This window comes from Macrotis lagotis, chromosome 3 (assembly GCF_037893015.1).
Source record: "Macrotis lagotis isolate mMagLag1 chromosome 3, bilby.v1.9.chrom.fasta, whole genome shotgun sequence".
NCBI lineage: Eukaryota > Metazoa > Chordata > Mammalia > Peramelemorphia > Peramelidae > Macrotis > Macrotis lagotis.
The window spans coordinates 100,574,328-100,862,685 of record NC_133660.1 but is presented as its reverse complement, the minus strand read 5'-3'; the positions used below and the strand labels follow the sequence as shown (position 1 = coordinate 100,862,685).

The 288,358-nt window shown below is 35.6% G+C and overlaps 3 protein-coding genes and 1 long non-coding RNA gene across 14 annotated transcripts; 2 read left to right on the top strand and 2 right to left on the bottom strand.

Annotated features, from left to right (window-relative positions):
* The first annotated feature begins 88,507 nt into the window (after positions 1-88,507).
* LOC141517731 (uncharacterized) lies at positions 88,508-101,940 on the top strand. Of its 4 annotated transcripts, XR_012476972.1 has the most exons (6): positions 88,508-89,080; positions 89,524-89,749; positions 90,392-90,501; positions 91,606-91,702; positions 93,636-93,759; positions 101,424-101,940. It is a non-coding gene; the product is annotated as an uncharacterized LOC141517731 (long non-coding RNA). The 4 variants fall into 4 exon arrangements; XR_012476974.1 differs by lacking the exon at positions 91,606-91,702; XR_012476973.1 differs by lacking the exon at positions 90,392-90,501 and having other exon boundaries at positions 101,424-101,939.
* On the bottom strand, positions 92,557-111,866 carry NAF1 (nuclear assembly factor 1 ribonucleoprotein). Of its 2 annotated transcripts, none has more exons than XM_074229024.1 (8): positions 111,226-111,866; positions 108,311-108,455; positions 103,939-104,032; positions 102,311-102,393; positions 101,892-102,049; positions 101,678-101,729; positions 100,317-101,187; positions 92,557-100,001 (listed from the first exon to the last, which is right to left on the bottom strand). In XM_074229024.1, the coding sequence occupies exons 1-8, from the start codon at positions 111,648-111,650 to the stop codon at positions 99,583-99,585; spliced, it is 2,247 nt and encodes a 748-aa protein (XP_074085125.1). In that variant the 5' UTR covers positions 111,651-111,866; the 3' UTR covers positions 92,557-99,582. The 2 variants fall into 2 exon arrangements, with proteins under 2 accessions (XP_074085125.1, XP_074085126.1); XM_074229025.1 differs by lacking the exon at positions 111,226-111,866 and adding an exon at positions 108,903-109,239.
* Positions 111,867-111,971: 105 nt separating this feature from the next.
* NPY5R (neuropeptide Y receptor Y5) lies at positions 111,972-275,910 on the top strand. Of its 7 annotated transcripts, none has more exons than XM_074229029.1 (11): positions 111,972-112,334; positions 112,877-112,941; positions 117,863-117,932; positions 120,987-121,088; positions 151,965-152,022; positions 175,840-175,970; positions 252,370-253,726; positions 259,797-259,873; positions 261,474-263,425; positions 269,300-269,462; positions 272,859-275,910. In XM_074229029.1, exon 11 carries the CDS (start codon positions 272,868-272,870, stop codon positions 275,067-275,069), a length of 2,202 nt encoding a protein of 733 aa, XP_074085130.1. In that variant the 5' UTR covers positions 111,972-112,334; positions 112,877-112,941; positions 117,863-117,932; positions 120,987-121,088; positions 151,965-152,022; positions 175,840-175,970; positions 252,370-253,726; positions 259,797-259,873; positions 261,474-263,425; positions 269,300-269,462; positions 272,859-272,867; the 3' UTR covers positions 275,070-275,910. The 7 variants fall into 7 exon arrangements, 4 of the variants coding, with proteins under 4 accessions (XP_074085130.1, XP_074085128.1, XP_074085127.1 ...); XM_074229027.1 differs by having other exon boundaries at positions 111,980-112,334; positions 112,877-113,101; positions 175,840-175,965; XM_074229026.1 differs by having other exon boundaries at positions 111,980-112,334; positions 112,877-113,101.
* Positions 248,301-249,660, bottom strand: NPY1R (neuropeptide Y receptor Y1). Its single transcript, XM_074227422.1, has 2 exons — positions 248,861-249,660; positions 248,301-248,747 (listed from the first exon to the last, which is right to left on the bottom strand). Exons 1-2 carry the CDS (start codon positions 249,554-249,556, stop codon positions 248,301-248,303), a joined length of 1,143 nt encoding a protein of 380 aa, XP_074083523.1. The 5' UTR covers positions 249,557-249,660.
* Positions 275,911-288,358: the final 12,448 nt, after the last annotated feature.

The following is a 288,358-nucleotide window of genomic DNA, read 5'->3' as shown; positions in this document are numbered from 1 at the left end:
TATGCTCTCCACTGGGAAAGGGGAACCTCCCCCATGCCTCTCCTTTGGCCCCAACTCTTTGGGCTACTATTCTGTCCCACTTGTTCTGACAAAGGGGTGGGAGGAGGCGGGTGGGGAGAAGGGACAGGACCCTTAGCCAAGGTAGTTCAGGTTTGGGACCTGGTACACATGAAAAATCAAGATTTTATTTTTGTTCCTTGCTCCCCTTCTATGTCCCTCCCCTTTTCCTCCTTCCCTATGTTGGTTTTGCTGTTACTTTTTTTTTGAAAACCACCATTCATATCATTCGTTCCATCCCCATCTCCCCCCGCCCCAGCCTGTTGACGTTTACTCTAGCCAGATGACAGCAGAAGTATCCAATCCCCTCCCTATGGTGAAAACGGACATGAGCCAAGTGTCCGTGTAGGGGAGGCCCCAACACTCCAAGAATTTTTTTTTACTACCATCAGGGCCTCCTCAGGCCATGTAGTTTCTGAAACTTGTCTCTGTCCCCAATCCTGTATCTGACGCATGCCCACAATCTCCCTTTCAAAAAGAAAGCAACCCCCCCTCCAATCCAGAGGAACACAGGCTCTGTTCCTAATGTCCTGTACCATTTGGGTGACTGGTTTCATTTCTTTTTAGCCCAAACTCCACATAATAAAGTTCTGATAATATTAAAAAAAATAATAATTACCTAGCTGTGTGGCCTTGGGCAAGCCACTTAACCCCATTGCCTTGCAAAAAAAACCTCCTCCTTAAAAAGGGGGGACTGGAAGGAGACAGGAGGAATAAGGGGAATGAATTGGTTAAATTTCATTACATTAAGAGACAAAAGACCTATGGTAATAGAGGGGAAGAAGGGAGGAGATGAGAAACACCTGAATTTTCCTCTCATCAGACTTAGCTTAACTTATGCACATACTCAGTTAACTTAAAAGATATCTTACCTTTCAAGTATTAAAAGGGGAAAAGGGGATGGGGGGAGGAGAACTAACAGAAGGAAGGGAAGGGAAAAGGGAAAAAGGGAAAGGGGAAAGAAAGGGGAGAGGGAGATATAGGAGGCAAACACACTGAAGGGGGTGGTACTCAGGAACAAAATACTGGGGAATATGGATAAAGGGGGTCAAAAGGGGAAAAATACAAGCAGGGAAAATAGGATGGAGGAAATAAAGAAATGGTAATTATAACTTTAAATGTGAATAGGATGAACTCTCCCTTAAAACATAAGCGAATAGCAGAGTGGATTAAAAACCAGAATCCTACAATATGCTGCTTACAAGAAACTCATTTGAATCAGTGATACATATAGAATAAAGGTAAAAGGTTGGAGCAAAATATATTTTGCTTCAGCTGAAGTGAAAAAAGCAGGGGTAGCAATCTTTATCTCAGACAAAGCAGCTGCAAAAATAGATAACATTAGAAGAGATAAGGAAGGAAACTATATCCTCCTAAAAGGTATCATAGACCATAAAGTGATTTCAATGCTGAATATGTTTGCACCCGGTGGGATAGCATTCAAATTCTTAGATAAGAAGCTGAAAGAACCACAGGAAGATGGAGACAGCAAAACTCTACTAGTGGGAGAACAGATATAGGTAAATTGAATCATGAAATAATCAAGAAAGAAGTTAAGGAGGTAAAGAGATTGATAGAAAAACTAGATATGATAGAGTTATGGAGGAAATTGAATAGGGAGAGAAACGCTCTTTTTCTCTGAAGTACATGGCATTTATACAAAAATTGACAATGTACTGGGCATAAAAACCTAATGATCAACTGAAGAAAGGCAGAAATAGTGAATACATCTTTCTCAGATCACAATGCAATAAAAATCATATGCAATATTGGGCCACAGAGATATAGACCCAGAACTAATTGGAAACTGAATAACCTCATTTTAAAAAATGAGTGGATCAAACAACAAATTATAGAAAGAATTAATTATTTTATCCTAGATAATGACAATAATGAAACAACATATCAAAACCTATGGGATCACTCAATGAGGTTGTCAGGGGATATAGTATATCTTTAAATGCTTACATGAATAAATTAGAGAAAAAGAAACTCAATGAACTAAATATGCAACTAAAAAATTAGAGAAAGAACAAATTTAAAATCCTCAATTAAATACCAAATTAGAAATTCTAAAAATTAAAGGAGAAATTAATAAAATCAAAAGAAAAAATTATTGAATTAATAAATAAAACCAAGAGTTGGTTTTATGAAAAATAAATAAAATTGATAAACCTCTGTTCAATTTGATTTAAAAAAAGCAGAAAAGCAAATTGCTAGAATCATAAATGAAAAAGGTGAACTCACCACCAATGAGGAGGAAATTAAAATAATAATTCAAAATTATTTTACCCAACTCTATGCCAATAAATTTGACAATCTAAGTGAAATGGATGAATATTTACAAAAATATAAGTTACCCAAGTTAAATGAAGAGAATAAATACCTAAACAGCCCTATCTCAGAAAAAGAAATTCAATAAGCCATCATTGAACTCCCTAAGAAAAAATCTCCAGGTCCTGATGGATTCACAAGTGAATTCTACCAAACATTTAAGGAACAATTGGTTCTAATTCTATATAAACTCTTTGGAAAAAAAAGGGGAACACGGAACTCCACCTAAATCTTTCTATGAAACCAATATAGTGCAGATACCTAAACCAGGAAGAGTTAAAAACAGAAAAAGAAAATTATAGACTTATCTCCCTGATCAATATAGATGCAAAAATCTTAAATAAAGTCTTAGCAAAATGACTACAACAAGTTATCACTAGGATAATACACTACGACCAAGTAGGATTTATTCCAGGAATTCAGGGTTGGTTCAATATTAGGAAAATTGTTAGTATAATCAACTATATGGACAAAAAAACCTATCAGAAATTATATGACCATATCAATAGATGTTGAAAAAGCTTTTGACAAAATACAGCACCCAATCCTACTAAAAATACTAGAGAGTGTAGGAATAAATGGACTGTTCCTTAGAATAATTAGCAGTATCTATCTGAAACTAAACATTTAAGGAACAATTGGTTCTAATCCTATATAAACTCTTTGGAAAAAATAGGGAAAGATGGAACTCTGCCTAACTCTTTCTATGAAATCAATATGGTACTGTTACCTAAACCAGGAAGAGTTAAAACAGAGAAACAAAATTATAGACCTATTTCCCTGATGAATATAGATGCAAAAATCCTAAAGAAAATCTTAGCAAAATGACTACAACAAGTCATCACTAGGACAATACATTATGATCAAGTAGGATTTGTTCCAGGAATGCAGGGTTGGTTCAATATTAGGAAAACTGTTAGTATACTCAATTATATCAATATCAAACCTATCAGAAATCATATGATCATATCAATAGATGCTGAAAAAGCTTTTGACAAAATACAGCATCCATTCCTATTAAAAACACTAGAGAGTGTAGGAATAAATGGACTGTTCCTTAAAATAATTAGCAGTATCTACCTGAAACCATCAACAAGCATCATATTCAATGGGGGGAGAGGCTAGAGGCATTCCCAATAAGATCAGGGGTGAGACAAGGATGCCCATTATCACCACTACTATTCAATATCATATTAAAAATGTTACTTTTAGCAATTAGAGAAAAAGAAATTGAAGGAATTAAAACTGGGAAGGAAGAGACAAACCTTTCACTCTTTACAGATGACATGAGGGTATACTTAGAGAATCCCAAGAAATCATCCAAAAAAACTGCTGGAAACAATTAGCAATTTTAGCAAATTTGCAGGATATAAAATAAACCTTCATAAATCCTCAACTTTTCTATATATGACTAGCAAGATACAGCAGAAAGAGTTAGAAAGAGAAATCGAATTCAAAGTAACCTCAGACAATACAGAATACCTGGGAGTTTATTTGCCAAGGCTGACTCAGAACTTTTTGAAAATAATTATAAAACACTTGTCACACAAATTAAATCAGATTTAAATAACTGGACAAACATCAACTGCTCATGGATAGGTAGAGATAATACGATAAAAATGACAATTCTACTGAAACTAAACCATCTGTTTAGTGCCCTACCAATCAAAATTCCAAAAAAAATTCTTTAATGAGTTAGAAAAAGTTGTAAGTAAATTCATATGGAAAAATAAAAAGAATTTCCAGGGATTTAATAAAAAATAGTGCAAAAGAAGGTGGCTTAGCTCTAACTGATCTAAAATTATATTATAAAGCATCAGTCATCAAAACTGTCTGGTATTGGCTAAGAAATAGAGTGGTGGACCAGTGGAATAAACAAGGTGCAATAGCAGGAAATTATTATAGTAATCTTCTGTTTGATAAACCCAAAGAGTTCAACTATTGAGATAAAACCTCTCTCTTCAATAAAAAAATGTTGAGAAAATTGGAAGTTATTATGAAAGAAACTCAGATTAGACCAACTCCTCACACCCTATACCAAGATAAGATCCAAATGGATACAGGCTTTAGACACAAAAAACAATATTATAAGCAAACTAGAAGATCAAGGACTAGTTTATCTGTCAGATCTATGGAAAGGGAAGCAGTTTATGAATAAGGAAGAGGTGGAGAACATCACTAAAAACAAACTAGATGATTTCAATTACATTAAATTAAAAAGCTTTTGCACAGACAAAACCACTGTATCCAAGATCAAAAGAAATGCAGTAAAGTGGGAAACAATCTTTACAATTAATATTTCTGACAAAGGATTCATTTCTAAAATATACAGAGAACTGAGTCAAACTTTTTAAAAAAAGAAGTCATTCCCCAATTGACAAATGGTCAAAGGATATGCAAAGGCAATTTACAGATGAGGAGATCAAAGCAATCCATAGTCATATGAAAAAATGCTCTAAATCATTACTTATCAGAGAAATGCAAATTAAAGCTTCTCTGAGGTACCACTTCACACCTCTCAGACTGGCTAATATGACTTGAAAGGATAATGATCATTGTTGGAAGGGTTGTGGGAAATCTGGGACACCATTACATTATTGGTGAAGCCGTGAATTCATTCAACCTTTCTGGAGAGAAATTTGAAACTGTGCCCAAAGGGCAACAAAAATATGCATATCCTTTGATCCAGCAAAATACCACTACTGGGTCTATACCCTGAAGAGATGATGAAAAACTGTAAAAACATCACTTGTACAAAAATATTCATAGCAGCCCTGTTTATGGTGACAAAGAATTAGAAATCAAGTAAATATTCTTCAATTGGGGAATGGCTTAGCAAACTGTGGTATATGTATGTCATGGAACACTATTGTTCTATTAGAAACCAGGAGGGATGGGAATTCAGGGAAACCTAGAGGGATTTTCATGAACTGATGCTGAGTGAGATGAGCAGAACCAGAAAAACACTGTACACCCTAACTGCAACATAGGGACGATGATCAACCTTGATAGGCTTGGTCATTTCATCAGTGCAACAATCAGGGAAATTTTGGGGTTCTCTGCAATGGAGAATACCATCTATATTCAGAGAAAGAACTGTGGAATTTGATCAAAGACAAAAGACTATTGCCTTTAATTTAGGGGGGAAAAGCATCATATATTATTGTCTGATCTCCCTAATTTTTATACTTTATGTTTCCTCCTTAAGGATATGATTTGTCTCTCATCATATTCAATTTGGATCAATGTACACCATGGAAACAATATAAAGACTGATAAATTGCCTTCTGTGGGGGGTGGGCAGAGGGAAGTAAGATTGGGGGAAAAATTGTAAAACTCAAAATAAATAAAATCTTTTTTTTAATTAAAGATTTTATTTATTTTGGGTTTTATAATCCCCCCCATCTTGCTTCCCTTCTCCCACCCCCCCAACTTAAAGCAATTTGTCATAGAGGAGCAGAGGTCCTCCTCACAGCTCCAGGACAGAGGGGAGCACTTGTGGTTATCCATATACTAGACTACAGGCCAAAAGAGCACTCAGAGCCTTTCAGAAGACCTTGAAGGATTTTTTGGGGGGGGTATCTCAAAAAACCCCAACATTTTGGAAAGTGTGGTAAATCAAGTCATAGGTTGAGAAAATTAGCAAATAACAGAAAAAGAAGAACTTGGCCATGGAAAATTACTTTGGTCCCATGGAGGATCAAAATACACACTCAGAAGATGACAAAGTTGAAGTTTCTATATCCCAAACCTCCAAGAGAAATAGTAAATGGGTTCAGGCTATGGACAACTTAAGAAAAGATGTTGAAAAGCAAGTAAGGGAGGTAGAGGCAAAATTGGGAAGAGAAATGAGAGTGATATAGGTAAATCATGAAAACCAAGTCAGCAGCTTGGTGAAAGAAATACAAAACAATACTGTGAAAAATAAGATGTTAAAAATAAGATGTTAAAAATAAAAACAGTTTAGGTCCAATGGAAAAAGCAATCCAAAAAGACAAATGCCTTTAAAACCAGGATTGACCTGTTAGAAAAGGAGATAAAATAGCTCTCTGAAGAAATTCACTCTTTCAAATGTAGAATGTAACTAAAGGAAGCTGATGACTTTGTGAGGAATCAAGAAATAATAAAACAAACCCAAAAGAACTAGAAGAAAATGTGAAATATCTCATTGGAAAAACAACTGAGGGGTGGCTAGGTGGCACAGTGGATAGAGCACTGGCCCTGGAGTCAGGAGTACCTAGGTTCAAATCTGGCCTCAGACACTTAATAATTATCTATCTGTGTGGCTTTGGGCAAGTTAACCCCATTGCCTTGCAAAAACTAAAAAAAAAAACTGACCTGGAAAACAGAATCAGGAGAGATAATTTAAAGAATATTGGGCTACCTGAAAGTCATAACCAGGAAAAGAGCCTAGGCTTCATTTTTCAAGAAATAATCCAGTAAAATTGCCCTAGAAGCAGAGGGTAAAATAGAAATTGAGGGAATCCACCTATCACCTCCTGAAAGAGATTCCCCACCCAAAAAAACTTCCAGGAATATTATAGTAACATTCCAAAAATCTAAATCAAAGAGAAAAACACTACAAACAACCAGAAAGAAACAACTCAACTGACATGGCTCTATAGTCAGGAGTACACAGGATTTGGCAGCGGCTACATTAAGAGCCCATGGGGCTGAGAATACAATATTCCAGAAGGCAAGAGTTCAGATTACAATAGAGAATCAGCTACCCAGAAAAACTGAACATCCTCTTTCTGGGAAAAGATGGACATTCAGTGAAACAGGAGACTTTCAAACTTTCCTATTGAAATAACCAGAGTTGAAAAGAAGGTTTAATCTACAAGGACAGGAGTCAGGTGAAGCATTGAGAGGTTGGGCAGGAAGAACTAATTATGAGGGATTTAATGATGTTGAATGATGTATCCCTAAATGGGAAGAAGATATTTATAATACTCATATGAATCTTCTCATTTATTAAGAGCAGTTAGAAGGAGCATATATAGACTAGACACAAGAGGGAGTTTAATATGTAATGGTATTCTATAGTATAAAGATGGAATCAATAGTGATAAAAAAAAGTACTAGGAGAAAGGAAAGAAGGGATAGAATAGGTTAAGATATTTCACATAAAAGAATCAAGAAAAAGCTTTCACAATGGAGTGGAAGGGGGGGATGTGAGGGTGAATGAGTGTGCCTTCATTCTCATCAGAAATGCTCAAAGAAGAAATAACATACACACTCAATAGGGTAGAGTAATCCATCTTAGCCTAGAGAAAAATGAGAGGAAAAGGATGGGATAAAGGGTCAGGACAGGGGGAGGGGAAGGGGGAATAGGTGATAGAAGAGAGAGAAAATTGTGGGTGGGAGAGGATAGTTAGATACAATACAATTCTGAGCAGGTACAGTATGAAAGGAGAGAGAGAGAGAGAGAGAGAGAGAGAGAGAGAGAGAGAGGAGAGAGGAGAGAGGAGAGAGGAGAGAGGGAGAGGGAGAGGGAGAGGGGAGGGGAGGGGGGGAGAGAGAGAATAGAATAAATGGGAGTGGAGGGAGTAGAATGGATGGAAACACAACTAGTAATAGCAATTGTTGGAAAAGATATTGAAGCATCTTCTCTGATGGACTTATGATAAAGAAGGCAACTCATCCCAGAGACAGAGTCAATTCAATCTGAACACAGACTGAAGAACACTATTTTTTCTCTCACCTAATTTCTCTTGAGGGTTTTCTTTTTTTTGGTGGGGGGGAGGGGAGGGTTTATGTTTATTTTCACAAGAAGATTATTGTAATAACATGAAAATAAAAAATAAAACAAACTAGAACTGGACAAACTGAAATAGATGAATAACTCTGTGAGACACCAAGATTCCATCAAACAAAATCAAAAGGCTGAAAAAATAGATCAAAACATAAAGTACCCCTTAGGAAAAATGTCTCACCTGAAAAGTAGATCCAGAAAAGATAACTTATAAACTATTGGTCTGCCTGAAAGTCACTATCAGAAAAAGAACCTGGAAAATATCATGTAGGATATTATCATGGAAAATTTCTCTAGTATACTAGAACAAGAAAATAAATTAGTTCTTGAAAGAATGTTTTGATAATCTTTAGTAACAGATCCCCAAATAAAATATCCAAGAAACATTGTAGCCAAATTTCAGAATTCTCAGCTAAAGGAGAAAATACTACAAGCAGTCAAAAAAGAAGCAATTTAAATACCAAGATCCCACAGTCAGAATTATGCAGGTCTTATAAACTTCAATATTGAATGACAGAAGGCAGTGGAGGGATTCAATCAGTTCACACCAGTTTGGCAGAATTGATACCTAAATTTATGTTGAGTTTGGTAAAAATGTTGTTAGTTTATTTGAATCTCACCACTGATTGGAGGGACTGGAATATGATATTTTGAAGGGCAAAGGAACTTGGATTAAAACTAAAAATAAACTACCCTGCAAAATTCAACATATTCTTTCTTTCAGGGGAAAAGATGGTCTTTCAATTAAATAGAGAACTTTCAAACTTTCCTGATAAAAAGACTAAATCTTAATAGGAAATTTGACCTTCAAATACAAGACTCAAGAGATGCATAAAAAGGTAAACAGAAGGGGTGAGAAATATTAGTTTACCTTTGAATACTGTAATTCCCTTAGGTCAAAGAATATGGGTATAAATTCAATATGATGTGATTAGACTTTTATTGCATGATTTTGCTTTGCATGATACTTTAATTCATGAGGATCATATTTCTATGGAGTGTACTTGGAAAGACAGTGCAATATAAATCAATTATGATTTGATGATATTTATGACTCTTGAGAATTGTATTTCTAATGGGACAATGTACTTGGACAGAGTATATACTTGCTTAGAGGCTGTGGGTATGAAATGACTATGAGTCAATGTTGTCTATAAATCAATCAGTCTTTCAAAATTGTACTTCTGTCAGGACAAATAAAAGGAGTATATATTGATAGAGGTTGGGGATACAAGACAGGTTTAAAACAATCAAGACATGAAGAGAAAGTTTATACCAAGAGAAGGTAAGACATTAGAGAATAAATATCATCACATGAAGAAACACAAAAAAACCCTATTGAAGTAGAGGGAAAGAAAGACGGGTGTGAGCACTGAATAAATCTTACCACAGAGTAACAGAGAATAACATGTATTCCCAACTGGGTTTAAAACTATATCCAACCCTAGGCATAAATGGGGATGGGGGCAGGGGAGAAAAAAGAAAGGGAAAGAAGGGTCTAATAAAAGGGAAGGTGGAAGTAAAAAAAGGGAAAGGGGAAAGGTAAGCTAAAGTTAAAAAAAAAGGAAAGTTAAAAAAGAAAGGGAGATGGAAAAGGAAAAGGAATGATAGAAACAAGAAGGAGAAATCAGATACCAAACCTTGGTGAGGAGGGATAAGGAGAAAGGGGAAAGAAAGGTATAAATGGGGGAAGATGGCAAAGAGGGAAACAGAGTTAGTAATAATAATTGCAAATAGGAATGGTATGAGTTTTTTTCCCTTTCTCATGGTTTTTTTCCCCTCCCTTTGGTTCTAATTCCTCTTTCACAACATGACTAATATGGAAACATGATAAACAGAAGTGTGTGTGAACAATTATTACCTAATTGTTCACCCCCCATGGGGAGAGGGGAGAGAAAGGAGGATAGTCAAAATATGTGGAACTCATCAACTTGCAAATGGATGAATGTTGAAAACTACCTTTGCATGTAATTGGAAAAAATAAAAAGAAATTTAAAAAAGAAAGAAAAAGAAATCATGAGGCATAGGACTTCAGAAAAATCTGGAAAGATTTGCATGAATATTATACACACTATCAACACTGTGTGATGATCAACTATGATGGACTTGCTCTCAGAAGTACAATAATCAAAGACAATTCTAAAGGACTTGTGATGGAAAATACCAGCCATATCCAGAGAAGGAACTATGGAATCTGAATGCAAACCAAAACTTACTTTTTAATTTTTTAAAAATTTGTTTTATGTATTATGTTTTTCCCCCTCTCATGGCTGTATTTTTGCTTTTTGATTTGATTCATCTTTCACAATGATTAATATGGATAAATTTTTAATATAGTTATACATGTATAATCTATATTAGATTACTTTTTATCTGGAGTAGGGAAGAGAGGAAGGAGAAAAATGTGAAACTCAAAACATTACAAAAGTGATTATTGAAAACTATCTTTGCATGTAGTTAGTTAGGAAAATAATTAAATAAATAAATAAGGAGAAGATCATCTTAAAAGAGGAACCCATAGCATGCTTTCATACTACAAATCAGGATGATTCAGTACCTGTGCACAGAAATGCATAGCATAACAAGTTGACATTAAATGAAATGAAATTAAAATATAAAATTATAGTGTCACCATTACAACTATCATACAAAGGAAAAATGGGCCTTCTACTTATTACTAATAGATACTCAAATTCTAAAAATATCACAAAATCCTTTATAATAAATGCTTTTTTCCCCTCTGAAAACACTGCAATTGGTGGAGATAGGAGCTTAACTACTGACTGTATGACTTCTAGGATTGTTTTGTCATTTTACTCATGTTCTGATCTCTTCCTTCCATGTTACACAAACTTATTTCCAATTTCCACTACACATACCAAGCTGACACCACTCCTATCATTTCTCTCCCCTACCTTCCACCTCGGGAATCCTTCAGCAGACCATCAAATTATAGGGTAAAACAACTCCTTACCTCCTACTCTCCTCATTACCTCCCTGCCTCCTCCAAAATTACCATTAACTACTAGATATTTGAGATTTGAAAGATCAACCATATTTGTGCTAATCAACATTAACAAATGAGAGTTAGTAAACATGATAATATGTTATTCATTTTATAATAAAATTTGATGAATTTTATGGTTTTGTTTTAAACTTTAATTTATCATATTTTTATTTAATTTGTTAAATATTTTCCACTTACATTTTGATCTGATTTGGGCAGATCAGGGAATGTTGTGGATCTCATACAGACTAAAGGCAGTGTGGTTATTCCTTCTGAAAGACCCCTATCTATATCTGGAAAGCTCTCTCTCTTTTCTGGAAGGCTCTCCTTCAGGCCATCAGTCATCTCCCTTCAGGCCTCAATGCAAATTCTTCCTGTTTTCCCAATCTAGAAATTATTTTATATTTGTACTGTATTGATTTATCTATGAAGACATTTCCATTGCATTTTCTCTGTAGAAGATAATAAGTTCCTTTAAGGAAACAACTGACTGACTTTTTTTTTGTCCAGTGTTTAGCTTATTTGATTGATTTGCTAACTTGATGGGTGAGAAGTGATACTTCAGAATTAAATTACTATCATTAAAATAACATATTATTAAGATAGCCTATTATTTAGAAAACATATAAGCTACTAGCAAAATGACAAAGCAAGAGGCTTTATCTCATTTTAGTTCACTCTCCCTACTTTAAAACAGTATGAAATCTGCAAAATCAATAAAAGAACAATAAATTGAGAAAGAAAAGAAATTCCTAGAAGGGAATTCTCATTTAAAGAAATAATAATGGGAACAGCTGAGTTTTTGTCCTTTACTCTGTTTCCTATAGACCATCCTTCTCTGCCTCCAGCCTAGACACCTAGAAGTCTAAAATTATGAAATCAGACTTCATCACCTTTCTGCTGGGGTGGGGTGGGGGTGAAGGGAGTTCTTGAATTTAGACCATTCATGAAAATATCAGCAAGGATACTAAGAAAAATCAACCAGCAATGTAAATCTCCTAATGCAGTGAAAAAGTAATATGAGAGAACAACAAGATAAAACTCTAAGACAGAATAATACCACAAAAGTAACTACAACTACAATTCCAGAAAAGGGAATGGAACACGATCAAGCCACCCCCCCCACCTCCCCCCAGTGGTTGAAAAGTCCTAATAAAATAACTAAATGAAGAAATATGTAGAGAAATTAGAACTCATAAATAAATGCAAACAGCAGAAATATTAAATTCGTCTTTTACAGACCTTGACATAATAAAATTGTAATCAATAAGTGAAATATGAACAAAGGCCACAGACAAGTGAAGACTAAATCGTCATTCTAAATAAGTGCAACAAATAACAAATCATGGAAACACAAATAATTATAGGAAAGAAAATAACAATGAAATAATAAGCCAAAATTTGTAGAGTAAAGCTAAAACAGTATTCAGTGGAAAATTTATATTTCTGAATACTTACATTAACAAGAACAACATCAAAGACTAATTAATTATGCACCTAAAGAAATTGGTATAAGGATGTATAAATGTATTATCATGAAGGAAATGTATATCCATACAGATCTATCTAGATGTGACTCACAGGGAGACATGAATAGTTATCATTGACATCTTCTGTACCCACCCTTCTCCAAGGGAGAATTTATTCATGCCAGAAGGGAAAATAAGAGATTGGGGTCACTTTGCTCTCCCCACAGAGAAGGCACCGGGCTAACATTATATCTGCTTCTTCTTACCTCAAATATTTTTAGTTTAGGGAAAATAATTTGAGGGTTCAAGCTGAACTCCTGATCTCTGTTCTTTAATAGAGAATAAAGAACTATCCTGAGAGACACACAAATACACATACATACATATATTTATATATAGCAATGTATATACATATGTATGTATTTGGATATATTGAAAACTTGACTCCTCTTTCCACTAAATGACAATTACCCAAAGACCAATCAAATGAATAAGGAAAAAAAAAACATTTATCCAAACCAATAGCAAACAGAAATAAAAAAAGTTATGCAGATGATAGTGTTCTAGACAAGTCATTCTATTAGAGTGAATGAGCTCCTCCTGGAAGCAAGATCAAGAGACAGAGTCCCAAATTTCAAGGGAAATTTATGTAATAGGATACGACTAAGGTGTTCCTCTACACATTAGCTTTTTTCTAAAGTTTCCTTCTTTTCTTTAAAGACCTTTAAGGGATTCAGTGATTGTTCTCTTTTCTTTCAAAACTGATAACCAGATGCTTCTCTTTGCTCCCCAGCTGTTTTCAGCTCAGTTTTTCACACAAACATGAAGCTCTGAGTAATCTCCACAATAGACTTGAGGTTACTGATTAAACTGAAAAATTAACAAATTAACAATCCCCATAATTCAAGAGGAAGCTAGGTGGCACAGGCCAGGCCTGAAGTCAGGAAAATTCAAATTTTTGAGTTCAAATTCGACCTCAGACACTTACTAGTTTTGTGACCTTGGGTAAGTCATTTAACCCTGTTTGTCTCATTTCCTCATCTATAAAAGTGAGTTGGAAAAGGAAGTGGCAAATTATTCTAGTATCTTTGCTTAGAAAATTTCCAAATAACATCATGAAGATACAGAAACAAATGAGCAAGAACAATGAAACTAGTTCAAAAATTAATAATTGTGAAAAACAAAATATATGCAATTAAAAACAAAAAACATACCTGAGCTAGAAAGCATAGTAAAAGAAAGGATATTTAAAAAGATCAAATGATAAGGGCTTACACTGAAATAGTGGCTATATGAGCAGAGAGAAGAATAAGATATAAGAGTTCTTGATAAGGTAATAATTAAAAAGACAGCTACTAATCATATATGTGAGAATGAGGAAGAGTGAAGAGTTAACAACTACTTCCAAGTTGAGAATCTTGGTTAATGGAAGGATTGATAGTGCTCTTAAAAAAAAATAGTTGTTAGAAAGAGAGGTGGGTTTTAAGAGAAAGTTAACGGGTTCACTTTTGGACAGATTCTTGGACATCCACTTTGACATGTCCAATTAGTTACTGGTAATGTGGGACTGGGTCTCAGGAAAGAGATTACTTCTGCAATAGAAATGTGCTAATCAATAGATGATAACATGAAACCCTTGGAAGCTGATGCTATCACCAAAGAGCCCTAGACAGAATTTTGGGGTACAAATACATTAGAAGAAATGAAATTGATAATGATCCAATAAAGAAAATTTAAAGGAGCAGTAAGACCAAAAGGAGAACAAGAGCATCCACTGAAACTTAGGAAGAATATATTATCCAATAGAAGGAGATGGTCAGAGTGAATCAAATCAATAATAATTTCTTTAGCACCTAATATGAGCAAACTACTATAACATGCAACAGTGTCAAATGTTGCAAGGGTGAGAAAAGATGAGATTAAGACATTAGCTTTTTTTGGGGGGGGGGTGGTTTTGTTTTTTTCAAGGCAAATGGAGTTAAGTGGCTTGCCCAAGGCCACACAGCTAGGTAATTATTAAGCATTTGAGACTGGATTTGAACCCAGGTACTCCTGACTCCAGGGCCAGTGCTTTATCCACTACACCACCTAGCTGCCCCACCATTAGCTTTTATAGCAAGTAGCATTTGCATAGTGTTCTAAAGTTTGCCAAGTTCTTTCAAATGTTATCTCATTTAATTCTTATCTTGGAAATGGGTGTAAAATGAGATCAAGTGCTAAGTGACTTAACCCAAGTCAAACAGCTAGTAAACATAAGAGTCTAGATTTGAACTTTGGTATTCCTAACAGCTAGTCTCACTCTCTATTGTGCCATCTGACTGGCTAAAAAAAGAAAAAAGAAAAAAAAGGCCATTAAATTTAGTCATTTAGGAGATCACTGGTAACTTTGTTAAAAACAGTATCTTTTGAGTGACATAATTGGAAGCCAGATGACATAGGGTGAAAAAGTAAGTAAACTGAGGAAGTGGAAGAAATTAGAATAGAAAGGTTTTTCCCCCCCCTTGAGATTCAACTATGAAAGGAAAGAGAAATATAAATCAACATCATGAGGGTCAAATGAAACTTTTTTTTTTAAGATGAGGGAGACCCAGGCAGGTTTATAAGCAACAGGAAAGACACTGGCAAAAATGGAACAATGGAAGTTTAGAGAGAAGTGGGACTTAATTAGAAGGGTAACCTATTGGGGGAAATGAGAGGGAATAAGTATCAAGAGTATATATGAAGGAATTGACTTTGATAAGGAGAAAGGCCACCTTTTCCTCAGAACTTGGAACAAACGTAAAGAGAATGGAGATGATGAGTAATGACTTCTATTTTTTTTCTCATATTTAAACTGTAATAATCAGAATTATATGTAGGTGTACCTCATTTTATTCTGCTTTGCTTTATTACACTTGACAAATACTGCATTTTTTATATAAATTGAAGGTTTATGGAAACCCTGTGTCAAATAAGTCAATTAGAGTCATTTTTACAACAGCATGTGTTCACATCATGTCTCTGTGTCACATTTTGATGTTCTCACAATTTTTCTTTTTTTAACTTTTATTTTATTTTTCCAATTACAAGTTATGAAAGTTTTTAAATATTCATCCACTTGTATATTTATGCTACACACCATTCTCAGTGGTGAATAGTCTAATAAAAGGTCTACATAACATTTGTGTTTAACATGCTTTCATATTGGTCATTTTGTGTATGAAGGATTAGAACTTTAGGCAAATAAAGAAAACCATCAGATAGGAAGGAAAACAAAAGAGAAGTTTTTTAAAAGATGAACATAGTATTCATTCAGATTCTGTTTCGTTTCATTTCGATTTCATTTTTGTTTTTGTTTTCCTCTGGATGAGGATGGTATTGTCTATACAATTCTCACAGGTCTGTCCTCTATCTCTGAATGCTGAGAAAAACTACATCCATTATAGTTGGTCAACTCACCATGCTGTTGTTAATGTGTTCAGTGTTCTCTTGGTTTTGCTTTCTTTGCTCAGCATTGGAGCATGTAATTCTTTCTATATTTCTCCAAAGTCTGACAATTCAGGATTTCTTATAGAGTAATAGTACTCCATAATACCACAACTTGTTCAGACATTCTCCAATTGATTGACATCACTTCAATTTCCAATTCTGTTCCACTACAAAAAGAACTGCCATAAATATTTTTGAACATGTGAGCATTTTTCCCTTTTTTTAACTTACTGATTTTTTAATGATTTATTTATTTTCACATTATTGCAATAATCTTGTGAAAGGAAACATAAGTCCCCCTCCCCCCCCAAAAAAGATAGGAAAAACTTCAAGAGAAATGTAGTGAGAGGAGGGAAAAAAGTGTATTTCAATCTGTGTTCAGATACCATTATTCTGTCTCTGTGATGGATGCAACCACATGCTTTATCATAAGTCCATCAGAGAAGTTACTTTAATATTTTTTCTCACAGTTGCTATTATTAACTATATTTCCCTCCATCCTATTCCTCCCCTTCCATCTTATTCCACTTCCATTTTTTCTATTCTCTCTCTTCTTTCACCCTGTCCCTGCTCAAAAGTGTGTTGTTTCTGATTACCCTCTCCCATGATCTTCCCTCTCTTCTATCATATATATCCCCCTTCCCCTCCTCCTGTCCATTTTCTCCTATCCTGTTCCTCTCCTTTTATTCTCTGGGGTAAGATAAATTTCTATACCTTATTGAGTATGTATGTTATTTCTGCTCTGAAACATTTCTGATGAGAATGAAGGCTCATTCATTCTCCCTCCCCTTCCCCCCTTCACTTCATTTCGAAAAACTATATCTTGACTCATGTGAAATATCTTAGCCCTTTCTACCTCTCCTTTCCTTTTTGCTCTATACATTCCTTTTTCACTTTCCAATGGAGGTGGGGTTTTTTTTGGGGGGGGGTATCTTGGGAGATGATAGATGGATTCCCCCAATTTCTATTTTACCTTCTGCTTCTAGGACAATTTTACTGGCTTATTTCTTGAAAAATGAAGTCTAAGCTCTTTTCCTATTGCTGACTTTCAGATAGTCCAATAATTTTTAAATTATCTCTTCTGGATAGGTTTTCTAGGTCAGTTGTTTTTTTCCAGTAAGATAATTTACATTTTCTTCTAGTTTTTTCATCTTTGGGGTTTGTTTTATTGTTTCTTGATTTCTCACAAAGTCATCAGCCTCCCTTAGTTCCATTCTACATTTGAAAGAGTTATTTTCTTCAGAGTTTGTTAATCTTCTTTACCATCTGGCTAATTCTGCTTAAGTATGCTTCTTATTGACCTTTTGGTTTGCTTTTCTCATCTGCCCTAAACTGGTTTTTAACATGTTATTCTCTTTGGTATTTTTTGTATCTTCTTCACCAAGTTTCTGACTTGGTTTTCATGATTTTCCTACATTGCTGTCATTTCTCTTCTAATTTTTCCTCTGCCTCATTTACTTTCTTTTCAAAATCTTTTTTGAGTTCTTCCATAGTCTGAGACAGATTCGTATTTTTCTTGGAGGCTTTGGATTCAGAAATTTTGACTTTGTCATCCTCTGAGTGTATATTTTGATCCTCCATGGGACCAAAGTAATTGTCTATGGTCAGATTCTTTTTTTTCTGTTGTTTGCTCATTTCCTCAACCTATCACCTGATTTTAATCTACTTCCAAAGCTTTGGGGGGGGGGGTTGGGACACCCCTCCCAAGGACCTTAATTCCTCCAATGTCTTATGAGAGGCTCTGACTGCTCTCCTGTCTGTGCTCTGGTCTGTGAATGACCATATGCACTCCCCTCTGCCCTAGAACTATGAGGAGGATCTCTGTTTCTCTATGGTAGTATGGGGTCCAGACTGTGACCTGGATCTGAGTGTGGGCAAAGGAGCAGAGTCCTGCCCCAGGTAGAGTTGCAGTGTCTCCTAACCCCCTTACCATCTGTGGGCGGAGTGCTTTGGAAGTGGGTGCCAGTGACTCCATAGCATCCCAGGGCTGCCCTGAGACTGGGATGACCCTGGGCTCCATGCTCACTCTCCTGCTACCCTCCAAGCAAACCCCAGCAGTCCCTGGGTCAAGAAGTCTAGAAACTGTTCCTGCTGCAATGGACTCAGGTGTCCCACTGGCTTCTCCTGAAAAGCTGGAACTAGTTTTCTCTGGCCCAGCTGTGCTGCAGCTCTTTCCAACCCCCGTCCAGTGAAATAGATCTTTCCCTCAGATCTGCCAAGTTGTCTTTGGTTGGAAAATTGTTTCACTCAGTCTTTCCATGAGTTCTGCCCCTCCAGAATTTGGTTAGGGTCATAATTTTATGGCATTTGGAATAACTTCTGGGAATCTTTGCCCCCACGCTGCCATGTTTGGCTCTCCTCCTTTTCTCACGTTATTTCAAACATTTCCATTATTGTTGTGTCTGTTCTAGTGATCTGTGATCAGTGATTTTTTAATGTTACAATTGTAATTGTTTCACTCTGCCACATACTTTCAGGTATGATGATAAATTTAATACACAAATATTGTGTGTCTTTTGACTACTCCAAGACTAGTTCCAGATACTTCACACACACACACACACACACACACACACACACACACACACACACACATCTCCTAGGGGGTTCCCTTTACCCTGAGACACAACCATATTAAAATGAGGCCAAGAGACAATGGTCTCTAAGAGTTCAAACATTATTTTTATCTTATTTTAAGAAATTTCCACAGCCATCCCAACCACCATCCTGCTCAGTCAATAGCCATCAATATTAAGAAAAGACCATTCACCAAGAAAAATATTATGACTCACTGAAGGTTCAGATTATGGTTACCTTTTTTAATAAATAAAGTATTTTTAAATTAAAATATGAGTACATAACTTCATTTTTAGACTTAAATAAAATTGCACACTTAAAAGATTACTGTATGGTATAAGTATAATTTTATATGCATTGAGAAACCAAAAAATTTGTATCACTTGCTTTTTATTGTGATATTTGCTCATTTGCAATACTCTGGAATTTAATCTTCAGTATCTCTGAAGTTAACTTTAACTCTAAAGCTATATCTTCATCTGGTCCAGTTCAACATCTACATTTGCCTACTGGAACATCACCCAGTTGTCCCACTGGTACAGCAAGGTCAAAATGCCCCAAAATAGGCACATTATCTTCCCTCACTAAACCTGCCCTTTCTTTGACTGCATTATTTCTAACTATGGAACATCAATAATCCAGTCCTCCCATAAATTGGAGATTATTTTTAACTATTTTTCATCTACAGGAAAGTTTTCCTAACCCTTTTAATTCTAATGTTTTGCTTCTTCTAATCATTTACTTTTTATCCAGGTTATAGCTTGTTTGGTTTGTGTGTTGTCTTCCTTAGTAGAGGAATGGCATGAGGACAATGATGGTCTTTTGCCTCTTTTTGTATCCTCCCCAACACTTAGCACAGTGTCTGGATTCATAATAAATATATTGATTGGGGATAGCTAGGTGGCATAATGGATACAACACTGGTCCTGGAGTCAGAAGGACCTGAGTTCAAACCTGACACTTAATAATTACCTAGGTATACATATATATGTGTGTGTGTGTGTGTGTGTGTGTGTGTGTGTGTGTGTGTGTGTGTATTTCTACCTTGTTATTTCTAGTCTAGTTCTGCCAAGTCTACTCCCATTCTATTTATATTCATTTTCTCTTTTCTGCTATGCTTCCCTTTGCCACACACTCTCAGAGTAATAAACAGTATTTCAGATTTGGAAGGGACCTGGCAAATAGATATCCAGACTTTGCTAGAAATCCTACAATGAGAAGGAATCTACCACCTCTCAGAGCAGTCTTTTCTTCTTTTGAACAGCTTCATTTGTTAAGGGAATTTTTCCCTTAACTCAAACATAAATTTATCTTTCTGTAACTTTCACACCTTACTCCTACTTTTGCCCTCTAAGGCCAAGCAAAATGAGTTTAATACTTCTTCCATATGATAAAAGAAAGTTCTCATACGCTTGCTAAGTTATTTATGTCCCAAACTAAATCCTTTCCAGTTTCTTCAAGTAATTATCATGTAGTATAAAGCCCTTGACTATTTTGATTTTACTCCTCTGGACATTCTCCAGTTTATCAGTATCTTTCTTTAATGGAGGTTACTAGAACAGAACACAGTTCAGTATTCCTATTTTGGCTGACTATGACAGAATACAACAAATCATTAATTTCCTGGGCCTGTTTTATGTCTTTCTCAATGAAACCTATGAATTACATAACCTTTCTTAACTGCCATGCCACATCATTGACTCATATTGAGTGTGAAGTATACTAAATCCCACAGATCTTGTTTCAGCACCACTGCTAGCTAAGCTTAGATTTATGAAATTATTGTCATTTTTAACCCAAGGATAAACCTATACATTTATTATTATTAAATTCCATTTTATTATTTTTTTCTTGGGTTCTCTTCATTCTCACTTATTTTCTTTCTAGGTCTGTCTCTATACTTTTCTCTCCCTCTCAGTCTTTCTGTTTCTTTCCCCATCTCTCCTCTCTCTCTCTCTCTCTCTCTCTCTCTCTCTCTCTCTCTCTCTCTCTGTCTCTGTCTCTGTCTTTCTTTCTCTGTCCCTATCTCCTCTCTTCTCTCTGTCTTTCTGTTTCTGTTTCTCTATATCTGTCTGTTTCTATCTAGCCTCCCAGGTTAATAAATTTCAGGTACACCATCTTTCACTCCCAATAACCAGCCAATCAGTTGCTATGTCTTGCCAATTTTACCTCCATATCATCATACCTACTCGTTTTTTTCTCTCCTCAGTGGAGTGTCTAATGTTTCATTGTTTGCTTGACCTTTTGTAAACACCTAATTTCTCCCCTCTCTCATTCATTTTCAACATAATACAAAAGTAATATTCCTAAATCACAGGACTGACCATATCACTTTCCTATTCAAGTTCACCATTGCCTTCAAGATAAAGCACAAATTCTTTTCTTTTGCATTTTATGATTGTCATAATCTACCTCCAACCTATCCTTCTAGATTGATTTCATATTACTTTACTCACACACTATCTAGGCAATCTATCCTTTTTTGTTGACACTATCCTCTTGATTCAGTCTCTTGAAACCTGTAATTGCCTTCAAAATAGTTCAAATGCTACCTTCTATAAGAGGACTTTCATAATCCCCCACATTTAGCGTATATGTGTATATATATATATATTTATATATATATATATATATAGTGTATATATATGTATATGTATATATATATATATATATATACATAAGTTCTTTTCTTCTAGTCAAATGTAAGCTCCTTGAGGAAATGAATTATTTCCTTTTTTTAAAATTCCAGTACCTAGCATAGTACATAACACATAAATAAATAAATTTAAAGTCACTTGAACCTCTCCTAGAATTTCATTATTGATTTAGCTCTCTTAGTTCTTCCTCCTCATCAATATCATTTTCAAAAGGATAATCATGTCATCTGTGCCTTTATCCTAATAAACATTCAAAATGTGCAGCATTATGGATCAGGTCATAGATAGATGAGACCTTCTAATAGAGACCTCCTTCCACAATGACTATAAACATTAATAACTATTCATTGAATTTAACCACTCAATAAGTTCCATATTCTTCTAATTGTATCACTATATTGTTTCCATCTCTTTATCTTTTTCATAAGATTAATATGAGATATTTTAAAAATACTCTGCTAAATCTAGGTAAATGATTATAGTACCTCAACAGTACCTTTGTCCACCAATTTAGACAGTTCCATGCCAAAAAAAAAAAAAAAAGAATTGTGCTTTGGAACAACTTGTTTTTGATGATATATTGTGATGACCCATTTCCTCTTGCAGATACTCGCTGACTATTTCTATATCAACATCTGGCATAATTGCCCCCAAATTTGCACTCTAGTTTATTAACCTATTGTTCAGAAACCTCATTCTCTTTCATTTTTCAAAAATTTATACTAGTGTCCTCTAATCGCATGGTATTCTTTCTCCCTTTCTTTTTTTTCAGCAATTGCTATCAGTGACTCAGCCACCAAACATAAATTCTTTCAGTACCTAAGAATGTAGTCCATCTGAATGATATAACAAATTTATAAAAGGTCACTCTTGGTGACTCTGTTCTAACTTACCATATCAACTCCCAATTTGTCTTATTTCTTCATTCCCTTAAGTCCAAAGATCATCCTCCTTAGGAGAGAAAATAGAAACAAAATGAAGTTTGAGCAGTTCTGTCTTCTTGCTTATTGTCTGTTACCATTGACCCACCCATTCTAAATAGTAATTATAAACCTTCAAAAACTCTTTCCCCTAACATTACTAAAAAGAAAACTTTTTATTGTCTTAGTCAACAAGTATTTTAACCTATTATGTGCTAGAGATTATGGCTACTCACAATATTCTTACATTCTAATGGATGAAACAAGTACATATAAAATATATATAGTATAACTGTGAAGTTAATAAATGCAAATAAATAAATACAAGTGGAGGAAAAGAGGATATCAAATTAAGCTTCAAACAGAAGATAATGCCTGAACTTTATTTTAAATATGGAAGTAAAAAGTATGTACATTCCCGACACGGGAGGAGACAATGAAAAGATGGGATATAGGACTTTGTTGAGTGAGGAACAAAATGAAGGCCAGTTTGGCTGCATAACAGAGTAAGAGAGGGAGAGGGGTGCCCATTGAAGCTAGAAAGGGAGGTTGGGGATAGATTGTATAGGCAAGAGGTTTTTTGGGGTTTTTTTTTAAGTTCTTGCAAGGCAAATGGAGTTAAATGGCTTGCCCAAGGCCACACAGCTAGGTAATTATTAAGTGTCTGAGACTAGATTTGAACCCAGGTACTCCTGACTCCAGGGCCAGTGCTTTATCCACTACACCACCTAGCCACCCCTAGGCAAGAATTTTAAAAGCTAAACACATGTATTTATATTTTATCCTAGAAGAAACAGGATACCATTAGAGTTAATCTTGAATAGGCAAGTCACATAGGTCAGATTTGCACTTAAAGAAAATTATCTTAAAAGCTGTATAAAGGATGGACTGAAGATGGGAGACTTAATGCAAAGAGAGCAATTATTAGGCTACTGTAATAATCGAGGAGAGAGGTAATTAGGGCTTGAACTGAGATGGTAGTGCTGTGGATAGAGAAAAGGGGTCATATGTGAGAGATGTTATGAAGACAGAAATGGCAAGATTTGGCTACCAAGTGGATTTGTGGGGTGAGGGAAAATGAGAAATCCATGAAAAGGCCAAGATTACAAATCTGAGATACTGAAAGGATGGTGGTTCCTTAGGAAAGATAAGTTTAATTTTAGACATTGCATTTAAAAGTTCTCTGGACATGGTGGAGTCAGGAGGAATACAGACTGATGGGACACGAAAAGATGATTTCTGAGTACCCTCCTTAAACAGAAGTTCTGGGGAAGCCATCTAATGAAAGAAAGGCGCTTCAAAGGTACAGATACTTCTGAGGTGTGAATGAATTACAAAACTGAAGTGTTCTTCCAAAATGAAGAAGTATCTGAGACATGGTAAAGTCCAAAAATAGTCCACTGTGTTAAGGCAGCAAGGTAGATGGTAGTACACCATCAAAAATTTTATTTCCATTTCTAAAACCATATATGTTACTGACATTGAACTATTTGACAATGCCAGGAACTTTTGTGGTGGGAATTTTCTTTTTTTTTTGGGGGGGGGGTCTCAAAAGCTATTTGCTGAGACATCTAAGGCTACAATCCTTGGAGAGGCAATTGTCCTGTAGAATCGTTATAAAGATTGCTTTTCTGGAAAATGGCTTAAGAGGAGAATGGGGTGGGGGTGGAAACCAGGTCAGTGGTCTATACCCTCAGATTTATATGCATATCTTTAGTAGTTGTTGGAGACTAGTACTGATGGTGAGAATGATAGTTCCTTTCCCTACAAGGATAGTTCCTGTTGACTCATGGGCATTGGGCTAGGAAGCAGGACCCTGCTATCTATTTCTTGGGCTCTTCTGGCCCAGTTTTTGATTTATCTTGATCATGGTCTGAGGGAAGGTGTCCAGCACATGTTTTCTCCTGATCCTTCCCCATGCTACTTTGATGTTTTAGTTAACCAGACTTTTGCACAGTAATGTGGAAAGTTGCTCAATAGATGTTTTGGTGGTGGTGGAGATGGCAAATTCCTTTTAGATAAGGATCACTCCCTTGAATAGAGACTTTGGACTATTGTCTATTGTTTTGGGGGCACATGAGCTTATCTGTTGGTTGGTAGTAGCTGTTCAACTTCAGGTTAGGGATGACAGGTTGCAACTCTACAAGAATTATTCTCTTCAGTGATGACTGGTGAATGGGTTGGAAGTAGGACCAGTGATTCCACATCACTTTGGTTTTTTGGGGTTTTTTAAAGGTTTTTGTAAGGCATATGGGGTTAAGTGGCTTGCCCAAGGCCACACAGCTAGGTAATTATTAAGTGTCTGAGACTGGATTTGAACCCAGGTACTCCTGACTCCAGGGCCGGTGCTTTATCTACTGCGCCACCTAGTCGCCCCCTCATCACTTTGTTTTACCCCTTTTCTAATACACATATCTTGTAAGATGGGTCCTATTGATATTTTTCTTTTTAACTTATTTACCATCAGATGGTAAACTCCATAAGATCAGGATCATATCATATTTAAAGTATATATATATATATATATATATATATATATATATATATATATGATGATCCCAGTGGTCTACACACAGTAGGTATTCAGTAATATTAAACTCACCCAATTCCTTATCTTTACCATGCAATTATCATTTATATGATGGTGGTCCAACATTTTATCTAATGGAAGAAGAAACTGGAGCCAAGAGAGGTTAAGATTTTTTGCCTAAGTTCAAGGAGTAGAGCTAATAATTGAACCCAGATTCTTTTACTCCAAGTCCAAGTTTCTTTCCATTACATTATGCTTCCATTTTAAGATGCTCTTCTCCTCTCTCTCTGTCCTCAAGGTTGTAACCAAATCTTTTCTCCCCCATGACAACTTCTCAGATGACTATAACCCACAGCTATCCTTTCCTTCTCTGAATTCATAATTGTATTGTCTACACCACTCAGCTAGTAATTAATCATGTATTGCCTGGTGACATTTCTTGTACTCTTGTCTTGTACTATTCTTTAACTCTTGTATTGTTATCTCACTTTTCACGTATTTACGTCTTGCCCAACTACATTGTAAGCTACTTCTGAACAGAGACTGTGTCTTATTCATCTTTGTCTCTCCTACAACACCTTGCATCATGCCCTGAATATGGCAGAGGCTCAATAAATATTTGTTGATTTGATTAGAGTTTAGTTAAATGAATTTCATATAAAGACACTCTAAGGGAAGATACTGAACAAATGCCAGCTATGGCTTATTGATTTCCCCTTTTCTCCTCTGCTGTTACTGATTGGGATCCTGAAGAAATCGATGACTCTCTGACAATGCCAAAGCTCAGACTGGCCGTTCCTTTGAATCCTGCCATTATCGACAATAACAATGCACACTGCAGATGTACTGCATCAGATGAGAAGACATTTCCCTTAACCTGTCACTTTCTTTCCAGACTGACTAAATTGAACAGTGTCATAATGAAGGCAGCTCTGCTCAAATCTGCCTCCAATCAAACAATTCTTGCTTATTTGAGCTCTGGGAGCAGTGAAATGACTACAAATAGAAGCAGGATATGGATGTCACTGAATTCTGAACTTCAGCGTGTATTACAATTTGACCCCTCCTTGGAAAGTTTTGCTAAAGAGGTTCCTCTCAGTGGTTGGAGGCTCCCTTTATGAAAATTCATGAATATGCCACAAGGGCTAAGTTTGTTAAAGATTCTTTGGTATATAATTATCATGATTTTTCCTAAACCAAAGAAAATAAAACAAAAGGAAGAAAGAAGAAAGATCTCTCCCCTTGACCTACCATTTCAGCCTCAAGACTATATCTATTTTCTGTTTGTATGTTGATCTAAGGAGAATGCTGAAAGAGGAGAAAAATAGTTGAAATACTAATTAAAATTCTAGACTGCTGAAATTCCCTTAGGAAACTTAAATTGTTAGTGGGTGATGGGGATGTCACAAGTGCCCAGACAGGTGTCCAGATTTGTGATTTTATAATTTTGAAGAATTCCAAATGTGGAAGCTTCATCTACTAAAGCAGATAATTAATGGATATTTATAGAATTCCTGGAGAATTACCTGGAGAAATTCAGAAGTTAAATGACTCACTCAAGATGATACAACCAGTGTTGTCAATATGTCAGAGGGAAGATATGAATCCAGGTCTCCCTGACTCCAAGGCCAGCTCACTGTCAACTCTGCCATACATTCTGTAAATGTATAATGTGGCATGGGAAAATTATTACTCAAGTATCTTGACTATCCAAAAATGATGCTAAAAAAAATTACTGGTGCAGTAGCAACATCTGAGAAGAGAAAATAAATATTTCTACCTGTGAGGAAAACTCCATGAACTGACCATGTTTTAAGTTCAAGGTCAACAGTATTTTAAGAAGCAGTGAGAGGCAGACATCATTAAGATTAACTCTTTAGACTATGTACTGACAGTCAGAATGGATTGACTGAGAAATCTACACATTCCCTAAGAGTTCTTCCATAATTCTTCCATAGAATTCCATAGAATTACCTTTTGCTCATTGATTCTTTTTCCATATCCTGTTGAATCATTTCTGAACACCCACAGTGAAGATGAAAGTCAATGGTGTAAAAATGTGCTTTTCAAATTTTTATTTATTTTTCTTAATTAAAAAATGAACATTATAAAGAAACTACATAATAATGTGGAAAGAACACTGGCTTTGAATTTGGAAGTCCTGCGTGTTTTTATTAATTTTTTATTTTTTTCACTAATTACATATCAATAAAATGTTTAGCATTCATATTTATAAAATTTTGAATTCCAATTTCTTCTCCTTTCCTTCTTCCCTTCATACTTCCCTTTCCTTCTTCTGAAAATAGTAGGGGCTTTGGTATGGTTTATCCATGTTCTATCATGTAAAACATATTTTCATATTAGTCTAGATGTGGAAGAAATAGATCAAAAAGAAAAAAATGAATAATGATTAAATAATTGAAAAAAATTACTTTAATCTGCATTCAGAGTGCATCAACTCTATCCAAATATGGTTAGCATTTTCTTCATGAGTCCTTGATACATGTCTTAGATCATTGTGTTGCTGAGAAAAGTTGAGTCATTCATAGTTGATCATCACACTATGTTGCTGATACTATATATGTTGGTTTTTTCTTATTCTGATCATTTTACTTTGCTCCAGTTTGTACAAGTCTTTTCAGGTTTTTCCTAAATCTCCCTGTTTATTCATTATATTTATAAACCCCATTCCCGAATTGATGGGCATCCCTCAATTTCCAATATTTTACCACCATGGAATGGGCTGCTATAAATATTGGTGCACCTATTGATTTACGTTCCCTTTCCTTTTTTATGACGTCTTTGGGATACAGACTTAGTAGTGGTATTGCTAATCAAAGGTTGCCCTTTGATTAGAGTTCCAAATTGCTCTCTGGAATGATTGGATCTGCTCACAACTCCACCAACAGTGCATTAGTGTCCTGATTTTCCCACAAACTCCCCAATGTTTAGCATTTTCCTTTTTTGACATATTACATATGTTAGGTATGAATTGGTATCTCAAAGTTGTTTTAATGTGCATTTCTCTAATCAAAAGTGATTAAGAGCACTTCTTCATGTGCCTGGATGGCTATAATACCATTATCTGAAAACTGTCTGTTAATTGACTGTTTATCTATTGGGATGGCTTGTATTCTTATAAATTTGACTTAGCTCTCTATGTTTTTGAGAAATGAGGCCTTTATCAAAGATATTTGCTGTAAAAATTGTTCCCCAGTTTTCTACTTTCCTTCTACTCTTAATTGTATTGGTTTTGTTTGTACAAAAGCTTTTAAATATAATCAGAATTATCCATTTTACATTTTATTATACTTTCTATCTCTTGTTTGTTTATGAATTCTTCCCCTACCCATATATCTGACGATTCTCTGCTCTTCTAATTGGTATCACTCTTTTGGTATAGGGTGTAAGACGTTGGTTTATATTAGTCTGTGTCCTATAATTTTCCAGTTTTCTCAGTCATTTTATGAGTTCTTATTCCAAAAATTGGGGTGTTTGAGTTTATCAAACAAGTTTACTATAGTCATTTATTCTTGTGACTTATGTACCTAATTTATTCCACTGATAAATCCCTCTAAGGGCAGACAATTGGTACAGTGGATAGAGCACTGGCCTTGGATTCAGCAGGATGGGAGTTTGAATCTGGCCTCAGACACTTGACCCTAACTAGCTATGTGATCTTGGGCCAGTCACTTAACCCTTAATGCCTGGCATCCAGGACCATCTGCAATTGTCCTAATCCATATCTGCCCAGATGGCTCTGGGTGAAAATGAAGCTGGTAATTTAGCACACCATTCCCCCTCACACAAATCCAATTCATGTGCTTGCCATGGCATCACCTCCCAGTTGCTGTGGTCTTCTCTGAAAATAAAGGACAAACATTATTAGCCAGTAATGGACAGTTTTGATGATTACTGCTTTATAATATAGCTTGAGATTGGTATTGTTAGACTACATTTTTTTGAATTTTTTAGATTCTCTTAATATTTTTAACCTTTTGTTCTTCTAGATGATTTTTATATATTTTCTAGCACTATCAAATTATTATTTTTTTGGTATTTTGATTGGTGTCACACTCAATAAATAAAATATCAGGCAGACTTGTCATTTTTGTTATATTGATTTGATCTACCCATGAGCAATTGCTTTTTCAATTGTTTAAATCTGACTTTATTTGTATAAAAGTGTTTTGTAACTATGTTTATATAGTTCCTGGGTTTATCTTGGCAGGTAGACTCCCAAGTATTTAATATTGTCTATAGTTATTTTAAATGTTTCACATTCTATCTCTTGCTCTGGGCTTTATTTTTTTAATTAATTTATTTATTTTGAATTCCACAACCTTTCCCTCAATCTTGCTTCTCCCCCACCTCACCCTCACAGAAGGCAGACCCAGTCTTTATATTGTTTCCATGGTATAAATTGATCCAAGTTGAATGTGACGAGAAAGTAATCATATCCTAAAGGTAATAATCTTTGGTCTCTGTTCAAACTCCACATTTCTTTATACATTGTTAAAATATTCTGGTTTAAGAGCAAACATAATACCCCCTCCACCACAAAAATATAGAACCTCATGAGAAATAAACTAAAAGTAAGAGAAAAAAATGTGTTTCAGTCTGTGTTCTGATACCATCAGCTCTGTCTTGGGTAGATCACATTCTTCATCATAAGTCCATCACAGAAGCCACCTCCAAACTTTTCCACAGTTGCCACCACTGACTGTTACTCCCTCCATCCATTCCTCCCCACTATCATAAACTATATTCTCTCCCTCTCTCCCTTCACCCCATACCCCTCCCAGAATGTTCTGTAGGGCAGCCAAGTGGCACGGCAAACAAAGCACTGGTCCTTGGGCCAAGAGGCCCCCAAGCCCTCATACCACCTCAGAGACCCAGCAAGCATCCAGCCCCATGGTCCAGGACAGGTCACCCAATCCCAGCACTTTATAAAAAATTAAAAAGATAGTGCATTATATTGAACTATTCTCTCCCATGATCTACCCTCTCCTCCATCAACCACATCACTCCTCTTCCCCCATCCCTCCTCCTCCTTACTCTAAATGTCTATACTCTATTGAGTGTGTATGCTGTTTGCTCTCTGAGCCATTTCTGATAAGAGTGAAGTTTCCCTCATTCCACCTCACCTTCCCCCCTCATTGCAAAATCTCATTGCAAAAAAAAATTTCTTTTATATGAAGTATCTTAGCCTATTCCACCTCTCCTTTCTCTTACTCCCAGTACATTTCCCTTTTAGCCATTGACTCCATTTTTACAATAATTTATATCTTCAAATTCAGCTCACTTCTGTGCTTCATCTATAAAAGCTCCTGCTACCTGCTCTAGCAAATAAAGAGGCTCATATGAACATTATCAGTATCATTTTTCTATGCAGGAATACATACAGTTCATCATCATTAGTCCCTCATAATTTACCCTTCTCCACCACTCTCTATGCTCCACATGAGTCCTGTATTTGAAGGTCAAACTTTCTGTTCAGTTCTGGTCATTTCAACAGGAACATTTGAAATTCCCCTGTTTCATTGAAAGTCCATCTTTTCCCCTTGGAAGAGGATGTTCAGTTTTGCTGGGTAGTTAATTCTCAGTTGCATTCCAAGCTCTTTTGCCTTCCAGAATATTATATTCCAAGCCCTACGAGCCTTTAATACAGTTGCTTCTAAGTCCTGTGTGATGCTGACTACAGCTCCATGATATTTGAATTGTGTCCTTCTGACTGCTTGTAATATTTTCTCTTTGACTTGGGAGTTCTGAAACTTAGCTATAATATTCCTGGGGGATGTGGTTTTTTTTTTGGATCTCTTTCCAGGGAGATCGGTGGATTCTCTCAGTTTCTATTTTGCCTTCTTCTTCTAGGATATCAGGGCAATGCTCCTGTAAGAATTCTTTAAAAATGAAATCAAGGCTCTTTTCCTGATCATGACTTTCGGGTATCTCAATAATTTTTAAATTATCTTTCCTGAATCTGTTTTCCAGATCAGTTGTTTTTTTCAATGAGGCATTTTACATTTTCTTCTAATTTTTCATTCTTTTGGTGTTGAAGTATTGTGTCTTGATTTCTCATAAAATCATCAGCATCCTTTAGCTCCATCCTACATCTGAAAGATTTGTTTTCCTCAGAGAGCTTTCTTATCTCCTTTTCTATCTGGTCAATTCTGCTTCTTAAAGCATTCTTCTCCTCAATAACTTTTTGAACTGTTTTATCCATTTGACTTAAGCTGGTTTTTACATGTTATTTTCTTCAGCATTTTTTGGATTTCCTTGACTAAGCTGTTGACTTCATTTTCATGTATTTCCTGCATCTCTTTCATTTCCTTTCCCAATTTTTCCTTCTATCTCCTTTAATTGATTTTCAAAAATCTTTTTTGACTCTGTCATATCCTGAGTACAACTTTCAATTTTCTTGGAGTCTTTAGATGCAGAAGCTTGTACTTCCTCATCTTCAGATTGAGTATTTTGATCCACTTTGGGATCATAGACAAAGTAGTGTTAATGGTCCAGTTCCTCTTTTTTTTTCTCTGTTTACTCATTTCCCTAATCTGTGCCTGGTTTTTGGGTGCTTCCTGAGCTTTTGAGTATTATTGGGGCACCCCCCCCCCACAAGGACCTCAGTATGTGAGGTTTTGACTGCTCTCCTGGTCTGTGAATGAATACAAGTGCACCCCTCTGCCATGGGGCTGAGGAGGGGAGGTCCCTGTTCTATGAGGGAACCTAGACTGCTACCAGGATCTCAATGTGGTCAGGACCCCAGATTCCTGGTCCAAGGACAGAGGACAGACCTTGGAAATCTCTCTCTATTCCCCTACTTTCAGTGGGCTGAGCAATTCAGGGCATATTTGCCTGGAGGCTTCTGCTTGCTAGCTCCTGCTTCCATTTCCTGGATCTGGGCTGCTGCAACCATGCTGACCTTGCAGACTTCAGCAATCACCCTGAGGGCCTGGGCTTCTAACTAGCGCTGGCAGAGGTCTCCCTGCTGATCCTCCAAGTTGCGCCCAGTGCTCCCCGGGATGCATGTCAGGAAACTGCTTCTGCTGCCAAGAGCTGGGGTTCCCAGGTGCTCTGCGGCTGTTCCCAGGAGGCTGAAGTTTCTTCACTCTGGCAGATCACCCCTCTAACCCCATGGAATGAAGTTTTTCCACTATTTTCCAGGTTACCTTGAGCTGGAGAATTGCCTTACTGGATCTTTCTGTGGGTTCTACCTCTTAAAAATTTAGTTAGAATCATAATTTTAAGATTTTTTTGAAATATTTTGTAAAGAGCACCTAGGAGAGGCTCTTCTCATGCCGCCATCTTAGCTTTATATCTCTCTGGGTTTTATTGATCCTATAAAAAAATGTTGATCATGTATGTAGATTTATTTTATAACCTTCAACTGTGCTAAAGTTGTAGAGTATTTTACGTAATTTTTTTAATTGATTCGCTTGGTTTCTCCATTATAACCAAGCAAATCATCTAAAAAAGAATGATAGTTTTATTTTCTTCTAGCTAATTCCAATTCCTTCAATTTCTAACTAACATTTCTAGTACTATATTGATGATTGTGATAATAATGGGCAACCTTCTTCATCCCTGATTTTTTGGGAATATTTCTAACTTGTCTCCATTACAAATAATGTTTGCTGATGGTTCTAGATAGATATTGCTTATCATTTTAACAAACAAACCCTTTAATCCAGTGTTCTCTGGTGAATTTAGTAGAAAAGGGTCCTGCATTTTGTCACAAGATTTTTCAGCAACAGTTGAGGTATCATATGATTTATGTTGGTTTTGTTATTGATATGGTCAATAATGTTGATGGTTTTCCTAATAATGAATCAATTTTGCATTCCTGGTATAAATCTCTCCTGCTCATGATGTTTAAATCTTGTGATATTACCATAATCACTTTGCAAATATTTTGTTCAAATATTTGCCTCAATATTTATTAGGGAAATTGTTCTATAATTTTCTTTCTCAGTTTTGGCTCTTCTTTTAGCTATCAGCATCATATTTGTGTCCTAAAAGGAGCTTGGTAAAATTTCTTCTTCATCTATTTTTCCCAATTAGTTGATATATAGTATTGGCATTAATTGTTCTTTAAATATTTGGTAGAATCACTTGTGAATGCTAGAGATTTTTCCTAGGAAGTTCATTGATGACTTGTTCAATTTATTTTTCTAAAAAAGGAGTTACTTAGGCATTCTGTTTCTGGATCTGTTTATCTAAATAATTTATATTTTCATAAATATTCATCAATTTCATTCAGATTGACATATTTATTGTTATATAATTGGACAAAAAGTTATACTGAATATTTGGTTTTCCTCTCTTTTTCAATCAAATTAACCAATGGCATATCTATTTTTTGTTTTTTTACATAAAACCAATTCCTAGATCTATTTATTGACTCAATAGTCTTTTTTTCTTCTTTCTATCTTATTAATCTTTGATTTTCAGGATTTTCAAATGTGCTCAATTGGGTATTTTAATATGTTCTTTTTCAAGTTCTTTTTAGTTGCATACCCAATTCATTGAAATTTTCTTTTTCCTTCATTGTTATAAGAATTTGAGAAATAAATTATCCCCTAAGTACTGCTTTGGCTAGGTCCCATAAATTTTGGAAAGTTGCCTCATTTTTATCATTGTCTTTAATGGTATTATTGATTTTTTCTCTGATTTGTTCCTGGATTCAATTATTCTTCAGGATTAGATTGTGTAGTTTGCAATTAATTTTTAACCTGTCTTTCCATTGTCATTTGCTAAATGTAAATTTTAGTATATTAAGATCTGAAATTTGATTTTTTTAAGGTTTTTGCAAGGCATTGGGCTTAAGTGGCTTGCCCAAGGCCACACAACTAGGGAATTATTAAGTGTCTGAGGCCAGAATTGAACTCAGGTCCTCCTGACTCCAGGGCCCATGCTCTATCCGCTGTGCCACCTAGCTGCCCCCTTTACACTTGATTTTGAATCTTTATACATGAATATATGGCTGAGTGCTACTGAGAAAAAGGTATAATCCTTTCTGTTCCCATTCAATTTTCTCCAAAGGTCTGTCATTACCTAAATTTTCTAATATTCTATAACCTGTTTTGGTTCTTTCTTGTTTTTTTTCATTGTATTTATCAAATTTTGAGAGGGGATTGTTGAAATCCCCCACTAGTTTAGTTTTTCTGTCTATCTCTACCTATAACTCACTTAACTTCTCTTTTAAGAATTTGGATGGAACTTCCAGGGTGGAGTCAAAATAGTGGCATGAAGCAAGCATGCTCTTGGAGTTTTCCCCTACACACTGAACTGACATTAAAGTTACAGATCCCACCAAAAAAAAAAAAAAGAGGCAAGATCCAAAGAAAGTTTCAAAAGTAGACATTGTAGGGCAGCTAGGTGGCACAGTGGATAAAGCACCAGCCCTGGAGTCAGGAGTACCTGGGTTCAAATCTGGTCTCAGACACTTAATAATTACCTAGTTGTGTGGCATTGGGCAAGCCACTTAACCCCATTTGCCTTGCAAAAAAAAACCCTAAAAAAAAAAGAAAAGAAAAGTAGATATTGTAGAGGATGTTCCATTGTAGTCTGTCGGAAAGGAAAAGGGGAAATATAGCCTAGCTAGGTAGGAGAATGGGAAAGCCAGTGGGAGGCTTTTAGCCACAGTGAAGTCCAGATCCAGACAGCTTGACAGCAGTGCAGGTCCTGGCAGCTATATAGTAAGCCAACAATGAGGGTCCCAGACCCAAATAAAGTATGAACCCTGGCAACACTGGAGCAAAAGACAAGACTGGGCTGGGAACAAATCATTGCATAGGCAGAAACTGAACGTAAAGGAGGGAATAAACCTCTGCAAAAGCAAGGTCTAGACTGCACAGCCAACATTTTGGCCAATGACAAACCAAGGATCAGACCCAGCCCCATCATAAAATGCTTAGGTCTATACTCCATAAACCCCAGGATTGGAGCTCAGACATTTTAAAAAAGATAAGCAAAAAAGCTAAAAGAGAACTCCCTATAGAAAACTACTATGCACATAAAGATGCTAACAATGTCACCTCAGAAGAAGAAATCAGGAAAAATTACCTGTGTGAGAAGTCTCAAAAGAGTCTATGAATTGGACGCAGATCCAAAAACCCATAGAAGAGTCAAAAAAAGTTTAAAAACTAAAGCAGAGAGGAAGAAGAAAAATGGAAAAGAGAAATGAGAGTCATGCAGGAAAATTATGAAAAAATTGACCAAAGAAATAAATTCCTTTAAAAGTAAAAATAATCAACTGGAAAAAGAACCTGGCACATCATATATTGGAGGGCAAGGGACCTTATTACAGTCCAGAATTTACTACCCTGCAAGTTCAGCATATTATGTCAGGGGAAAAGACAGATGTTCAACCAAGTAGAGGACTTCCAAAATTTCATAAAATAAAGACCAGAACTGAACAAAGAATTCAATCTACAAATGGCAGCTCAAGTGGAAGAAAAAACAAACCGAATGTCTATCAAAAACATCAAACTGTATACAACCCTATAAAGGAGGAAATAATACTTGTTAACTCTCAAAAATTATATTTTTCTTAAAGAGTTGAATATAATTGAAGAGACTGGATTTAGAAGATATGAGTATGGTTGGTTCTTGACTTTCCATTGAAGAGGACTAAGATGATATCACTATGTTTGAGACAAAAAAGCCCAGATCAAAAGCAGGGGTGTTAACTCTAAACTTATCTGCCTCAGTTTCTTTTAACCTACTTTAATTCTGCTTTACTTATAAAGCTTAGCACTTTCTCTGATGAGGGCATCCTATACCAGGTTGTTGGGAATCAGTGTCTCCCATACCTTACAATCAAAAATAAAGTTCTTAAAAGAGACCTTCAGGGTGTCCCAGTACTTAGAGCACTTTGAGACTCTATAGTTAATTAAATCAGAAGTGACTTTTAGTGGCAGAGGGTGGGAACCTACTTAGAAGAGAGGAACTTGATCCATACTTCAGCTACCAAGGATTTAACTACTCTGACTGGGGAGCTAAGAGGTGTGAGTAAGGTACTTTTGTTCATTAGGATTGTGTGTCCTTGGAAGATACTTGAAAAGAGGGAAAGTTATAAAATGACTATAATTTGATGTGATTCATGACTCTTGAGAAATGTACTTCTAATGAGACAGAAAAGGGAAGGGTACTTAGTGACTTTGAGGCAATGCTGTTTATCAAACAATCAAGCAATGACCAATCAATTTGATTATGCTTTGATAGGAATCGATCAAGCTTTGACTGATAGTACTTCTATTGATTAATAAAACTAGGTGAAGAGGTACAAAGATCTATTTTATTAGAGGAAAAGAAGGGAGGTATGAATAGTGAGTAAATTCTATTCAATAGATTTGACCTAGAGAGAATAAGATACATTCACCCTTGGACTTAAAATATATTCATACATACACACATACACACACACACACACACACACACACACACACATCTATATTCTACTCTACAGGGAAGTGGGGGAGGGGAGAGAAAGAAAAGGGAAGAAAGGGATTGAAAAAAGGGAAGGCAAAAGTGAAAATAAACTGAAAGTTAAATTTTAAAAGAAAAGTTAAAGGGAAAGGGAGTAAAACTTTGGTGAGGAGGAATAAGAGGGAAGGAAAAGAAAAATACAAATGGGGAAAGATAGCAAGGTGGGAAATACAGAATTAGTCATCTTAATTGTAAATATGAATGGGATGAACTCTCCAATAAATTGGAAGGAATAGCAGAATGGATTAAAAATCAGAATCCTGCAATATGTTGTTTATAAGAATCACATTTGAAGAAGAGAGAGATACACATAGGATAAAGGTAAAAGAATGGAGCAAAATATATTGTGCCTCAGCTGAAGTAAAAAATCGTGAGTAGTGATCCTGATCTCAGACAAAGCAAATGCAAAAATCTATCTCATTAAAAGAGATAAGGAGGGAAATCACATCTTCTTGAAAGGCACCATAGATAATGAAGTTACATCATTATTAAACATGCATGTACCAAGTGGTCTAGCATTCAAATTCCTAAAGGAAAAACTGAGTAAATTACAAGGAGACATAATCGATAAAATTTAATAACAGGGCTTCAACCTCCCTCTCTCAGAACTAAATAAATCTAACTATAAAATGAGCAAGAAGGAAGTTAAGAAGGAAAATAAAAATCTTAGAAAACTTAAATATATGATAGACCTCTGGAGAAAATTTAATGGGGATATAAAAGAATGTACTTTTTTCTCTTCTGTACATGACACCTTTACCAAAATAGACCACGTACTAGCACATAAAAACCTTATACTCAAATGTAAAAAGGTAAAAATAATAAATTTTGGATCATGATGCTATAAAAATTATATATAATAAAGGGTCATGTAAAGATAAACTAAAAATTAATTAGAAGCTAAATTTTAATTTTAATTAATTTAATTTTAGTTTTAATTTAACTTTTCAATTTTAAATTAATTTTTAATAACAAGTGGATCAAACAGCAAATCATAGAAATAATAAATAATTGCATCCAAGAAAATAACAATGACATCATACAAAATTTATGGAATTCAGCCAAGGCAGTTCTTAGGGGAAATTTTTATATCTAGATTTAATGCTTATATAAATAAAATAGAGGAGATCAATGAATTGGGTATTCAACTAAAATAAGCTAGAAAATGAACAAATTAAAGATCCCAAATTAAATATCAAATTAGAAATTCTAAAAATTGAGGGATAAATTAATAAAATTGAAACAAAAAACTATTGATCTACTAAGTAAAACTGAGTTCATTTTATGAAAAAGTCAATAAAACAGATAAACCCTTGATTATTCTGATTTTTTTAAAAAAAGAAAGATTATCAAATTACCAGTATCAAAAATGAAAGGGGTGAATTTACCACCAATGAGGAGGAAATGAAAGAGATAATTTGGAGCTATTTTGCTAAACTTATGCCAATAAATTGGATGACCTGAGTGAAACTGATTAATATTTACAAAATACAAACTGTCCAGATTAACAGAGAAAATAAAATACCTAAATAACTACATTTCAGGAAAAGAAATTGAAGAAACCATCAATAAACTCCCTAAGAAAGAGTCTCCAGGTCCAGATGGCTTTACAAGTGAATTCTACCAAATACTTAAATAACAATTAATTCCTATTCTACATAAATTATTTTTAAAAATGGCAGAAGGAGTTCTGCTAAATTCCTATTATGACACCAATATGGTGCTGATACCTAAATCAGGGAGAACCAGAACAAAGAAAATTAAAAATCTATCTCCCTAATGAATTTTGATGCAAAAATCTTAAACAAAATTTTAGCAAAGAGATTAAAACAGTTTATTACTAAGATAATAGGATTTATAGGATAGTAGGAGTTATACAAGTGGGCAGGGATGGTGAATATATCAATACCAAAACCAACAGAAATCATATGGCTATCTCAATAGTTGCTGAAAAAGTCTTTAATAAAGTACATCTATTCCTATTAAAACTCAGGGAAAGTATAGGAATAAATGGAGTTTTCCTTAAAATAATCAGTATCTAGACTATCTAAAACCATCAACAAGCACTTTATGTAATGGGGATAAATTAGGAGCATTTCCAATAAGATCAGGAGTGAAACAAGGATTCCCATTATCCCCATTACTATTCAATGTAGTATTAGAAATTCTAGCTTTAGCAATAAGAGAAGAACAATTAACAATTTAGCAAAATTGCAGGATATAAAATAAACCCACATAAATCATCAGCATTTGTATATATTTGAACAACAAAGCTCAAGAGCAAGAGGTAGAAAGAGAAATTACATTTAAAGTAACTGCTGGGGGTAGCTAGGTGGCCTAGTGAACAGAGCACCAGCCCTGAGTTCAAATCCAGCCTCAGACACTTAATAATTACCTTGGACTAGTTCCTTAACCCATTGATTTAAATAAATAAAAATTAAAAGAAAATATAAAGTAACTGCAGACAACATTAAATAATTAGGAATCTACCTCCTAAGGCAAACCCAGATACTTTTATGAACACAATTACAAAGCACTTCTCACACAAAGTCAGATCTAAACAATTAGAAAAATGTCCATTGTTCATGCTTAGTTTGAGTTAATATAATAAAAACCATAGGTCTTTGGCCCATAAATAGTCTTCAGGGCATCATAAAAGAATTTTGGATTATTACTATCAGCATAAAACTGACTTTCATTTGCTTTCATACTAAGCTAAGATTCCTGCACCTCTCTAAGCTTCACTTATACTTCCCCATAATGGAATTTAATGCTACCTTCTTAGAGATGAATGAGCTATCCTGTTGGTAAACCTTGTGGAGTTCTTATTTTTCATTTAGCAGCTTCTGAATTTCCCTATCATTTTCATCAAACCAGTCTTGATGTTTGTGAGTATTCTAACCCATATGAAAAAATATAGGTCTGTACACCAAAGCCAAAAAGCTGCCCACTCCTTTTCAACTCCACTGTTGCCAACTGTATGTTGACTCAATGTTCCCTCCAAGTAAGCAACAATCTGCTCTGGCTCTTCTCTAATCTGTTGACATTAAATCCTTTGGCAGTCATTTTGCCTTGAGAGCACCTCTTTTGTTTGTTGAAGGCAAATATTTAATTTGGAGAGGATAAATCTATGATCAATTCAGCAATCTGAGCCAAACATTGTTTTGTAACTATTACATCCTGTCTGTCTCTTCTTCTTATAATCACATAGTCTATTAAGTTTCAATGTTTATTGCAAGGGTACATCCAGAAAGTATTGTTGCATTTAGGTAAATGGAAGATGGTGTTGGTGATGAGATCATGAGATACACAACTCTTCAGTAGTAGGTGACCCTTGCTATTGCTGTTTTCAATTCCATTCTTCCCAAGGACTCTCTGCCATGTCTAGTAGCCTGAGCCTACTCTAGCATTAAAGCACCCAGAATTATAAGTTTGTCCTCTTTCAGCACATTGATGATAAGGGTTTCCAGAGCTTCACTAAATTTTTCTTTGACTTCATCAGTGTTTGTCATGGTGGGGACATAATGCTGATGATGTTGGCAAGGTGTTTTCCCGCAGGTGACTGATGCATTATCACAAGTCTGTCAATGACTCCTTTTGGTAAGCATACATTAGACTAGATTAACTTTGATTTCAAAGCCTACCCCAGTTTCACATCACTCCCCTTCACTGTAGCCGTTCCAAAAAAAAGTGAAGGGAGTGTTGGTTCATAATCTTCTGCTTGTAGGTGATTGTGTACCCAATGTAGCCTCTGAATCTCAGAAGCAACAAAATATGAATCAATTCTCTGCCACTTGTGCTAATTTTATCCTAACAGTTAACACCAAGAAAACATACCATCCATATGTGATATTACTGCTTTCAGCAAATGGAGAAAAATTAAAATATTGGGTATTAGTTCCCTTATCTTGGCAGTGTCCTTTCCAGGGAAGTACACTTTGATAATGAGGTTGACACAGGCATTGCCAGAGCTAGTTCAGTGTTTGGGAGATTCAAAAGGAAAGTTGAAGACAAAAGAGATGTAGGACTGATTAGCAAACTGAATGTTCTTGTGCTGATATCACTGTTGTTATGTCTGTAATCTGTACATCACCATGTCAGGAAACTGAACCACTTCCATTTGAATAGTCTTTGGAAAATTCTGAAGATCACCAGGAGAAGATATCAGAACTGAGGTCCTTTCTTGCATTAAACTGCTGAACATTCAATTATTACCACAGAGAGTACAACTACAATGGGTTGATCACATGTTCAAATGTTTAATGTACACTTGCCAAAAAGACTATTTTATAGAGAATTTACATAGGGCAAGTGCTCACATGATGGTCAGAAAAAGCAATACAAGGAAACTTTTTTAAGAACTTCAGAATGGATTGTGCAATATGGGAGACACTGGCATAGGACCACTAGCATGACAAGTGTGAGGGACTGTTGTGTGTAGGATTACTGGCCTGAGTAAGTAAACCTTTATCACCTGGTGTCCTCAAGCACTGGAGAATTATTTTACTGCTTAATTGGAGAGTGCCACAGGAGGGGGGAGGGTATTTAAGCACTTGTATTTGGTTTAATAAATGGAGATTTATTAAATCTCCTGCCTCTTTGATGTTTGCCTGAGAACTTGACTACAACTGGACTGAGTCAAGTCATAGTTTATGAATAAAGGATAAACTAACTGGAACTCAACATATGATGTTCAAGCATGGGGCATGAAGGCATGTTCTGGGTCATCTGATTGGAGTCCAGGAGAAGGACCAAGCAGAACCATGTTTCAAAGGACAAATGAGGAGAAAAAAATTCTTCCAGATGACATCCTGGAGCAAAAGACTTCAGAGAAGCTAACAAGTTAGTTGTTATCTAGAAGCAGACATCAGGGATATCTGAAAGGGAGTTAGAACAAAGAATTGTGGAGGAAATAGAAAGTAAGATGAAACAAATAAGTATTCAGTATTACAAAAAGTTTTAGTCATATCCTGTTGTTGAGGAACCAGCAGGAAGTGAAGTCTCCGGGGAGGCGCTGTAGGTGGCGATCCATTGCCCGAGCATCAGCGCCGTGAATAGGATACAGGGGATATGTCGGCCTCTCTTTTGGGCTGCCACTCCTGCCTGGCCATGCTATGCATACTAAGCACGACCCAAACCCCTAAACCTATGACCAACTTCAGAGATACCTCATCAGTGCTGCAGACCCTGATGTTCACTCTATTGCCCAAGATGAATTCCACTCCTGAAGTCACAACGAATTCCACTCTCCAAACCATAACCAAGCATGCCACAACCCTGCTCTGGCACTAGAAAACTGCACTTCCTGTATTGAGAGCAAAAATGTTACATACCATTGGACAATTTGTAATGGTGCTGGCTATTGTTCAGAAAATGCAATAACTCCAATTTGTACTCTTGTTAATTCAAGTAATTGTTTAGTGGAACTTAGCACCAGTCCATCTCCAACTAATTCTGCAGCTAAAACTTCACCTTCAGTCTCAACCATCCCAACTATCAGTACAGTTGTCACAACAGGTACACCAAACACTTCTGTGATTCCCACCCCTTCTACAAAAAAATCTTCTTTTGATGCAGCTAGTTTCATTGAAGGAGTTGTTGTTGTTGTGAAAGCCTTTGAGTGGAACTTTTCCTGTCTTATTCTTTCAAATGCTCTCTCTCATTCTCTGCCACCCCCACCTTCTGCAGAGGCAGGGGGGAGGGAGAAGGGAAATCTTCCTTTTTATTTTTTATTTTATTTTATTTTATGTTATTGGTTTTTGCAAGGCAATGGGGTTAAGTGACTTGCCCAAGGCCACACAGTTAGGTAATTATTAAGTGTCTGAGGTATGATTTGAACTCAGGTACTCCTGACCCCAGGGCCAGTGCTGTATCCACTGCGCCACCTAGCTGCCCCAGAAATCTTACTTTTTAGAACTTCAAAACTCAAACCTATGGTCTCACAAGGTATGCATGCTTCACTGCAGTAAGGGTAAGACCCCCCAAAAAAACTTGTTTTAGAAATCAAGGGCCCCCCCCATGCCTTCTTCCTGGTTTGGGAGGGGGGTTGGTCAATGACCACATTTTTTCTTAGCCTTTTGTTTGGGAAGCTTAGTAGCCAATTAAGAAAAAAAGGGAAGAAGACTTTTTTCCTGGGACCGGGAAATTCAGATTTCATCTTTGGAATGAAGCCTGTGCTTATGTCTAATACCTCTGTCATAGAGTAAGCTAACTTTGAATTTTGTGAAGTTAAGAATGCATTTAATTTTTTTGGTTTGGCTATTTCAGGATTTTCCATGAATATATATGAGGTTCCTCAAGAAATTCTGAATTGGGGCATATAGGTAGCACAGTGGATAGAGCACCGGCCCTGGAGTCAGGAGTGCCTGAGTTCAAATCCAGCCTCAGACATTTAATAATTACCTAGCTGTGTGGCCTTGGGCAAGCCACTTAACCCCATTTGCCTTGCAAAAATGTAAAACCAAAAAGGGGGATTTGTAAAGGACTGTTGTATGTTGGAGTATGGGTCTGAGGAAGTAAACCTTCATCACCTGGTGTCCTCAAGTACTGGAGCATTGTTTTACTGGTTGATTGGAGAGTGCCACAGGAGTGGGAGTGGATCAGGGACTGGGCAGGATATTTAAGCCCTTGTATTTGGTTTAATAAATGGAGAACTTGTCATCTTTGTCACCCGCCTCTTCAACGTTTGCCTGAGAACTTGACTACAGCTGGACTAAGTCAAGTCATAGTTTATGAATAAAGGAAAAGCTAGTTGGTAGGAATACAACAGACAGGTCCTCATCAGAGGGGCTGCTGTGCTCTATGAGCAAAGCAGAATGGAAGTAGCTCAAAAGAATCACGTGATGTACAAAATTAAAGAATCTACCACAAATGTTCATATGAACTATTTATTCTTGATCTATGGCAGAGCAAGCCAAGCTTGTGGTTTTATTTTCAAATTTATGTATTTTCATCCACATGCACATGCATATCTCCAAATTACAAAATTTCCCTCTACCCTCCTTTCCTACCTCCCTCCCCTTCAGCAAGGCACAGTTAGGTTAGCAATTTACATACATATTTTGATAAACATGTTTACAAATAAATAATTTTTGGCATGAGGAATAGGAATAAAGAATAGAGATACTTAAGGAATAATTTTTATAAAGTGTTCATCAGATTTGGAAAGGGTTGGGGCTTTTTCCTGTGTTGTTTTGTTTTATTTTTCTACCTCTGGAAGGGAATAATATCATCTATAGCTAGTTGTGCATTGTTCTCTTGGTTCTACTCTCTTCATTCAGCATCAGATGCCTTAAGTCATTCCATGCTTCCCTAGAGTCTGACCATTTATGATTTCTTATAGAACAATAGTATTCCAAAGTATTCATGTATTGTAACTTGCTTATTCCCTAATTGATGGACATCTACTCAATTTCCAATTCATAGCCACTACAAAAAGAACTGCTATGAATATTTTGGAACATATATGATTTTTCCCATTTTTTTTATAATTTCTTCTGGATATAGACCTAGAATTGGAATTGCTGGGTCAAAGAACATGAGCAGTTTTATTGCTTTTGGGGGCATAGTTCCATATTACTCTCCAGAAAGGTTGGATCCATTCACAATTCCACCAGCAATGCATCAATTTCCCAATCTTCCCACAATCTCTCCAACATTGATCAATTTCCCTTTTTTTCATCTTTACCAATATGATAGGTATGAGGTGACATTTCATTGTTGTTTTAATTTGCATTTCTCTAATCAATAATGATTTAGATCATTTTCATATGAATATATATATATATATAATAGAGAGAGAGAGAGAGAGAGAGAGAGAGAGAGAGAGCTTTAATTTCTTCATTTGAAAACTATCTGCTCAAATCCTTTGACCATTTATCAATTGGGGAATGGCTTGTGACCTTATAAATTTGATGCAATTCTCTATATATTTTAGAAATGAGACTTTTACCAGAACTCCTATTTGTGAAGGTTGTTTCCTAGGTTTCTACTTTCCTTCTAATTTTGGCAGTATTGTTTTTTATTAGTGGAAAACCTTTTTTAATTTAATAGTTATACTCATTCATTTTGCAGTTCATAATGTGCTCTAATTCTTGTTTGGTAGTAAATTTATCCCTTTTCCATAGATTAGATAGATAAAGTATTTTTTAGTCCATTAATTTATCATTGGTTTCACTTTTTATGTCTAAATTCTCTACTCATTTTAACCTTATTTTGGTATAGGGTGTGAGATGTGAATCTATTCTCAGTTATTGCCATACTATTTTCCAGTTTTCCCAACAATTTTTGTCAAATAGTGAGTTGTTTTCCCAGAAGCTGCTGTCTTTGGGTTTATCAAATAGTAGATTGTTGTAGTCATTTGCTGAAATTTCTTTTGAGCCCATCCTAATCCACTGATCCATTACTCTATTTCTTAACCAGTGCCAGGTAGTTTTGATTACTCCTGTTTTATAGTATAGTTTTAAATCTGGTCAAGCTAGGCCACCTTCTTTTTACAATTTTTTATCAGTTCCCTTGCTATTCTTGCTCTTTTGTTGCTCCAGATAAATTTTGTTGCTATTTTTTTCTACTTTAGTAAAGTAGTTATTTGGTATCTTGATTGGTATGGCACTGAATAAGTAATTTAATTGGGGTAGAATTGTTATTTTTATTATATTAACTCAAACTAAATATGAGCAATTGATATTTTTCCAGTTGTTTAGATCTGACTTTATTTAGGTGAGAAGTGCTTTATAATTGTGCTCATATAGTTTCTGGGCTTGTCTTGGGAGGTAGATTCCCAAATATTTAATATTGTCTACAGTTAACTTAAATGGAATTTCTCTTTCTAACTCTTGCTCTTGGGCTTTGTTGTTCACATATAGAAATACTGATGGTTTATTTTATATCCTGATACTTTGCTGAATTTGTTAATTATTTCAAGGAGTTTTTTAGTTGATTTTCTCAGGTTTTCTAGGTATACCATCATATCATTTGCAAAGAGTGAAAGCCTTGCTTCCTCATTGCCAATTCTGATTCCTTCAGTTTCTTTTCTTCTCTTATTGCTACTACTAGCATTTCTAATACTATATTGAATAATAAGAGTGATAATGGTGATGATCACCCTGATTTTATTGGAAATGCTGAGTTTATTCCCATTACATATATTTGTTGATGATTTTATTTTAAGGAAAACTCCATTTATTCCTAAACTTTCTAGTGTTTTTAATAGGAATGGATGTTATATTTTATCAAAGGCTATTTTTAGCATCTATTGAGACAATCATATGATTTCTGTTGGTTTTGATATTGATCTGCTTAATTATGTTTAGTGCTTTCCTAATGTTGAACCATCCCTGCCTGTCTGGTATAAATCCAACCTAATCATGATGCATTATCTTAGTAATAACTTGCCTTAGTCTCATTGCTTAAATTTCATTTAAAATTTTTGAATCAATGTTCATTAGGGAGATTGGTCTATAATTTTCTTTGTCTGTTTTTGATTCTTTGTCTATTCCTGGTTTAGGTATCAGCACCATTTTGCTGTCATAAAAGAAGTTTGTTAGAACTCCTTCCTCTCCTATTTTTTAAAAATAGTTTATTTAGAATAGGAATTAATTGTTCCTTAAATGTTTGGTAGATTTCACTTGTGAATCCATATGGACCTGAAGACTTTTTCTTAGGAAGTTTACTGATGGATTCTTCAATTCCTTTTCTGAAATGGGATTATTTAAGTAATTTATTTCCTCTTTTGTTAATCTGGATAGTTTATATTTTTATAAATATTCATCAATTTCATTCAAGTTAACCAATTTATTGGCATAAATTTCTGCAAAGTAACTCTAAATTACCTCTTTAATTTCCTCCTCATTGGTGGTCAATTCACCCTTTTCATTTTTGATACTGGTAATTTGGTTATCTTCTTTCTTTTTTTTAATCAGATAAACCAAAGGTTTATCTATTTTATTGACTTCTTCATAAAACCAATTCTTAGTTGTTATTTATGAGATCAATGGTTTTCTTGCTATCAATTTTATTAATTTCTCCCTTGATTTTCAAAATTTCTAATTTGGTATTTAATTGGGAATATTTAATTTATTCTTTTTTTCTAGGTTTTTTAGTTACATACCCAATTCCTTGATCTCCTCTTTCTCTGTTTTATTCATAGGCATTTAGAGATATAAAGTTTCCCCTCAAAGTTGCCTTGGCTGCATCCCATAAATTTTGGTATGATGTCTTATTATTATCATTTCTTTGGACATAATTATTGATTATTTCTATTATTTGCTGTTTGATTCACCTATTATTTGAGATTTATTTAATTTCAAATTAGTTCATTGTTTATCTTTCCCTAACCCTTTATTACATGTAATTTTTATTGCATCATGGTCTTATAAGTGTGTATTTATTATTTCTGCCTTTCTGTATTTGATTATAAGGTTTGTGTGCCCCAGTACATGGTCAATTGTGCCATGTACTGCAGAGAAAAAGGTATATTTTTTTCTATCCCCATTAAGTTTTCTGCAGAGGTCTATCATATCTAAGTTTTCTAAGATTTCATTCATCTTCTTAACTTTCTTCTTGTTTATTTTGTTGTTAGATTTCTCAAGTTCTAAGAGAGGAAGAATGAGGTCTTGAATTAGTAAAGCTTTGCTCTCTGTGTCTCCTTGTAATTCACTCAGCTTTTCCTTCAGGAATTTAGTTGCTATACCACTAGGTACATACATGTTTAGTGATGGTATAGCTTCATTACAAATGATAATTTTAAAGAAGATTAGTTTCCTTTCTTATCCCTTAAAAAAATTATTTACTTAAGGCAATGGGGTTAAGTGACTTGTCCAAGGTCACACAACTAGGCAATTATTAAGTGTCTAAGGCTGGATTTGAACTCAAATTCTCCTGACTCTAGGATCGGTGCTACATCACCTAGCTGCCCCTCCTTATCCCTTTTAATGAGATTGATTTTTGTTTTAACTTTGTCTGAGATTGGGATCACTACCCCAGATTTTTTTTACTTCAGTTGAGGCATAATATATTTTGCTCCAACCTTTTACCTTTACCCTGCTTCAAATGTGTTTCTTATAAATAACATATTATAGGATTCTGGTTTTTAATCCATTCTGTTATCTTCTTTTGTTTTATGGGACAGTTCATCTCATTCACATTCACAATTAAGATTACCAATTCTGTATTTCCCTCCATGTGATTTTTCTCCATTTATATTTTTCTCATTTCCTTTTCTCTGTTTCCTCCTCACCAAAATTTTACTACCTTTCCCCTTTGAGTTGTCTTTTAAAAATTTAACTTTCAGTTTATTTTCACTTATACTTTCCCTTCCCTTTTATCAGTCCCTTCTTCCCTTAACTTTCCCTTCCCAGTCCCCTCTTCCCTATAGTTAGTTAGATTTTTAAACCCAAGTTTGAATGTATCTTCTTCCTTCACTGTACTAAATCTATTGACTAGAATTTATCCAGCATTCACATTCTCCCTTCTTTCCCTCCAATATTATAAATCTTTGTACCTCTTCCCTTGGTGTTATTTATCACTGTAATATTATTAATCAGGTATCATTGATCACAATTTGATTGTTTAATAAGCTCATATTGTTGTCAAGGCATCATCACAGATTGTTCACTTGATTGCTTGATAAACAGCATTGACTCAAATTGCATCAAATTATAATTATAATCATTTTTTAACCTTACCCCCATTTCAAGTATCTTTCAAGTACACACAGTCCTTCTCAGGAGTCAAAGTATCATTCAAAACCATATCATTTCTTGAACTATTTGTGTCCTCCCTATTTTCTTTCACATTTTACCCCCCCCTCCTTACCCAGAGTAAGTAACCCCTTGTTAAGTGGTCCACCAGTTAAGTTAAACCCTGATCTAATTAACGTTAAGAATCTTAAAAATCTTTAAGTACTGAGAGGCTCTAGAGGTCTTACCTGAGAGCTTTACAAATGCTTATAAAGTACAGAGACACTGACTCAGGATCATCCAGTTTGTGATGCCCTCCTTAGACAAAGTGCTAAGCACTGTGTGATTAAAGTGAGTCAAAGGATAAGGAGCCACTTAAGTTTAAAGTTAACACCCCTGCCTTTCTTCAGGACTTTGTGTCTCAAACAGGAATATCACCTTGGACCTCTTCAGTTGAGAGATAAAATCCAATTATACTCATAACCTTTAGGTTCATTCTCTTCAATTATATTCTACCCTTTAATTATCCAAAGAAAAGTAAAATTCTAAAGAATTAGAAGTGTTATCATTTCTCTTTTAGGGTTGTATACAATTTGATAGTCATGACCAACATTTGTTTTGTTTTGCTTTTTTCTTCCCCTTTTCATTTACCTTTTATTAAATGCAACTCTTGAGTTGTGTATTTGGCAATTAAATTCTCTGTTTAGTTCTGGTCTTTGTGTCAGGAAATTCTGGAAGTCCTCTATTTCATTGAACATCCATCTTTTTCCCTGATAGTATATGCTGAATTTTGCAGGGTAGTACATTCTGGGTTGTAATTCCAGGTCTTTTGCTTTCTGAAATATGCTATTCCAGGTCTTCTAATCATTCAGTGTTGAGGCTGATAAGTACTGTATGTGTCTGATTCTGTTTCCTTTATATTTGAATTTTTTTCTTTTTGCTGCTTGGAATATTCTCTCCTTTATTTGAGGCTTCTAGAATTTGACTGTTTCAGCCCTTGGAGTTTTTTTATCCTGGGGTCTCTTTCTGGAGGGGTTCTGTGAATTCTTTCAATGATTATATTGTTATCTTGTTCCAATAAATTTGGACAGTTTTCCTTATAATTTCCTGCATGATATTTTCCAGGTTCTTTTCTTGATCCAGGCTTTCTGGTAGTCTGATGATTCAAAGATTTTCCTCTCCTGGATCTATTTTCCAGGTCATTCATTTTCCCTAAAATGTACTTTACATACTCTTCACTTTTTATTTTGTTTGAGTGAATCTTGTAATCTTGTAGATTCATTGATTTCTATTTGTTCAATTCTAATTTTTAGAGTTTTATTTTCTTCAATTAGCTTCTGTGTTTCCTTTACCAGTTGGTTATTTTTATTTTTAATGGGGCTAATTTCTTTGGTCAATTTTTCTTAATTTTTCTGCATGACTTTCATTACTTTTTTTTTCCATTTTTCTTCTTCCTCTCTTTTTTGGTTTTTAAAATTCCTTTTTAAGCTCTTCAATGAGCTTTTGTATTTGAGTCCAATTTACAGACTGCTTTGATAATTCCCCCATGAGTGATTTTTCATTGCTTTCTTCTTCAGACATAGCATTGCTGTCATCTTTATCTATAAAGTAGTTTTCTATAGTGAGCTTTTTTTGTTCATCTTTGCTGTTTTAGCTCTGCTCCTGGGGTACAAGGAGTATATATCCAAGCCTTTTTTTTTCCTGGGGCTGAGGTCTGATTCCTGGCTTGCCATTAGCTAAGATATTACCAATGCAGTCCAGACCTTGCCTTTGCAGAGGCTTTTTCTTTCTCCTTTATGTCCACTTAACAGTGGTTTATTTCCAACCCAGCCCTGTCTTTTACCCTGTGTTCTCAAGGTTCAGACTTTGCTTGGGGCTGGATTCCTCCCTTTTGGCTTGCTATCTAGTTGCTGGGACCTCTGTTACTATTAAGCCATCAGGACCTAGATTGTACTGTGGTTAAGAGCATCTTGCTGGCTTTCCCGGTCTCCTGCCTCCTGGACTTTACTTCCCCTTCCCCCCATCAAAGAGACAGACCTTCACTGAAGATCCTCCATGATGTCTACAATTGAAAACTTCTTTGAATCTTCTCTTTTTCTTGGTGGCATTTGTAACTTGTCAGAGTAGAGACTTCATTTAACTTTGGTAGGGAAAAGCTCCAAGACCATGTTATCTTCAGGCTGCCATACTGGCTACACCCCAGAAGTCAAGCCAAGCTTGCGTTGATGTAGTCAGTCATAGTTGTACACCCTGCAGTTTGACTCAAATGTAGCAACATCATTTGGTCCTTTTCAAGATCAAAGGATAACAACTAACCAACCATTTACTTTTCTTTTTTTGGCCTTTTTCCTTTCTTTTAAATTTGCCTCTCCACCTAGGGTGGAAAGGGAACTAATGCAGGCTTCTTGTTCCATGGTTGTAGGCCCTGGTTATTTACCTGGTCCTGCACTAATGCTGTTCCAAGTCCCACATGGAGTCACGCATAGTGTTGTGATTAGAGGATGGAATGGGGAGTGGCTGTTGATACTGGAGGCCAAGAGGTCTGACAGTTTACCTGGTGTTGTGCTGGGGTTCTAGCAGTAGTGTCTTTGTGTTTTCCTGCATTTTCTTGTGACTGCACTGAAATATGTGGTGGTCTGATCCTTGGAGGATGCCTGTTTGTCATAGAGGTCTGGTTGCTAGAGGATGTCTATTTTCCTATGGTTACACAGAAGTGGTGGTTCTTGAAGTTTGCCAGTACCCTTGGCTATGTTACTGCATGTGGGGAGTCTGGAATTGGCATTTGTCTACCCTACCACACTAGGGATCAACATCCTCCTCTGGTTTGCTGAAGTGGGACTTGATGCTGCTTTGCTGAATTCTTGCTGTCCTGGACTGTACTCCCTTGCTCCCATCTTACCAGAGGGAAATGGATTTTTCTTGTGCTTCTTTCAAGTTCTTTGGGCTAAAAGATTGCTTTACCCTGTCTTTTTGCTGATTCTGATGTTCTAGAATTTGGGGTGGGGTGTTTCAATTTTATAGTTGTTTGCATATGAATATAGGAGAGTTAAAGTGACTTACTACTTACTCTACAATCTTGATTCCCAGAACTAGAATCACTTCCCAGTTTTTCTTAAAAAACATCATTGTGGAGATTCATGGCACAGTGAGAAAAGAAACTGCTTGTGGTTCCAATTACAGCATTACCATCTACTATTTTTAATATTATTTTGAACCTTGATTGCTTCATTTGTAAAATTGTGGTTATAATTAACTTCTTGAATGCACAAGGTTGCTGAGAAGAAAGCACTTTATAAACTTCAAAGAACTAGAGAAATGCAAGCTATTATTATGCCAAGGTCTATTACCTTATTTTTAATATTTGAAATTCTTATCCTTTTTAAAATTTGTTCTTGAATTTGGTTTGACATGCATAAACAAAAGTGTTGTCCTCAACCATTAAGAAAGCTTTCCCATTCTTCATTTAGAAATGAACTGTGCTCTTTTTTCCATTTTTATCACTTTTTTTTTCCATTTTCTTCTGGGAATGAAAGACTGGATAATATTTATATAAAGAGTAAACTAACCAGTTCTTCCAATGTTGATTCAGTCACTCATTCAAGTAACCATTTATTAAGTATTTACTGGGATATAGAACTGTTCAAGATGCTGAGGATATATAAAGATGATAGAAATTGGTTCCCTACTTTCAAAGAGCTAATAATTAGAGAATAGACTGTTTGTGGGGAGAGGAATATAACATGTATTAAATGTACAATGCTTCTATTTCTTCAATAGGTCTGAAAGTGCATTGATATAGGAACTTTATACAATAGTATAAAAAAAAAACTTTATACTTCCTATCCCATCTTTTCATTCCACATGAATTTTGTCTATGACTTTCTATACATTCTCCATAGAATGTATATTAACATTTCTTGACATTATTTAATTATCAGAGTGGTCCTTGGATTAGTCCTTATTCTTGCAATGTGACCAGCTCAACCCTTTTCTTAGCATATAGCTCTCTGATGATATCCTTAAACTCTTTCTTACACACAATTAATTATTGTCAAAATATTACAGTGTATTCAGATCCATGATGAGCCTCTCCACCATTCTTTAGGTGACCCAGAACTTTAATATTTCAGATACTATGGCATTCTATGACTCATAGTTATGCAGTATCTATTAGAAAAACATTGATCTTAAAATATATTGAATGATGCAATTACCAAATATAATTCCAGAGAACTGGAAATGATTTATGCTATCCACCTTCTAACACTGAGATAATAGACGCAAGATGCAAAATTTTAAGAACTGGACAATACAGTAAAATGAATTTCATTTTCCTTTTTTTCTCTTCTAAGTGGGAAAGGAGAGTAAATAGGAAGAGAAAACAAATATTTATTGAAAAAATGAAATAAAACAAAATTATTTGAAGGAAATTTTGAGGATATTTTTTAGCACTGTACAATGTTCTAAAGTAAGTCTAGTTCCTCTCTTTTTATTGTAAACCTACCTCAGTACCATACATTTTACCTCTCTAAAATGTTTAGAGTAATTAACCATCTCAAAAGATTATTTGTGCAACTGCATATTATAGTATAGGCAATAAGGAATTTTTTATCTATGTGTTTTTTTAATATGGACAGTTAAATTGGATTCTTTTGAATGATTATGGATCTCATTTAGGAGATGTCAATAGTGTTCTGTGTCTCAAGTCATCTCTACAATATCATATAAAGATTGACATTTGAAAGATTTAATTTGATTTGATTCACTGTTATGAACTTCATCTTCTATTGGAATCTATGCTGTACATTCCCTGTAATAGAGGCATACACTTCTAGTGAACAATCATATCTCTTATTTCATGCAACATTTTAGATTAATAACTATAAGGTTTTTGAACACAGTTATTTATATTGCTGCATCTTTCAAAGAATCTGAAACAAATGTGGTATATACACAAGAGTGTGTTGATAAAAGTTTACCAAGCAAAAGATAAAATGTACATGTGACATACTTTTAAGTTATCTACATTAATCACATTTTCTTCATCAATTTCTTAAATCTAGACAATTAAAACAAAGCAATAAATTGAACTTTAATTTGTCTGCCAATTCCCAATGTATGAAAACTCAAATTGGAAACTTAACAAATCACACTCAAGAGCCAGTATGAATTAGCTCTAACATCAGTATTTTACATGCATAAGAGATATCATATTGGTAGAGGGGAAAAAACTATAAAAGGAAAATTTGCTATTCTCAATAAAAGACTTTTTGTGGTTAAAAATGTCTCATTTCAAAAAATGTGACTATCAAGATATAGTTTAATGTAGAATGTATTTTGGAAATGCAAAATATATCATCCCTTCTCATACCTTAATAAAAGATGCTGTGATTGTTCTCCATAAAGTCTTGCCAACCAGTTTATATTCCCTTTGACATTGCTTTTGTTACCATTTCAATGAATGGCAAGGTGATCAAATACTGATTCCTAAGGCAGTAAATTTTTTTTCACTATTATAAAAATAATTTATTCTAGCAAAACTTTCATTAGAAAAAAAAGTGATAGCCTGGGTCAGTGTCTGTTCCTTTGTCCATTTCCCAATTTGAGGCATTAACTTGTTTTAAAAATTAGGTGAGTTGCCTCAGTGATGAATCATTTCTTCCCATTTGTATCCTTTCTTCTAATGTGATCATTGATTTATATCTTTGCTATATAATAAATGAGTATTCTGACTGTACATAAATAACTACTTCTGTAATGCTTCCCACATCAATAGCCAGTCATTTCTTACTTGTTGAAATATAATCAATTTTATTTTTATGATATTATTTGATATTTGTCATTTCTAATATCTTCCAAATATCACTTGAAGAAAATGTACATGAAAAGACTTCAGAGTTCTATTCAATATAATGAACAGTTAGAACTACAGAAGACTGAAAATGAAGCATTCTTTCTACCCTGGTGGCAAGGAGGTAATATTTGAGAAATCAAGAAAGAAACATATAGATAAAGCTAAGGGATTGATTTGTTTTACTTGGGTATTCTTATTGATAAAGTAGCTGGTTGGCACAGTAAAGAGAGCATTGAATTTGGAATCAGGAAGACTTTAATTCTAGTTGGACCTCCAACATTTTCTGACTATGTGACCCTGGGGAAGAAACTTAACACTTTGCTTAACTTTTCTATGAAATGAACTGGAAAAGAAAATGGCAAACCACCCTAGTATCTTTGCCAAGAAAACCCCAGGGATCACAAAGAGTTGGATGTAAATAAAATTACTGAACAAGAAAATATCTATTAATTATAAGTTAGGGTTTCTATTTTGAAGGGGGAAGTTGGGTGTATAATGCAAAAGATGGACAAAAAAGAAGAAAAGAAAGAAAAAAGTATCATTGAAACATTTTTTAAAAGTCACAGGAAAGATCAAAATAAAGATTAAATAGGATCACAGGCAAGCAAAGATGGAACTTCCTCCTCCAATGTTCAAAGACGAATATGAGGCTAGAATTATATCAATTTGCCATCCCTCAAATATTTCTGATCTACACATTTGAACCTGGGTTCAGAACAAAATCATTTCCTTGATAGTTCTTGTTTGTCCTAACTTGGTTCCCTTATTTTTTCTTTTTTTAAAAAAAAAAGGTTTTACTAGTACTTTTTAAAAATATCACAGGCATATCCCAAGACATTAGAACCCTCTATTGTAACAAAGTACAACTATGCAAAGTCAGCCTAGACATTGACCATATATAGCAATATCATGTTCCTCCCCCAAAAACTATCACTCCTTGATCAAGGGGAGGGAGATATATATTTCTGTTTTCTTTGCACAAATACCTCCTAATTTATTGCTGTTTTGGTTTTTACCTGAAACATATTTTTGCAAGTGAACTTTAATTTATTATTACTATTATTACAATACTTTTGTTATAAGAGTAAACATACACTTCCCCTCCCCCTCCCAAGAAGACTAGTGAGAGATTAAATAAAAATGTACTTCAGTCTGTGTTTGGATTCCAATGGCTCTGTCTCTGGGGTGAGTTCCTTTCTTTATCATAAGTCCACCAGAGAAGTTGCTTAAATATTTTTCCCAATTTGCTATTACTAGCTGTATTTCCCTCCACTCTATTCCTCCCCACTCTCATTTATTCTGTTCTCTCTCTCCTTTCATCCTGGTCCTGTCCAAAAGTGTGTTGTATCGGAGAACCCTCTCCCTCAATCTTCCCTCTCTTCTATCACCTATTCCCCCCTTCTCTCCCATGATACCCCCTTATCCCATCCCTTTCTTCTCATTTCTCTCTCTAGGGTAAGATAGATTTCTATACCCTATTAAGTGTGTATGTTATTTCCTCTCCGAGTCATTTCTGATGAGAATGAAGGCTCACTCATTTCCCTTTGCCTTCCCCCTTTCCACTCCATTGAAAAAGCTTTTTCTTGACTCTTAGGTGAAATTTCTCAGTTTCTTCTTCTTCAACTCCTTTCCCTTCCTCCCTTTATCATCCATTGACTCCATCTTTTTTACTATATTATACCATTATATTCAACTCCTTCCTGTGTCCTGTCTATGCTCCTTCTAACAGCTCTGATAAATGAGAAAGTTCATATGAGTTATCAATATCTTCTTCCCATGCAGAAATACAAACAGTTCAGCATCATTAAGTTCCTCATAGTTAGTCCTTCTCATCCACCCACTCTATGATTCATCAGAATCCCGTGCCTGGAGATCAAATTTACTGTTCAGCTCTGGTTGTTTCAATAGGAAAATTTGAAAGTCCCCTGTTTCATTGAAAGTTCCTCTTTGGGGCAGCTAGGTGGCATAGTGAATAAAGCACCAGCCCTGGAGTCAGGAGTACCTGGGTTTAAATCCGGTCTCAGACACTTAATAATGACCTAGCTGTGTAGCCTTGGGCAAGCCACTTAACCCCATTTGCCTTGCAAAAACCTAAAAAAAAAAAAAGTTCATCTTTCCCCCTGAAAGAGGATGTTCAGTTTTGCTGGGTAGTTGATTCTCGGTTGTAAACCATGATCTTTTGCTTTCTGGAATATCATATTCCAATCCCTACAATCCCTTAACATAGATGCTGCCAGATCCTGTGTAATCTTGACTATAGAGCCTCGATAACTGAATTTTTTGTTTCTGGCACCTTTTAGAATTTTCTCTTTGATTTGGGAGTTTTGGAATTTGGCTATAATACTCCTGCAAGTTTTTCTTTGGGGATCTCTTTCAGGAGGTGACCAGTGAATTCTCTCAATTTCTATTTTACCCTCTGCTTCTAGGATCTCAGGGCAATTTTGCTGTATTATTTCTTGAAAAATGAAGCTAGGCTCTTCTCCTGATTGTGGCTTTCAGATAGCCCAGTGATTTATAAATTATTGCTTCTGGATCTGTTTCCAAGGTCAGTTGTTTTTCCAATGAGATATTTCACATTTTCTTCTAATTTTTGATTTTTTTTTGGAAGAATTTTATTTCTTCCTTATTTCTTGCAAAGTCATCAGCTTCCTTTAGTTCCATTATGCATTTGAAGGAGTTATTTTCTTCAAAGAGCCTTTTTATCTCATTTTCCAGCTGACTAGTTCTGCTTCTTAAGGCATTCTTCTCCTCATTTGCCTTTTGTTTTGTTTTTCCAACTGGCCTAAACTGGTTTTTAACATATTATTTCCTTCAGTATTTTTTTTTATGTCTTTCACCAAGCTTTTGATTCGGTTTTCAAGATTTTTCTGCATTGCTCTCATTTCTCCTCCCAATTTTCCCCCCAACCTCCTTTAATTGCTTTTCAAAGTCTTTTTTGAACTCATCTATAGTCTGAGCCCATTTCCTATTTCTCTTGGAGGTTTTGAAAATGGAAGTGTTGATTTTGTTGTCATCTGAATATGTGTTTTGATCTTCCATGGTACTAAAGTAATTCTCTATAGTCAGATTCTTCTTTTTCTGTTGTTTACTCATTTCCTCAATCCAAGACTAATTTACAGCACTTCCAAGGCTTTGGGGGGGGGGGTTGGGGGGGCTACCCCACTGGGACCTTTATTCCTCCAAGGTCTTATGCTCTCTTGCCTGTAGATGACTGCCATACTTCCCTCTGCCCTGGAGTTGTAAGGAGGAGTCCTGTTTGACTACTTAGTATGGAAGCCCAAACTGCAACTTTGATCTGAGTGTGTGCAACAGCAGAATCCTACCCTGAGGGAGAGCAGAGAAATTGCTGCAGTCTTTCCTGGACCCCTTACATCTGTGGGCTGTGCTCTAGGGGTGCAGGCTGCTTCCTCCAGATTCTCACTGCAGGTTCTGCAGCCAGTGCTCCCTCATTCCACACATTGTGGTTTAGCCAGATTCTTTCCCCACCCCTTCAAGCTGTTCTGGGGCCACGCTGCCACTGAGGTTTTTTCCAACTCCTGGTCCTAGTGAAACAAACCTTTCCCATGGAACTTCTAAGTTATCTTGGACTGGGAAAATGTATCACTTGGTCTTTCTGTGGGTTCTGCTCCTCTAAATTTTGACTAGAGTCATAATTTGTTGGCTTTTGAGGTTTGGTGGGGAAGGAGTTCCCAGGAAATGCTGCCTTCATGCTGCCATCTTGGCTCCACCTTGTTTCCCTCCTTCCAAACACTGGTTACACAAAAGTTCATTATAAATATATAGTAATTTTCTTTATTTAAAAAAAATCAAACAAATCTGATAAATTATACAAATTAGAATAAACTAAAGAATTTACAATGTAGCAGCACAATGGACAGATTGCCATGTCTAAAGCCAGGAAGACTCAGTTTCATGAGTTCAAATCTGGCCTTGGACATTTACTAGCTGTGTGACCCTGGGCAAGTCACTTAACTCTATTTGTCTCAGATTCCTCATCTGTAAAATAAATTGGAGAAGGAACAGATAAACCACTTTCTTTGTCAAGAAAACCTCAGGAAGTATCACAAAGCATTGGATACTAAAAGAATGACTTAAAACAAAAAGAAAAAGGGTAAATAAGTTCTTTATATTGGTTAAACCAGGAAGGAAACAATTTCACATCTCATGGAGAAAGAGTCTTCTTTCATAATAGTATGTCAGATGCTGGAAGTCAAGGGACATGGTTGGAGATGAAGCAGTGGAGGAGATACAGCTTCTCCTGCATGTTTACAGATCAAGGCTCATGTTTGTCACCTGGGGCTCATGTCTCCTATTCAAAAGTCTATCTTCACCTATCAACCAATCTCTCTTGAACTATTTTTTAGAAGTCTGTTTACAGCCAACTAATTTCCTTTCTTCACTGAATCAGCATCCTAGTTCATCTAATCAGAAATCAGAAATCTTTATATGTACATTATATATAAATTTATATGCCTATAAATGCATATGTATATGGATTTAAAATTTATGGAAGTTTAGTTATATACTATCTTGTTCTTTGTTTATTGAAATATTCATGTTTGTTAAGAATATAATAAAGAAGAAAAATGTAAGATTCACTAATATATAGGCATGAGACTTTTGTATAATCAATATACCTTTTGACTCTCCTATTTATTAAAACTGAGCCAGGTTTTCCAACGTATTTTTCACCATCCTACACTTTGAAGTCACCATTTATTAAAGTACATATTGATTTAATTTAGGAAATCTTTTTGAGTTTTTTTGCAGGATTTATTTGCCTGTTCATTCTCTAAAATATATGTTGGTAAAACTGCAGTGGTATTCATGTTTATCAATCAGGAAGACTCATCATCTTGAGTTCAGATCTGACCCCAGACCCTGGGCAAGTCATTTAACCTTGTTTGCCTCAGTTCCTCAGCTTTAAAATGAACTGGAGAAGGGAATGGCAAACCACTTCAATAACCAGACCAAGAAATCCCAAATGGGGTTATAAATATTGAAATAGCTGACCAACAATTGTACTAAAAGCACTACAAGAAGGGACAACTAAGGTTCCATGAAATGCCATTTCTTTGCACAGAACAAAATCAATTAGACCAAATCTTTTATTACCCAAAGACAACCAGGAAGTCAGTTTTTCATTTAGCAACAACTTTCTTGAGTCTTCTAGTTTTCTTCAGAGTGAGAATATCAAGATTGAAATATAAATAAATTGATTACACTCCTATAGTATGCTTTCACTTTGGTTACTGGAAATGATTGATATCACATCTAGGGTATCATCAATTGCATTTATATTTAGATATTTAAAAATTCCAGGATTCCTAGTTTCCTCTGTCTCCTTTTCCACTACTCAATCACATCACATTGCTTCAGGAGCTGAGGGGATAAGGACACACATTTTTATATTTTCCATTATTCTGTGGTTTGTTATGGCAATTCACCACTGCATAATCGGATTGTTGATGATGAACATCTTTCTGCCTCACCGAGTTGACCTGGAACTATACTAAAATCTTTTCCAGAATGGTCTAACTTGTCAAATCTTTCAAAGCATCGCCTTTGAGGACCAGAGTCAGCCAGACCAAGAAGAGTTAAATCTAAGTTCTAACTTTGTAAAGAAAACTTTGTAATACTTTACAAGGAGTATGCCAAGGGAAAGAAAGGGAAGAGAGATAAGAAAAAAGGAGAGGCGTATGGGAGAAAGTAAAGTAGGGGAGGGAAAGGGAGGGGGGAAAGGCTTATAAGAGGTAGAAAGCTTTATGTAAAAAAGGAAAAAAACGATCCTTTTTAGTAAGGTAGTTGGGGTGAAGTTCATTTAACAGACAGGGAAAACAGCTGACATTCTAAATATGGAGATGGAGAGAGTATATATTTCAGTCGATGGGAATGATGTGAAATGATGTGAATCAATCCATTAATCAATAAATAAATATTTATGAAATGTTTACTATGTGCTATGTTGGGTTTGTTAAATTGGGTATACAGAAGAAGCCAAAGACATTCCCCATCCTCAAGGAATTTACCACATTCAAATGAATATATAAAAGCAAGCTATATATATATAATATATATATTATATATATATATATATACATATATATGTGGTGAATAAGAATAATTAAAAGAAAGCAGAAGAATGAAGGTTGCACAGAGGTAGAAAAGTATTTGACATGAACAAGAGATGGTAACTTCTTTGCATATGTAGTAACCTTGGATACCAAATCTCACATTCTGATCTCTATTTTTCAGCCCTGACCCCAAATAAAATTTCTCCTGGAAGTTCTCAAAAATTTCAATGGGCAATAGAACCTGATAAATACTTGGTGTAGCCTGGGAAACAGGTTGATGAAAGATCTGGTAATTCAGTTTAGAGCAGGAACAAAGGATAAATGATGGACAATTCAGGTGTTCCCTTGATATTCTTATGACATCGAGAGAAGATGCTGAAGGTTCTCAGCACTTTGAGCAGCCCCTTGGTGGCTTACTGATGGGAGGGCATGCACAAGAATATCACAGAACAGACAAGTACAGGTGACTTGCAATCTATGGTTTTAGAGAAAATATTGACTTTGATGAGATCTAAAACCTTTTTCATACTGGAACTTATTTATTTCTTCCCCCTACATGAATTGTAATCATTTATCCCAAAATTTAATTGCCTGAAGATCCAACTCTCTGAAGTCAGTTAGTCTTCTAGTTTAAAGAGGGTTGGTATAAGATATCTTTTCAGTATATAATCTGTTTAATAACCTTTGAAAACCTAAGGTTACTTCTTTTAAAAGGCAAGGTATCACAACTAGACTCTTGTGGGGTGGATTGTGATGAGTCCTATGCAAACAGTTTAGTATAGATATGTAGGATCTTTAAAGCAACCCCCCACCTCTGATGCAGTTGTGGCATCACAGGGAGGGATTTATTACTCACACAATGATCAGAGTGTTTGAAGGTCAAAGAATGTAAATCAGATCCTTAGGTGGTCTCAAATTGGGGTACTGCTGAGACTCATTCCACCCCACCCCCACCTAATTGTGATGAGAGAGGAAAACAGCTGGATGACAGCAGATAAAAAGAGCATTAGGAATACATGCCTCATAGTGATAAGAAACTGCTCCCTGGTTGAGTTCAAGCACAAGTTTGGAAGGACATTTCAGATCTAGGCAGACATAAGCTTTCTATGACTATGATTCTGAAGTTCCACCACACAAAGCACACATCTCCTGACTGCTTCTGAGTAGAGTTTGTTTGAACTCAGTTCTCTCCTGCTCAGGCTTGATTCTTGAAAGACCTTCCTGATGACAATGAAACCTTTTTCTGGGGGGGGGCGAGGTCAGATACATTAGAGAAGATAGGTGAAGATAGAATTATCTTAGCTTTCTACATCTCACTGCTCATAAAAAGCACAAACAATATGAAGATAGTTTTAAAATAGACTAGCATTTATTTAGTGTTTATTCCTAGGAATATACCATATTTCCCTATGTATCAGATGCTCCCCTGTATAGGACACACCTTAATTTTGGGGAAAAAAGTATTACATAAAGTTATTGAACTCAGGTTTTATTACTCATCAAATTCATACAACTCCTCATCACTGTCAAAACTCCCATCCATTAACTCATCCTCATCTGTGTTTGATGACGAATCTCTGTTTTAGGAGAGGATCTGATCTCTCTCCTGCCTGTGCTCTTGTCAATGGTTGACCACAAGTTCTCCCTGGGCAAGTTTGGTGGTGCATGGACTCATGCTTAGTCCATTTCATTTCATGAACCTGAAGCACTGATTGTGTCCTCTGAAATCAGTCACTAATTGTTCAACAATTCTTGCCTCCTGCTGAACCATCTTTGTAGGACATAGGAATTCCACTTGCCTTTGCTCTTCCATCCATCTCTTCAATGCCCTCTCTGACTCAGGCCATTTGGCTGCCTTACCTCTCATGGCCTTCTTCTTCTGGGGCATTTTCAGGAGGGTTTCTTTTTTCCGGGGTCAGTCTGGATTGTTTTCTCAGTTGGAGGAGGACCAGACAGACATTCAGCAGCACAATTTTCATTCACTCTTGTAAACTGGATCACTTTGAACTTGAATTCAGCACTGTATGAAAATCTTTACTGAGTCATTTCTGGGCAGAATGTGGCACCTAATATACTGGTAGCAAATGCGAAACAATGAGCAAATGAGTGCAAAGACAATAAGTCCGAAAAGGTGGGAAGCACAAATAAAAAACATCTACAACCACTATAGGAGACACTCCCAGTTTTTAGTCCCCAAATTTTTTGGAAAAGGTTGCATCTTATAAAAGGAGAAATACTGTAAAAAGAAACAAAAAGAAAAACAGCCCCTACCTTCATGAAACATACATTCTAATGGGAAATGGAGAGGAAGCATAAAAAAAGAGAGCTCCAAAGGAGTGGGGTACCCTTTTGTGAATAAAGAGGGAAAGTATTCCAGATTGTGTTAGGCCAAGTAGAGTTTGAATTGAAAATGGTTGGCTCACTTTGGGGCTACTTGATCAAATGGAGATTCTGGGGAGAAGCTTACCAATCAAAGGGAGTATAAATTGAGAACAAAACAAAAAACTTTACAGGGACCTAAAATTATTCAAATTTTTACATCTGATTTCTTTGATTAACTCACCAGTCTTCTTTTTTAGGTTTTACTTTCTTTTTTTTAATTACTATAGTAATAAACCTATTACAGGTGAGTCCGAATGCCAAGATTTTTTTTGGATCTATTTAAAAGTAATTATTAGATTCTTTTCTCTTTGGTTTAATTTTATGTAAAGATTCTATGGAGTAAACATATCATTCAGAAAATATGAGATAGAAAAAGTGGGTGTAGGAAGGCAGATGGTAACAGTTGGAGGGCTCAGATGTTACAGTGATAGTCATTGAAACATTTATAAAAAGTCCTTAAAATACTAGATTCATTATGGAGGATTTAAGAGAACATAGACAATTCACACAAAATAAAGACTGGATATGTGATGAACTACACTGTTAGAAAAAAAATTTGTACATCAAAAAAATTATGGATCCATTAAATAATAGAATTGAAATAAGAAACTTGAGTACAAATTCTGCCACTACCAAATATTAGCAACCATAGGCAAGTAATTTAACCACTTTGGACTTCAATTCCCTCATCTATAAACTGGGAATAACTAAAATCTCTATGATTTATCTCCCAAGGTTGGAGTGGTGGGAATAGATTGCTACCATTATTATTCTTTCAAGTATGCCATACCTATGTATCCTGAATGATATAGTTAACATGGTATAGTTACAAGGAAAGACAGTCAGGAGACTCAGACTTGAACTCCATCTCAATCATTTTCTTACAGTTTGAAACTGGTGGAAAATTCTTAGATCAACCTGAACTAAGTTTCATCATGTGCAAAATTGCAGTATTAGTTGCACTAGATGTATTCAGGTACTTTTTAGTTCTGAATTCTAAGTACATAGGGAGGGAGGTAGACGAATAGATAAATGGATAGATAGATACATAGATAGATGGATAGATAGATAGATAGATAGATAGATAGATAGATAGATAGATAGATAGATAGATGATAGATAGATAGAAGACAGATAGATAGCTATTGATGTAGGTGTAATTTTTTCCCCCTAATTGGACCAATTGTACATGACAAACTAATTTTAATTGTTTTGTAACTTTAAAGGAAATTTGGGGGGAGGGAAAATGAGAAAATGTTTTAACCTATGCCAATTTAATTGTGTTGGGAAAATTTAGATATAAAACCTATTTCTATATTTATATGTTACACCCATTCATCCCTTTTGTCTCTCTTTTGGCAATTTGAGGAAATATCCTTATCAATAGAAGACTTTTTAAAATTTTTTTTCTTTTGACCAATGAAAGAAAGGTACATGCTAAGCCTTTATTTCTTAAGAAATATTGGTAATTCCATGTTTCAGAAACAAAGGTTAATGTTTTCTTCAATATATGGTCAATGTTTTCTTCCCTCATGTTTTAAGCATAAAGGAGAAGAAATTTGATTTCCCCCCTCTCCTCTACCAGCCAATTCATGTAATGTAGTTGCAGAATATAATCATAAATGACAAATTGCAAATGTGTAAAAAAGTTAAAACCTGATGAAATCTTTATGGGAAGTAAATGTCTTTATCTGAGTCAATTTCAGAGAATCTTTATTTTTTCTTTTCTTTTCTTTTCCTTTTTTGAATTGGATAAAGATAGTCAAATAACTAAGCCTGAAAGCAGTCAACAACTTTGGGAATTCAGGTGAATCCAGGAAATTCTGGAAGTAGCTAATGGTCAAAGGAAAACTTAATTTCTGGGAAGGAGTCTCTCTCTCTCTCTCTCTCTCTCTCTCTCTCTCTCTCTCTCTCTCTCAGAAGAGAAAGGATAGTTTTTCTCCCTTCCAGTCATGGCATCTAGCAGTGGAGTCTTTTTACCCAAAAAGGGCACATCCTACCCAACAAACCTACAGATTTTTATAAAAAAATAAAGGTAAAAGGAAGCAACTTCTTAGTAGTTTCAAGGAGGATGACCAGTCACTCTTTTAAGCTGTGAGTTTAAAGGAAGAAATCCCTGGAAATCAAGAGTTCTGTTGTAGAAAGGATTACACAATGAAAGAAAGGATATAAGAAATTTATAGTGAATTGCTTTGACAAAACATGTTTATTACATTTTCCTTGTACTGTGCTCTAAAAATGTGCCTACTTTTCCCCCCAAAAAATGCTATTTGTATTTATTTGCCTGAGATGATAGTTCAGGTTTACACCAAAAAAGGGATGATTTTTAGCTCTTGTTTTTGTTTTTTGTTTTGCCATGCCATTTTAGTAAATAGCTTTTCTAAGCACTAATTTTATCTTTTGAACTATTAAATAAGAAGCACTAGAATAGGGGGGCTCCTGAGATATGACTGAATACTTGTTCTATTCCTACTACCCCTAGAACCAGAGGAAGCAATTTGCCAGTTCAAGTGTCATACTGTGGGGAGTAGTCCCATACTGGGATTTCTATGGATATTTAATTGTGAAGATCTAACTTTTTAAAATTTATTTTTATTTCCCTCTTTGCCATGCTTTAATAACGACATATCCAGAATAATTCAGAGTCCCTTGAGAGGCAACAGCATATAGTTTAGAGGTGTCAAACATACCATCCCTAGGTTATTTCCACCACTCCCAGATGTTGCCTGACCCAGATGAAAATGTAATTTTGAAATACCTTGCAAAATAAATAAAAATACAATTGAACATAATTAATGTTAACATATGGGTTTCTAAATCAATATGCATACCATTGAAAATCACTGTGATTGGTTTAATGGCCCAAATTTCTGTTTTGAGTTTGACATTCCACCATTTGGTGGAATGGAAAGCTCTGAAGTTAATAGACCTCAATTTGATTACAAACTGTGTCATTTAATTGCTGTGTGACCTTGGATTAGTAATTTCAGTTTCCTGGAACTCAGTTTATATTTATGCAAATGAGAGAATTTAGCTAAATATTTTCTAAATACCATCCCAGCTCCAAATGCTGCGAATCCTTCTCATTTTGCAGTAAAGGCATCCATACCTTCCTCCGCAGCTTGAAAATTATGACTTCTGTTTTATTCTTTCCATTCCAAAGGGTGGTTGCTGGGTAGAGGAGAAAAAGGAGAAAAGAACTAATATTAAGTTTCTTTCCTTCTTTCCAACTCTCATTTTCCCAACATTCTATGTACAGAAGCAGAAGTAAGACAGAAAACAAATTATGTAACTACATTTCTAATCTGAAACTCCAAAAACACCTTATTGGATTTTTCTCCCTGTGTCTGAGACACTTTCTCAGCCGGTGACTTTTTTTTTCTTTTTGAACTCTAGCTCTCCAAGCTTCTCTCCACCTTCCTGATCAATACCTTATTAGCAAATAAAGGTTAAGTTTTAAAACTCATTAAACATTTCCCATAGCACATTCTGAGCAGCTAGGAACTTTACCAGCTAGCCTCAGATACAGACAGTTCTAAAACCCTTTGTCTCTGATTGGTCCTGGAAAATTTCTGTTTCTGGATGTCTTCAAAATAATCTCCTAGCAAGATTTTAAATGATCTTAAATTGGTTTCATCAAATTGACATACCAGGAAATTTGACCATAAAACGAATTTCTGTAAAGTAAATCTCAATCCCCTCTTCCCATTTACCCCCTTGATCAAACTGGAACTGTATTGCTGAGGAAAAATCCTCAGGCTGAATTGAAAAGTTAGAGAAAAGGAAAAGGTTAATGTCATCCAGAAGAACTCTGAGTCGTTGTAATGACCAATCTCTATTTGGAGACTAATAATGAAACCCATTTTCTTTCTCTTAGTAGAAAGATGAGAGATTGTGCAAAGTGTCATATACCCCACTGGATTTTAAATTGGAGCACCTGGGATCCTCATGACACTTGAATGAGCTTATCAAATCACTTAGTTGTTTGGGGCCTTAGTTACCTCATCTATAAAATAAGAATCTTGGACTAGATTACCTTTAAGGTCCTTTCCAACTTTATATCCACAATCATATAATCTTTAATCCAAAGTTATAAATTCATATAATTTTCTTCCTCACTTATCTTTTTTTTTCCTGTACTGAGTAAAACATTCCAAAAATCTAATCTGTGTATTACTCACCTGCATTAGTTCAGTAATCATAATATCAGCTCACAGAAATTCCCCCAAGAGAATTCTCCCATAAGGATGATTCTCAAATCTATAATTCTAATTCCCTTTTAAATAAAATTTTATTGAATTTTCCACAGGATCCCTTCCCCTCACATATCCCAAAGAACTATCCAATATACTCTAATTCTAACCTCCCATCCAAGCTACAGACACAGATAGCAGTTCTTTTACTTTGGTTCAGTGGTGGGATTCAGCCAGTTCACCATGGTTCAGGAGAACCAATACCTAATTTTATGTTGAGTCTGGCCAACCAGTTGTTAAAATGTAAAATGTAGAAATCTCTAAGGTGGATGCTGGGCAGCTGCCCAATGTGGAATCACAAATTTACATTCTTTACTCTTTTTAAACATTCATCTGCCCAACAGCATTTTCTAAGTTCATTTCATCAATAGTTGGAAAAAACTGGCAACTATGCTTGTAATATTTATTCATTTCTTAAATCTCATTATACCTCTAACAAAAAACAACATTTTAATTCCCTTGTTTTTGTTACTTCACTAACAAACATATAATATAAAGAGAAAAAAGTGTCAAGCAACCAGGCGATGACAAGCTGTCATTTGTTTCCACTTTGTGTTAAGATCAAAGTTCCCCAAGATGCTAATGAGTATGCTGGTGTTGCCTGAATGGTGAAATCAATAGGAAATTATTAGGATACAATGAACCAATAGAAATATGGATTTCATGGATTATTTTATAGCCCATTTCAGAAATCATGAAAGTAGGAAAAAAAAGAATAGGTAGAATGAGTTTTGGTTCCAACATTGGATGCTGTGGTCATGTGGCTGCTTTTGCTCCATAAGGATTCATTTGATTACTGTGAGCAATATAACATAATCTAGTTTTGTGCACTTCTTTTATTGTTCTTCTTTGAATATTAAATTCATGTAATTTTAAACTACTTTTCAGTATATCTTTTTGATTTACTTAAAGCAGTCATTAGAACAGAAAACTGGTTGTTAATTTATTTGAATCCCACTACTGCCATCACTTTAGATTTGATATGTTTAAAGACAAATAATAATCCCAGGATGTAGGACAGAAAGATACTAGATTTGGAGCTAGAAAAACTGGGTTATGGTGCCAACTCTTAGCTGTGTAACTTTGGATAAGATATTTAAATCCTCTGGGCCTCATTTTCTTCATCTGGTAAACAAAAGGACTGGATCAAATTACTTCTAATGTCTTTTTCAAACTTTAAATCTATGCTTCTGAGGGGTGGGAACAACCTCACAATCGCCATTAATGTCTAAAGGATAAAATTATTTGAATATTACCACCACAACCTCCCCCAATTGTATTGCAGCTAATGCACTATATTTGCTCTACTCTCCTGAAGGCAACATCATACCAATGTATTCAAGATCTTTCAAAGGTCATTTTGGTAAGTTTTAAGTGGAGAGAGATGGTAAAGTCCAAAGCCTTTTAATTTTTAAATTATTTTAACTGATTCCTATGTTTATCAGTCACTAAAGATAATATACTAAAGAAATGCACAGAGGCACCAGCAGTGAAAAAAGCAAACCAAAAGGTAATGGACATCATGCAAGTCTTATATAATGCAGCTCATTGCATGATACTCCAGATATAGTGACACGGTGGATCAATTGGTTAATTAGTCAACAAACATACAATGCTATGCACTGAGAAATCATAAACCCAAATCATGATTATTTAGTCATCAAACAGTTCATATCTGAATGAATGGAACATTATGCAAACAACTCTGTATACAAGATATATGCAATGTAAATAAGAGATCATATCAGAAGGAAGAACTAGCAGGGGGTAGGACTCACAAGTTGCAATTTGCCTGTAAGCAGAAAGAACATTCTAGACATGGGTGACAGAGAGGCAGAGCAAAGGTGCAAAACTGGGAGATTCAGAGTGTGAGGAATAGCAAGAAGGTGTGGATGGATTATAGTGAATTAAACCCTTTTTGAATGAAATATTGTATGATCTAAGATAAATCCAAAAGACTCAAGATAGAAAATATTAGCCACATCCAGAGAAAAAACTATGGTTTTTGAATGTAGATGGAAGTCTATTTTTTTTTACTTTTTTGTTTGTTTTTATTTTTCATGCTTTCACAAAATGATTAATGTGGATATATGCTGAACATGATTGCACATGTATAATCTATATCAGATTGCTTGCCATCTTGGGGAAAGGGAATGGGAGAGAGGGAAAGAAAAATTTGGAAAAAAATAAATATTCTAAAATTCAGGGCTAAGGTGTTCCAGATGAAGCTTCCCCTTAACCCCTCAAGGAATATTGCAAAGAGATTAACTAGATTTTATGTAATAAGTCTTCTTCGGATTGTGGGAATTTGTCTGGTCTTCTTTGAGGTCAGCCAAGGAAGGGGGAAGACTCCTCTAGGATAAAGGATGATATAGAACAATCAGAATACATTCTTGAGAGACCCGTGGCCCCTGCTTTTTCTTTGGACCTTCCCATACCCCATCTATTTTGCTAGATGACCTAACATAAGTTCATAGATTTGATTACCCCAGGAAAAATACCTGAAAATAGCCACCATTCCCTAGATTTTAATTTCTATAAGCCACAGTATGGGTGCTAGTGAAAGCCAGAGTGAATTTCTCTGGTGATTTAGTTTAATGACCCATCTGAAAATAACCCTTTGTTTTTGAAGTACTTCAAAAATTACTTGACTGCTGTTGAGGCTATAAAGTACTTTGAAAATTATTAAAAAAAAAGAAGCTTTGTGGTACACAACATTGCATTTACATTAGTGTTCTCTTATCTAAATGAATTTCAAATTTAAATAAAATCAATTAAAACATTCTACTTCACAATTAAACTGAGAGAAGAGTTCGTGTGCAAGAGTTGGCCAAATTCATTATTTCCCTCTAAGAGCTCCCAAGAGGAGGTTCAAATGTGAATGTCTTATCTGGGAAGTGGAAAGCACCAGAGAAGGATGCAAAGGCTTTAGTCAGCGAGCAGGTGTCTACATCCCAAAGCATCAAATGATAGGATCACAGGTGGGTAAGAGTTAGCTGAAAAATCCAGCTGGGAAAGGTGTGACAGATGATCAGAGAAGCCAGTGTGGGTCAGGTCTTTTAGGAGTGTTCTTTCAGGAGAAGATACCATTAGCTTTAATATTTTTTTTTAATTCAGACTGAGTAGCGTGGGCAGTGTTGGAAACTAGATAATGGAGGTAAATGGAAGGGAATCTTAGAAAGAGTTCAAACAGAACTGAGAACTAAGAAAGAGCTAGGAACTTCTGTCTGCCTCAGTTTCATTTATTGTGAAATGAGAATAATAATAGCATCTTTCTGACAGGACTATTGTGAAGATCAGCATAGTTCTGGACAAAGTAATTACTTAATAAATGATCCTTTCTTTCCCCAGTCACAATATTGTAGATATGGGTAGGGTTCAGCTAAGGAGGAACAGTTAGGAAATAGAGTGGGACCAAAGACCTAATGACTATCCAGATGAGGGTTTGGCCCCAATGGAGGGCTACAGTCTTATACGGGCCTCTCAGAGACCCACCAAAAATAACAACTAACAAGAAGTAAATGCTAAAGGCAAGATCTGAACCCAAATCTTTTGACTCAAAAGTCAATTCTCTTTCTCTGGAATACGGTTAACTTGGGTTACTACACCCTTAAGGGGGAAATGCTCAGAGAGGATAATGGATAGAATGTTCTTTGGATTAATTGGAAGGGGATACTGAAAGTTTGATTCTTTTCTATTCATTGGGTTCAGAGAATTTAGTAAAGATTCTAAAGCCCTAAAATCTGGATTGGAGGAGTGGAACATCCTCTAAAAGGAAGACAAGAATCTAATTTCTTTTGAGGAGTATAGTGGGTTTTAAGACATGATGTGTTGCCTTGGAACTGAATAGTGAATAAACAAACTCTTTACCAAAGGTTTAATGTAACACATTCAGAATATTTTGAGCACCCAGTCTGTATGTCCCCTGTATTTATAATTTTGAATAAGATCAATGTTTTCCAATATGTTTTTTCAGTCTTTGAAACACCTGGATCAATCCAGAATATACCAGATCATACTTGGAGGTTTTCTAGTACAAATTCAAAGGGAAAGATTTCATAATCTCTGCAGTAGTACAACTTTCAATAAACTCATGAGAGAATATTTTATTTTGAGGCCAATCATTAAAAGTTCAACTGAACTTTTGTTTCTCTGAAGCCTGAGAAATTCCAGTGTGACAAAAAAAATGCTGAAATCAAGCCACTGGGTAAATGTGCTGCTGCTGAATGTAATTATATAAATTGGATTTTAGCAAATCTGCACAAACAATCGTTTTCCTAATCACTAAGACTCAAGTGTCATAGACTCCCATAAGGGCTAAGTGATTGCTATTGAGGTTTTAGGTCTTATGGGAAAGACATCTCCTCCAGCTATTCCTGGGCTGCTAGCTCTGCTATCACTAAGGGAGAAAGCTATCATTCACACAGACTATTTCAATTGCGCCATGTATTTTTCTTGGAGGTCCTTCCTTCAGTCATTGACCAGACATAGCACCGCTCAATAGACAGTGAACTAATGAGCACAGAGCCTACGGTGGTTTAGATATGGACTTCTAAATGGCTATCCATCCCAGGTGGCTTTAATGCAATTAAATTCCCTCAATAATGAAAATATTTATCTCTAAATGTGTCCTGGTTTTGTTTGAATTGGAGGAAAAACTGATAAAGTGAGATCACATGACAAAAATATAGACCACTATAATAAAACGCCATATAGTCATTCATCAAACACTGTGTTTGAATTGCTGTGCTAGGAGCTAGGGGATATAATACTTATTTTTTTTAGAATATAAATGATTTTTTGTCCTGATCTATAATTTCATCAGTTTAAGGAACAAATGGTGTGCAAATCTCCCTTACCTATGCTATTTTTCTATCTATTATAGCCTTAGAGAGTTGACTGGGATGCTAAGAGTATATGGGATTATGATTACAGGACCATAGATTTAAATCCAGACAGTTAGGTGGTACAATAGATTGAACACTGGATGTGGAATCAGGAAGATTCATCTTTATGAGCTCAAATCTGGCCTCAGACAGCTGCTAGCTAATATGACAGATGCTGGGCCAAGTCAATAACCCTATTTGCCTCAGTTTCCTCATTTATAAAATGAGTTAAAGAAGGAAATGGTAAAGCATTCCAGTATTTTATCAACAAAATCCCAAAATGGCATCACAAAGAATCAGATACAATTAAACAAAAACAAGATTTAACTCAGGAAGGGACCTTGGAGGTCTAGACTAATCCTCTATTTTTACTGAGGCTCCTAAAGGTTAAATGATTTGTCCAAATTTACACAAACAGCAATTAAACCAGGTCTTGAAGTCCAGACTTTTCCCCTCACCTCACATGCTACTTCCCCCCCCCCCCTTTGAACTTCCCTTGGTTCTTGGCACCTTTTGCCACTCCAGGCCCCTTCTCCCTTTGGTGAATTCCTTTCAAGGATCCCATTTTGATTGACAGCCCAAGCTGGTCATGCTCCATTTCCCTCTATTCTTAGCCACTCTACCTCCTACTAAGGTAGCTTCTCCTCTTTTCCCTTCAGTTCTTTTTTAATGTGGTTTCTTCTCCCATTGGAATATTAGCTCCTTGAGGGCAAGGACTGTTTTTTGCTATTGTTGTTGTTGCAACTGTTTAGCCAAGTATCTGATACATAGTAAGTATATAATAAAATAAGATATTACTACTGCCTGCTTGACTATAGTCTATATTTATAACAGATAGTTTCTGTTTCAGAGATAGGACCTAAATCTAGCATCTTCCTGATTTCATGGCTACTCTTTTTCTACTATGTAACTCTACTTTCTCTCCTTTCTGTCTGATATCTCTCCCTTTGCCCATATATATATTCAACATGGACCATGATCTCAAAGTGACTACAGCTTAATGCGGAAGTGGGGAAAGGAAGAAGTACAAATAATTAACTATAATACAAATTCCACCTCTTTTTGAAAGATTATCATAACAAAAGTGATTTTGCTTCAAATTAATTTCATAACCAAATATATTTAAATTTAAAGGATGTACTATTGTATGAACAGTACAATTCCTGGAACCAGTTTAGAAAAGAACTAGAAGATATGACTTTTCTCCTCAACAATCCACCTGTAAAAACCTCAACACCTATACAAGAAAGCAAAAAAATTCTAAGGCAATGTGGAACTCACAAGATGACAGGGGAATAATGGGAGTGATGAACATAAGAGATACACAGTTCACTGTCCTGAACCCCCTCCCTCTTGGATTAACAACCAGAATAACCACCCCTTTTGCGTGAACCTTTAGAGGAACACTATTTCTATATAGAAAGAATTATTTAGTTTCTCATGATTTCCGGGGACGGGGGGAGATAAACATGCAAATTTTGAAAAGAGAAACTGGAAAGTAAAACTACTTCAGATTTAGAACAATTCATAAAATTTTCCAAGCATATATATATATATATATATATATATATATATATATATATATCTTTCATTCAGTCAGGATTCACTTTTTCCCCTTCCTATGACATGGTAAATAACTGAATTATTAGAAGTGAGAAGAATAATGAAGACATATATCAATGCTTCTTTGGAACTTTGTACTCTTAAGTTGGGGGTGGTGGGAGGGACAGACAGAGAGAGAGAGACAGAGAGACAGAGACAGAGAGAAAGAGAAACAGAGAGAGAGAGAGAGACAGAGAGACAGAGATGGAGACAAAGAGACAGAGATAAAGACAGAGACAGAGAGAGACAGAGGGGGAAAGATAGGGAGACAGAGAGAGAGAGACAGAGAGACAGAGAAACAAAGAGAGATACATAGGCAGAAAGACAGAGGAAAAAGAAAGACAGAGACAGAGGGACAGAGAGAGACAGACAGAGAGAGAGACAGAGAAACAGAGACAGAAGGACGAGAGAAACGGAGACAGACAGAGAGAAACAGAGGGACAGAGAGACAGAGAGAGAGACAGAGATAGAGAGACAGAGAGAGACAGAGACAGAGACAGAGAGACAGAGATAAAGACACAGGGAGAGACAGAGGCAGAAAAAGAGAAAAAGATAGGGAGACAGAGACAGAGTCAGAGACAGAAACAGACAGACAGAAAGAAACAGACAGAGACAGAGAAACAAAGAGAGACAGAGGCAGAAAGAGAGAGAATAAGAGAGAGAGACAGAGAGGGGGGAGAGAGAGAGAGAGAGAGAGAGAGAGAGAGAGAGAGAGAGAGAGAGAGAGAGAGAGGAGAGCATAGAGAACAAAGATAGGGGTAGATGGAGACAGAGACAGGTCAAGAAACAGAAACCGAGACAAGGATAGAGAGACAGAGATCTGGTCCCTGAAATCATGAGCTACTGTGGCTAAGATTTCCTCAATTATAAAGCAGCCCAGAGGAGTAAACATCAGAATTACTCAAGTTGGCAATCTCCATTATGGTCTTAGTCAAACATCAGAGTTTTTACCAAGCCTTTCTGTAGACTTGTAACCCCTTTGCAAGCATTACTGCAGGTATCACAAAGTTTATTTAATCACCAACTTTGCCTTGACCTTATAAAAACACAAGCACTGCATATAAAAAGTGGAAAGGGAAGACAAACAAGACAGCGAAAGATAAAAGGTTTTTTAATTTCTGGATTCTATTTGGTTGTTGTTTAAGGAGCAAAGATCAAACAATGACGCAGCCCATGCAGCTTAATTTGGTGTCTACCAAGTAAATGTCAGTAAAGATCAAATGGTGTTTTGGAGGGTTTGTTGGATATGAAGCCGCATTCTTGCTGAGATGTGTCTATGTTCCAGACACAAAATGACCAGTGATCTCTCTTGTACACAGCCTATTGTTTATGTTATACTTGCTACTTGGGGTCTAGTTACCTGGTTAAATTCCTTATCTCCCCCCATAGCCCACACACTCTAAGAGGGTCAAGATGCAAGAGTCCAAACCCCAAGGGCCAAAAGATGCTTGGTGACTCATCCAAGGTAATATATACAATTGTTGGCTAGAATTTGAACCCAATGTTTGTTTTCTTTCCCATACCAATTAATAAATAAATGAAGCATTTTTTAAATGCTTACTCTATGCAAAGCATTGTAAATCACAGAGAAAATGAAGACAGTTTTTGCTGTCCAGGTACTCACATTCTATCGGGAGAGACAATATCTATGAAAGATTTTAGCTATAAATCAAATGGGGTTCAACAGCAAAGCAACTGTTAATGCTTCTCCCTTAAAATCATTTCTACTGATAAAAATAATATCAATTTCTGGTGTAGAAACATTTGATAGTGGCAAGAACTTTCTCTTCTGGGTCTTCAGTATCTGTGGCTTTGATATTTGTGTGAGGAGTTGCCAGGCTCTATCTTCACAAAGATTCAACTTCCCTAGATAAAGGTTAAAAGCACTGGGTCAGAAGTAATACTATTTCTAAGGCTCTTGAGTTCAGGATCCTAGGCTAGCTCCCTTAGGGTAGTTCTCTCTTCTCTCTCTCTCTCTCTCTCTCTCTCTCTCTCTCTCTCTCTCTCTCTCTCTCTCTCTCTGCCTGGTTACTTCAACTACCTCTTCTTTTCATCTTTGCATATCTCATAGAATCTAGCAAAGTGTTCTTGTATCTAATGGGAGGGAGTTCATCAGATACTTTTGAATGAAAGGAAGCAATGAATGAATGAATGAATGAATGAATGAATGAATGAATCCATAAAAGATCTGTTGTCATTAACAATTTATTTTATTCTATTTTATTTCTGAGTTTTCTTCTATTCTACACTTTCATGTATACCATGTTCAGGATCATTTAGGGAATGCTGTCACGGAAACCTCTAAGGAAAGAAACACTGAAAAGTTTGAATCTAGGAAATTATTCTCCTTCATTATACAAGGGCAGTACTCATGCTTAATTTTTGAAAAAAATTATAGACTTTTTTTAACATCACCTCCATTTCTATACACATACATATACACGTTAACTTAGATTCATTATATATGATATACCCATACATCCACACACACACACACACACACACACACACACACACACACACATATATATATATATATATATATATATATTATATATTTGATAAAAAGAATTGCTCTCTAGGAGTTGAAGATATATAGATAGAGAGAGCGATAGGGATAGAGATAGACTGATATAGATAGATGGATGGATAGATAGATAGATAGACAGATAGATAGATAGACACAGACAGACAGACAGACAAACAGACAGGTAGATATAGATTTAGGCATATATTCCTGGCTCACAAAGAGCTATCTCTTATAACAAAAGGGGGAGAACTAGCAAAACTAACCAATATATCAGTTAAGTCTGAAATGTTCCATATCCATAGATCTACCTCTGAGAAAGAAAGATGTGAAGTACATTTTCATAACTCTTCTTTGGGTCAAACTTCCCTATATTCTTCATATTTCTTACTATGTGATAATATTCCATGATCCTTTCTTTTTTCTTTTTTTTTTTGCAAGGCAGTAAAGTTGAGTGACTTGCCCAAGATCACACAGCTAGGTAATTATTTGTCTGAGGTCGAATTTGAACTCAGGTCCTCCTGACTCCAGGGCTGCTGCTCTATCCACTGTGCCACCTAGCTGCCCCATAATCCTTTCTTAGTGGCAAAGTTGACCAAACCTATCAAGTTCTATTATCCAGATTTTGCCTTTCTCTTGGAAAAAAAAATTTGCTTATTGATAATACAAAATTTTCAACTTTCCATACAGTTATTGATAGTGAACTATTACTATTAATAGAGCAGAACTAATTTGTCCATTAAATCAGCTATGTCTAGGTAATTATTTTAATGCCTGTTTTTTCCTGTTTTTTTTTTCTTTTCTAGATAGAAAAGAGACCATAACTCTGGTTGTGAAGTCAGAAAAGAATTTGAATTTCAATACTAATTGACAAATCCTTTAACTTTTCCAGTCCTCAGTTTCCAAAACTGTAAACTGGGGATAGTATTCTTGTGCTTAGCACCTACTTCAAGTAGTTATTATAAGAAAAAATACTTTATGAACCTTCAATGCTTATTGCTAATATTTACTAAGCTAAACTGGCAAATCCTTTACCCTTTTCTAGTCCTCAGTTTCCAAAACTGCAAAATGAGCTAGTAATTCTTGCATTTAACACCTACTTCAAATGGTTATTGAAAGAAAAAAGACTTTATAAGCCCTTAAATTGTAGTTAAAACTAGACAAGAAATATTGCCAAGTAATTAGATATAATGGGGTCTTAATATAAATATCTTGTGTTTGGCATGCTAGAAGTGTCATCATTTATTTCATATTTTTTGTTTCTTTGGAATTCTTTGGAATACTTTTAGGGTATTAATACTCTCTAAAGTTTATTGTCTTGAAGTCCTGTCCATTCCTAAATTCTTCCTTCTTGCTACCCAATCAATAGACTCATAGACAACATGGAAGTGAGAGAAATTATTTTAATATTATATTTATAATCAATGATGAAATTAGGATCTAGATTTTCCTCCTTTATTTTCTCATTTAAGGTGTAGTCCCTGTAAAAACTCTCTGAAACTCTCTGAAAGACATGACTGATTAATGAGATTGTCCTGGGTTTCAGGGATCTGTTTAGAGTACAAACAGAATCTAGGCTGGGTCAGCTTTTGGTGGGGAGGGGTAAATGAACCCCTGTGCTTGCCACACACCTCCCCCCCATTAGACTTTTGAGTGCCTTGGCTTTTGAAGGAGAAAAACAATTAGAATGATCTGAATGAAGATGGAGTCCCTTGTCCAGATTGAGGTGGTGGCCAAATCTCCTGATCAAGCCAAGTTCTTAACAGGAAGAGCTAAAGACTTCTAGCTCATCTCATTAAATATCCACCAGGGTTGATTTTCACTTGTCAGAGGCATTCCCTTTCAAAAAATATTTAAGGTTTTTTCGGCTCTCCATGTTTTTGTCTTCGATTTCTGAGAGGAAACCACTGACCACCAATTAATTGATTATCTGCTAACCTAATTAATAAATTATTAATACAGATACTCTGTCTCTCAGGGTTGTTCTTTTGTTACAGAAAGAAACTTGGAGATGATTGAGTTCAATTCCCTTAGCAGGGATAAGGAAACTGAAATTTCAAAGGTTAAACTGTCTTCATTTTCTCTGTGTAAGCATTTAAGCCATCCCAGGGTGGCACAACTAATAAGTATCTAAGGTAGAATTTGAAGCCAGGTCTTACAGGGATTAAGTTTTGCACTCTATCTCAACACATCCAAATGCTTTCATTAATAATCACAGGATCTTGGTTGGAAAAGAAAAAAATAACTGGACAACTGGCAGCTTTAAAAATCTAGTATTAGACATGGCAAATAAATTAAGTATATCCTATATATTAGATTGTTCTTTAAATGGTTGCTTTGGAATTTATAAAAGACTTTTCTATCAGTCAGCCCAATTCTTGAGATTTCTATAATGAGAGGCTTTAATTTTATGTTAAGGCTTTTTATTTTATTTTGTTTGTTTATTAACAGAAGACGCTGGAAAGAATCATGCAGTACCCCATACAATGTGTGTAGTCTAAACAATTCTCATAAAAAGATCATCCAGGTCTAAGGGACTTAATGAACATGTAGGATTGCTGCAAGTGCAAGTCCCATAGGTCTCATGTTAAAAGATTCACAAGAACTTGGTGAGAGGCATGGCAACTTATGTGCCAGAGATTCTACCCTTCTCTTGCCTTAAATGCTATGATTTTAGAATCATCTTGAATGGCTTAATAGGAAGATCTAACATGACTTATGCCTCCAAGTTAAAATTATTCCAGGTTCTAGTCAGTGCAACTATATTAACTGATGAAATCAGTTGATGAAATCAACTGCTCAAATCAATCAATCAATAAGCATTTATTAAACAAACTGTTATGTTCCTGTTAGATTAGCTGCTCAGGAAGTGTTTGTTAGGTTCCTGCTGGCTAATTTATCCTTACCCAGGTGAACACTGAAGGGGCAGGAGACAAGAATGACAAATTCTCCAAGTACTCCAAGATCTCCTAGATCTCCATTTCTTAGATCAAATACAAGTGCTTAAATATCCTCCCCAGTCCCTGGTCCACTCCCACTCCCCTGGCACTCTTCAATCAACCAGTAAATAATGCTCTGATGCTAGAGGACACCAGGTGATGAAAATTTACAGTAAGGGTACATATCCCCCTTTTTGTTTTTTTTTTGAAGCAAAATTCCTTAAACGAATGATACATAAGTTGTAAACAAAGGTTCAAAAATAGTAAAAAAAAAAGTCAATTAAACAATAGTAAAAACAACAAACTATCCAAGTCAATTAGCATGAGTTATTAAATTTTATAAAATAAAATTTCCATCATTATATTATGCATAAATCTACAGATTTATCCCAGAAGGGGGGGGTCATAATTTGTGATATTTCCCTTACCATGAACATGTGATGATAGATGAGACAAAGGATATATAACATAAGTAACTTTAACAATTACATCAATGTAACATCAAATCAAATCAGATAGTGCAAATATCTCTTTCCCAAAAGAAATCAGTAGATTATATATGATTCAATATTCCCAAATTTCTTGAAATACAATTTATCCCAATTATATTTTTCTTCTTGCAAACAGAAATTCTCAAGACTTGTAACAAAACTTAGGTGACTAAATTATTCAACTTACAAACCCTCAAATGGTATAAGCGGATAGACTCAGATCCCAATTACATTAATTACTTAAATTAGACCCTTTTAAGCAATTAAATTCAAATCTGAATAACACATACATGTGTGCGTATGCACACACACACATACACACACACACACACACACACACACACACACACAGGAGTTTAGGCACTAACACAAACAATGAAACAATTCTCTTGTATTATATTAATTTACCAACCTGCGATTGATACCCTGGCAAGTACCAGATCTCAGAATACAGAAACATTTTCCCACCTCTCCAGGCCAGTGGAGAGATGTAAAATGTCCTATAGATGTTTAAATACACATATACACACACACACACATAACACACCAAAATATTAGCCATAAGTACAGGCTTCATTCAAAAGATGAAATCTAAATTTCCCAGTCCCAGAAAAAAATGTCTTCTTCCCCTTTTTTCTTAACTAATTGACCACAAAGCTTCCCAATCAATAGCTTATTGCCCAACCCCCTCCTCCCCAAACCAGGAAGAAGGCATGGGGGTCCCTTGATTTCTAAGATAAGGTTTTTTTTTGGGGGGGGGGTCTGCTCTTTCTGAAGCGAAGCATGCATTCCTTCTGAGACATAGGCTTGAGTTTGGAAGTTTCAAAAAAGGAAGATTTCCCTTCTCCCTCCCCGCCTCCCTCGGCAGAAGGTAGGAGTGGCACAGAATGAGAGAGAGCATTTGGAATTACTTGAGCTGCTGACAATAGAACAATTTGGAGTTATTACTTTTCTGAACAGTAGTCAACACCATTACAAACTGTCCAAGAGCATGTGACATTTTTGCTCTCAACATAGGACGTGCAATTAGTGTGTGCTTCCAGGCTAGAGTCCTGGCCTGCTTGGCTGTAGGCTGGAGAGTGAAATTCATTGTGGCTTCTGGAATGGAATTCGTCAGAGGTGTCAGGGTCTGCATCAGGGTCTGCCGCAACAACGATAAGTCTCTGAAGTTGACCGTAGGAAAAAAAATAAAGTTGACCATAGGTTTAGGACTTTGGATTGCGCTTAGCACGCATAGTGCAGTCAGGTCGGCAGCCACAGCCAAAAGGAACAGCAAGGAGGTCCCCCGCATCCTGTTCATGGCACTGGTACAGACTGCTGCTGAGGAAGAAGCTCTGTCCCGCTGCAGTGCTGCCTGGGAGACCCCACTTCCCGCTGGCTCCTCAATGCTGAATACTTATTTGTTTCTTCTTACTTTCATTGGTTCCTTAATGCTAAATACTTGTTTCTTCTTACTTTCACTTTCCTTCACACCAACTTGTTCCAACTTAAAATCAGCCCCTGGTAACAATCAACCTGTTACTTCTCCCGAAGTCCTCTGCTCCAGAATGTCTCCTGGAAGCCCTTTTTCCTTGCTTGTAACTGCTGGTCCTTATCCTGGACTCCACTCAGATAGCTCCACCTTTGTGTCCCTGTTCAGGCACCATTTGTTATGTTCCTATTAGACTAGATACTCAGGAAGTATTAGGTTCCTGCTGGCTAGCTTATCCTTACCCAGGTGAATGTTGAAGGGGTGGGAGACAAGGATGAGAAGTTCTCCAAGTAGTCCAAGATCTCTAAATACTCCAAGATCTCCTAGATCTCCATTTATTAGACCAAATACAAGGGCTTAAATATCCTCCCCAGTTCCTGATCCACTCCTACTCCCCTGGCACTCTTCAATCAACCAGTAAATAATGCTCTAGTGCTAGAGGACACCAGGTGATGAAAATTTACAGTATTCCCACACACAACAGTCCCTTATACCAAACAACAGTGCAAGATTTAAGAACTCTGATGAATGAAATAATCAATCATGACTGTATTGGTTAGATCATGAATCATTCTACCAACTTCAAGAAAAAAAGAGGGATAAAATGAGACAAACTTTTTTTTGGACATGGTCACTGAGTATCTAAAAATATGATCTAAATAATAAACATTTCTATGTATCAGGAATGGGGATGTAAGAGCTGGGGATACAGAGAAAAAAACATTCCTTAGGTGGTATAATTCATAGAATACTAGGTCTAGAGTCAGAAAGACCAGGGTTCAAATCTTACTTCATACACATAATGACGATGATGATTATCCTTCATTTTTGAAGACCATGACATCACGGAGGTGATGTTATGACTGCATGTGAACTGAATTTGAGTGAGGGGGTGCTGTGCTAAGTCACCAGTCTGATTTTCTCCTCCAGAGTCATCTGGATCCAGAGGCCAGATATGAATCAGGACACCTGGAGATGACCCTGGGATGGGAGGCAAGCAGGGTTAGGTGACTTAACCAAGGTCACACAGCTACTAAGTGACTAGATTTGAACTCAAGTCTTCTGATGTCCTGTTCTGCCTCAATTTCTTCAATTGTAAAATCAAGATAGTAACAGTAAACCTACCTCAAAAAGGGTTATGAAGATTAAATGAGACAACTGCAAAGTACCAAGCAGAGTATCTGGTACTTAGGAAGGCACAATATAAACACTTATTCCTTTCCCTTCCTTAATGGGTGTGTTCCAAGTGTTTTAAAAATATCTACATTGGGGTAGCTAGGTGGCGCAGTGGCTAGAATGTCTGCCCTGGAGTCAAGAGTACCTGAGTTCAAATGCAGCCTTAGACATTTAATAATTACCTAGCTATGTGGCCTTGGGCAAGACACTTAACCCCATTGCCTTCCAAAAAAAACTAAAACAAAAACAAGAATATCTACACGAAGCAGTTAATCTTGTGGGTGTCACTTCAGGTAAAAGACCCTATTCTTTTTTTTAACTATTACCTAGATGTCATGTTATCTTGAGGAGAGTTTCCCTCATTTAGGAAAATTCTCTCCTCTTCCCATCCTATTCTGTTTACTTTTTCATAAGGAAGGAACATAGGTATATAAAAATATGGTATGATATAGAAATATGTCTCCAATTTTCAATTTTTTTATCATTTATGTCAGTTTCCAAAGCCTCCCAGCCTAAACTCACCCCTTTCAAAAAAAAGCAACACTAAACAAAATAAACCACATGTAACAATATATGACTTATTTCACATCTCTGAATCTCTCACATCCCTACTGAGAATGGGGGGGGGGGACATGTTTCACCAATAGATATTTTCTTGCCATAAAAATGATGGTAGAGATTGATCTTCTTCCCCTGTCTTTGTTTCTGTCTCTCTGTCTCTCTGTCTCTTTCTGTCTCTCTCTCTCTCTCTCTCTCTCTCTCTCTCTCTCTCTCTCTCTCTCTCTCTCTCTCTGACAAGACTTCTGAAATGGTAGAATTAATTATAACCAAGGAACCAGATGTATTCTACTCCCAGTGCTCCCAGTGAAAATGACCCAAGAAAAGAAGAAGACAATCACACATAAATTTTTAAAAATAGAATTAGGGAGAGGTCTGTCTACCAACACCCATCAGAGAGGAAGAGACCAAATGTACTTCTATATACACCTTCAGAATGAGGTGAGAAAGGACTGAACATCAATATGGAGAGGTACCTATGTGATGTCCAGGTTAGAAGGAAAGATCAGGAGAGGTTTAGATCATTCTGTCACTATGGTCTGAGAACTTAGAAGAGAAAAGGAAAAGGACCATGGCCACTCTTAGTACCAACACTACTTAAGGCAAAGATCTGACATTGGAATGGTACAGATAAAGAGGAAAGGAAAGAGGATGTGGAGATCATGCAATTTTATAAAGTTCATACAATCATGGTACCCTAGATGTTCATTTGGAAAAAACTTTTGAGACCACGAAATCATTTCATTTTATAGATGAAGCGACTGAGGAATAGAGAGGGGAAGTTCCATGACATACAGCTAGTAAATGACAGAGGTTAGATTTGAAGCAAGATTCTCCTGATTCAAAGTCCAAAATAATCAAGGGGAAAAAACAGTTGAAGGATCTCCAGTGGCTAATAGCATCCCTGATCCAAAGGTTTAGAACAATAAAATTGCAGGCCAGATCATTTCCTTATAATCATTTTCTTTTTTATATCAGCATAGGGTAGCTCAGGGTCATGGTAAAATAATATGACTCTAATAATATTTGTCTCCTCCAAAAGAAAGTCCATAGAAACAATAAAAATCATATTGTTTTAAACACTGCAGAAAAAAACAAAAAACAAGTCAATGAGCAAGAAACTCCTCTACTTCTTTTACTGGATATCCAACTAACTGGATGTGTTCCAAAGTCTTGTTTAGTCTCTGTCTCTGTCTCTCTCTCTCCTTTCTCCTCCTCCTTTCTTCTTTCCTTTTCTTCTTTTTCTCTTCCTCCTCCTCCTCCTTTCTGTTTCTTTCTCCTTCTCCTTTCTTCCTCTTCTTCTTCTTTCTCTTCTTCTTTTCTTCTTCTTCTCCTCCTCCTTCTCCTCCTCCTCCTTCTTCTTTTTCTCCTTCTCTCTCTGTTTTTCTCTGTCCCTGTCTCTGCCTGCCTGCTTGCCTGTCTGTCTGTCTCTCATTCTCTTTCATACTTTTTTAATATGGTGATCTCTTCACCTCCTATCAATTCAATTGCAAAATGCATTCTGGCCTTTCCAAATTTACATTGGACTCATAGATTAAGCTCCTTGTGAGAAATATACTTCTCTTCAGGATCCTGAAAAATTGCATACCCTAATACTGTCACTTACAAGTTTTCACCCAATGTGTTTCCCACTATCAACCAGTGGACTCAGTTTTCATAAAAGGACATCTATTAAGAAGCTATAACAAGGGTCAGTTAAATGCTCAGTGAATAGCACACTGGCCCTGGAGTCAGGAGGACCTGAGTTCAAATGTGACCTCAGACATTTAATAATTACCTAGATGCATGACTTTGGGCAAGTCACTTAACTCCATTGCCTTGAAAAAATAAAACAAAACAAAATTAGTTACAGTAAAAACAATAATATCTCCCCAATTTAAAGGGCACATTCTTCTTGCACTAACTCACAAGGTATTTGGGGAGATGGATCCAAATCTAAAGTTCAAAAGTTGTCAGTGACAAGAAGAAAATATTTGTGGCCAAGTGGTGTGGCAAAATTTCTGACCCTGGAAGTCTTTTTTCTCTTGGTGAAGGCCTTGCTTCGCTCAGATATAACTCTCTCCTAGGCCCCAAGGATAGTTAACTCCCTAGAGGACATAACTGGAACTTTCCTTTATGAGGGTTTTCTAAAACTGCCACAGTCCTCTGATTCCTGTCATCTGTGCATTTGTCTGTAGGTGCTACACCATCATATATAATACAATTGACTCAGGTGGACTTAGCTACTAGATAGGGCTGCCCAGGAATCCTTATCTGCCTCTTGAGAATTTCAAAATTCCCAAAGTTGTGACTAATCAATTCTGTCTCTAGATGATTAGCCACATATGATGTGAGAAGAATAAATACATCAATCTACTCTATACACACACACACACACACACACACACACACACACACACACACAAACACACTACTCCCCCTCCCCCCCAACATGGACAGTCCTCTTGAATGAAACAAAATCAGATTATTTGCTTGATTCAAAGTTCTAATCAGTGAGACTTGAATACTTGGTAAAATTATACAATTCACTGCCTAAAAACAATCAACAAGCATTTATTAACAAATAACTTTGAAAGATTTAAGAATTCTAATGTCATATAAAATATATATAATTAGAATTTTTATCTTCCAAATATACATACATTATGTATGTAAATATACATCTATCATCTATATCAATTTATCTAAATCATCTATCATCCATCTATCTACCTATCATCTATCATCTAGCTCCCTACATCTAACATCTATCATCTCTCTATCATCTATCTATATCTATATCTATATATCTATCATTCATCATCTTGCTCTCTACCATCTCTATCATCTCTCTATCATCTTTTTCTTATCTATCTATATCTATCTACCTATCTATCCATCATCTATCATCTTTTTATTAAAAGTCACTACAGAGTCATTTCCTCTAGCTCTGCACTCAGTCAGAAGATAGCTGGTCCCCACACAATATCCCCCATCAGTCATTCATGGCCAGAAGTAGTTGCTGTGTCCCCACACAAAGTTGGATTGGAAGCATAAAGGGAGCTATCTGCACATTCTCTGGGGAACCCACCAGGAAGAATGTTCTAAGGACTAATCCCTCTGCTTTTCCACACTGAGGCTCTGGTTAGTTTCTGCCTTCCTCAACTAATAAAGTCTTCACAATTTGCCAACATAGCTTTCAACCAGGAAATCAGTCCTCTGGGAGTGAATAATGTCATTACAACAGGAATGATCCTAACCTTATCCTTGCTTTATGATAAGTTAAGAAGTTCTTCAGTCTATCCCCCAATCAAAAACTTCTTTGAGAGTCAACCTTTCATGGCCTAAGTAAATTTATAAATTCTCTCTTGCTCCTTGACACACAAACTTTCCCAACCCCTACCCCCTTCAAGTACAATTTTCCTTTTCTCTGAGACAATAAATGTATAGCACAGATCACAGAATAACAAATTCAGAACTTAAAGGGAATTTAGAAACCATTTCAACTTTATTTTTTACACAAAAGGAAATCAGGGCCCAAGGGTTGGATGACTTATCCGAAACCATGCAAATAATACATTGTAACACTATGGTTCAAATTCAAGGTATTTGATTTAAAAATCAGCAAATTTCAAATTTGGCAAACAAACAGAGGTGGGGACAATAAGTATGGACCAGAATGGGCCAGTTCATTTAAAATTATTCAAGTTGTATATAGAAGTTCAATTTACAATCAAAATGTTAGACTCAGGTAGCTTATCCATTTGCAATGGGAATAGTCTCTTAAAGAATGAACAGTCCCCTAGTTTAAAGACTATTTGTTTTCGGGACAATTGCTATCTTAAGCCTTTCTTTCCCCACCAAGTGCTTTCCTGGTTGGGAGTAAGTTGACTTCCCCAATAGTTCCAGTATCTCTCTTTCTACTCTTGTTAAAATATCTCATCTACCAACATTGATCATCTGAGAGTTTAGGTCCATTATCCTTCCTGATACTTTTTGAGGATGAAATTCTTTGCTCAGATCTCAGGAACAGACTGACATCAGTACTTTCTTTTCTAATGTCAGTGGCTAGAATTTCTTGATCTGTCATGAAATTATCAACTATTTAAAATTATCTATACATTAGTTAACTACCCATTCTTCTGGTAGCATTTTGCATAGAAGTCAACTGGATGTAAAAGATTCAACTCTAGGACTTAGGTCTTGTTGAGCAGCTTTAGCTTTCTAGGCCTTCATTTTCTCTTTGAAACCAATTCAGGCCATCTCTGCTTTCTAAGTTAGGGCTTTCAAACCCTTGTATAATTTTCTACATCTCCATAAACCACTGAACCCTAATTCAAGATTTCTAATATAATACATCCTTAAGTCTATTTGTCCTCTCTCTTGAATTCAGGTACTGCTATATATTACTTGTCCTATTTTTCTCATTTTTTGGTGACTAATTCTTGAACTGACAGTGTTCTCCCCCTTCTCAACTTTTAATTCCCCACTTCCCAGCCTGTTTCTTCTTGTTTTAGACCTGTATTTAGGGTTTATTTATAAAGAAAGGGAGAATATAACAAAAAAAATATAATCACAGGATAGAGTCATAGGAGTGTGAATCTTACAGTTACGGCTTTAGGTGGTACTGTACTAAACTGCCCTGATAGCTACCTGGATCTAATATCTTCTTTTTAAGTTGGAATATCTAACTAGAATGTTAGAGTAGTAAGAAATAGAGATAGACTAGATGGACTGGGAGACTAGGTTATGGTAAGGAGTCACAAAGAATGGGTAATGACAGAAATAACCTGGATCCAACTCTGTAGAAGCATGACACTCTAATATGATTTTAAAAACAGAGACATATAATGGAAATTCCTATATCACAACCTCTAAGGAAGAGAAAGGAAATATAGGATAGTTTCACACCTATGACTCTATCCTGTAGATTCTTTTGTAATGTTATCCCTTTCTTTATAGAAACCCCCTAGAATAAATTTGTATCTATTCTAAATAAAGGTATATAAAAAAGGAAGAAACCAGTTGGGAAGTGTGGAATTAGAAGTTGAGGAGGGAAGAAAACAATGTCATTTCAAGCTTCAGGGTTTCCTCCTTACAACTCCAAGAATTGTGAGGCAATAATTTCTAGAGGTGGTTCCTAGATAACACTCAAGAGTCTTCCCTCCCAGACTGATTTTTTTTGACTTATGCAAAAGCAGCTCTTCATGCCTCTTTACTTCCTCATCTGCCTTAATCATTGAGAAATGGTGAAGGTCTTGCCCTCCCAGCTTAATTTTATTTTTTGGAAGTGGTCATTCTTGGCCTCTTTTCTTCATCTCTCTCTTACCCAATCTTAATCAATGAATAGGTGTTGACCCAGTCAAACTGTGACCTAGGAAAAAACCTAGCTTTAAAAAGTCAAAATCTCCCACTGCATTAAGGTCATCTCCAGTTGTTCTGATCCATATAAGGTTATTGGATCCAAATGGTTCCAGAAGAGAAAGTGAGGCTGGTAACTTCATACAGCACCCCTTCACTTGAATGCAATTCACTTACATGTCATAGCAACACTTCCCTGATGTCATGGTCTTCTTTAAGAATGAAGGAAAATGGGGGGGGGGGGGCTAGGTGGTGCAGTGGATAAAGCACTGGCCCTGGAGTCAGGAGTACCTGGGTTCAAATCTGGTCTCAGACACTTAATAATTACCTAGCTGCACTTAACCCCATTTGCCTTGCAAAAGCCTAAAAAATAAAAAAAGAATGAAGGAAAAACAATAAACAACAGCCTTAAGTTCACCAAGCTATCAACCACTAATTTGAAAATTCTGGAACCCAACCTTCAAGAGAGAACACAAGAGCTATGGATAACAAAGCTTCTTGGGTGGAGGTGAAGGGAGTAGTGGAGCAGGAAAGGATCATATCACTGATTCCAGCAAGAAACCTAAGTTACAACATGGGGAATTGAAATACTTGAACTTTTTCTCTGCTATTACTGAATTGTTGTAACACTGCAGATCCAATGGGAAACAAAAGTGACTCTGAAGCAAATCCAAGATTAATTTCTTTTCTAAAAAAGCTTGAGCCCCCAAGATAGTACCATAAGGCTAGATAGCTACAAAGGACCCTGGGGGGATGCAGTAGAATTCATTGGAATCTTATGAGGCAAGGTTCTTAACAATTCTCTGTAGTAATTCTAAGTACCCACTTATAGGATTCCAAATCCTAGGAGACTATTCACATGAAGTTCTATATGTGTTCTAAGACAGGAAGAAAGGTAGACAGGCAGGCAGGCAGGTAGGTAGGCAGGAAGGCAGGCAGGAAGGAAGGAAGGAAGGAAGGAAGGAAGGAAGGAAGGAAGGAAGGGAGGGAGGGAGGGAGGGAGGAAAGATGGAACAAAGTACAGAAGAAAAAAAGGAAAGGAAGAAGAAAAAGAAAGGAGGATGGAAGGATGGATGGAAGGAAGGAAAGAAGGAAGGTTGGAAGAAAGGATGGAAGGAGGGATGGGAGGCAGGAAGGAAGGCTGGAAGGAAGGAAGGAAAGAAGGAAGGCTGGAAGGAAGGAAGGAAGAAAGGTAGGAAGGAAGGAAGAAAGGAAGGATGCACTGAAGGGAGAAAAGAAGGAAGAAAGGAAGGATGGAAGGAAGGATGGAAGGAAGGAAGGCAGGAAGGAAGGAAGGATGGAAGAAAGGAAATAAGAATGGATGGAAATAAGAATGGAAAGACAGAAGGAAAGAAAGAAGGAAGGAAGGTCAAAAAGAAGGAAGGAAAGAAGAAAGGAAGGATGAAATGTAAGAAGGAAGGAAGGATGGATGAAAAGAAGGAAAGAAGGAAAGAAGGATGTAAGGAAAAAAGGAAGGAAATATTTGGAATATCACCTAACTGCCTCTGGTTCCTAGGAAGATGGGATGTTCCCCTCAATCAATCTTGAGTTCATTTTCTTTCCATCTACAGTGTGTTTATGAGTAAGAATAATTTTATAATGTTCTGAGGAATGTGGGAATTACTAAAGACACAGAATTCTATTGATTATGAGCTGCTTAAAATACTTTGTATCTTCCACCTCTTCTATGGATGGAATAAAGGCCCAATAAGCATTAATATGTTGAATGGTCCTCCCAGACTATTAATGCTTTCTAGGAGTTGCATCTTCAGTAATAGAAGTTAAATAAGATACAGCCAAGGAATATTCTGAGATTTTCCAAGAGACAGACATGGTTTGCTCTTGAGACTGAACTCCAGGTATATATAAGACTAGAGTCTGGAGTACTGATTCATGGGTTATACTTTGAAGGGTCATCATGATCACTATGGTTCATAGGAGGGTTTCTTTATAATCTTAATTTTTAAAAAAATATTGTTATTAATTTCTCTCTTTTAATTTATCCAACCCTCCTCTAACCCTCAGGTATGGAGTAGTCCTTAGCGAGCACCAAGGCATACATAAGCCTAAAGAGACTTTATAATCATGTGTCGGGCAAAAGAATAAATTCAAGGTCCACCCATCTACAGAAGTTCTGGATCTTCAACATAAGATTGTTTCTTTGGAGAGCATCAAAGAACTGTGCATTTTAGACACTGCTGAAGACTCCTTGGAGGGAGGCTTGAGACTGGGGAGGACAATCAGAAAAGAGGTCAACAACTTCATTGTGTGAACTGCTGATCAATGTTGAACAATGATCTAGAGGAAACTTGATTTGATTTTTAGGACCAGCAAATAATTTCTAAGTAGTGGATAGGTGGAGTTAATCTCAATTCTTTTAACTTGATGTAGTTAGGTGGTAAGACTGATTTTTTCAAAGCTTTGCTTTTCCCTATTTAGGGGAACATCCATTTGACCCATTTGAAACTTAGTGGGATTGACTGGACATGTTTTGTTTGACTTTGACTATGTGGGTCAGGAATACTCCTTCATACTAGGTCCACATACAGCTGTATTCTTAATCTAAGCCACAGTACTCTTTGCATTTTTCCTTTTAAGAAGAACACATCAGAACTAAGGACAGAACTCATCTCCCAGGTTAGAGGTTGGGATTTCTCTAACACTGAGAGTTACTCATTTCTGTCTTGGAGAAAAGAGACAGGAATTGTATTTGCTCTCAAGTCAAGAAATGAGTTCCTCTGCTCTGAAGGGAGAGACCAGTGGTGGGACACCTTTTTTCTACCAAGGGTCATTGGATATTTATAACATCATTTGTGGGCTATATTTGGTCATTCAATTAATTCACCATTCCTAAAAAGTTACTAAATTATTGTATTTTGTCTCCTGCCTGCAGTGGCTTTAACAATGCCAGACCAATACAGGCCTGTCTAGACTCAGTCCTGGAGGAACAGAGGAATGATTCTTTCAATTATGTCCTCAAGCAGAAGGGAACCACACTGCAAGGTGGGAGAGAGGCTTCTCTGAGAAAACCTTCAGTTGCCTCATTAGCTTCCATGAATGAGTTATAGGATTTAGTCTTCTAGTGAGAGAAGAGGCCTCCTGGGCAGTATTATGCAGTTGGAAACAAAAGTATAATGCATATGGGACCCCCAAAGTGAGGAGCAGCAAAGAACTAAAGCCAAAGCATATGGGAGCAAAAGTTTTGGACCTTTGTTCTGCTACAATAGTTAATTTCTTGGATACTAAGGCTCAAATAGGAAAGGGAAGTGCAATTTGTCAGGCCAGACACATATTATATGTGTGTGTGTGTGTGTGTGTGTGTATATATATATATATATATATATATATATATATATATATATATATATATATATATATAATTTATATCTGCAGGAAATTGGGATTTACTTGAATATCTGGATATCACGTTTCTAGAGACTCAAGTATATTTCCTCTCCCAGGCAGTCAAAGCCCTTGGAGAAATATCTTGAGACCAGAATCTATTGGGATTCCTCAGATGAAAAAAAGGGGACTCAGTAATGTATTAGTCCCTCTAGAAACCCCATTTCTCTTCTGAGGGAAGACCAATTCACCAGGTGGCATGGAGTCCAGAAAAAATATAGAGTTCTGGAGAAAGTAGACTCACCTAGGAGAGGAGGTTGAATTCTATTGGCTTTATAAGATCAACCTAAGTGGTCTTGTTTTCTGAGAATAAAGTCTATTGTGTATCCAAAATAAATGATTATCTCAGGTGCTTTCATGAGAGCCAGAGACCAGGTTACCCACATCAGTGGAGACCCAACCAAGAGTCAAGTTTCCTATATTCAGATTTCCAAATGTAGTTAACAACTTAGTTGGAGCTACAAGTCAATGAGGTATGATTTTGAAGAATGACTCCAAGATTAGATCTGGTCCTTGAAGATCTAGGGAATGAATTCTAGGATAAAGGATGTATTTTAATAAGTGTTGCGGTGGGCAAAATAAAAGTCATAGATTAGGGACTAAATCTATGACTCGTTTCCATGAAAGAGGGAGTGGGTGTGAGGTCAGTGGGGATGGTAAGATGACAAGTCATCTTCATCTTCATTTCTGCTATTGATCTCCCAGGTCGGGGAGTGTGAGTAATCAATCTACCCCATTGGAAAAGCTGACCACGTTTGAGTTGGCTAATAGCTACAGGATGCTGGGGCAGAATAGCTCCTAGGTAAAAACTGATTGTACCATATTATGGCTGTGTCTAACTCAAAGGACAATACAGTATTTTGTCCAAGTAAACAGAACAAAACAATTTGGGGATCCTTTCATCTAGATGAACTGGATTAAGTTCATAGCTCCAGTTATGAATATCAGGTTATAATGCCAGGTTAATTCTCACTAAGGAAGCTTTTATGAATTTTATTTTTTTTAAAAAAAACCTATGTATATCCCAAACAGTAGTCTCAAATTATCCTTATCTTCCACTATGGGAATGAGAAGGAAAAGTACAAAATAAGCAATGTTCCCACTATACTTCCAAGCTCCCCAATCAGCACTCAACCTAATATACATAATCACTTGCCTATACAAAAATGTCATCTCTTTGCACAACCCCATGTGATCCCCCCACCATGAACCATCTGAAGCTCAGCATGACTTCATTTCTATCATCAAAAACTTTGTGGCAAGCACCTAAAGTATAACATTAACCATGCCCTTTTGCCATGTTTGGGTTGAAGAGAAACCAGAGATGATATAAGGGAAGTATTTGTTTCAAAATTTACAACATTTTCAACTGAAAAATTGTTCTAACACTAAAAGTCATGGGATGTGGCTTGAGAATGGCAATGAGATGCTAAATCTTGCTCTTTGTTCAGAGGACTTTTCATAACTTTTAGTAGCTGAGATCAGCTTTTAATTACTTTTTAAAAATGTGAAATTAATTAAATGTGTCTAAGAAACAGTAGACCAAAAAAAAAAAATTGACAGCTATAAGGACAGCTCTTCATTCAATTGGGGAGGAAACTGATTTGGACAGACAGGAGAGAAAAAACAAAAAGGCATACAAATGACACTACTCCATTTCATTGATTTTGCTTACATTTATTTGAACATTTATTTGAACATTTATTTAACATTTATTTAACATTTAAACATAGATAAACATTTAAGATATCAACATATACATGCATAATATATATGGTTACGGCACTCCACAACAGATTTACGGGGACGATAACTTAGTTGAATAACTAAGCCATTTACGGCACAAATTCACCAGCACCAATCGCGATATAGCCCTTAGCCCCAAATGATTTTAAACTCTAGAGTTTTATAGAGTTTTACCCTATAGTTTACTCTACAGTTTCTTATCCTATAAAGAGAAATAACATCAAATAGAGAAAGATATATTTAACATAGATATTAGTATCAGTTTAAGATTTATAGGGCATCAAGAATACAACTACTGACAATCTAGAAAGTATCTAGTATTTAAGTATCTAATAATCTAAGTATCACATAAAACTACTGGTGCTTAAGAGAACAATAAAGATATAGGTGGAGGGTTTGGGTATTTTTTTTGGCATACTTAACTACAATTACAGTTTTTTTTTGGTCTTTTTTTGGCATTTTTATAGCATGTTGTAGAAACACATCAGTATCACTGGAAGGGACTGTAGACCCTTCTTTTACAGACACACAGTTTACATTTGAGTAACATACTAACACTGTCAATTTCATAGGAGGTGCTAAATAATCTGAGAGTTTTTGCTTCACTCAGTGATCTTCATTCCTTGTTCCTCTATAAGGACCTCCAATTCAATATATTCCAAAGAAAATTCGTAAGACATGATGTTCAGGAAAGTTGACTTGGCACCCATTGATCTCATTTGGTCATGAGAATGGGATATCTGCAGATTGATTTGAAGTCTTTGGGGGGAGAAAGATACTCCATAATTACTAAAAATTGCAAAAATTCTTATATTTCGATGCTCTAATTTGGACTAGCAGTAGATGAGGCAGAGGCCCGAGTTACTATGTCTCATATCAACTGCTGTAGGTTCCAAAAAATAAATGGTTTAAAATATTATTCACCTCAGTTTTTCTTTTAGATTCAAAACAGTAACCATGTTTTCTTTAAATGCCTCTTTCTACTTCAGAGAATCTTCTTGTCAGAAGAGTCCTCAGAAAGTCAACTAGTCCAGCCTTTCCCATTCAATAGGATAAGTGGACTCCATTAAAGAATGAAGTGAACAATCTGCATTCCAGGATCCTAGTTGTATGGTAAGGTTGTTATAAGAAGCAAAACCACCCAAAGGGAGCACTGGAGGAGATACTCAGTGACTTCTCTCTCACAACAATCTCCTGGCAGGAAGTCACCTTCTATGGAAGGCTCCAGAGGCTATGTACAACCCCTCATTACCAATGCACAAGCCTTTACAGTTTTGAGGACATAAACAAGCCAGAATTAACCAATAAATTTCATGGAGGGGTTACTATATACGTAGTACCAATCTAGGTGCTGTGGGGAGGGATACAGAAGTACAATGTCTGGTCCTGGCCCTCAAGAAGTTTAAAATCTAGTTCAGGGGGAAAAAAAAGATACATACATACATAAAAGGTTAAATAATGACTTAGAACAATGAAGAAATCTCTGTAAGGCAGAATACAATTAAGTAACAGATAAATGGTACGAAGAATGAGTTAAAAATTTGTACATCATTGTCCTTTTTAATGGTCAGAGAATGTTTTATAAAGAAAGTGGGTTTGGGCTGGGCCATGATGAAATGTAGATTCTAAGGGAAAAAAACTTACTGTAAAATATTTCCAAGGTAAATAATTTTGATTATACATCTGAACTTTTTATTTGATAAGCTTACAAACCTGGAGGATATTTGCCTAACATTTTGTTATTTGTTATACATCTGTATAATGTCAAATTTAAAAGACAACAGGAGGGGAAGAATGAGGAAAAAAAATGAATAACTGTGTCAATGTGATATCTACTTAAGACTATAATTTATTAGGATTCGGAGCTTTCTTAAGATTAAACACAGATTTAGTTAATTTGTACATTTTCTTTAGGTGTATAACTTAATTTTGCAGATAATGTTTTAATTTTAGAACTTTAAAATATTTTAAATGCTTTTATTCTGGAGATCTTGATCTCTGTGCAATCTTTGGCAATAAAGAAAATACCTATAAAGTGTTTTTCTAATTATCATGTAGAATAATTACATCAGTGGAACATCAAATTGCTTCTTAAATTAAAGCTGCCTTCTTTTATAACCACCAAACTAATGAAATTAAGATGCAACAGATGTATTCAAATTAAATGATCTAGGAAATCAAGTATATTGATAAATATTAAAGAATAATTCTAAAATTGCTACAGTGAGGCATTAGATTCATTGCTATGTATTTAACTGGCAGTGACAATTAGGTGTATATTAAGAATATGGAAAGTTTGTACTAACTAAAAGATATTGAGTTCAAGCATTCGATTGAGCTCTATTCCTCAGCAGCAGACTGATGTTTAATCTGAACTAGAGGCATCTGTGTACTTTCATGCAAAATTTTCATGACAACGTTAAAAAAATCACACAGCCAGTCACTAGAAATCTTATAACCAACTGGATGTAATTCACATTAACTGAACATGGCTGAGTAGCTGCCATCTATGAAAAAAGGACTGTACCCGGGATTGTGGTATTATGCATTTTTCTGATTCAATATATTTACAAACATACAAAACTTGACAGTATTGATCAAATTAATGCCTAGCTATTTCTTTAACTTTCAATATTATTAAAATTCATTTGATTAATATATACTTTACAACATACTTAATATTGTAATGTTGGTATTTACAGCTGGCCAAAAAATGAAAATTAAACTTCAAATAAAAATTACTTAGCTTTGTATGGGTAGCAACATTCATCACAATCTGTATAACTGAACCCAGCAACGTCAAATTATCTCATAGAAGGGACAGAATTTGACAGAGCTGGCAGATATAACTTTACAACAGCGGTAGGATGTAGACTAAAGCACATTCATTCCAGAGGATTATTGAGAACCCTTAAGAGTTTTCTTTCCCCAAACCTGTTAGAGACCATCTGCACCAAGCTATTAACTCTTTAATTGGGGTTCTATGCTAACAAGCAGATTTTTTGCTTTGGGCTTGTTTGTTTGTTTTTCCTCCATTTATATCCAAGTCATCTATGATCCTAAGATCATCTCTCTGTTTGGCATAGTATGTGTCTCCACAAGAAATAAGAAGATGTACTCATGAGAGAGGTTACCACATAAGGAACAAAATAACTTGGTTTTTATTCTTCTGAGTTCAGACAAGTCACACTATATGCAAAAAGAAAATCTGTTCACAGAATAAGCTGATTTTATATTTCCTTTTCCCTCTGGTATGCCCATCTACATCTCTAGTACTTGCTCATCACCCCAAGTATTTTGTACTAATACTATAAAGCAACCAAACCTCAAGTTTCCTGATTCTGCTAATATTTATTTATACTGGTAAACATTTCTAAGGCCATTTTATTTATCTTAGCATTTAGAATCAGAGTCCCTTTTCAGGAATAAGGGACCTGCCTGGTTAGATTACTTTTGATATGTTTTGTTTGTTTGTTTGAACCAGATAAAATATTGTATTTCGAATATAGATATTTTTGATCCAGCATTCACTCAATCTCATAAAGAAACAGTCAAAAGTTGGCAGCTATGGCACTCTACACAAAAACCAAGATGCCCCTAATTCTATAGCATGCAAGAGTATAGTTACTAAAAAGTTTAACTGACCATCCATTTTAATAGGTGTTAAATAAATGGTTACAGGTAATGAAATACATTTAAGTTGTAGTAGTATATTGATATGATTTCAATAATGTAAATGCCTGTTTATTTTGCATTATAGTTATGAAATATTTGGTGAGAAGAGAGTATTGAGGAAATCATTCTAAGTTTCATTTTTTTTGCTGGGTTTTATAGGCCTCACTTTATGTACTGGAAATTAATCATACATGGTAACTTTAAAAAAATTCATCTGGGAGACTGATGAGTTGGTATGCATTTGATTCAAATTAGAATCGGCAATTACTAAAGATTAAATCATATTTGAATAGTTTAGGGATCAAGAGGGACATATAGGAAACCCCCTTGCAATTTAAGGGTTCATGATTGCAAATATTTATGCATGACATGCCATTTAACTGTCTTCCACACTGCAGCGTGAATAGTATTTAATATAGACTTTAGTTAATTAGCCATTGAATAGCACTTTAAGATGTTAATTGTGCTTATATAATCTTTGGACCCTCACAACAAACCTGTGAGGTAAGTACTACAGGTATTAGTATCCCCATCTTAAGGATAAGGAAACTAGAGGCTAAGAGAGATACAAGATGACTTGCCTTGCCTCTCACAATGCTCTGGTGACATTAAGCATTTAGCACGCTGTAGTACCACCTTTAAGGATATACTCTTTCTCATGGCACACTCAAAAAAATAAACAAAAAATTATGGTACAGTGAATACAAAGAATCAAAAGGGGGGGAGGCTTTTATAATCAGTAAACAAGGATATTTACAAATTTCTCAAGGGGAGGAAAGGTGAAGTCTAGAATGTTACTTACGAACTGTCAGATTTTCTGAAAATTTTAAATTTAGTTTTTTTTTAGAGCTTGAGCTCTCATATCAGATTAAAAAAATTCATTTCCCAAGTACATATGGGTTTTTTAAAAATGATTTTTAAATTCTAGATGCCATAAAATACGATAAATTTCATAAGACCTAACCAACTATTTGATTTGCCTCAGGATAATCTCACCTCATCAAGTTTTCTTTTAAAGATGGGACTTGGTAGAACTAAGAATGATCCCTTCTTTAATTAATAGTATATAAATGTATATATCTTACACAGTTTACTTATTTATAGCTTTTTAAGCTCAATTCATGAATTTTCTTAACTTTCACATCTTTCTTATTTATCCCTTTTTACCTGTTCTTTAGGCCAAGACTTTCCATTTAGTTTTGATGCAATGCTATGAGGAATGCCAAGTGAAATGTATATTTGTAAACAAAGATGTACTGTACATCTAAGATAAGAAGGGAAGCAGTTGAATGGGGAAAAAAATCTTGCATCAAATTTCTCTGATAAGGGTTTGGTATCTAAGATATATAAACAATTAACACATATATACATATTTATATATATATTTGTCTTGGAGATTAATGCATGGAAAAATAACATTTACCTGAAAGCACAATTAGGCTACTACTTTGCTGCCTGCAGATAATATCAATGATTACTAACTTACCTGTCTGTATCAACTGTGCATTTACCCTGCAAGGATTCAAATTGCAGTTACATTCAGACAACTTCAGGATAAATTTTACCTATCTATGAACCCATAACTTATGTTTTAAAAGCAAATATTTGCCAAACTTTATTTAATATTTAAGTATTATGGTCTTGTATAGGATCTTCAAGAATTCCTTATGTATTTCCAAATCTGATTTTAAGACAAGATTATTCAAATTTAGAACACTGGAACCATTTGGCTTGTATTTTGATTTCAGATCCTGTGATGAAAGAAAAAAAGACTACCATAGATAAGACTAAGCCAAAATTAGCAGAATTGAAATCCAGAATAATTCTAATCTTTATGGTATCTATTTTTTCCAGTGAATAGATGACCTAGACACATTGTGAATGTATGGCAGGTCTTGAGTATTTTTTCCAAGATAAATTTGGTAGATGAAGATCACCTGTATTATTCTCATTACTTTCAATTGGAGGTTCAGGGGAGATTAAAAACTAAAGTCATTTTTGGCAAAAGCACATTTTTGGTAGAATTTAGCACTAGAACTCAAGAAAACACAAGTCACAGTCTCTCTGGATTACAGAAAGTCTAGATAGGTAATTCAAGAGGTTTCTTTAGGATCTCAGATCCAGAATTGATCAGAGACTACCTAGTCCAATCTCATTTCACAAATAAGATCCTGAGAAGTTAATTGACTTGTCCAAAGTCACATATGTAGTACTATTTGAATTGTTTCTCATCAGTTAGAATATTCTGTTTGCTAATTTGTTTGCATAGATACTGTACTACCTGTGTGACCTTGGGCAAGACATTTAACCCTCCCGAACCACAGTTTTTACATTGGTAAAGTGAGAGCACTGACCTAGACAGCTTCTGAGGGCCCTCAGAGCTCTTGAGGGGCCTTATCAATTACCCCTCAAGTCTGACTGGCATTTTCAGTCTGAGAAACCTGAATTCCAAAGAGTTTTTTACTAATGTTAAAGCCTCTTACTTTCCATCTCACAAATGCTGCAAAGTAATCTTTATCATTGGATGCTTAATGAATGAAAAGACAGCTAAATAAATGTTATAATGATTTTCACTAGGGAATGGATATTACACAGTTTCAAGATTTTTAAATTGATCAACTTTGTGAAGGTGGAAAAGAATCTACTTATACAACTTCACACTAATCTTTAATTGCCAAAGAATGCAAATTTTTTCTTCTGTTACCTCCATTTGCTAAGTTTGTAAAATCAATGCAGTTCAAGAGTTTTGAAAATTATGATGCTTCTACAAAAGTCATGTCCAAACAAATACATTTAGTTTAAAAAAAAACTTTATTATTTTTCCCCACATATCCTCAATGGAATTTCAAAATCTTATCTTGTTCGATTTAATACAAATACTCTAAGTCAATCAACAGTTCAACAATCTTTAATCCCTAATGCAAGATGGTATATTTCTGCTATTTAGATCTATGGGGGGGGGGAGGAGAAGACAATTCTTTTATATAAAGTGTTAAATATTTAATTTGGAGGGTTAGATAAAGAGGGTTTTGGGTTTTTTTTTTTAGCTCTCAATCTGAGACCTCATTTTTTATATTAGGAGAGTATATCACTATTTCACTAAAGTTCACAAATATTTACCACTTGAACACTTGAATAATGAATTATTTTACAGTAAGTGTTTTCATTTTTATCAAGTTCGCTTTCTTAAGTAACTAGACTGAGGAATCACGTTTTTTAAGGAGCTCTGTTTCTGAGGTGAGCTCATGAAACATGATCTGTCTAGTAGTAGGGGGGTCTGTACTGAGAGCAGTGCCCCCCACCCCGAGCATGATGACCCTGGAAGTGCTGGTAGTGTGCATTGTGCACATGCTGAGCCAGCCCAGACCAAGCCACATGCTGGGATGGGTGAGCCTGGTAATGCTGCATATCAAAGTACTGAGGAGCCAGCTGATAGGAATGCTGCACCAGAGAATTGTCCTGCCTGTGCTGAGGAGCAAACAGGGAGGGAGGGGCATCCTGAGCCAACCTGTGCTCCGCGTTGTAAAACTGCCCAGCAGCCTGGGACCTGGAGTGGCTGGACTTGTGGTGTCTGCCCCGAGAGAATTCTCGCTGGTACTCGCGCTTGTTGTAGCAGCTCCTTCCGGCCTCACGAGGCTGGGGGCACCAGTGAGCAGCAGGGACTTCTCCTCCATAAGCACCTAATGAAGAGATAAACAACCTTATACCCAAAAAGCAGAAACAACACAACATTCTAATACAACTAAGGCAGAGATATATTATGGCATATCTTTTTTCCCCAGTAGTTGGTTTTTGCATTTAGCCAAAACTCTTCCCTGGGATTTTTCTCATCATTTCCCCATACTATAAAGTACCTAGAGAGTAGAAAGTCTATGGGTTTAAAGCATTTAAATGAAAAAGAATTCAAGATATCTATGAGCTTTTGATATTTTTTAATTGCCATAAAATTTTTGAAGAGGTAGTCTAAGCAATTACCAAGATATATTTTTACACACCAAGATTCTGATAGTCAGGGCGGTATTCCTGACGGAACTCAGCAACAGGTCTGAACTCCTGGTGGTACTCAGCAGCGGCGGCGGCGGCAGCAGCAGCCCGGTACTCCTGGTGGTACTCCTGGTGGTACTCCTGTCGGAACTCCTGATACTCCTGTGCAAACTCCTGCTGCCCATATTCTGCCTGCCCAAATTCTAGTTGTCCGTATTCCTGACCACCAAACTCCTGACCAAACTCCTGACCAAATTCCTGGCCAAACTCCTGGCCAAACTCCTGGCCAAACTCCTGACAGTATTCCTGTTGGAAGTCCTGCTGAAGAAGCTGCCTGTGATCATGCTGGATCACCTGCCTGCGTTCCTGCCTGCGATCATGGCGGTGCCTGTGATCATGCCTGTTAGACTTCCTCTGATCCTGGCGACCACCTTTTCTGTGAGCACCCTGTCTGTTTTCCTGCTGGGCAGTGGATTTTTCCCGGGCACCCAATCTATGGTCCTGACGGGAAGCCTGCCTATTGTCCTGACGAGAAGCCTGCCTATTGTCCTGATTCTCCTCCTGCTTGTCCTCCTGCTGTTCCTCCTGCTTCTCCTGCTGCTGCTGCTGCTGCTCCTGCTCCTCCTGCTTCTCCTCCTGCTGCTGCTCCTGCTGCTGCTCCTCCTGCTCCTCCCGCTGTTCCTCCTCCTGCCTATCATCCTGCCTATTCTCCTGGCTGTTCTCCTCGAGGGCAAGCTGTCTGAAACCCTTGCGGCCATCTCTGCTGTAACTAGATCTGCTTTTTGACCTAAACTCTGCTCTCTGCTTCTTCCGATTCCGTCCGTAGTACTTCTTCTTGCTCTTAGCTGCCTTTTCTTTTTCATCATCACTGAAATCAACAGCCTAGAGAGGGAAAAAGTACATTACCACTACTACATATCTTCCAGTGATGTTGGAACTACATTTTTTAAAAACATGCATTATTTTAATTAAATGAACAAAATGCATGTCACCAAGTCTCAACAATGTTAATTTTTGGTCTCAGTGATAAGAACTATTTGTTGACAATATTTCGTAATGTTTGTTGATAAACTGGCAAGATAAGTTTCTAATCATTTATAAATATCTATATTTCACAGGCAGAAAGATGGCCTTAAAGCCAGAAACATCTGGCTCCTCTTCCTGCCTCAACACATACCGGCTTATGTTACTCTGACCAAGATAGTTGGCACCTTTGAGCATTTTAAAGCAACCCTAATCAGGTCATGAAGTTGCAAAGAAAAGTGCTGATGCTCATCAATAGTGGGCAGTTTCTTCATCCAGCAGTTCTTAATCCTAAAGAAATCACTGGCCTATTCCCTAAAAGTGTGACAAATCAGGAAAAAGAACTTACTTCAGGCGGTGGTTCTAGGTCATTCTTCCAAGAAGCATCAGAACCCCGATCCCTAGAAATGCCAAAATTAAAGCAATGTATCTTTTAAAACAATATATCATCAAGGGAGAAAGAAAATGTTAATAAAACACTGTAAACAATACAAAAATACAATAAAGTACTAAAACTATGAAATTTAGGTATGACAATGAAATTTATGCTAAGAAATACTAACCTAATCCTGTCTGTAAAGATATAGCGAGTGAAGTGCTGGATTGAGGGGGCAAAATACATGATGTCCCGGATTTTGATATCCTTTCTCTTGATGTGTTCCAAACAACTGAACCGTAGGACATAGAAGGGATGTGCAACGGGTCCAAAGATTTCAAAGATCTGAGGATGGGGATTGGGAGAGAGGTAAATATCAGAATTTGAAAACAAACATAAGGATCACTTAGCTTCAAACCCGATTTGACAATATTTCTAGAGCATGGATTTAAAGGCAATTTTGTAGACTTTAACATGATTCAAATTAAGTGCTCATTTGAAGAATATAATGTCTTTTCTTAATCATAGAAGGAAAGGGGAAAAAAATCTATTGATATGACACATTGTCAAGTACATTGGTAATTTTTTTTTTTAATTTATACAAACCTTTCCAGCAGCATGTCGGTTGCTCTTAAAGATCATGCTATCTTCACAAACTGGCGGTAGGTCAGTCACAGACTCAATGATCACTGAAAAAAAAAAGGAAGACAGAATAAGTAATTTTTCACATTAGAAGAGGCTTTTGTCAAAGGGAGTTCAGATGCCAATGCTAATGTAATGTTAAAACTGATCATTTCAATGCAATTCCAATAAGAATTGAAGGCATGATCTGACACCTTAAACCTATCATCAGATGGGGAAGTTAAGGTCTTAGCCAAAAAGAGGTCTTGATGTTCATAAGGCATGAACAACCCTACAAATCAAAAGTTTTAAAAGTATGAATTCAACCATATTTTATATATATATATATATATATATATATATATATATATATATATATATATCACCAAATTTTAGCTTTGGGTACATACATAGGCAAACAATTGATAAAGACAGTTTAGAATATCATAAAAATCTCCATTCTTAGAGATTCGCCCCATTTTTAAGACTTTTTTCTCACCCCACCCCTTCCCAAAGCATCCTGCCCTCAGGCATTATTTGATGATACGTGAAAAGCTTTTTATAGGACTCAGAACACCTTCTGCTGCACAGGTGGTATAGCAGATATGGATTGAACAATTAATATGGTCTTTTTTAATCACAGCCACGGTTTTGAACTTCCCAGATTCTATTGATTATATTGTACTTTTTTCCTCAAAAAATAAAATTATTAATCAAGACTCATTGGAATCTCTCATTTATTTAATTCATCCTGATGCTAATTCTAATAAATCTAATAAAATCTTGACAAGAAAATGTAAAGAACAAATATTATTACACACATATAAGTCAATCTGTTTGAAAAGTGAAATTAATTTTATTAGATGAAATATGTGTACCCAATGTATTCAATGTACCCAATTTATTCACAGTCAATAAGATCAGTGAATTAACATATTTAGGGCTGGGTCTCACAGAGTCAGGAATAAAACTGAGAGTTAGGGAAGAAGCATTTTGCCTTATATGACAAATGAATTATTTTGTATCTTAATTTGGAGGACTCTGGAGCATTTATCAATACTAACTATGAAATGTAAGCCTACTTGAAGCCCAGGATTGGTTTGAGTCTGTGACTTAATTTTGCAAATATTGTCTTCTCTCTAATGACATGGAACAATAAAGGGGAGATCTCAAATTCTTGAGATCTAACTTCTATTCTTAACCTTGACTTGCTATGTAATTTTGTGTAAGTTTCTCTTTGTGATTCAATCAATGCAACTATTTCCTTCTTACCTACCTCACAAGTAACTGTAATGACAAATTATTTCATTATGCATTTTTCTTCATTACATTTTAAGGTAAATGGCTTATTAATTTCTTATATATTTAAAAAAATTTTAAATTGTACAATTTTATGCCAAGTACTGACAAAACCAAGAGAATCCAAGAATTTCATAATGATTCCCTAAAGAGCAGTACAAAAATCACATAACTTAAAAGATGAAGAAAATCCTTTTTTTACCTTTTCCTTAATTGAACGCAAGATAAAATAACAAAAAAATATAGATCACTGAGAAAATGTGTCACACATTTAAGGATAACAGTGAATGTCACTAACAAAACATTTTACGTACCTAGCTTTTCAATAATACCTGAAACCCTCCCAAAGGGCTGTAGTTCAATACTTTCAGGCAGAATGAGAGTCATTTCATCTGCTGGAGCAGGTACCTACAAATGAAAATGTTTATTTAGCTACTAAAGACAATAAGGAAACCTACTACTCACATTTAAAACAGCACTTTTTTTTGTTATAACAGCACTTTAATCTTTACAAGACACACTGCATACATGATCTCATATGATCCTTATAATAACCCTAATAGAGTAAATAATTCAAGTCATGCCATCCTCTTTTTACAGCCATTTTCCTGATGTCATGAATACCTTTCCTACGATGGATACATTTGTATCCATATGACCCCAGAGAATGCATGGGACTATGGATCAAACTACTTGTTCCCATATATCCTACACACAAAAAAAGAAAGAAAGAAAGAAAGAAAGAAAGAAAGAAAGAAAGAAAGAAAGAAAGAAAGAAAGAAAGAAAGAAAGAAAGAAAGAAAGAAAGAAAGAGAGAGAGAGAGAGAGAGAATGAATGAATTTGGTTTGGTCCTTCTATTTCAACTTTAACCACACAATTAATCTTAATTTATCAACAACTCTAGAGAGAACACTTTAATAAGCTCCCTTGGAAAATCCCTTGATTGTCTAGACATCATCACCAAAAAGCATTAATTAATTAAATGTTTAATTGTGCATGACACTGTTAGGCATTGTGCCAACAGCGCCAGACTACACCATTAAATTTTCCTCTTAAAAGACAATGTTTATTATTTGAAATCTCATTACCTCCCTCTCAGTGTTCTCTTCCTATTTTTTCCAAAATTGTTGCTACTGGTCAAAGACCATGAGAATGGATATGGGAATTCGCACACAGAAGTCCAAAATAAATAAAAATCTCACCCCCCCAAAAAAAATTTGTGCAACAATAATTCAAAGGACAAAGTAAAATTTCCGGCAACTCCCTAATTTATACAATGTTCCTGAAAAATGATTTTTCTCAAATTGAATCAAATTTTAAATGCACAAAAGGAGCTCCTTACTTACTGAAGTGAATTATGGAAATTATTGCTTTTGGTCTACAGAGAATTATTTTCTAAATTATCTATTATGAAGAGTATTTCACTGAGCAAGGGTATATTTGTATTTTAAGTGGGATACAACTAGAATACTTTTTCCCCCCATGTCTTTCTCCATTTACTAAAATACCATATAATGGACTAGCTAACTCTGAGTAGCAGGTACAGAAATTTTAATTATCCAACTGTTCATTTCATTTGTAAGGAATAGGTATACAGTATACGGCTCCATTAAGGAAGTCAAATGTATTTTTACTCAAACACATTTCATAATTGATTCTCAGTCTTTGAGACTTGTGAAGGATATATAATTTCTATGAGTTAGTTATTTCATATTTAAAAATGTGCTTGCACAAGAATAATTATAGTCTGCAATAAACTAGGAAAAATGAGATTTTCTTCTCATTTCAGTTGGGAAAAACTTCCAATTAAAGTAGCACATCTTTGGTAGCTATAGTTGACTGATATTCTAACAGTCAGTAAAAGTCAGTCAACTACAATCTTAATTTAAAAGTTTTATTTTGTTTCAGCTGCTAGGTTTTGTGGTCATCTGTTCATTTAAATGCTATTCTTCTTAGGTCAATTTTAATTTACCAGAGTCAATTAACTCAAATCTAACCCCATTTTAAAACACACAAAAGTCATAACATTAAGCAAGTTAGTTATCTTGCATCACATGTTCTATCAATTAACCATTTTCCTTTGAGGAATGGAATTCATTTCTTTCTCTGCTAGAGAACAAGATGTTCATGAAAGCTTCTGGTTAGAGATAAAATCTCACACTATATTAAGCAATGTGACATTGAAAAATAACCAGAAGACAGCAAGAATACAAGATATTTGGTCAATCACAAATGAACCACACCCTAAAAATGATACCTATCAATACCTAAATCTATATTTTTTTATAATTTACCAAAAATATTTTCATAAATTCTAATGAAATTCACATTTTTATTGTGTTTTAAAGTTTACAAAGAGCTTTTCTCATAATAAAGGTGAGACACAGGTATTAAAATCTTTTCAGATGCAAGAAGCCCAAGGCTCAGAAAAACTAAGTGATGTATCCAAGGTCACACAGCTAATAAATGCCAGAGGGTCAAGTCCAGAGGTCTTTTCACCACCAAATATGCTATTTCCCATATTTAATCTTACAAACTTGTTAAGTAGGTGGGACAAGTATTACTATTCACATTTTAAAGCTCAGAATAATAATGCTGACAAAAATCTAATTCTTCACAGGACAAGTAGAAGATATACTTTTTCCTTCATAAAAATAAAAATGCTTTTTTTATATATAGAAAATATTGTTGACCAATCATATTGGTTGTTTTCTTAGCCAGAATCAAACTGTTTTTAGTAAGAAAAGTCACACTGCTTAAATCCCATCTTGTAACAGCTAATGATACCAAGGGACTTGTCATTGCGGTTTGTGACATCAAACTCAAGTTCTAAGGGGATGTTTACTAAATATATATTTGTTGCATTAAGAGAGTTATGATAAATTGGACTGTAAAGAGTTTGGGATCAAAGGTGCAGGGGGATAAAAGTCATCTGAATTTTAATTAGTAGATTCTATGGAGACATTTGAAATTTTTAAGTAGGGGTGTGGTACTATTTATGAAAAGTCAAAACCCCTCTGTTTCGAATATCACTTCTAAAGATGGTCAAAATTTTGTTTACTTTGGGGGAAACAAAAATAGGTTTTATAAAAAGATCTCTAAGTACAGCTTCTTGTTTTGCTTGTTTGTTTCCTTCTTTTTCTGTGAACTCCCATTCCCTCATTTGTAAAATGGGGAAATTTTAAGTACTGAATAGAACTTCTAGAGTTGTGGTGAGGAAAGCACTTTGCAAGTTAGAAGAACGTGCCATCGTTATTCTTTCAATACGCCTGCCATGCCCAAAGATGCATCCTTCATAAACTGAGCAAATAATCCACAAGAGCAACCTTTGAAGTATCACCTTCCTACCCTACCACACCCTGAACTTGCCCCCAACTCCCCCCTCAAACAAGGCGCAAAACAGCATAATCTCCCAAACTAAAAAAAAAAAACAACAAAAAAAACCCAACAACAAGGACTTATCATAATCCATCACCACATAATTCAAGTAAACTCTCCATTAAGGAGTCAGGTAGCCTAATGGTTAGAGTTTGTCACAGTTTCAATGGCAATGTGCCCTGTGCAAAGGAATTACTACCACCTTTCACATAGCCCTGGTTCTCCAAGGCAAGTAACAATTGGAAATAGATGAAATTAAGTCAGACCTACTTACATACCTGCCTAAATAAATATTCCTCTTGTGAAATACCTTCCCCCCCCTCAAATCAGATATTTATGACATATGTGTTCTCGACATTTTTAAAAACATGTTGAAGGAAAAAATGGCAATCACATAAAAAATGCAAATGTTCTAGGTCAGAAGCCAGGCGAAACAACTTTTAAGGAATTTATAGTAAAAGTTATCCTGCTAGAAAAATTCTGACTAGAAGAGTCACAAATGACAAACATTGTTGTTTTCTCTCTTTCCCATCTGCTAGTTTAATAGCAGAGAAGGCAAACTGAGATTTTTAAGGTGCAAAGTGATTAATGACTTTTTTTTTAGGACTATCAGCAAGGTCTTAGAGCTTTAATACAAAAACTCCCGAAGTGAAAAGATCACTGAAAGGTCTCTATTACTCCCTTTAAAAAGGTATGTTTGTATATGAAAGTGTAATTGCAACAGAGGCAGATGTGAAATAAACAGCCTTATTGGTATTAGTTTTTAATACTCCCAAAACAAAGAAGTAACAGCCAGGACCATGCTCTCACAATTAGGTTGAGCCCTGGTCATCTCGAGATATACTCCAAGTCTCTTAAAAGACACCAGTGGAGTAAAGAATGACAAATACTAACATCTAATGATTTCCCACTTTTGTTTCTTGAATTAACTAAAACAACGACTTTCCATTGTGTTTGAGCCCAATTCCCTGACCTATGGCTCAGAAGGCATGATGGGTTGCATATAAAGTTGTAAATCTGCACGGAAGTGTCAGAAACAGCTAAGAGGTAGGAAAAGGGTTAATTTTCCTATGTCTCAGCATTGGAAAATTTAAAATAAGTAGCACAGAGCATGTGAAAAGGAACTTTAGCTACTCCCAATCCAAATCAAGCTTTAATTTCAAATTAGGAAAACTAAGGTGAAGGTAGGGAATAGCAACACCTTTAAAGGGTTTATTTTTGAGCCTTTTGAGGTAGAAAGGTGGGAAATGGGCTCAATGTGTTTGGGAAATTATGTTAAGAGAAAAAAAAGAGATTCAGGTTCTTACATCACTGGAAGGTATATCTTTCTTTCTGAAGCAGAAGATGCTCCTCTGTTTCGGTGCCCGTGCCTGATCATCTTCCTCATCATCATCCTGGCTCCGAAATTCTCGGATTGTACAGGAGATGGTTGAGGTTTCAGAATCCGAGTCACTGCAGGAAAAAAAAAAAAAAGAGTCAAATTTAGTATATTCTTCTAATAACATCAAAATCAGGACATTCTTTGCCTAAGTCCAAAATGGAAAATTTGTTTTACTACTTCAAAAGACCTGTTTTTACATCTATTTCCTTCCCCCCCTCCCCAAAATGCAATTCTGGTGTCTATTCTAACAAATAGTCTGGTATTGTCAATCAAGAAAAAACAAAAATCTCCTGCCAGGCTGGTCTTTGAAGCCTTTTCCCAATTTTCTGGGCATTTCTCAATTAACACCTACCTTCCATCTCCTCTTGCAACTTTTCAATTCTCATTTCAACAATGTTAACTTCAACTAAATCTAGCAAAAAACAGAAGCATGACAGTATTTTTCCCCCCTCACAAATAGAGTCTCTTTTCTGATACATATTTTCCCCTAACAGAGTTTAAGACTCCCTAAAACTTACCTGCCAGCTTCTCGGATTCGAATCCTTAAGTAGGCATATGCACACCCCATGCCAATAAAAACAAAGGCTGCCGAAATTTCGTAGACCTTGTAGGGCACCATCTGCAGCATTTCGCCAGGCTTAAAAGCTCAAGACTAACTTAGTGAAATCTCACTTTTTTCCTAGTACCATCACATCGGCTAAGTTTCTGAGCAGTAGTTTTGAATTTGCTAAGATCGAATTCAGAGCTAGGAGGAGTGTTAGAATTCATCTAGCCCAAGAGTCAAGGAGGGGAAGGGAAGGAAAGTTTCCTTCTCTTCCCCAAGAAGGAGTGGAGTATACTGCAGTACTGCACTGGCAATATATACCATCTCTGGCCCAGCCCCCTCAGTACGCCCAGCCCCCTCCCTCATCCTGCCCAACCTCCTCCTCGCACCCAGTCCGCTAGTCAATCAGGGTAAAGTGCCAATCCTGGACCACGCCCCCTAACCTACACAAAAAATCTATCTTCTCTGCAGAGGGAAAAGCTCTGCACTTGGGAATAATAAAAAGAAAAAAAAGAAAAAACTAAAAACCTGGGGTTCCGATCCCCTTCACAATACTTTCTATCAGTTAAAACTATGTCAGTCATTTAGCTTCTAAGAGATAAAATTTCTTCATCAAATGAGGAGACTGGAATCTGCAGGAATTATTAATATAATTACTATAACAACAATTCTCTGCTGTAAGAACAAAATGAGCAAACAGATGCAAAGCATTTTGAAAAAATAACTAAGTACTAAATATGAATACTGTCAGCTATTAAACCTATCTATCCCCTTCTGCTAAAGACACTAAATCAGTGAAACTATGCAGAAAAAAAATACATTAACTTTCACAACCCAGTATAAACCTCAAAGTAAAATTCAACTAATTTAGCCAAGAAGCAATGCTCTAACTACTCAAGCACCTAAGCTTTTCAATAGGGCTAGGCGTAATGGAAGGGCTCTGAAATAAGCGTAAAGAATAAAAGTATCAATATCTTGGGTCTAGACTAGATTCCTCTCTCTCTCTCCTTTTCAATCTGCTCAAAGTATCTGCTACCATATAAATGTACAGCTCTGACTGAAGCTTAACCAATAACTAAGGGGAAAAGGGGAGGAGTTAACGATTAAGGATCAAAGAGCACTTTTTTTGGTGGAGGTAGAATCCGTTAGAAGGGTGAAAAATGACTAATTATCTTCCACTTTAGAGGAGTAAAATAGTCCCTCATATTAGACATAAGGAAAAAACCCTACTTTTTTTGGAGGAAGGGGGAACGGTTGTCACAGAAGGGAAAAGATTTAAGTTTGAGAGAGGAATGGTAGGACTAATCACTCCGATAAGGATCTATACCCCCCCCCTTTTAAGCTAATTGGAATTTAAGCATGAGGGTCAAAAATTATTCCTTAAATACACAAAATCAGAGTATGTGGGTGAAGGAAAAGACTGATAACCCTATTAAGGGTTGCAAACCCCTCTTTGAAGTGGGGGATTTCAAGAGTCAAGACTTTGGGGACAAAGGAACATTCTAGTAACCCCAATAAAACATTGCAAAGCATTTTGGGGGAGGGTTAGAAGTCTGGAAAAAGAATTGTAACTAAGAAGAATGTATATTCATTAAGATTTTAAAAAAAAGTTTCTGGGAAGAGGAATTTTGTCCGAGTCAAATATTTCTGCTAAGTACATCATGACTTGGGAAAGAATAATTATCCCAACTTAGGGTTGCAAAGCATTTTTGGAGGATGAGAGACAAAATAGCCAAATCTCCCCAACTTGGGAGGAAGAGCCAACGGGTTATTCTGATCAAGGATCAGAATTTTAGGCATTAAAAATAAAAAAAAAAGCCACGTTGTAATTGAGAGGGTAAAAGGGAAGCTTCATCAGCCCAACTCACGAATATGATAATACTTTTTCGTTTGGTGGGGTGTCAAGTGGAAGCGCTGCAGGAGGGCAAAAAAAAAACTAAATAGTTGTGTCCGGAAAACAAGAGTCAGCCCGAGCCCCCGTTAAAAATCGAAAAGCGCTTCTGCCGCGGGGGCCACCACGACGGCCGGCGCAGGGGGCTGGGCACTGCCCATGGGGGCAGGTGCCACCAGGCGCAGCAGGACCAAAAGCATTTTTTTTTGAGAGAGAGGAAAAAGCGCACGGTGGTGGCGGGAGGAAGAGGATGGAATGACCTCAAAGGAGGTCTTGGCAGCGGCTTGCCCGAGCCGGGGCCGGGGCAAGCCGAGGCCAAAAAGGCAAAGTTGTGCCCGGAGAAGCGCGGACCCCTCGGGCGCTCTTTCCCCGCCAAGTGGTCGGCGGGCCCCGGGGCTCCCCGTACCTGGCAGAGTCCCAGTTGTGCAGGGGCTTGGCGCGGCTGGGCCCGGGCATGCAGTCGTCGTCCTCGTCGTAGTCCATGGGCTCCTCCTTGCCCACTTGGAGGGGCTGCTCCCAGACCACCAGGGGCAGGCCGCCGTCGCCGCCGTCCTCCTCCTCCTCCTCCTCCTCCTCTTCGTCCTCCTCCTCCTCGCTGTCATCTTCGTCCTCGTCCGCCGGCTTGCGGCTCGGCCCCGCTACCTTGGGGTCCCTGATGAGGGAGGACGGGCCCTCGCCGGGGTCGGGGTCAGGGTCGGGGTCACGGTCGGCGGGGCGCGCCTCCCCGGGCTCCACTTTGATGGCCTTGCCGGGCGCCTCGGGGTCCGGCCCCTCCTGGCCCCCCGCCCCGCCCGGGTCCTTCCCCCCGACCCCCTCCTCCTGGCCCTCCATCCCGCGCCCGACTTGGGCCACTTTGCCGACTTTGCGGGCGACTTTGCCTCACTTTCCCGCGGCCCGCCCAACTCGCGGGCCGGCTCTCCGCGCGGCCCCCGCCTCGGACCCCCGCGCCTGCCCCGGGCGCGCACGTCCCGGGCCGGCCCGGGGGGCGCTGGGTCGGAGCGCTCACTTGTTCCCGGGGAACAGCCACGCGGGCGGGAGCGCGGCCCGGAGGGCGCCTGCAGGCCCGCCAGCCGAGCGCGGGGGCCGAGCGCCCTCTGCCGGATGCGCGCGCACTGGCGGGCGCGCCACGCGCCGCGCCGCGCCGCGGCGGCTGCACTTCCGGGCGGGGCTCCGGAGAGCGGCGCGAGCGGCCCCCGGGAGCCTGCGGAGAGAGGGCGGAGGAGAAGGGAGGGGCAGCGAGGAGCGGGCGGGCGGGCCCGCGCCAACTCGGCCCTGGCGGCCTCGGGCTCGCACAGGGAAACGGTCCCAAGGCTCCCCAGTGAGGCGCGAGGGTGACAGGGGAGAACTAGGGGAAGCGGTCGGACTCACGAGGGCAGACGGGTGGCCAGAGTCTCCTCCACACCGCCTGAAGGAATGCAACCAGCCTCAACCAGCTCAAACCGGCCTGAGCGCTAAGGGTAGGGAGGGGAGTTAAAGAAGGCGGAAGCGGAAACCTGAGAACCGGAAAGCATTCAAGTAGGTCATTTCAAGGAGTATTCCTAACAATGAATGGGTTCAAACGAGCCCGGTTTGGTACCACAAAACACCAGGGCAGTCTGGAGCGCTCAAAAATGGTCCTCGCTACGGTCTACTTTACTTCCTCTAAAAGTTTACGGGCGCCCAAACCGCTTCGGCCATCCTGCCAGAAAAGTTTCCGGAAAAGATGACGTAGTCGGTGACGTGGCGCAATATGGCTGGTCGGGCTGTTGCTGGGGAAAAGTTTTTGTAGGGAATACGCAGTACGCTGCCGCAATACGGCAGTACGTTGCGGTAGAACGCGGTGACGTAATGGCTGCTGAGCTGGCAGCACGTCGGGAACCGTCCCCCCCCCCGACGCGGGGTCACGTCGGGGAGCGGGATGGCGTCATTGCGCCAAGAAGCTGGCGCTTCTGGGAATGAGGGCAATGAGTCGGTGGTTTTTTAGAGGCCTGACCGCTATGCCGTAAAACGCTTTTGTAGCTTATTTCAGCAAAATTTTTGTGATGCCGCCCTATTGACAGTGTGTACCTTTCTTTCAGAGTCTATAGAGAAGAGCAGCGGCGTCCGATGGGATCTTGGAAGCTTGCCGGCAGGGTCGGAATGGGTAGGCCGCCTTTTTCCCGCGACCCCTCTTACGCAGAATGGGTGGGATGCCATTGCCTAGGAAACGTAAATATGGACGCTTAACAGGGGAAGCTGAGAAGTGCTTACGTGGTGAGGGCAGCACTTTCGGGTTCCCTGTCAGGGCATCATTCCGGCCACAGGTATGTCGGCGACCACAAAATGAATGCTTATTGAGCGGTTATTCCATGCCCAGCTTTGCGCTGGGGAGGGGAGGGAGAAATTCAAGAGACGCATAAAGACGTGATTCTTGGGTAATTGAAGTAATGATGAGGGAAAAGGGAAAATGATACTATATAGACTAATGATGGATGCGTGTGTGTGCGTGTATGTGTGTCTGTGTGTGTGTGGGGGGGGATCTTTAGAAGCAAAGAAAAAAGAATTTCAGAGAGTTTTGCTGGAGTTATTTGTTGCGGTTTGTTGTTGTTTTGTTTTCCCTTGTCAAATTGCTTCTCAGCCGAAAGACTTTAAAGAATGCCTAGAACTGGGAGAGTCGGGTTATTTTGGGTAAAGGAAAATAGCTTTAAGCAAAAGCAGGACCAAATATAGCACATTTGTGAAATAATAAGAACAAGCCAACTGGAGTTAAGGCTTCCTGTTGGGAAATAATAGTAAATAAAGCTGTCTACCCATCTATAGATGGGTTGGGCAAGGTTATTTAAAAAAAAAAACCTAGAAAGTTATGAAGGGAAGGTTAAACTTGATGCATTTGCAGTAGGCTTTTGCAAGTTATTGCACTGAGGACTGGATGCCTTTTGCATGATAGATGATTAAAATTTGGGTTCTTCTAGAATGTATGAAATCTTAGGCATTGAAGAGATTATAAGTTAATGTGGGGTAATGGGAGTATGAAATGAGGTACAATGTAATAAGAATAAAAATCCAGGTGTTCTAAGGAAATTGTTTGCATTACCTAATGACATGATGGATTGGAAAATTGTGTCTGGCAAAGAATTGTTGTCTAGATTAGAGAAGATACTGGATGGTAGATCATTGTAAAATTGACAAGGAAAGCAAATAGAATCCCTCAAAGATTAGAAATTCTAGGCAAAGAAAAAACCAGTCCCTTTTCTTTCTCCCCAGATAGTCTCAGAAATAGATAGACAAATCATGAAGAGATGGGGATAAGAGATCATTGAAAACAACATTTGAGTTTTGAAAACTGGTTTATGTTATAAATATCAAGTTTGTTAATTCTGGAGATAGAACTGCTGCAGTGCCTCTAGATGTTTGTTTAGTAAACATAATAGAATAATGAGAGATTTACATGTGTCAACATCAACTTTTGCAGTTCCTGAGAAAGAATAATCTTAATGGCAAAGGATTTTATTGCACCTGCATTAAGGTTAATTCTATAACTTCTTTTGGTGTGTGTCTTAGATTTCTAGATGAATCTGGTGTATGCCACCCACTGAGAAGGATAAATAAATCTACGTCACTTTTGTCTCCCAAAAACCTCCAGAGTCTAGTGGTGTTTTGCTCCTCATTCATTGGGATTCAGCATCTGAAATCAATCACTTGATTAATCATCATTGATTGATTAGTATAGATAATTTAAAAGAGCAATAGATTTAAATGAGAAATTGAGTTTTAAAAAAGATGTTTATTTTAGCATAGATTTGAAATCTGGAAGAAAAAAATATTATTTCCAATTAAGAACTTAAATGAAGGCTTGATGTTTAGGTGTTGATTTAAGGCAAAAAAACAACAACACATCTACTGTGTGGTCATTTGGGTCCAAGACCCTGGAGGATTTGAAATTTGACTTCCTTACTCCTCAGCTTGCCTTTCAAGGTAAAAAGGGGGGGGGGGGGACAATGATGTTTGGGCACTTATTAAGGGGAAGGAGGAAATGTGTATTGGATGCTTTTTAAAAATATATATGTAATGCAACAGGTAATTTTTTCAAATACTTGTTGCTTGGTCTTGGGAGAATTAGGATGTGGTTCCTGTCCTCAAAGAATTTATAGTTTAATAGTGGCATAAAATAACACAGGAATCTATGATGCATACTGTTACTTGATATGTACTACATTATAGAGTTACAAAACAAATCTATGTGTGATATGAGGGGGAACGATGTTAAGGAAAGCTATATTGTAGGAGGTGATATTTGAGTTGGGTCCTAAAATATGGCAGAAAATTCAATTAGACAAAGAAAAGGAGAGTATGCTCTGATGAAGAAATAGAAGATATAGTTTAAATCTATGACTGTTAAGGCAATTGTTGCTCAAGGTCAAAAAGTTAATAAATGATAGGGCCTTGAAGGCAAGTCTAAGGAGTTTAAACAATGGAAGCCATTAAAGGTTTTCTAGTATAAAAAATGACTTTACCAGAAATCTTAAAGATTCATCTGGCAACCAGGTATTATATGAATTGAAGAAAGACAGACCAATTCAGAGGCTGTTATACTCATTAAAACCTGAAAAATGGTGGAGGAAATGAAAAGGAAAGGATGAATTCAAGATCTCTTTCAATAACAGAATTGTTGAATTTTGTGGAGAGTTAGAAAAGAGAGAATCAAGGATTGCTCAGTATTGAAGCTGTGCTATAATGGCATGAGTTGAACTAGAAACTGAACTTTGCCCCACCCTGATTTTCCTGACTCTTTGGCAATTTTTGGTTTCATATATGGTATGTGTTAAAATTGTACTTATGCTTTAAGTGAATATTCAATGGATGATGGTTATGAATCATGTTACTATAGTTCTAGAGCTCCAGCAGTAATAAAAATGGTAATTCAAGATTTCTTAGTAGAAAGAGAAGCTAGGTCTTTCAGAAACCCCTGCATAGATCATTGATCCTTATATAACTCAGTCGTTTGGGCAGAGCTCCACTAGAGTGTACCCTAGTTCCGTAGCTTCCAATGGTAAGAACAACTGATTTACTCTTTGGCATTGAATACTGCAAAATGTTGTGCAACATTTGCTAGACATATATTTCTATAATAAAAGATTGTCCATCTGTAGAGAGAATAGTATTTGGTTAATCCCATTCTGCCTTAAATAATTTTTTTACAATTCTTTTTCTTGAAATGGAGACTGTGTTTGTTGAGGATAATTGTTGATGAGGTTACTATTCAGGTAGGGTTGATTTAGATAGCCTCTGAGTTTCTTTACTGTTATGAAAGTCTGTGATTCTATATCATATATAGTTATTATTTTATCTTTTAAGGCATTGTTTAGTTAAATATTGAGAGGAAATGCATATGTGAAATCAAGGGACCCAAGATGGAGGCTGGGATGGAGACTGGGGATGTTAGACTGAGTGTTTACCAACCGTCTGCATAAAATTCAGAAGAGGGCGACATGTGAACCTGACATGCATATATATGTGCTTATGTAACCAACTGCAGTGCCACTTGTTTCTCAACAGCAAGTCCTTACCTAACCCTTTGACTATTCCCCCTCACCCCCAAATTCCCACCCCTAGAAGCTACCAAGGAGATCCTACGTATTCCTTAAATCATAATATTTCATAGTTTGCAGAGACTTATGTATTTCAAACCTCTTATTGTAAGCTATATCATCTTGTTATCAATTATCAACTGTATAGCGCAGGATAAAAATGTGCCACATGACACATTTTTCTGAGTTACTGTACTTTACTGTAATTAAAGCAACAAGTTCATAATTGGATATTTTGCCTAACTTTAATTTATTTACAGTTATGTCTGAAACAAATATTTCCCTTCCTCTTTTCCACATTTGTTAACAGCTGTCTTTTAGAACTGTGCCTTTCCATTGGTGTCCATATTTCATGTTTGCTATTATTGGACTTTAATTTATTAAAAGGTTTTATCTTTAATAAAATAATAGAGAAGTTGTATGAAAGTGAGCCAAGAGTGGAAAATTTTCAAGAATTAGATTATTATTATATAGATGTCAACATTTCTTGCCCTTGAAACAAATATTTTAAAGCAAATGCTTTGTTCTTGCCAAAGACGACCATTTTGAAAGCAGTTGATTAGATATGACTAGGTTAACACAATGCTTTGCACATAGTAGATACTTTAAAAAAAAGCTTGATGTATTTGTCTAGATTGACCATAAGTAAATTGATGAATGTGTTCCAACAACTATTTTTGCCTAAAATTTTATCCATTTGGATTAATCTTTCACATTTGATGAATACAATGCATTCTCTTATAATAGTTTAATTTTTGAGCTCTACAAGATTGTCTCAGCTTAGATCAACTTATGCTCTCTGGTATTGTGACAATATTAAAACTCAATTTCCCTTATATTTGTAAATAAGCAGATTAGTCCTTAAGCACTGGGAGAGATGATGATCTATTTGGTATTTGCGAACACAATATGAAAGAAAAAATATAAATGCATTTTATAATACCCTTGATTTAGACATTTAGATACATCTTTTCCTGTACTTTAAGATTATATATATATATATATATATATATATATATATATACACACACACACACACACACACACAGATCCACATTACTCATTTTACTGATTTAGAAAAAATATTTTCAAAAAATCGTTTTATTCTTGGAACTAAGATTGACAATATTATTATTAGTATTTAAAACCTCTGGAAAAGATTTCCTTTCCATTTCAAAGATTTGAATTGTTTACCTTATACAATTACTTGCAAAGGCACAGTCATAACAACTATCTGGGAGACATGAACCTGCAAATACAGCTTGCTTGAATTTCTATCTTCCCATCTTTATTTATCCCCAAAGCTAACACTTGAATATTCCATATGGTTTCCCTAACTGCCAAAAGAAGAAAATTGGTTGCCCAAGAAAATACTTTATCAATTTCTTTTCCCTATCTGCTTATTAAAAATTTCATCTCCAAATGCCAATATTTTATTAAAAGTTTCAAAATATTTTTAAAAACTTAACAAAAGCAAGCTTTTTTTTTTCTTTCTAGGTAATTTCACCTTAATACGGACAAAGGAAATCTTTCAGAAGGAAGACATTGGAAAATTGTTCTCATTTAGGTAGGTGTTTCTGCCTAATCTGAAAATAACCACAGTGAGGTTTGGGAAGGAAATTATATTGCTTATTTAGATCTTACCTGGATGTATGCAAGTGAAATTCATATGCTTGTGTGTGTTTTTAGCTGTCTGCAGCTGAGTGTTTAAACAATGGAAGGCTCAAAAACAATCCTTTTCACAGACAGAAAAAGCCCTGCACCCTGAATTCAATAGTCTTTATAATTCTTTCTACCCCACCCCTACTTAGTCTAATCTGACTATTCCATATTATCTGCTCTCATTTGAATCTTGTTGAACTCTGTTGATTATATTCTCCATACAGGTAAAAGTCATGAACTATTGTGCTCTTTTGATGATTAGGATTGGAGAATAAATGGTTCTTCCATTTGTTTAAACTGATATATTCCTTGGGAGTGTGATTCTATATAATACTTTGAAATTAGAATGCTATAAATGTGTGTGTGTGTGTGTATATATAGTGTCACACTGTATTCAAACGTGTGTGTGTGTGTGTATATATATAGTGTCACACTGTATTCAAACGTGTGTGTGTGTGTGTGTGTGTATATATATATATATATATATAGTCGCACTGTATTCAAATGTTCTGTATTTTACCTAATAATTAACCATATGCTTACATAAGGAGTATTAGATGCAATATAACAGGATGTATATGAAAGTCTGAGATTGTAAACTCAGATAGTCAGAATTAGAATATACCATTTGCCCTCTAACACTCCTAATAGCTCCTTAAACTATGATTCTGTGACCTTGCTGTTTATTGGGCTGGTCTTGTTGACCAATCCACCTTCATCATTGTAAATTATTGAATATCAAACAACTGGTTAAACCCATGTCAGATACTCTGATTCCCAACACAGCAGTCATTCCACTACATCATTATTGCAACTTTGTTGAATAATCTCTTTTGAGCCCTCTCCCATATCACTTGAAATGTCCCATGCAAATTATTTCTTTAATTTTATTTTTAGTTGCTAAAAAAAATTCATTGGCTGTAAAATATTTTTGACAACTAAAAATTTCTTGAAATATGTTTAAGTAAAATCATTGCATTTATCTTTGTGTCACTATCAATTAATATTTTATTCATTAAATTCAAGCTGAATTAAGTATCCATAGACACAGGACACTTTGATAGTTGTTGGAAATAATAGAAATGAACAATAACATTCTGTCCTCAAAAAGTTTAAAATCTAGTAGGCAGCATAAACTATACACACACATAATGAATTGCCTTTTTTTCTTATTTTGGGGGAGAGAGGATTCAGATTTATGTTTTTATTGGAGTAGGGAATTACTTTGGAGGAAATTCCCTCTGCTCACTGGCATGCTTAGCACCTCTTCAGCAATTTACTTTCTTTGAGAATGCCTGGGGGCACTAGGAAGCTAAATGAATTGACCAAGGTCTCACACAGTTGTTAGGCATCAGAGCTGGAACTTGAACTCAGGTCTTCCTGACTCCAAGACTAGCATTTGAATACCTATGGGGAGAAGTGTGTGGTGTGAAAAAAATTTAATAAAACAAGTTACATTTTGTTTGGAGAGGATTAGTAGAAGGAGAAGCATCAAAGATGATATGATATTTGAACTAGATTCTATTGTAAAAGAATGATTTTAAAAGATGTCATCGTATATGTACATGATAGTTTCAAAGGGAGGGATGGGGAATCCATTTCCAATGTGTAGGCACTTGGAGGAGAGTACAATATAATATCAGAGAATAGTAAATTCAGTTTGTTGGAGGCAGAGAAAATAAGGAGAAAAGTAATGTGAAGCCAAGTTGGAACCAGATTGTTAAGGTCCTTGAATTCCAAGCTAAGGAGAACAAATAGTGTTCAGTAGACTCTGAGAATCCAACAAAACAGTTCAGTGAAGGAAAGAGGTAGGAGGCTATTAAGTGCAGAAAGAGATGAGGAAGACCTAAAGAAGGAGAATGTTAAAGGAGGAAGGGGAGTGGTGAGGCTGATTAGAAAGTCAAAATTTATTCAGAGGTCCACTCTTCCTCCAAAGGAGGAGGTAGGGATTCGAGAATGGAGGAGAAGGGGGTAGCTAGGTGGCACAGTGGATAGAGCACCAGCCCTGGAGTCAGAAGGACCCGAGTTCAAATCTATCCTCAGACACTTAATAATTACCCAGCTATGTGACCTTGGGCAAGTCACTTAACCTCATTGCCTTGCAAAAAGAAATGGAGGAGAGTTCTTGAACAAAATGCTTGAACAAAATGCTTGAGCATAACTTGAACACTGGAAAATAGAGCAATGAGGATGGAGAAAGTAGAAAGACAAGACATTGACGAGTCAGAAATAGAAGTCTGAGAATTCAGTAATTTTGAGTTTCAGTATTTTTGAGTGTTATACCACTAAATGACTGAAATACAGTGAAGATGGAGGTCAGTAAAAGTTAAAGAGGCTAGGGAACAGAGAAACGTATGTATTTAAGGGGTCATCACTGTGAATAGTAAAGTCACTTAGAGGATAGCATAACACGGGAAAGAATATTGTTGAAGAAAGTGACGTGTAGGTGGCAGTGACAAAGATCAGAAGAATGATTTAATCTAATAGCTTGAACTTTAAGGAAAATAGAATTTTGATAACAGATTAAAGGTTGAAAATTGCAGTAAAAGAATAATTCCTCTTCTTGGCATAATGAAGCAAGGGAAACAGGAGGTCAACATTGGACAATGTATTAAAAATATGATGCCCTTACTGAAAAAAGCCAGAAAGTAGAAAGAGTTTCAAAGGAAACCTGAGAATAAAATTTTATCTATTATTGACAGCAGAATAGGTGTTGCAGAGGAGGATAAGGGAATATGGGAGGGGTTTGTAGGTGTGGGTCATGGTGATACTATAGGGAGAAGTAATGGGGGAAAGGATTTATATCTATTGGGATGAGAGATGAGAGGAGTAAGAATTTAGGAGGTAAGTTAGATTTGTTAGCAACAGAAAAAGAAGAGCAGTGGGTAGGGAGCAAATCAGTTTCACAGTTATGATTAGGTTGTTCTTATGATGGAACCTTCACTAATCAATTCCCCAGGTGATTACCAGTGGTTTGATCGCAGCCAGTAGAGCCAGTGATTTGGGCTCTGGAACCGGAGCTGAATTGGTCCTATACATACTTCAGGAATGGCTTCTCCAGGTAACTGACAGTTATCGATTTTACTTAAGCAGGATTAAAGATTTTGAATCCATTATATACATATATATGTATATGTATATGTATATGTATACACACACACACACACATACATACTCTTCCTTAAACACTGAAAAGAAGCATTATTTAATAATTTTAACATATTTGACTAAACAGATAATTAAATAACAGACAAGAATATTGAATCTTAAATCAATGCAGATGCTACCACATCATTTGGATCCAGATCTATTATGTTTTCCATAAATTTTGAGAGATTGACTCCAGACTAGGGGTAGGCAAATTAGATGGAGTCTAGAGCACAATATAATAAAAAATGTTTTAATATAATTCAAAAGATCTGTGATGTCATCAGTGCATAGGAATTCCCTCTAGTAATGTGAGTTACTTTAATGCCATCCATGCTTTAGTAGATTCCTTGATGAATTGATGGGTCAGAAAATATTCCAAAAAAAAAAAAAAAGGCAACCATTAGCCATCTTTGTTAGAATCCACTCTGAACTTAATTCTCAAATGACAGACTATACAGTCCATCATTAGCTCATATTCAAAGCCTTTAACTTGGTAGGACTTGTATGAGTTTTTGTTCCCTGGCATAATCTTCAAGAATCTAGGTCTGATGTTTAATGAAAATATTATTATTTGTAAATGCCTATACTTTTTAATACCTTCAAATTCCATGGTCCATCTCACATGTTACAGTGAAGACCCAAAGCCTCCAATAGATAAAAACATGTGGAGGAATACAATTTTTGAATTTTGTTTGTGGTATTTAGATGCCTTGCCTCATCACTGCTAAGAATCCATGGTTTTACCCATAAGCTAGCCCTTTCCATTTAAAGATTAGATTCAGTTCCTGATCTATGTTAATATGAGAAAATTTTCTATTTTTCCCCAGTCTACTTGAAACAACCATAATGATCTATTATGATCAGTTGTAACCAGTACAGTGTTCAAAAACCAGAGTTTTGCCAATTAAAAGAGATATTTTAATAAAGAGAGAGACAGCATGGTGCAGTACATAAAGAACAGGTCTTGAAACCTGGAAGTCCTGGTTTTATGTTCTATCTCTGATACATATGACTCAGTGGCCCTCTCTCAGTACTCTAGTCAACTGTCTAGGACTAATAACTACTAGAGAAGGGGCTGACCAGTACAATCACTGGGGGTGTGTTCTCCTCTGAGAGTTTGATACCAGTTAAATCACAGGGTCAGTTCCTATTCCCCAGTCTCTATTTAAGATAGTATAAGATGTATCTTATATTAAGTATCACTGAAAATTGACAGACAGAAGCAATGGTTTTAAAAACCTTTTATCTAGAAAATTAAATGAATATTCTTGAACCATTAAACAATTACTTTTAATAACCAAACAAAAATGAAATGATTGTTTTAGGAAACATGAATTTCACAAGGGTAAGAAAAAATTGTAAGATGTTCTTAAGTCTCATTAGCATTGATTATGTTTAGGAAAACTATTTCCTGTATAGAGTAAGTAACTGTAGAATAAAAGAAAAGAACCAGGTAGATGTATTTATTGCCACAAAAGGCATGTTGGGATTTTGGCAATCATTAAGTCTTTAAGGTTTAAAAGAATTTCCAGAGATGCTAATAACATACTTTAGTACTATACTAAGTCTAATCCAAAATATTCTTCTCTAATATTGCTTAATTCCTTTGATCAGCCATTACAATTGTTAACCTACTGAAATGTAGATATGGAAATGTGTCATGCAACAACAAATTGGTTAGCAACTCAGTCTAAAGAGGGGAAAGACTTTGGAAATTTGGGAATTATTTAATTCATTTCTTAAGAATGTCTTTATTATTTTAATACTGACAAGTGTCCAGATTGCTCTGGCATTCCTATATAATCCACAAAAAGGATAAAGAATAATTAAGGAAAACTCATACTTTGATAGATTTTATATTATAGGGTGCCTTGTTGTTACTTCTTATTGGCAATTTTCTTTTCTTAGGTTTTTTCCCTTTTGCAAAGCAATGGGGTTAAGTGGCTTGCCCAAGGCCACACAGCTAGGTAATTATTAAAGTGTCTGAGGCCAGATTTGAACTCAGGGACTCCTGACTCCAGGACCAGTGCTCTATTCACAGCACTACCTCACTGCCCCTCTCATTGGCAATTTAAACATAAACAATGTTCATTTTTGATAGAGCTGCCTATTGTTATTACACTCAGAAATAATATAATATTTTAGTGTCCTTAAATAAGCATGAAAGAATTGAAAGTATTACGAATATCATTTTCTTTCCATCAGCCCACTTCCTCAGTTCTCTTATGTCATCACTATCCTTGTCACCAAGGCTATATGAGAAAATCATCCTTGACTCTTTCCTGTCCTTCAACCCTACTTCCAGTCTGTTCTTTCCCTTACACCTTCACCAACACCACCATAATTTTGGTTTTCAAAACCTTTCACCTGCATAATAGTAACCACACTTAACTAGTTTTCTTGTTACCAGCTTCTTTCCTAATGTAGACGTTTAAAAAAATCATTCTCCTATTCATAAGGCTTGGGTGGCTTTCCATTATCTACTTGATTACAAAATAGAGCTGGACATTTCAAACCCCCAATAGACAGACTCCAGCCTTATTTTCCATAGTTCCCATTTCATGAATCTATATCCAAACCAATACCTGTTCCCTTATTCTCTGATCTCAACCACTTCTTTCTTAATATCCAATTCTGTACAGATGCTATTCACTAGGTCTGGTACATCTAGTGAATTCATTTCTCTACCACTACTCTAGGTTCAGTTCAGGTGCCAATCCTTCCATGACACCTCCCTAAATTTCTGTGTTTAGAAGTGACTCTTCCCTCTCTCCTTCATGGAATTCTCATCTATCTCCAAAGGATTTAAAACTGACCTAAGTTCTAGTGACTTGAGTACAGTCTCATTTCCATATGATAGTATAAGTTTCTTAAGGGTGGGAATTATGTCATTAATATAGTGAATATTTAGTATTTCTTTGACTCAGATATGTAAAGAAATAATTCTTGGCATTTAATTTAGCAGAGTTATAGGTTACAAAAAAATTTAAAGGATGCTAACTAAAAGGATGAGTGTTTTGTCATTTTTTTTTAGTTAGATGCATAATAATCTCTTCATTTAATAATTCATCTATTCAACAACTCTTTCTTTATTACTACTTTCTTTGATCATTAAAACCAGCTATTTGATGGCTCAGGAAGATTAGCTCCATTTTCTAGAAAAAGAAGATTTATAAAGTCATTGCTTTGATCTTTATACTTACCAACTATTTCCTTTCTTATAACAAAGAAGAAAAGAAGACTTCCTGGCCCCCAATGTGATATGGAATCTATATGTAATTAAATATCTCTCTTGATTAGAAAAGTCCAGGATACTTTGGGTACTTTACAGTAATTATCACAAAAATTCATTAAAAAGCTGTGGTTGTTTCAAGGTGACTGAATAATACTGAAAAATCATTTTAAATCTACAATGGACCAGGAAATAATTTCATATCTATTCAGTGGAAAAGTACCAATTTGTGGGTGGATGTATGGATTCCTGGTAGAGCTGGAAAGGTATGAAAATTGTACCCCACTTTACCTATACTGGAACATGGAAGGCTTTTATTTGATTTGACTTAAGATTAATAAGCCTACATACTATGGACTGTGAAATAAAACACAAACACACATACACACACTCTTCTGGGTCATTTTATTAACCATATTTGTTGAAAGATTAGAATGAGTGTTTCTACTATATATAAAAAGATACTTGAAATTTATTCAAAATTTTTATAATTAAAGATGGATATTATAGTGTGGTCAGCACTTACTATTAATATGTCTAAATTCATTAATTTAGTGTGTATATATATATATATTTATAAATTTTATCCAATAAATCTAACTAATGGTAGCAGTAAATGCTCCTCAATAGCAATCTGATACAAAATAGAACATAGTTTATTATGCTTAAACAGTGAACCTGATAATTTTACTAATAAGAAGAGAATAAAATACTAAAATTTTGAAGTTGAATTATCATTTTAGGTCATTTGCATGTCACAGAATTAAAGTAAAGTTGATTTCTAAATAGGTTCCTATTTGGTTGAAACCACTTCCAGTTGCATGCTGAAGCACTTTTTTTTAACTTTTATAAACACTTAGAAATATAGACATAAACCCAAGTCACTGTTACTTCTGCATATGGCTATTCTCAAGCACTTCATATGAGGGCTTGTGGTAGATAAAGGTGGGAACTAAATGGGGCTCCTACCGTCCTCTAACTACCATTTGACTTTCCCTTCTTGCACTCGCTCCAAACCATCCACTACTTCAAACTATGTGGAGGGAGAAGAGGAGTGAAGGATGAAAAGGTAAGGTGGGAAGGCAGGGGTGAGGGAGGGGAAAGTAGAAAATAGATTTTCTTGAGGGTTTTTCTGATAAATGGAAGAATAGAATAAAGAGTGACAGAAGAAGCTGAAGAACTCCTGTGTCCTCATTTATCCTCTCTTCTTTTTCTCCAGTCTCAGATGAAGAAATGTGGCCCTCATCTTTTCTAAGGCTAACCCTGATACTTGTGGCCTTGATCCCATTCCTTCCAGTCTCCTCTGGGACCCTTCTATCAATGATTCTTTCCTCTCTCAATTCTTTCTTGCAAACAAATATATTCAAGTTTCTCCTGTCCTTTAAAAAGCCTTGATCCTGTCATCCCCTCAAGATGTTCCCTACATCTTTCTTCCCATTCTTCCCTTCACTGCTAATCATATAGAAAGATTAGTATGTATGCACTTGCTATCTCTACTGCCTTGCCACCCACTTAATGCTCAGTCCCTTAAAATCTGGCTTCTGACTTCACTTGGTAACTGAAATTGCTTTCTCCAATATCACCAAAAACCTCCTAATTGGCAAATCTAGTGACCTTTCCTCAGCCCTCATCCTTAACTGTTCTTCAGCATATTTGACACTCTAAGTCTTTCTTTTCTTCTCTTTTTCCCTTGGTTTTCCGTAATGTTGATTTCTCCTGGTTCTCCTGTTAGCCTGATCACACCTTTTGGTTACCAAATTGGTTTATATTTTCTTCATTCTGAATCCTTAAATATAGGTGTTCCCAAGGGTTCTGTCCTTATCCCTCCTCTTTAAAATTCTCACTTATATTGATCTTATTCATAGTTTTGTTACTAACTCTGTGTAGATGAATCACAAATCTTTGGATTCAGTTCCAGTCCTTCTGGAAACCCCAGTCAAATATTACCATTTGCCTGTACATCTACATTTATGTATGGATATCTGAGTTTGTATCTCAGCCTATTTAACATAATTCATCTTTCCCAGCTTGTTTTGTGACATCCCTATTTTCTTGGTCACCCAGGCTCAAAATCCCAAATTTATTTTTGACCCTTTACACATTAACTCCTCATATTCATTTAGACTCTAAGACTTTTTAATTTCCTTTGCATGTTAGCTCATATGTGAACATGGTAGAGGAGAAATAGCACTGAAGTCATGACCTAATTTCACCTCTGGCTCTGTTCCTTACTAGATAACGTGACCATAGAAAAATCAGCCAATCTCTGTATCCTTCAGTTTCCTCACCCATGACGTGAAGCTATTAGACTTAGAGTATCTGTTATTTCTAAGTCTGTTGATCTTTTAGTCATATTGAGTCCTGGATTTGAACCATAAGAACCCGGATCAAGAGTGTGAATGACCTCAGAATCCATTAAGTTCAACTCCCCATTTGACCCACAAAAGTTAAAGAGCCTAAGTTTACATAGACAGTAAGTATGCTATCATTTTCCATGTAATCTTACACAAGTACTAACTCATTCTTTTTAAAGTAAGGGAAATGGACTACAGGCTATCCATGGGCACTTACAAGTTATGGAACTTGTATAGATTCTTCCTACAACCCAGGTAGGCCCTCATCTCCATTGACCTTCTCCAGTAAACCTTATTTGCCTACAATCTTTGTCTTCAACCCACCCATCATTCACTCTGCTTTCAAAATAATTTTCCTGATGGATAATTCTAAGAATATCGGATAGATCTGAATGTTTCTTCCTATATAGAAAAATCTTAAGGGTTTTAAGAGAGGTAGTGGATTCAAGATATAATGAGGTAATTGTTGGTAAGACACAATCCCTGTATTAGCTTGTTTTGTTTAATTGCATATTTTTGTTACAAGGGAAGGTTTTCTGGGGGTGGGGTTTTGGAAAGTGACAGCAATGTAAAATAAAGCATCAATAAAACATTAAAAAACCAATTCATTGTTTCCCTATTGCCTTTAGGATTGAATAAATATGCTGAACCTTGACATGTAAGACCTTCCACAGTCTGACTTCAACCTCTCTTTTCACATTTCATGTTAGTTCTACATTTCCATTAGCTTGAACTACTAGCTGATCCTTGATTTCATTCTATACCCACCCACATTTTATACATTTTTGTAGTCTATCCTTCAGCCTTGAATATACTTCCTCATTTCAATTCATTTTAAATATCATAAGTACTACGGCATTATGTCATGGACTAAGAATACAAAGATAGAAATTAAGCCCTGTCTTCAAAGAGCTTGTATCTACTGGGTTTCCAATTATTGAAAACCTTATCTTCTTTTAAGAAGGCAGATCAAGTTCCACTTCTATGAAGATTTCCCATCAAATGAAATCAGTCTCTATCCTTTAATTTCCCTAGAGCATTTTGTCAAGATCTCCCCTTTACCCCTTTCACAATTTACTTTTTTTGTCATATTTATTTGTTCCCCTCTTGCCCATCTCCCTTAGCCCAGAAGACATTCAATCCTATTTCATAGACTAACAGATATTCAGAAGAAACCTCAAGAGTTCAGTCTGTATCCCATCTAGGAACCATTCCCAGCAGTTGAATCATCCAACCTTAGCTTGAAGACTTCTACTGACTAAGAAATTTCTGTACCTCCCCAAACCGTTAATTTTGGATTTTACTAATTAATCATTAGGACATTTTTCTTACAGTGACACAAAATTTGCTTACACAACTAATACCCAATGCTTGTCTTTCTTATTTCTATTGAATTCTATCTTAGTAGATTTGGTTCATTGTATTAGACAATCAAGGTCTTTTTTGGGTTCCAACTTTCTTACATAGTGTGTTATTCCTCTGAATTAGAGCCACTCACTGAACCAAGCTGAATAGGGCCTATTTTTATGAAATCAAAGGATTTCATAAGAGATTTCATCTCTTATTCTGGTTTCTCCAATCACATTTGGGAGAAGCATTTCCATATTAAAATCAATATTCACACTTAAGAGAAGAGGAGAAAATCCACATGTAAAATTTGCCTTTAAAAATGAAATTTATTAAGGAAATATACTTTACTGTGGATGAAGATCTCAGGATGGGCTCCTGAGCTCATAGATCCCCGGGAGGGAGGACCTCAGGGACTAGCTAGGCCAACTACTTCACTTTATAGGTGAGAAAACTGAGACTCAGGGTGGTCAAATGACTTGCTTAAGGTTTTGAGGATTTGAATCCAAGCTTTTTTGATTCTATAACCAATGCATTTTTTCCCCCACTTATAAAAGGAGGATGGTGTGAATCTTAAATCTTTTTTCCAAACAAGATGGCTTTATGACTTTTCCCTTTTGTATCAGAAAAGCCTTATCTCCAATATATTGTCTTCCTTCTTGGAGCTTAGGATGCTGACTGATGGAGAAGATGACATCTATTGTTGCCCTTTCCAGCTCTGTTCTTTTTGATCTTGGAGCATTCTAATGATTGCTGGAAATGGAATTAGATTGGAATATTGTCCAATTCCCAAACTACTTGACCTCTGCTAACCATGGAGAAGGAAAAATTCAGATATGTTTTTCAGTAGTCCCAGATGTTATAGGATCACTTGATTCCTCCTTATCCAACATGTATCTATGAAATTATAATTGGGCAAACAAAGGTGGGGGTGGCTTATGTCAACTGGTTATGTAAATACAGAGCAAAAAGTAATAACTACAAAAGTGTCAACACTGTACTAACCAGTCAGTATGGATCTGAGTATTCCCAGAGATTTCTATCTTTTAATTGCTTTCCAATTGTCAAGGAGATAACTTTAGATTCCTCAAGAGATAAAAGTTCCCTTTGATATAGGTGCTTACAGATTTTCCTTTGATATTCTATTTCAATACTAATTCAGATTGTATAATGAAGTGGAAAATTTCCAATCTCTAAGCTCCCAACATAGGTAAAAACATGTTTCCTAGCAAGCAATATCAATGCATTTGAATTTTCAAAGGAAGAGTTACAAAAATTGTAAGAAGAAACAATTACATTATAAGAATAGTGGCAACCAGCAAACTAATCAGCAATTCCAATTTAAAAGGGCCTAAAATGCAATACTCTGCTGGCTTCATATTATCTAAAAATTTGAAGATATTGGCATTTTATGCTTTCATTCAAGTCTTCTAAAACTGTTAAAATATTTATTATAGGATCATAGAGAGATCATTGAGTTTATTCTTTCACTCCAAGATGGTATTGGCCTTCTCATGACTGTTGTTTGGATCTGATCATTCAACCAGTTCCTAATCCATTTAATGATGTTTGTTTTCCATAATTCTCCATCTTTTACATAAGAAAAGATTTTGGCATGTTTTGATTAAATCTAGGGAAACTATATCATATTTAATTGACCCACCAGTCAAAAACCTGTATAAAAGGAAGTGAAATTCTTTTTTTCCCCTCTCCCCTGAGAAAGATAAATATTAACTACAATAGTAAGATAATTAAATTAAAGATATAAACTGGCATGGAAGGGATTACTTGTTTCTGCAGATAATTCAGTTTACTTAGACAATCCCAAAGAATCATTGAAGAAAAGAAAGTTACTGTAAGGGACATGATAAATAATAGATATATGAAATGAACAGTTCTTTATAGTATTAGAATTATATCACAAAATGAGAATATAAATTGTAAAGATTTATATATAAAATAAACTGAAAAAGTGTTGATTGTTCATGATTAGATTGTGCTAATATAAAAATACTTAATGAATAAATTTGGTCCTATACTATGAAATTATAAAGAAGATAGAACTAGAAAAACAATAATAGAAGGATGGAAGTAGATAATCTAGATAATAATCTAGATAAAAATCTGGAAGAAAAAAATTCTAGACTCAAAGGAAATGAGAAATATTAGGAAAGGTAGTATATTTAAAATTATATTATTAAAGCAACATTTATCAAAACCATATAATGCAAGAAATGGAATTAAAAAATAGCCAGATCCTGACAATCGAAAAGCTCATCCAAAGCTTAACTAAAGAGCATAAATTATTGGGGGGGGGGGGGTGGATAATTCCTTTTTTGAAAAGAACTGTTGGGAAAATGAAATACTTTTGACACAAATTAGACAGAGACCCAACATTTTACACTCAATCTAAAATGGATGTTACCTGACATTAAAATGCCAAACCATATTTTTAAAATTAGGGAGGTTGATTAGGTACCTTTCACAACTACAGGTAAGGAAGAAATTCCTAAAGAAGGGAGAAGGACAGGTGACCTAGTAGATAGAGCATCAGCCCTGGAGTCAAGACCAAAGCTCAAATCCAGCTTCAGACACTTAGCACTTAGCTGTGTGATCTTGGACAAGTTAGTTAACCCCACTGCCTTGCAAAAAAATAAAAGGGGGGGGGGGTAAAGAAGGAAGTGTCAAAAAAAGAAAAATAGATAATTTTGCCTACATAAAATATATGACATTTTTGCATGAATAAAATCAACTGACAACACTAAGGGCCCTTGCCCAATAGATCAGCTGTTTAAAAAAAAACCCTTCAAACTATAATGTTCACATAAAATACTACAAAATTTATTAATAATTATTTAGTGCCATCCCCAAAAAAAGCTACTAAAGGAATATTTTATAAAATGGCAGCTAGGTGGTACACTGGATAGAATGCTGGGCCTGAATTCAAGAAGACCTGAATTCAAATGTGACCAGATATTGTATTAACTTCATTTGCAAATTGAGATTAATAAATAGCACCTATCTCCCAAGGTTGTTGTGATGATAAAAGTTATAAAGCACTTGCATTTTGGAAACTAAAATACTTTTTAAATTCTGGTTGTTAGTAAAGCAGGAAAAATAATGAAATTTAGGGGGAGAAAAGGTTAAGAATCTTGAATAAATGATGGGGGGGGATTGGACATAGCAATCTCTGATCTTTAATTACAAAGCAGTACTCTGGCCGTGATTAATAAAAGATTTCATCTTTGGAATAGATTAATTACACAAAATGCAGGAGCATGTTAACTTAGTAGCATGATGTTCAGTAATCCCAAATTCCTGGAGTAAGGACTCGCTATATAGCAAAAATTTTTACAAAAGCTAGAAAGCAGCCTTGCAGAAATTAGGTATAGACCAACACATGACTTTGGTTAAGTAGCAAATAAATATAACTTAGAAATAAAAATGTTATCATAGGCAAATTAGAGGAACAAGATAAACTTTTTCAATTTATGAACAGGGATAGAGTTCATCAAATAAGGAATAGAGAAGATAATAGAAATAAAATAGATAATTTTCACTACTCAATATGAAAATCAATGTAGTTAGGAACAAAATGTTTGTGGTATTGTTCCTTTTATAGTTATTTCCCAACCCCAAAAATGTAAGAAACTAATTGAGTTATATGAGAATAAGAGCCATTCCCCCCAAAGATAAATGATCAAAAGATATGAAGGGGCAGTTATGTGAGCATAAATAACTCAAAATTGGCAAATGCTGCAAATCAAAGCTTGATTTATAGTTTTGTAATTGTTTAATGGAATTGAAAAATGCAGATTAAACTTAAAAATGTCATTATCCATTTTTGTTAAGAGCCCTTGCTAAACATTTAGCCGCATATTCCTGCCCATAGAGTTAAATGAAAAAAAAAAGACAAATATTTAAAACAATGTCATCTGTTATAGCAAAAAATGGTAAACTAAAGGATGGGAATGTCCATCAATTGGGATAGGGCTAACAAATTATCATTTTTGAATGTATTAGAATATTATGCATCATAAGAAATGGTGAAATAGATAAAAGACACAAGGAGACTTGTATAAATCAATAAAGAACAAAGTGAACAGAACCAGGAGAACAATTCATAAAATAATAGCATAATGCATTATGCATTATTCTCAAAGACTAATGATAAAGCACCTAATGACTAAAAATGATGGTTCCAAGATAAAGTGAGAGACATATTTTGTATAAGGTTAATGTGAGAATTTGTTTTGCTTTATTCTGCTGTGTTTCCCACCTTTATGGGAATTAATAGGGGGATGATAAAAAAAAATAGCATAGCAGAAAAAATTGATTAGGAAGTTTATAACAGATCTGCAGTTTCATGTACAATCCTCATAATGCCCATTTTATTTTATGCTTAAATTCCAAATTTTTAAAAATAAAAATATATAAGAAACTAAAAAGTGATAAAATTTGAGAACAGCAAATGTTGGAGGAACTGGTGGGGGGGGTGAAGATAGGCATATAGATGTATTTATGTTTGAGCTATAAAGTGGTCCCATCATTTTGGATAACAAGTTGGATTTATATAATAAAAGCAATGAAATGATGTTCCTTTGGGTCCAGCAATTCCTCTACCAGGCACACAACAGAAAACAAAAAAAAGTTCACTATATGTTAACATGTAGCAGCATACTCTGGTAGCTGAGAACCAGAGACAAAGTGGGCCTCTCAGCGATTGGCTGATGACTGAACAAATAATCGGTAATGTGAATATTGTAAAATATTACTCTGCAGTAAGAAATGACAAATCTGATGAATTCAGAGAAACACAAAGATTTGTATAAACTGATACAGAGTAGTCTATTGAAGAGAATAACATACACAATGACTACTACAAAGTAAATGAAGGTATTGCTAAAAGAAAAACTGAAAAAACCAATAAGGATCCTGGAGAACAAATAATGAAGCATACTACTATACAAATACATTTTTGGTGGAAGTGTGAATTGGTCCAAAATTCTTCAAAATAATTGGAATTATGCAAATAAAATGAACAAAATCATATCATTTAATCCAGAGATTCTACAACTAGGTTTATAATCCAAGTCACTTATTTGAAAAAAAAATTCCACACATACCAAAAATATTTGTAGCAGCATTTTTGTGGTAGCAAAAAAAACGGAACAGAGTAGATTAGATGTTCATCAATTGCACCAAATTATGGTGCAAAAAATAGAAATACTATTATTGGTGTAAGAAACAAATATGATGAATACGAAGAAGCACGAAAAGATTTATATGAATTGATACAGATTGAAATAAGCAGGGAAAGGAAAACAGTATACCTAATGACTACAATGTGAATAAAAAGAATAATAGCCACAAAACAAAACCGAATGTTGTAAAAATAAACAGCCTCCAAAGAAGAAATGTGAGAAGATAATCCCTTCATCCTTTACAAAGGTCAGGCCCTGAGGCTGTTAACACTACATATATTGTCAGATTTATTTCAGTGTATTGATGGCTTTTGCTATTTTATTAAAAATCTTCCTCTTTTAAAAAAATTCTTAGTTATAAATACTGACTATGTAGGAAGGAAGAGAATTTCAGAGGCAAAATCCAAGCAATGTCAAAACCAAATATAACAATAATCTTGCCCCTTTTGGTGGCAGAAAGATAAGATAGCTTGCACTATGTAGTCACTTTATTGTTTTTGATTAATTATTTCTCTCACAAGAAAAAATTCACCCCAGAGAAAGGAAATAAAATGACTAATATAAAAAGGTACTAATATAATATTTTTAGATGAAATCTTGTGAGTTTTTAGGGATCACTATTTCCTTTGCAAGTATTCACAAATAATCTCAATAATGAAATAGTTTAGATTTTTTTTACCTGGAATGTAAATCAAATTACTTATCGGTGTTTTGTAGACATCCCCATGAGCAAGAAATACATTTTTTTATGTTTATATGCCTACTGTATAAGCCTAATTCTACACATAGTAGGTGTTTAATAAATATTTAATTGAATTCTCTTGAAGGGAAAATATTGCTTCTTTCTCTTCTCTATTGCAAAAACTTTCCCAACCCCATGATTATATTGTAATTATAAAAGAAGAAATGTTTCAAGGAGCACAACATACTCCTGAGTGCACATTTCTAAAACCCGGAATATTGTGTGAATAGCAGTTATATTCTTTATATAACAGGCCATGACATGTACCTTGTGCAGTAGCATATTTCGCCATTTCTGAAATACTCATTCTTTTTCTAGTATTATGTAGGACCCTGGTTGCCTGGGATAATTAAAAGGTGTAAAGAGAAGACTGTTTCCTCTTCCAGTAGGACCTACCTTTAGCCTTCCACTTAGAGCCTTGAGGCTAAAATTAGAACTATAAGGTACTGGTTTTTAAGTATCTCAAACGGCTTGGTATGTGGAAAGCCTGTCATTTCCCACTTTTTTTTAGGGACTATAGGAAGTAGTTTTAGTAGTAGGAGAAAGTACTATACTGAAGAAGTCAAAATCGTGGATTGAGTTCCCAGTGTTCCCAAAGTTAGTCACTTTGGATTTCTCAGCTTCAGTCTTCTCATCTATAAATGAAGAGGGGATAAGATCATTTCTTGAAATTCCTTCAATGTATCACATTCTTTGATTGTGAAAAAAAAGTCATTATCCAATCATGTGCTCCATTATAACACAGCAAAAACTTGTACTAAGCTACAGAGGCCTTCATTATTGGCCAGGAAATGACAATATATCATCTGTTCAAGGATCAGTCTAGCTAACTTTTAAAAGACCAGTCACCAGAGGGTTAGTCATAGCACTAAATTTCTAGCCATGTAATTTAATTTATGGCTATTAGATCATAGAAAGATTGTAGGCTCTATTGTAGAAGTAGTACCCATCTAGTATTGAAATATTAATGCTATAAATGCCCGGCTAAACGCAACACACACACACAAATCAACCTATGCCTATGATAGCTTATGTTTTATTAAATATTACCTTAATTAGGATGTTAATCTGCTTTTTTCTTCCAAGTTTAATCAGAAAATCTTAAATGTTTCTATCCTTTACTTCTTTTAAATTTTTCAAAAATTTGAAGTACAAAAATTCTTTTTCGAAAGCAAATTATTTTCCAGTTTTCCAGAAATTGTTCATAGCAATATATTTAATTTTTTACTTTCTATCATTCTACCCTAGTACATAGTACACAGAAATACACACCACATTCTGATTTATTGCCCATTATAATGTTTTTCAACAAATAAATTTAACCAACATTTATAATAAATGTCTGGATCCAGGCGGAAGTGTAGTCTTCAAGTTACTTGATACATATTTGATATTTAGCCAATCATATCCATTTTATCCAATTACAGCAAGCATAGTACACAGTGAATTAGGTCACTTAATATGTTCCTAACATGTTGTGCCTTAAGACTTTTCCTAGCTATCAAACTGAGTATGGCACCACAACTTCTCTTTACACTAAACAATCCCTCCCCCAGAATGTCTCAGCAATATATGTGTGTGAACTTTTACCTAATGGCTCAGTGGCAGAGCAAGGAGGAAGGGAGTAAAGGTAAGATGAATTCCATGATTCAAGTAGAGATTTATTGAAGTATAGAAGAGAGGAAGATGAACTTAAGAAATCACTTCCTTTTTTTCCTGATATTGGGAAATCTCTAAAGACAGTTCCATAAAAAGACTTTAAAACATTTAAATAATAAAACAAAATGTTAACATTTTGAACAATTATATCATTCTCACATGTGAAAATTTAGATTTATAAGTTTTTATATATTTGTTTAAGAAATAGGCTTTTACAAGCAGCTAGGTGATGCAATGGATAGAGCACTGGCCCTGGAGTCAGGAGGACCCGAGTTCAAATCCAGCCTCCAACACATTAATAATGGCCTAGCTGTGTGACCTTGGGCAAGTCACTTAACCCCATTGCCTCAAATTTAAAAAAAAAGAAAGAAGCTATTGTCATCTCATTACAACCATACATTTATTCCTTTAAAATGACTGGCAAAAAAGAAAACTGCCTTCTAGTAAGGGTTGCAATTCATTGTTGGAAGACAAAGTATAACACCTCAGAAATATTAACATTAGATTTTTGTGAATTCAAGCTCAAACTCAATGTGGTAAGTTTTTATGTTTGGCCCTCGTTTAAATCCAAACCTTGAGACTCGTGAAACCAAAGAGTAGGGAAGCTGTCAAAAATGAAAAATTCATTGTAAATAAGAATTATTCCATGTATTTTAGAAACAAATATGCTTCTTTGAGTACAGACAGGAGTATAGCCAGAAGAAAAATGCTGTTCCAAGAACTATAAAAGAACCAACACGGTAGCTCTTAAGCTATTTGATACTAAAATTATTTTTTTTAAATGGTGTCAAAATGGACATTAAGTTCAGAAAAAGTGAAGGACAGCACCTAAAGTCCTCAAAGATGCCTATTCAAGAATAAATCAGTATAAATCCCACTCCCCATATCAGCATGAGATGACTCTGCTTGCTGTTCTTTCACATTCTCATTTACTGCTTTTAATGCTGTAATTCAAATTTGATTCAGCTAAACAATAAGTACCTACTATGTGTAAGATGCTGTGCTAGTTGCTGGGAATACTAGCATAAGATATAAAACTGTAAAAGATCGAAAAGATGTTAAGATCTAGTTTAAGATCTAGCCCCTATTTTACGTGGGAAAAACTGAGATCCATAAAAGTCATGACATGCTCATTATTAAGAGTTTTAAAAGTATTAAATGCATTTTATGTGCTTAGTTATCATTTTTCCTTTATTTGATATATATGTACTTTAAGGTATTTGTAAAATAACCTTTATATGTGATTACAATTTGGGAAATGATTTTGATAAAATATTGGGTAACAGGTCTTCAGTTAAAAACATAGTCCTTTTTTATACCATTTGTGGGAAATCTAAGTTTTGAGTTATTTCAATTTCTATTACTTTTTCTATGAACCTAAATGACAAAAGGTCTATCTGTATTTATTTGGAAAGTATTATTTATACAATTAAATAAATATGCTATATTAAGTGGAACTTTTTTTAAAAGAGTACATTTAGGGGGTGGCTAGGTAGTGCAGTGGATAGAGTACCAACCCTGGAGTCAGGAGTACTTGAGTTCAAATCCGGCCTCAGACATTTAATAATTACCTAGCTGTGTGGCCTTGGGCAAGCCACTTAATCCCATTGCCTTGCAAAAAAAAAAAAAAAAAAAAAAAAGTACATTTGGGGGTACAGCTAGGTGGCGCAGTAGATAGAGCACTGGCCCTGGATTCAGGAAGACCTGAGTTGAAATCCAACCTCAGACACTTAATAATTACCTAGCCATGTGACCTTGGCAAGTCATTTAACCCCATTTTCCTTGCAGAAAAAAGAAGAAAAATATTCCAAAAAAAAAAAGTACATTTGGAACTTTAGTCAAAGCCGGATAGTAAAAAATATTTCATGTAACTGGAGTCTGCTTTCAAAAGCAAAAAATGTTATGTAGAGGGGAAAGTTGCTGACAAATAATTCATATTAAGACCTCTATTTCTTCTCAATATGTTCACATAATGCAACCTTCTCCTTCTTCTATGTAGCTAGGTAATTGTGCCTATATAGAGCTGACCAGATAATGAAATAATGTTTGATATCTGAATACTATTCCTTGAGAACTAGGTTGTCTATGTTTATTTCCTGAAGGTGATATAGATGTTAGTGACTGGTGTCTGCACCCTCAAACCAGAGTTAAATAATGTCAAAATTCAGAAAGAAATCATAAAGGCCCATTATTAAAATGTGATTTGAAATAAAATGATGTGCCTTCATCTTTTCCCACCCAAAAGCTTCCCATTTCCCCCCACACACAGACACAGTATTTGTCCTCTTTTCCTTGTCAATCAACAAGTATTTCTAGACTTCCTAGTATTTGGGTACTCTAAGAACATAATTTGTATGATTCCATATTGTAAAAATATGCTAATCAGATGGTTCTTAAAGAACATGTACACTTCATCTTTATTATTTCCAGTTTCTTTGAGTTCCAAAAATAGTTGAAATGTATGCAGTTGTCCCTATAACCCAGCCCAAGCATTTTTCCTTAAATATTGCCATCTAGTGTCAAAAGTTGGTAATGTTAGGCTTGTGCATAAACAGCAATGTCCAATTTAATTCAAACATTTCATGATTTCATCTAGTATATGTGCTTCTTTGACCAGTGCGTTTCACAACCCCTTTGTGCTTTTATCTTTGATTCATATTTGCTGTCACCAAAAAGAAAGTCATGTATTGAGGTCCAACCTTCTATTGAAATGGATCTTCAAACTGAGGGACTACTCTAATACCTACTGCTACAACAGAACGATTTATTATCCAAGCCTTCTGTAGGCTTTTCAGGATCTGCGAGAGATTATTTTCTACTTGCATAGTCTTAAAAAAAAAAAAAACTGTCATCACCATGTCATAATGAGGCAACAAGTCAGGACTTTAGTGGAGGAAATAATTGTAAAGAAGTTAAAAATTAATTTTTTTCATTATTTTTTGCTAGTGTCCTGGAATACAATTTGGTGAAAAATGAGATTGGCCTGTAGAAGATGTGCTCCCAACTTTCAAAGATCTTATGAATTCATGTAGTAAAGGGAAAAAAGATTAATACACACTAGATTGATACATGCTAATATAACTAGAAAATGAATAGAATTATATAAATTATAAAATAATGTATTATAATATATACAATTATATAATTATATAAACTACATAAATTATTAAAAAACTAAATATATAAACTATATTATATATATAAAATATACATTAAAACTATATAAAAACTGTAAGCATAAAACTATTCAAGATAGTTGTAACTTATAGGTTTACACTCTCTGGAGCTAGAAAGGATGTTAGAAATTATCTAGGCTAAACTCCTGTGAAAAAATTGAGATCTGGAAAGGATAAATGTTCTATCCAAGATCACAAAGATAGTAAGAAAAATAACCAGAATAGAATATTCTGCCTCATTCTTCTTATAAACTCCCAGAAAATCACAGAGATCTCAATTGTCTGGCAATGAGTAATAATGAATCAAGTCAGAATTTATAATATACATATTAGAAAAGTTTGAAAGCCTGAAAAGATGGAGAATCAAATATTTAAGAGACATCACAATTGCTCATGAAACAAATGCAGAATAGACAGTAAGTATTTTCTAAGTCTATAATTGTATATAGTTATGTAATAGGGGTTCCACTTTTGGGTGGTTATTTGATACAATGTTTGTAAAAGTTCTAGTGGTAAAGATTGAACATTTTCCTGAGGTAGTATAAAAGATTCCAGCAACTCAGGTCATAAAATAAAAGGATGGTAAATATTTCCATTCCATTGAAAGTTGTTCTTTCTATAAGTACAAATTGCTTGAAACACACTTGAAATTATTTAATTATAAGCTTTTATTTTAGATCAAAAGCAGTGCCAGGGTCAAAGGGAATGTACTCTTAATGGGGGTTTGCAAAAAAAAAGAAAAGAAAAACCTGTCTCAAAGATGACAGGGGCAGCTAGGTGGCACAATGGCTAGAACACTGGTCCTGGAGTCAGGAGGACCCGAGTTCAAATACGGCCTCAGACACTTAATAATTACCTAGCTGTGTGACCTGGGGCAAGTCACTTAACCCCACTACCTTGCAAAAACAAAGAAAAATGTGACAAAGAACATGTTAACATGTATCTATTATAGTAATATATTTGCCTATATATATATATATATATATATATATAAAATACAAGGCAATCTGTTTGTAGTTAACTCTAGTTTCTATTTGGATGAAAAATATCTTTTTAAAAGACTCTTTCCTGAAGATAAAAATAGCAAAGAAAGTAGTCAATATCTGTGTATATATGTATCTTTTTAAAAAAAAATAAATTCAGATGTTTAGATTTTATTTCTTTGGTAATTTTAAAGATTCTAGCCTAAATTTTCATCATCATGAAGCACCAAATGATTTTCTCAAATGTGATCAGATTTACACATGTAAAGGTGACTTTAGCAATACTGTTGAGGTTAGAGGATAGACCAGAAGTGTGGCAACTAGGCTCTATTAATAGACTAACAGTCCTGAGTTCATATCTGGTCCCAGATATTTACTGACTGTGGTCTTGGGCAAGTCATTTAACCCTGTTTGCTTCAGTTCCTCATCTGTAAAACGAGTTAGAGAGGAAATGGTAAACTACTCTAATGTGTTTGTCAAGAAAACTCCAAATGGAATCATGAAGAGTTGGACATAATTGAAATGACTCAAGGTTAGAAGCAGGATGATCATTGCTAAAGTCCCTCATAGTCTGGTTTCATCCTACCTTTCCAGACTTCCCCAAGGTCCACTCATATAGACCTAGTTTCTGTTTCATGAACTCAACATGTTAACCCATTTCTGTGGCTTCAGACATGTTCCATCCTTACCCCATGGCCCTACATAGAATGTATACCTCCCTTATCTCCACTGCTTAGAATCCTTAGCTGCCTCCTTCATGGCTCAAATGACAGTTTTTATAGGAATCCTTTTCTAGGCCTCGAAAGCTTTCAGAACTTTTTCCTCAAATTATATTCACTTGTCCTCCCAGTAGAATGCAAATTTGAGGTCAGGCACTGTTTCTCCTTTTTTATTTATTCATTTGCTATTCTAACAAAGTATTAGTAGAGACTTGTTGGTTACAACATACAATATTCCTGACAAGAGGTGAGAAGCAGAATTTTGGTGTTTGGAGTAAGCATTTGGTGGGGACAGATATGAAACATTCCATAGGCAGAATTCATGAGGTTTAGCAATTAGTTGACTATGAAGAGTGAAGGAGAAGGAAGATTCAAAGATAACTATAGATTTGAGCCTCAATGACAATGAGAATGCTACTGCCCATCACAGAAATGGAAAAGTAGAAGAATAGATTTTTGAGGAGAAAATAAACTCAATTTTGAACATGTTGACTTGGAGGTAACAGTGAGATAACAAGGTAAAGATGTCCAGCAAGAATTTCAAAATATCCATCAAAGGTTGAGAATGCAAAGAGAAATATGGAAGGGTTATATAGGAAACTAATAACAAATAAGAGGATTAACCTTGGAATCAGGAAGACCAAGGTTCAAGTACTGTCTCTGACAAATACTAGTTTTGTAATTGCATATTACTTTGAACTCATTTGACCTTCTTGAGCTTCAGTTTTTTTATCTGTATAAAGAAGGTCTTGTACTACATGCCCTCTTGAGATTTCTTCAAGTTGTAGGCCTATAATATAATCCTTCGACTTGGAGCAAGTTACCTTAGTCTCTCACTGTCCCAGACAACTCATTAAGACTATAAATTTAAGAAGAGTTTGTGGCACTGCTTTGGTAGTTTATTCATTTAGAGTTTCCTCCTCCCACACTGAAATCACAGCCATGAATTCCCTTGAATGGATAATGATTCAGTGGTGTATCCACACAGTTTTTGGAGTTGTTTTTATATGTATAATTAATTGTGACTTAAATATTTTTATAAAACTTTTCATAAAAACATAAACCAAAACCCTTTCTTAGACTATGTATTTTGACTTTCTTATAATAGTGTATATAACATAATATATACATATAATGTACATTGTAGTGTATGCACAAATCACATAATATGTAATAATACTAATAGAATAACTAAATTATGTGTGATTCTAGATCGGGGGGGCTAAAGGAGTAAAGGAAGGCTTCATGGAGTATTTGAGAAATACTTAGCCTCAAAGAAATAGAATTTAGATAGGAACAGGAAGGGAGAGTATATTAGACCTGGGAATAACAAATAATAGCACAGATTCAAGAAATAATATCTTTGTATGATGATGAAGACACTAGCCTAAGTGACATTGAAGATATATATCAAGGAGTAGGAGTAGAGGAAGGGGAAAGTCTTAGATTAGCAGAAGAGTTATATTATTCAGGGCCTTGTAAAACTTGAGGGGTAAGAAAGTTAAGATCTACATACAACACTTTTAAGGAAGAGAGTATCATGAGACAAATTGCCTTAAAGGATTTATTTGGCAATGTTGTGCAAGACTAGATTAAGGAGAACCTAAAGGCAGCAAGGTCAGATGCTGGAGGTAGATGATGTTTTTTTGAAAAGACTCTGGAGGAGCAAGGATAGAAGATAAATTAAATTTTGATCATGTTAAGTTAAAAGATATCCCAAAAGTTTCTTTTTATCTTCCCCTTCCCAAGTCATTCCCTCTTTCTCCTAAAGCATAATTGGCCCTTATCTTCCAAGTTCAGATTAAGTACAAGAAAAGATAAAAGAGAATGATATATACCTATCTACTTGTTCATCTATTTTTTTTTTGGTTGCCCTTGCTTGGCTAGGAGGGAAAGTTTACAGCAATGGTTATTTCAAGTACAGTGAACTTTATGTTGATAGTCAATAATTTTGCAGAGAATAGATTACTTATTAAGCTATAATAAATAGATTCTCCAGAATCACAGAGTGGAAAACTTTTTTTCCCTACATGAAGTAATTATATCTCACAACAATCTTAATATAAGGACAAAGATGCTACACTTAGTGAGAATACTTACTGCTCTTAACATAGCATTGAAGATTTAAGCAATTATTTGACTCAAAATTCAGCATCTTTTCCATTATACCTCTCAAAATTCAGCATCTTTTCCATTATACCTCTATGAATAAACATGTTTTGAACCTTTTAAAAATTAATGTTGATTATATATATATATATATATATATATATAGGAAATTACATATACATATATATATATGTATATATATATATATACTTCTATATTTAAATGTATTTGACTCAATAATCCTGAGATACCAATTTCTTCTTTGGAGGTATTTAACTAAATACCTAATAATTCTACTTAATAATATTCTACCGAATAGTCCCTTTCTGGTTTAAAAGTCCATAGATATTCTTCAGCAACCTTCTCTCTACATGGAATAGTCATGAAAGGCCAACATTCAAAGAGAAGTCTATTAAATCTTATTACCTATATTAGAAATTCATTTTATAAAATTAACAAATATATGATATAAACTATTACATGACAGTGGGTTGAGGCATGTACTAATAAGACAAACCTCTAAGCAGTGACACCAGTTTTTTTTGACAGAAGGGTCAGGAACTACTAGACTAAACAGATGAAAACTCACCCAACTCTAAGCCCTGTAATTCTGAGTAGCTATTTGTCATCATGAGTCTGAAAATTAATTTCATCCTTACCATTGACTGTTGGCACCAAGGCTAATAGGATTGCACCTCATCACGAGTCTCACAAATATGACTCTATAGCTCATCTCAGATATATCCCTTGCCTCCCAAAAGAGATAACACATTTCCCCCCAGTTTTGACAGTTATTTATTGTGTGACCCTTGTACATGAACCTCAATTTCCTCATCTTTATCTCAACTACAAAAATGTCAAATGTTTTCTGCTGCCTTTGTCAACAACCCTGTTTCTTTCTGCCTGGTCCTACTGTAAATCTCTTGTAGCTCCAGTCTTGGCAAAGATTATTGTACCTTCAGAATCAGTCCACCAAAAGAGATCTTCCAGTGACTATTCAAACAGGACTCTTATTGTTATTGGACATGTCCCTTTTTTCCCAGCTTTTCTAATGATATTGGATCCTGATCAACTGATTGAGCTTTTAGAGTCAAATGGATATTTGGCAAGTAGCCATAATTCATCATTGTACCTGTAGGAACCCAAAGAGAATAATACATTTGAGGACTATTTTGAAGTTCATTTTAGAAATGACTTTGATGTTACTATTTTCTCATTTTTTTAAAACTCTAGGATATAGTTCTGGTTCATTTTTGAATACTGACATTTGATTATGATATAGGGTTCATCTATGTGGTTCATTCTGGTTTGGCAGAATGACTTGGTTCAGATGCTTGACCATCTAGGCCACATTTTCTTTCCTTTCTTATTTGTTGTATTAGTTCTTGGACATAAAAGACAGACAGATTTTTGACCAAGGTTTAAATAAATCAGTGCACATGCTACTATGAGTATGTTCACTTGCTGAATGGGGTATCTTAAAACATAAACTGTCTCTTTCCATTTTGATTTCTTAAGATGCACATTCTAGCCAACAGAAGTAATTTTCTATTTATACAGAGTAGGCAGATGCCTATTGGGTATAATTTGAAGGCTATCAAAAGACCCTTTGGTTTCTAAATGCTTTACTCCACATGATTTTCCTAAAATTTACCTAAAAATATTATTATTAGAAGAGTGTGTCTGTGTGTGTGTGTGTGTGTGTGTGTGTGTGTGTGTGTGTATTTTCCTTTGATTTAAGGATGATTAGTAATTTCCAGTTGAAATAGAAACACTTCTAGAGGGGTATATTCATTGTCTTGAATTGTAATGAATTAGTGAATAGTACTTGAGCATAGATTAATTAGATTAATTGCATTCATTGTTCCATAAGCTACTAGGTTAGAAGTGGGAGACAGGAGAAGATAGAAAAATAAAACACCTATAATAGTTGGCATTTATATAACACTCTAAGGTTTATAATGTGCTTTATAAACATTTCATTTGATCCCCACAATATCCCTGTGAGGGATACTACTGGTATTATCACCATTTCACAGACAAAGAAATTGAGACTTGAAAAACTGTAATGACTCGCTCATCACCAACCAACTAATAAGTGCCAGAAACAGTATTCCAAAATGGGTCTTTCCCAACTCTAGTCTAGTTTTCGACAGACCACATTGCCTTTCTAAAACAGTTTTTTTTTTTTTTTTGAGGCAGTTGGACCCAGAACAAGCAAGCTTTCATGTAGAGGCAGAAGGAAAGAGATACTGAGCATGGATAGTGTCCAGGAAAAGTTAAACACAAAAAGAATGCTACATGGAATCTGGGGATGGGGAAAGGAGAGAAGGACAGCATGAAAATGCCACCTGGAGGGAAAGAAAAATATACCAATAGTCACTATCCTCACAGAACTTTACCTTTTATATGTCTAGAACATGATTATTTTAAAGAATTTTTGTTAAGTTTTAAACCAAAAATAGAAAGCATTCTTAGATTTCTGCACTTTGTCTTTTAGTGTTTCTAAAGTTTTAAATGAAATTAGAAAAGCAGCTGGGTCCATTCTTTATAAATCAGCCTTTAGCAACTCACCATATGTTTCTGAAGCATAGAAAAAGGTCATATTGGATATATAACTCCACTGTTTTTTTTCCACTGAAGGGCAATCTGTAGTGTTCTCCAGATGTGGAAAACAGCCATTTCAGTAGACGAGTATGTCTAAGATTCATTATATTCAGAACTTTGTTTTGGGGCTAAACCTTTTTCTGGGGTGGGGGAGTGGGGGTATACACCTTTTGGTCTAAATTAAGCAATTTTTAAATAGAATATAGAATCTAGAACAAAAGTCAAGAGAACAAAGGAAAACCTTAATTTATTTTATCTATTTTAATTAATATAATGTTTTAATATATTTCATTTAATTTATTTTAGAATAAATGTTAACTAAAAATATGAGCTATCCAATTTATAGCGTATTAAAACAACTCTTTGGACCATAAAAATTGCTATCAGAAGATTTTTTTTTAATTTGTAAATTCTTGAACTTCATTTTTTTTTTTTTTTTTGCAAGGCAATGGGGTTAAGTGGCTTGGCAGCTAGGTAATTTTTAAGTGTCTGAGGTCGAATTTGAACTCAGGTACTCCTGACTCCAGGGCTGGTGCTCTATCCAGCTACCCCAAACTTCATTTTTTTTTTAAAGAGCAAACTATAAACTACAAAAAAAGACTGGTAGGGACCACCCTTAAAAAGACTCTCAAAATTATCATCAGAATATCTTCTGCTTAGCAAGGCCTGAGCTACTAACAAGGAGAGAACTCTGATGAAAATGTCTTGCAAGCATTCAGTCCCTGTTGACATTGTTTTGTTTTCATTGGTATCTGTTCCAAGAGGGTTCGGAATTTAGGCTCCCTTATTACATGTTGAAAGAACTAAAAATCTCTTTTCCTTCCTTCCTTCTTTCTTTTCTCTTCCTTTTCCCCATCTCTTCCTCTTTTTTCTTCTGTCCCACTTGAGTGAAGAAAATGGACAACTACTTTGTCTCACTTTTCTTGGATATAAAAGTGAATTAAAAAAAACTTCACCAATAAAACAGAAATGATAGATACATTATCACTTAGCCACTGGAATGCACCAAACACTGTATAGACATTATAATATTTTAGGCATGTCCCAGCAATGCTTAGTGCAAATAAAATGTGTGACACAAATTTACTTTTTTGAAAAATTAGTATTTAATGTTTATATGCAGCAATATAAATAGTGTTAAGAGCAGTAAATATTTCTTTTGCAGGGTCTGTTCATTTTTATAAATTCCTAATTAAACTGGCCTTCCAGTGTCAAGCACTATCCAGGCATAAAAGAGCATTGAAAGAGTTTCTTTTGTTGGTTTTCTCATGGAAAAAAAAGATTTATATGTGCAAATTTTTTAAAAGCCATTTAAAAAAGTCTAATTTATTATTTTTTTAGCATTTGAAAAATTGGAATTCTGAATTCTCTCCTTTCTTTTCCTACCTTATCAATTGAAAAGGCAAGAAGTGTGTTATTAATTATAATTTGCATATGAGCCATGTTGCTAGAAGGAAAAAAGCTAGAAAAATAAAGTTTAAAAAATTATGCCTCAATCTACTCTCAGACTTCAGTCATTTTTCTGGATATGGATATCATTTTTCATTAGAAGTCCTTTAGTATTGTGTCAGATCATTATATTGATAAGAAGAGCTAAGTCATTCACAGCAGATTATTGTTATAATATTGTTGTTATAGTAGCTCATCAATTAATTTGCATCAATTCATGTTTTCCAGCTTTTTTTTAAAATCATCCCCCTTGTTTCTTTTTATATAATTTAAAATTTTTATTTTTCTCAATTATGTATAAAAAAGAATTTAACTTTAATTTTTTACAATTTTGAATTCCAAATAATTCTCTCCCACTCTTTTTTCTCTCCCCCTTCAATGTTAAAGCAAGTAATTTGATAAAGAGGGGCAGCTAGGTAGTATAATAGCTATATAGTATATAGCCTTGGAGGCAGTAGGACCAGAGTTTGAAAGGGGTCTCAGACAACTGACACTAACTGTGTGACCCTGAGCAAGTCACTTAACCCTGACCGCCTCACATAGAGGGCTATCTCCAGTCATACTGATTCTTATCTGACCACTGGACCCAGATGATCTGGAGGAGAAAGTTGAGGCTGGTGACTTAGCATAGAACTCCCACACTCAAATCTGATTCACATGCTTGTCATGGCATCACCTCCCTGGTTTCATGGTCTTCTTTGAGAATTAGAGACAAATATCATCATTATTATTATTATTATCAATTTGATAAAGATTATATATGCAGTCTGGTTAAACATATTTTCATATTAACCTATGTTGTAATAGAAAACCAGACCAAAACTCTCAAGAGAAATAAAAAAAAACAGTATACTTCAATCTGCATTCAGACTCCATCAACTCTTTCTCTAGAGATGGATAGCATTTTTCATCTAAATCCTTCAAAATTGTTCTGGATCTTTGTATTGTTGAGAATAGCCAGGTCATGTGTAGCTGATTATCTGCACTATTGTTGTTTCTGTACACAATGTTCTACTTTTACTCACTTCACTTTGCATCAGTTTGTCTGTCTTTTGTCATTTTTTAATATTACAAGACTATTCCATTATAATCGTATACCACAATTTATTGAGGTATTCCCTCAATTTCCAATTCTTTGCCACAACCAAAAAAGTTGCCATAAATTTTTTAACATATGGTGGGGGGGTCTTTTTACTTTTTCTTTGATCTCTTTGGGTTATTGACCTAGTAGTCATAATTTTATATCCTTTTGGGCATAGTTCCAAATTGTTTTCCATAATTGTTGGACCAATTCACAACTCCACCCATACAATTTTTCCACATCCCTTCCAACATGTCATTTTCCTTTTGTCTCATATACATGTGCATTTTCAATGGTTTCTCCTTGAAGTAACTCAAGTGTTACAAATTATAATTAACCCTTTCTATCTCCAATTATGCAATAATCTAACATGCACTTTATAGTCATTGGCACATAGTAAACACTTAATAAAAAACTACCTGAATAAATGGATTATCAATCAGTGAGCATTTATTAAGTCTGTGCTCCAAACATTGTGTTGAGCACTTGAAGATGTAAAGAAAAGTATAAACTAAAAGAGTTTATATTCTTTTTTTTTAGTTGTTTTTTTGCAAAGCAATGGGGATAAGTGACTTGCCCAAGGCCACACAGCTAGGTAATTATTAAGTGTCTGAGGCCGGATTTGAACTCAGGTACTCCTGACTCCAGGATCTGTGCTCTATCCACTGCGCCACCTAGCTGCCCCCAAAAAAGTTTATATTCTAATATCTCGATATCTAGATATAAATATATACATATATGTGTGTATATAGATATATATACAGAGAGAGAGAGTGCATAAGGAATATATATGTATGGCATATACCGTATATATTCCAAATGACTATGGAAAAAACAAAGAAAATTTTCCTACATAACTTCACATTATATTTTAAAACCTCTGAGTGGCTCATGTTTCTGATCTTGTCTCATTGGTACCATTGCTCAAGTTTTGGTCTTTTCCTCCAACCTTAAATTGACCTAGAATTTTGATTCTAATATAATCATAATAGATCACGACATTCTTTAAAATTTGCTTGATGTTTAGTATTTTTAGCACAAACGTGAAAAAATAATGAAAAACTATTATACACTTCTATTTAGTGTACCTCTATTTAGTGAGTATAACTTTTGTTACACTCTATGTACCTCTATTTAGTGAGTGTAACTTTGGTTCCTTTATATTTCTATCTGTCCCCAACTTGCCTTTTTTCTCAAATTTCTCAGTAATATCTTTCCCGCCTATATCATGGCAAAACTATTCTATTGTCATCAAACAGCTTTCTATCTGATGACTCTTTTTCCTTTGCACAGGCTTTTTTTAGGCTGTGGCAATCCCCGACTCTGCCATGCCTTGAATTTACTCCCTTCTCATCATTGTCTCTTAGAATGCTTAATTTCTTCAATTCTTAGTTTAGTGATGCCTCCTACTAGAAAGCTCTCCTGATCTAGTTGACAGTAATAGACCCCTTCTCAAATTACATTTCATTTACATAACTTGTATATATGTTGTATTTCCTCAATAGAATGTAAACTCCTGTCTAAACTTTAATTTCTAGCTTCCCATCCAAGTATATAGACCAGTACCTGTCTTCTAGCAGGTACTTCATAAATATTTGTTGAATTGAAGTTAATGAGCTGGTAATATTTGATGCCAATTAATACATAGGCTACTAAATGGTTACAACAAAACTGAGGTGAAATTAAAATTGACAATATTAAGTAACTGCTATGTGCAAGTCATTATGCTAGACTGGAGATAGAAAGATAAACACTAAATGATTTCTTTCCTAGAACAATTTCCTGGGTTTCCTGCCACTCCCATCAGATTGGGGGAAATGATAAAAGTCAGAAATATTCTTTGTTGTAGAATCTATGGGAAGACAAGCCCAATTGGCTAAATCATTCTGACATTCTGATACTGAGTTTATACCTCAAATCAACCAAAAGCAGAAAGTACACAAATATTACACAATATTTTTAACAGCACTTTTTTTGTGGCAGGAAAAAAAAATTCAACAGGAAACCAAGTGATTTCCTATCATTTGGAGAACTGCTGAAAAAAAATATGGTATATGAATATACCTACCTAAATACATATGAGATATTATTGTACTATAAGAAATTGTGAATATGATGAATTCAGAAAACATAAGAAAATTTATGTGAATTGTTAGAGTGAACTAGGAAAACAATGACTACAATAATAGAGGTAAAAATAACATTTAAAAAAAAACCAATGTGAATTCAGAATAATTTTTAACAGCAGTTTTGGTCCCAGAGAAGGTAAAACAAGCTTTCCACTTCTAAGTGGAGAGATTAGGTACTAGGGGTGGTGAAATGTTGGTCCATTTGATCCAAGGGATCTGCTTATTTTTCTCTGATAGAAAAGAATTTTCTATGTTTCGGGATTTGGGAGAAAAAAATTTGTGAGGAACTGTGGTGTAAAATACTGAAAGCTACAGTATTTTTTTTAAATTAAAAGGACAGCCAACATACCTCCTTTTCATCCTTTCCTATTCCCTTAGTTTAGTGTAGCTATTTGTAATCCAGTGGCTGCAAATTCAGTGTAAGTCAGCAATGAATTGTGGCAACAAAAAAAGACCAATCTTGGATTGTATCTTGAAGGCCTTAGTTTCCAAGAAGGAAGGGGGAAATCCCATTGTATTCTGCCTGTATCAAACTTCACTTGGAGGATTATAGTCAGTTTTGAATGTCAAAATTGAAGGACTAGTTGAAGAACTAGTCACACATGATGCCTTTAATCTTAATCAGCATCATTAACATTTTCTCCTCATTTTCTTAAGGATACATCAAATCAGATGCTGATTGGTAATGTTTGCCTATTTCTGAGGTATACATGTTGACATGAAAATTTAACAATAACCACACATGTAAGTCAGTTTGAGCTGATGCCCACCCCACTATTTATTGTAAGATTTTTTTTGTTTGGTTTTTTTTAATGTTTTTTTGCAAGGCAAATGGGGTTAAGTGGCTTGCCCAAGGCCACACAGCTAGGTAATTATTAAGTGTCTGAGAATGGATATGAATCCAGGTACTCCTGACTCCAGGGCTGGTGCTTTATCCACTACACCACCTAGCCACCTATATAAGATTTTTTTTTAATGCTTTATAGAAATAACAGTTTTCTATCTAGTTGGCCTTTTCCTGATCTACCCTTAGTAATTACATAAAAAATGAAATTAAGTTGATTTTATATTATTTATTCTCAATGAATTCATGCCAGCTCTTAGTGATTGCTATTTTCCTCTCTACAGGCTCACAAACTATTTATTATGGAATTTTGATAGAAAACTGTTGTTTTCCAAACTATGCTTTATAGAGTCAATCTTATTCCCACTGAAAATTGAGATATTGTTCTATCTTCATTCAGTATAATGAGACCTAACCTGATTTACATGATTTCTCAGAGATCACTGTTATACATCTTCTTTTATATTTTAGATCATAATTCAGCTGGGCAAGGTCACTTGGAGTTATTTCTGACAATTCTCATCTTCACTTAGGTTAGGGTTTTTTCTTAACCCTTTTAGCTCTATCCTTTTTAGTCAGGATATTACTCTCCTTGATGAAAGAAAAAGAAAACTAGTTGTTCACTATTTCCACTTTTGAACACTGTGACAGTCTTCTCTCGATATCATTTTTTCTTTTTTTCCTCTGAGAAAGCTAAAAAAAAAAAAACCCCTTTTATTCTTATTAGCCCTTTTTGATAAACCTCTCATTCTTAGCTTTAACTATCATGACAATATTTACATAGATTTTCCCCTTCTTTGAAAAATATTCTTCTTGGTTATTTGTATGTCCATCAATTGTACTTATTCATTTCAAGCAGCCTGTCATAAGGGGGAAACATCATTGAATTTGGACCTTGAAGACATAGGTTCAAAGACTGGCTCTATCACTAATTGCAACATACTTTTACAACCTTGGGTAAGTCATTTCACCTTCCTGTGACTCAGGGTCCTGCTCTGTAAAATGAGGAGGTAGGATTAGATGAATTTTTCAAATTCCTTCCAACTCTTAGAATCTATAGTTCTGTACTTAGGTCATAATAATCATTAGATCTTTGGCTATTTTTATTGCTTTCTTCTCAGAGATTTTTTTCTTTCTCTGTTTTATGTCTAGATTTGACCCCTATTCAAGATGGCTGAAGTTGATGAAAGTCTGATCTCTGAAAAATAAGGTAATTAAATGTATCTAAAAATATTTGGTTTTAAAAGATTACCACTAGTCATTTCTATGTTTCTATATTCCTATAAAAATATTTTTCCAGTGGTCAAAAAAAACTTGAGTTTTGCAAAAGTATACCTGGTATTCAAGTGCTCAGATGACCTGACTTTACATTTCTCAGGCAACTTGTCACATTCATTATTTTGAAGAAAACTCTTTATAAACCTTAAGGCACTGTATATAACAAAAACAGTAACATGATGTGTTTGCCTAGAGTATGCTTGGTAAAACTTATTCTCCCAATTCTTATATTAAATTCTAGGAGCCAGCTAAGTAACAGTGAAATTATTCTATCACTTAGGACACTGTTTATACCTATGTTTTATGTATAAAAATTATAAAGTTATTTCTATATTAATTTTTCCAATGAACAAAAATATCTGAACCTGACTTTTAAGATCTCTTGATGATTGAGCCTCAGTGTACCTTTCCAAGCCTATTTTTCTGAATGGTCCATTAAGAGTACCTTGTGCTTGGGCTAAAATGGATTAGTAAGCATCTTCCAAGTATGACCCTCACTTATCTCTCATTTCCCTTTTGTTCATTCTATAAGCACCACCTGCTTGTCCCCTATGAAAATGGTAACCTTCTTTCAAGATTCAGCTCAAATGCAACCTCTTTCATAAAGAGATTTCCACGATCATCTTATCTTTTTAAATGTGATCTCATCCATTTCTAAATACCCATTGAATTTTGGGAGAATCTCTTTAAAAATAATTTCTCTCTCTTTTTAAAAACTATTTACTTCATAGGGATTTTGGGAAAAGATATTTTGTAAGCCTTAAGGAACTCTGTAAATGTGAATTATTATTATTATAAGTTATTTGTTCAGCCATCATATTTCTTATATAAAATTATAAATTTGCTGAAGATAGAGACTTTCTTCTTTATACCCACTATCCCAAACTGCACAGTATATAGTTCCTTTCACATAAATAGCCTCTCATTGGAAATGTGCAGAATAAAGAAATGAATGAACTCTTAAATATTCTAAGATCTACTACATTCTAGAAGCTTGGTAGGATGAAATAAGCAATAGACTTAAGAGAATCTGAAGACCTGAATTTGGACTATAGTTATAGCACCTACTAGTAAAAGAGTCAACAGCAAGTTACAAAGCGCATTTTGAATTTTTAAATATTGATTTCTAAATAGTTATTCAAAATAATTTCTTAATATTATTTCGATCTTAGTATTTTTGAATTCAGTGTTAATTTATATTTCATTATCTTTATGAGGAAGAGGCAGATATTCCCATTTTTATAGATGGGTGATCTCAAGCAGAAAAGGGTTTAGTAAGACTTCTTTAGGATCACACATTTAATGGAAAAATGAAGACTATAATAAAAATCTCTTATCCTAGTCATTTTGCTACATTAAGTACTTAATATTAGAACTAAATAGAAATCATTTTTTTTTTTTGCAATAACTGCTTTAGTTTCCTTCACATAGTCAGCAGGCAAAAAACATGTGTCCAATTGAATTCTATTTTCGCTGACCCAATATAAATCAGTGCCCAAGATTCTTGAAGATGATCTAGTTTGTTTCCTTCACTTTACAAATGAAGAAACTGAGGCCCAAAGTGATTTACCTAAAATAATCTAAGGTAGCAATGATGGAATTTAAGGATTACTCCTTTGACTCCAAATTCAGAGCTCTATGGTCTCATGCTGAAAGGGGGTGTGGTACTTGTTTTGAAGTCAGAGGACATGAGTTCAAATCCTGATTCTGATGATTAATACCATTGTGACCTTAGGTTATTGAATAACTACACTAGGGCTTAGTTTTCTTTTATATAAAATTAGAGGGTTGGACTTAAAGACCTCCTATCCAATTTTAGGTTTACAATTATATTTTTGAAGAAAAGATCTTGCAATTCTTGGTCCAAGAAGTCTATGGAATATGAAAATATGAAAAGTTACATGAACACATACACAAAAATGTATAATCATATATATTTATATGTGTGTGTGTCTTTATGCATTCATTTATCATCTCCTCAAAAAAGTGAAGTTTTAAAAGTAAGGTTTAGCGATCAGAAGAAAAATGTCCAGTATACTTTTCATGCCTTGAGAAAATAAATTTCCTATCTCAATTGCCAAAAAGGACCTGATCTGAGATATGACTGTATGCTTGTTCAATTTCGATTCTACTTTAGTGTAGATTTTTTTTAATGATTAATGGCCTAAAAGTTCCTAAGAGAAATCATAGCATTAGCCAAACCTATAGAAGTGTTTATATATTTAAGGTAATAAAGCAAAATTGAGATGAGTCAGGAAACATTTTTTACATGTTTAATACAATCTCTCTAGTCCCTGGATTTAAATAATGAATGAATGGAAAAAAATGACACCTTTAAATAAATTATAATATACCCTGTGCCACAAGAAAATGAATTAAACTTTTGAAATAAGTGCACTGTCAGTCATTAGTGTATATAGGAAAGGCGGTTTTCCCTTCCCACACAATCATTATGATATTGTTAAAAAGGATTTTTCATTAAATATGCTTACCCTACTTCTTTTCATTCATCTTAAGTATGTGAGAATATCCTCAATGGTTAACAATAGATAATTGAAAATACACACCTGTCTTTCTGGGTTTCAGTGAACAGTTTATGTAAGACCAAGCTCTGTCACAAAAGAAACATTTTTCCTTATGGGAATTTCATCTCAAACCCTACTAGCAAAAATCAATTTGCAATATATTTAAGGGGTTTTAGATATTAAATATCAGTTTCTCTATAAGCTATAAAAGCCACTGAAAAATCTCAGGCACTGATTTATACTGGGTCAGAGAAAGTGGAATTCAATTGGACACATGTTTTTTGTCTACTGTGACTATGTGAAAGAAACTAGAGCAGTTATTGCACAAAAATGATGATTTCTAAACAAGATCTGAAATTTGTCTTATATTTCGCTGGGGGAGAAAATTATATGTTTTTTCAGCCACAAAACTTTAATAGAATTGAACCTGGAATTTTTAAATTAGAATGACCAAATGAATCAATTGACAATTTTTTTAAAAATTGCTTGATCCTTCAAAATATTCTTAAATTCCAGTCCTAGAGCCTAAGAAATTTTTTTTTTTCCCTGAAAGACTGTAGAGCCCAGGATCCAGAAGAGGTATCTAGTTTGCCTTCCTAATAGTACAAAAAAGAGGAAACGGTACAAGAGACTTTGTATTATTACTCCCAGGTCATATAGTAGCCAGGGTCAAGATCTGAACTAGGTCCTCAAATTCATAAGACTTTTTAAATTCAGGGTTTGAATTCTTGGCCCCTCCCAGCTCTAGAATATTATTCTGTGATCCTTTGTACTCTTATCATGGTTAGGTGGTGTAGTGAATAGAGTGCTTGGCCTGGATTCAGGAATACTCTTTTTGAGTTCAAATCTTGCTGCAGACAGTTATGAGCTATATGACCCTGGCCAAGTCACTTCACACTGTTTGCCTAGATTTCCTCATTTGTAAAATGAGCTGGAGAAGGAAATGGCGAACAACCACTTAAGTATCCTTACCAAGAAAACTCCAAAAAGAGTCATGAGGAATCAGACAAACCTGAAAAAACAAAAACTAGATAGAAAACTAGATAGAGAACATTCCTATTTTCAAACAAGAGTCAATAAAATACGTTTTTAAAAAAGATCTATTTATGGTATTCATAAAATGTAAAAAAGATTAAGAGGAAAGATTCAAGTATGTTGAGTGGGTTTTCTGTGAAGAATCTACTTAAAAACATGGTGAAGAATGATATAGGAGTGAAAGGTTGTGATCAGAAGGAGATAAGATCATAGATTCATTAAATGTTGAAGATAACCTAACTATAACATTGACTTATTCCTTTAGCTCAGTTTTTTTCAGATTCATAAATATTTAAGGTTGTGTATATTATTTAAAAAAAAATCAGGGTCAGAAACAAATATGTTACCTTTTCCATGAAGAATTGTTTGATTAGCTTTTTCTTAGTAGTTATTGTTATTCCTTTGTCATAATTGCTCTTTTGCTGTCTTTCTGGTTTAATGTCAGGAAATCAGGTTCAGTTTCCTCCTTTCTATAAATAAAAAGACATTCTCTTTCACATTTTAGTTTTTAGTGTGCATTTTCTACAATCAGTGTTCCTTTTGTCTTAGTAACCTATGGGGATAGTTTAAAAAAACTAACAACAAGGTAGACTCCTGAGGTGTGCAAAGCAAGAATAAGAATCAATTCAATTCGTGCATTCACTTAATATGCATTTGATAATGCCTAGGATCATAGCTTGCAAATTTTTCTTGCCTGAAGGGTTCTACACTCCAAAATTCCATTTCTAATTTGGCAAAGATCAAGGTAGTGATTGACCAACAATAGAGAAGAGTCACTAGGCTCAGGAAAAACAAATGATTATAAGTTTGGGGACTTTATATTCTTCATTTCAGTAGCATAAATTAGCCAGTGAGTGCAAAAAATTTTATATCAGCTACAGAAGCATTAAAACAATATCTCCAATTCTATCTCGCATCTATAGCCAATTTAATGAGAACATTGGCAAAAATAATCCAATTATAACCAAATTGCAAAAATGTTCCTTTTTAAAAGTAGGAAATTTGAGATAAGTAGGAAAAAGTAGGCAGCTGGAAATTAGATGATCCAGTAAAAGATAGGCAAGATTCTCCCAACCATAGTAGATTTTGAAGTCAACCTTAAGTTTAAGAACAGTTTTAGGAAAAGAAAGAAATCTCTGACTCATTTGCCAAAATTTAGAACAGTGGTTGAACTTTATCTGATTACAAGATTTTAAAACATTTAATGTCTTTTATTATTTCCGATAAAAAGATTGGGTCTCACAAACAATAATACAATAGATATTTCTTCCAAAAGTTATGGGAATAGAGAGGGATTGTTTCAAGAAAACCTACCTTCATTAGATTTGCAGGCTAATGGGACATATACTTCAAACATCTTTAGTACCTCAAATCAAAGAGTTGAAGATAGGCACTCCACCCAAGTGAGAGCAATTAAATCAATTCCACTTACCCTTTGCAGCTGCCTCTTCTCACCCACCCTAGGAAGCTAGGCTTACCTTATATAATCTCGTGGTTGGGAGTGGGAAGAAGGTGAAAAGAGAAGACAGGAAAACCCTGGAAAGGGAGAGAATGAGAAAAAACTGTGTAGGAGTTAGTATAGCTTCCCCTCTGTCTCTTGACTCTGCTCTTACTCTCAACCCTTTAGAATAAAGAGTAAAAAATAATCACCTTTCCATACTCTAAATATGGGCAAATATAGAGGGAAGAGAGCTAAGTATGAAACAACCCAAATGAGCACTTTTGCAGGGAATGTCTGAAAAATTGTTACATTTTATGTTAAAGTTAATTTGAATGTTGGTAGGAAGTTTAGTTAATTATATTGAAGTTTATATTATGTTTTAATAACACTTTTAAAATTTCAAAAAGAGCAGGTAAGTTATGAACTAGTTTCAAGTTTGCAGTCTCCAATAACATATGTTCACTCTTATTTTGAATTTATGAAAATATATATCATCACCAAAACAACTGTTAACAATTTGTGCTGTTTTTCAGTTGCAAGCAGAATGCAATTTTGTTTTAATTGATATAAATGGAGCAATTTAGCAACAGTCTGCTCTTTGCAATAGCAGTTTCCAACAATCCTTGAAGACCTTTGGTGATGCTTAGATAAAAATGCCTTTGGAATTACAAATTCTTTTGTATTTTACATAGCATTGTCCTTTTATTTAGTCAGGGTCTGACTGATTTGGAACAACCAATCAATCTAGCAGCACATACTTGTTAGACACCTTCGGTGTGAACAATACTGTGCTAGGCACTTGAGGAAATGGAAAATGTAATTAAGATGGTGTTTTTGCCCTTGTGAAGCTTATAGCTTATTAGAGAAATGAGATACATATATTGCTATATGTGATATAAAATATAAAACAAATTGCTATACAAGTCCCAAGGGCTTGTATAGGCTCCCAGAGAGATCAGGGAAGGCTTCCTGCAGAAATGACATTACTGTTGGGCTTTAAAGGATGGGCTTCAGTTTTAAAAAAAAGGTGAAGGAGGAGAGCATTCCACATATATCGAACAGCTGGATAGAAGGCATGAGGTAAAAGAGAAGAGTATATGTTTGGGGACCAAACTTTACCAAAGCAGGGAGGAGAAAAATCTAAAATGAGTCTGGAAAAGGTATGGGGGAACCAGGTTTTGCATGACCTAAAATGCCCAGAAGTTTGAACTTTGTGAGACAGTAGTAAACCAGTGAAGATTTTTGAACAGGGAAATTTTGTTCACATGTGTGTAAAATAAAGATTGTTGACAAAAGTATGAAGAATGAATTGGAGGGAGTATGGTAAAAAGACCTTTCAGAAGGCCATTGCAGTAGTTTGTCTTGATTAGTGGTAATATGAATTTAAGGAAGGGACAGAGAAAAATCAAAAAAGGTTTAAGCTGCTTTTCTTTGTAGGCACAAGAGATACTTGTGTCAGGGTGTCAGGAGGCTCTATTATAGACAGTTTCTAAGTGATCTCAGAATTTAAGAGTAACTGAGTCTAGTACAACTGAAGATGAACTTCACAACTGTCTTAGACAATATTATCCAGTTTAAATAGCTAACATGGATAAGAAACAGTAGTGGTTAGGTTAATAGGTAACATATAAAAAGCTAAAATCAAACTATTGCACTGTGAGAAAAAACAATATAAAATTATAACTGATGATCAGAAGGAAAGGTCAGCTGGTGAGTTTGTTATGATCATTAAGATTACCTGTGGTGACACAATTATTATATGTTATTATTATACATAATAATTTACAACTTTTTGATGGAACATCATGTCTTTTACTGTTGGGTTATCATGAAATTTCAAAGTTCCCATTGTGATTTGGGCTGTTCTGTGGAGTCCTCCCAGGTCAGAATAGAACATGTATTTGGGAGGAGAGAGATGAATAAACTAAATTCAAACTGGTGACTCCCCCATCCCCCCACACACAAAATGACATTTTAAAATAAGCAGTAAGCCTATTGCTCAGAATATGAATTGGATTAGATGGCCTCTAAGGTTTCTTCCAATTCCGAGAATCTATGATGAATACTGAGTGGAATTTAATTCAACAATGTGAACATTAAATAATTCCAGAAAGTTAAAATTTTTGATACTTTGTATAGGATTTGTTCTTACAATACACCATGTATAAAGATGAATATCTCTCTCTTCTATAAATATGTATACACATGTGTGTTTAATGAATTTTAAGCAAGCTAAATGAACAGTATGACTATATTTAGATCTAAGAATTATTACTCCGATGTGTAGAAGGATAATAGGAATCTATCATATTTCTTGTTATTCAGCCTATATCTCTTTCATAGTGGCTATGTCTCTATGACTCCTATAGGACTGAAATATACTAGGATTGAAACTTTAAATCAATCCAGTTTTCACCAGGTTGTCTCAACAACACCCAAACAGTGGGGTGAGAAGGTATGCATTGCGCAGCAATGTAATACATTTTATAGAGGATCTCACAAAAGTTTCAAAGACCAAATGTTTTTATTTTATCTGATTTCAGCCAAATTGATATCCTCCTGGTCAGTTTCATAAATGACATAAAGTGTTAAAGGTATTAGAAGCTGTAGTTTTGCTTTATGACTGTTCATAAAGATGAGGATGAAGATTAAATTAAGGAGGAAGACAGATCTAGTCTTGGCAGTTTACGTTGTGAATTGTTTACATTGTGTGTCCTTAACAGTCAAATGGTGATTTTTTTTTTGAATTTATAAATTGTAATTGATATGTTTGTTTTCATATTACCTTCACTTAAGCACTTTTATCCTTTTTATAATTTTTATGAACTTAAAAACCAAAAAGGAACATTTCCATATGTATAGCAGAACATAAAAAAAATTATAAATGAAACATAAATCTCCATTCATTCTGTTTTCTTTAGGCAGATAACAACTTCCATGTGTTACTTTCAAAACTGTCCTGCTTGAAAGTGCTTCCTTCTGATCTTTATTTGTGCTCATTTGTACATTTAAAAAAATATTTCAATGCTCCTCTCTTTTTTCATCATAATTGATAATCCCCTACTCTCCTCCAAATCGTCCTACTTAAAAAAAATGAAAGAACCAAAATACTCATCTTTATAACAAATAATATAATCAAGTAAATAAATTCACATAATAACTATATCCAAACATATGTCTTTTTATTTGGACCTTTTGTTCAACCTCTCTCTCTGAATCATAGAATCTTGGGAAATATGTTTAGCCATGCATTATTAAATATTTCAGTTATTTTTATTTATTGCTATCCTTGTAAAACTCAGGGTTTTTTGATTCTGCTGATTTTCATCTATTATCAGTTTTCTTACTACCTGGGATTTTTAAAAATATTTTATTTTGTCTTGTCTTGTTTCTTAATTTTATTCTATTTTATTTACATATTACAATTTAGATTCTACTTTGCATTTATTTTCCTCCCCACCCTGGCCCCAACTCATTTTTTTTAAAATTCCTCTGTCAAGATTTGGAAATTTATTTTATTTGTGACTGTTGTCTCCCTGGTATTATCTTCTCACCTTCCAAACTCCCTTAGTCTCTTGACTCTCTTTTTTAATTTATAACAATTTAATTTTACTTAACTCTACAGTAAACTTCTATCATCATGCTGTAAAATATGATTGAGACTAGAATATATTGATTGAATTAGTTACCTAGTTCTTAAAATGACATGATAGGGAAATTAATAGTTTTTAAAAAAAAGTATTTAATTTGATGGCACAGAAAAAGAAGTTAAACTCTTGTTCTCTACATAACAAAGTGACAGTGTACAATTTACCATATTTTCTGCAGCACTATCTAGTTTTCACCAATTCAGTAGAATACTACCTTATAAGCAACTTATTTCACATTCAGAAACAAACCTAAGGCATGTGAAATGTTCTTATCTGTGGCTAGAAGTTGAAAAGTTCCATACATAAATGCTCATAAGCACACCCATCAATTCCTAGTCCTTTTAACTATCCAATTTATGAAATGCCTTTTTGAGTTTATTTAAAAAGTGGTCGGTGTGTTTTGTAGTTGTACTTATTGAGAAAAAAGTGCATCAAAAGGGGAAAAGTTTGACATGATAATACTAATATATATATATATATATTTATAGATTTGTGTGCATATAATCTAAAGTCACATGAAATGTTTAACTGTTTAAAAAAATAAAAATCCCATCATGCATTTTACAAAATTGTGGCTTCAAAGAGCAAGCATCATTTAAATAAGCAAGTGCAAAAATGCCTTATAAAAAAGCATGTTTTTATTATTATGAAATAGAAAATTATTATAATATAATATTAAAGTAATTATTAAAGTTTTAAATTTAAAAGATATGCAAACCAATACAGCAGTGAACAGTTTTATTTGATATATTTCAGCACCAAATTTTGTGTATTTGAATATTTAGCCTTCTTTGGTCCATTTCAAATAAAAGTTCATCAGATATTCCCCAGCCTATTGTTTTTCATATTTGTAGGCTTTTCATAATACTCTGATTATGAGAAATAGCTTTTTCTATCCCCCTTTCTTTTCTACAGTAATGTACTTTTAACCCTCCCTTCTATTTTTCCTCTTTAAATCTGCAAAACATAACCAATTTTCAAGAACTCTTAAGAATAAAAAGGATAAAAGTAACTAGAGGAGGAATATGTTCATGAGTTTTTTTAACTCTCCCAGGACTCTTTGAAACTTAAATCTCGAAAAAGTTTTCTTTCCTATCCCAAATTGGAATGTGAATACTAATTACCATACAACTCTTTCCAGTTGCTCAAATGTGCGTACTTTTTTAGAATTCTCTTATTTGTGTCTGCATTTCAAAGTTTCTACTCAGTTCTGATCTTTTCAGAGATGCTTGAAAATTCTCTATTCTATTAAAGATCTTTATTTTCTGTAGGATTATGCTTACCTTTGTGTAGACTAAGTTATTCTTAGTTGAAAGACTAAAACTTTTGATTTTTGGAATATTTTAAGTAGATGTTGCCAGGTCATGTGACTTTGACTTTTTCTTAATTTTGAGAGTTCTCTCTCTCTCTCTCTCTCTCTCTCTCTCTCTCTCTCTCTCTCTCTCTCTCTCCCTCTCTCCCTCTCCCCCCCCCCCCCCCATTTTGGGTCTTTCTGACTTAGATTTTGTTTTTTGGGAGACCTCTGATTTTTTTGCCTCTGGATATAGAGCCTTGTAGGCTAGACATTTTCTGTCCTATCTCTGATCATTTGAAGGTATATCAATTTGCTTCTCTGCCTGGGTCCTTGCTTTTCTAGCAGCCCACTTTTCTGTTGTCCATGATCTCCTGAATAGCTTTTTCTGTGGTTTTGAGGTGGAAGAAGACAATGTTATTTCTTACCATTCTTGATCATTATTTTGTATGGTATGCATTTTAAATTTTTTCTGGAGTATGTATGTTGGAGGTAGGTTATCAATTTCTCATTCAGGCAAGAAATCCAAAATGATTTCCAATATTGAATGAAAATCCAATACTTGAAATATAGTGTATCTGCCTTTAAAAGGAAGCTAAAAGAACCAAAGCTTTTTACCTTCTGCTGTGTCCCAGAATAATCAAGGGTTAGTTGAATAGTCTATACCACCCTGTTTTCAGGTTGTTAAAAATAAATGGTTCATTATGAAATAGAATGGGATAGATACAAGTTTCACAGTGTTTAAAAGAAATTATAATACCTTTTTCTTTAAGATTTTAAAAAATACTTTGGTTGAATTATTTTTGGAAAAAGAAAGCACTGTTGATCCAACTCTAGAGAAGCGGAAAAAAATTTTTTTTTTCTTCTTTGACATTCAAATACTGTTTATTTTTGAGAGTTTTCTTTGCTATTTATCCTTTAGAGTAGAAACTACTACCAGTATCAGAAAATTTCAAAGGTACTACAGCATTTTTATTCTTTTAAAGAAGAAGGAAGGAAGCAGAGTCTAATAACAGGATAATAGTAACAGTTAAGAAGGACTTGGTTTCTTTTGAGAAGTAGCTCTTGGCTCAGTGTGGAGAGAAAAAAAAGTTGAAGTTGGTAGGACTTAAGCTCCAGGCAAGGAGTGAGGGCCAATATTTCAATGCAAGCAATTGGCAGTGGCAGTGCATCATCCAACACTAGACCATGTAGGAAACTACATGTGTTGACCATCTGTACACCTCATCTCATCTTACCCCCATAGACTAGGTGAAGGCTAAGCACCCCACTCCATCTACAGAAAGCTATTAAACTGCCATTTCCTGGGTTTTAGCAAGCATGGGGCTAGACTGCAGTTAGGAAAGGTGAAAGGGCCCACCCCTCTCTACCTAACTGCTTCTAAATCATAAAACCAGGGTCTCAGGTTTGTGAAGAGCCAGGATTCTTGAGCAAGCAATCTGGCCAAGGCCAGATCTCAATAGACCAGGTTTCAGCAACTGGGCTGAAAGAGTACTACACTGGGAAGTAGGACACTTGGCTTATTCCTGCTTTGCCACTAACTCTGAGGTTCTGTTTCCAGTATAAAATGAGGTAGTTGAAGAAGAGCAAGGTCCCTGCTGTTTCTAATAATCAGTGAATCTGAGATTTTGGCTCCATTTGACTGTCTTAAAGATCATCTTCATTTTAGTAAAAGTTAATTAAGAAATCTTTGTGATCTTGGTCAAGTAGCTTCTCTTCTTTGGGGGGGGGTCTCAGTTTTTCCATAAAATTGGATTAAATAATATCCCTTAAAGTCTCTTACAACTCTAATTTTCATTATTTTTTAGGGTTTCATTTTGGCTTTGGTTTTTTGGAGGGGAAGAGGGACTAGTTGACTTCAAACTCTCAGTTCTCCCCAAAAGGGTTTGTTTGTTTTTTTCAGTTATCAAGCTACTTGGTTGTCACATGTGAAGAAATAACTGACTTTAAAGTCTAATTTTCAAGACTTAGTTAAAAACAGGAAGCTACTAGATAATCTATTTCCTTTATTGCTGATGCATTTAGACATCTCTTTACTCTCCACAGGGTGGGGTCCAGCTTGTTCTCTAGCTAAGAATACCTTTTGTGACTTATGTCATGCTTACTCTAGATGCAAAAGTACCTAAGTGTGGCTTTGCTAGTCTTAGTATATATTCGACCAAATAATTTGATTTAATAGGTCAACTTTAAGAGTTGCATTCTTCACCAGCATCCATTTGGGCTCCTTCCACAACTATTTATAAATCATAGTCCATTTGTTTGTTGGATTCTATGTTCCACGGTATAATATAGTTGTGTCAGTAAGAGTCTCCTTTGAAAAATAGAAAAATACATATTGTTTTTACATTTCTGCAGTTCTGAATCTTTAGCTATAATTATGCTGTATTTCATGTAGATCTTTTTATATTTTTTATGCTTTTCACATTTATTCCTAACCCTAAACTCTCTATAGTCTTAGAATTAATACTATGATTTCTACATAAACTTTCTAAAATAATTTGCACTCCAGTCTTCACTGTATATGGACACTGGATGGGGGGGGGCTTTTTTACATATGTAATTGACAATGTAAATTTTTCTTGAAAATGTATATGTTTGGGTGGCTAGGTGGCACAGTGGATAGAGCACTGGCCTTGAAGTCAGGAGGACCTGAGTTCAAATCTGGCCTCAGACACTTAATAATCACCTAGCTGTGTGGCCTTGGGCAAGCCACTTAACCCCATTGCCTTGAAAAATCTAAAAAAAAAAAATAAGAAAATGTATATGTTTGATCTGTAGATCAGTCAATGACAAAATTCCCTATGAGTGGGGAAAATGGAAATTTTTCAAGTTTAAAACTTACTGAACCACACTGAAACTGATGGCTTGATCATATTGTTTGGCAAGTTAATGTCTGGAGAGTTTAGTCTGTGAAAGAAAGTGATGAAATAGAAATGCAAATATATAAACAATCTCATACATGATGAGAAGAAATAGTCCCCAGACAACAGTGTCATAATATGTAATAGTGGTGCTTAGCATTTATATAGTGAATTTAATCCAGGGAGCTCAGCATGAATTTCAGATATCTGTTAAATGAAAGGTGACAATGTTATTTTCCTCTAAGTATGACATGTAAAAGAGAATATTTATGACTTCTTAGGCAAAAACTAATAAATGAGTTTAATACTTTTCTTTGAGAGCAAGCACTCTCATTCCTTTTGACCATATCAATGCAAGAAAGAATATCATTATGGAATCAATTTATCAAGATAATTGTCAAGCATTAGAAAATGACTGAATAAACTAGTATATTAAAGTAATGCAATACAAATGATATTGATCAATGTTGGGCACACAAAGAATTTGGCAAGCCATGAAATAAGAGTAAAATAAAAAAAGACTCAATGTAATTCTATATATATACTAACCACAACTATATAAAAGAAGAGATGAATACACCAAAATTGGAATGAATACACAAAGAATACTGAAAGGAGTCTTGAGATTGTTGAAGTATAATTATGAGACTTGGATTTTAGTCACTTTGCCTCTCTAGGCTTCAGTTTCATTATATATAATATGGATTTAGATAGTCTTCAAGTACCTCCTAGTTTTAAGATTCAATAGGACATAAAGGTTGGTACTGAAACTTCTCATAGCTGTTTTATATATGGATTTTTTTCAAAAATGTAAATAATGATAAGTATGTTTAAGCTGGTTTTGTTAAAATAAAAATGTCTAACAGAAAACTGAGTTAACTATGATATCTGCCCCAATTCCTGTTTGAAATTAAGAGGAAAAAAAAGGGTAAGTTAAGGTCATCTGAGAGGTTGAATATGAAATCTAATTATTCTAATGGATTTATTTCCTTGAATTTAGATAGACATTTTAAATCCCAAAGTGTATATAAAAATAATTTACTTAGGGTGAGTTCCATTACTCCAGTAAATTTGTGAGCTCACTGATGTGATAATAAAACCCCAAATCTATCCAGGTCTACCCAATTTAAAATGTAAAGCTACCTTGAAATGAGACCAAAAATCTTAATTTGCTCAATTTCTAGTCATTTCATTGATAACTTAAACTAATTAATTAGCAAGTTGTTATTAAGTTCTTGCTATGTACTGTACTATGCCTGTTGAGGATACATATATAACAGTGAAAAATACCTTCCCTTCTACTCTCATCAATCAAATGCAGAGACAAATTGATCAAAATGCAAAAATTGGTTGCCATGAAAGATTTTAAAAACTTTTAAAAATAAATCAATTTATTATTTACCAAATCAGAAATACCACATTCTTAGTTGGAAAGTCATATACTGAATCCTAGTCATTGTGTTGCAGTGGTTCTGTTTTCCTTTGAAAAATCACTCTTGACCCAGGAATGCAGGTGTAAAAAAGAAAATAGAGATTCATTGAGAAGTGAAAACACAAAGAAAACTACCTGGATTGCTAAAATAGATTGCTAATTTAATCCTGACAGTCAGGGGCAGGTAGGTAGTACAGTGAATAGAGCACTGGCCCCATGGTGACAGGAGGACCTGAGTTCAAGTCCAACCTCAGTCTCTTAGTAATTGCCTGTGTGACCTTAAGCAAGTCACTTAACCCCATTGCCTTGTAAAAACCTAAGGAAAAAAATTCCCACAGTCCAGCTGCAAAATCAAAAGCAGAGCCTCTGCCAGAATCTCCTTAAATCCCTCCTCAGGGTCCTTGGGAAGTGCCTTGGGAGTTGCCCAAGTCCTGCATTGTAGAGTTTGCCTTTTGGGGAGGGGTTGAGGGTATCTGATGTTTCAGAGGAGTAGCTAGGTGGCACAGTGGATAGAGCACTGGCCCTGAAGTTTAGGAGTACCTGAGTTCATATCTGACCTCAAACACTTAATAATTACCTTGCTGTGTGGCCTCGGGCAAGCCACTTAACCCCATTGCCTTGCAAAAAACCTTAAAAGAAAAAGATGATGTTTCTGTTCCTATGTAATCTAACTTACTACCAATGAGAATGTGGCCGAGGTCAAAATGGAGTGTTTTAACAGTGATAGAGGAAAAGTGAAGATTTTTCTTAACAGTATAAACAAAAGATTTACAAAATTTATTTTCAATTAATTTCAATATTCCCTATGCCCATGATTCTATGCATCAATTGCACTAAGTATGGTCAGACTATAAGCTTCTAGATAAAAGAAACCTCCAGACATTTTTTTAACTTAATCTTTCTTATCAACTACCACTTGATATGATGAGAAAACCAGCATTTTGTGCTACAGTAGGTAAAATTATAAAAATTTTTAAAAGAAATTGAGAGAAGGATATAAAATTTATGCTTGACAAAAATGCAGACCCACGTTTTTTAATGGCTTTTTTTTTACCTATATAGTTTGATATAGGGGCAGCTAGGTGGTATAGGGGCAGCTAGGTGGTGTAGTGGATAGAGCACTAACCCTGGACTCAGAAGTACCTGGGTTCAAATCCGACCTTAAACAATAATTGCCTGTCATTTAGCCACATTGCCTTAAATAAAAATTTTTAAAATCTACTATAGGAGTGGCTAGGTGGTGCAGTGGATAGAGCACCAGCCTTGGAGTCAGGAGTACCTGGGTTCAAATGTGACCTCAGACACTTAATAATTACCTAGCCATGTGTGGCCTTGGGCAAGCCACTTAACCCCATTGCCTTGAAAAAAATTTAAAAATCTACTATAGTTCGGTATATAACTTTTTTAAATACTTGGATTCTATATATAATGAAGGTCTACTAGGACAGGCAATTTTTGTATTCTTTCTTTGTATCCCCAGTACCTAGTACATAGTAGCCCTGTATGTAGTAGCATTTAATTGCATGTTTTGGATTGGATTCAATAATTTTTGAGCTTTTAAATCCTTAGATATGTGCCAATATAAACCCCTCAGTCTCCAGATAAGCAAACTGAGGCTCAGAGAGAAGAACTTAGTTTCCTCAAGTGACAGATTGAATTGCATTAGAGTCAGCATTAGAATGTAGATTTCCTGACTGGCACCCCTTTCTACTTCACCAAACTATCTTCACATTAGTAGGATGCTTTAATATCTTGCCCTCTTTATACAGCTGCATATCTCCAAGTGCCACCTGAACATCTCCAGTTGGATATCCCAGACTGCTCCAACTCATTTTCTTTTCCCCAAAACTTCTCTACTTACTAACTTTCTTATTTGTGTTGAGAAAACATCCATTTTTCCAGTCACCTAGATGCAGAGAAACTTGGATTTGGGAGGTGATGAGATTAGTTGGAGACCAATTTTGTAAATCTTTTGTTTGCTTTGTAAGAGAATCTTCCTTCTTCCTTTATCACCTAATTTAGGCCACACCTGAGGGTGACCTTCAACCTGATTTGGATTGCATTGTCTTCTGGTGGGGTGGCCAGGAAGAGTAGGGCTGGAAACACCCAAGGCCACCCATAAAAGACCCCTTCCCAAAAGGCAAAATCTCCAATGTGGGATTTGGGTTACTCCCAGGTCACCACCCCCTCCCATGGACTCTGGGGGGAGAATTTAAGGAAATTGAGGAAGGTGATCACTCTTTGACCTTCCAGACTAGTTCAATCAGCAACCCACGTGGTCTTCTCTTTAAACTCTTAACTTTTCTATCACTTTTTTGATGTAACTTCTTTTAATAAAATTTCCATCTTTCCAAAGCCTGCATTCCTGAGAAATAAACCACCAGCTACAACCTGTTTGTTCTCAATCTCCTCCTCCTCTCCCCTAATCCAATCAATTGCCAAATTTTACAGATTCTACCTTCACAGTGGTCTCTCGGTTTCAAATCCTCTTCATAACTCACTCCACAATTACTTATTTCAAGCCCTCAATAACCTCTTGCCTAAACTTTGTATTTTAATTGATTTTGTTGCATTCAGCCTTCACCTTTCTACTCCATTTATCACACAGCAGTCAAGTTGGTATTTCTAGAGCACAAATTTACCATGTTATACCTATTCTCAAGAAGCTCACTGGCTCTCTATAAATCTGGATAAAAGCCAGACTGCCTCCATTTTGCATATAAAGTCTTTGAAAATATGGTCCCAAAGGGGCAGCTAGGTGGGGTAGTGGATAAAGCACCGGCCCTGGAGTCAGGAGTACCCGGGTTCAAATCCGGTCTCAGACACTTAATAATTACCTAGCTGTGTGGCCTTGGGCAAGCCACTTAATCCCATTTGCCTTGTTAAAAAAAAAAAAAGGAAGAAAAAAAGAAAAGAAAATCTGGTCCCAGAATAAATACTCTTGACTTTCCCCTTCACATCCTCCCTTCCACTCAAACTGCTTGCTCCCAACTTTGTACCTTTACACAGGCTAGCTAGTGACAGAAACACTTTCCTTCATTCCTTTTGCTGCTTAAATTCCATAGCTTTTTTTTTGTTTCCTTTATTTTGAATCATTTCAGGCAGATCTTTACTGCTTTTCCCCAATTTTTAGTGCTCATCCCCAATATTGATTTGTATTCATTTTGTATAGATTACATTTACTTATTTACATATATATATGTATGTATGTATGTATGTATGTATGTATATATGTGTAGTGCACTCTGCCCCCAATCCCTTGCTCATCTGCAGGGAAGTGATAGTTTAAATTTTTTGCCTTGATAATCCCAGAGCCTAGGAAAGTTGATCATATGGTCAATACTTAATCCTTGTTAAATAATTCACTTCCTTTTAGTTAAGAAATAGAAGGGGTCCAATCAAGGGAAAGGGTTTATTTCTAATACCTTGTGATCTTTTCTTTAATCCTCAGGAAATAACTGAACTAAGAACTGTATTTTGTCATAAAATTGATAAAAGTTAACCACCAAGGTTGTATCTTTAAAAGACTATAAAGAAAAATTGTGTTTTTAACTGTATCATAGTTAATATTTTATTTATTAGTATTTTTTTAGTTTAGTGATATAACTTAATCATTGAAAAAATTGATTTTTGTCATGCATGAGTACAGAAAACCAGTGAGTTGTTTTCCATTTTTCATTCACACTTTCTTAGACATATATTGTCAAGAGGTTCTTAAGATATTTCATTAAGTGTGGTTAACTGAATTAGTTGAACACATTTTGTCTACTGCTATATTACTCAGCAGACCTTTCTTTGGAAGTTCTGAGCTCTCTGATTGCATTGCCTTCTGCTAAACCTTATCATAATTTAAAGGTGGGACTCTTTCCATTCTCCCTGACTTTTAACAGTATGATCATTGAATAGTCCTCAAAATGGTTTTCTTCTCTATCTTGCACCATGCCATCATTGTGAGTGACTTTAACATCCATGAAGAATGAATGCTCTTCATCTGAGTAATCTAGATCTGTGAACCATGGACCAGAAGACAGAAGTCCTGAGTTCAAATGCAATTTCAGATAATTTTGAGTTGTGTGACATTGGGCAAAGTCACTTAACTTCTATCTGCCTCAGTTCCTCAAAATAATGGTACCTTAAGGATCATGAGAGATATTTGTTAAATTCTTCACAAAATTTAAAGTGCTATATAAATGCTATCTTCCTCAACATCATTATTTATTTTCTAACTTTGTTTGACTTCTTAACTATCCTGGCCTAGATTTTTCAGGACATCACCTGCCACTACCCTAGATTACTTTAGCCTTTTGTATTTTTCCTCTCTTGCTAGCTCTTTCCCCTGAATAACTTCGTTTTCAGAGAATCATAGCTTTAGAGCTTTTAGAAGGAATTTCAGAAACCATTGAATTCAATGCTTCCTTTACAGATGTGGAAAATAAAGCACAAGGAAATTAAAATGACTTCTGATTTCAAGTCCAGTGCTCCATCTACTATGTTAACATGCTAGTAATAATCACATTGTGTGTGTGTGCTTATGTATGTATGTATATAAGAACCCTAATAATAGCAGATACTATTACCCATATTTTTCAGATGAGGAAACTGAGTTCAGCTAAGGCAAGTGTCTGAGACTGTTGTAGGGGGATTCTCTAGTTTCCTGTGAAGAACTCATAAGTCTGACCCTGGAGTACAGTTGTAAAGGAAAACACAGATTTATTAAATTCATTATAACATGAAAGAGAGTGAGAAATAGCTAAGAGTTCCTTAAAGGCTATATGGTTTTGGGTGCCAGTGGCTAATTAATTCATGCATTAGAACTCACAGAAGTAAGCTTGGTAAGAGAGACCAGAAACCTCTGGTTCTTCCTTAAATATCCCCCTCAGGATCCATGGGAGGGGATGGTGTTTTGGGAGTAGTCAGGGTTGTATATTGGAGAATTTGCAGTAGGAGGTGTGGCTATAGGATGAGTACTAAGACCAGGGTCTGAGTAAAAGCCAAATGCATAAAAAGATTACAAAATTTGTTTCCAGTTACAATATTCCTCCATGCCCATAATTCCCTGCATCAAGATGAGATTCAGACTCAGTGCTTCCTAAATACAGTTGGAACAGCCCTTCACTGTGCCAACTACTTGCTTTCAATCCTGACTTCCTATGAGTTGCTAGGATAAAACAATAAGTAACGCATGACTCTGGTTACTGATCTGCTAAAAACTTGTGATTTTTCATTTCAGTTTTTATTCATTTCGTATTGGTTCCTTTTGGAATTCTGAAAAATGGGTATTCCAAAACTTTTCTAGTCTAATTATGTAACTCCACCTCTGACATCCCTCAAACTTCAGCCTCACTAATATTCTTACTGAAAAATTACTGGCAGTTAAATAATGTTGTTTTTGTTTCATTATTGTTATGATTGATTTAGAGCCACACAATAAGTAAAAAAACCAGGACAGGCTATCTATCAGGCTTACCGCTACCCCCTCAAGCCTTTCTCACTTTGATTCCAGTTTTACCTTATCTCTAGATGTCAATCTTTCAACAAATTTAAAGGACACCTCCATCAGGTGAATTCCAGGAGAGCTGTTTCTTTCTTTCTTTCTTTCTTTTTTTTTTTTTAAGGTTTTTACAAGGCAATGGGGTTAAGTGGCTTGCCCAAGGCCACACAGCTAGGTAATTATTAATTGTCTGAGACCGGATTTGAACCTAGGTACTCCTGACTCCAGGGCTGGTGTTTTATCCACTAAACCACCTAGCCACCCCAAGGAGAGCTGTTTCTTGAGACATTTGGGTTTTAAGTCCTAATGACTTTCCTAAATAAAAGATTTGTTTTAATTATCCTTTTCCTGGAGAAAGACTTGTCTTATACTTTACAGGCCCAGGATATTATTATTTTTAAAAAATTTTAAATGATGTTATTTCCCCTAACTAATGAAAGTCTAAAGTTGTAAAGAAATCTGTCACAGTAAAGATACTGAATTTGGGGGTTGGGAAATGAGTGGACAGAGTTGACAGAGCCAAGAATCGCAGCTGGAATCTATTCCATTTCCCTGAAATTTGTGGATAATTGCTTGGACTATTGCAATGAGTTGTGTTTTTTTTTTATAAAATGGAAAGTTATTTAGCTTTTAGGGAACTCATAATATACACTGCAATCTTGGATGCACAGAACCCAGTGATAAATTTGGAGCAAAATGAGGAGGCAGTGAAAGAACAGTGTGTTGTTGCACTAGAAGATGAGTCTGATTCTCCACCCTTGTAGAATAGTTGGGTGATTCTACAGATTTTCATATAATAGTAAAGAGGAGGTTGCATGAAGAGCATTAAAGAATGAAGGAATTTTGAGTGGGAGGGGGAATGTTAGAGGAAAATTCAGTTTGAAAGTTTCATTTTACAGCTAAGGAAACATTCCTAAAGGGAAGACATGACTTGCCTAAAGACATACAGTAGTAATTGACGGGGATTTGAGCTTTTGTAGACAAATTTTATGCTATACATGCATTGCATGAACCCATAAGTGGACATAAAGAAGTAGTATGGGTTCACATGAAGATTAGCCTAGATTCCTGGATAGGTCAGGGTCAAATCCACAGTATATAATTAGATCTCCTGGGAAAATTCCATAACCAAATGTAGGGTGAATAGCAAGGCTGGGTGGACTGACCAAGATGCTAGTGAAATCCTTCAGATTTCAAATAGTAATTATTCTGAGAAGATTGAATGGTATCATCTAAATGATTAAAAAAATGGATCTTCCCAGAAAATAATAAATTTATTAATCAGTCTAGAAGTTTGTAAAGACTAGATAAGAAAATCATTCATCTCACTTTTGATGTTTAAAAAATTCAAGAGACATGATTTTGGGATAATTAGTCATTTAATTAAAAGTGCTAGCATTTTAACAAAAGGTCGATGTCCCTTAGATGCAAAAGACAATCTTAGCATTGGGCCCAAGTATTTATGCTCTCATAAACTCTGGGAAGAGTTGTTGTTGAGGGTGGAAATCAATTCTGACTGGTTGACAGTTAATGAGAGAATTAGTATCACAAAAAAAAGGAAAAGCCCTTTGGGGGTTGTCAGAAGTGAGTGGAACAAGGGTGGTGCTAGAGGAGTTTAACACCTGACTCCAGGTATTCTCCACAGGGGTGGCTAAAATTGTGTTGGGGGGGGCGGGATTGATGTCCCCAATTTAAGATTGAAAGGTCTTGAAAATGAAAGAATTCTCATATAGACCTGGAATCTTTTTTTTTTTTTTTTTTGCAAAGCAATGGGGTTAAGTGGCTTGCCCAAGGCCACACAGCTAGGTAATTATTAAGTGTCTGAGGTCAAATTTGAACTCAGGTACTCCTGATTCCAGGGCTAGTGCTCTATCTACTGCACCACCTAGCTGCCCCTTAGGCCTGGAATTTTAAAACCACTCAGCATTTATTATACAAGCCTGCAAAGTTTATAAGTTTAAATCTTTTCTCCTCCTGGAGAAGCAGCAAAAGCAGTTTATAAGCTGCTTGAGAGCAGGAGTGAATAACAAAAGGCTAGACCAGGTTTGAGTGAGTGGGTGAGAGAGACAGACAGCCAGAAGAACCGACTGGGTTGAGACTGCCAGATTTTATAGGTTTGACCACTCTCTGGGTATATAGAAGGGTCAGGAGAGTATGGGCAAAGGGTTAAATCCTTTCCCCACTACCGGACTGGAATCAGGTATAACAATGGAAGCTGGGGAGTTGGGTGTAAATGAAGAGATTATGAATTTACATTTAGCAGTGGAACTATAGGATCAATTTACATCACAGATAACATTTCTTTATTAGAATTTAAGTGTAAAAGATTACAAAATTTGTTTCCAATTACAAGGTTCCCTATCCATAACTCCTTGCATCATTTGCAGATGGGTGGCCTTCTAGTAGTAAAAGCTAAGCCTTTCCAGCCCCAAAGGGTGTGACCTTTGAATTCAATGTGGTAAAGAATGTAGAATTATATCCTCCACAATACAGAAGTCTTAAAATGTTATAGCATTGTCTCTACCTGCTTCAATTGATTATTATTGATAATAATCATTTCTCATTTTTATAAGTAATTACCTAATTGAACCTCTCTATATCTCTTCTGGAAAAGTCAGAGAGACATGAATTGGAGGATAATAAAAGCAGATTAATTTGAAACTAATTGAATGACTAGATCAATAGACTTGAATGATGTATTGCCAGCTCAGATGATCTGAGTTTTAAGTCCCTCCTCTGACTAAACTCTTGTAATCTTGGCAAGTCACATACCTCCCGATGATTCCTTTTCCTGTAGGGTATTAAATTAGATACCATCTAATCTTTGGACTATTGAATTTGATATTGGAGGACCTGGATGGAGTCCTGTTTGTCACTTACTATATGTGTGATTTCAGGTAATTCACTTAGTCTCTCAGCAATTCATTTTCCTTAACTATAAAATGAGGAATTTGAAATAGATGATTCAGGGTCCCTTATGGTTTTAAAATTATGGATTCCAAGAAGCTGTCAAAAGAGTTCCAATGAAGAATCCCAGGGATCTGGGTATGTGATATTTGTCAAGTCACAAAGCCTTCTGGGTTCTTGGTCAATAAGGTTGCAGAGAAGGTACAGATCTGCAGTGGGTAAGAGAGTTTCATCACCCAGGAGTTCACTGGGAACCAGAATCAGAGGACCAGCACTCTTATCTCTCACTGACATTTAGATAAAGGCAAAGATGAAATGCTTATAAAATTTCAGATGACCCCCAAGCTGATGATTTCAGGATTCCATAGGATTCACAGGCTAGAACTTTGGAGAAAATCAATCCAGAGAAAAATCTACATTAGGATAAGTGCAAAATTTAACATATGGGTTACCCAACAACTGAGACACTGTTAGAGTAAGATATGAGGCTTTTAGTGGACTGATGCTCAATAAAGTGTTGATTCAACAATATGACTTCTCATCTGGACAAGGACATGGCTTCCAAGAAAAAGAAAATAGTTACCAAGAATGCCTAGATGTAATAATATCTGGAGCATCCTGAATGAAATCAGTAAGCTAAGAAGCCTCCTGAAGAAAGCAGGATGGCACCAACCAGGTTGAGCCAATGCCAAATGAGGTTTATCTAAAGTAATCAAAGAAAATGTGTAAAAAAAAAAAAAAAGAAAAAGAAAATGTGTACACCTTTAGGGTGATAGGATTGCTATCCTCAAGTCTTTGAAGGGGATTCATGTTGGAAAAGGGATTTTATTGTTTGGTCCCAGGTGGTAGAACAAGAAACAATTAGTAGAAGTCAAAAAAGACAAGTTTGGCTTTGATATGAGGAAGAACTTTTCTATCAGAGCTCTGCATAAACTGACAGAACTGTTTTGAAAGGCAGGAGGGTTCCCTCATTGGGGAGGGGATGGTCTTCACTACTATTGATGATCGGTAACTTTCAAAGGGAGAATTAATGATTTTTACATATGGAATTACTAAATGATCACTGTGGTCCCTTCAAACTCTAAAATTCTATGAATTTTTTATTCTGTGCCTCAGACTTGGTCAGTCCCACACGGCCTGTGCTGTTGGACCTCCCAGAGGACACCCCATCATCACCACCTGCTGGGATCAGACCCTGCATCTCCAGAACTGGGTTAGAACTGAATTGGCCTTGAGTGGGAGGTGAGGTAAGAACATGCTGGCTTTTGTGTACAGATTAATCACATGAGCTATGATTAGCAGGGCATGCATTTCTACTAGTAGTTTGGGATTTAGAATGATTGAACAACACTCACAACCAATGGCACATATTTGACCCACAACTGGTTTGGGGTTAAGACTAATAGCTAATTGGCTTATACAGAAATCATATCATTTCTAACCAAATCAATGATGAATCAGGACCATAATGATAATAACTCATTTTATACAATAGGTTGTTGTTCACAAAGCACTTTCCTCATGATAACCCTTGTGAAATTAGTATTACTATATCTATTTTACATATTAAAAAATGTGATCTTATGAAGTGAATAGACCTATCCAAGGTCATTAGGTAGTAATAGGCAGCTGGAACTTCACTCTTTTCCTTCCAGTTTCTTTCCTCTACACTTTTGAACCAAAAGACCATATAGTTCCAATAAGTACTTTATAAATTGTAATAAACAATCTTGATTTTAGATAGCACTTAACATGAAACACACTTCTACTTTTTGGCAGACACAGCAGGGGACTATGTATAGGACAAGATAAAAACATAGAAATGGTCAATGTGTCATTTGACTTTGTTTATGTTTTTCTTTATGACAAGAAAAGGCAAGTGATTAAGAGAAGTTACTATGGTATGGAAAAAAGGTAACAATACATTTGTTTTGAAGACATCCTAAAGGTATAATAGTAAAGGGGTCTACTGAATTAGAGGCCTCAGTTATCTTAGACTGTTAGGCCTTGATAAAATAATCTTGTAATCAAAAGTAGTAGCTTCGATTAGGGTCTCTCTTCTTTTACCTCCAATATGCCTTTGTCATCCCAGGAATCAACCTATCTTCAAGGACCACACTATTATTTGAAGTGGCATTTGAACTCATATTATTTCTGACCCACTACTTCATACTTCCTTCTTCTTCACTTCATTCTATTTTTCTCCCTAGACATAGCACAAGGATATATATATCCTTGTATCCTTGTGCTATGTATATGTGTGTGTACACACACACACACACACACACACACACACACACACACACACACACACATATATGGCAACAAATACTTGTTCTTAATTCTTCAAACCAAAGAAGCAGAGTCCTTTCTTGTTCTAAATCTATGACCCTGTGATCTCTTGACATTGCATTTCAGTGCTTGTAATCTTTTAAGGTTAGAAAATTCTTCCCAAAATTTGGTGTAGCCTTTCCTGTTACAACCTAAATTGAGAAGCTTCCTTTTTTCTTCATTCTCTGGAAAGGAAAAGGTCAGCATCATCTAAAAATATATTTTCATATATTTAAAAAAGTGATCCACATAACTGTCTTCATGAGATAAAATATGTTCATAAAAGAGGTTTTGCTTCCACATCATTGCCTTGATTTTCACTTAGCATTGAATTTTAAAACACCAAGAAGAAAATAGTCCCCTAATAATTAGCCTTGGCAAATGTTGCACGTGGTGGATGGTTGGTATTTCTATAATACAATATTTTTTTAAAAAGTAATTTTCAGGGTAGCACAATTGATGGTTGTATATAGAACTCAAAATAGAATAAACAACATTTACTTAGTGCAATTTTTAAAGAACATCAAAGTGGAAATTCCCATTGTAACTCTAGTGGTCAGAAGTCTTGGACTTGTATTCTACTTTGCTCAGGCGAGTTAATTCAATTCTGTTTCATTCTATTAAAAGTTTAAGAATTAATTAGGAGGGCAAATCACAGCTTCTGATCTTTCTATTAAATCAGTCACAATGATTGTCTGTGAATGAACAATCCAAGCACTGACCATGAAAAACATGGAGAAAATTGTGAATGAGACTGCAGAGAACACTCTCAGCAAAGTCTTATGGATTAAAAATTCAATTTGAGCTAAAACTTCAACTCAAATGGTTTCAACACTGTTACTGACTTGATGTGTAACTAACCTATGCAAGAGGACTCTGCAAGATATAATGTGCCCCCTGGTGGTATTGTGACTAATCCAATCAAAGACTTATTTGCAGAGTATCAAAATAAACACAACTGGATTGATTGTATAGACAAGAGACATGGCACCTACTTTCATATTTTTATTTTGTGCCTGCAGTTTGATGACATTGTTTTTAACAGTCTTAATTCAATGACATATATATATATATATATGTATATATATATATATATACACTCTTTTAAGAGGTGAATTGTTCTGTATAATTTTTTCCAATTCATTGGCATTAGGTTTCTAGAATTTCAAAAGTAAAAATATGACTGAGTCCATCCACACCTCAGAAAACACTATGCAATAGAAAAAAGACCTGGAGGTTCAGACCTCAACTCTACTTCTTGAAGAAGAGTCTTGGTCAAGACACTTAACTAATCTCCCTGGGTTTCTTGGATTAAGAGATTTAGCTAAATGACCAGGTTCCTTTTCAGTATAAATGTGTCATCCTATGAAGTCACTTAATTTTCTGAGTTGAAGTTTGCTCATCTTCAAAATTTGGAGGTTAAATGGAGTGATTTCAAATAACTCTTCTGTCTAGACCTAGGATTTGCTAAAAATCTTAAAAGTGTTATCTTCAATAAGCTTAAAAATTTTAGTTCTTCCTTTCATTCAACAAAGTTTTCTCGTTCCTCATTTCTCAACCAGTTTGTTTAGTTAAGTTTTATCATAAATGGAAAATTGTAAAGCCCAACTTGAAACATTATGCCTAGTGCTAAACACTTAGGATAGGAAGAGTAGCAATACAATGATGTAGCAATATGGAAGAAATTATTTGTAGACAAAAGATTGGCTTAAGATCATACAGAGGTACTTTCATTTTTATATGTCAACCAAATTTCTTTTAAATTTTAGAGATGGAAAGGCCTAGATTCTGTGTTTTCAATCAACAAATTAATAAACATTTATTAAGCATCTACTGTGGGCCAGGCACAATTTCTTCCTAAGGTGTTTGAGAATTCACATGCAGAAGAAAAAAAGAATCAAAGTATTGCATTATATAAGGTTGAGAGTTGATTTGGTTGCCAGTAAAAAAGTTATTACCATTAAAAGTGGCTGTATAGATGGTAGTGATGAATTCCTTGTCCCTTGGATTGAGCATGGGAAAAAATGATCTTTAGAGTTTGACATAATCAGATGAAAGGGTGATCCTTCTCCTTGCACTATCACAGCTTCTGTCTGTCACATCACCCCCTTTTCCCAAATCCCTTTGTAGTTCTTATCCCTACCCACATAGCCAACTTTGCTCCTTTAGCATCATTAATATTTTTTTTCACAAACTACTCTTGCTACACTAAAATATAAATAGATAGTTGTTTTTCCATCTCAAAAAGTTCTTCCTAGTCCACTCTTATCATCTTAAAACTATATCTCTCCTCTCATTCAATTCACTTGAGCAAGCATTTATTAAATGCTTATTATGTGCCAGCTACTGGACTTGCAAGGACAAAAATGACACAGATCCTTTTGATAAGGAACTTCAAGTCTATGAGGGAAAAAATAGGTACAGAGACAATTTCACAAAAATGTGAAATCTGTCTTCATGAAGACAACCACTGCTGAGTTCTTCATGACACAGACCTTTTTTTTTTTTTTGGCAAGGCAATGGGGTTAAATGACTTGCCCAAGATCACTCAGTTAGGTAATTATTAAGTGTCTGAGGTCACATGTGAACTCAGGTCCTCCTGACTCCAGGGCCAGTGCTCTATCCACTGCATCATCTAACTGTCCCAGCCCAAACTTGTCTTCTTTCCAACCTTTCCTCAAGATTTGATCAAATTTGGAACTCTTTCTTCCCAAATTTTATGTCCTCTTCTCTTTGCTCTCCTTGCAATTCATCTTCCCCTGATTCCTAACACAAAAAGGATAGATGTGAAATTATATAAGCTGTGGTTCCTCACATGGACATTGCTTAGAAAAATGAAAGTGACCATTCTAAAGACTACTTTGGAGAGATATACATTTTTTTGAAAAGTGGCAGACTATATATTGAAAATAAAACAATAAAACTCCCTACTAAAAAAAAACAAGCAATATGTAAAATAGCCTCCTAAGTTTTTAAGTTTTTTTGAGAATATCACATAACAGAAATCAGCAAATAATCCTGGTCATAAGAAGAAAGGTTAGGATACCCAGACTCATTTTTCTAGACATGAGATTAAGCATATCTTTAATTGGTAGATCAGGGGTTAAAAACAGTAATTTATTAACCAAGGGGCTATGAGTTCAAATGCCATTGAATATGAAACTATGGTAGTTTTTGAGAGGTAGCATAGTACAATGGGAAGAATACTAGATTTGAGCTAGAATAACTGGAATTGAATTCTGTCTTTACAACTTAACTTTATCACATTAGATAAGTCACTTCACCTGAGACTCATTTTCCCCACCTGTAAAATAGGGTAGTAATAATAATAATACTGAATAAAAATAATCATTTTATAGTTGATAGAACACTGAATTTCGAGAAATTAATTTAGTTTCTCTAGGCCTCAGTTCCCTCTTTTGTAAAATAAGAAGGAAATTTATAAGGTCTCTTCCAGTTCTAAATTTTTACAGCACCAACTGACATCATTTGAATAATGTGAGCATCAGGTGAGGTAAAGTGCTTTGAAACTGTACTATTTACATATTAACTGTTACTATAATCTGTAAAGTTCAGAATTATCTCCTGAAAGGTAGGGGATGGGGAAGGGAAGGGAAAATGAATTAAAATATCTGTGATCTGATACCTCACATATATATTGGCAGTTGTGGATCAAACTGCTATTTTCTAATCTTGAAGTCAACATAAACTATGAAAATGTGTGTTTAAATGTGACTAATTGGTAATAGATTGCATATTTTAATTTTAAGGTTGTCATTGTTAAAGAGTGACATTGCATGTGATCAAAGTTATTGGCTGCAAGTGCGTTCTTACAAGCTGTATAAGAGTCCAGTGTTTGCAGACACTTAGGCGCTTATGACAACATAGTCTGATGGAAAACAGCTTGGGCCAGGAGTGAGAATACCTCAGTTCTTGTCTAAACACTTCCACTGTTGAGCTGTGTGATCTGAAATAAGTCGCCTTCCCTTGAGGGCTCTCAGCTTTTCTAGACTTTGAGCTGAAAGGCATACAGAGGTGAAGAGACTTGTTTTTGTCACCCCCTCAAATACTAAGACTTGCCAGTCAATCACAAAGCATTTACTAAACACTACCATCAGCCAGGCAGGTGCTATGCTAAACATTCAGAAGATAAAGACAAAAGTCAAACAAACAGGATTTGCACTAGAAAAATCACAGAGAACAGATACAAAAGGGAGACAAAAAACTTTTGAGAGGGAGAACATTGATAGTTGAGGAAGAATCTAGGAAGATTTCATGTACAGGATGTAATTTAAGTTGAATTTTGAAGGAAATTAGGGTTCCAAGAGGTTAACATGAAGAAGTAAATTCCAGGCCTAAGAAACAAGAAATATAAAGGCACTGAGAAATCTTATTGAGGAAAAACAAATAGCCTGAAGCAGAGTTTATAGATGGGAATAATTGGTAATAACTACCCTATCTCAGAAGGTTATTATAAGAAAATTTATTTTGATATGGTAAAAAGAACTATTATTTCAGTTCATGTGGGTATTTCCTCCTGTTAAAGGAATTCCTTCCAACCTAGCCTTGTGTATAGATAGGTTAAGCTAATACTTGCTATAAAGGCAAGGAAGTGGTACCCAAGAATTTATGGCTTATAAGGCCAAGACTCTAAGCATAGAATTCTTTGCAGTTTTCTAATGACCTCAGGCCATAGTATTATGACTTCCTGGTCATCTAAAGGCAAAAGTGTCACCTATTTGGAACCAAGGTGCTTCTGACTTGTCAGACAGCCTAAGGCCTCATCAGGCATCATAACCTGCCCTCTTGGTTTTTTGTATGGAGATAAAGTGAATCATCTACCCAGTGCTATATACTTTCTATGTTCTGACTTATGATGACATTTGAATAAATCTATCAGTGCTTCAATATCAGACCAAAACTACCAGGGATCAGGTCTGAGTCAGGTTGAGTCCACCATAAGTCTACTGATATAAGATGGTATAATGAACTGTAGTAACCTAAACTTTATTACATGGTTCCTAACTTTCTGTTGTTGAACCTCTCCAAACACATCCATCAGGCAGTGTCTTCATGAGTCCACCAAAGAGCCATTCTTGAAATCTTTGTAGACTGGTAGGTCCTCCAGAAACTTTTGCCCTGCTCGCATAGTTTTCAAAATCCCTAAGTCATCACTACTCCATGATGAAGCACAGAAGGTTTGGTGAAGGCATTGTAAAGATAATAGTAAACGCTTTAGAAAAACACTGTTGTCTAGTGGAAGACATATAATTATGGGATATATTTTATCATGCAACAGTCAGTCAAATTAATAATTTGTGCTGAAAAATTTGACTCAGTAAGCACTTATTAGTCACCCACTGTATGTAAGAAACTCCTTGGAGCTAAGAATACAAAACCAGAAGTGGAACAGCCCCTGTCCCCTAACTTAGTTTATACTTGATTGACTTATGCAATGAGGGGAATGCTAACATTTATATGCATAATGAAATGCAAAATGCAAAGTAATTTGGTGGGTGTGAGGTCCACCAATCAGAGGTATCAGAAAAGCATGTGTGCTACTTAATTTGAGCAGAACCTTGAAGGATTCCATTTCTGAGAATCCCTGTTTAGGTCTGGGGCAGCATGTGCAGAATGCAGGGAAATAGGTCAGTTTGGTTAGAATGTTGTTTGTGAGGGAAAATGTGAAATCAATCTGGAAAGGTAGTTAAGAGCCATTTTAGAGAGGTTTTAAACTGGCAGGAGACTGTATTTAATCCCAGAGATGATAGGAAAACATTAGGGAGTCATTGGAGTTTCTTTAACAAGATGTTCAGAATGTGACAATTTTTGGCCAGAGTTTATGTAAAGTGGCAGATGGTGCTAGCTATTATCTGAGTTTATCTTTTTATAACAATTCTCTCTTCATACTTAAGTCATACTGAAAACAATAATTGCTTTTGTTTTACAATCACTTATATTACCTTTTTCTATTTAGTCTAAAGTTATTAATGATATGAATTAGTTTTTCTTAAAAACCTTAAATTCATATAGTTAAAATGCAGGTTCCCTAACTATTTGTCAGAAGTGTATAACATAACTAAACATTCCTTGCATGGAATGGTTTAACCACATCATCAACATTTCTCACATTATCTGCTGCTTTCAGTTATTATATAGATTGCCTATCAGCCTTAACAGAGCAAATGCTTGAATCAACCCTTGCCTGCAATATATATTTATAAAAACATTAGCAAGACAGCATGACTGGTCAGAATAATGAACTGAAAAGTCCGACTCAGAAACTTTAATCCCTTGTCAGTCACTGCTTTAGTGAGTGTGAGATTGTTGTCTGATGTTCTATGACTTCGAGCAAGTGGTTTCCGTCTCAGGACCTGGGTTTCGCCTCTTTTGTTCTTGTAATGAAATAATGGTTGAGCCCCTTGTTTAAAGTGGTTAGCTGAGTTTGTTAGAATGTCATGCTAATGAGGCCGAGGGCATGGGATCGATCAGCACCTGGGACAATTAGTTGCTCTCTGTTCAGTGGATATGGGCTGGAACTTGAGCTCCAAAAAAATGTGTGTCCCTGGTCACAAGGGGAATTAAGCCTGAGAAAGTGGCATAGATCAGGGAAAATCCATTGCTACTGCTTAATGGTGGGTCATTCTGCAATGGGGTGGGTCAGGCCCCACTAGTAGAATGGGGACAGAGTGCCCAAGGTCTGAGCCTTTCAATACAAGTTCTCAGGAAGAAAAGAAGATAGAACTATAACTTAACAATACATTCAACAAAGCCTTTGCTAAGGACATGTTAATTAACACTTAAATTCTTAAAAGCCTCCTTTTTAAAGTAATATTTTCCGCCTTTTGAGATAAGGGGTGTATGTCTTCAGACAAAATAGCCTGGAGCCAACTGGGGTAACTGGACTAAAGAGTAAGGAGTCCAGGCTTTTACTTCCAGTTCTGTCTTTAATTAACAGTGTGACCTTGGGCGAGTCAGATCTTAGCCAGAGTTTTCTCATCTGTAACATGAGGGGATGACATCAGACAGATAATCCCTAAGGTCTTTCCCCATTTTAAAATTGTATAAATTTAAAAATGTAAAGGTCAGGAGTTCCCTGTATCCCAACTGTTTCAATGTCAGGTTCAATGATGAAAAATTTTAGGTCTGAAAAATGTGCCTTTAATCTACAACATCACCTTGAACTCCTAGTATCTCAGGAAAACTAAGCTGATTATATTAAATGACTTTGCTTATATAGGTTATGACCAAATGCTTTGGTTTGCTTTTAGATAACATTATGTCACTGTTGCTAAGGTACAGTTTTGTAAAAATGTTATTTTAAATATATCTTTGTGTGGAAAAAATGATAGAAGCAAAAGAAAAACGTTTAAGGAAAGCAGTTAACTGAGAATAACAATAAAAATAAAGTAACAGGTACTATGATAAGGCCTTGGGAGATATCAAAGTCTTGCCTTTGAATGAAGCCCTGAATGCTTTTTTTATTTAACCCTGAACAGACCATCAGGATCTGCTGTGTGACCATTCTGATCTCAGGATGGGTGAGTTGAGGTATTGATCAGGTGTAAGGAGCTTCCTTTTACAACCCTGGTACTTTGACTAGTTGAAAAAGGACAACCTTTGTTTGAGAATAGAAGTATTCATTTACTATTGACTCCATAAGCATGTGTTAAGCACCTTGGTATAGCAGACTCTATTGGAAGATAAAGAGGAAAATGAAATAATTTCTGCCCTCAAGGAGTATATCAATTGAGGGAAAAGAATAAGTATGCAAATAAGCAAATACCAAGACTAGCCAAAGTCCTCAGGAGGGGAGGTACTACTAACTGAAGGAATATAGAGTAAGTGCTTAAGGAGTAGGCTTGGACTGGGGAAAGTCTGTGACAGTGGCAGAGTGGGCATAAAAACCCAGACATGGGGATTTGGAGTCAAAGGGTTTAGGTTCAGTCAAACTTTACTTATGATCTTGGGTAAGTCATTAACTTAACATAAGCTTAAAGGGAACCTCTCTGGACTTCAGGTTCATCACCTGGGAAATGAGGATGTTGGAATAATGACTTTCCACCTCTATATCCAATTCTTCCCCTACCCTCACCATTTTATCTGAAGCTAAATAGTTCAACCAAAGGCTGTCAGAGACATTCCCAATACAAACAAAATGGGAAGAGACTTTAGAGCTCACACTAGGGCCAGCCTGTCATTTCATAGGGACTTGCATAAGGTCCTTCAGTTTGTCAGTGACAGAGGGAAACCAGGTAAGGCAGCAAGATGATTTTGAGTAGCTGCCTCCATGGTAGGACTTGAGGAGGGCTGAGAAGAGCTTCCTCCTCAAAAGTAGCTATCAACTCCAGTATCTTTCTGAGAAGGTTTTCCTTTTTGAGTTTGTGATGAAAACAAAGATAAAACCAGGAAGATTAACACTTTGATCTTTTTGAGTTTATTAAGTGTTACCTTAGGGTTGCTTTTCGTACAGTGAAAAAGTAGTATGGAAGAGAGAGGAGCCTCAGGAGCTAGGAGAAGGAAGGAGGGGAACAAAATATTTATAGAGTGCCTACTGTGAGCTAGGCACAGTGCCAAGCTTTTTACAAAGGATTAACCCAGTGAAATATGGACACTGTGATGATCTCCATTTTACAATTGAGGAAACTGAGGCCAAAAGTGGTTAAATGACTTGCCTAGGGTCATCCAACTAGTATGTGAGGCTGGATTTGAACTTGGGTCTTTCTGACTCTAGTCTAGCATTCTATCCATTGTGCAATTAGCTACCTGGATGGCAGGGATTCCTAATTTATTTTTTAAATGAATTGAAAAAAGCTCTAGGTTCCACATTTTTGTCTGTAAATAGTTTTATGAACTTAAGACCATTGTATCACCCCTTTCAGCCTCATTTTCTCCTTAAAGGCCTTAGATTTGAATTTCAGCCCAGCTTCTTGCTATCTATGAGCCCTTGGAAATCAGTCACTTAGCATACCCAATCCTCAGCTTTCTATTATGTAAAATGTGAAAGGCTCAGAGGACCTCTCAATGGAATGAACATTAGTGTTATTCTTACAGCTTCTGCCTTATGGAGTTTTGAGAATTGAAGGTGTAAAAGGGAGGGGGCAGCTAGGTGACATAGTGGATAGAGCACCAGGCCTGGTGGCAGGAGGATCTGAGTTCAAATGTGCCCTCAAGACACTTGAATCTAGCTTTGTGACCTTGGGCTAGTCACTTAGTCCCATTGCCTTGAAAAAAATCCAAAAAAAGGGTAAAGGGGAGCTCTGAGGTGATGCTTTAAAGTCATCCAGTACTTCATGATTTTTTAAAGCCCTAGGGCTTATAATCCATCTCTTGTGGCATTGCACACATTGACTACAGGCAACTTAGTCACACATAGACCATCTGTGATGGGATAGTAGACTCTAAAGTCGATCATCTCATTCAACACCTTAATAGCAAATATTGTCTTAGAACAGTGGAATGGCTGACCTGGAAAAACATAAAAACAGGACAACCAAAATAAATCAGTAGGGCTTTGTTTTCTGTCATAACTCATAAAAACATGAGAACATTATATGGTATTTTCAGTGTTCATTTAAAGCATTGCTTCAGATTTTATCTAACACCCAGAGTTTTCATAGGAATCAATTTGTTATTTTAAAAAATTTTTTTTAATTAAATGACCGTACTATCTAATTCACCTAAAATATAGTTACTGATGATTTTCTGTCATGCCTCATCTCACCTGGAGAATATTTCTCCTCAAGTCATTCAACAGTAGTCAGTCAATCTACTTTCCTGGTATTGCTTTTCCATTGTGAAGATTTCCTGATAGAAACCTTACCTGTACTTATCACTAATATCATGTAGGTTTTCTCAGAAGAAATCCAAGTATGAATCCAAGAAATGGATCTTGAATGACATGTTGCATCCCATAACTTAGGGGATTTGAGAATATTCGTTGATAATTTCTTGGTAATTTTCTGCCTTGTAGTTGCCCCACCAAAGTTTTGGTTTCCTTTTAAAAATGATTTCTATATAGCTCCTTCAACTTTATTCAACTGTTCTTCAAAATGTTTGTCTTTCATCACTTCCCTTACTTGAGGACCCACAAATGCCCCAACTTTGTTTTTAGCCTCACTGATTCTTGGAAATTTATTTTTCAGATAAAGAAAACCTGCACCATTTCGATCCATCGCCTTGACAAAATTTTTCATTAAACCAAGTTTAATGTGCAACGGTGGTAAGAAAATTTGTTCAGGACTACTAGTGGTTGACTTACCACATTTTTCGTTTGGGGATTTGGTTCTTTCTTTTGAGGCTAGAGCTTTTTTAATGTAGTGGTTATTTCTGTCACTGCTCTCCCATTCACAAATAATGCAGCAGTATTTGGTACACTCTAGTTATAATACTAGTAAAGAGAAATCATTTTCAGATTTCCATAAATATCCCAAGAATAATTTTCCTCCTTTGTCCTTCTCGACAGAAATGTCATGCTTGGAACAAATTTTGGTACCCTCTTAGGGGATATTACATCCTTTTCCTATAGAAACTAAAGGCTTAGCTTGATGTTTTGGGGGTAAGATCATTAGTAAGGTAACTAGGTCTGCTTGAGTTTTTCATTGAGTATCTGAGAATGGAAAAGTGACTTCAAATGGGAGCATCACCATATTTATTGCTGGGCTCCTACCTTGTTATGCTGAGCCTCATCATTACAATCTGAATCATCGGTTTTATCTTCATCCAAGTTCCAAGTTTCTGGTGGTTTTGATATAGATAGTTCTTCACTGTGTAAAACAGAGATCTTAGAACTTATGGTGGATTTGGATTTTTATAGTATATTTAGATTTGGAGAACATTCCTGATATATTTGTTAAACAAATATAGCAATCTGTTGAATGGTCTTCCTGTTCTCTCCAAATCATAGGAACTTCCCATGTTATGTGATAAGATCCATATAGCCATCAAATTAGCAATTTCACACAAGAGATATAAAACAAGTGAGGGGTCCAAGCCTTATCTTGTGTACCTTTTTATAATACAAATAAAGTTCATATGCTTTCTTATCTAGATGAATAAAGTTTCACCTCTGCAGTTAAAAGTTAGCTATATATTGATTCAGGTGAAATGCATTTGTGAGGCATACTTTTGTGAGAATTTAAGGACAGTTATATCAGCATCTTCAGACTACAGAAGATCTTAGAAACTGGGACTAGAAAAAATGTTTACTAAATGACACCTGGCACACAACTGACTGAACAATCTGCTACATATTGAGTATTTCACTGCATGATTGGATGTGCATGAGCTTGTCTTGCCACACGCACATGAACTAGGCCTTCCTACAGCATGCAAGAACAAGCCAACTTGTGGCTTCTCTCCTCCTCCACCTCAACCCCTTTCAAAAAGTCACTACTGTCTCTTATTGCATGGTTTATATTAAGATTCATGCGTCATTCAATAGTGGGTAATAAGAGAAATTTCAGATGCAGTTTAGCATGATGAGAACTTAAAATACCCAATAAATCTCCATGTAGCCAATTGTGTGTTTATCTATAAAATTAATTATTGGCAGAATGGGGACTAGATTACTCAGGTCTATGTGCTCTTGCTTTGTTGCTTCTTCTTCTATACCTACTGGGAACACATTTTCCCATGACCAAAATCAGAATTTGTGGTCTGACAAAGGAAATTACTTGGTAAGCCTTAGTTAAAAGTGCTCATTCTTTCCTTGAAATTGGGACTGTCCCAGGAAATCTGGGACATATGGCATGGTAACCAAATTGCACCGCCTCTTTCCCAGACAGCTTCCTTTGCTACCCAGCATACACCCAGTTGTTTCCCTGGCCTCTTACCAGTCAGTGTGTGCTCAAGGAATGAAAATGAATTTTAACATTAGCCTAAGCAAGACATAGAAAAGTAGATTTGCATTAAAGACAATTTTTTTCAAAAATTATTCCAAAATCATATTTCTGTTGACCATATATTCTGCATTTTCAAGGACCATTCCTTGAAAACCCAAGAAAGGAAAAGTATTTTTAAAAAGGAATCTATTTTGTTGGGTCACGCATCCTGATTTTGGTTCAAGAAGAAGTGGTCAAGTTATGTCAATACAGATTATCCATGACCAGACTTTCCTTTCATAATTGTCAAATTGACTCTTATTAAAATTATCTATAGTGATTATATACCTCAAATTTTCTAGAATAGTCCCAATTAAAAAAAAACAACTAAAAAATACTTTTAGCTTAAATTTTGTTAAGAAATGTCCCTTGTCAGACTATTTGTCCCTGTTTGGTGGTGGTGGTGGTAGTTGTTTTCCTCCTTATTGTTGTTGTTGTTTTGGAAAATAGTCATTGTAGGAATGACCCCAAAGCAGAGTTCTCTAAAGCTCTCAACCAGGAGACTGAGGGGGTAATATTGGTCTTCCCCAAACCTGGGAAATGGCACTCATATGCTCATTAAATACAAAATGATATTTTTGATTTTATAGATCAACCGTTAAAGAGCAAAAGGCATCACCCCTGTGATCTAGTGGTCATGTGATATAAGAATAGGGACTTGGAGAGACAATAAGTTCATGTGGTTTTGCATTTTAAAGGTATAGACTTGATCAGGAGAAACTGGTCAACTTTGATAAGATTCAGTGTCATTGTACATGATTGATTTTGCCTACATTTTTTCATGGAAAGACAAAGAAAAGGACAAAGGACTTGGATGATGCCTTTTTGATATGTAGGAAGAGCCTCACTGAAAGATTCTTTCTGCAGGAAGGATAATTTGATGGGCTCAGGCTTAGGCTCAGAGCAGAACTATCCTTTTGTACTAAATTACTAAACTATCCTGTTCTAAATCTAGAACTTCTAGAACTAATCCAAAATAATAGATTAGGGGTTCATAGGCATTAGCACCATCTTCCTTCAAGTTGCTGCTAATGATAGTCATGGAAAAGCAGTGACATCAAAGCCTCTAGGAGAGGACTGAGTCCATACCCCAAGATGTGGAAGAGTCAAGTTTCAGTTAAATATATTCTCAGCTATGTAGCTGTAGACCTGAAAGATGACAAGGAGAGACAGTGATAGAGTGGAAAAAATAAACTAAATCCACCATCTAAGGAGAATAGCAAAATATCTAGATTCAATTTTGGAAAGCCAGTAAAAGAATCTCTTATTCAGAGACCGTATAAAAACATGAGACCTTTTTCCTGGAGAAAAGAAAAATAATTAGTGACTCTAGAGTGATTTTTGGCAAAGAGCAAATGTAGACTTTGAAATCCACTAATATAGAACTATTCATGGGTCTGGTGCAGAGTGGGTTGCCTTTCTAGCAATCTCAAATTATTCTTCTCTTTGTTGTTTTTTCCCCATTCCCCTTTGAGAAAGTACATAGCATTAGATTTTGATGCATTTTATGTTTAATATGTCTATGGATGTTTGCCCTATCTCAGAAGCTCAGAGTCCTACCAACTTAATAGAAGTCCCAAACAGTGGCCTCTTCCCTTTAGCCTCATCTAGTTGACCAGGCTGTCCTGATCAACCTTCTATACACAGTTTAAAGAAATGGTCACTTTACAGAAGAGAAAACAAAGAAAAGTGAAACTCAAATTGAGTTAGGGATAGAGCCCCATCTAGAAGAATTCTTGACTTCCTGGACTCCCAGTCTAGTCATTTTTCCCATGCACCACACTACCTCCATCAGAGCTACCTGGGAGGATTAGCAGGGGCTAGAGAATTATATCATCAGCTTTTTTTCATTTTTTAAAAAAATTTCTTTGTGCTATCTTAAGGAGGAACTAAGATGCAGCCCTCAAGAATGAGCATTCATTCAGACTTTCTAAAGAGCCAGCATTGCTTTGACCCAAACCCATAAAGATAGATTCACCTTCTTATCCTACCACTTAAACTGTCTCTATCCTTCTGTATGTCTGGGTCCCTGTCTGTTTGTCTACTTGCATCTCTCTCTACCTTTCCCTTTCCCTCCCATTGAGCTTTCTCTGATTCCAGCCTTACTATAGGAAATCTGGGGCAATGAGAATGGGTGAGTGAATAAAAAGAAACAAAAGAAGAAAAAAAAACAGAATAGGTGGCTATTTGCTATAAATAATAGGTTAACTTGAAAATTGCTTGAATTTTTAAGTCTCACTTTATGTGAACATAGAAATGGCAATATCCTAGCTGTGACCCTTGGGAAAAATTTAGTAGAACATATATGGGCCTAACAGATACAGACTATTTTATGGGAAAAAAATGAAAACAAAACTAACAAATAGCCTTCAATTTCAAAGAAAAATAAAGGATTTATAGCTTCCAGAGGAGGAAACTATATGGGAACTAGGAAAAAAATAATAAAAAGAAACTTAATGTAGTCAAAGTTCTAGTCCCTCTTTGACTCAGTGCTTCTAAAGAAATGACTCATTCTTTACATGTGGTCATCCTTTATTTTTGTAGCATTCTTTATAATTAGTAATAAAATATAAATAAAAGCACTCATTTATATATTGCTTTAGGGTTTATAAAGCCCTATGCAGTTCATTTGATTCTCAAAATGATGTTATGATGTATGATACTATAAATATGATTTCCTATGCTTATTTTACATCAAGAAACTGAGACTGGGAGAGGTTAACTGATTTGTACAAGGTCACATAACAGGTATATGGCAGAACTAGGACTTAGCCCTAGGTTTTTGGACTCCAAGTTCTATATTTTTTAAAATTATAAAGAATTCCTAAGCTACAAAAGTTTGAGAACTCCTTCACCAAAAAAAAAATACTCCTTTGCTATGCTCTAATAAAACTTATTTTCAACATGTAGGTTTTGTGTCTTAATCATTTCCAAGAAAATAAACAAACCAAGTTTATGTAAAAAAAAATACCATAAAAGTGACACATGCACATCCCTCAGGGATTTCATCCCACTGATAACTGTGGGATAGGATCTATTCTAGATAATAATAATTTACTTTTTTCCATTATTTCTGAAAGGACTTCCAAACTGTGAAATAGTACAAAGATTTTTTTTCCCCTTTTTTCCTCAAATGATCACATTGGATCAGAGATTTTGAGTGATTTACATAATTCAGCTACATAACTGGTAGAAGCAAGGGACTCCCAAGTCTAGCATATTCTACCCCCCCTCACTGCCCCCCCAGCCCCCCACACCATGTATTTGGGACAAATAAGGCAAATAAACAGTCTTGAGTCATTTCTGGTTTTCTTCAAATTTCTCTCCCCCCCCCCCCAAAAAAAAGAACTGCCTGTTAGAAATTCTCTTGGTGGCATAAATTCTGCAATTCCCAGTCTTGACCCCTCAAGTATCCTGGAGGGGACTAAGAGGTTAAGTGAATTGGATTTGGCCCTTTTTAGTCAGGAATTGCACTCATATCTTCCTGACTCCTCAGCCAGCTTTCTGCTCCACTATGCAGGATATCACTTTTGCTTTTCCTCACATTTCAATTCTATGAATTGAAGAATATAGTTTTCACATCCCCAAACTATTACCTACATGTACTAAAATATAATTCCCTGAAACATTTCCATCCTTAAATTTGAGTTCATAGATTCAGGACAGGAAAGGACCTAAAATTATTCTCATGAAGTCATTATATATTACCCCTTCATTTAACAGATGAGGAAACTTTGATCCAGAGAATAAAGCAATTTAGTAGATATCAGAGCTGGGATTTGAATCAAGGTCCTCTGATACAAGTCCCAAATTCTGTCCTCAGGCAGCCTTCCCTGTGCAGGCTCAGTTGCAGAACATTTCTCACCAGACCTCAGTCAGGTACATAATTACTTGATCATATGAGGACAGTAGCCACACTAGTAATCCCAAGAATAGAAGCCAAGTCTATCTTTGAATATAGCATCCAACTAAGTGACAAAAAAGTAATGACCAGAAGGCGTCCCCTCCTCTTTTTCTCCTAACTCAGTCTTCTCACTTACACTCTTTAAGAAGGGCAAAGCCACACCTATAAATCTGTTTTTTTTTTTGAAGGGGAAGTCTTTGTGGATATCCATCACTCCAGGGTGCCTATTTATATGTAAGGCTATTCTTAAGTAAATCCTCTGGGATGGTTTTGAATACTAACAATAGTGATCTAGTTGAACTTCCACTTGGTAATTAGGGGACAATAACTAGAAACTAATGCTAATATACAAATGCTGCAAGAGCTAGACCAGCCAAGAGCATCTACCAGGGGAATCTGGCCCAGCATATTAGTGTGGGAGTAGATAATATGGGGGAAAAAAGCAACAAAAGGTGTTTTAGGGTGTTTTTTAATTTGTCACAACCATAAAAATAGATGAAAAGGCAGTTTTTTTTCCCCTGATTGAAAATATGACTTCAAATTTTGTCTCTTCTAATTTTTCATAGGAATCATTTTTTAAACTCTTTCCCTCCTAGAAATTGTACTCAATTCACATTTATCTAAAATGTAATTATTGAAGATTTCCTCTGATATTTCACTTATGGAATATCCTGCTTCATGATCTAGTAGTATTCAGCCATTATGCCTTGATTTTACTTTTCAATTATGGAAATTTCTTGATGGAAGATTTCTCCTTGTTTTCATCTCTCTTAACACCTAGGTTATCTGGGAAGAAATCTAAATGCATATCCAAAAAGTGGGCTTTGAGGGACATGTATATAGTCCATAACTTTATAATTTTTTAAAGATCATTTTAGAGTTTCTTGCTAATTTTCTGTCTTATATTTTTCCCAAAAAAAGTTTTGATTTGTTTTTTAAAATGATCTCCATGCATCTCCTCACCTTTATTCAGCTGTTCTTCAAAATGATTGCTTTCTATCACTTCCCTTATTTGAGGACCCACAAATCTCTCCACTTTGTTTTAGTCTCACTGATTCTTGGAAATTTATTTTTCAGATAAAGAAAACCTGCACCATTTCGATCCATCGTCTTGACAAAATTTTTCATTAAAACCAAGTTTAATGTGCAACAGTGGTAAGAAAACTTTTTCAGGACTAACCAGTGGTTAACTTACCACATTTTCCTTTCTGGGAATTGGTTCTTTCTTTTGAGGCCAGTATTTTTGCCTTTTTTTTTTTAAAGAAGTAGTTATTTCTATCACTGCTCTCCCATTTTCAAAGCAGCAGTGCTGGATATCTATATATATATATCTATATATATATATATAGATATATATATATAGATGTATCTAGATATCTATAGATATAGATATCTAGATATATAGATATGTGTGTGTGTGCCCTCTTTAGGAGATTCCATCTTTTTTCTTAAAAGCTAAGAGTTTAACTTTTTTTAAGAAAAAAATAAATGAAGAACATGAGTAAGATAACTAAGGTTTGCTTTAGTTATTAAATGAGGATCTGAGAATGAAAAGGTTACTTCAAATGGGGGGAATCACCATATTGCTGGTCTCCTACCTTGTTAATGCTGAGTCTCATCAGTATAATCTAAGTCATCAATTTTTATCTTCATCCAAGTTCCATATTTTGTTTTTGATAAAGATAGCTTTTTTATTTTGTAAAATAAGAGATTTTAGAGCTTATTTGGATTTTTTTTTTATAGTATGTTTAGATTTGGAGGAATTTCCTGATATATTCATTAAGCAAATACAGCAATCTGTTGAATGGTCTTTCTGTTCTCTCCAGATCATAGGAACTACAAACGACATGTGACAAGATCCATGTATCCAGCCAGTTAGTAATCTAACACAAGAGATAAAGAACAAGTGAAGGGTCCAAGCCTTATCCTGAGCACCTATTTTATAATCCAAATAAAGTTCATATTATTTCTTAACTAGACGAATAAAGTTTCATCTCTGGAGTTAAAGTTAGATTACTAAATATGTATGTATGATACATATGTGTATGTGAACATATATGTATATATAAATGACTCAAGGGATTGATGCATTTGTGAGGCATACATTTATGAGAATTTAAGGAATACATATCAGCATCTTCAAACTATAGAACATCTTAGAAAATGGGATTAGAAAAAATAATGATGTTTTCAAAGTGACACGTGGCACTGACTGAACAATCTGCTACACACTAAGAATTTCACTGCATGATTGGACGTGCATGAGTCTGTCTTGTCACACAGCACATAAGCTGGGCCTTCCTACAGCATGCAAGAACAAGCCAACTTGTGACTTCTCTCCATCTCCATCACCCCTGACACAACCACCTTCCCATCCACACTTCAACCTGAACATACTGTTTTACTTCCTCATATTGCATAATTTATATTGAAAGTCACATGCCGCTCAATAGCAATGAATGATAGAGAATTTGTGTTCTGTTTTTAAATACAGTATCCAGAAATACCTATAAGATGCCAAGAAAGTTCCATGTGACAAAAATCATTGTTTAATGAATAAGGGACTAGACATTAGTCCTGAGGATAAAGGTTCATAGATGTGTTTAAGAAAAAATAATTGTGTTAGATAGATATCAAAGGTGTTGACTGTAATTTAAACTCTAATTCCCCTCTTCTTGACTTCTGGGCAGGTAAACTTGTTAGAAGGAGAGAGACAGGGTTATGCTACCTCTGCCCACCAAACCAGTCAGAGACTCTTCTCCAGGCAGACTTTAAGGAGTTATGAGCTTTGGAGGAAAAGGCCAGAGATGGCACATGGGTTCACCTGGCAAGCTGGCTTTCATCCTTGCTCTTCCTGTCTTCTCTTCCTTTTCCTTTCCTCCAGAGTCAAGAACAATGGCTCATATAGCTGCATACTTATTACCAGACTCTTTCCTCAGAACAACCTCTGAGGTAGAACAGATGTTAATCTCTTCGCTCTCCAGATGAAATCCAATTAGCGTGTTTAAGTGACACGCTCATGGTCACTCAGCTAGTAAGTGACAGAGCTGGGATTTAAACCCAGGACCTCTGACTCCTAATGTACTTCTTCTCCTACTGAAATATGTTGCTTCAAGGTTTCCTCTGTTGATCCTTCTGGAATAATCTAATCCAGGATGAAATGATAGAGAAGTGACATGATCCCACTTTGGTACTGACTCTTCATTCCTTATAGTACACAGCCAGCCAGTTTCCTGTTCTCTCCTCCTCCTCCTCTTTCCCTCTTGTTCAGTGTTGGAAGAAAGGCATCATGAAGTATGGGGGCTGGCAAACTGCTCCCCCTCTGTGGATAACTAATGATTTTCACCATCGAAATGTCAGCTTTGGGGTAAGTGCTTGAATTCCTTAGAACAGCCCTACCTATGCAATAAAATAGTTGACTCTTGTTAGATTACTAAAATCTTTTGTTTCCCTGATTTCTACCTTTTCAATTTGTTCTCTTCCTTTTTTTCATTCCAAAGACAGAGAAATGAAGTTGAAATTCACATCATAATTTGACTCTACTTTCTGTCCTTTACCTTTTGAGTGATAGAATGTAAATGCTTCAAAAGTAATTTTTTTCTTCATATCTAAAACACTTTCTAAATCGTAAAGAGCTGTAGAAATATTAGTTATTGTTGTTATCTGTATATTGACTCCCTAGCACGTGGCAGGTACTTAATAAATGTCTGTTGGTTGATTGACAGGAAAAGGAAATCAAAACTAGGGACAGAAATAAAGGGTGAGAAAAGATGGGGACAATCAGGATAACCCACTTTGCATAGATAATTGAAATTTGGCTCCATTCCCTTCAATTTGCTTTTCAATAGGTCACCATAGCTTTTCTGATTTTTCCTTAAATTCCAGCTTTCTAATTGGTGTTGTTTAACTGCACTGTGTTTGAAATCATAATAATGAGCAAAACATGGGGGATACTTGTGGAGCAAGCCAGTGTTATCTGAGAGAACCAATGGGTTTTATTGACACAGATACTTCAGTCCTGAGACCAACCCTTTGATATTTTAGTTTCCCTGGAGTTAAATTGAGGATACTTTATTCCCTCAAAGAATAAGTCAAAGATGTCATACACTTTCAGGCAAAGCTGGGAAGAACATAGAAGAATGAATAATACTGGAGGAAAGACGCACATGGAATCTTACCAAGTACCAGACTGTAGAATAGACAACACAACTCATTTTTGTACCTCTTTAGTTTGGGTAAAGCAGCGGAAACATAATTAAAACTTCTTCCCAAATGATAAACAGCAGCTTGCCCCTAAAACCATTTGTTGAATTGAATTGATTCAAAACATAGGGGTTTATGAATATATTTTTCCTTCCTGTATATTTATACAAAAGGTATTTGGAGCAACAGAAGGGAGGAATGAGAATTTTGTTAAGTTTTGCTTGTGGTCCTGAAATCAAGATATCACGATAATCCACATTTATATAGCATTTTGTGGTTTACAAAATGTTTTTGCTACAGTGACTCTGAGAGGTAGGTAGTGTCATTGTTATCTGCTTTTTTTCTAAATAAGAAAACTGAAAATTAAAACCATTATGTGACTTGCCCATTCACACAATCAAGGGCTGGGATTTGAACCCAAGGTCTCCAGACTTCAAATCTAAGTTATTTCCCACTATACCATATACAAAAAGAAACATATCATTTATTTTTAAAGGGTTATAAAATATAATAGAAAAAATTGTGCAATTTCATAGCAATAATAGAAGATATACTCAATAAACGGTATGACATTTCTTTAAATGAATCAAACAGCCAATGAAAAAACTGAGAAGGGTCACAAAAGACTGAAAAATGTATATTCAATTCAACAAGCATTTTTAAGTACCTACTATTTTTCAGGTACTGTGTGGAACCTAATATTAAGAAAGTACTTGAAGTTCAGTTTGGGAAAATGAGACAGATCATGTTGAATACTTCTTGGTTGCTCCTTTAGAGATGTGTGTGTGTGTGTGTGTGTGTGTGTGTGTGTGTGTGTGTGTGTGTGTGTGTGTGTGTGTGTGTGTGTGTATCCAGATATTCCTCGTTTTTCTTGACAGAATCCAAACAAGTAGTCAAACAGCAGAAGGAACAATGTTGCTAATATTAACAAGTGCTTTAGATACACAGTCTCAGATCACATTCTGGCTTCACAACAACTTGTGATGTAGGTTTCATAGGTATGTCAGCCCTATTTTCACAGATAAAGAAACTAAGGTTCTGAGATTAAATGACTCACCTAAAGTCACATAATAGGAATAAGAGGTAGATTTTGAACTTGGGTTTCTCCTGACTAGAAAGATGAGATCTTTTACTCTGCATTTTGAGGTTTTGCTCAGTTACCATGAACATTCATTCCAATCAAAAGGATGACCTGATCTAGGAGGTTCACTCCACAGAAACAATTTCTTCTCTGGATGTCTTTTAGAAAAGCAGAACTAAGAGAAACCTTTGGAAAGCTCCTATTTACAATTTTCTGAGGATTTTTGAGCAGATATTTTTCCCAAATAAGGATTTATAATCTAGGTAGACTGCAGGACTAATCCTAACCTTTTCATAATTAACTATTATTCTCAATCAGATGTCAACTTTTTGATGTTCACTTCTTATCTGGGTCATGTACATGCTGCTGAGTACAGATATTTGCTCTATTTTTAAATAGTATAGTTGTTTTTTAAAATTCATCTTTTTTTTAAGGCAGTAGGGTTAAGTGACTTGCCGAAGGTCACACAAGCTAGGAGATTATTAAATGTCTGAGGCCAGATTTGAACTTAAGTACTCCTGACTCCGGGGCTGGTTCTCTATTGGTACAGTTTTTTAAATTTTTATTTTTGTGAGATTTAAAAGAGGATAATTAGGTCATTATCATATAAAATTTCCTATGTGAATCTTTTGGTGTAAAATGTACAAGTTGATGGACACATATCAGGCATTTTATGGTCTTAGTAATTTAAATTTTTTCCATATCTTATTTTCTTTCCATTCTATTCATTTGATCATTAAGCAATTTGCTAAAGCACCTACTATGTGCCTGCCACAGGACTAATGCTGGGGATCTAGAGACAAAAATGAAGCAGTCCACTTTCCCCTTCCCCCTCCCCAATCAGGTGAGACAACAGTGCAAAGAGAAAGCAACCTTGTACCAGAAGGCAAAGAAAAGTGTGACCAGACCCAGACCTCCTCTGTGAGCTGATTCCTTAGATAAAGTTTAAAGGAAGCCAGGGACTCCAGGAAGTGGAGTAGAAGAGGGAAAGAACACCAGGTATGAGGAAGGAAGAAAAAGGATGGCTGGTAAAGAACTTTAGGTGCCAAACAAAAGGATTTTATCTTTGATCCTAGAGATCAAAAGATGTTCGAATCCTTCTGCTTGTCGGTAAATATAAAAATACAATTTATATTGAAAAAGTTGTATATAAAAGAATTGTGGACCCATTTTTATTTTTTCTTAATTTCATCATTATGAAAGATTTCTTTAACATTAAACCATAATAAAGACTTTCTGTACCACTACCATTCCCCTCCCAAAATAATTTCTTAGGTAGGACAGCGATTTTTACATTATTATGCATACTTTTAATTAAACTTCTCTGGGCTTCAATATCTTCATTAACATTTTAAATTTTCTGAGATGGAAGCGAACTCAAAAGACAATTTGGTCCAATCTATACCTAAATAGGCATATCCTTTCTATTACTGACAAATAATTATCCAGTCTTTGATTGAAGACCTCCAGCAAGATGGAATCCCCTACCTCCTTTGAGGCAAATCATTCCTTTTTGCAACAGCCCTAATTATTAGGAAGTGCTTCTTCAAGCCAGGACCAAATTTGGCCCCCTTGGGGCCAAGCTGAAGTGTAATCCCTCTTAGTGTCCCTGTCCTTCAAATACTTAAAGGTAATAGTCATTTCTTCCACCCTAAACTTCCCTAATTCCTTTGATCAATTCCTATGTGAAATGATGCCATCTTTTTTAGTCCAGACACATCAGGAGTTTATAGACTCATGATCTAGATGTGGCTGGAATTTTGTTTTTCCCAGTTAAGTTAACCAGCTTTTAGGGGGCTTTGTCATTCTTGTTACTTTTAACTCATTTGATAAAATGAACTAGCCAGAGGAGGGGCAAAGCAGACACAGTTACTGAAACTTTTAAATTATTCTTTTCCCTTCAACAGCTCTGGAGTGATAGGCATTCTTAAGTATTATCAGCCTGATTTTCCAGAAAGGGAAACTGAAGCCCAGTAAACATCAGAGTCAGTTTCTTACCCAGATCTCCCAATTCCAAGTCCAGCCTTCTTTCATCTCTACTAAACTGCTCCAACTCTTATTATTTAGAATATAATTCCTTTGAAGATGGTAACTACTTTAGTTTTCTGGTTTTACACCTTACTTAAATTTTAAACTGACCTTAAGAACAAACTGGCTCTTATGCTTGGCAACTCAATCTTCAGGAAAATAGAATCTTGTGTGTGTTTGTTTTACTGGCATTTGATGAATCAATTAATCCTCAAGAATTAAGTGCCTATTATATGCCAGGCTCTATGCTAAACATTGGAGATATAAAGACATTAATGAAACAATCTGTGTCCTCAAGAAGCTTACATTCCAATGGAGCACTGATGCTATTCACTGCTGATAAGAATATAAACTGAATTAACAGAGGTCCTTAGAGAGAATGAAGTGATGGGCTCCCTGCTGCCCCCACTTTCTTTCTCCTCTGCTCAAAGCTGCCAGACTAACAGGTGAGTTCACCAATTATCCCCCTTCAATGTTTTTTAATTACTATGGGGCATTAATGATTCCAGTTATACCATTTTCCCCCTTAAGGGAGGCTGTAGAATGTAGTGAAAAAGAGTACTAGTTTTCAATAACTTAACTGAACCTCATTTGGACTTCATTCTCCTCATATATAAAAATGCTTGGACCAGATTAGATGAACTCAAAAGACACTTCCAGCTCCAAATCAGAGAACTCCCTTTATTATCTTTTCTGAGGAGAACCTGTGAGGACAGCCAGCTTGAAAACTTCCATTAGCAAGGATGGCAGTATTGAAAATGTTTAATTACTCAAGTAGAATGTCAACTAATTAGTCACTGAAAAAGGATCTCGCATTAAAAAAGTATCAATCACTAAATGAACATGTAAGAGCTGTGGCAAGCGTTCATCCATCCGTGGTCATCCTCTGGTGATGAACCTGCTTATCTTAGCTCTTAGTTGGTTCTTAGATGATGGACACAGTCCACCACCAGAACCATACTTGGACCTTTCCAGATGGCAGAATCTCATAGAGCTTATATTGTGCCCTATAAGTTTTTGTGCTGTCATGGCCTTTGAGAATCTGATGCCCTTGCCATCAGGGTAGGATTAGAATACCATGGCAAAACCTCAACCAAAAAAGCCAGATGAATGGGAACTTCTGGTCTGAGTTTACAAACTACACTTTTTTAAATAACCTCTCAGAAATCTTTATAAAATTAGTGTACTTTTCTGCCTTGCTAAATAGAGTATTCTTTGAAAGATGTGATGTCATCCCTTCATCAGTGCAGATCCAATCTAAGGTATTGTAGTAGAATGACCAGTCCCTCTGATGCTTAATTTCTCTTCAAAGATCTTAATTCTAGAGCTGAAGGGAGATCACAGAGGCCATTTAGTCCCACCCTTTCATTTATATATGAGAACTGAGGACTGGAGACATGAAGTAGTCAATCTAAGGGCTACCTAGGTAGTAAACACAAAGACTGCTGTACTGATTCTGAAGCAACAGACACACAGTCTCTTGATGAATTCAAACCTTTTTCTATTTGGCATGATTTGCCAGAGTCTGAACATAAGTAAATCTTTCCTAAATGTTGAAGATGTTGAAGTTTCCCCAGCCTCACATTCTAAGTACCAGTTGTCTTCATGGAGTATACTCTACATAAGATGTCTTTTTTTGAATCAAGTTGTACTAAATACATATGAACCTCAAGATACAACGTGAAAAAAATTTCCCCTCATTAAAGCAATGTTCCTTCATTTGTCCTTAAAATGTAGTAACAAAAGCCTTTTGGATCATTGAAATTCAATTGAACAAAGTTCAGCAATTTACTTTGATATCAGTTAAAATATTTGATTTAAAAAAAAGCCAACAATGGAATAATAAGTTGTCTATTTCTTTCCAGTAAACTTTGTATTATCAGCTACCATTGTAATATTTCTGAATTATAGTTCTAATCATAGCAATCCCTGCAAAAAACAGAAGCAAAAGCAATAAAACTTTATTTTTTTATCACAAAACCATAGGTGCTCAGAATTAAAAGGAATCACAGAGCCTGAAATAAGAATTCACTCTATTACTCACTAAAATATTTGTTTCCATCCATACATTCATACATTCAACTATTTAAAAATTTTTATTTATTCAACAAATTCCTATATTCATCAAATATTTAATGTATTTTCATATAACCCACTGTGTACAGAACATTGAGCTTTAGGGTATATATATTTATAGATATAGATACATATATATTTATATATATATATATTTTAATTTGGGAAGCATTTCTGCTCTCATGGAGATTGTAAAATCTCTTTAGGGATCTCAAACACAGAGAACTAGTCCATACAATATTATACGACAAATAGGTATGAGTGTGTTACTCCAAGGGAAATCAGGGAAGACTTTACAGAAGTTGTCATTTGAATTAGGCATTGTCCCTGAGGTAGAGATTCAAAAGGAAGAGGAGAGAAAAACTTGTAAGCATGAGAAACAGTGAGCAAAGGCAGCTATCCCAAAGAGAGGAATGCTGTTGGGTAGTCTGAAAGGGAAGGGTCATGCTGATTGTGGAGTCCTGAAGACCAGGCAAAGAAAGTAATAATAGGAAGCCATCCCCAATACCCTGACAGAGGAGTGATGAAACCAGACCTAAAGATAAGGTAGATGGGTCAAGGAGCAATAAGTGGAAGTGGGCAGACTTCACTGCAAGCCATTAGCCTCAACAAATGAGGATCTCTACTTGGGTTATTTGCAATAAGAATAAAGAGAGAGATGAGAAAGATCACAGATACAGACTGAAAGAACTTGGCAACTAATTGGGGAGAGAGAGAGAGAGAGATAGAGAGAGAGAGAGAGAGAGAGAGAGAGAGAGAGAGAGAGAGAGAGAGAGAGAGAGAGAGAGAGAGAGTGAGTTTGTGTATCAGAGACAGAATGAATTCAAACCTGAAATTGGGCATTTGATAGTATTACTGTATACACACTTTTATATTTGTGTATTTTCATACATTTATATATGTGTATTCCCATCTGAATAGTGGTGTCACAGACAGAGTGATGTCAGGAGAAGGTTAAAGGAAAAAAAGATAAGCTTAGTTTGAGATACGTTTGACCTGAGATACTCTGTAGGATGACCAGATCAAGATGAATTTTTTTTCAATATCTAAAGATTTCTTGGACTTCTGAATGATAGTAGCTACCCTATTAGTGGTAATTGATTAGGAGGAAAAATGTTTTGGCAAAATCTACTCCAAATTCATTTTAAAAAAGTCAATTTGTGTTTCATTTCAATTAGATCATAGATTTAGAGCTAAAAGTGATCTTAGAAATAATTTAGTGTAGATCTCTTATTTTGGAGATCAGAAAACTGAGATTCAAGATGTGAAATGTTTTGCTCACAGTTTTGGACCTGGGATCTGAACACAGCCCCTCTGATTCCAAATTCCAAATCTAGTACTCTTTAAGCTATAATAGAAATAGATGAGGTATTGAAATAGAGGAGATAAAATATATGAAATAGATGTGAAGTGGATGAGGTAAAATATATGAAACAGATAAAAGGAAATTTATTTTCATTCACCTCTAATTGAAAATATTTCAGTTATCTAAAACCTTTACTCTGAAAAGAGGTCCATAGACTCCAACAGAATTCCAACAAATTCCAAAGATGAAAAAAAACCCCCCATGACCTACATATGAATATGGGTTAGGCATATTTTTGTTTTGTATATTTTTATTTAGAATACTTATTTGTAGTGCCTTTTTGTTTCTGGCTAAATAAAGATGAAATTTTAATGTGTGGTGAGTATTTGTATTTGTGGACCTTGAGACTCCTTAGGTTTTCTAGGTTTACAGGTTGGGAACCACTTTTATATTTAAGGTTTAAAATAACTAGCTAGTTAGGTAGACAGATATATGCACAGCAATTGATAATAGCTACATGATAGCTAGCCAGCTAGCTAAATGCATTTTCCCCACAAAAGTAATTTCCCAATATGCCTTTCTACATTGATTCATGCCATATAACAAGAAAAACAGTTATAAAGAACTGATCGACCAGGTTCTGACATCTGATAGCATATGGAATATTCAACACTCATACATAGTCATCTTCTTATATACCAAGAGGAGGGAAATATGCCTCAAGTTTTGGTTTTTGCAATCATGATCATTCATTATTCCCATCATCTAGGAGTTAGTGCCTGACTTGTGTTATTTTCATTTATGTTACTGTATGTATTCTTGATTTCTCAATTTTTTGTTATCAATTCAAACATCCTACAAAGCATACGCATAAAAGGACCACATGTAGTGAAAAATAATTTAGTTCTAAAAGCTTAGTCTAGTATTATATACAAAAAACCCAAAATTTTTCAAGAAACAGAATTAAAACAAAAATACCTTCATCTGCTATTTGACAGTTCTAAAAATGCTAGTAATATCAATGAAACAGAAGAAAGAATTTAGAGTCATAATGTTAAAGGGAAGACAAAACTATTTCTTTTTACTGTTTACCTGATGATTTACTTAGAAAAGTAAGATACAAAGTGAATCCACAAAAATTACTTCCTTGAATTCTTAGTTTATAGGTTCTACATATTAATAGCCTACAATTCAGACAAACTAGAAAACCTACTCAGTGAAGATGCTCTACCCTATCTCATCTCATATCTTTGTTGATATTATTCCATTCAAACAAAATGTCATGCCTCTATTCTCCATTCCCTTTTTATTTTTGTCAAAACACTTCCCATTCTTCAAGGCCTATTTTGAATGCTATTTTCATCACATAACTTTTCTCTATCCCTTTCTACTTCTTTTTGTCCATCTCCCTCATTGGGTATAATTATAAATTCTATATTGATTTACAATTACATCTGCATCTATCTTAACTCCACACGGTCAATTCCTTGAGGACAGTAACTGTATCTCCTTGTGTTTTTTTTTTAACTCTTCAGGGTTAGCATAGTACCTTGCAAGCACTTAATAAAAATAGTAAAAATGTGGTCCATAAGAAATGATTATCTTAAGATTCAGGAAAATCTGGTTCTATTTTTCCCTCCAATATTTACTATGCACAAGTTCCTTATTCTTGGTCCTTAGTTTCCTCACTTATGAAATAATGATAATAATACTGACAATGCCTGCTTCATAAGATTGTTGTGAGACAGAAATGATATAGTTTATTTGCAGTCAAGCATTTATGAAGCACCTTTTATGTGCCAGGGCTAGGCTAAGCCCTGGAGATATGAGGAAATATCAAATATCAAATCAAGAAGCTGACTATCAAATGATATAAAGGACTTTGAAAATCTTAAAGAACCAAATCAATGTCAGATGTCTCTGTTGCAATTATTATTAGCCTCTCATCTAAGACATTTTACCCCTTATTCAATATCATCTGCTCTGCAATGTGGATCACCTGATGCCAAAATGCTAAATTTCCTCACTACCTTCGTCTTTTGGAGATAAAGGCTATGTATTTTCAAATATTTCCATCATAATACAAAATTTTTAATGAATAAATATTTAACAATTCCAAATTTTAATTTATATTCCAATGGTCATAAGCCATTTGAAGACTGAGGCATTCAAATAAAACACTATCTCTGAGAAACAGATCAGTCCTCAGCTGTTTAATATTGTCACATGATGCTTTGATGAACAAATTAGAGGGTCATATATTAGAAATCTAAAGTCAATGACTGGAAAAAATCTTCCACTGTCATACCAATAAAATATTCCCTTGAGGTGGGAGACTTTTTGAAAGTAATTTCTTTTACCCCACTCATCTGAAATGGATAACTACTTCTATTTTTTTTTCCTGCTAAGTGGCCCTGGGAGGAGGATGGTGGAGAGAAGCAGGGAAATCTGGCCTTGAAAGTGCCATTAACATCTGCAGCAAATGAAGGGAAAGTTCTTGCATGATCTGAATTGAAATTGTGTTCATTTAACAAAAGATTTAAAAAAAAATCATTTTGGTGCCAGTTGAACAAAAGTTTTCGAGGTGTCCTTGAGAGGTTGTGCTTGGTTTTTCCCATGAGGGAACCATGAGTTTCTTTCAGCCTCAAAGATAAAGAAAAAAATGAAACAGCACTAACAGCATCCAAACTAAGGCTGCCACCTGAATAAGAGGTTTTGATCTTCCAAAGATGACAGGGAAGAAATGCCATAACCTTTAATGAGATTAGTAACATAGGGGCAAAGTAAGGCAACCTCTTCTTATTGGTTGAGCTACTAAACCTGTAACTTTGGGTTTCATGTTGAAGAGAGTTTAAGTCAAAAGTTAATAGTCTGTATGGGTAAATTACTTGGAGAACATTTCAATCTTAAGAGCCAAGCATCTTTGTTTTAAAAACCTGGCAGTCCTATTTATTTTTTTTTCCTTCCCTCACTCAGAACCTGATCTCATGCTACCTCTCCAATTTCTCTCATTATTTCCCAGTCATAACCCTCTGGTCCAAGTCAGTTCAGCCTCCTTTCCCCTGAATGTGCTTTTTTAAAAAATATTTTGTTCCTGTTCTTCCTACTCCCTAATCATAACCTACCTGGCCTAATACTCAAATATCACTTCTTTTTCTTTGAAAATGATGCTTTGATGATTTTTAAAAAGTGCTGCTGTCACTTCCCAATTCCTTCTCTCCCTTCCCACCAATAGAAATCTGTCTTGTAATAAAGAAATCCAGGTAAGCAAGGTATGTGTGGCTGCAGAACACAGTGGACACAGTGTTGAATTGGGAGTCAAAGGACCTGGCTCTAACCCCAGCTCTGCCACCACTTCCACCTGTGATGTCATGAAAGTCACTTCTGATCTTTTTTTTTCTCATTTGCAATATGATGTATTTGGACCACATGATCTCTGAGGTCCTTAAATTCTATGATCATATGATTGAATAAATGAAGGAGTGAGTGGGTGAGTGAGTATGAATGAATTAAGTCAATGAATGAGTGAAGAAATGTAAAAACTCTTTGATCCAAAGGCTGACTCACTCCATCATCATCATCACCATCATCATCACCATCATCACCACCATCATCACCACCATCATCGTTGTCATCGTCATCCTATGATCAACATCGCCACTGCCACCAGCACCACCAAAAAGGATTTATGTCTCTACATCTCTCCTGATGCTAAGGCTGAGGTGAAGCATTATGTAGTAAAAATATTTGATTTAAAATTAGAGAACATGTATATGCATCGTAACTTCTAATTTCCAGAATTTAGGGTACTTGGGAAAGTCACATAAGGTCTCTAAGGCGTTGGATCAAATGACCTCTAAAGTTACTTACTGAGGGAAGAAAAGGATTATGAGGGATGGATTCTGGGACTTAAGACTCCAAGGTATAAATACAATAACTAGATAAAGAGGGCTTGAGCAAACATGTTGAGGAGAAGCAAAAGGGAGGGGTGGAAATAGCAAAGAAGAAAGGGTGAGGGGAATCTGAAATAAGTAAACTAAGGCTTCATTACACAATACTGAGATGGACATTTGCTTCCTGGGTCTTGTGATATTTTCAGGCAATTAACTTGGAAATTAATTTTACTCAGTGTAGGTGAGAAAGTGGATGAAGGTTATAGAGAAGAGTGAAAAAAATCAGAAAATGAAAGCATGAAAAATGAAAGAGCAAATTCAAAGCTTACAGAAGGAAGGGAAATAACCCAGAAATTGCCCAAGTTTCTCATGTGAAGAAAAAGGAGGAATGTATAAGAGTAGAGAATTTGAGAGAAGCACCACCCACCACTGCTATAAGATCAGCTCAATTCACAGGTTAAAATAATGACCTTTTAACTTTCTTGGAATCATTGATATGACTTTAATGGAATGCTTTCTTCTCTGGGCTTTATTAATGTTGCATTGCGGATTTCTTGTAACAGATAACCTCTTTCCATGACACCATACCTATTTATTCTGACTTCATTTTCCCTGAATACATAAAAAGCTAGAATCAACCCTAGTCTTACCCAAAGAAATGAACATACTTACCAAAAAGAGGTCAGTGAGGAATAACAGAATAATGGGGGGGGGGGGAGAGTGGATAATAGCAAAGAAACAAAGGTAAAGAGATACTCTAATTGTATTCCTCCCAAAACTGCCCCTTCTCCAAATTTCCCTTTCTTTGGAGGATGAATCCATTTTTCTAGTTGCCCAGTTTTGTAGGCCCACTGTTATCCTTGACTCTTCCTTCTCCTTCATCTTCTCTATCCAATCAGTTGCTGCCTCTTGTTGATTTTGCCTCTTTGTCTCCTGATGCAGTCCCCTTCTCCCTCTTTACCATCCCAGTTCAAGCTCACATGGCCTGTGCCATGGATTACTGTAATCTCTATCCAATTTCCCTGATTTCCAAACTCTCCTTTATATTCTATCCTTCGCAACTGACAACTGATTTTTTTAATATACAGAAAATCTTTAGTGGATCCCTCTTATCCCTATTGGATAAAAAACAAAATACTGAACCTAGCATCCAAACCCTTCTGCCTAACTTTCTACCACATTTCACTTTCTCCTCCCTACCAGACCTATGATTTCATCATTTCAGGGATCTTCCAGTAATGTAACTTCCTCTTCTTAGATCAGCACCAGCTCTATAGCTTAGTCTTAGTGACACTGAGATAAAATGATTTCTTTAAGGTTACACACAACTAGTAAGTGTTTGCAGTCTTTATGACTGCAGGTCTATCACTACCTAGCAGCTTCTAATAACACAGTGCCTTGCATATCTTAGGCACTAAATGTTCTTAATTGATTTTTAAAAATTGAATTAATTTGTTTTGCTTTAAGAAACAAACCCTAAATTCTGTACTCTGGAATTTTCTAGAGCACATATTGATTGCTAGGGAAGCACTACTTAGTAGAAGCCTTACTTCTGGGAACTGCACACTGACACAGGTGTGCTGGAAATAATTACAACCAAGTTATTAGAAATTAATTTTAAATTTAATTTTAAAATGCTAAGATTTCAGTGGGAACACATATCTCTGAAATCAGCAAATACCATAAATCATACCTTGATTTATTCTTTTTTTGAAACTCTAGATTTTAAGAAAATGGATAGAGAAAAATGTCAATAATGCAGATTACATTTAGAAGTATTTTGTGCACATGTTTATACATGCAAAATATATAATAAAAAATATAAACATATACATGTAATATATACTCAGTTTAAGAAGACAATTGGTAGAGTAATGGAAAGAGGGCTAGATTTAGTTTCAAATGACATAAAGATTTGAATGTAACCTCGCAACTGAATGACCATGGGCAAATCTGGCCCTTGGTTACCTCATCCATAATAATCCCTTGGTTACTTCATCTCTTCATCTATAATAATCCCTGTTCTTTTCATACAGGATTGAGTATCAAATGAGATAGTTTATAGAAAGTAACTTTAAAATGTTAAAATTTTGTAAGTATCAGCTATCATTAGGTTCCAGAAAAGAAGAATGTATGATACCCAGAAGTTTAATTTTCCTATAGTCATGTAGTTAGCAAGTGAACAGAGCTGGGATTTGAAGCCAGGTGATTTGCTCTCAGATTCTTTATACTACCCTACCCCCTTTTTGCCACCTCACTCCTGAGACAGAAACTATTCTTGGGATGCACTGCAATCCAGGGTTCAATTATATTCTTCTGCCCTAGGCATATTTGTACAGTCAATCTCTTTGACCTGCAAGAATGACTCAAGGTCAGAAGCAATTTCTCTGGACCCTCTCTCATAGAACTTCCAGTTTTTCTACCTCTCAAGAATAGAGAGATAGACTTAAACAACTGAACCCCATCTCAGTAGGTGACTCCTTGGTATTTGCAAGGAGTATAGAATACAGAATCACCAACGAATAAAGCACCTACTAGGCTAGAAAGATGAAGAAAAAGTAAAAGTTAGTGGTCCCTGACTTCAAGGAGCTCAGTCTAATGGGAAAGAAAACATACAAACAACTATTCTCAAATAAGCTATAATCAGGACAAGTAGGAGATAATCAACAGAGGGAAGGCACTAGAATTAAGGAGAATATGTTTTAGTATCCCATAAGTTCTGGCATCAAATAGTAATTTCAGATAGAATCTTAATGATTTCTTGGTTCTTTCCTCAGATTTAAAAATATTGGTGGATATTTGGAACTAGACATATCCAGAATCCCTTAGCAAATCTGCTACATTATGCCAACCATAATAATAATTAGGTAGAGCAATAATTAGGGGAAAGAACTTAAGACTCTGTTGCATTATACATAATAGGTATTTAATAGATGGTTAGCTGAACTGAATTGAAAAGGATTCTTTTAACATATGAAATAAGACTTTGCTAAAGAAATAGTAAACATATATGAATATGGTTTGAGTACCTTCTGGGTTTAAGTCACCATATTATACCAGTAAAAGTATGTCATTCATCATGGAATCCTTTGACACTTAAAAGGAAGAAACTCTATAAGAATCACAGAAGTGTTGCTATAATAAGTTCACCAGGACTTTGTCCCAAGATTCTAAATTTAGAAAACAGTGCCATTGCTTGTTGTTCAGGAACTAGAAATTACAATGTTTAGCATCTAATTAATAGAAAAATGTTAAAAAAAAAAACTACATAGTCACTGGAATGGGCTTCTCCTCTATATCCTATTTCTTTCTCATACCTATGATCTTTCTAATAGCTTTGCACTACTGAGCAAGGAAGCTTCTACTGGAACTGCTTTATCTTTTCTTCTCCTGCTCTTCAATTGAGATAAGTTTGCATGCCACTTACCCCAGGCTGGTTCCTTAGAGCCTTCGTTAGGCATAATAGTTCCTAGTTGTGGCACCATAAACACAAAGGTCAGAGCTATCATACTGCCATTGCTACTGGAAAGAATATATCAATCCATTTACAATGTCTCCACTCTCCATTCCTGTAATTTTCTAAATCAAAATACTTTACCCTAGCCACTATTCCCCTCTTTGTGTTGTATCTCCCTTTAACATGGAAACTTTTTGAAAGTAAGGACTTGTTCTGCTTTGGAATTTGTATCCCTCATATTTAGCACAAGGTTTGGCAAAAAAGCAGGGACTTAATAAATCCTTCATATTCATTCATATATTGATAGTTCATTGGTGATCCCTGTTGCGGTAGAAAGTCCTCTCCATTTGAGACGGAAAAAAATGATAGTTTCTCCAAAGCAATCATTTGCCAAATTTAGCAGTGCTTTTTGAGCCCATGTTGTGAAATAAGTTACCATGATTAGTTTTTTCCTTTGCCATTGAGTATATCAACACAATAGGAAAAATCACATGCCCATGGCTGCTCAGTTCTCAATATGACTATCAAATTGTTATTGTTGATAAATGGATACTGCCAAAGGTTGCATTATGATTTGCAGTTTAATGATATTAATTAGAGGAAACCAGAATGTCTTTTACTTAACCATCTTTTTAAAACCAAATTTCATGTAATTTGAGGAAGGGACAAGATCATTATCATTCTGGACTTCTGGGATCATTGTGCCTTTTGGGTCACAAATGAAAACATCTCCCCCTAACCCTTTCTAAGTTACTTACATTTCAAGAGGTGCAGTAGAATGGAAGCTCTTTTTGAGCAAGTATTGTTTCCATTTTTATCATTGTATTCCCAATGCTAAGAACAGTGATTTTTACTCAGTAGTAACTTAATAAATTTATATCAAAATGAATGGAACTTCACCTGAGTTGATTCATAAAGTTAAAAATTCATAAAGTACATACATAAACCTCTATTTTTTTTTAGTTTTTTTGCAAGGCAATGGGTTTAAGTGGCTCACCCAAGGCCACACAACTATATAATTATTAAGTGTCTGGGGCTGGATTTGAACTCAGGTACTCCTGATTCCAGGGCCGGTGCTCTATCCACTGTGCCATCTGGCCCCCCCCATATAAAGCTCTATTTTACATTTGGATAAATTAGAAGAAGACAATCATATAATATGTATTAGTATCCTTACAAATGAAGTTTGTAATGAAATTTATATCATTTTTTAAGTGAAGTATGGTCTGATCGGTGGAGGGTTTGGCTCACAATAGTATATTAAGCATCCTGGCATAATGGATAAGGCACTTGACTTGATAAGTTTTGAGTTAGAATACTTTCTCTGATGAGCTACATGACCCTTATAACCCATCAGAGTCTTTGAAAAGAGTTGATCATAGTACATACCTCGTTGTTGTTTTCTCATTTCAATTGTGTCTGTCACTTCATGACCCATTTGGGGGTTTTCTTAGCTAAGATACTGAAAAGTTTTGCCATTTCCTTCTCCCACTCATTTTACAGATGAGGAAACTGAGACAAACAGGGTTGTGACTTGCCCACAGTAAGTAATTATCTGAGGCCAGATTTTTAACTTAGGAAGGTTAGTCCTCTTTTTGTTTGTTTTTTTTTTTTAGTTTTTGCAAGGCAATAGGATTAAGTGGCTTGCCCAAGGCCACACAGCTAGGAAATTATTATGTGTCTGAGGTCAAATTTGAACTCAGGTCCTCCTAACTGCAGGGCCATTGCTCTATCCACTGCTCCACCTAGCTGTCCCAGAAGATTAGTCTTCTTGACTCTAGGTCCAGCCCTCTATGCACTGTACTTCCTAGCTGTCCTACCTTACAGGGTAGTTATGGAGATCAAATAAGGTAATGTATATTGAAAACCATGTTTGAAAACCAAGAAAGTTATATGGACATAATTATTATTATCCAGTCCTCCAACTCTCCTCCTCATGACTTCAGGCTAGCTTCATCATCATCATCATCATCATCATCATCATCATCATCATCATCATCAACATCACCCCCATTATTATCATCATCTGAAGACACTATAAATCCAGAATATAATTACCTCTTTTAAGATGCAATGAATTAAGATGCCTACCTGTGCAAATCTAGATTGATATCTGAGAACTTCAGTAGCTAAACTGGCATTTGGTGATGAAAAATTGCTTATAGTATTTCTGATTTGTGCTCTGGTTGCAAAGTTTGATAAATTATATGGGACGTACCCAGATGTCTTTAACATTCAGAAATTATTATAACATCTCACCCCCATTCCCCATCACATTGAAATTATTAAGATTAAATTAGCTTTGGGGGTTCATTTATTCATCCATATATCTAATTACTTAAACCCTGTTTCAAGCAGCTACTGTACTCAGAAAAGATAACTTCTTATTGCGACCTGGGCTCCCTAATATAATTTTGGATAAAAGGGAAAGACATAGTCCCAGATTAAGGAGAATGGAACCTTAATAATTTCTTTCTGCTCAGACAACATCTAGAGTGTTATGTTTAGTTCTAGGCATCACAATTTAGGAAGGCCATTGTTAAGCTCAAGCACAGTCAGGGGTCAGGATTGTAATGGCCTTGAATCCATGACCTATAATAATTGACTGAAGAAATTTAGGGATGTTGTTGTTTTGTTTGTTTTTTTCCCTGGAGAACCAGTTGATGCATGATAACTGTCTTCAAGTATCTAAATGGGTATTATAGAAGAAAAATTTGGCACAGAGTGAAGAACCAGGAGTTAAGGAAACAAATTTAGGCTTGAAGTATGAAAAATGTCGTAATAATTAGAAAACTTAAAAGGCTTGTCTTGGGAGATTGAATTTTTCTTCATTAGAAGTCTTTAGGAAAATTGGATGACTATTTATGGGGTATGTTGTACTAATTCTTTTTCAGGTGTGAGTTGAAATAGATGCCCCTGAGGTCTTTTCCAACTTTAAAATTCCATAATTTATCATCTCCATTTATTCATTCTCATAGAGAGCAAGTTGACAGGTAGAAAAAGACTGATAAGCCAAGATGGGGAGAACTGGAAACCACAGAATTTTCTTGTAGTTTTTTTTTTTAATATAAGAAATCAAAGTCATTTACAGTGGTTTTAAAGAGAATTCTGTGACCAATCCCAATGTTTCACTAAATAGAATTAATTTGTAGAACTCTAAATTTAATCCCACCTTACCTTTGATATTTGTTTAAGCAACAAAAAGTATTTATTCCTTTTCCTGCTGGACCATTTTTAGACTGGTTTGGATACATTTGGATAAATGAAAAATGATTCCTAGATAAACTAGTTTGCTCCAGCCAGTTTTCAAACATGCCACTTGTTGCCCATTGTCAAGGTAAACACGAACAAATTTTAGTATAGGTATTTCCTCTTGAAAACTTGGTCTATGCATCAACTTTTCACTTATTCTATGAATACTGTCGCTCTCCATATATAAAATTCAGTATGATCCTAAAGGGAGAAAATTATATTCCAATCTATTATTTATATCAAATGAATTCTTTGTTCCTTAGCAGATCATTTTGTGAATGGAAACATTTTGTTTTAAAGATTGCAAACATTTCAAAACTATATCTAGTAACTTCTGAAAATTAATTTAAGGACCATAATTAAGTCATGAATTTTGCCTGTAAAAGGAAAAAAGAGAAGTATGGTTATTGTTATTTTATGAGTCCTTTAAAGAGCATCTTTAGAAGTTGCAAGTGTTTCGTATATGTGTGAACATCCATTTAATAAATCTGTGCGGATCTCCCATATATAATTCCTATAGAGAGCTATTCCTCCTAACAAGTATGTATATGTTTGTGACAGTCATTTTTAGAATCTAAGGGAGCAGCATGCTATTTTTTTTTGCATTGCTATTTAATTAACCTGCCTTTGTTATAAGTGGAGTATGTCACTTGGTATACTAGTAAAGAATGTAGTGCCTCAGTTGGTGCTCATAACCTATGATTTAAAGAAGATTTTTGACTGACAGGATACATAAAACCTAGGGCTACCAAGCATCCATCCATAACAATTCCATTTAACAAGTCCATGATTGGAGCAGCTGGTTCTGAGTCTGTGGCTTGAGACCTGGGAACTTGGCTGTCATTATAAGCTTTTATTCCTACTGTTGAGCTTCTGGTCCTTCTCTGTTATTGTGGGCCAGAGCCAAAGTGGTCTTGGGACATGGGTAAGAAGCCAAGAAAGCAGTCTTTCTATTGAGGGTATCCAACAGAGATAAATGGAGCCATTCTGGATTGGTTAAGAGTGAGGTTACTACAACTTGGCAAATTAGACAAGCTAATCATTTGATGTTACAAATTCAAAATAAATGTAAAAAGTATAATACTCTATTATATACTGAATAGACTTTTATTGCCTCTTTCTCTGTTTACACAATCCTTTTACTTCTTTGTTATTCTTCCAGTAATATTTAAACTCCTTGAAAGTAGGGTCTAGTGTTATTTTTTGTCTTTGTATCCATAGTACCTAATAGAGTACCTAATAATCAGCTAGTCAACTATCATTTATTAAGAACCTACCATGGGCCAGACACTAAGAGTTGAGGATACAAAGAAAGGCAAAAGATGTTCTCTGCTCCCAAGGAGCTCATAGTTTTATGGAGAAGATAATCTGCATACAATTATGTATAAGCAAGATATATAGAGGACAAACTGGAAATATCTCAGAGTGTGGGCATCAAGATTAAGGAAGATTTCCTGCAGAATGGGGGGACTTTTACCTAAGACCTTTCAAAGGAAGACACAGAAACTAAGAGGCAGAGATGAGAAAAGAGAGAGTTATAGATATGAAAAACAGCCAACAAAAATTCCCAAAATCAAGAAACAGACCCAGTGAGAGAACAGTAAAGAGACTAGTGTTATTTGGATCATAGTGAAGAGTAGACCATAAGAAGATTGGAAAGGTAGGAAGGGGCCAGTTTATAAAGTGATTTAGATACAAGATTTTACATTCTTGATAAGTGCTCATAGAATAGTAAAAAATAAAAAGTAGAGTAGAGTAGAATAGAATAGAATAGAATAGTTATAACGGTGTTCTTAGTAGTATTCTCTCTGGTAATCTTTTAGGACACAAAACAGAAAGGTAGGTAACTTCCACACTAGAAAACTAGGTCTATGCTTCTAAGTCAGGCTTTTACTACATGATGAAAATAAATTGAGGGATATTATACCATACTTTGAGGTGGTAGATATTTAACCATTCTCTCCTTGAGAAATCACTAGCTATCTTTAAGGGCAAACATATGAACAGAACCAATTAATTCTCTGTGTCCAATAAATTCAACTCTGTGAAAATCTAGATAAATTTATTTCATCACTCACTATCTTAATTCTTGATTCTATATCATTCTTCCTGGTGATCGGGACTTGTTAAATATCTATGAGACAAGGAACACTGATGACTACATTCCTTCCCAAATGTAGTAAGCTTTTCTAATGAATACTTCTCAGGTCAAGGACCCATGTTTTCAACTGTGTGAATACTCTTTCTATCATTTTGTATTACCATATAGTCCCTGCTATATGAAGTACACTGAGATAATTATAGTCTTCAAAACATTCATATTTTTTGAGTGCAGAAAACATATTCAAAATAACTAACATGTAAAAAAGAAACTGAAATGAGCAAAAAGAGAAATTAGAATCTTTGCATAGTTTATTTAATTCAATAAGCACCTACTATGTTTAATGAACTACATTGAGTGCAAGGGCTATAAAGACAAAAATGAAAAAACTAATCTCTGCCTTCAAGGAGTTTGCAACATATAAACAAATAAGGAAAAATAAGATAATTTGAAAAGAGGGATAGCACCAATTTCTCAGTTTCAAAACTTAAACTGTAACCAAAAAATATAAAAAAGGAAAAAATGATGAAAATCATAAGCTGAACCTTAATGAAAGCTTCGGGATTCTAAAAGGTTGAATAAGTAAAGAGTTAATTCACTGTATGGAGGACAGAAATGTGGCATGGTAGATGGAATGCTGGGTGTGAGACTCAGCAAACTGACCACTTTGAATTGTAAAATGTGCAAAGGAGAAGATGAATCTGGAATGGTAGGTTGAAGTTGTGTGGTAAAGAACATTAAATGCTATGTTAAAGAATTTCTGTTTTGCCCTAAAAGCATTAGGGGCCAATGGGTACTTTTTGAAGCCAGACCTGTACATTAGAAAAATACTTTTGTCAACTGCATGGAGGATGAATTGGAAAGAAATTTTCCTAGAGTGTCAGGAAAATAATTAGAAGGTAATTGTAATAGTCCAGGTATGAGGAGTTAAGGGTTTGAATGACACATATAAGTGGAGAGGACATGGATAATATCTGCCAAGACAACACTCAGTCTGTTTATCAGTGTCCATCTTTTGCTATCCTCATGTGAGTCTTCTAGATCCTTTTCTGATCCCTCATCTCCTTAATGTTGTCCATTATACCACTTCTTGAGTGTATTGTTTGTTTGTTTTTAGTTTTTGTAAGGCAATAGGGTTAAGTGACTTGCCCAAGGTCATACAACTCAGTATTAAATGTCTGAATCCGGATTTGAACTCATGTTCTCCTGACTCTAGGTCCAGTGCTCTATCCGTTGTGCTATCTAGCTGCCCTTACTTCTTGAGTTTAGTTAGGCACCATTAATATGTTTCAGTCTGCTACCACTACTCACAGTATGGTTATGGATTGTCCTTTTGGGGCATTCATAATTTTGATTCTTTTGAGGTATAGTGAATCGAAGATTATCACCATGTATCATCATACTTATGTGGAGAAAAATGATGGGGTTTTGAGGCAGGGAATAATCTGAGATCATTAACATCTAGTTGGATGGATTCATCTTCTCAAATGGAACATAGCTTGTTCTCTTCCTCCTATTAAAATTCTAGAGGCCAACTCATAATTCCTATCCCAGATAAACACTGATATAATTACTTAGTAGTCTGGCCATCCAATGCAAGTCATAATGTGAACAAAAGACATTTTTGATTCTTTTAGTTTACTTGTATGGATTGTTAGGCTGATCCCTTCTGATTAATAATGAACCTCATTGAGGAAATCCTGTAATGGTTGAGGTAGATGCATTCAGCACAATATTATTCATAAACTGGAGTTCTGGAGAACCTTACTACGTAAAGGAAATCTCTTTTATATCTGAGTCTTGCTCAGGACATCCTCCATAATAATAATAGCAAACACCTTTGGTGAGCATATAATCTTCCTGTTTTAACTTTTGTTTGGCAGCAAAAATTGGAAGGTCACTAAACAAAGTTGCATTTAATCTTATTTGATCTTCACATATTTACAAAATACTCTTTATTGGAGAAGAATCTTTACAGGCTATGCTTTAACTATAGAATCAATTTTAACTTGTGTTATCAATCTTTCAATCAATTATGTAATTAGAGAGATATGATCTACTGTAGAGAATCTTCTGAAGGCCTGCCTGTTCCCATCTTGCATTTTAATTTAAAATTCCCATACCATACATGGAACCCAGTTTTACAGAGATGTTATCAATATGAGAGTAGGTATATAAGTTGGTTTCTATCTATTGTCCTTTTGGGTCATCCATAAAAATTGATTTTTTGAGGCTATGGGGAATCCAAGATTATAACCACATAATAACATCAAGACAATATTTGTGGGGAGAAAAGTGGGTTTTGAGCTAGGGAACAGCCTGAGATCATTAAACTCTCCATTTAACTTCTGAAATGGAATATAAGTTGCTCCCTTCCTCCTTTTATTGGGTGTTTTGTTAAGAATAACATTTGTAAGTTTCCCTCAGTCTTTTGATGTCTTCTTCTGCCTGTGATATTTTATAAAATAACCTCACAGAAGTTTCAAAATTGTTTCATTTGCCCCAAACATTTTCTTATATAGCATATAACTGATTGAGGTTTTAGGGCCAAAACATCATGATTCCTCTGATATTGATGATATAAAATAAAACATTATATTAAATTATATTAAAAATTATAGAAATTGGTTCAATGTGCATCCCTATATGTTATATTCCCTATTACTGTAATGAACAACACCATCTTTCTAGTTTTTCAGGTTTGAAACCTAAGAGTCATTTTTGACTCCTTCACTATCTTTCACTCTCCAATCTCTTGCCAATGCCTGTTGAGTTTACTTTTGCAACATCTCTCCAGTATGTCCCATTTTCTACTCTGACCTTGCCACCACTCACCTTATGCTTGAACTATTATGATATACTGCATGTAAGTTCACTTGTCTCAAGCCTCTCCCAACTCCAAATCTCCATTTAGCCACTGAAGTGATTTTCCTAAAGTGTAGGTCTGATAATTTTACCTCCTCAGCTCAAAAAACTCTAGTGTCTCCCTATCACCTCTGTGATCAAGTATAAAATTCTGTTTATCTTCAAAATCCTTCATAACCTAGTTCCCTCCTTCCTCTTAAATCTTAGTCTCCACCACATACTCTTTGATATAGTGACACTGGTCTCCTTGCTATTCCATTGACAAGATACTACATCTCTCACCTTTGGGTATGTTCTTTGGCTATCCCTCTTGCCTGGAATGCTTTCCCTTCTCATCTTCACATATTGCCTTTCCTGGCTTCTGTTAAGTCTTCACTAAAATCTCATCTTCTCTAGGAAGAATTTCCCAGTCCCTCTTACATTTAGTGCCTTCCATTTGTTAATTATTTCCTATTTATCCCCATCATGTAGCAGAGTGCCTGGGATACAGGAGATGCTTAATAGATGTTAAATGATGGATTCATCTATAAATGCTTTTAAATCAATATATCTAATTCAGTTCACAAGACAAATTTTCTCTAGTTTTGTTTTTGCTTTTCCTGCCATCTTCTGTTTAATGAGATAATGCTACTCATAATCTTCTGGGATCTTTTTTCATATTTTTTATATAATATTTTATAAATAATTTTGAATTGCAAGCCAGTGTTGCCTTTGCTTGTAATGAGATAAAATGTTTCCTGACTAAAGAAGTTTCTAGGTTCTTTTAGCCTCCACATTGTGATGACAGCTTTATATCAGTTAGTGTTTTGCAGAAAATGGTGATAAATCAAAGTCAAAATCTTTATCATTTTTCAATTCTCATTTGACTAGAACCATCAATGTCCTGAACAGTCAGTCTGTTTTTTGTTTTCAGACATTCAACAAGGTCATAATCCAAGTAGCTCAACCATCCTTTAGCTCCCCCCCATCTCTTCATCTTACTCATAAGGATAGTTTGAGATATTTTGACCAGTTTGGTAACCCTATGAAATTCTTGATGAAGTCATGCTGAATTTATGATCATCAATTTAAAAAAAAAAGATATTCACTAGCCATCACTTTGAATAACATTCTGGAATTTTGGCAGAAATCAAAGTAAAACTCAATGGCTCACACTATGCCCACTTTCAATCTCTTCTTTTATAAAAAAGTGGAAGAATATTCACTCTTAAATATTGATTCATTTCTTCAATGTGATATAGTGGAAAAAAAGTGCTAGATTTAGAATGAGCATAAATGAACTTGAATTTCAGCTCTTTCACCTACTCCCCTTGTGACCTTAAACACACCGTTCAACCTCTCTGGGCCTCAATATCATCACCTATAAATTTAGAGTTGAACTTGGCAGCCTTCAAGGTTGGTTCCAACTCTGAAAGACAGAACTAAGACTGAAAACATCCATCCTGAGAAATAGATAAGAAAATTATAAGAAAAAGACAAAAGAACTAATTTTATGTAATCTGAAATTCAGCAGGTTATAGGGTAGTACTAAGTATCTCTCTGAGGATAGTAGAGTTATATTGACAGTAATAAAGATAAACTAGGAGGGACCTCAGAAGATATTCTTAAGGAAGTTGGTTTCTACTGCTCTGTAGATTTTAAGCCTGAAATTATAAACATTCTTTCAGGAATAAAGAATAAAGAAGGCTTCAGAGGCAGGGGAATGAATTAGAAGACCCCTTGACTTCTCTTCTACCTCAGTGCATCTATAATTCTATACAAAACCTTCCCTAGAGAAATGGCTGCCCTTGTCACCCAACTGAAAAGAGATGAAGAATGTGGTCAGTCAGTCTTGGCGGGACTCCCCATATACCAATAGCCTGAGAAAGTTCTCCCTGAATCAACTCAATTGGCAGTCTCCTCCAACCCCTCTTCTTTTCTGAAGCTTCCTAGAAGGAGTTTCAGTGAAGATGACTGGTGCTAAGAGCCCATTTCTATTGTAAGTCTTCTGGGGCAGCATGGAAACAAAACTCCTATTCAATGGGGGCTGATTTCTACCCCTTGGGTAGAAAATGACAAAAATCTCCTACTTTTAATTTTCTTGGAGGAAAAATAATCAATGGCAGAATTCCTGAGAATCTTTAAGAGACACCTAGGGGCTTCAAAAATCATGCTCTTTTAGAGAATTGCTTTCTCTATTGCTTTGGAGAAAAACTTTATTATACCCTGCTTGAATGTGTCTTTAATAGTAAGACTGGGGAGTGGGGAAGGCATTGACTCTTTAAGAAGTGTGGGTCAAAAATTTAAAAAAACACAAAAAACCTTGCAGGAATTAGTAAAGTTGGTAAAATGCATTTAACTAATTGTAGAAAAAGTATTAGGCCACAGAAATCAAATAACAGGAACCTCGGTTTAAAACACAGATACAGACACAGACACAGACACAGAGACACACATACACATGCACACTCGTACAAAACAAAAAAGCAAACAACTCATATTTCTGCATTCCCCATACTATACCATTCCTTGTACCTGATAGATATTCAATAAATATTTGTTTAATCAATGATTATATTTATATTTATGGATCACATTACTAAAACTAGAAAATATCTTAGAGATCATCTAGTCCCCTTTCCACCCTCCCACTCCCCATTGTTTAATAAACAAATGAGAAAAACTAAGTCCACAAGAGGGTAAATGACTTATCCAGAGGGACAAAAGTCATGAGCAGCAAAAGCTGGAATTAGAATCTAGATGTATGATTCCTAGCCTTATACCCTTTCAATTAGACCACATTGTTTTCTTTGGGGGATTCATTAAAAATATTGTTCTAAGATGCATAATTATTTAAAATATGTCATTAATAGATGGCATTTTTAGATACCTGACCTCTGAATCAGAAAGAAAACAACTTTAAGTTCCAGATATGTCAACTTATATCTCATCTGATAAAGGAAGTTTCCTTAGTTCATGATATCAGTGAAACCACAAGTCCTGTCCCATTCCATCTAATCCATTAATATTAGTAATTAATTTTTTAAAATATTTGAAAATTTTTTTTAAAGTAGCTCATTTTAAAACTATGCTTTTAGCAAGAGTTGTATTGTTTATTCAGCACGAAACTAGTGTTGTATGTTCTAACCTGAGACCCACTAATTGATTTCCAAAGGACATCTGGCCATTTAGACCATGAAGTTATACTTAAGTACCTTTTAACTGACCTCCCAGGCGACAAACAATGTTCCTAGGAGAGAATAAGCAAGTCCATAGGTTGGAATTTTGTAGGTAATAGGCACCTAAGAAACTAGAGAGCTTTGGTAGAACCCTAGACCCAGATTCAAAAGACCTGATTTTAAATCCAACCTCAGACACTTATTGCTGAGTGACCCTGAATGAGACATTTAACTAGCCTCTGTTTGCCTCAATTTCCTCAACTCTAAAATTATTGTAATTGTTTTTATAATATTAGTATTATATAGTATTATATATTATTATTATTGTTATATTACATATGCAGTCTAATAATATTACAATAATAGTGCCTACCTGCAAGGATTATTTTGATGATCAAATGAGTTAAAATTTGTAAAAAAAGTAGCTACTGTTAAGTAGTCACTTAATAAAAGCTTATTGCTTTACCTCTTCTATACAAAAAATAAAAGACTGTTCTAGCTTTCACAATACTTTAATATACACTATATTAATTATACAATAATTAAATTTATACATTATAAAGTAATTAAATACATTTTAGGGCTTTTATTTTTTTGGAGACTCAGGATAAAGTGTCTTGCTCACAGTCACACAACTGGTAAATATCTGGGGGAGAGGACTGAAACTGAGGTCCTCTTGACTCCAGAACTGATACTCTACTGCCCCACCTGGTTGCCTTAATGAGCCCAGGACTCATTGTTTACAGAAAGGCATCCTGTTTAATGCAGAGAAACATTAGGTAGTCAAAATTCAACTGAAACAGAAGTTTTGAAAGAGATCCTTTATCCATGTAAATATGAAGTTTCAGAGAGATGACAGGTATAATCAAGAAGCAATCATGTCGGGAAGAATTTACTATGGACTAGCAAAAGGAGAAATAAAGGAAAAATAATTCTTACTGATGTCAAATATTTGTTTTCCCTTCTTATCTGAAGCCAGATTTGACCATCCTGATGGTTAAAATAACTGCACATTTTTCTTCATTACTAAAGTTATCTATCTTTCTGTTCCAAAGCTCCTTTCCAGTTTTGGCTGTAATAGGTGTTTAATAAATGATAATTTTATGAATATCTACTTGAGCCTTTCTATGAGCTGATCTATTATGCACACAAGTTAGTTGAAAGTAGATTATTAGAGAATAGCATAGTAGGAAGAATTTCCAAATGAGAATCAGGAAAATTTGTTCTGCCACTAGATAGTTTTTGTAGGTACTTTCACTTTTCTGAGTCTGTTTTCACATTTGTTTTAAAAAAAATTAAAAAGAAAAAAAAAAGAATGAGGGAGAAGAACAAAGTTGTTGCATTGGATTGGACTAAATGATCCAGTAATCTCTTCTACTTTGGCTATATTCAGACCTCTGGAGAATCCAGTTCTACATATAACATCCTAGGAAGGACATTGATGAGATAGATTAAATGAGTATATCCTTTGATACTCAGGATACACTCAATGTAAAGGTGGGTATAAAGGAAAACAGTGAAAAGCATGTTTGAAAAACATTATTCAGAAGAAGTGAACCTCCTATGGCACATCCACACTTCTCTTCTCCCTCTACTATTTCACTTGGTGATCTCTTGATCATCTTTATAGTGATGATTTTAGTATCTATTTATCTAGCCCTAATCTCTCTCCTGACTTCTTGTTTCTCATAAGCAACGACAGTTCTATTAGACATCTCAAATTAGATGTCTTATAACTTCTTATCTTTTCACCCCAAAGATCCTTCCTCTTCTTAATTTCTCTATAACTATTGAGGGCACTGCCATTCATCTTCACAATCATCCAGATTCACAACTGAGGTGTTTCCTCAATTCATCACACTCCCTCACCCATCTCATAGCCAACCTGTTGCCAAACCTGTTAATTTTATCTTTGTAACCTCTCTTCAATAAATCCCTTTTCTCCTTTGACACTGCCTCTGCCTGGGACAGGTTCTCATTACCTCAAGCCTACTTCAATAGCCTGCTAGTTGGTCTGTCTCTCCCCACTTCAGTTCATCCTTCACTCATTTGTTAAATTAATATTCTTAATATCCCCCCAATTCAATAAAATCTAGTGGTTACGTATAACTTATGGGATCATATAGAACCCCCTCCCACCTTTCCTATCTTCTTACACTTTAAACTTTCCCCCCACTCCCTAACCAGGGAATGGAACATTGAGCCTTCAATTAGGCTCAAATTCAGCCTCAGACACTCACTAGCTGTTGTGAACCCAGACAAATCATTTAACCTCTAACTGACTTAATTTCTGCACAGAATTGTTGTGAGGATTCAATGAGATAATTTTTGTAAATTGTTTAGTACGTGACAGGCACTTAATAAAGGTTTATCCTGTTCTTTATTCCCTTCTTTACCATGTATTTATTCTATGATCCAGTTAAACTAGACTTCTTACTATTCCTTAAATAAGACTTTCCAGGCATTTCTAAATTTAAATTTTTCTAAAAGTATTTTCAGTGATTATTTCCATGCTTGGAATATCCTCCTTCCTCATCTCTGCCTCTTGGCTTCCCAGGCGTCCTTCAAGTCCCTACAATACCCTCTTTTAGGAGAAGTTTTTCCTATTTCCCTTAATATTAGTGTTTTTCCTTTCCTTTCCTTTTCCTTACTCAAATTCATCTTTAATATGTCTTGCTTGTTCATATTTGTTTGCATGTTTATCTGTCAAATAAGCCTATGAACTTCTTGAAGGAAGAGACTATCATTTGCCTTTTTTTTGAATCCCAGGAACTTAGTGTAGTATCTGTTTATTTATTTAGAGAGGTCACTATGATAATAGAATTAATAGAAATCTCATAAGTAAATGCTTTTTTCCTAAATCAGAAAAGCTCAAAAGGTACTGTTGTAAGGTAAACACTAAATATGATCACAAAAATTAAAAAAAAAATTTAAATCTCACTAGGACAGAAAAAACATAACTGATATGGGTGGGAAGTTTTTCCTAAAGTAGCTATCTTTTTACATTTAAAATGCTGACTTTTTAGAGCAAAGATTAAACAATAGGAAAAAATGAGAAAAAAGATGATTTTTCAGTTGAAATAATTTCAATCTGAACTGCTTAATCAACTTTTTAATACCCCCCCCACATGGGAAAAGTGTAGAGGAAAGAACAATGACATGAACAATGTCACACAGGAGTTTAATTAATCAATTGCCAAAACAAAGAGATTGAAAGAACCGTAAACCTCCAATTAGCAAACACTATCCTCTTGACCAGGTATAGTAGATCACACTCAAGAGCAACACTCATTTAGAACATAAACTAATTTATAAAAATCTTACAAAGAATGATTTTTGGAAAATTATGAGCAATATGACCTGATATAAAAAAGAAGCAAGGAGTCATGGGGGAAAATAAGCTTAAGGTCCTTCCAAGGGCCTCCAAGGATATAACTGGAAGTACAATATTATAATCAAATAATGAAAAAGAAATATAAAAATCCTTATTACAAGATCTTTTCCCCATGGGGGGGGCGGAGCTCATTGAAGCGATATCAAATTTGAATACTAACATCACAGGCCTAGAAGTAGGGATTCTTAACCTTTAAAAAATGAAATATTTTTGAAAATATTGTTGACTATATTTCAATGAATTGGTTTCCTTTATAATCCAATATATTTTATTGTGTTTATTTAAAAATATTTTTCTTAGAGACTATGAAATAAAATAGATTGGGAAACCTCATATTAGTAAATTTCACAAAGCCCTGAGAAGTTAAATGAACAACTTAGAATCACATAGTTAGTATGTGTTAAAGGTAAGATATGAGCCTTTTTCTTCTGGTTTCTAAGTTAACTCTCTAGCCACAATGCCACATTAACCCTTTGATTACTAATATCAGTTGAAGGAAAAAAAATGAAATATATACTTACCAAAGTCACCTCCCACTATCATGGAGAGGGCCTACTGTAGATTCCAAGTTCAAGAAGAGTTTCCATAGTTGAAGGTTTCTAGGCACTTTTATTTATGGATGAGATTGTGTTGAATATGTAAAAATGGGAAATTGCAGAGCCTCATTCCTGTTATTCATTGTCACTAAAAAGAGTTTGATCTTCCAGGAGGGAAGACCAAGTAGATGGCCAATGAATATTGTCTAGAGTATGATATACAGTTGATTGGGCAACCTGTAGAGCTTATTCATCAGTACACATATCTTGGACAGGCATTGCAAATGAACAGTGAGCTAAGTCCTGCAATGGACAAGAAAAAAGTAAATAGACCAGATTTTCTTTGGAAAATTGAGGAATGTTTTTTAATGACATCCCCTGCCCCTGCTACCCAATTTTTTCATTAAACTATCAGTTCTTTCCAATGATGTTGTTTGATTCTGAGTCATGGAAAACTTCTGTTTCTGAAGAATTGAAATTGAGGTTTCTCCAGTAGGCAGTGCAGGAAAGGCACATGGTGGATATAATCAGGCAGCAGCACAATACAGAACAATACAATTGAGTAATTTCACTGGAAAAGTGGTGTATAGGATGTCATCAGAGACATGAATAAGTAGGAAAATCAAAGGTGGTCTGGTCACATAGTAAGAATGAAAAACCATCAATGAATAGCTCTGGTATATCAATTATATCAAGAAAACACAATGGAACACCCTATTTCCTAAACGGGAAATTTATTGAGAGGCAAGAATGAGAGCTCCACAGTTTAGGCAGACAAAGATAATTTGGGATTTTTATTATTAGAGTGAATATCAATAAAGTCATTGATCAACTGAGGGCACTGAATATATTGTCCAGAGATGGGCAATCAGAACTGGGGAAGGCCTTTAATTTATTGCATATAAAGATCAGACTTAAGGAAACTGGGATATTTAGCCTGCAAAAGAGAAGTTATAGGGTGAATATGATATTTGAAAGATAGTTGAAGGGAGGGATTACACTTGTTTGAGATGGTCACAGAAGGCAGGACCAAGAACACCTGAGGAATCAGTGGCCAATTATCCCAACCTATACCTACAAAAGAATCCCCCAGTAGACAGATCCTTTTGTTGATATGAGATGCCTTCTTTTCCCAGCTTTTCTGATAGTGCAAATTCAAAAGGTATCAATAAAATTTAAATAATAAGTAAACCAAGAGAGAGTTGGACTAGATTGCTTCAAAATTCTGTAATCGAGTGAGTCATGTTTGATTTGAGGTTAAAAAAAGGTTTGTTGGTTGTAGAGGGAACACAATTGATAATATAATGGAAGAGTAGGGAATGAATAGACGATTATTTAATAATCTTAAAAGCTAATAATTTTATATATATATATATATATATATATGAACTAGAGATGAGCAGAAGAGAAAGACCAAATATCTCCTCTGAAAAGTCCACTTTACATTTTTGAAAGAAATCTGCTTAATTACTTCAAGGAAAATTGAACAAAAGTGAAAGGCATTGTCACTTTTAAATCATGGCAAGTTTTAAGTCATAGAACAAGGTCAATAGAATGTAAGTTCTTCCAGTAGAATGTAAACCCTTTGGGTCAGGGGCTTTTTTTCTTCTTGTATTCCCAGTTAGCCAAATGTTCCACTTTCTATTTCTTAGGAAAGTTTGAATATGTGATTTGATTGGTTTAAGACATTCTCAGTGAGAAAATTTCCTTTACTATTGTTGATTCCTGACTTTTTGAGATTTGAGAGTTTCCTGGATGTATTGAGAACTGAAGTGATTTTTCCAGGTTAAAAAGCCTATAGTTTCAGAGGCAGAGCTTAAACACAAGAATATATAAAAATTCTGCAACTGATTTCAATGTTGATCAAATACTTGGATATGGGAATTCATTATCTGAATCATCGCAGTTCTGAGATTTTTATTTGATCCAAATGTGATTTAATTGATGTAGCAAATTCCACATTGTGAAACTCTCCTTACCAATGCAATTAGGAACCTTCTTAGAAACCTCTGGTCTTTGAGAAAATTTCATGGAACAGAATCATGAAATCAGTTTTAGTCTGAAATTGGTTAACACAGGTTATCAAAGCGTGTGTGAGCATGCACACACGCACACACACACACACACACACACATTAATGAACAGATTATCTAAGAATTCCCTGCTCAAACAACCTTTTCCACTTAATACTGGCATCTATTCCTGCCCATCAGTTTCTTCCTAATTGTTGTTAAGCACTTCAAAAGAGAATAATTTTAATATCAAAGGTTTTTAAAGAGGCCCTTGGGAAAATTGATAAAGCTTTTGAAAATTTTTACTACAATGAGCCTCTTTCTGATGTCAAATGTGAAGTGAAGGATGGCTTATCATACTACCATACAATTTCTTTAGAAAAAATTATTCTCCCCAAATCAACACTTGTTTCATTCTTTGTTCATCTTAAAAATTGGTAGGTAGTTACAACTATAAAGTCAATTTTGTTAAATAGAAGATAGTTATTTATATAAATTTTAGTTTTTTTCAAGATAAAGTCCTAATTGATCCCTTTATTCATTTATTTCTATGAAATATTGTTCACCATTTTTAAGTGGATTCACTTCAAGAATTTCTTTCTCAGTATCAATTATCCTAAAATATTAAGTGTAAGACCTTCACTAAATTTCTGTCTGATGCCTCACTCAGATATGGAGTGGCCCTTGGATGCTCCAAGACTTGGCAGTTGAATACAAACTCTGTATTATTGTCAAGCTTAAAAGTCTTGGAGTAAAGCAAGAAGCAAACTGCTATCCATTGAAGACCAGCTTTAAGTTTGGAGAGAATCTTCTCCAAAAAGCTGCCCACCCATGGATTCATAACTTTTGCCACAGCAACTCACATCCTTTCTACTTAATGATTAAGTAACTTTGCTTTAAAAGTCAGAGTAACCTACCCAATGATATTACTGACCTCTTAAAGAATTAAAAGTATGGATGAAAGACACTATTCTAGGAAACAAGGACACAAACACTAAATCAGAAAGTCCTTACCCTCAAAGTCCCTACCCTCAACCTAATATGAATTAATAAAAATTTAGTATTAGAACTTGTGCTCATTCTGAAGGCAATCTATAAAAGTTAAACGTTTTAAAAATCTTCTTCTGGGATGGGGACCAATGATTCCTTCTTTGCTTTAGTATGCTTCAAAAGTACTTTAGTTCATCTGCTTTCTACTTAACTCTCAAAATCAACCTCAAGTAAGAAAGGTATTTAGTTATCTCTTTAGCATGAAAAAACTGTGAACTCATGACGGGATTTTCATGCAATGGGAGTTTGGTATAGTAAGAAGAATGTGGGATTGGAGATCTAGGTAACTCCCTTGACACCTAGGGAGCTACCTAACTTCAGACCAGTTAACTAGAACCAACTGACTAGGGCAATTTATATATGTTATTTTGTCTAGCTCAGTTTTCTCATCTATGGAGTGTAACGGGTGGGATAGAATGATCTCTCAGATCCCTTCTAGCTCTAAAATTCTGTGATTTTTTTTCATCTGAAAACATATAACTGACTAGAGGGAAGAATCCTATGGTAATGACCTACACCCTCTGCACAAAATCTGAGAGTTGAAAATCATTCTATCCTTTTGAAGTTACAATAATTATTCAACATAAAGGAAGTGATATACATTATAGATGAGGGATGGGAGTATAATTAAAGCTCTGAATCATTACAACTCTACTACAGATTGACCCCTCCCCTTAGCCTCCTCAACCTAAACTCTGTCACGTTATAACCAAGCTAAACAAGAGTCACACTGGCACATGTACAACAATGGGATTAGGCTAACCAGGAAAAAGTAAGGAAGGAGATTCCAACTAAACAGAGTCAATTATAAGAAGCTGGGAGAGTATGCAAGCATAGGGTCAAGTTCAAGGGGAAAGGAGACAGGAACTATTGAGTCAGACAAGATCCACATTCTGGGATATCAGGAGGAAGAGCAGTAGCAAATGAGGTTGGAGAACTTTGATCCTCTAGCTGAGACTCTTTGGTGACTTATCCCTGGGCATATAAGTATTGAACATGAACAGAAAGAAGCTTAAAACCCACAGATTGATTCATGGAGAAAGATTCTCTCCCACTGAGGGCAGTCCTAACCACAGTGTCTATAGAAGGGAATGATAGAATGGGTGAACATAAATCATTTTACAGATCCATTTTCCAGCCTCATTTTATAAATGAGGAAGTCGAAGCCCATAGAAATAAGGTAATTTGTCCAGGTAACACAAGTGGCAGGTAGGGAATTTGAACCCTGCCCCTCTGATTCTAACTCAAATGTTCTTTATGGAACCACACACTATCTCCCCATTTTCATAGGAGTCTGTATGTTTATTTCACTTTATTTTTCCTACTGTGGGTATGAGTTTCTTAATGCAGAGTGCAAAATGGGAGACAAATATAATACTTCTGAAATTTTATTTTAGTTTAGCTTTTATTGATGGTGTTTTCACAAAAATCATTTTGTAATGTACTTTCCCTAACAGAATCCTTGCTAGTAACAAAGCAAAACATCTAAGCACAACCAAGCCACCATATCTGATTCAACATTCCCTACCCATGGTCCTCTAACTCAAGGAAAGTACATTTCATCATCTGTTTTCTTTGGGGGGGCAAGATTGGCAATACATTTAATTTAAATTTAGGCACATTTTAAAGAAATTTATGATTTACATAATTGAAATCTTGGTGTGTGTATATATATATATATATATATATATATATATATGTATATATATGTTTATTATTCTCTTGATTCTACTTTCTTTGCTTTCTGTCAGTTCACATATGCTTTCCTGTCTGAATTACTCATATTTGTCCCTTCTTAATACCCAATAATATTCTATTATACAATTTGTTCAGCTATTCCCCTAATCTATAAGCACTTTATTTCTAGTTGTTTACTATCACAAAAAGTGCTTCTAGGAATATTTAGATATATGTGGTTCTTTTCTTCTGGCTTTGACCTCCTTAGATTACATTTCCAGTAGTATGATTACTGAGCCAAAGGGTATAACAGGTTAGTGATTTTTTTCATAATATTTGAAATTGTTTTCTAGAATAGTTGGACCAATCCATAGTTCCACCAATAGTGTATTAGTATGCCTGTCTTCTTATAGCTCTTCCAACACTGACTCTTTAACAATTTGATCAACCCTAGAACTTTGTTTAATAATTTGTCAACCATGGGATTTGCTGACCTGATTTATGAAGGTGGTCCAATTCTTGAAAACAGGAACCTATGAAGAAGGATCTTTGGAGAACTTTTACTTTCTAGGCCTGCCATGGATTTTACGGTATTTCTTTTCTCTCCTCCTCACCCACTCCCCCAAAATAAATAAAAATTCTACTTCACTGTTACCAAAAGTTCTGAAAAATGCCATGGTCAGTTTTTTTCCCCCCTCCTCTTCTTTTAAATTGATTTCAGAAACATATTATTGCTTTTTCTGCTCTTTCATGAAGTGTGAAATCGTTCACACAGCTTTCGTTATGCTTCTTGGAGCTCTGGTCCGTTTTTAAGCCACATGCGTAAGTATACCTAATGAGAATACCTAACCACAGAAATAATTGTTTCTTGTAGCCTGAGCCAAACAGAAAATTTCTATAGAAACAGATGTGACTTTCCCAAACAAATGGATCCAACTCTCTTCCTTCTCAAAACAGGAATCCTCTGTTGTTTTTCATTTTGCATACCATCAAAAATTGTTTGACCTTCTAAAAAAGAAAATGTTTCTTCTTTTCTATGCTGTCAGTGGCCTCATTTTCTTTCCATTTCATTTCTAATTCTCAGGTGGGGAAAATTTCAATGTCTCTATTCAGATAATCACTTTGGGCACCCTATTGGCCATGGAAATTCCCTCATACAATCATGAAATAGGGTCATGAGTTTTGTGAACTTTAAGTGTTGATAGAGCATAATTCACCTAGGAAAAGAAAGATAGTATAAGACTAAACAATCAAGTTGTTTTTTTTTAAGGAGAAATATTTGAATCAAATGACAGGTTAGGCAAATAGTTGCTTAGATTTTTGTCTTGTTTTGATGACAGTTTAGCATCATAATTTTTAAATTGAAAGGTATCTTAGAAACCATCTAGTTCAACTCTTTTGTGCAAATGTAGAAACTGAGGTCTGGAGACATGAAAGGAATTACATAAAGTCATACAGGTTAAGTGTCAAAGCCAGAAATTGAACTTGGATCTACTGACTCTCAAGGAAGCTTTCTTTGCAGATATAAGAACAGAGAAGTTACTTTAAATGTGTTTCTAGACTTGTGCATAAGTTCATAGAGTTAAACCTGACAAGGATCTTAGGGGAATAACTCCCTCATTTTACTAGTGAGGAAACTGAGACACATTAAACATTAAATGACTTGCCCAATAGTAATATAGGTAGCAATGACAGAGTCAGGATTCAAATCTGATTTCAACTACTGGGATCTATTTATTGGCCCAGGCTTTTTGAAAGTTTTCCTTTGGACAATAAACTTTTCAAATTAAATGTTTCTTTGATGGTAGAAAAGTTGTATTCTTCCAGATGATGTAAGAATTTGTTCAAGTCAATTTAGCAAATATTTATTAAGTCCTTACTCCTTTTTTTGTTTGTTTTTTTGTGGGGTCATGGGATTAAGTGACTTACCTAAGGTCACACAACTAGTAAGTATCAAATGTCTGAGGCTGGATTTGAACTCAGGTCCTTCAGATTGCAGGGTTAGTGCTCTATTCACTGTACCACCTAGTTGCCCCATTAATTGCCTACTGCCAGTTGGTTACTGTATTAAGTACTGGGGGTGAAATGAAGTAAAAAATAAAACAGTCTTTTCCTTTAAGGGATACTGAGAGACATGCAACTTCTATACAAATATAAATGCAACTTCTATACAAAATAGTCTAAAGGAGTATCAGGGGAAAGAAGATTAACTAGGGAAGGGAGAAAGGGGGAATCAGGAAACATTTGATGATAATAATAACAATGAAAACCTTTTGCAGAATTTTGAAGTTTGCAAAACACTTTATACATGTTAACTTATTTTGTTGTCACAATTATTGTAGAGATTGGTAGTATAATTATCTCCTGTTTATAGATGAGGAAACTGAAATTCAGGGAGGTTAAGTAATTTTCCCAGAGTCACACCATTGTCTAAGGCATAATTGGAACTCAAATCTTCCTGATTCAAAGTCCTGAATACTTTATCTATGAGTCACCTAACCTCAAAACATGTCCTATATCTCTAGGAATCTTAGCTTGGTTTGCTTCTAGTCCTGAGGGTGTACACAATAACAGATGACCACAGAGTTCAAGGCAGCTCAGTGTCCAGGAGAATAATGCTTTTAGTTTTGTTTAGTAACTTCAAAGTAGGGTATTAAGCAGAAAAAGGTAAGTCTATCCCTTTACATAAAAAAAGAAATCTCAAGATATCAGATAGGATATTTCTATTTGTTCCTATTTTTCTATTCTGAGCAAAAGGTTACAGGTAGTTGTAAGGGCAGGTTTTATTTACATTGTTTTAACATATCTATTTTGTTCATAAAGTTCTCGCTTAATGTGTAAATTCATTTTAATCTTAAGTTCTCCTAGTTTTATGGTCAAATTTGTTGCCATGCTACTCATGGTTTTATCTTTTAAAAGAATCTAATAATAAGCCATTGAGATATTTTATAACTCTCAGATCATTTCTAGGAAATAGTTTATGAGAGAATTAGGTTAAGTCAAGTAATAGGCCTCTCCTGAATACCTAAGACAGTAAGAAAAGGAGAAGGATCTAGGAAGGGATGTTAATAATAAAATATGAGTTGTAGGAAGTTGTGGTAATGTAATTTACACTAAGATAAATACTTTCATTAATTAAAAACTCAAATCACCATAACCTATATCAAATCCCTTCATTACTGGGTTTTGGTCGAAGAGAATCTAATTATGCTAGGATTAATTCTTCTTGCTTCAGAATTCCAAAAGAACCATTATTTAAGCTTGGTGGATCCTCCCTCCAGGAATGGAGATCAATTGCAATTCCCTTTGTATCTTAATGAATGGTCTTCATGACTTGGGATGAAACAACAATAACAAGAAAAGAAATAGAACAAGCAAATAAAAGCAAATCAGACCTCCAGCTTGGCAGTAATGACCAGTGCTTGTGATTTACTGAATGAGCCTTCAATGAAGAAGTCTTCTTCACATAAGAGTTTCTTATGCTTGTGACTTGAGAATCCAGGTCATAATTGAAATCAGAAATCCTATATTACCAATATACCCATTTCTGTGACAGTGGAGAGGAAAATAAATGATGCAGAACACATGCTTTCCACAGAGGAGAATATCCTGAACAAAGAGAGTGGGTAATAAAATCATAAATTCGTATACCATTCCAGCAGTAATTCAAAGTTCTGTGATGTATTTGCTTCTGCTTTTGTCTCTGGGAGCTTGGTTTGAATCAACTTCACAGGCAGCCCAGGCTGTTGACTCCAGGTTGACAGAGGAATAAACACCTCCCATGAGATTTGGCTCCAAGATAATTGAGTGAATGATGATGATTTAAAAGCTTGTTGAGGGAATTAGGGAGTGGACAACATAAGATTGGATCAAATTTATTATTAATCATATTTTACAGATGATAAATGGCTTAGCTGCCATTCAAAATCTACTTAGGACTTTCAGAAGGAGTGACAACAGGAACAGGAGATCATTGAAAAATGATGACCTGTTCCTTCTGGTAATTTTATTTGAAGTCTGTCCAAACAGAAAATCAGGGAGAAACCAATAGCTTGAAGCAAGGTGTAAGTAAAGTACTGAAGCAGATGTATGAGGGCTAGCAGGGAATGATCATAATGATGATACAAATCATTACTCACATCTATATAAAGTACATTAAGGTTTACAAAATGCTTTCTTCATAACAGCCTAGTGAAACGGATAGTACAATTATTAGTCTTCACATTTTGCAAAGAAAAGAAAGGAAGGTTTAGGGAAGGGAAGGCAGTTGTTTTGGAGAATCCAATAGCTAGTTAAGTATTAGAACACCTATATAAATTTGAAAACCCAAGTCTACTGACTTGAAACCCAGTATCCTTTCCTTTACCATATATTCTAATAGTCTGGTATGCTTCCTTTGAATCATGTTCAATTTTTTAAGAATAACCTATTACTGGGGAATGCAGGTGAGTAACCTTTAAAGCAATGTGCTGATAACAAAGAGTAACCATTTTTACAATTTGCCCCAATTGGACACTTCTCTAATCCTAATTAAATTCTAATTAAATTCTAATTTCCACATCAGCCTATCTTAGAAAACATAAAGGTGTACCCTATGTATCAAATTTGTCTACTCCATCTCTCCTGGTATCATAGATGGAAACACAATTTAACCCGATGTTTCCTAAACTACAGAAACATCTATGGACCAACAAATAGCACATAGACAAAAAATATTTCCTGAAAAATACCCAATTACTCCTTACTCCTAATTTGTTTCTGAAAATTATTGGTTTGATTTTTAACTGAAAGATGAGATATACCCTTTACTTTTAAGCGTGATACTAACATTGAATTTTGTATTTGTGCTGTTCCCTCTCATGCATGATTTTATAAAATTTTATAAAATCATTTATATTATTGTAGTCATTTTGTATATTCTTCTTCTTCTGCTTTATCCACTCTAAATTGCTTTATATGTCTTCCTCTATTCTCTGAATCTTTTTATTTGTGATCTTTACAGCATATTTCTTTTTTCCAGGGTGATAAAATGGTTTTTATTAAGATATCTTAATGGTACACCTCTCTCAAGGTAGGAGAGGGGCAAGGAAATCCCCAAATGCTAGGTCTTTTATGTACTTTGAAAGGCCTTGTTCTTGCTCCTTCATGCCAATTATAGGCTGGGGTCACAATCTAATTGATCCATTGGTCCCTATACATTTCCCCCTCCTTGCTCTTATACTAATGAGCAAGAACAGTACCTTCTTGAGCTTGGGAGAAAGAAAAGGTCAAGACCCTAGGTTAATTTAGAAATAGGTGGGGCACACCAAACCTAGTCTCAGTTTTTCATTAGATTGAGGCTGTCTTTTGACTAAGTACCTGCCCATAGGCAACAAAATACAGATAGACCCTAGTCTTTGTAATGTAAACTAACAATCTTCCCTTCACATTCTTGTGGAACCCAAACACCCACATATTCTTCACAATTCCCCCTTTTATTTTATAATAACAATTTGGGTTCCATTCCTTATTAGTGATTTCTTTCTTAAATCACAATTCTTTTTATTGACATTACTGACTTTTTCTTCTATCAAGATTTTTACTTCCTCATTATCAGAGAAATGGAGCCCTCGTATTTTCCAGGTTTGTGCCAGAACACATGCCAAATTTCTGATGTCTTTCATCATCTATCTTTAGGCAGAAACTTGATAGATTAAATTTTTAACAAACTTCCTTCTCAATCAACAGATTGTCTAATACAACTCTGAGTTGAATAATTCTCTCTCTTGTTTGCATGACTTAGCCAACTAGCCAGTCCAGGGCCCTAGCTGTCTAATTGGTAATTTTTCCACTACAACTTAGAATCTAATCAGGATATAAATTAGGGTTCCATAGCCCCAACTCCCATCCTGTGCCCAAGTGGCAGGTCCATAAATCTAGATAACAATTCCCTGATCAACCCTTGGCAGATAGGTATATGTAGTAGTAATCATAATTTTCTTTACTGTAATGGATGATCCAGGTACAAGTGATCCAGGTACCATCATTACATACAGCATATTTTTTTCAACTCATTCCCAATATTTGGACATTTATTTTGTTTTTGCCTTTTACTTATAATAAATAATTCTGCTATAAACTTTTTTATACACATGAACTCTTTTCCTGCTGCCAGTAGCTTCCTTAGGGGTCTAATAATCTGGGGTGGAATCTCTGAGCCAAAGGTTAAGAGCAATTTAGTAATTTCAAATTGTAATTCCATGTTCCAAGGTACCTTTTGTCTTTGATAGCTTGGTAATATACAAATTCCATAATTCTGTGATACTATCCAAATTGTATAATCCAGTATTTCAAAGTAGAATTTCCATGTGATTTCCAATACAGAATGGTTCAATCAATTCATGACTCTGTAAGTCATGAATTGGTGTGCTTATCTTCTCACAGCCCCCATCAATGAAATTTTTCATGTTGTAGGATATTTTCTAGTTTATGCATGTAAAGAGACGGTGCAGGGTTATTTAAATTTCCATTTAAGGTATTTTGAACTTTTTTTTTCAGGTGGAAATTCTAATTGAACAAAAGATGTGAGGGAGTAAATTCAGGACTCTGTAGTGCCCTGTAGGGCTGGTTACCCAGCCACACAGACATCCAAAATTAATTCATCTCATTAAGATTTATTGAACTAGTTCCTTCTAAAAGCAATGTACTGTGTTAGACACAGGGTACATTCCCATCCCTTAACTGGATTATATTCTAATGGGGAAGTTGATCCAGCATGAGTAGCAGTAACACAGGACAGAATATTACTATTAAAGAAGGAAAGATCATATCTCCTCTGATGGATCAAAGAAGCCTTCAATGAAGAGGTGGGGAACTGTTCTGGATCTTCAAATTTTGGTAGGATTTCAAAAGCTGAAGATTAGATGGTGAATGGAAAGTGGGAGAGAGATTAGGGCCTACTCTAAGTGTTGGGAATGACATGCACAAAAAAAACACAGAAGTGGGAAAGTAAGGGAAAATTTTGAGAAATGTTAAATAATACATTTCAGGTAAAATATAGCATGTTTGAAGGGAAATAGTGAAACTAGAAAGGTAGATTAGTACTATATTACCTGCCAAAGTAGGGAGTCTGGACTTAATTTCATAATGAATGAGAAGCTGTGAAAATTTTTATGTGAGAGAGTAGTGGACTTAGTGTTACTCTTTAGACAAATTAATCTTTGGAGACTAACTATTGATTGGACAGATTAGCCACTGTGATAGGGTAGAAAGCCTCTGGTGATTTAACCCATCTCTAGTCTTCTGATTCAGCTCCTCTACTCTAATGACACTAGCCTTCATGCCTAAACCTGACTCCATGATCTATAACTATAGTGCTTAACTAGCCAATACCTGACAATAGGGGTTTTTAATCTAGAATGTATGATTTTTTAACAAAAAATGATAATTTCATTTCACTATAATTGGTTTTCTTTGTAATACTTTGTATTTAATTTTGTGCTTTTAGAAACATTATTCTGAGAATGTGTCTTTAGGCTTCATCAGACTGCTTAAGGGAATTTGTAATATAAAAATGTTTGAGAACTCCTGCCTTAGAGTTCTCATGTTCTTTAAACCTATCTCAGTTCCCAAACTACTTATTTCCATTCCTGGGTAACCCCCAGGACCTGATTTCTTGGCACCTCTAGGAATATTGAGCATCATTGGAGTAAGTCAGGCAATGGATGCTGATTTCAATCAACACAAATTTCTGGTGTGCAATTTCTTTTGGGGTTCTTACTGCAGCAAGGCAATCTTTCTATTATATTTTTATTGACTCTTTAATTCTTTGAGGAAATTGCTCCAATCTTTTTTTTCCTATGTCTTCAATCCCCCTCCTATATCACTACCACCTCCTATTTCACTCAACACTGTATTTGGAATCAAAGGGCTTTAGATTGAAATAAAGTTGTGCTTTTTTATTCTCTTGAGTAAACTTAGGCAAGTAATTAAAATGAAGGCTTAGACTACATGACCCTTAGCATCTTTTTTTGATTCTAAATATAAATCTATGATTGAGATAAAATATTCTTAATTCTTCTTTTCTATTCTTCAAAATTTCTCTCTGCCAACATCAATTTTCTTCTAATTACAGAAAAAGAGATATCTCTATTCTATTTACTGTAGAGAGACAATAGAATAACTGCTCAGTAGTGGTGAACAAAAGAGGGGCAGTAGAGTTTTGTTGTTGGTCAATAAACATTATGAAGGCAAAGATGTGGACTATGACTGCTTCATCCAAATTCATTTGTATGCCAAAGGTGACCTTAAAAGAGAAGTAAGCTTCATTACTTCAGTCTCCACAGAACAACCAATAGGTTTGGGAGGCAAAGGATCCCAATTACAGAAGTGAGAAGAGTTAAAAGGAATTTCTTTATCCTAAATCAGATAGTCGTCTGAAACTTTAATCAACACCAGACACAGTTATTTTTAAAAAATAAACAATTTTTAGCCTATCTCATTCTGCTAACTTGTTTGGCTGCTGCCTGACTGGGTTAGAAAGCTAAACACTGGTTATGTGTTATTAGTAACACTAGCTATAGTTCTCTCAGTCAGGGTTAGATTTTCTCGATATTGTAACCCAGCTAGTGGTAGAAGATAGCAGCAGTCAGTCCCCAAAAGCCTAGATGGCTGAAATTTATTGAATATGGTAGCAGTGAATAACTCAACAACCTAGAGATTAGTAGAAATACTTAATAGGGAAGTATTATATTTTCAGATCACTTAGGTTAATTTATCTCATCCTCTTTGTTCCTGCTTTTCCCAGGATCTTTCTCATATACATATATATATATATATATATATATATATATATATATATATATATATATATGTATATATCTTCAATTTCTCCATTTCTACTAGTTCATTTCCAACTTTGGTATTGTCCACCCTGTGTGTGTCTTATACCTCTTCTACAAGACAATGAGGGCACAAATTTTATTTTGTCTGAATTTTGTCTCTTCTACCATGTAGCACCATTTCTTTCAGAAAATGTTGACCGAAATAAATTGTAGGTAGAGATTTAATAGTCACCTTCATGGAGGGGATAGATGAGTCCCTAATATAAGTATTTCTGCCTGTATTAAGTTTTATCTTTTACAAAGGCAATAAAGCTTCAACAAATATACTTTTATCAATCAACAGACAACTATTTATTGATCTCAACTCTGTTTCCATAATTATGTTAGTTTATTGATTATAAGCTAATAGATGAAAGGCAGAACCCAAGCTACTTGTTAACTTCAAAAAAGACTAAATTGATGTATAAATAAATTTATGGTTCTGATGTCTATTATTATTGTCTATTGCTTAGTACTTCCTTCTATATATCTTTGAATGATGTACATCAAATCAGTAGTATTTAAATTTCTTGAGGGCAAGAACAATGTTACATTTTGTCTTTGTATTAAAGGTGTATACTATAATGTTTTACTATATATATATATATGTATATATATATATAGTAAGTACTTAGAAAATGCCTGTTAGATTGAAATTCTCAATCTTTCCTCAACTAAAACCTTATTAAATGAATCAAGGGAGATGTTAGTTTGAAAGCACAATGCACTTAGAGGTTAAACAAAGAGAAATAATAAACCAGCACAGAATCAAGATGGAAGATGAATTCAAGGGCAAATAATGAAGAAATAATACAAAAGAATAGCAGGCTGTAATTAAGAGTAGTATCAAGAGTATGAAATTTCTTTTTTTTCTTTAGATTTGTTTTTTTTTTAGATTTTGGCAAGGCAAATGGGGTTAAGTGGCTTGCCCAAGGCCACACAGCTAGGTAATTAAGTGTCTGAGACCGGATTTGAACCCAGGTACTCCTGACTCCAGGGCCTGTGCTTTATCCACTGCACCACCTACCTGCCCCTTTTAAAAAGATTTTATTAATTTTGAGTTTTACAATTTTCCCCCCCCATTCTTGCTTCCCTCCCCCACCCCACCCCCAGAAGTTAGTCTTTACATTGTTTCCATGGTATACATTGATCTCAGTTGAATGTGATAAGAGAGAAATCATATCCTTAAGGAAGAAAAATAAAGTATAAGAGATCACAAAATTACATAATAAGATAACAGGTTTTTTTTCCCCCTGATTGAAGCTAATAGTCTTTGGTCTTTGCTCAAACTCCACAATTCTTTCTTTGGATACAGATGGCATTCTCCATTGCAGATAGCCCAAAATTGTCCCTGGTTGTTGCACTGATGGAATGAGCAAGTCCATAAAGGTTGATCATCACCCCCATGTTGCTGTTATGGTGTACAATGTTTTTCTGGTTCTGCTCATCTCACTCAGCATCAGTTCATGCAAATTCTTCCAGGCTTCCCTGAATTCCCATCCCTCCTGGTTTCTAATAGAACAATAGTGTTCCATGACATATGTATACCACAGTTTGCTAAGCCATTCCCCAATTGAAGGCCATTTACTTGATTTCCAATTCTATGCTACTACAAACAGGGCTGCTATGAATATTTTTGTACAAGTGATGTTTTTACCCTTTTTCATCATCTCTTCAGGGTATAGACCCAGTAGTGGAACTGCTGGATCAAAGGGTATGTACATTTTGGTGGACCTTTGGGCATAATTCCAGATAAGAGTATGAAATTTCTTATTATACTGAAGCAAGCAAAGTTATGGATGTTAAAAGATTTTGTTATTGTTATTATTGTTTGTTAGTCATTCCTTAGGTAAAAGGGGGATTCCTGAGGAGAAAAGACTTCTGATTGGAATAGATAGAATGTTAAAAATGCTGAAGAGAGGAGAATTGCTTATTTTTTATTTTCCTCCTAACTTCTCTGTTAGGGAGAATGCTCTTTAGTTTGGAAAGAACAAACGTTGACTAAAAGAGAATCGATAAATAAGGAGAATCAAAAAACTAGCTGCCTTCAATAGTTCAAATTACATGATTCAGATGAACACTGTCCCTTGTTCCTTGTTCCATAGCAAGGCATTGATGGGTTACTTATCCTACTGTCTGCTTTCATGTGCTATTTGATGAGGCTGGAAAAGTCACCCATTCATGATTATTGTGTCTATATTTCAGTTATCAAATATCAACTGGGCCCTCATTTTAGGATGGCAGCCATTTTACATCCTCCACAGTGGCTCAAACTTATGCCACCTTCTTCTCCCTTCCACTCCTCTGAAGATCTTGCCTCCTACTTTATTCAGAAGAGATGGGATCTGTGATGAACAACTTTTCTTATACTCCATTTTCAAAACCCATCTGTATACATTGCCCCTACCCCACTTGCCCACACTTTTTTCTTTTCTTCCAAACTAAAAGGAAATGTAGTGGTCCTTCTTGCCAAGGTAAATTCAGCTCTAGGTATGCCCTCGATCTCCTCTCTTTTCTGCCTCAGCTCTTGCTATCTCTCCCTAACCTTCTGTCCCAATATCTCACCTTATCCATTAGTCCCTTCAATGTCATCTATAAATATCACATCTCTAAACAAAAAAAAAGAAAGAATTAATTTCAACTGTGCCATCATCTCTGTAAACAAGCATTCTATTTCTCATCTCACTTTCACAAATAAATTCTTAGAAAGGATGAACTAAACTCATTGCTTCTATTTCCTTATCTACCACTTACTTTTCAACCCTTTTAAATTTTATTTCTGACTCCAACCCACTCTAATGAAAATTCCCCTTTGTCTATTAATGATATTTTAGTTGTTAAAGTCACTCCCCCCCCCCCCAGTCCTCATTGTACTTGACTACTTTTCCATTTTAGGACACGGTTGATAAACTCCTCTTGGGTACACCATCTTTCTTTGATTTCACATATTCTTATGATTTTTCTTCTCCTTCTGATTTTTTCCAATTCTTTTTTCTGACTCATCTTCTTTCTTTGACTTATTAGCATAGGCATTCCCTAAAGCTCTGTCCCGAGCTCTTTGAGCTTTCAGTACTCTCTAAACCTCCTGTTCTTATAACTTCCATGACTACAACTATCATCTCTATGTAGATGATGAGCACATTTATATATAAAGTCATAATCTCTCTGCTGAACTCCAGCCCCATATAATCAGCTATCTGTTGGGCCTCCAGTTGTTTATCCACTGGCATTTCAAGCTGAACCCATGTTAAAAAAAAAAGGGAAAAGCAAAACAACTCATCATCTTCTCCCCATTACCCACTCCTATTCCAACCTCCTTATTATTGCTGAAGATGCTACCATTCTTAGTGTCATCTATAACATTTGTCTTTTGCTCATGTTCATATCTGATAATTTACAGATTCTGACCAAAGACATCAGGACTTGTAAGTGCACTGGATTTAAATGAGGCAGAGTTGTGCAAAATCATCAGCCTTACTCTCTCCTCCAAGGACATCTGAGTCCAGTGACAAGGAATAGGTCAGGATGATTGAAGATGACCTCAGATGCATGGAAGACCTTGGACTTTAAAGCTAAGGTCTTTCCCATATCTCAATTTGTCTATGGCAATACTCATTCAGAGTTTTAAACTAAGTAAGGAATGAGGCAAAAGGCTCTAGTGAGAAGGTAGAATAATTCTCATTGTTTTTTCTTTCACGTAAAATGATCTTTTAACTGAGAAGGTATGGTCAATGAGAAGTTTGTATCCCAAATAAAGGATTGATAAGGGGATTCCTAGTTACACTCAATAAGTCTATCCTTGGATACTGAGAAAATTGTCAGATATGATTGCAGAATAATTTGGAAAGCTTGTGAAGAACAGAAGATATACCACAGAACTGGAAGGTCCTGATTTGCAGAAAATCAAAGGAGTAAGAAAAGTAAAACAGTGAGGCTTAGTTTATTTTGGGGGTAAAATTCTAGGTAGAATATTTTATTACATGAATTGTTTATGGGAAATGGAATCAGTAATCTCTAAAAATCCAGCATGGTTTAATCCAGAACAAGTCACAACAGAATAACTTCATTTTCTATTTTAATAACTAGAGTAATAGAGCAGATATATCTAGATTTTGATAAAGAATTTAATGACTTTCTTTCTATCCTTATATGTAAGTTGATAGGATATAGGCGAGGTAAGAATACAGTTAGATGAGTTCAGAATCCATCCAAAAAGAAATTAGTGATGAGTTAATGTTAACTTGGAGATGAATTACCTGAAAATACAACTGGAGCTGGTCCTGGGCTGATAGAGTTTGGTTTTTTAAAAAATCATTTACTTGGTATAAATAATATACAGCTAAAATATGCAGATTGTGAGAAATAACTGCCAAATGACAAACATTAGCATCCAAAGAGATTCCAACCATATATGATAGAAAAGAGTTAGAAGAAAGTTCAGAGTCCATGTCAGTCAATCTCCTCCTCCATTATATAGCTAACACTGAGATCCAGGGAGGTTATATGAGTTATATAAGAGTTACAAAGTAGTAGGAATCAGAGATGTGGATTTGAATCAAGGTTCTCTGATTCCAGAGTCATTGGACTTTCCACCATACCATACTGTCTTACTTTGTGTCAAAAAATCAACCTCACAAAAACAGTTATCAGGAAGAATGAACTATAGAACTAATGATGGGAGAAAGACCTAGGGATTAGCTAGACTGCAAACTCAAAAATGAATCAACTATCTGATATGGTATCCAATCTAACCTGACCTGCATTAAGAGAAGCCTAAGATTCAGAATGAGGTGAGCAACTATCCTTGGCTATGCTTTACCCTCCTGAGACCATCTTAGGAATTTGGGTTAAGTTCAGTGTGTCCTGTTTTAGGACAGACATTGACAAGTTAGAATATATCCAAAGGAGGGCAAGAAGAATCATGAGATAGTGAGTATATCATAGGAGGATCAGTTTTAGAAACTATATATATATATATATATACAAATATATACTATGCCTAGAAACTAGGCATAGTTAACTTGGAGAAGTTATATGGGGGACATGATCATGTTCCTCAATTGTGAAAGAACTGGATTTATTCAGTTCAGTCTCAAGAACAAGGAGCAATTGCCAAAGTTTCAAGGAGGCAGATTTCTACCTTAACATAGGAAGAAATTGCTAAGTAGTTAGTTTCTTATCACCAACAGTGTTAATAAAAATGTAAATTATGATAGCAATACAAATAATGTGGACTGTTTTTCAATTAGGTATATATACTTATGTATGTGTATGTGTATATACATATACATATATATATATATATATATATATGTATGTATGTATTTAAATGTTTTTTCACCCTTAACTTTTAACACTAGGGAGTCTGGAATCTGAGTCTAGAACAGAAAGACCTGAATTCAAATTCAGCTTCACACATGTGTTGATTATATGTGCCTAGACAAGTCACTTAATTTTTGCCTATTTCAGTTTCCTTTTCTGTAAAATGAAGATAATAACTGCATCTATGTCACAAGATAGTTATGAGGATTAAATGAGATCACATTTGTAAAGTGCTTAGCATAGTGCCTGGTGAAGAGTAGACACAACAAATGTTTATTTCTCTAGATTCCCTTATCTTAAGCCCTTTACCCACTGCTATCCATTCTCTAAACAGTTGCCAAAATGATTTTCCTAAAGTTCAGGTGCCATCATTTCACTCACATAAGCAGAGACACACACACAAATCCATATGAGACACACTAACTCCAGTAGCTCCCTTTAATCTTAAGGATCAACTACAATTTCCTTCATTTAACATTTGGAGTTCTTCACAAACTGGCTCCTTCCTATGTCTCAATCTTCTTCCTTTCGTCCCCTTCCTCTTACTTGGTGATACAGACATACTGGTCTTCTTGCTGCAGTTCTACACATAGGACTCTTCATCTCCTATAATTTCTCATCTCTGTGCTTTTCTGCTGGCTGTCCTTCAAGCTTAGAATGAATTTTCTGCTCATCCCTGCCTTTTGGAATCAAGACAGCTCAAGTGTCTCCTTCAAGAAGTCTTTCCTGAGCATACTAGCTATTAGTGCATCCCCTTTGAAAACTGTCTTGGATTTTGAACCTATTCAGTATATACTTGTATGTGCACCCATTGTTCCATTAGAGTGTAGTTTCATGATGGCAGGAACTGTTTGACTTCTATCTTTACATTCCTACTATTTAGCACAGTTCCTGAACATAATAAGTTTAATAAAGTTTGTTCATTGAACAATTGATTGATAGATTTCACTGAATTTTTTTTATTAGGTTTCTTTCCTTTTTTTTTTTTTTTGCAAGGCAATGGGGTTGAGTGGCTTGCCCAAGGCCACACAGCTAGGTAATTATTATGTGTCTGAGGCCATTTTTGAACTCAGATACTCCTGACTCCAGAGCTGGTGCTCTATCCACTGCGCCACTTAGCCACTCTGATTTCACTGACTTTTTTAACTTACCTAAACAGCAAATTTTAATGGAATAGAAATTTCCAGGGATTCATAGGACTCCTTTTTCCATTTAGAATTGTACTCATACTATTTTGGAGAATGAGAAATGAATGGCAAACTGCAACTTTTCTAAATGAGCAAATGGGAGAATGAATATTTTAGGACAGAATTCTATCATATTGTTTCTAGTTTAACTATTAGATGGGAGAGACAGCATGGTATAGGATATAAAGAATCAACCTTGGAGTCAGGAAAACCAAGATTCTCATAGATACATTGTAAATACCACATAGAAGGAGTAATTTGTTATCAGAGAAAAGGAAGGAATTCCTTATTAGTACTTTAAAGTAGAACTATATTAAATACTTACAAATTTCAGGCTTTAGTTGGGCAAAATGCTAATATGCTCTGCCAGGGTCAACATGTCTAAGTCAGTATTGTGTTTTTAATAACAAATAAGCCAACATTTTATCTGAAGGCAAGACTTTGATTATTTTCTCTGAGGGTAAGAAAATTTCTATTATCATTATAGTGTTTAAAGTTTCTCCAAACTACTATGGGTATGCTATTTAGGATGAAAGTGAATATTGTTTAATAAAATAGACTTGACTCTAGTAAAGATAAAGATAAAGGGAAGGGCCTATGGAAACAAGAAAATGAGAGAAATATGTTTCTGAAAAAAGGAAATTTGGTATTCCTTAATTAGGGAAAGAAAAAATAAATTGCCATCACAATAAATGACAAACTACTAAGTTAATGCAACACCAATTTTATTAGAAGAACTGTCCAAGATTTTCAAACCAAACATTGATGTTTCATAGGTTGGCTAAGTCTTGTTGTGTTCTTCCAAGTAAATGTTTCTTGGTTTCTTGGTATACTTGTTTCTGAGATTCTTTGTTTCTTAGTTATTTAGTTTCCTTATTTCTTAGTTTTAATAATCATTCCAACATAGAGATACATCAATTAGGTATATATTAATTAGGTATACATCTATTAAATATATATGTATCAGTTGTTAACATAGTCACTTTAATATTCAATAGAGTATATTGTTTATAAGTGTACACAAGATATAATGAATTTCAATGGATTTATCTAACTATCATATACCCTTAATTGAATTATTGTATCCGGAGGTCCTTTGCTTGTTCCCTAGTGTTACATGATACTTGGTGTTTCAATATAATGTAGGCACCCTTTCATATCATTTTGTAACATTCTAGGCTTTTTAGCAATATCAAACAGGTTCTACTGGAGGAAATCTCTTCCATTCAAATGTATATGTTTATGTATTACTTGTAAATACAAGAATTGAGAGATTATTCCAATTATTCTGAAAAGCTTTTGCAGTCATGTTCCAAAATGGTCTTTATGAAAAGTTTTTCATTTAATTTGTGTGTCTATGTACTAATTTTCTAGATTAACAGCTGAGAAGTGATTTTGTTTTCTTATCCATGCAATGTTATATCAGATTCTAATCAATTAGTAGGAAATTAAATTCTCTGTTAAAGTCATGGATATTTGCATGGGTATAAGACCATTTTGAACTGGCAAGAAATAATATTTCACCTAAAAATATCACATTCTGTATGCTGATCTTTCACTTCCTCTGCAGTAGTCTATGTTATATAGTTCCAAAGTCAATGGACTGTTATCAGGATAGCTCTCCGTGTCTCCTTTACAGGGTGTAGAATCATTACTGAATGTAATATGTGATTAGTATACATGCTGATAGTCAACTTTTTGTTCAATATTCCATTGAAGTAAATATAATCTATGTGTTTCTATTTCTATAATTGTTTCACAAATACGTTACATGACTGTAATTATTGAGACTTTGAACAGAAACAGCTGATACAAGTAAATCCAAAGTCTTTCTATTCTGATCTTACTTCAATCACAGCCACAACTCAAACAGCAAGACAATATAGGCAAAGCCACACATCCTAGAGGAGGAGAGGGTTACAGAATTGTGTGACAGGTTGTGCTTGGTGTTAAAACAGCTGTCACCTGGGTTCTGTAACCCTCACCCACTTCAGATCCTCTTCAGACTTCTTCTTCCTCCCCAGGAGCCTGGGAGGCCTCACCACGGGCTTGCCTATGAGATGTCTTGGAGTCATCCGTATTCATGGTGGACATAGCGATGGTCTCGTAGTCTTCATTACGGGACCTGAAATCACAGAAACGAAAGAGAGCCTGCAAATCTTTCTGGAAATTCTTGTTAAGGAACCCATAGAAGACAGGGTTGACACAGGTGGAAATCATCGCCGTCAGGTGGCACAGGAGGAACAGCAGGTTGTGGTGGCAGATGGAGATCAACTTGTGGTTCCAATCAAACACCGTGTTAAAGATGGTCAGAGGCATCCAGCAGATGGCAAAGGCCACCACAATGGAGAAGAGCATCACGTTTATCCGGCGGGCTTCCTGGGCTCGATGCTTGTTCTCTCTGATCCTGTCCATCATGTCATTCCTCTTCTTCAGTCGAATATAGATCTGTAGGAAACAAAGCAAAAAATATAGCAATGTTCTCCAGCTCAGGCTGAAGACCCATTTAATGAAATTAAGGGATTAAAATAAATGTTTAGAGAATAAAAGTATTTTATTACCTTGAGGTAGCAGACAAGGATGAACACCAGAGGCCCAAAGTACTGCAGCACCAAGAGAATAGTGGTGTAAGATAGCCTGTGCACATTAGAAGGGAACAGATCGAAACACACATACTTGTCCTTAAAGGTTGGGACAGTGACATTGTGGAATGGCTCATCAGTCAGCACCTGATAAATCACAAAAGGCAGGGAGGCAGCCACAGAGAGGAACCAGATCAGGGCAACTGCTAAAAATGCATGGACATTACTTGGTCTCCATCCTCGGGGGTTAACTATAAGCTGATGGCGTTCCAGGGCAATAAGAACCAGAGAGAAAATGGAGACAGTGATTGAGACACACTGCACAAAAGGATTGAGTTTGCACATGGCCTCCCCAAAGATCCAGTGATCCATTAATGTGTAGACAAAAGTGAAGGGCAGACATACAAATGACACCAGAAGGTCAGAAAGGGACAGATTCACAATCAGAATGTTGGTCACATTTCTCAGCTCCTTTTGCTTTAGGATGATTCCTATCAAGGCCAGATTTCCAGAGACCCCTAAGAGGATGACAAGACCATAAGCTAATGCCATTGTAAATACCATAGTTACTGGTACACGGCATTTATTCTCTTCAATGGGTGCATATGGGGGGTGGGTGTCTGTATGGTTAAGAAATGATTCGTTGAAAAAAGAGGGATACAATGTGTAATTCATTGTGATGCTAATTGGTTATCTTTCTTTAAAAAAGTTCAATCTTCATGTAAAGTGCATTTACAAAAACTGGCTGTGAGCTCTTCATTTTCCTTGATAAACTTGAATCATCTGTAAAGAGAAAGTGTGCAAATTTGTTACTAATTTGTATCTTGTGGTTGATATTCATGCCAAGAAGTATCGTGTGTGTGTGTGTGTGTGTGTGTGTGTGTGTGTGTGTGTGTGTGTGTGTATGTTTTCAGTTTTATTAGGTATGAATTGCTTTAATGATTAGTACAATAGATTCTGGGGTCTGAGTTCAAGTGCCATTTCTACCATTTATATTCTGTATAACCTGGCACTAAATTTCTGTGATACTTTATTTCCATATCTGTAATATGAAGAAGGTTCAATCTCTAAGGTTGCTTTTCCCTTTGATCCTATGATCTTAAGGGGAAAATGGCAAAGGTAGAAGAAATAAAAGTACATATTCCTTATTTTGATTGTTATTTAGTATAAGGGAAAGTTTCTGTGGCATGTTCTGTGTTTATTAACTCTTTTTTGTATTGAATGGAAATGTATATTAATAAGAATATTTTTGCTATGCCATACCTTTTAGTACTTGTCCATCTTGCTGATTAAATCAACACTGATATTGGGTGAATCTTCAATTCAGGATATTTTCAATAAGAACTATCAGGAAAAGCAGACGGAATGGGAAGGGGAGGAACATATTTCACCTTCCTGAAAGAAAAATAACATATACAATTAGGAGGAAAACAAACAAGAGAAATAGGGAATGGGGTTCCAAAATGGGGGTGGGAAGTGCTACCATGATTTTAAATCAGTTAAATTTGGAAAATAAATTTATATATAATCACAAGTTGCTGAGTCATCATGAATTTTACAGGACTCATTTTAAATCAATACCTAGACTGGACAGTTCACCATTTACTCTTTTAGGAAAGGAAAAGACAACAACAGCAAAAAATAAATTAATATGCAAAATTGGGGCTACTTCATTAGTTACAGAGTACTCTAACAATGGACAGTTGGTTATGAACATCCAAAAAAGACAAGTATTTACTGAAGCAACCAAAAAAAAAAAACAAATAGACAGACAGTTATGATCTTTAGGAGCTAAAATCTGAGGAGACTTTAAAAAATACCAACTGAACTGTAACAAACTATAATTCTCCATCTGGGAACCTTGGACTTTGTAGACTTCAGGTCTATTTCCTTTATGCACATCCCACAAATTAAATTGTCTCACCTGACCCTGTAAGTTTGTCAGTTCATTTTCAAGTCATAAAATGAAGGAAAACATCTTTTACAGTGTCAATAGCCCAATCCCTCACCTTATTCTCTTTCCTCATGATCCCTTTAGCAATTTCAATGAAGAACAAATACATTGAGCACAAATAATTCATACTCCCATCAAAAGATAAAAACATGTAACAACACACCTGTGAGGTTGTTTTCTGGGTATTTCTGGAGAGCTCAGGTCTCTATGATCACAGAGATGACACCGGTGACAAGAGGATAATCAGGAGGGTTGTTAGATCTGGGAAGAAGGAAAGTTAAGTTCTTTCTATATGATCAAAATTAACCCTAATTACACCTCTGATCCACTACCCAATTTGGGAAGGAACACCCCCGGGCTGAATATCCCTGTTACATCACTCCCATTTACATCCCATCCCTAATGCCAATGCTCCTGGACCCATTTTTTCCCTGGGTGGGGCGCAGAGGAGATGAATGGAGCTAGAGAGAAGCTAACCTTTAGGAAAAGAAACACCAACACTCTTCTCAACCAAAGTCAACTACATATGTCTGGCGACCAAACTTGCTCCCAAAGCTCCCCCGCCCTCGCCCACTTAGCCCCTGAGCAAACACCTGCTAAGTTGCTTAGAATGAGAAAGACCATAGACTCAGTTTCCCCAGAAGAGATCAGGGAATGCTGCCCTCGGGTCTTCGAGGAGAAAAAAAAAGAATTGGGGGCAAAGTGAGGTGCAAACTAAGAGTCACATTTGATCGCGCCTGGTAGTGTTACCCTAAGTCCTTTCAGTCCTCACCTCCCTCCCTCACTCCCAGGGATCAGAAGAGAATTTGAACAATTTGCACAAACCTTCAGGCTGGACAGCTCAGGTCCCAGCCGGGACCAAGAGCAGCGTCGGGAACCCCCGAGCCCGGGAGTCAGCAACGCTCAGCTAAAGGCAATAAAGCAGATAAACCTTTAGGTTAAGGCGCTAAGAGACCCCCCCCCCCCCAATCCCAACTCCAGCTGCTCCCCAGAGCCTCTTCCTCTTGCCCCCCAAGCCCTCCTGCCTTTGCTTCTCCCGCCCGCCCGCCCGCTCTCCATCAATCCCTTTTGAAGGGAGACGGGAGAGTTACCTCCTCTTGAAGAAGATCTGTCCAGCTCTCTCCAAGAGAAGAAGATGGTGAGGACTGGAGAAGGGAGTAGGGAGCCGGGGGTATTTCTTCAGTTCGGGAGCCTAAGGGAGATTGATGGACAGGTTTGGGAACGCCCCCTTAAAGCTGAACTCCTCCTTAGCCAAAGTATCGCATGATGCTGCACCCAACGGAGTGAGGCCAGAAGATCCCGCAACAACCCCCCCCCCCCCCCCAAGTACCTATCTGGGAGGGGGAGGGTTGCCTAGGAATTCTAAAGCAATGCAATGGAATAGAGAAACTATATTGTCAGAAATGATCATACATGAATACACGTAGGAGAAATGGGCACAAACCATCAACCTCCTCTGACTCAGCCAGGCAATTATTAGGAAGAAAATTTATGATTTTTAATCAATTCTACTGTATTTCCATTTTGTTTGCAGGTCGATGCCACCTTGTGGCCGAAATTATGAAGAGCTGGGCAACTTGATGCGCATAGTAGAGTGTTTACCGACCGCAAAATCCAGGGGAATTATCAGACGGATAATTGTAAATAAGATTTCTTTGCTTGCAATCGCACCTCTACATACCGTACTTCCCCTCGGCTGTCAAGCCCCAAGCCTCTTTGGCTCTCCGAGGCTACTTCTCGGTCAAGGTCAGTAAGGCGCTCACACACACACTGTGACCGCCACTTCCTAGCCGAGAAAAAACGGACCCTGAAAAAGTAAGGGCAGTGGATCCGGGACAAGTCACGTCTCTTTCCCCTTAGATCGAGAAGGACGAATTGACCCTAGGACCGTTTTAAGCTGCAAAGATAGTGCACCGACTTGATTTTGTCCCTTAGCCTAGGTGCTTTATTGGGAGGGGGGGAGCATCACTGTAAATAGCAGGGATTCCTCACTGGATAGAAAGGGTTAACGCGCTCCTCTCGGTATCTGTAGTTACCAAGCATTAGGGAGAACTGAGCCGATTGCACTTTGAAGACCCTCCTGGTATAACTTGAGACCTCTGACTTAGTACTGAGGCAACCTACGGCAGACTTTCGATAAGTCTTGATTACAATAGAAAAAGTCAACATAAGGGTCTGTCTTGCCGGAAAGGAAGCTCTAATGCCCGATAACTAAAACAAACTGCTAGGAAACCGAATTGTCTGAAAAGGCTGGCTGATAAAGACATTGCAGCCCAGAGTGTCTTTGCAGGCTTTGAAGGGCTGGCTCGATTCTAAAAAGCTTCCCAATTTTAATGGGAATCGAGTTTCCACTTCTGTCTTCAAACCAGGAAAGAAAGTTTCCAGGAGATATGGGACTCTTAGCTTTGCAGTGCTAAGAAAGACATCCTGCTTGTCTTTTTAAGCCCAGTTGATAATTAAACAACTCTTTTAAGTTTCACAGCTTGTATATATACATATATATATATATACTTATAAATTAAACAACTCTTTTAAGTTTCACAGCTTGTATATATACATATATATACTTATAAATATACATTTATAAGTATATATAAATATATATTTTTTTCCCAAAGACTAAGTCAGAATAGTGCAAAATCAGACAGGTCCTTCCAAGATAGAAAAGAAAGGCTTGTGGTCCCAGCCCCGGACTCTGGATCTCTCTTAGGAGGACCAGTCTACCTAACTAACAGAGTTCATAAAGGCTCTTCAACAGAAGGTTCATGACCCTTGGGTGGTGACCTTTCTTATCCAAAGCATCTCATGATATTCATTAATAACGCATGGAGGAACTTCAATTTGTGCTCACCTGGAAAAAGCTCCCTTCATTGATGTACTGAAGATTTTCAGTAAGTAAATCTTTTTATGTAGATAATGCTGTATATGCATGCATGGATGTATAAGTAGGTATTTGGGAAGGGAGTTCACAGGAATCTTTCTCAGGGACAACAAATGCATTTGCAATTAAATAAATACTTTATGTAGTCAAAAATAGGATTAGGTACAATAATATATATGTGAATATAAAAATATATAAATCTAGAGATAAAATAGGAACTTCAAAAATTCAGGTTGAACAGGTAAAAATGACAGATTCCTTGCTCTAGCCACAAAAACCTTCATTGCTGATGAAATCACAAGACATATTTGGGGAACTTTAAGTTTTCTAAGATTAGATACTTAACTTTTTAACTCTTACATTTATTTTATTTTCTTAATTTGGAGTCTAGATTATTTCTATAATTAAAATAATTCTATAATTAAAAGGCAAGCATATTTCAATCATTTTTCGATGGTAGTTTTCAGCTCCAAGGTATAAGTTTTAAGGAAAGTAACTAAGTTTTAAGAAAAGTAACTAATTTACTAAGAATATAACTTTTTTATGATATGTTGCCATATTTCTGTAAATTTAGGATTCAAGAACACAGTTTCAAGATAATCCAATGGTATTGAGAGGCATAGAGAAATCATTGCAGGGCTGCTCTTATCTTGCCTTTTCACTGAAAGTGAATTTATAAGTTATATTCACAGCTAAACAAAATATATTAGTTTCTATTCCTGAAGAATTAATATTAGAGATTGCCTCCATCACTAAATTTTGGAAGCAAATACAACCAGTACCAAAATATGATTTTTCTCTGAGTGAAGTGGTAGAAATGGAGATAGTGATAATGCTCAACTAAATGATTATTCATGCCATGAGAAAATTAGTCTATTGAAGTATTTTGAAATCCATTTTTCTTTCTCCATTGGCAATTGCTCCTCAAAAGAGGTAACTCACATAAGAGTTCTCATTTGTAAAGTAAGAATAATTCAATAACCTGATGTAGAATAACCCAGTATGTTTTTATCATGAGGTAGTATGGAAGAGTTAATATAAATAAGGAACTTTGAACTCAGAAGCAACTGGCTATTAAAAAGGTCTTCTGTTTCTAGAGCAAAATTATTCACTTTTTTGCCATTAAACTCTGGAACCCCAAAGGGTAGAGCAACATTTATTCTGAAGTTAGAAACTGAATAAAACCCCTCCAAGGTGTTTCTGTAAAGGGAAGGAAAAAAAGAAAAATAAATCTTAAAACTTCTACCTAAACCTAGAGACCATTTCCTTTGGTATGTTTGTGAGTCTGACCACCAAAACTTGTACAACAGAATTAGACTGAATTCAGGGTCAAAGTAGGCTTTAATACCCTTAATTAAGAAGTTTTTTTCTCTTCCTATTAGCTTCAGGTTCTACTGGTCTTCCTCTGAAAATTTCTTTTGCTAGGCATTTTAAAAGCTGAATCAGGACTTGCCCGAATGTCCTTTCTTGGGCAAGAGTTTTACTAATTTTTATTTACCCTGATGATGGTCTGTGTCTTCTTTAATTGAAAGTTTGTCACTGTGCTCACATATATTATTTTTCCCTTAATTTTTTTTAAAGTCTCAATGATGAATGTTGCAGAGATGAAGGGCAACAATGGTTTTGATGCAGGGGCATGATTAGTCAAGGGGACCTATACAATGAAAACCACACATGAAGAAGTTGTTCATAGCAAAAACTAATCTGGGTTGTATCAGTATACCTGAAGATTGCAAAGGAGTCACTCTAGACTGGTTTTGCCTGAATTGAATGGATTGCTTTAGTCAAATACTCCTTTGTCTAACTTCCTAACTAACTTTCCTTATTATCTGAACCATTAGTTGATCAAAATAATATACCAAGCACACATCTATGCTCATATATTGAACCTGAAAAAACATTTCTCTTAGGTATATGTACTTCAAATAATATTTGATGGTTTTATTTACAGTTTAAATGATGAAAAGGGGCTTTTCTTCTAGAAAAATATAAGTAAATATGCTCATATCTCACAACCATATATTTGATCATTTCCTACTCTTTTCTTTATGTACCTGAATTAGTGATTTCAATTTTAGAATAGGAGATAAAAGAGTATTAGGATATCAAGTTTATTCAACAGTTTCATCATATATATTTTTTTCTTTATCATATAACTTGTCTAGTACCAGACCCCTTAAGGAAGGCTCAATATATAGATATAGCTAGATACAGGATATCCACTTAACAAGTATACAGAAATTAATTTTTGGTTGGGGAATGAATTATCTTTTGTCTCAATAGAATACAGTCCTAAAAGGGACTACATGTGGCATAGGACATATTAAGATTTAATCTCTATCTAGTTACCTACCTTTATTACTTTTTTTTTCTATATGGCAAATATCATTTAATCCTTCTTATTGAAGTAAAGTAGCAAAGAAAATTACCCTTAGCTATCATGAAGATTTCACCCTTGGCCAGATGGACTAGCCAGAGAGAAACTTCCAAGGTAGTCATGCCAAATTTAGTATTCAATGAAAAGGAGAAATAATAATAAAGACCTACATCTTTATAGCACTGATACATTTATAAAATACAAAACTTAGCCTAACCCATAAGTTCCTTGCTACCAACCTACAAGGTAGGATGTACAAGTATTAATTACATTTACAAATGAAGAAGCTTAGGTTCTGGAAGATCAGATAACTTATCCAAGGTCACACCTTCAAATAGGAAAAGAGTCAGAGACCACCCCAAAACTCAAGTGTCTTGATTCCAATGCTCTGTCCATTGTATCAGACTACTCCAAAAATTCAATGTAATTATGCCTAGATAGCAGGTTTTCAAAATCCCAAATTAATCTGACCTATTTGTTTTGCCTTCTCAAGGACTTCATTTTAAATGTTTTTCTTTACAGCAGTATTTCTCCCTTTGGTAAACATAGGGAGATATATATTTCACATATATATTTCACATATATTTTTATTGCTTCTTTTGAGCTTTTTCTATTTTTTTATCTATTTTCTCCTATGCTACTTGGGAATGCCTCAAAGTCAGAGTCCATGTCTTTGCTTTTTTTTTTAATTAGAGGCACAACCAGTTGTTTCCAAAGTCCCTTCTGGATCTAAATATATGATATTAACCTGTTATGAGTAAACATATGGATAATATATTTCTGAAAGTGCTAAAAAGCTTTGGATTCTAGTTTATCTTTTTCAACAGTGCTTATCTTTGCCCAGGATATTTTTTTAAGTACTCTATTCAAAACTATAGCTAAAATAAAGAAAGAAAAAAGGAAAGAAAATATTTTTAATTCTTTTGCCATTTATAAATAGTTGTTATTTTTAGGCTGGCAGAAATTTTTATGCTTGTAACCAAAATTTGTAAATATGAATCTTGAAAAACTAATAGACTAAGGAAATTGATTTTAAAAATCTGAAAAAATAAACAGATTTTTTTTTGGTTGCTCAGTAGCAGGAACTTTTTTTTGGGGGTTTGGATTTCATCTAAGAGAAATACTTAGCAAAAGCAGAGAAAGAGAGGAAAGGGGGGAAAGCATAGAATTCAAAGTCAATATTAAGTAATTTTTTTCTTTTATCCAATAACTAATCTAGGGTCAATCCCAAATTCTAGAGAAGTAAGTACTTCAATGGTTCATCTTATGTATATAGATATATATTGATTTGCTTATATATATATATATATACATACATATTCATAGTGTTTAGGTTATACATGCATGTTTACTACTATATAAACATATGCAGAATGGGTAATATAATAATACAAGACTTAATAATTGAATACAGACTATTCCTCTCTCCCCAATCTCTTTTATTGCACATATGAATGTAGGCAGGCATATATACAAATATATGTTATATAAAGTATAAACAAAATATGTCCATTGGGGAGGGAATTTCAGGATAAAAAGGTTGTAAATTATATATGGTTATTCTTCAGTGCTTTATTTAAAATTTTTTCTGGTTTTATAAAAAAAGGTTATGACCATGGAAAGTTATCTTTTGCTGGGTTATTTTTTGAGGGATAATAATACAACATTTGTAATGCCGGTTAGTGCCATAGGACTGATACTGGTTTGCTTAGAATAATAATTCTAACCACAAAAGGCATTTTTTTTGAAGGGACTCTTTAAGAATATTCTATCTATTCCTTAAAACTAGAATAGTGTCCAGTTTTAGAGGTTGCCTATCTATATTTATAAGACAAATTGTTATATCTCTTAGGAGTAAGTATAGCAAAATGTTTCATCAAAACAATTTTTGATTTATAAGACAAATTGTTATATCTCTTAGGAGTAAGTATAGCAAACTGTCTCATCAAAACAAATTTTGCTTACTTATTGCATTGGCCTTTTCTTCATTTTTATAAAGTACTGAGAATATTTGGCAATGATAGAATTATTGAATAATAGTATTTATATAATGCCTTTTAAAAATAACTTTCATGTTATATGAATTGTCTAAGACTTTTTAAACCCTATTTTACATATCAATAAACTAAGTCAAAGAAGTTAAATAACTTTATCAAGATTATAGGACTAGTAAGTGCTGAAGTTGAAACTAGAACCTAGGTTCCTACTATTCAGGGATCCTTTCCATTATTCTAAACTTTTCCTCTAGGAGTAGTTCTTAATTTACCAGATAATTTTCAGAGTACCCTACTATGATGATTTAGATTCTGATCAAATAATTTCCCCAAATTAAGAGGGTCTTTCTGTTCTTTGTCTTCAAGTTGTGTTAAAATGCAATAAAATATTCAAAAAAAACTGTGGGCCCTGTTACTCACAAATTTAATCCAGATATAGATTTTGATCATGTTTTGTTGCATAGCATCCAAAATACTGAAAATATTTTCTATTTTTCTTAAGGGTTCAAAACTACCTTCAAAGGTAATAAGAAATCTTCCAAACTTACTTTCCTGTCTCAGGAGAAATCAGAACATCTGGAAAAGGGCTACCTACATTTTTTTTCCCTGCAGGATAAACAGGATTCAAATTAATTTTTCAAACAGGAATTTTCTAATTCTTGAGTGGACATAGAGGGCAGAAAAAGTGAATATTATAGATTCTGTACCTTTTCTCTCATTTGAATTTTACTAAGATTTTTTTAAATGAATTCTACAAATGCCAGAGATTTGTCTTGCAATTCTCAGGGAAATAAGGGGGGGGGGAGCAAAGAAAAAAGTTATTTGGCATATTCTTGCAATTTAAAATTTCAACTTTCTTTGAAAAAGAATTCTTAACACTTTAATTCTTTATGTACATTAAACAAAATATATTATAGTATCTACTTAAAGATTTAATTTGGAATCACAATTTAGATCATTTCAATTATTCAAAAGTATATGCTTCTGTTGTGGGGAAAGTGGGTAAGTTAATTTGTATTTTCATTATGTTGACCTTTTCCTTTCAATGTTCTAATTAGTCTGGCACATATTAGATATTTCATAAATATCAGTTGAATTGAATGAATTAATAACAGTTGTTTTATCTTAAAGGTTCATACTAGTACAATATAAGTTGACTAAGAAAGGGGGAATGTTAGCTTATAGATATGTTATTCTAATTTCTATGACTTTCTTAGGTGATTATGATGAAATTTATTGGGAAGTTTGTGGGATTTTAAAAAAATTCCAAATGTATGTTAAAGGATATTTGTCACATATGAAGATATTTTAAAAGGAAGACTTAAAGATTTTCAATGAGATTCCAGATTAAAAAAAAAAAACTATAGAAAAGTGAACACAGTATACTGAAACCAGGGAGAGGCAGAATTCTACAAGCTGAATCCCGGGACTAATCTAGTGAGAGACTGCCGGGTTTTGTTTCTCTTTGAATTACATTTTATGCACTGATGCTGCAGGTGGTTTTTCTCAATGTCAGCCCACCGACCCTATTCTCACTGCCAATTCTGATCTGACTCTTAAGATTGGGGGAGATAGGGCTTAATAGGAATAAAACTTTATCAAAGGGGGGGGGAGTGCCCCAAAGAGGCGTTTAAAAGTTCACTCCCATGTCTTTGGTTATTAGCTACCAAGTCATAAAGTTGGATCTTTCTGCGTGGTTTATCTAACAGGTCCCCACAGATGACCTGTGGAATGGTAACCACTTAACCAAGCAACAAGAGTCTCCTTATGCTTCGACGACTATTCGGTAAGATCGCGTTGCCGCCGCAATTTGCGCTTCCCCCAAAGAAGTTTGGGGACTTTGTATTTTCCCCCGGGGAAGTTTCTGCGTGTTGACAGCGCGCCAGAATGACCTCCCTACCTGAGGACACCTGCACACGATATTTGCACCCGGTGTATAGAGCACACTTCAAAAGCCAGCACTTAGGAAAAGTTAACGGGGAAAACAAGTCACACTTTCTCCTTGGGACGAGGGGGTCTTCACACTCGGACTCCCGCTGCCGGGGGGACCGCAGCAAGTCACTTCACTTTTCTAGCCTCAGTTTCCTCAAGTGTAGAATGAGAGATAGAAGAGAAGATGCCCCAAAGTCGCTTCCAGTTGCAAATCCTGTGGTTCTAGGGGTGCCCACCCGAGCACTCGCTATGCCTTTTGCGCACTGGCCGACGCACATTAATGCATCCCAAAGTCCCGGCCAAGTCGTGATTCGCCGCAACAGCGAGCCTTCACAGAGGCTGCAGTTGGCCAAGTCGGCCGACCCCCGGGAAACCCCCAACCATAATTGTTTACCCTTTCCTTTTGGACTCCCCCTTCCCTGCCCTGAAACTCGCACTTGGAAATAGTCCCGGCAAGCTTTCAGGCCACCTTGGCCGCACTTTCTGTCTGACTCCGCTAGTGCAGGGATTCCGCGAAAGATTTGCGGACCCCGGCCCCTAATCAGAGTAGGTCGTATAGCCCCCCCGCCCCCCGTCCCCGCGTGTTCTAGCCGATTCCGGGCTGCTTTGATGAGAAAGCCGGTCCTTCTATTGATGCGCTTTAAAAATTAAGAGAAAACGTCTGAATTTGGAGCGCGGCCGCTCAAGATGCCTGAAGGCACCAGGGGATCCTTTCTTGGCGAGCCTCATTGAGGAGACCCTGAGGGGCAGGGGGCACTGGGAGGGGGCACACAACAGCCCCCTAATGCAAGCGCCCCGAAAAGTTAGGTTAGCGTAACTATCTGGCGCAGAGATGCAGCAAGCGCTGCGTGCGGGCACGTCTCCCTAGTGGGGTGGCGACCCCCTGAAGGGTTGGAACTTCCCTTGCCCAGAGGTACCCTATGAGCCCCCGAGTGGGATAAAGGAAGCATCAGTTCCTCAGCAAAGGGGTCTTCAGCTTCCTCCCGAGAGCCCCAAGCTTTTGGGAGGTTGCTGCCTTAGCGGCTACAGACGCAGGGTGCTGGGATTTGGGAAGTGACTATTGCAGGGCTGGCGCCCCGCAGAGGGTCCCTGGGGGTCAGCAAGGGCAGGCTGGCTAGATCGTGCCCCCAGAGACACCTTTCCAAATCGTGCGCCGCTTCCCTCCTCCCCCCTCCCTCCTCCACCTCCTCTCCTCTTCCCCCTCCCTTCTGCCTCCTCCTTCCCTCCTCCTGGTCCTCTCTTCTCCACTCCGCTCGTCCCTCCCCCGCACCCCCGCACCCCCCCGTTCCCTCTCCCCCCTCCCCCCTTACTCTTTATTATCCCCGGCTCCTCGTCCTTCTCCCCACATCCTTCTCCCTCTCCTACCATCACCACCACCACCACCTCTCCTTCCTCCCCTTCCCCTTCCCCTTCCCCTCCCCTCCCACTACCTATTTCTCCGGCTTCTTTTCCAGCTGTCTCCGCTCCTGGAGAGCGCGAGAGAGAAGGCGCATTGGCTACTCTGGATCCGGTACCCGGGCAGCTGGAAGACCTCGCGAGCGGCTGGGGGCGCTTCGAGGTACAGTCTCCTGTGAGTCCCAACCAGCCACCCACCTTCCAGACGGGCAGGAGGCTGGGGAGATGGGCTCTGGGAAGGTGATAGAATTGGGAGTTCGGGACCACAGGGGGAGCAAGCAGACACTGCAGCCGGGGAGAAACGGCTTCGGGTCGGGGAGGGGCAGAAGGAGCTCCCACCCCTCTGCCGGTTTCGGGGGTTGGGTGTTTGGACTCTGGCAGGAGGTTAGACCGGAATAGAAGCAGAACTGGGGGGGAAAAGGAGGAATGCGACTGCCCGATGAGGCAAACGAGGAAAGAAAAAAGAGAGACTGCAGAAGTAAACAGGTCGCAGATCTCCCAGTAGAGAAGATCGCCCCAGCCCTCCAACTCACCAATTGCGAGAGCGGGGCTGGAGCGTCAGAGTTCCCAGAACATTGGTAGCGCAGGTAGCAGTTTCTCCGCAAAGAGGGGAGGGAGGCTTGACAGAAGTCGCCTCAGTAATCTTAGCCCCTTTTGGAAGTCTAAATACAAAATCCCGGTAAAGAAGTCAGCTGGGCAGCAGAGACAGGAGCGCTGCCTCTAGAACCAGAGGACACGGGTTTTACCAAGTCTGGGACCTTGAGGCAAGTCATTGAACACTTCCTGAGACTCAGTTTCCCCTATCATAAAATAAACGGGCTGGACTAGATGACCCCTAAGTTTCCGTCCAGTTCTTAGTCCCATGACAGCCTGTGTTTATTTAGTCGCCCCCCTCCCCTTTCCAGGCTGTCTCTGCCACAAAAACTAAAAATGCCATCCGGTGCCACTGTGGCAAGCCTTCAGGGGTTCCTCTTTAGTAGGTGCAGCTGAAAACCTGTCTAGCATCTGGATCAGGATAGGAAGTGAGATGTCCGAACTGCTTTACAAAGCAGCTGACAAGCCAGTGCGCACAAATTCACAAGCAAAGTGTGAAACAGAGAACTCGAACCAAAAACTTCAGAGTTTTTCAATTTGTCTTTAAATGGAATTAGGCAGGAGCCGGTAAGAATAAGGCGCACTGAAAATAGCCCAAGGCTCTTGCAGTAGAAATTGCTGCCGCCTCAAAATCAGATTGAAATTTCATTTTTCACTTAAAATTTGTAAGGGTACAGTGTTAGAAATGAGGGGAAAAGAGGGAAAGAGGAGATGGTGGCTGGCTTACAAGTCTTTTCCAGTTTAAATGTCATCAGTTTTACTTAAAAATATGTCTGCATCAGGATTTGGGGATTTCTGGAGACAGAAAGGAAAATGCAGATGTTTGGTATTTTGGTTGATGGGGTAATTATCAAAAGGGAAATAATGGAATATATTTAATTATCTTTGCATGTTTGACATTCTTTATGATAATAAATAATTATATCCAACAAGTAATTGACTTAATCACAAGAACCTGCTTAATCAGAGTTTCTGAGTAAATTCAAGTCTGATTCTTTTCTCAGTGCTAACTTCTCTTATGATATACTTGAAGCTTTTTCAGGTTCTGATCAGGAAAACCCCATTCATCTCAATATCATATTATATAAATTCATTCATAAATATTGAAATACAACTGTGGGAAGCCACGGTTTAAAGGTGATTTAAAATTTTTTCTTTCACTTTCATTCATTCATCAACTATGTATTGATCTCTTCTTATTGCCTAAGAGAATTTTTTTTTCTCCTCAGTATTGAAGGATCTATGTAAACTGAGCAATGTCCTGGTACTAAATTAGCATGTGAAGACTGTCTGAAGATTAAAATGATAGTATCTGATTGTCTTGACTTTGTTTTCTCAGGCTGGTGATTGTGAATATAGGGAATAAAAGGCATAAATGAGAAAGGAAATTGGAAATTGTATGTCAATATACATGAAGGTACTAGTATTTGTGACAAATAATGTTGAAATATTTCATTTGTTTAAATCCCAAATTGTACAGAAAAGTTCATATGTCCCCCACCCCAATAATTGTGACACATGATTATAGGATAATGGTAGAGAAGACTGTTAAAAAAAATTAGAATGACTTTTCCCATCTTGATTTTTTTTAATTGTAATTTTCAGGAGAAACAAGTCATGGCATAAATTTAAGGGAAAAAAATTTAGGTATTTCTAAATTACAAGAGCCAATGAAAATTTTGCCTTTTCTAATATTATATAGTTTCCCTTGTTTAAAATGCCAATTTACAAAAAAAGTTAACTTTAAGATCACAAACTTTCATGAAAAGATTAATAAAAAAACTTTCATGAAAAAATACATATAAATTGAACAAAATACCTAATGAACACACAGACCTAAAAAACTAATTATTTGGGTGGGGCTAATTGTTGGAAACCCTCCAGGAAGAGGTAAAATTGTTATTCTGGTTGTATTCTATAGTGGTAATATAATTTCTCTACCTTTTGGGACAGATAATCCCAAGGACCTGAAGTAAACTCCTTCCAAAACATGAAAGACTTGATATGAGCCTTTTCCAGTACTATAATCGCTTCATGCGTTTACCAAAAATGAATTAGGCACCTGTTTATTCAAGGAGCCTAGTTATGTGTTCTATATACAAAGATGAAATATCATAGCCCCTGCTCCCAAGGAGCTGACAGTCTATTAAGGGGTCATGCAAACATACAAAAAAAGGTAATATAAAGCGAAATATGAAAAGTGATTGACAGGTCAAAGAACAAAGATATACAAAGAATGTGGTATAAGAGGTTCTAAAACTTCAAGTCCTACTGGGATAATCATGGTAGACTTGAGAAATGGAAAAAAAATGCTGACCTTGGGGTCAGGAAACTTGTTCCAGACACTAACAATGTGATCCTGGACAAGTTACATCAGCTTTCAGATCCTCAGTTGGCTCATCTTTTAAATGGAAATAGTAATATAAATTATCCGGCTCACAGAGTTGAGAGGAAAAGAGCTTTGTAAAATCTAAGAATTTGTACAAACGTGAGCTATCATTGTAATTTTGTATACATTGTGCCAAATTAATCTTGGGTAAGCCATTTTGTGCTTTGTACCTCAGTTTCCTCATGTGTAAAATGAAGGAGTCTGTCTAGATTTTCTTTAAGATTATTTCTAGCTCTAGAGTCTATGACGTAGAGTGATAAGAATAACTGATTTATATATTTGTATATTATATTATGTATTGTATTTTATATCATATTTATATATTTTAATGATAAGGAAGCTTAGTGACCTCAAAGAGAGGTAACCAGGTTATTGACTATAATGAGTTAAATGCCCTGATTTTAATTGGGGAGTCTAATTTATAATTTGGAATAATCCAATTCCATCTCTCATTAATAAAAATTGGTTTGGCTTAATTAATATTAATCTAATATTAACTTTCTTCAGTTGGCATCAGAGGTTCTTAACCTGGGACTTAAGAAATTGTTTTGTTTTTTAAGATTTTGATAATTATTTTAGTAGAATTGGTTATCTTTATAATTCTATGGGTTGGTTTAATTTTATGCATTTAAAAATATTTTGAGAAGTGGTCCATAGACTTAAATTAAGTAAAGTAGCCCATGATTTAAAAAAAAATTCTCCCCCCCCCCCAATGTTGAAAAACTTTATCTTGGGTTTCTTGCCCATGTCCTATGAATTAAAAAAAATCTGTTTATTTAAGGTTTTTAAATTGAGTTTGATGAAGAACCCTTGGTGATTAGACTGATAATTTTGTGTTTAGATAAATAGATAGATAGATAGATGGATAGATAAGTAGAGATAGAGATATGTGTGTACACACAGATGCATTTGCTTTCATATTCTTGGATTATTCCACTAGCATTTAATATGTGACAGATGCATTAGGAGCTTACAAATTCAAAACTGAGACAATCTCTTTGATAAATGAATTTACATTCTATTAGGGCAGGTACTCTTAAATTAGTCAGGAAACTTGGTTTTTAAGAATATGTTGATAATTGTATTTCAATAGAATTGATTTCCTTTGTAATCTTATGAATTTTATTTTGTGCATTTAAAAATACTATTCTGAGAAAGGACTTCAACCGACCAACAAAGGAGTCCATGACATACAAAAATGGTGAAGATCCCCTGTGCTAAAAGGAATGCAATAGATCACAGATAAGTAAATGAAGGAAAAGCACCCAAACTGTATAGCAAAGGGCATAGGTGAGTCAGCATTAAACAGGGTGGGAGTTAATTATACTCACTGTAATCCTTAAGAATCTGATTTTGGAGGTGTGTGCCCTACCATCTTTGAGTACATTGCCACTCCTCTAGACATTAACAAGCATTGTGAGTTGTGGCCTGAGAAATTCATCACCCTGTGTCCTTCCTGGTGATGAGCCTCTTCCAACCTAGGCAGGTTGGTCATTGGACAAGAGCCATACAATCTTTTGCATAGTGTAAACCTTTGGGGCTTACTAGGATTTTTGCATTCCAGCTTGTGCTACAAGCACAGATTTTAGAAGTCCATCACACCTCCAGGTCATAATGAGACCCTACAACAGTACCTTAACATAGAATATTTATCATTCCCATTTAAAAAAAAATGGATGGTGCTCCTACCTCCTTATTTTCTCCCTTCATCTCCATTCATGTTTAAAAGGAAATCTTGGAAAAACCTCAAATAAATCCTAAGATTTAGAATAGGAAGGGACCACCTTCAGGATTGGTGATTTGTCCAACACCTTGCAAAACCAGGATTCAAATCCAGATTTTCTACTGATTAAAAAAAAAATAAATCCGGTGCTCTTTCCCTTACACCATAAATTTAAATAGAATTGGACCAAAAGTGGGTCCAGAACAGGGCAACAGAATAGCTCACATTCAAAAAGGATTTCAGGATTCACAAAACTCTTCCCTTAGAACCACCCTCTGAGATAAGTAAATGGGGATAATGAAAAGAGTTGAGAAAATCATCAAAGTAAGTCATTCAGATAATGTACCTTTAATGCTTTACACACTATAAAGCATTATGTTAAAGGTGCCTAAAATCTGATTCAGCCGCATAATTGTATTTCAGAAGGCACATAGCAGAATACTGGATAATATAGTTTATATCTGAACATTTAAAATTATAGCATTTGTTTGATCTTTGTTTAATTTTCAATACTAACATTTTATTAATGCAGATTTTAAGGAATGCAAAGCACTTCCTTTACAACAATTCTGTGATGTAGATAGTGTAAGTATTATTATTCCCATTTTACAGATGTGGAAACTGAGGACCATAGAGGTAAGTGATTTATCATAGGTCACACAGCTTATAGATGTCAAATTAGAATTTGTACCTACACCTTCATTTCTAAAAGTACAATGTTCCTTTTACTACACCATGCTTCCAGAAAAAAAAAAAAGGAAGTTGAGTAGAGTTGCCTGGTACTTCTAAATTTCTAAAAGTAATCTGAATTCTGCAGCTATTTCAGAATCACTTTTCAGCCCAGCTTGGGACAGATGAGAAACAACAGCAATAATCATAGCTTTCATTTGTATAGTGCTTTGTGGTTTTCAAAGCACATTATTACCCATTATATCATTTGATCTTTTCAGAAATTCTATGAGGTAGGCAGAAAGAGCTACTCTATTATTCCTAATTTTTTAAAGGTGAAGAAACTAAGATTCTGAGAGGTTAACTATCAAAACTCTATGGCTAGCAAGTGATGGCACCTGAGACTATAGTCCAGGTTTTCTTGGTATCTTTTTGCTTTTCAAGTCAGTAAAACTAAAATGCTTGCTTTTGCATTTTGTAAAAAAAAAAAATATAAATAGTTTAGTTTGTCTATTTTTTCCTCAAGATGCTAAAATAATTAAATAAAAAGTTAATTTTATTCCACTATTCAAATTTTTCATTGAAATCACTGTTAGATGAACTTAAGCCTTTTCATTAAACAGAAAACAGCTGTTTCACAAACTATAGCAAAAGACAGTAGAATTCTTAACTATTACTAAAGTTAACCATCTATGAGGAGAGAGCCTAAGTTGGACTACTTCCTGATCTCTCATTGATGGTAGTCTGAATCCTGTACTTTAAGTCAAATAATTTATTATATAGCCACTCTACATTTTAATTTCCCTCCTCTACCTTAGTTCTGGTGGCCACTAATGTGAGAAACAAAACCCAAACAGGCCATAAGAAACATCAAACAATTGCAGAAATATTCACCCCCAATTCTGTCTTACTTGACTTGGTACAAAAAAAGACCATTACTAACTGTAATCCACCATCTAGATAATAGTTCATTTCTTTGGTGTATTAAAAGCTAGGAGCATAATATAAGTTAATTTAGATAGCAAATTAAGAAAAGAAATATGGAGCAATAATCCTGTTAAAAAGAGAATTTAAGCAAAGATAGAATAACAGCCAGATCATAAATTACTTCAAGTCTGGAAAGTCAACTAAATTTAGGAAATGAAATTAAAGTAGTATTCAATTCAGTACCATTTATAAATATATTGATAATCAGTGAGTTATATATAATCTATTAACAGGAACATAGGATGTTTAGATAGATAATATATATATATATATATATATTATATATATTAAAAGCAAAGTAAAACACTTTTAAGATCATCTTAATCCAGGCCCACAGAATTTAAGGAAACAGTGTGTCTAAAGGCACATAGTGAATTCATTGGAATCTACTCCAACAGAAGCAATCTATCTCTTATTTTTCTCTTTATATAGAAATAAATAGCATAAAACACATTGGCAATTTGATGCTAAGTATAAACATATATAAAGTTGGTGTGCAGACTAAAGTAAGATCTAGTTGGTCAAAAAATGAAGTACAGAGGCAGGAATTATTCAGTGAGTCTGATTAAATTATTTAGGACAAATATCTAGTTTTGTACTTTGTTAATGATCAGGATCTAAACTATCTTAAATTCAAGTAAGTAAGACTAACAATTTTTACATTAGATTAGAACTATGTGGTACATAGAAATGTACCTTTAAAAATAAAATTAAAAACATATTTAGTATATTGTCTCTTTTGATTTGAGGATCAGTCATACTTTTTTAAAACACTGAAGCAGTGACCATGATAAATGCTGCTTAGATTGAAATGACACCCAAGGAGTCTTTGAGATAACTTGTCTTTGATCAGTAAGCAATTTACTTCTAGAAAGTGACTCATCATAGAATCAGTAGAAATTGTGGAATGTCATTCCACTGTTAGAAGTTCTTAAAGTCACTTTTCCTAGTACCCTTCTCTCCAAATGACTTCTCTTATGTCATATTTGACAATTTTTCATTGATCCTGACTGTTATCATAAAGAATCACAATAGAGTCTCATATAGAGAGCTAATTCCACAGAGGCTCATCACAAGAATGCTGGTCATTAGGAAATGAATTCCTTGGCCACAACTTGACCCATAAAATTAAAAAAAAGTACAAAATGGTCTTCAGGCTGTGTAACCCTTTTTTAAAAACTTCTGCATTGATAATGGTGGGGATAGTAGAAAAAGAAGAGTGTTAAGAATTGTAGTTTTTAGATCATTTATATACATAATAAATTTAACTTTTAGTACTCTGTAAGATCTTTTTTCTAAAATCAATGAGTTGATATACTACTGGAGAAATTGAAACACTAATGTTGATATTTTCACTTTAAATGAAATCATGAGATGTAAAGAAATTTCAGCTAAATGGAAGGATGATTTACAAGTTTTTCCTTGGAGAGGAAAATAAAGGAGTTGGTGGAGTTGGTTTCTTTGTGCACCACAGGCCGTAAGCAGCACCATTTCATGGGAAACTTGGTCGTCTTGCCTTGCAGTGCTCATGATGAGTGTAAACAAGAACACCGTGAAGATAATTGCATCTCCTGCACCAACATCTGTTGCAGAGGATGAAGAGGTAGAGAAATTCTATGAAGAGCTTGACAGGACCCTCCAAACCAAGTCACATATATCTTGATACTTGGTAAAGTCAGTGGGAAGGTAGGCACAGGGGAGGATGGTGGCAACATAGGCTAGATAATGTGGTTCAGGGTTAAGAAACTGAAAAGCCCAAATAACAGACTGCAAAATGTGAGAATAATTTTAAAATCAGCTTACATGTGTGCAGTCAAACTAGCAACTTGGAGTAAAGGTCACAGTGCCAAATTAAATTTTGTTTGGTGAAGGGATAAAAAGGATGAGAAGACAGTGCATGCAATTAAAACATCTAACCTGATATATTCCAGCGAGTGCTTGATCCTGAAAACTAGGAAATGGATAGGGGTAAAAATATAGACTCTGATATGACAAATTCTTAAAGAAGTTTAACTTATCTATCATAGTAACTACAATGAAGAGACCCAAACCACTCAGAAATTATCTGAGTTTCTTATTACCAGTGTAGCCTTGGCTAAGTTACCTAAACTTTCTGGACCTCAGTTTCCTCATTTGTAAAATGAGTGAGTTGGATTATTTCAAGTCCCTTTTAATCTCTAAATCTATGACCTCTTGCCAAGTGGAGAAACCAGGTAACCAAGAGCAACGACCAATTTAGCATACATATTCATTTGTAAAACTTTACAAGGAGAAAAGCCCAAGGTTATGGAGGAACATCACCTCATTAAACAATGAAAAGCAGTGAAGAGGAAAACAAGAATGCAGAAAGCTGAGTGTGAGTACCATTTAAGACAGCCATCCCAGGAGCATTTATAGAGGAATGAGAAGGACAATACCACATAGAAAATGAAACTGATTTGTCAATTGATTCTAAATTGATCTGTTATCAGTGACAGTGGGGTCACTGCAAGGGAACGGCAATACTTGAAGAACTATTTAAGGAAGTAGAAATAGTTCATAAGAAGATGAAATTTAGGAAGTGATTGAACCAGATTCAGGTACACACAATACAGATGAAATCTGTACTGGAGGCAAAAGAGTTTTAAAATACTTGGCTCAGTTTTCAAGGTGTTTCATAGGATAAAAAAGAACAAACAATTAAAAATACCCTACCCAGATAGTTTTAGTAGGAGCGGACACATATGTCCAATTTCTCATCTTTCTAAAATCTTTATGAGAAGATTTCATAAAATTATAGAATCTCAGAGTTAGAAGAGACCTCAGGGATGATCTAAGTCCAGGTATTCTGAACCTGGGGTCCATGAAATTATTTTGTTAAAAATGTTATGATGACTTTTTATTATGATTGATCTTCTTTGTAATCTTATATATTTTATTCATCTATAAACACAATTCTAAGAAGAAATTCATTGGTTTCACTGGATTGCCAATGGGGTCCATGACATATGCACAAAAGGGTAAGAACTTCTGATCTGGTCCAATCTATACCTGATTGAAAACCCCTTTGCAGCATAGGTTTGCCTTCAATATTTGTAACAGGGACAGTTTTTACCACTATTGAATCAATCTCTTTGGAAATTTTTCATTAGATTGAGCCTAATTCTTCCCCACTGTCACTTTTACTAATGATCCCAGAACCTTTGAAAGTCTTCTAGTTCAACCCTCTCAGTATTAAAGATGAGGAAACTGAGGCCCAGAATCAGTAAGTGATTTATCCAAGGTATACAAGTAGGAAGTCATAGAACCAGATTATGAACCCAGTTCTTCCAAGCCAGTGCACCACATGGACAAGAATCATGCAGGATAAGAAGGCGTGAATAGGTTATGATCTTCACGATTGAAGGGAGTATCCACATTGATGAGATCCTGGATCTACTGAAGTTCAAACTAATGTGTGCAACACAGAAGTCTATGTCATTTGTTTTATGGATATGCCGATGCATCAGGGCCTAGGCATGGAGACTTTATTGGACTAAGAATTTCGTTCTCTTTGTGGACGCATCACTGGCTTGCTTTATAACCTGAGCAAGACCATTTACATTAATAGACCCAGAAGTCTCTTCTTTTAAAATGTTCTTACTAGCTATATGTATCAAAATGTTGTAAAGGCAAATCACTCATTCATTTGTTTGTTCAATGTTTATTGAGTGACTTCAATGTAAATAATATGGAGATCCTTGGAGATGGATGCTAGCAAGGTGGTGGTGTTATTAAAACAGAATTGTCCTTCTCCCCCTTAATTCTCATTCATATTGGAATATATGTTCTATGAAGTTTTAGTTCTCCACTTGTCAGGATTACTCATATGAACAATGTATACAAGATTCAAGGAACATATTTTAATAATGTACCATTATTAACGTAACTTGGAATTTTAAAAAAAGTGTTGGAATCTCATTTTGGTGTTAATTTTGTATCAGTTTTGTGATGGGCTGGTTTTCTTATACCAAGTTTAAATAAAAAGCAAAGGAATACAGTTTAGGAATATGCAAAGTTTGTTAAAGGCCCACTAAGGCCTCAGATTAAACTAATTTAGTAATCTTTTGATTGATTGAAATTGATATATAGACAACAAAATGACTATTGTATGACAAAACTATTGTTTATGGATCATACTAACACATGATGTGATTATAACACATTAAGATGGATTGAGTAGACCAGTCACTGAATGGTTTTGCCATCTTGCAATCTGTTTTCCAGGCCTTATAACTGACCCAGCCTAAATCTGATAATGTTTATGTTATTGGTATATTTATGTGATTCCATCCATTCATCCAACCATCCATCCATCCATTTGTTGCACAAGACAACTTTTGGGCACTGGGGGAAACAAAGATGAACAAGACTCTGTTCCTACCCTCAAAGTGCTTTTATATTTTAGTAAGGGGTCAAAGACAAGCACATGAAAAAGCTATAATACAATGTAGAATATGATAAATGCCATATAAGAAACATGAAGTGCTATGAGTTTGATGGAGAGAAAGATCATATCTGATTTTGGAGGATCATAGCAGGTTTGATGAATTCAGTGCAACAGACATTGGTCAAGCAGCAATTGTATGCAAGGAAGTGACATCTGAACTAGGTCCTGATTTATATAGATATTTGCTGATTTTCTCAAAATCAGTTTATCTGTCAGGGACCTCTAAGTGTTGGTTCTGTTGACCATGGAACTATCTTATTGAGTGCATGAAAAATCTCTTTTTATATTATCTTCCTATATATATATATATATATACATATATATGCACAATACAGACTCGGTGTCATTTCCTATACAATTCAAAAGACAATGATGTATCCTACAGTGTCACAATTAGAAAAGATGAAAGACTTGAACTTACTATGATTTTTCTTGACATATGTAGTGCTACACTTAGGATGAGTAAAAAGTTGTCAGTGATTTTTCCTGTAAATTTAACAAAGTAATGGAAGGAGAATTGAAGTTTTATTTCACTCTGTGGATTTGAATATTTTAGCCCCCTAAGCTTTTTTCTTTTCCACATCACTAATCAATATCTTTTTACTTTTAAGCAGGGCTACGCCATGGATTTAGAACCCGAGGACTATGATAACCGAACTCTCACAAGTGAGAACGGCACCGAGATGGCCACGGCATCCTACGATCCTGACTGGGGTGGTGGTGGTAATAAGACCCGCATAGATGATGTGCAGGTCTTTGTGATTGGGCTGTACTCGACCATAAGTCTGCTTGGTTTTATGGGGAACATGCTTATCCTTATGGCCCTTATGAAAAAATGCAAACAAAAGACGATTGTTAACTTCTTCATTGGAAACTTGGCCTTCTCTGATATCTTGGTCGTGCTATTTTGTTCACCTTTCACGCTGTCTGCTCTACTGCTAGACCAGTGGGTGCTCGGTGAACTTATGTGCCGTCTAATGCCTTTTCTCCAATGTACATCGGTGCTGGTTTCAACTTTAATCTTAATCTCAATTGCTATTGTCAGGTACCAAAGGATAAAATATCCCCTTTCCAAAAGTTTGACCATCAGACAAGGCTGTTATTTGGTTGGCCTTTCTTGGGCCATTGGCTTTGTGATTTGTTCCCCTCTTCCCATTTTCTACAGGCTTGTAGAACCCAATGGGAATAATGGCACAAATACCACAGCCCCTAAGTATGTGTGTATGGAGGCCTGGCCAAAGGAGTCGTACAGAATTGCCTTTTCTCTGTGTTTGCTGGTGGTTCAGTACATACTGCCCTTGATTTGTCTGATTGTGAGTCATACCAGTGTTTGCCGGAGCATTACTTGCAAGATGTCTACTAGGGAGATGAAAAGGCGGCTTGAAGAGAAGGAGAAGAGGGAGAAGAAGGAGAAGAAGGAGAAGGAGAAGAGGGAGAAGAAAGAGAGGAAGGAGAGAGAGAAGAAGGAGAGGAAGGGGAAGAAGGATATGGTTGAGATGGAGATGAAGGATATGAGGGAGTCAACTGAGATGATGGGAAGAGACATGAGAGACCCTAGTGACATGGAAGATGATTTTGATGATGACCTGGATGACATAGAAGACTTGGAAGGCACGATGGACATGAAGGACATAATGGAATTGAGGCAATTGAAGAGGGAATTGAGAGAGAGGAGAGACAGGAGAGAGAGAATGGGTAGGAGAGGAAGGAGGAAGATAAGGGAAATGAGTGAACTAGAAGAGATGGATGATGTCCAGGAAGTGATGGATCTCACCGAAATGATAGAAATGAAAGAAATTAGCACCCCAAGGAATGTGAGGGACTTAAGAGATGCAAGGAATGAGGAGGAGATTGAAGACATGATAGAAACAAGAGAAGTCAGGGATGTGAGGGACATGGATGAAATAGAGAATATTAATGAGACAATGGAAATGAGAGACATGGGCCACATGAGAGACCCAGGAGAGATGAGAGGCATGAGAGATATGAGAGACCCTAGAGAGATGAGGGGCATGAAAGACATGAGGGATGAGAGGAAAGACACGAAGGAAAGAAGAGGAAGGAGCTGGAAAAGGGGAAGGAGGGGAAAGAAGGGGAAGAAGGAAATGGAAATCGAGGAGATTGAAGAAATTGAAGAATTGGGTTCAATGTATGGGATGTTTGAGATGGAAGAGATGGAGGAGATGAATGAGCTGGGTGAGCTGAGCGACCCGAATAATGGAGATGATGATTTGGAAGACATGGAAGGGTATGCAGCCAAGAACAGTGGACACCACATTCAGCTCCCCAAGTTCCAGAGATGGAGCTATACTTTAAGCCGAAAACACCGCAAGATGTGTAACAAGAAATCATGCGTTGTACCTGTTTTGCGCCATCCCCCTCCTCCTCCAGAGGTACCACCCAAAGAGATCGAAGAAGAAGAAGAAGAAGCAGCAGAACCTGAGAGGTGCAAGCTGACCAATGCGAGTAAGATCATACCAGGGGTGCCAATCTGCTTTGTGATTAAACCTGAAGAAAAGCAGCTTGAAGAGCCGGAAATGCTGACCATATCCCGCTCCATCTCCAGGATCAGAAAGAGATCTCGACGAGTCGTCTATCGTTTAACCATACTGATAATTGTGTTTGCTGTCAGCTGGATGCCTCTGCATCTTTTCCATGTTGTTACTGATTTTAATGCTGGCCTTCTGTCTAATAGGCATTTCCGATTGGTGTATTGTATTTGTCATTTGCTTGGTATGTTGTCTTGTTGCCTTAATCCCGTTCTGTATGGGTTCCTTAACAATGGCATAAAAGCAGATCTGATGGCTCTTTTGCGCTGTGTTTAGAATCTGCTATGTTTAGAATCTGCCATTCTAAAAGTTGAATAGAAAGAACAAAAGCTACGCTTCTCTAAAATATACATATATATATATATTTATGGCTGCTTTACAACAAATATATTTTATTGCATGCAGATTTATTTATGCAGGAGAAAAAGATGCTCTGGATATGAATTGGTGCCTAATGAGTAAAAGATCATTTATTGACCCGCTATATAATATGACCATTTCATGTAGATATTGTGTGATAAAATCATGAATGTCAATCAAATTGCAACTTCATTGTAAAATGTTGTCCTATTGTGTATTATTTCATCTGTACCTTACAAGCAGCTGAATATTGTCATCATCCCAGGACTTGGAGAAGAAAGAAAACCTGCAAAATATTTAATGGACAAAAAAAAAATGAAATAATTATTATTGTGATGTTTAAATAAGACTTCTTGTTTGTGTGTTTCTTGATGTAACAACTAAAGATTGTGTGTATTTTTGTGTCTACTCTGTGGAAATGCAGAAACTATTCAACTCTTGCCAGTTGAATCATAGCCAAATGAGAAGTCCATGCTTTACGAGATGGAATGTTTTATTGACTGCTAGGGGACATTATGGAAACACCAAAGGGGAAAAAATATTCCCCCTGCCTAGAGTTATGCTTTAAGTGATGATACATTGTACTGACAGTTAGGGGATGCTGTGAAAACACCTAAATGGGGAAAAAAAGCTTTTCTCCCTAGAGTTATGTTTGTGTCAGATGGTTAAGTTGATTTTATGTTCTAAAACAATGATGTTGTAACCTAAACATGGACTAAAACTCTTTGGCTAAATTTGTACAGAAATATACTATTAAATGTTACTGCAATGAAGGTCATGGCTTAATGTGTCTTTTATTCTCTAAAGTCTCAGGGACAGCTACAACTTTATACTGAGTCAAATAGTATAAAGCGTTAAACAGCTGATCTTCAAAATCAAAAGCATCTGGAACATAAGTGAGCTCAAGCATTCTTCTTCCTAACACAAGACAGAGAACCACTGGTACATTTTGTGCTATATGTTGCACAAAAGTAGATTTTCTTCCTGAGAACATGATATTAGATTACTTTTTAAAGGCAAAAGGACTTCTTTCAGTTCATGTTACCTAATTCCCCAATTTCATTGCCCTTTGAAAAAGATATGACATTGGTCACTTTCAGAGAATCCCAGAACAGGTAATTTCATGGAGAATGACAGATAAGTTCCACTACACTAGGAAAATTCACTGGTCCAGAGTTCTTAACCTTTTGTAACTTCCATAACCAGTTACACCTAAATTTTTTTAAATACACAAATATTTATGAGAGTAGTAGAGATCTTAGAAAACACTGTATATTCAGTATATCCCCTCACCCCTTCCAGCCAAGTCAACTAAACAGATATGGTCAGCTAAGTAGGGATTTCTTTACAATTCAAAATGGATGTTTGATCAAACCCAGTTATTCAAAGGTTACAGGGTTATTGTCCATCCTGTTGCCTTTCTGTTCTCTCTTGTACCCTCTTTGATTTTTGCTCATCCAAACTTTCATGAAGAATGTATAGTAGGAATATCTAAAAATGAAATTCAAACCACTCAGCTATTCCTTTTGAATAGCTCTGGGAAAACTGATTAGGTATGAAGGTCTAATATTACATATATTAAAGTTTGGGGATTATGATATATATATTCACAATAAAATATAACAAACATTCATTAAGTGCCTTATTATTAAAGTACCAGTTACTCTGCTAAGTACTAAGTGTAAAAAAAAAGATAGGGCAAAAGACAATCCTTGTCCTCAAGGAACTTATAATCTAATGAGGGAGATAATATACCAAAAAAGAAGGTAAAAAAAGGTTGAGGGTTTGATAAAAACCTGCAGTTGAGTAAAAAATGTACTAGCCCATCTCCTTAAATAATATGGGAAGAATTCTCTAATGTCACCCCCCCACACACACACACACATGCATTATTTTTGAAAAAGGATGGGACATAATGAGGAATTGATAAAATCTTACAGAAAGATGAGCTGCTGGTGATAAAAGTGAGGTTCAGGGGATCAGCCAGGTGGGAAATGAAGAGATGGATGCACTGGGTACCCTCTTTAAAAGTTAAATATTTTAATCATCTATGCTATTGCTATCTCCTATAAGTGTGGATCATCAAAAACTAGCTGAAAAAACATAAGTAGCAAGTCCAGAAAAAGGCTCCAGAATGATTGAAAGATTTGATTAGAGTCATAGGAAGAGAGGCTGAAAGGAGCTTAGAACTCCACTCTGCTAAAACTGAAACAAAACCCCATTATTTAAGCCCATAACATCAAAAAGGGTATAGGGAATATATCAGCTTTCATGTGTTAAACAAGTTTAGCAAATCGATTAATAAGAAAGTAATATTTGAAGTTCTAAATAGAGTAGTTTTGTGTATGTGTTCAGTTAAATCTAACTCTTCATGACTCCCTGGACTATGAAGTTTTCTGGTAGAACATAATGGGGTGGTTTGTCATTTCCTTCTTCAATGAATTAGGGCAAACAGAATTTAAGTAACTTCTCTGAGGGAAACCAGCTAGTAAGTGTCTGAGGCTGGATGTGAACACAGGTCTTCCTGACTCCAGATTCAGTGTTTTATCCACTGAATAACTTATCTTAATCAATAAATAGTTTTAGGACAAGCTAAAAGGATGTATGACAGATAACTGGGTGGGATAGCTAAATTACTGGATGACAGATTCTAGAAAGATATTGCTAAGTTAAAATGCTGGACTTAATTGTATAAGATCAAATTAAGTAGGAAGAAATATAAAGTCTCTCTTTCATTTGAATTTAAGAAAAATTAATCTCACATGTCTTCAGTGTGGAGGTGTCCTAGGAGGAAAAGATGATTGGAAATAATTTCATCTGTATTGAGCTGAGGAGTTTTAGCATACTGCAAGTTCAATATGAGGCAAAAGTATGAGAGAAGAGCCATTCTAACTTAGACTTCATCAAAAGATGTAAAAAGAAGGAAGTAACAATCTTGCTTTACTCTCTCCTGATTAGATACATATGGCAAAACCAATACTAGGAAGAACAGAAGTAAGTTAAATAGTGTTCAGATGAGGGCAGCCAGGATGATGAAGGGTCTTAAGTTCATAACACATGAAAACTGGTCAAAGAAACTTATGGCTCTTAGAAAGAGGAAGACTCCAGGAGAACATGAGAGTATTTGGAGTATTTGGAGGGCTGTGATGTTGAAAAAGGATTAGACCTATGTTGTTTGTCCAACAAAGAATTGAAAAATGCAATGGGTGAGTATTTTAAAGAAGTAGATTTAAGTTTGATGTTAGGGAAAATTTCCAAACAATTAAAGTTATACAAAAGTAGAATGAGTTGAGTTGGGACAGTTGGAAAATAATGAGTTTCCTTTTATCAGAGGACTACATAAAAAGCTGATGGGTATATTTAAGGGACTCTTGTTCAGGTGGGGGTTAAGCTAAATGTTTTTTAGACCCCGTCCAAACTCCTAGATTCTGTGATTCTGTGAAGCTTTCTTTTATAGGCTAACTATAAATGGCATGAATGTTAAAACACAAATATGTTTAATAACTTAACAAATGGAGAAATAATTACAGATTATTAAGGAAAATGATCAGGGTTCATCCTTAACTTTTCAAAACCAGCATCATACATCCCAAGGTAATTCTGGGGAGCAATGCTCTAACCTATTTAGCCATTAGGCTATGTAACAAATGCTCACATTTATCTATTATTTGCATCATTCATTTCAGAGGATACAGCTGGGGGAACCACCAAACTTTCTCCTATTCTTAGAGAGCCAGCTTCCTCTCTCCATTTAACCTTACCATTTTCATGGATGACAAATCTCTTTTCATGTCATTTAGGGTTTGATGTGGATTTGCCCAATCGGATCATGGTTCAGCCCTCATCCTACTTCAAGGAAAACTCCACCCCAGGTCCTATTCCTGCATCATTTCAATTAAGAACATGTACAAAGACATTACTGCATTCACTCCTTAATCACAATATTTGAAAGGAATTAAAAACATATAAACATCTCCTTCCAACTCAGGTGATTCTCTTCAGAAGAAGTCCATCTTCCCTTTTTTGCAAGTAAGGCAAAATATGCAAGAGTTCAATTATTCTTCCCAACTCTCCTCAAAAGAAGAAATTATATCATCCTTATTGGGATTTCCTCATTTTCCTTCCAGGAAATCAGTATTCAGCCTGGGGCAGTGACTTGGAAACTTCCTATCTCTATGTCTGTCTGTCTGTCTTTGTATCTCTCTGTGTCTATGTTTTTCTCTCTGTGTCTCTCTGTTTCTGTATCTGTGTTTCTCTCTGTGTTTCTCTGTCTCCCTGTCTCCCTTTACTTCTATCTTTCTCTTTCTTTGTCTCTCTTCTTCTCTATCTCTTTGGACAAATAAGAGTGATTCATATCTATGATCAATTTCTCCTTGTATCTACTTAGTTGTTTCCTCTTTACCCTTCCACGCTTGTCATTGTGATGGGAAGGAGATTTATGATTTAAATGCTCTAGATCTCTCAATTCCATTTAAAATGGTCAAAAAGAGAAGAAAGTTCAGACACCTTAGACAGGTATTGTTATCCTAATTTCAATGCTCACATTCAGTTTAGTCTCTTTATTAAAAAAGGCAAATGATGTACTGGATAGAGACATGGCCTCAGAATAAGACCTGATTTTAGGATCTGCTTCGTGTACATATTGACTGTGAGTCTCTGGGCAAGTCACTTTTTCTCTCAGTGTCTCAGGTATGAAATGTAGATCTCTGCATTATTATAGTACAGCAATCTTCATCCTTTAGGAAGATGGAAGCATATTTATTTCCTCTATTCTGAATTTCTTAACCTTTTTTGTGTCTTGAACCCTTTGGCAATCTGGTGAAGCCTATGGAGTCCTTCTCAAAGGAATGTTTTAAAATGTATTTTTATAAAAATAGTATTTCAAAGGAAATAAAAAATGTTATTTTTTTAAATTCACAGTCTCCAACAACTATTTGTCTTCAATGTTCTTAGGCATTCTACCTTCCCTTTTTGATATGGGGCAAGCAATCTAACTTCTTTGGACCCAATTCTGGATGACTTTTTAGGTCCTTTCCAGCTCTAAATCTCTGATCCTATGAACATGGAAAAGAAAAAAAAACAGATCAACCCACTATGGAGAAAAAGGGATGGAGAAAGAAGAGCAGTTGTTAGATTTCCATTCCCTCCCTCACCCCTCAGAAAGGACCAAGAAGAAAAGGGAAGGGGAGAAAAGGCAAAAAGACAGAGTTTGTAAAGAAAGGAATATCAAAACAACCAGAAAAATGATACAAAGGCAGGGAAAGAGTTTCTAAATTCTGCTAAGACCTCTCAATCCTGAGGCAAGAAAGCAAACAATCCTGAATCTCATTGAAATCCATCCTTAAACTCTTGCTTTCAGTAATGCTGCTATATTTTTCAAAGACTGAATAATCATCTGAGAAGTACATTTAATTGATATTTCTTAAAATATAAACAAATAAGCTTTTAAATAGGAAGATTTTAGGCCATCACATATAAACTGAAGACATCTCTTTTCATACTTGGTACTGAGTACTTAGCAGAACATGAAGATTAAAGGAATTACTTGGGTTTGAGACACAAAGGTACCAGAGGAAAAATAATATAGGATCTCTAAAATTTACAAAAAATCCATTAATTAGAAGACTTCAAAGTATAAAGTAAGCATAATTCACAGAGTATAGTTTGTAACAGCAGAATGATGTACAGTTCAACTTTTAAGTGATCCCTGAGTTAATGTCCATTAGAGTAATTTATCAATACTGTTATTGTTGTTTTACAAGTACCTTTGTAGTTAGTCATCATATTAAAGAATAGTTAATAATATTCTTTATATTGTATTATTTTTTATGTCATATAATAAAGAATATTTAATAATAAGGTCTCCAAAAGACCTAAGAGATATTCTAGTTTAACCCATTCATTTTCCAGTTGAGGAAACAGGACCTCAGACAAGGTTTTTCACACTATACATTCTCTCTGCCTGGCCTATCTGTCTCCCTTAGGAGATGCTAATGGAGCCTAGGAATAACTAGTATCTGGAATATAAACAAGAAAGGGAGGATTTCCAACTCAATTCAACAAACTTTTTTTTAAAAGAGCACCCATATGTGTACAAACGGAGAAGTCCTGCCCTTGAGGAGCTCATAATCTTATATAGCTTCTCTAGGCAGAACACATAGAGAATGAATAATACTGGGAAAAAAAACAACACCTGCCAGCTGGCAAATTGAAATCTCATAATTTCACATAGGGTGAATAGAAGGAATTCTCTAAAGGTACAGAGAAATATAACAGAGACTAGTGTGGTGCTATGCTGGAAATTAAGCAAAATAAGCAGATGTTAATAGATCAGCTTGGAAGTAAATAATCTGAAATGAGATAGCAGAAACTTAAGTTGGTCTGTGATTTTTTTTTAGTTTTTGCAAGGCAATGGGGTTAAGTGACTTGCCCAAGGTCACACAGCTAGGTAAATATTAAATGTTTGAGGCCGGATTTGAACTCAGGTCCAGGGCTGGTGCTCTATCCACTACACCTACTTGCCCCTTGGTCTGTGATTCTTTCTTTTTTTTTTTTCCTGCAAGGCAATGGGGTTAAGTGACTTGCCCATGGTCACACAGCTAGGTAATTTTGTGTCTGAGCCCAAATTTGAATTTAGGTCCTCCTGATTCCAGGGCCTGTGCTCTATCCACTGTACCCCCTAGATGCCCTTGGTCTATGATTCTTAAAGGCAAAAGTTGTAATCATCATCAGGGCTATGAACTCATGGAGAGTGTCTCTGTGGATGAAGTGTGGAGTGCTATGTCTTGGATGATGTTTCACCTTATACCCAGATCATTATCATAGACAATAGGATAGAAGAAAGCTAAGCTCATAGAAGGCACTAAATAAATTCTTGTTTGAATGATAATAATTTTGGGTAAAATAAAGTAAAATTTGCATTTCATACTCTGACTCTGGTAAAGGATTCATGAAAAGATTCATGTACTCCCCCCCAAAAGTGGTCAGAGGTTCTAGTAATTGTTGTTATTAATGATAGGCATCTCCTCCATGATTAGAGCCAGAACTAGAGAGGGGTTACTGGAGCTTATGCTTTAGTATGCTAAATTAAGAGGGTGCTGATAGCATTTTCAATTCTTTTACAGAACAGAAATAACAGAATTTAATGCTTAACAACAAAAATTAATGAAAATAGGAAGCTACCAGCTCGTGGATTGAGGTGAACTCATCTCCTATCTAGTCCTGCTTTTTCCACTCCCACATTCTGATAAAAGATCCATTGTGGGAGTGATCTTACACTTTGTCCCAACATTCTTATGCTCCTCCACAGTCTCCTGTATCTGTCCCTTGCCTTTCCTTCCACACCATATTTGTACCAAGCATTTGCAGTACTTCCAGCAGATAAAAAATTCCTACTTCATAGTTAAGTCACCTGTTCTATAATTTCACTGACATATTCAGAAGAGATAAACTGCATGGACCAGAAAAAGTGCTTATTCTTTGCAAAGGTTCTGAGTTCTCATCTACTGTCAGATTCTGGTTACATCATGATAACTGACATTTATATATTTTTTAATATCTTGAATAAAGGCAACTGATAAACTGGATAGAGAGATGGCCTCCGTATAAGACCTGATTTTAGGATTTGCTTCCTGTACATATTGACTGTGAAACACTGGACAAGTCACTTTCTCATTGTCCCAGGTATGAGCTGCAGAGAAAATGTCAGTCCATCTAAATTGGGTAGAGAGGATTTCTTCTGAGATTTCCCTAAGTCAATGAAATCACAGGTCTTGTACCAATAACCCCCCCCCCCCCCCAGTATTTTCAAAGCCCTTTATCTCATTCAATTCTGAAAAACAACCAAGAAACTGATAAGGAGAGAGTTTAAGTGATTTACTAGTTTTTCTGGTTTCCAGTCCAGGGCTTTCTACCTGCACTTCAGTCTCCTAATGAACTAATCTGACTTCTCAAACCTTAACTACCAGGTCTTTTTCTTAGCTACTAGAAGGGCTGCCTTGACATTCAAGGAACTTTCTATCATTCCCTTCCTTAATTTAACTTTCCCTTCTGAGTGCTTTCCTTTTTATAGAAAACAGATTACAATTCATCCTATCCATTTTCAATGATATATCAATCCACAGAATGCTCATTCATTGTGGAATATGGGCTGTCTTATTAATCTTTGTAATTATACTGCTTCACATTTAAAAAAATTCTCATTGATGTCACATTTTTTCACATAATCATAATTTCTTCTACTATTCCTCCCCCTTTCATTCTCAGAGAGCCTTCCCATATAACAAAGAGTATTTTTAAAGACAAATAAGAGGAAAACAAAAATGACTTTATAAAAACAAATATATCAGATCTATTAAGCATACCAATATATCAAATAAACCCAAATATTGTTACATATTAAAAATGTCTGAAAATATGAATACTTCACAACATGTATGGCCATCCCACCTCTGCAAAGGGGTGATATCATATCTTTTCTTTTGAGTGATGATTTAAAAATAATTTTGCAATATTCACTTTTTTGTGGTTATTCTTTCTATTTAAATTATGTGTATTATATATATATATACATATATATATATATATATATATGTATATATATTTAGGTCTACTCATTGCACTTTCCAAAGGGGATATGGGGTGTCATCTCATTTCTTTTCTTTCAAGTCATACTTGCTCTTTATAGTTTTGTGACATTTACTTATGATTTCTTTGGTGATTATTCTTTTTTTAACTTTCAAAAAGTTTATTAATGCTAATAATTTTCAGTCAAATAGAAGTAATTTCAAATAAGGCATAAATGCTTTTTATTAAAGGATCAAACTGTTCAAACAGATTTATAATTTTTTTGGTGATTGTTCTTTTTTTAAGTGAACTTTAATTTAATATTACTAATATTACAATAATTTTGTTACAAGAGTAAATATAAACCTCCTCTCCCCAAGAATATGAGAAACTTCAAGAATAATGAGAGAGAGAGAGAGAGAGAGAGAGAGAGAGAGGGAGAGAGAGAGAGAGAGAAACAAATGTACTTCAGTCTGTGTTCAGATTCTAATGACTTTGTCTCTGGGGTGAGTTGCTTTGTTTATCATAAGTCCACCCGAGAAGTTGCTTCAATATTTTTCCCACAGTTGCTATTACGAGCTGTATTTCCCTCCACTCTATTCCTCCCCACTCTCATTTATTCTATTCACTCTCTCTCCTTTCATCCTGGCCCTGTCCAAAATTGTGTTGTATCTGAGTACTTCTCCTTCATTCTTCCCTCTCTTCTATCACCTATTCCCCCCCCTTTCTTCCCTCCCATTCCCCTTTATCCCATCCCTTTCTTCTCATTTTTCTCTAGTGTAAGATAGATTTCTATACCCTATTAAGTGTATATGTTGTCTCTGAGCCATTTCTGATAAATGAAGGCTCACCCATTACCCCTTTCCACTCCATTGAAAAAGCTTTTTCTTGACTTAAGAGAAATTTCTTAGCTTCTTCTTCCTCTCCTTTCCCTTCCTCCCAGTACTTTCCTTTATCACCCATTGACTCAATCTTTTTACTGTATTATACCCTTATATTCTGCTCCTTCCTATGTCCTGTCTATATATATAATATATATATATATATATATATATATATATATATATATATATGCTCCTTCTAACAGCTCTTATAAATGAGAAAGTTCATATAAGTTATCAATATCTTCTTCCCATGCAGGAATACAAACAATTCAATATCATTAAATTCCTCATAGTTAGTCCTTCTCATCCACCACCTCTATGGTTCACCAGCATTCTGTACTTGGAGATCAAACTTTCTGTTCAGCTCTGGTTGTATCATTAGGAAAGTTTGAAAGTCCCCTGTTGCATTGAAAATCCATCTTTTCCCCTGAAAGAGGATGTTTAGTTTTGCTGGGTAGTTGATTTTTGGTGGTAAACCAAGAGCTTTTGCCTTCTGGAATATCCAGAATATCCAATCCCTATGAGCCCTTAATGTAGATGCTGCCAGGTCCTGTGTAATCCTGACTATGGAGCCTCAGTAGGTGAATTGTTTGTTTCTGGCAGCTTTTGGAATTTTCCTTTTGATTTGGGAGTTTTGGAATTTGGCTATAATATTCTTGGAAGTGTTTTTGGGGGGGATCTCTTTCAGGAGGTGACCGGTAAATTCCCTCAATTTCTATTTTATCCCCTGCTTCTAGGATCTCAGGGCAATTTTGCTGTGTTATTTCTTTTTTTCTTTTCTTTTTTTTTAGGTTTTTGCAGGTCAAATGGGGTTAAGTGGCTTGCCCAAGGCCACACAGCTAGGTAATTATTAAGTATCTGAGACTGGATTTGAACCCAGGTACTCCTGACTCCAGGGCTGGTGCTTTATCCACTGTGCCACCTAGCCACCCCAATACATTATTTCTTGAAAAATGAAGTCTAGGCTCTTTTCCTGGTCATGGCTTTCAGGTAGCCCAATAATTTATAAATTATTTCTTTTGGATCTGTTTTCAAGATTGGTTGTTTTTCCAATGAGATATTTCATATTTTCTTCTAATTTTTGGCTTTTTTTTGGAAGAGTTTTATTTCTTCCTGATTTCTTGCAAAGTCATCAGCTTCCTTTAGTTCCATTCTGTATTTGAAGGAGTTATTTTCTTCAGAGAGCTTTTTTCCCTCCTTTTCCAGCTGACCAATTCTGATTTTTAAGGCATTTGGTCTAAACTGGTTTTTAACATATTATTTTCTTGAGTATTTTTTTGTATTTCTTTCACCAAGCTTTTGATTTGGTTTTCATAATTTTTCTGTATCACTCTCATTTCCCTTCCCAATTTTTCCTCCACCTCCCTTAATTGCTTTTCAAAGTCTTTTTTGAACTCATCCTTAGTCTGAGCCCATTTTCTATTTCTCTTGGAGGTTTTGGATACAGAAGCTTCGATTTTGTCATAATCTGAGTATGTGTTTTGATCTTCCATAGGACTAAAGTAATTCTCTATGGTCAGATTCTTCTGTTTCTGTTTTTTTTTTTCTCATTTCCTCAACCCAAGACTAATTTACAGCACTTCCAAGGCTTTGGGGTTTTTTTTTGGTTTCCAAGGTCTTATGCTCTCTTGCCTATGCTTTGATATATAGATGACCACAGCACTTCCCTCTGCCCTGGAGCTGCAAGGAGAAGTCCTGCTCGACCGTCTTAGTAGGGAAGCCCAAAATGCAACTTGGATCTGAATGTGGGCAAACAGAAGAGTCCTGCCCCAGGGAGAGCAGAGAAACTTCTTCAGTGTTCCCTGACCCCCTTACCATCTGTGAGTTGTGCTCTGGTGGTGCAGGCTGATTTCTCCTGATTGTTGCTACAGGTTCTGTGACTGGTGCTCCTCACTCCACACTCATTCTCTTTGGTGATTATTCTTTCTGTTTACATTGTAGTCATTGTGGATATTGTTTTCTTGACTCTGCTTACTTCATTCCACATCAGTTCCTGTAACTCTTCTCATTCTTTTTTGTGTTTATTGTATCTATCATTTTTCAGTTACAGCAAAGTAATATTCCATTATGTTTCTGTAAAGCAATTTATATAATCATTCCCCAATTAATATATTGCCTCACATTCATTGAATACTGTCTTAAGAACAAAACCTTTGAAAGACAGAGCCAAAACAGTGCTGTAAAGGAAGGGACTCACTGGAACTCTCCCCCAAACCCCTCCAAATACCTTTAAATAGTGACTTTAAACAAATCCTAGTGCAGCAGAATTCACAAAAATGATCTAGTAAACAATTTTCCAGCCCAACTTAGAAGGATGGTAGGAAAAGTCTGTTGCCTAGGGTGAGAGAGAAGCATAGTCTTTGCCAGTAACAGACTGGTTCCCAGCAAATCAGGAACATGTCTCCTAGTGACTGAATCAATGACAGCAGAGGCAGTTTCTAGACTTCTGGGTCCACAGAAGTCAAAGACACCTGAGAAGGTCAGCAGGAAAGATCTATTACACCTGGGTGAGAGGAGCATAATACAACACAAGCTACAGCACAGACCTGGCCCAGAAAACCAGGAGCAAGTCCTGGGGGTCACCAACAGCAGCAGCTACTTCTGGAGCTCTTAGCTTACAGCTGGCAAAAGGATGCAACAACTAGGATCTGACAAGGAGGACTCTGTTGTTTTGCCCGTAAATTGTAGACTATAGTGTTAGGTTGCTAGGGCAAGGAGGAGCAGTAGCAACACCAGAGCTTGTGAATGGAGTAGGGACCCTCAATATGATTCCATAACCAAAAAAATGCTTTTACAGAAAAAGCATAAGTCAGGAGGGGAGTAAACAAGATTATATTACTTTGGAAGAATTAAAAAAATTACAGGTCCTTAGATGTATCTTTGAAAACAACTGAAAAAAATCCCAGAAGCTAGGGACAGTGCACTCTCCACTGTGGAAACTTGAGTCCTATTTTAAGAAAGAGTTAAAAGTCAAGTAATAGACTGGGAAAATAAGCAAATAATGAAAAAAATACAACCATAGAAAGTTACTATTTTGACAAGGAAGATCAAAACACACATTCAGAAGAAGATAATAAAATCAATGTTCCTATGTTCAAAGTCTGCAAGAAAAATATAAATTGGTCTCAGACTATGGAAGAGATCAAAAAAGATTTTGAAAATCAAGTAGCACAGGTAGAAGAAAAATTGGAATGAGAATGATGAAAATGATGAATGATGAAAAAAAAACCCCATGAAAAATGAATCACTGATAAAAGAGAAACACACACACAAATAATGAAGAAAATAATACCTTAAAAACAGACTAGATCAAATGGTAAAAGAGCTGGGTGGTTAGGTGGTGCAGTGGATAGAGCACTGGCCCTGGAGTCAGGAGGACCTGATTTCAAATCCAGCCTCAGACACTTAATAATTAATTACCTAACAGTGTGGCCTTGGGCAAGCCACTTAACCCCATTTGCTTTGCAAAAACCTAAAAAAAAAGAGGTACAAAAAGCTAATGAGAAGAATGCCTTCAAGTGGGAAAAGAGGCACAAAAATTCACTGAAGGGAAAATAAAACTCCTTAAAAAGTAGAAGCAGTCTTCTCTCCCTACATGATCAATCTGGATCTTTGTTTAGCAGAGTTATAAATGTAGAGCCTATATAGATTGTTTTCTGTTGGGGAAGTGAGAGGGAATGGAGAAAGGGAGAAAAATGAAAATCTTGCAAAAAATATGTAAAAACTACCATTATATGTAGTTGGAAAAAATATATA

Coding starts and splice junctions, on each gene's coding strand:
- NPY5R (XM_074229029.1), top strand. CDS start 272,868: ATGGATTTAGAACCCGAGGACTATGATAACCGAACTCTCACAAGTGAG.
- NPY1R (XM_074227422.1), bottom strand. CDS start 249,556: ATGAATTACACATTGTATCCCTCTTTTTTCAACGAATCATTTCTTAAC. Junction 248,748..248,860: donor TCCTTGTCTGCTACCTCAAG/GTAATAAAATAC, acceptor TGTTTCCTACAG/ATCTATATTCGACTGAAGAA.
- NAF1 (XM_074229024.1), bottom strand. CDS start 111,650: ATGGAGGGCCAGGAGGAGGGGGTCGGGGGGAAGGACCCGGGCGGGGCG. Junction 101,730..101,891: donor ATCTTTACAGACAGGATTAG/GTTAGTATTTCT, acceptor TGGCATTTCTAG/GGATCGGGGTTCTGATGCTT. Junction 100,002..100,316: donor CCCTGACTATCAGAATCTTG/GTGTGTAAAAAT, acceptor TCTCTTCATTAG/GTGCTTATGGAGGAGAAGTC.